The 256,403-nt window shown below is 40.7% G+C and overlaps 3 protein-coding genes, 1 non-coding gene and 2 pseudogenes across 8 annotated transcripts; 2 read left to right on the top strand and 4 right to left on the bottom strand.

The window, feature by feature from the left end:
* Window positions 1-13,545: 13,545 nt before the first annotated feature.
* On the bottom strand, window positions 13,546-109,268 carry FARSB (phenylalanyl-tRNA synthetase subunit beta). Of its 5 annotated transcripts, XR_009213316.1 has the most exons (19): window positions 109,205-109,268; window positions 101,692-101,747; window positions 95,803-95,957; window positions 93,818-93,887; window positions 92,666-92,781; window positions 87,444-87,594; window positions 86,258-86,366; window positions 84,688-84,758; window positions 83,197-83,258; window positions 81,918-81,969; window positions 77,786-77,847; window positions 77,347-77,554; window positions 76,726-76,806; window positions 72,661-72,753; window positions 67,270-67,387; window positions 47,679-47,834; window positions 17,809-18,925; window positions 16,247-16,308; window positions 13,546-16,138 (listed from the first exon to the last, which is right to left on the bottom strand). XR_009213316.1 is itself a non-coding variant. In XM_032754354.2 (17 exons), exons 1-17 carry the CDS (start codon window positions 109,260-109,262, stop codon window positions 18,774-18,776), a joined length of 1,770 nt encoding a protein of 589 aa, XP_032610245.1. In that variant the 5' UTR covers window positions 109,263-109,268; the 3' UTR covers window positions 13,546-18,773. The 5 variants fall into 5 exon arrangements, 1 of the variants encoding a protein (XP_032610245.1); XR_009213315.1 differs by having other exon boundaries at window positions 13,546-14,221; window positions 15,948-18,925; XR_009213312.1 differs by having other exon boundaries at window positions 16,247-18,925.
* Window positions 98,673-100,319, bottom strand: LOC116465885 (tripartite motif-containing protein 60-like; annotated as a pseudogene).
* A 15,623-nt stretch (window positions 109,269-124,891) lies between the features above and the next one.
* MOGAT1 (monoacylglycerol O-acyltransferase 1) lies at window positions 124,892-164,467 on the top strand. Its single transcript, XM_032753315.1, is given in 7 exon segments — window positions 124,892-124,983; window positions 141,345-141,525; window positions 142,266-142,470; window positions 147,334-147,529; window positions 148,059-148,258; window positions 164,315-164,426; window positions 164,428-164,467. Coding segments are annotated over 7 exon segments (1,026 nt in total).
* LOC116809452 (ras-related protein R-Ras2-like) lies at window positions 130,643-134,461 on the bottom strand (annotated as a pseudogene).
* Window positions 150,894-150,998, bottom strand: LOC116809955 (small nucleolar RNA U13). The gene has a single exon (XR_004370113.1). It is a non-coding gene; the product is annotated as a small nucleolar RNA U13 (small nucleolar RNA).
* A 16,880-nt stretch (window positions 164,468-181,347) lies between the features above and the next one.
* Window positions 181,348-181,746, top strand: LOC116809450 (large ribosomal subunit protein eL31-like). The gene has a single exon (XM_032753314.2). The coding sequence runs from the start codon at window positions 181,369-181,371 to the stop codon at window positions 181,744-181,746; it is 378 nt and encodes a 125-aa protein (XP_032609205.1). The 5' UTR covers window positions 181,348-181,368.
* The last annotated feature ends 74,657 nt before the right edge of the window (window positions 181,747-256,403 follow it).

Here is a 256,403-nt window from a genome sequence, read left to right as displayed (position 1 = left end):
ACAGTGAGATACCATCTCACACCAGTTAGAATGGCCATCATTAAAAAATCAGGAAACAACAGGTGCTGGAGAGGATGTGGAGAAATAGGAACACTTTTACACTGTTGGTGGGACTGTAAACTAGTTCAACCATTGTGTAAGTCAGTGTGGCGATTCCTCAGGGATCTCGAACTAGAAATACCATTTGACCCAGCCATCCCATTACTGGGTATATACCCAAAGGACTATAAATCATGCTGCTATAAAGACACATGCACACGTATGTTTATTGCGGCACTATTCACAATAGCAAAGACTTGGAACCAACCCAAATGTCCAACAATGATAGACTGGATTAAGAAAATGTGGCACATATACACCATGGAATACTATGCAGCCATAAAAAATGATGAGTTCGTGTCCTTTGTAGGGACATGGATGAAACTGGAAAACATCATTCTCAGTAAACTATCGCAAGGACAAAAAACCAAACACCGCATGTTCTCACTCATAGGTGGGAATTGAACAATGAGAACTCATGGACACAGGAAGGGGAACATCACACTCCGGGGACTGTTGTGGGGTGAGGGGAGCGGGGAAGGACAGCATTAGGAGATACACCTAATGCTAAATGACGAGTTAATGGGTGCAGGAAATCCACATGGCACATGGATACATATGTAACAAACCTGCACATTGTGCACATGTACCCTAAAACCCTAAAGTATAATAAAAAAATAAAAAAATAAAAAAAAAAAGAATGAGCCAAGGATTTGTCATGGTTGGTCACTTTTTAAAGTATTTGATTACTGCAACTGGAGAATGAAACGTGTATATTGGTGACGCCAACCTCAGTTTTTGAGCACTCCTGCTCTGTGGTGAGAATCAGACAAAAATTCATTGGGGGAAAAAAAAGGCATTACCTGATTCACACCCTTGTCTTGCTAGCCCTCTTCCATTCATTTCTCACACAGCACTTTGCTCTGTTAAATCCTCTCTCAGTCTCACACCATTGCATGCCCCCTCAAAGGGTATGGTTCAGGCTCCTTTCAAGACATTTGGAGTTTCTCTCTGGGGAAAGAGCGCCCCCTACTGGTTTGGCTTCAGTCTAGGTCCACCGTCCCTCTCGATCTTGCGTCTTGGAAATTAATTTAAAAGTCAAGCTCAACACAATGTAAGCCTATGGTCTGGCCAACCTTGCTTTTGGGAACTGTGACACCAAAGCCCCCAGGATTATCTGCCTCTCCAGGAGCCAGATAGAATGGCATGCCTTTTTCCTAATTGTCCACATTCCACCCCCAGCCCACTGCCACTGTGGGCCAAGCCATCCATCTTGCAATCTTCATCTAAAACAGCTCTCATTTCATGCCAGTTTTGCTCAAACCTGCACCGTCACAAGATATTCAGAAGACGAAAACGTAGAAGACACCCCTGAATTAAAAACACTTACATAGCAATGGCTGGAATTACTCCAAAACATGCCTAGGTGATCTCACTGTAACATGGGATTTTCTCACCCAAATAGGCAACTCATGCTTCCTGAGTGTAATCAAAGCATGTGGTGTTTTGGGGCCATATGTGCCAGGTTTCTATTTTAGAAACCTTCAGCTGTCTTGCTTATGTACCGTATGTAAATTCATTCTTTTTAAAATCACTTTTATTTGATTTTGACTTATTAAATGTTTTAAAAGCCAGTGTTCTGTTTCCTTGTATTTTTTTTCTTAACGTAGACCTTTTTCTCTGAATTCATTGGACCTGAGTTGAAAACGGGACAAAAATAAGAGCCAGGCTACATAATTCTCTGTTCTTGTCATAATCCAATCATGTGCAAATGTTGGAGAGCCTTGGAGGACCCACAGGTGTGGTAACAGGAAAGAAGTGGCATGTTGGCATCCTTAAATCCCGTCCTCTACTCCATGATACTAAAGAACCTCCTTTTACTTTATATGGAGTTAAGTGTCACTATGTTTTGAAAGGTAAATGTTGTAAGTTTTGCTAGTTAAGGTAAGTAAAAGGTTTTTAGAGATGCGTTCTCTATCTGCTGAACCAAATAAACATAACGTAATTCAAATTCACAGCATATCATTGCAATGATATGCTCTGCCTTTAAGCATCCCAAATTTGCTATTTGAGATGGTACACACAGTTGACGCTGCGCCTCATTTGCAAGGGCAGACCTAGGACTCTATTTGTACTTTGAGCAGGACGTATGAGATGTAAAGCTCCAACCTATCTGTGCAGTTTTCGCAGGACAGAGAAGACACGGGCAGAGAATTAGAATTCAGGAGCCAAATGGTTAAGGCTGTAGGGAAGAGAAAACAACGACATGGGAACTGGGAGGAGGGGCAGACTGCATGAGCGAGGCGTAGAGAACAGATGGGGTTTGCACAGGGAATGTGATGGGAAGTAGGTAGGAGATGGTACTCCATGGCTAGAGAACAGCTTGTCTGAGGCACTTCCCAAACACCTCCAGCTTTTACAAGAAAAAAACCAAACCATGTTGGTGATCGTAAGAATAACAGTGGTGGTGGTGGTGGTGGTGGTGAAATAAAGGATGAGCACAGGGCTGTGACACTGCAAAATCAAACCACATGAACGAGAAGTGTGAGAAGGCCCTCCCAGAGGGGGTGACGTCCAGAGGTAACTTCACAGACTCCTTTCATCACTCCTCATTGAAATACAGTTGCTCCTTGAACAACTCAGAGCTCAGGGGTGCCAACCTCCTATGTAGTAAAAATGCGTATAACTTATGACTCCCCCAAAACTTAACTACTAATAGCCTGCTGTCAATAAGAAGCCTTTCTGATAGCACAATCAGCAGATTACCACATATATGTTATGGCATTATATATTGTATTCTTACAATAAAGTAAACTAGAGAAAAGAAAATGTTAAGAAAATCATAAGGAAAATAGATTTACCCTTCATTAAGTGGAAGAGGATCATCACCAAAGTCTTCATCTTCATCATCTTCATGTTGAGGAGGCTGAGGAGGAGGAAGAGAGGGAAGAGGAGGGGTTGTTCTTACTGTGTCAGGGGCGGCAGAGGCAGGAGAAAATCCACATAGCACTAAATGTGTACAGTTCAAACCCATCTTGTTCAAGGGTTAACGGTACTCACCAGTCAGCCACAGCACCTTCCCTGTCTGCCATCTCTGTACGCACAGCATCATTCCCATCCTTCTTGTTCCTCTCTTGGCGGACATGACCAACAGCTGGGACCTCCTTCTGTGTCCTTCATGCCCACTCCCTTCCTCCGTCTTCTCTTTGCTCAGTTCCCTGAACTAGTCATGTGAAACTTCATTTTCAAAATATTTTACCATGATCCTGGCTCTTCAGGGAACTTCAAAATGCTTCAAAATGCTCCAAGTCTTTCTTTAATGATTGTGAATGAAGCCCTCATCCTCTAGTAAGAAGCTACCCAAGAGCCAAGTGGAACAGCAATATACACATATCTCATTTGAGACAAGAGATGTTTTCCTCGCAGCTGCTTGTGTTTTGATTTTTTTTAACTTGAATTTTAACTGCACGTATGGGTTTGCCGCTAGAATTCAAGTTAAAATTTGGATTCTTCATTTCTGTGAACATAAGGCTTTAATGGGTGACTCTGTGTACACCATGCAGCCATTGTTTTCTTAAAATGAGACACACCTGTAGTACAGACTTGGATATTTACAGAATGCACATTAAGAAGAATCAGAGTTAAATGTAGGCCATGAAGAGAATGTTAAATTCTTAAAACTGTAGCCACATGAGACAGGGAGCTATACAAAGCCAAAAATAATTCTTCTTTTTCCACGCCTGTCTATATGGCATGCAAAAAAACCAAGAAAAGTAAGGATGTAGCTAGGAGTTCCACTGTAATGCTTCTTTAACGCACACACTCAACACATCTGCTGGCCTTGCTCTCTCTATGGCAAGCCAGATTCTTCCCAATGCAAGTGTTCAAATGTCAATGCCTCTTTAATATACACAAAGATGGCCTCAGATCATTGGGGGTGAGCCAGGGTGACAATTGGGTGCTGCCTTAATGCCCATGCCTGCAAGAGTCTTGTAATCTACCTGTATCCATGAGTGCAGATAGGAGTGAAGCCTCTTGGGCTTCCAGTCTGCAATGTCTCTGTCACATGGAAACCCGATGGGTGCCACCGTGAGTGGGACCAATTATGCACAGTGCACACTAAACACAGATCATTTTAGCCTTCCTAACTGGCCACCAATAAAAAGATGCTTAAGTATCCTGAAGATCAAAGAGAGATTTCCGCCATGCCTCAATACAAACCCCAGTCCGGGCCTCTGCGTGACAGGTGTTGTGCCTAGTGTTTTGCATAAGTCATCTCACCTACATGATTTGCTTAAGGGGCACCTCTCTGTCTGGCTCTCTTGTCTCATCTGCCCTAATGTCACCCAAGTGTTCCTTGTTTAAATGTTCTGCCCGAGACTCACAGCTAAAAAATCTCTAATTAATCCCACCTATCTCCACTGGGGCTTTTTCTCTGACTTTTCCAGCACAAAATGTGACTGTTTATTCCGTGTGTCACAACTGGTTTCTTGTCAGCCATAAGTAGTTGGTTATTGTAGGGACAGGCATATTTTATTCCTGACAAAAAGCTGTGACATGTGGAAAGCAGAACATTTCTTTGCTATCAGGCTTGATATCAACCAGGCACATTTTCTCCACATCTTCACCTTCCCACCTAAAAGGCCAAATTTACTTCATGACTGCAAGTCCTCTGATTCCAGCAGTGTATGTGGCAGCTCTCTCTCATAGCTTTGCCAGCACTCCTAATGTGATGGAGTTCTTGGAAAGAACATTCTTCCAAACTGCATCAACTAATGAGCAAAATAACCAACTAACATCATAATGACAGGATCAAATTCACACATGACAATATTAACTTTAAATGGACTAAATGCTCCAATTAAAAGACACAGACTGGCAAACTGGATAAGGAGTCAAGACCCATCAGTGTGCTGTATTCAGGAAACCCATCTCACGTGCAGAGACACACATAGACTCAAAATAAAGGGATGGAGGAAGATCTATCAAGCAAATGGAAAACAAAAATGGCAGGGGTTGCAATCCTAGTCTCTAATAAAATAGACTTTAAACCAACAAAGATCAAAAGAGACAAAGAAGGCCATTACATAATGGTAAAGGGATCAATTCAACAAGAAGAGCTAACTATCCTAAATATATATGCACCCAACACAGGAGCACCCAGATTCATAAAGCAAGTCCTCAGTGACCTACAAAGGGACTTAAACTCCCACACAATAATGATGGGAGATTTTAACACCCCACTGTCAGCATTAGACAGATCAACGAGACAGAAAGTTAACAAGGATATCCAGGAATTGAACTCAGCTCTACATAAAGTGGACCTAATAGACATCTACAGAACTCTCCACCCCAAATCAACAGAATATACATTTTTTTCAGCACCACACCACACCTATTCCAAAATTGACCACATAGTTGGAAGTAAAGCTCTCTTCAGCAAATGTAAAAGAACAGAAATTATAACAAACTGTCTCTCAGACCACAGTGCAATCAAACTAGAACTCAGGATTAAGAAACTCACTCAAAACCCCTCAACTACATGGAAACTGAACAACCTGCTCCTGAATGACTATTGGGTACATAATGAAATGAAGGCAGAAATAAAGATGTTCTTTGAAACCAACGAGAACAAAGACACAACATACCAGAATCTCTGGGACACATTCAAAGCAGTGTGTAGAGGGAAATTTATAGCACTAAATGCCCACAAGAGAAAGCAGGAAAGATCCAAAATTGACACCCTAACATCACAATTAAAAGAACTAGAAAAGGGCTGACTCTCTTTTCGGACTCAGCCCGCCTGCACCCAGGTGAAATAAATAGCCATGTTGCTCACACAACGCCTGTTTGGTGGTCTCTTCACATGGATGCGCATGAAATTTGGTGCCGTGACTTGGATCAGGGGACCTCCCTTGGGAGATCAATCCCCTGTCCTCCTGCTCTTTGCTCCGTGAGAAAGATCCACCTACGACCTCAGGTCCTTAGACCAACCAGCCCAAGAAACATCTCACCAATTTCAAATCTGGACCCCACTGGAAATCGGACTGTTCAACTCACCTGGCAGTCCCTCCCAGAGCCCCTGGAACTCCGGCCGAAGGCTCTCTGACTGACTCCTTCTCAGCTTAGCAGCTGAAGACTGACGCTGCCCGATCGCCTCGGAAGCCCCACAGACCATCACGGACGCTGAGCTTCAGGTAACTCTCACAGTGGAAGGTAAGTCAGTCCCCTTAGTCAATACGGAGGCTACCCACTCCACATTACCTTCTTTTCAAGGGCCTGTTTCGCTTGCCTCCATAACTGTTGTGGGTATTGACAGCCAGGCTTCTAAACCCCTGAAAACTCCCCCACTCTGGTGCCAACTTAGACAACACTCTTTTATGCACTCTTTTTTAATTATCCCCACCTGCCCAGTTCCCTTATTAGGCCGAGATAGTTTAACCAAATTAGCTGCTTCCCTGACTATTCCAAGGCTACAGCCACACCTCATTGCCACCTTTTCCAAGCCTTCTTCACATCCTCCTCTCATATCCCCCCACCTTAACCCACAAGTATAAGATACCTCTATTCCCCTCCTTGGCGACTGATCATGCACCCCTTACAGTCTCATTAAAACCTAATCACCCTTACCCCCCTCAATGCCAATATCCCATCCCACAGCATGCTTTAAAAAGATTAAAGCCTGTTATCACTCGCCTGCTACAGCATGACCTTTTAAAGCCTATAAACTCTCCTTACCATTCCCCCATTTTACCTGTCCTAAAACCAGACAAGGCTTACAGGTTAGTTCAGAATCTTCGCCTTATAAACCAAATTGTTTTGCCTATCCAGCCCGTGGTGCCAAACCCGTATACTCTCCGATCCTCAATACCTCCCTCCACAATCCATTATTCTGTTCTGGATCTCAAACATGTTTTCTTTACTATTCCTTTGCACCCTTCATCCCAGCCTCTCTTCGCTTTCACTTAGACTGACCCTGACACCCATTAGGCTCAGCAAATTACCTGGGCTGTACTGCTGCAAGGCTTCACAGACAGCTTCAGTCAAGCCCACATTTCTTCAGTCAAGCCCAAATTTCATCCTCATCTGTTACCTATCTCAGCATAATTCTCATAAAAACACACGTGCTCTCCCTGCTGATCGTGTCCAATTAATCTCCCAAACCTCAATCCCTTACAAAACAACAACTCCTTTCCTTCCTAGGCATGGTTAGTGCGGTCAGAATTCTTACACAAAAGCCAGAACTGCACCCTGTAGCCTTTCTGTCCAAATAACTTAACCTTACTGTTTTAGCCTAGCCCTCATGTCTGCGTGCAGTGGCTGCAGCTGCTTTAATACTTTTAGAGGCCCTCAAACTCACAAACTATGCTCAACTCACTCTCTACATTTCTCATAACTTCCAAAATCTATTTTCTTCCTCATACCTGATGCATATACTTTCTGCTCCCAGCTCCTTCAGCTGTACTCACTCTTTGTTAAGTCCCACAATTACCGTTTTTCCTGACCCAGACTTCAATCCGGCCTCCCGCATTATTCCTGATACCACACCTGACTCCCATGACTGTATCTCTCTGATCCACCTGACATTCACCCCATTTCCCCTTATTTCCTTCTTTCCTGTTCCTCACCCTGATCACACTTGATTTATTGATGGCAGTTCCACCAGGCCTAATCACCACACACCAGCAAAGGCAGGCTATGCTATAGTACAAGCCACTAGCCCACCTCTTAGAACCTCTCATTTCCTTTCCATCGTGGAAATCTATCCTCAAGGAAATAACTTCTCAGTGTTCCATCTGCTATTCTACTACTCCTCATGGATTATTCAGGCCCCCTCCCTTCCCTACACATCAAGCTCGAGGATTTGCCCCCACCCAGGACTGGCAAATTAGCTTTACTCAACATGCCCTGAGTCAGATTAACTAAAATATCTCTTAGTCTAGGTAGACACTTTCACTGGATAGGTACAGTCCTTTCCTACAGGGTCTGAGAAGGCCACCACAGCCATTTCTTCCCTTCTGTCAGACATAATTCCTCGGTTTGGCCTTCCCACCTCTATACAGTCTGATAACAGACCAGCCTTTATTAGTCAAATCAGCCAAGCAATTTTTCAGGCTCTTGGTATTCAGTGAAACCTTTATATCCCTTACAGTCCTCCGTCTTCAGGAAAAGTAGAACGGACTAAAGGTCTTTTAAAAACACACCTCACCAAGCTCAGCCACCAACTTAAAAAGGACTGGACAATACTTTTACCACTTTCCCTTCTCAGAAGTCAGACCTGTCCTCAGAATGCTACAAGGTACAGCCTATTTGAGCTCCTGTATAGACGCTCCTTTTTATTAGGCCCCAGTCTCATTCCAGGCACCAGACCAACTTAGACTGTGCCCCCAAAAAAAACTTGTCATCCCTACTATCTTCTGTCTAGTCATACTCCTTTTCACCGTTCTCAACTACTCATACATGCCCCGCTCTTGTTTACACTGCCGGTTTACACTGTTTCTCCAAGACATCACAGCTGATATTTCCTCATGCTATCCCCAAACTGCCACTCTTAACTCTTGAAGTAAATAAATAATCTTTGCTGGCAGGACTATGCTGAATCTCCTTAGGCACTCTCTAATCAGATGTCCTGAGTCATCCCAATTCTTAGACATTTTATACCTGTTTTCCTTCTCTTATTCCATTTAGTTTTTCAATTCATAGAAAACTGTATCCAGGCCATCATCAATAATTCTAAATGACAAATGTTCCTTCTAACAACCCCACAATATCACCCCTTACCACAAAATCTTCCTTCAGCTTAACCTCTCCCACTCTAGGTTCCCACGCTGCCCCTAATCCCGCTCGAAGCAGCCCTGAGAAACATCGCCCATTATCTCTCCATACCACCCCCCAAAATTTTCACCGTCCCAATACTTTACCACTATTTCATTTTATTTTTCTTATTAATATAAGAAGACAGGAATGTCAGGCCTCTGAGCCCGAGCTAAGCCAGCATATCTCCTGTGACCTGCACGTACACATCCAGATGGCCGATTCCTGCCTTAACTGATGACATTCCACCATAAAAGAAGTAAAAATGGCCTGTTCCTGCCTTAACTGAAGACATTGTCTTGTGAAATTCCTTCTCCTGGCTCATCCTGGCTCTAAAGCTCCCCCACTGAGTACCTTGCGACCCCCACTCCTGCCCGCCAGAGAACAACTCCCCTTTGACTGTAATTTTCCTTTATCTACCCAAATCCTATAAAACGGCCCCACCCTTATCTCACTTCGCTGACTCTCTTTTTGGACTCAGCCCGCCTGCACTCAGGTGAAATAAACAGCCATATTGCTCACACACAAAAAAAGAACTAGAAAAGCAAGAGCAAACACATTCAAAAGCTAGCAGAAGGCTAGAAATAACTAAAATCAGAGCAGAACTGAAGGAAATAGAGACACAAAAAACCCTTCAAAAAATTAATGAATCCAGGAGCTGGTTTTTTGAAAAGATCAACAAAATTGATAGACCGCTAGCAAGACTAATAAAGAAGAAAAGAGAGAAGAATCAAATAGATGCAATAAAAAATGAAAAAGGGGATATCAACACTGATCCCACAGAAATACAATCTACCATCAGAGAATACTACAAACACCTCTACGCAAATCAACTAGAAAATCTAGAAGAAATGGATAAATTCCTCGACAAATACACCCTCCCAAGACTAAACCAGGAAGAAGTTGAATCTCTGAATAGACCAATAACAGGCTCTGAAATTGTGGCAATAATCAATAGCTTGCCAACCAAAAAGAGTCCAGAACCTGATGGAGTCACAGCCGAATTCTACCAGAGGCACAAGGAGGAACTGGTACCATTCCTTCTGAAACTATTCCAATCGATAGAACAAGAGGGAATCCTCCCTAACACATTTTATGAGGCCGGCATCGTCCTGATACCAAAGCCTGGCAGAGACATAACCAAAAAAGAGAATTTCAGACCAATATCCTTGATGAACATTGATGCAAAAATCCTCAATAAAATACTGGCAAACCGAATCCAGCAGCACATCAAAAAGCTTATCCACCATGATCAAGTGGGCTTCATCCCTGGGATGCAAGGCTGGTTCAACATACGCAAATCAATAAATGTAATCCAGCATATAAACAGAACCAAAGACAAAAACCACATGATTATCTCAGTAGATGCAGAAAAGGCCTATGACAAAATTCAACAACCCTTCATGCTAAAAACTCTCAATAAATTAGGTATTGATGGGACATATCTCAAAATAATAAGAGCTATTTACGACAAACCCACAGCCAATATCATACTGAATGGGCAAAAACTGGAAGCATTCCCTTTGAAAACTGGCACAAGACAGGGATGCCCTCTCTCACCACTCCTATTCAACATAGTGCTGGAAGTTCTGGCCAGAGCAATCAGGCAGGAGAAGGAAATAAAGGGTATTCAATTAGGAAAAGAGGAAGTCAAATTGTCCCTGTTTGCAGATGACATGATTGTATATCTAGAAAACCCCATTGTCTCAGCCCAAAATCTCCTTAAGCTGATTAGCAACTTCAGCAAAGTCTCAGGATACAAAATCAATGTACAAAAATCACAAGCATTCTTGTACACCAATCACAGACAAACAGAGAGCCAAATCATGACTGAACTCCCATTCACAATTGCTTCAAAGAGAATAAAATACCTAGGAATCCAACTTACAAGGGATGTGAAGGACCTCTTCAAGGAGAACTACAAACCACTGCTCAATGAAATAAAAGAGGATACAAACAAATGGAAGAACATTCCATGCTCATGGATAGGAAGAATCAATATCGTGAAAATAGCCATACTGCCCAAGGTAATTTATAGATTCTATGCCATCCCCATCAAGCTACCAATAACTTTCTTCACAGAATTGGAAAAAACTACTTTAAAGTTCATATGGAACCAAAAAAGAGCCCGCATTGCCAAGTCAATCCTAAGCCAAAAGAACAAAGCTGGAGGTATCACGCTACCTGGCTTCAAACTATACTACAAGGCTACAGTAACCAAAACAGCATGGTACTGGTACCACAACAGAGACATAGATCAATGGAACAGAACAGAGCCCTCAGAAATAATGCCGCATAGCTACAACTATCTGATCTTTGACAAACCTGATAAAAACAAGCAATGGGGAAAGGATTCCCTATTTAATAAATGGTGCTGGGAAAACTGGCTAGCCATATGTAGAAAGCTGAAACTGGATCCCTTCCTTACACCTTATACAAAAATTAATTCAAGATGGATTAAAGACTTACATGTTAGACCTAAAACCATCAAAACCCTAGAAGAAAACCTAGGCAATACCATTCAGGACATAGGCATGGGCAAGGACTTCATGTCTAAAACACCAAAAGCAATGGCAACAAAAGCCAAAATTGACAAATGGGATCTAATTAAACTAAAGAGCTTCTGCACAGCAAAAGAAACTACCATCAGAGTGAACAGACAACCTACAGAATGGGAGAAAATTTTTGCAACCTACTCATCTGACAAAGGGCTAATATCCAGAATCTACAATGAACTCAAACAAATTTACAAGAAAAAAACAAACAACCCCATCAAAATGTGGGCGAAGGACATGAACAGACACTTCTCAAAAGAAGACATTTATGCAGCCAAAAAACACATGAGAAAATGCTCATCATCACTGGCCATCAGAGAAATGCAAATCAAAACCACAATGAGATACCATCTCACACCAGTTAGAATGGCCATCATTCAAAAGTCAGGAAACAACAGGTGCTGGAGAGGATGTGGAGAAATAGGAACACTTTCACACTGTTGGTGAGACTGTAAACTAGTTCAACCATTGTGGAAGTCAGTGTGGTGATTCCTCAGGGATCTAGAACTAGAAATACCATTTGACCCAGCCATCCCATTACTGGGTATATACCCAAAGGACTATAAATCACGCTGCTATAAAGACACATGCACACGTATGTTTATTGCAGCACTATTCACAATAGCAAAGACTTGGAACCTACCCAAATGTCCAACAACGATAGACTGGATTAAGAAAATGTGGCACATATACACCATGGAATACTATGCAGCCATAAAAAATGATGAGTTCATGTCCTTTGTAGGGACATGGATGAAACTGGAAAACATTCTCAGTAAACTATCGCAAGGACAAAAAACCAAACACCGCATGTTCTCACTCAGGAGGGACACTTAGGGGATATACCTAATGTAAAGACAATTAAGGGTCACAAACAAACGGCACATGGTACATATGTAAAAACTGCAAAACCTAAAGTATAATAATAAAATAAAGAACATTCTTCCAAATGTTTTTTCTTTTCTTTTGTTTTTTTTTTTGAGGCAGGATCTTACCATGTCACCCAGGCTGGAGTACTGTGTGGTGCAATCCTGGCTCACATGGCAACTACAGGCGCACACCACCATGCCTAGCTAATTTTTGTATGTATGTATGTGTATGTGTGTGTGTGTGTGTGTATATATATATATATATATATATATATATATATATATTTTTTTTTTTTTTTTTTGTAAAGATGGGTTTTGCCATGTTGCCCAGGCTTGTCACTAACTCCTGGGCTTTGGTGATCCGCCTACCTCAGCCTCCCAAAGTGCTGGGATTACAGGCATGAGCCACCACACCCAGGATTCCAATGTTTTCTCCTGGAGATTCATGCCTCTTTCCTGCCTTTCTTCAACAGAAACAAGGAAGGCCAAACCTTACAGATGAAGAATGAAAAGCTTGAGTGTGAACCTTGAGTATATTCTTAGCACACTCCATTAGTCACTTCAGAAGAAAAAAAACCTACAGGGTTTGGTCAGACATAATTCAATTAGACCCTTTGCTGGAGATACTTATTTAACCCACAGTCTAGCTACAAGACTCACTCATCCTTTCTGCCTACTAGAAAGCCAAAGCAGAGAATACCTGAACACGAAGTAGACATTGTGGAGACTCAAAATGCTTTGCTTCTGTGTTGCCCTTCTTGCTGCCTGGCCCATTTGTCAAGCACAGTCATTTGGCAGCTCTTCTTTTATCCAAGCAGGTCGTGTTCCCTACATGGACTCTGGTCAGGGCAAAACACTAGGCATAGCACCTGTCAAGCGGAGGCCCAGACTGGGGTTTTTACTGAGGCATAGTGGAAATCTCTCTTTGATCTTCAGGATACTTCGGTGTCTTTTTATTAGTGGCTAATTAGGAAGGCTAAAATGATCTGTGTTTACTGTGCACTGTGCGTAATTGGCACCCCTCACAGTGGCACCCATCAGGTTTCCATGTGACAGAGGCGCTGCAGACTGGAAGCCTAGGAGGCTTAACTCCTATCTGCGCTCATGGATACAGTTAAGATTAGGGAACTGCTGCAGACTGTCCCAGAGGTGCACTGCTGCCTTGAATTTTATCATGCATGCCACTCTCTACTTTTTGAATGCAAGTTTTCAATAATGTGTTTTAGTTTGCTGGGACTGTCACAACAAAAGACTACAGGCTGGGTGGCTTCAATAAAAGAATTTTATTTCTCACAGTTCTGGAGGCTAGAAGTCCAAGATTAAGGTGCCAGCAAAATAGGTTTCATTCTGATCCCTCTTCTAGCTTGCTGGTGGCGACCATGTTGCTGTGTGGTCACATCACCTCTTCTGTATGTGTGTGCCAGGTAGGCAGAGAAACAGCAAGCTCTCTGGTGTTTCTTCTTATCAGGCCACTGAGCCTCTCATGAGGGCCCCCCTCTCATGACCTCATCTAGCTCTAATCACCTGCCAAAGGTCTCATCTCTAAAGACCATCACACTGGAGGTCAGGGGGTTAACATGAATTTGTGGGGATACATTCAGTCCATAATAATATACATAAAGTTATTCAAGGCCCTAATAACATAATAAGCCAGAACTTGGATATCAGATGGGTCAAAGGCTTTCATTGCTTAGGAGGCATATTCTACTTAAGGCAGTGGTGTGCCTTGAAGGCTATCTGTCTGCTTTTGGATAAAATGGACAGAAGGGCCAAAGTCAATACTCAAGTATTAGGGTTAGTGATGTTATACAAAACACTAAGCACAAACAGATTAAGACTGAGAAGCAAGATTGTGAGTAATGTTCTCTCTTACCAAGCTGATGAGCCCATCATTGCTGAGAGCAGGGGCAGTGGTTAGGCTGTCTGGTTTGTAGTAGATTACTCCTGTTTAAAATGTGAGAATAGTCATTCAACATGTTTTAAATTCAAAACACATCCTTTGACCTAGCGACTCCTACATCTAAACTGTAAGGTACTGGAATAATATATAGTTCAAGTACAAACGTCACATCAAAGAAATATCTAATGAACTCTATGCATCTCTGAATGTGTCTGTCAAATGTGAATATTTATACAGTCTTGCACCCATTAGGACTGGTTTTCCTTGGGGCCCTAAGCCAGTGCTATTTAGCAGAATGGGCGGTTCACTGGAGCAGTGTTTATAATTGCAAACAGTTGGAAACAACTGAATGTCCACCAACAGGGGAATAATTGAACAATTATGGACATCTGTACAATAGAATATTACCTCATTTAAAAGAATGAGATAGGTCTATAGGCATTGACCTGAAAAAATGGGACATATTAAGTGAAATGTCATGAGATATATGTAAAATAAAAAACAAAACTTGTCACAAACCAGTAAGTAGAGCATGACCCCCAAAAAATGTGAGCAGGTGTGTGTGGCTGACTGTACAAATCAAGGAAAATGTCCAAACTAAGGAAACAATACAGGCTAAATTGTTAACAGCGGTTTGTTACTTCAGGGAATCAGGAGGAAGAAAGGTAGATTAGCTCAGTAAGGCCATAGTTTGCACAGTTTTTTTTAAAGTATTGGACTTAACAATTTTTAACTCTTTGTTTTCCATTATTTTTATATTTTTAAAAAGTGTAGGCCGGGCGCAATGGATCACGCTTGTAATCCCAGCACTTTGGGAGGCTGAGGCGGGCGGATCATGAGGTCAGGAGATCGAGACCATGGTGAAACCCCCTCTCTACTAAAAATACAAAAAATTAGCCGGGCGTGGTGGCAGGCGCCTGTAGTCCCAGCTACTCGGAGAGGCTGAGGCAGGAGAATGGCGTGAACCTGGGAGGCGGAGCTTGCAGTGAGCCGAGATTGTGCCACTGCACTCCAGCCTGGGTGACAGAGTGAGATTCCGTCTCAAAAAAAAGTGTAGAAAGTCCCATTATTTACTTTCGCATAAATAAGTAAATAATGCAAATCAGTGAGTGGTCTGTGGACTCCAAGTCACTCTTATATAGTGTTTCAAACTCATTTATTGGCTATGTGACTTCTGTGTAAGTTATTCATCTCTCTGAAACTCAACTGTCTTCACCCTACCCATTGGAGAATTCCTACTCTCATACCGTTACTAAACCAAAAAAATTAAAATGTGAAAAAAGATCAATTCAAAAATAATTTAAAAACAGAAGAGCAGGCCGGGTGCCTGTAATCCCAGCACTTTGGGAGGCAGAGGTGGACAGATCGCCTGAGGTCAGAAGTTTGAGACCAGCCTAGCCAACAAGGTGAAACCCCGTCTCTACTAAAAATACAAAAATTATCCAGGCATGGTGGCACACACCTGTAGTCCCAGCTACTCAGGAAGCTGAGGCAAGAGAATTGCTTGAACCCAGGAGGTGGAGGTTGCAGTGAGCCAAGATTGCGCCATTGCACTCCAGCCTGGGTGACAGAGCGAGACTCCGTCTAAAAAAACAAAAAAAAAAACCAGAAGAGCACTGCAGGACTGTGAGGCTGTAGTGGTAGAATTTAAGTTTTCTCTAAGCTAGAACAAAAATCAGTTCCATTTAATTTTCACTTTAATACTAGAGCTCCCAGTTTTTACTAAGAAGGTGTGCATCTTCTGTAATAAAGACTTTTGGCAGTACTCACAGACTGCCCTGGCTCCCGTTCAAATGCTTCACCAGGGACACGTGTAAGATGATCTGGCTGCAGAGCCTCAACTCATGAGCTGAAGTTCGCTTCTTCCAATGAAGCCGACACTGTTTTTCTTCCTACCATTTCCTGCTTCCGAGGGCAGAAACATCTACACGATGCATGGAGTTGATCTTTCCCCTTTCATGCTGGGATATACAATTAGGCATTAGTGGGTTTTTCATTACAAGTAATTTTGGCCACCCCCAAAAATATCCAGGTGGGTAGCTGCTGACAGAACAAATAGTTCCACCTACTTTAACAATGGCTATCATACGATGATCCATAAGCCATGATTTTAACTAGAGTGAACCTGAAACTAAGGGAGAATATATCATTAATAGTTGTGGACCAGTGAGCCATCTGGAGCAGAACTGCCAATTCTACAGTTCAGGCTATTTCTCTAGGCATTTATCAACTGGTGTTATGTAGTTAAAATCAGTAAAATACTACATTAAATTCTTTTTCTCCCAGCTTTACGAAGGTATAACCTACACCTGAAGTACGCCTACCACCTCAATTAAGATAAAATTTCCATCACCCCAAAAAGTTTTCTCTTAACCCACTGCAGTCAGTTCTCTTTCCTGAGCTCCTGCCAACCAACCTGCTTTTGACTTTTTTAGACTGTCATGTAAATAGAATTAAATAGAGTCTTTTGAGTCTCTTGCTTTCACTTAGCATACTGTTTTGAAATTCATTCATATTGTTTTGAGGATCAGTAGTTCATCCTTTCTTATTGCTGAGAAGTATTTCATAGTATGGATATACTGCAATTTGTAACTACTATAAGTAACACCATGAACACTTGTATAAAAATCTTTGGCCATATGGATAAACCTAGGAATAGAATGGCTAGATGGTAGGTGTATGTTTCAAGAGACTGCCAAGCTATTTTCTAAAGTCACAATGTAACATTTTACATTGTGACTCACCAGCAGTGCATGAAAGTTCCACTTGCTCCAGTCTCAGCAATATTTGATTTATGAGTCTTAAATTTTAGCCATTTTAATGGGTATGCAGTTTATCATTGTGGATTTTAGTTGCATTTCCCTGATGACTAACAATGTTGAAGATCTTTTCAAGTGCTCATTCATATATCATGTTTTGGGAAATGTTTGTTCAACTCTTGAACATTTTTTAAAAACAGTTGTTTTATTTTATTATTAAGTTTTAAGAAATCTTTATGCATGCTGGATACAAGTCCTTTTGGCACACATTATTTTTAGAGGGCATATTTCATTTTTAAAATGTTGTAAGGATCTGCTTACAACAGAGCTGTGGAGGGTCAGCTGGAAGTGTGTGTGTTCACAAATCTTACAGTTAGACACTGCTGCCCCAATTCAAGGTTGTAATATGGTCGGGTTTTCTCCTAGTAGTAGACTCAGCAAAAGATCCATAAACATAATTCTTATTTCACTATCTTTGTTATTTGTTAGCTACTTTTTTTTTTTTTTTTTTTTTTTTTTTAGACAGAATCTCTCTCTGTCACCCAGGCTGGAGGGCAGTGGCACAATCTGGGCTCACTGCAACGTCCACTTCCCGGTTCAAGAGATTTTCCTGACTTAGCCTCCCAGGTAGCTGGGACTGCAGGCCCACACCACCATGCCTGGCTAATTTTTATATTTTTAGTAGAGATGGCATTTCATCATGTTGGTCAGGCTGATCTCGAACTATTGGCCTCAAGTGATCTGCCCACCTCAGCCTCCCAAAGCACTAGGATTACAAGCATGAGCCACAGCGCACCCGGCCTTTGTTAGCTATTTCTACTGGGACTTTAAAGTATTATATTTTATCATATTTCTTATTACTTCAATAGTACCTGGGAACTTCTCTCAAACATGAGACCCAGCTTTTTTCCAGAGATGGTACCTACTGGAGAATTCTAGATTGAAGTAAGAAAGGAAATTAAGATATAAAACAAGGAGGATTGGCTGAAGCTTAGCTTCAGAAAAAGAGAGGTCTAATATCTCCCTACAAGAGAGAGACTAGTAGCTCAATTAAGTATTTAAAACCATGATTTTATAACTGACTGATTACAGTAACATGTATGGCCTATGGCAAAAATAAGCTTCTCATTGTTTCCTAATGTTCATACTGCATTGATATCAATACTTGTCCATTTTAACTCTTACAGCGGAATAGATCTTTGTTGCATGTACTCTATCTTAGAGTATCACAGATAGAGTAAAAAATACCTATGCACCCTCACATATTTTGAATCCTTGTATTACAGATTTTTCTTTCACTTTAAACTGACCTCAGAAGCTATAATTGTTGGACCACAATTGATTCTTAAACGTTTTCTAAAGATATTGTTATTTTAGTGTTTCTCAATGATGAATACATGTCAAATGTAGAAAATCAAAGCTAAAGCCCTCAGTTATCTCGAACTCATGCAACATGAACTCATCAATTATCTTGTTTTATCAATAAAGAAATGGGATCTTGTTATGCAGGAGTAATCCATTCCAATGTGATGTTCTGATGTCTGAGGAGTACGTCTGCCTTTCAGAACAGATCCTGCACTCTGCTAGTGCATTTCTCCGGCACTCCACGGGGCTTTTACCCAACAATGCACCTTCACACCCAGACACCACATTCGTATATGGCACAAGCTGGCCTAATGCAGGGAAAGGGTGGTCTCTACCCACACAGCCAGAGAGTGCTTTCTACTTTATTAAACATTAAAGCCCAAATAGATGTTCCCTGTGGAGGAGGACTTAAGGACACTAGGGGAGGAGAAAGGGACACCTGGGAAGAGAATCACACCACAGAGACCAATCTTCACAAAAAGGGTCCAATATTGATTTCTAGGGAGGAGCAGGGCATGGTCAGCTCAAATTTGGTGATAACATCAGGATGAAGGACCCCAAGCTTCCCAACGCTTTGACCCCTGGCAAAGATCTCTGCACATCGCCCGGGGAAGAAAGCAGGACCTGAAAAAGAGAAAGTGAGAGAAAAATCAATGTTTCTTCTGGCAAAACGTCAATAGACATTTAACACTAAAAGCCCACTAGTCTACTTTAAAAGTAACTATTCTTCTTTAAACCACTGGCTATGAAAAGAGAATGCTTCCTCATACTTTCTAGTATTTAAAAGAAGGATTTGCTATCAAGAAACTCTTGCAAGGAAAAAATCCAGGGAAAATATGAAAATAAGGGCCCTGTATTTTTGGTAACAGGGGCCCGAGCAGGAAGGATGAAATCATGGAGTCTGCTGAAGGTCCACAGTCAGAAGTCCTAGAGGAACTCTGCCTGCACTTGGAACCGGTCCTAAAAAGGACAAAAGGAAAAAAATGAAACATAAAACTGATGAACTTGCATGGGAAGAACCTGTTTTCAAACAGGTTTTTCCACAGCAATGCTCACTGGATAAGACATCGACACTGAATTCATTTGCTCTGTACAACTCTTCCTCACTCTCACCTTATTACATAAAGAAACTGGAGCCGCAGTGTCATAGGCCAGCTACTGGGGGAATCACACCTCTGATGACAGGCCATGCTACCAGAAGGCAACCCACATTCCCATCTGAAAAGAGCTTTCTAAGCAGTTCTGGAGCATCTACTGTAAAACCACAGCAAAGACCAGCCTAACACAAGTCTGGGTTGACGCCTCATTTACTTCAAGACAGGCAGAAAGTTCTGTCTTTATCTGGATGCCAATGCACTGATACAGCTTAGCAAGGCAGTTACAGTTCTTCAGATTTACAGAGCTAAAAATGAACATATAGGCCCACTCCATATTCATGAAATTACCAGTGCCACAGTAATTTATCAATGTTCTGTACTCTCCTGAAGTTTACAAATATGCTGACTCATTGCTCTCACCACCAACTTGAAAAGGATCAGGCCTGCAGCTCCCAACCGATTCAACAGAAACATTTACTGGCATAAACTATAAATACCCATGCAGAGCTGAGCCACAGCGTCCAGCCTGCCACTTCAGAGTGAGTGCATTATTGATGAAAGAGTAAACTGCTGAGTTTCTACTAATGGTTCCAAGGTCAGCATGCTTAAGAAATACAGAATCAGGTTGGAGGGGAGGTGAACCCACTACTGTCAAGTTAGTACCATAGAGATGAAGGACAATTACATATATTTCTTGACCAGCAGAGAAGGATTTTTGTTTATATTTCTGGGGAGAGAGCTGGAAAACATTCTAAATTGTCATTCTTAAGTAAACCCAAAGCAACAGAGGTGAAATATTAAGGTGGCCTCTTTTTCACATCTCTCCAAACTAAACAATTCTGCCTCACTGTCTTTTAAAGCAAGAATTTCAGTGACTGCATTTAACTATCTGGCTCTGTGCACTAATCCACACTTGGGGTGAGGGACAGGGAGGGAAACCAAATAAAACAATGCGGAAACCAAACCCAACTAATATTATAGAGCCTTACTTTCATATGAATATTACTACATCTGATAAAGATGGCACATTTTAATTCTATCAAAATAAATATCTAACTTAAAAGACAAAACCCTCCTCCCCTCGACTCCCCAAAGGAAAAGAAAAATCTTCAAATGACATGTAAGTGAAGATTATATAAGGTGTTGATGGTAAGCAATATAATGAAGAACTGCAGAACTGGAAGGACTGCTGGGAATTATTTATCCCAGCACCCCAGCACCCCTTTACAGAGCTAGACTTGAATACAACCACACTACCCGAAAAAAGACACCAGCTTGCTGTGGTTTTTATGAACTTTTATCTTATTAATAGATTCAAGGGGTACGTGTTCAAGTCTGTTACCTGGGTATATTGTGTGATGCCGATGTTTGACACCAGTCTATTTTTAAGGGACACTCAGAAAGGCAATGTTCAGGATCTTCCCTGATAGCTTTACTGTGTTTAAGAATCCTCATTGTACCAAAATCCATCCTTTCATCTATCTTCAATTCCAATTTGATTGGTTTCATTTTTACGGAAGCATAAAACCAAACTATTTTAGAATCTAAGCCAGATGTGCTAGTTCTAACAATGTTAGCAAAATAAAGCCTAAGAGATAAGAGCTTAGAATTTTTACTTCATAAAACAACTTTCCGAATCCGCACTTTTTTTTTTTTTTAGCAAAATTCAGTTATATTCTTCTTCAGCTGCCAGCTCTACCTCTCTCCAGAAGTTGGGATCAAACTTTGCTTTAGCTCATTAATCAGTTAGGTACTTGATCAGACAAAAATATTTGTGTCACTAAGTATAATTTTCCCTCTTTCCAAAGAAAAGCAAAAAAGAACTAAAATTCACATTATGCTTTATTTAAAACATATCCAAGTATATGAGTATTCTACATAACATAAATATCAAAAGCTCTCACCTGTCACCTGGGCACATAGACCCATCCAGGCCACTGCAGCATCTCAAACTGCTCTGGGGTCAGAAGGCCTTCACAGCGGTCCAGTGGAGCTGATAGCACATACAGGAGCCTGCTGCCCTCTTGTCCAATACTAATCATCCTCCCCTACCAACTCACATGTAAAAAGGAAGCCTGCTGCCCTATCATCCAATGCAAATTATCCTTCCCTACCAACCCACATGTAAAAATGAAGCCCAGTCATAAGATTCCTGTATAAACTCGACTTTGCTGAAACCGCACACTTTATCTGACCTTGTGAAAAATGAAAAAATGGCAAGTTAAAATTGTCATCACAGGTTAAACACTGCTTGTGATTTTCTTATCGACTCCTCTTTCCAGCAAGGTTAAGGTTCTGTCCTCCTCATACACAAATTAAGTGGTACGCACACAAAAGGTCCTTCAAGTTGTCTATTGGTACAACAGAGAGAACCTAAAAAATGTGCCACTTGACAGATATTACATGTAAACTAGAAATACTGAAGGAAAATATAACGTTACTAAAACAGAAGCATTTATTAGTGCTTTTGAAAACCTTTAAGGTTCAAACCGAACTTTGCAGGCAGAAGTGAATTGCTTCAAAGGACAGAAGAGAGAATAACTACTTCACTAAGAAAACAAGGGAGATATAGCCGACTTGGGCAACCATTAGGCCCTAGAGTTCAAAGATGAGAGCATCTCTCTCCACTGTTGGCAGAAAGGGGGTAGTTGAGCACAATAACTCCAGTAGATTAATGTGATCATAGTGCTCTAGCTAGGACTAATGCATCTTAAAGCAGAGTATTTCCAGAAATAAAAACAGTCACATCTAAATGGAACAAAATATGAGGCTAGGCTAGTGAAAAATCAGACCTGGGTGGTAGCCAAAGGCTAACCTTATAGCATCAACAAACAAAAACATATTTTTACAGAAAGAGCAGCATGCTGTGTCTAGAAACATAAAGTTGCCATTTCAAAGAAAATGACATTGCTTTGTGAAATGGGAATTCTAAAATTCGAATTCTATAAAGTATATTAGTTTTCTCTTACTGATGTTTCAAGATGCGTAGTATTACAATTTTCAATCTGATCCCAAAATGCTCCCCAGCAAAAAGCCTCCCAGCCCACTTTTCTACCTACTTCCTTATACTGGTTAAACTCTCAGCTTTGCTGCTATCACAGTAAACGGCTTCCAACATAAAACAGATGTGGGGAAAATAGTGTTCTCTGTTGAAATACATGTGAAAGTCTGGACAAAAGAAACATCAGGTAAGCACAAAAAAGAATTCAATTTCCAAAACTTAGTGGGGTGTTAGTAAGTCCCTTAATTAAAGCCTTTGTAGCATCTCCTAGAGGTCTGTAATTGTCGCTGTGCTCAAACGGCAGGACCACTCTGAGGACCTTGGGGGTAATTCCTGGGCCTGTAATCCAGCACAGCACCCAGTCTTTAGCACATTTTCTGGCTAATTGACCATCAAAGAGTTTGTAAGCTCCTTCTCTTGCTCATTGCTAAACACTTTTCACAGTTTCTTTTTGCCTCATCTTTTTTTTTTTTTTTAAGAGAAATATTATAGGCCCAAAGTTTGGATAAGCTTTACACATAGAGTCATTCCTATAATTTTAGGGAGCATCAGAAGTAGAAGCTTAAGGGGGTAACTGAGCAGACCCCCTAATCTGAAAACATTAGAAGGTGTTATCAAGCACCTTCTTAATCAGGGTCTTAATTCCTGATCTTAATCCCCCTGCCACTGGCTATATTCACCTCATTCATTTGGTATTTTATTTGGCCCATCTGTAAAAAGTCATCTACTCATACAATTTTATTTTTCCTTTTTTTTTTTTACATTACTAATACATGATGTGAGGCTCGAACCCACATATTGTACTGCTTGCAATCTGATACTTAACCACCCAAAATTTCTGCAATAAACAGATAAGAACAAAATATAAAGGGGGGGCAGGGAACACTGGAAAAGGAATGTCCCTATGTCACATATGTCAAAGCAAACGACAGAAACTATCATCATGAGTTTTAACTATACATAAGTCTCCAACTTCAGGGATAAAATAAATACAAAATTACATAGATATTGTAAGCCACTGGGCCAACTGAATGTACTGTAAATATGTTCTAAGTGACTAATTATGTACTATGGAGTGAAGGGAGGAATAATCATTTCACAGGCTGATTCGGGGGCCGGCATCTACCCAAACCCTTCTCCTCCCAGAAAAGGGGAAAAAAACATCTCCAGTGTTCCATTCTGGGGTGAAATTGACAGGGTGGGTGACAAGGCAAAGTGTGGAATGACACTGGAACCATAATTTCCTACAGAGGAGGAACTTCCTCCTGGTTTCCCACTAGTTTTCTGAGAATGCAGTAACAGGAATTGTAGGACTCTGCTGCCAGCCCATCAACATCACCTTCCTTTTCTAAACAATGTTGATTTAAAGGAAGAGACAGCATATAGAGGCTATGAAACGAAACACACACTTATCCCACGTGAGCATGGTGTCTTTCTTAAAGATGGCTGTTCTCAAAGTTTTAGAACCAGCAGTTTTTTGAGGGCACCAATGGACTACAACAAGGGGAGAGAACTCAAGGGGGAAAATGGTACAATGTAGGTAAGACATTAGAGCTTATAAAAGGAAAGAAAAAGGTTTAGGAATATGAGGAGGAAAAAAAATCACTATCGAGACAAAAACACAAAAACATTTTTTCAGATCCTAGTACACTCAGTTGGGAGAAAATGTCTCTGCAAAGACCATTTAATCTGTAAGTGGAGACTGAATAATTTCCAACTGGTAATATAAAACACCTATTTTCCCCTGATGTATACAATTCTTCATCTTGCATTTGAAGTGAAATATTTATGGTACCTAAAGTCTGCAAAGAGAGGGGACCTAATCCCTTGAGTTTAATGGCCATCTTTCATCCCTTTCTGAAGATCAAAAGAAAGAAAACCCCCTCACACAACTTTACAGTGCTAATCCCAACACACCTGCAGACACCATTAACTCTTAAAGTGAAGGCAACTGGATGTGAGGGAACTGGTACCTACTTAACCCCACAGCATGGAACTCAGGGAGCCCATGATGCAGCAACATTCCATCAACACAGGGCAGGGCATACTATACAAATCTGGACAGGATCCTGTAGGACCTTATGCTTCAAAAGAAATCAGCAAAACCCACACTACCTAGTCCTCTAAGTGATGGAGAAATGTCTTCAATAAACAACCATCTTTTAACAATTACCACAATCTCCTTGTGACTAAATATTTAGAATAGTATCCAAAATTTCCCAGTCTTAATTTGTGTAGAGAAATTTATCATTTATCATTTATTCCTGTGGTTTTTACTTTTTAACATTTCTTACGAAACATTTAGTTAATTAGGGCAAATACGAAATGATTAAATAGAAAATGCTCGGGAAACGTTGAGATCTATTTTAAAGTCTAATCTTAACTATGTGTCTCTCATGCACACATGCACACTCGTATTTTAAAACCTAAAGGAGATCAGGAATGTTGGAAGAGCTTCAAGATGACCCAGCTAATTCTAACTTTAAATCACTCTCAAACTGTGTAAAAACAAAGGATTTTTACCTCTAGGTTAAAAAGTACCCTCACTGTCTGTTTTGAAAACTTCTGTTCTTAAATAATGCCATCATCCTATATTTGTCTGACACGCATATCATTTTCCCCCAAAATTTTCACATTTCTTCAATATGTATAGAATATATTTAGAATAACAACTTCAAAAATAAATCACTCTGCCTTCTTGGCCCAACAAATGGTTCTTTACCCAGTCTTTCACCTCACAAAAATCTTTAAGGGGATTATTTCTCAAATCAAAAGGAATAACTTATTACTTCCTCCACAAGCACAGTGAAATAATTAAAAAGAGACTGTGGTAGGGCTAATTAAGGAAAGAATGGAAATGTCGACTATATGAGATTGTATCCAAATTTCACAATTAGTTAACTTATTCAATTGAGACCTTTAGCTAACTTAGTGCAAACATAACATTAAACATGTAATTTTGATAGCTGTTTTAGTTTCAGAGTAAGATTTCAGGTGACAAGTAGGGCACGTAAAAGAAAAAGGAGGCTGGGCATGGTGGCTCATGCCTGTAATCCCAGCACTTTGGGAGGCCAAGGTGGGAAGATCATGAGGTCAGGAGATCGAGACCATCCTGGCCAACATGGTAAAACCCTGTTTCTACTAAAAATACAAAAAAATTAACTGGGGCTGGGTGCAATAGCTCATGCCTGTAATCCCAGCACTTTGGGAGGCCGAGGCAGGTGGATCATGAGGCCAGGAGATGGAGACCATCCTGGCTAACACAGTGAAACCCTGTCTCTACTAAAAAACATACAAAAAATTAGCCGGGCATGATGGTGGGCACCTGTAGTCCCAGCTACTCGGGAGGCTGAGACAAGAGAATTGCTTGAACTTGGGAGGGGGAGATTGCAGTAAGCTGAGATCTCACCACTGCACTCCAGCCTGGGTGACAGAGTGAGACTCTATCTCAAAAACAAAGAAAAGAAAAATGAATAATGAAATTGCAAAAGCATGGCACCTCGCCTTCTATTCATCACTCATTCCCAGTGCAGCCCTGGCTAAGCCCTTTGTGGGACAGACAAGTTACAGATGGGAAAAAGTGAAGCACAAGGAGATTAGAAGGCTCGCCCTAGGCAAGCAATAGTAGAGGCTGGAGAGTAAGCAAAAGGTGAAGAAGGGCCATGGAATTGGCTCCTCTGTGTGTGACCCACAGGCACATAAGGCCTAAAGCAGAATGTTTTTAAGCTTTTGGTCAAGCTGTCCATTTCATGTTTGCAAACTTCTTCTGGTTTAAAATTAAATAAACAAACAAAACTTAAGAAAAAATAAGAAAGACTGACAGTTCATCATCTTCCACCTTAGGACATACCCAAGTAGGCTCTGCAATATTAATACAGCACAATACTGACAAAACCTAGAGCCTTCCATGGAAAACAGAACTATTTATTTTTTAAATCCCATATAACACAGGTACTTGTATGAATAAATTTCAGATTCTTGAAACAAACTGGAATTATTTCAGCAGACAAGTACCACAGGGACACCATCTACAAAGGCAAAGAAAAAGAGCTGAAATGTTAGAACCTGTGGCAGAAACTCCTGAATTTAAACTCCTGCAGAATCTTAAAACTGGAAATGACCTTGGAAGCAATCCTGTCCATTTCCTACACTTAATATATGAAAAAAATAGATACTAGACAGGTTAAGAAAACAGGTAAGAGCAGAATTGAGATCACAACTCAGGTTTTCCTGAAACCCAGTCTGCAGCTCATCCAACGTTGCTTTTCTGAAGACAGATAGACCAAAGATCTACTCCAAGTTTACTCTGAAGAGATTTACACATTCCAAAATGCTTTCACAAATTCTTGCAACTACCTCCCCTGACAATTCTAGGGCGTCGATGGGACAGATATCGTCATTGCCATTTTACAGATGAAGAAACTGGTGTGAAGGAATTAAGTCTTTAATCACATGGATTAGTGACAGAATGACTTGCCACAACACTCAGTGTTATACGGACTCTATTGCAGTTGATTAGCATGCATCCTAGGGTTTTACAAACAACATATTCATTACATATAAGTAAATATTATATACATGAATATTATACATAATAAATATTATATATAATGAATTAATGTCTATTCCATCTTGGGACTGCTTTTTCAAGTGAGTTTATATTCACGTGTCTAAAGACATTTTAATCACATTCCATCATATTTATATGTCATAGCTTGTCAACTTATTCTTTAAGTATTTCATCCTGAAGTTGTTTCCTATTATTCATTAGTATAAATAAGGCTTCTATAAGCATAGAGTCTTTCTTGGATTACTTCCCTTTTCTAAAAGTAGTACTAAAGGTGAGGCATAGTGGTGCACACCTGCAATCCTAGTGCTTTGGGAGACTGAGGCAGGAAGGTGGCTTGAGACCAGGTGTTCAAAACTAGCCTGGGCAACATAGTGAGACATCATCTCAAAAAAAAAAAAAAAAATAGTACTACATAGGTAAAAAGAAAATGAATCATTGTATAGCTCCTTATATAGCAAAATGTTAAACAATGCACTTCTAGTAGTGGTACTAGCAACAAACCACAAATAGAAGATTATATTGATCTCATCTTGCACAACACCAATAAAAAACTTTCTCCTGCATAACACAACTACTGCCTTTAAAAAAAATTCCACTGGTAGGAAAAAAAAAATGCCCCAAATCAACATAGGAAAATAATTCCAAGAGGAAACCTTTTTTCAGAGAATGCAATTCACAAACTAAGGGACCTTAGGAATTATGAAAGTGACTAGAAACCTTTATCTTCTGAAAGGTGAATGACAAAATATAGTGACTTGGAAGGGGGAAAATGAGGGTTCTGGTTCTTGGAAGGGGAGAAGTAGAGGAAAGTACAACTATGACACAAAAAACCCTACAAGACAGGAAGGGCCGGGGGTCTTGAGTCATTTTACTTGGCCTCGTAAGACCCTCAGCAGGAAGATCATATTCCTGACCCACAGCCCACGAGCCAACAGGTGCTCAAATGTATCTCCAAGGTTGCCCAAGTCACCCAAATGAATGACAGCATTCACTTCTCAAAGAGCCCAAGGTTAGGCCACAGCTATTCAACCCCAGTGTAAAACAAAATAATTGGTCAAAGTCAAAACTACAACTGAGACCTCAGTAAAGTTAACAGGCCTCCTATCATTTTTATGAAGGTATTGGGAATACTTTAAATGAATGTCAATCTGCTGGATTTCTGCATTGATGATATATATATATCATCATCATATATATATATATGAGTAATTTAAGCTAAAAAGCAGAAAGGAGTCTCTCAAAAAAGGAATAATATGGGGAGAGAAGAAATGCACTGACAGATGAATGAAACTCTGGAGAAGACAGATCTCTAATGGATGTTCTGTTATGTTTCTGCATCCCCACTGCCCCAAAAGTCCATAGTAAAAGAAACATTTCCAATTTTTAAACAAAGCAGATATGGATTAACATATTTTTAAAAATCAGAGCAAGCATTTAGTTATTAAAGGTTTCTAGAGTCTTGCTTGTTAGAAAGAAATACAGGAAATGTCCAAAAAGTGGTTTTTCAACAATTTTCTAATTTCCTAGATAAACCATAAGAGATATGCTATCTACAATGAACTCAAACAAATTTACAAGAAAAAAACAAACAACCCCATCAAAAAGTGGGCAAAGGACATGAACAGACACTTCTCAAAAGAAGACATTTATGCAGCCAAAAAACACATGAAGAAATGCTCATCGTCACTGGCCATCAGGGAAATGCAAATCAAAACTACAGTGAGATACCATCTCACACCAGTTAGAATGGCCATCATTAAAAAATCAGGAAACAACAGGTGCTGGAGAGGATGTGGAGAAATAGGAACACTTTTACACTGTTGGTGGGACTGTAAACTAGTTCAACCATTGTGTAAGTCAGTGTGGCGATTCCTCAGGGATCTCGAACTAGAAATACCATTTGACCCAGCCATCCCATTACTGGGTATATACCCAAAGGACTATAAATCATGCTGCTATAAAGACACATGCACACGTATGTTTATTGCGGCACTATTCACAATAGCAAAGAGTTGGAACCAACCCAAATGTCCAACAACGATAGACTGGATTAAGAAAATGTGGCACATATACACCATGGAATACTATGCAGCCATAAAAAATGATGAGTTCACGTCCTTTGTAGGGACATGGATGAAACTGGAAACCATCATTCTCAGTAAACTATCGCAAGGACAAAAAACCAAACGCTGCATGTTCTCACTCATAGGTGAGAATTGAACAATGAGAACTCATGGACACAGGAAGGGGAACATCACACTCCAGGGACTGTTGTGGGGTTGGGGGAGGGGGGAGGGACAGCATTAGGAGATATACCTAATGCTAAATGATGAGTTAATGGGTGCAGGAAATCAACATGGCACATGGATACATAATACATATGTAACAAACCTGCACATTGTGCACATGTACCCTAAAACCTAAAGTATATAAAAAAAAAAGAGATATGCTATTAGCTTCTGAGCAGTTGGAGTCAAAAGACAGTTGACAAACTGAAAAAATAGCGTATGTATATCACGAAGGGTTGACAGCCACACTACATAGAAGGTTCCTAAAACTAGAAAAGATTGACAAACCTAAAGAAATAAGGAAAGAGACAGGTGGATCACAGAAAAGGAAATAAAAATTTCCTTGTAAACATGTAAATATGTTACACTTGCTCACGGCAAGGGAAATTCAATTAAAACTATAGTGAGATACCATTTCCCATCTGAAAGACTGGCAAAGACAAGAAGTCTGGTGACCACAGCTGTGGAGAAATAAGTCCTCTCAAGTGTTGCTGCCGCGTTTGTACAACGTTGGAACTAGAAATCCTATGGAGGGATGTTTGGCAGTGTCTGGTGAAAATATGAATTTATTTACTTTGTCCCAATGATTCCATACTTCTAGGAATCTGTCCCAGAGATACACTGGCATTACCAAATAACATATGCACAAGACTATTCACTGTAACACAATCTGTAATAGCAAAAGATTGGAAACAACTCAATGTTAATCAACAGGAAATTAGTTGATTACACTGTGGAACTCCAAAAAAATGAAGTACCCCAGAGAAGTCAAAAGGAAGGAGGAAGATCTCTATATGCTGCTACACAATCCAATGTAGGCTGTCAGGTAAAATGAAGCAAGGTACAGAACAGTGTGTAAAGTATCAGCCCCTCAGCTGAAAAAGTGGAAGAGAATATGAACACACACACACAGGTGTGTGCACACATACATCAGAAGGATAAACTGAAAACTAATAAAAATCATAACCTATAGAGGCAGGGAGGGAACAGTGTGGAAGCCAGAGTTCTCTCTACGTCCCTTATTTATAGCCTATATTCTAAGTACAAAAAGTAGTAAGGATAAATTTTAAACTGCTTTCAATAATCATATTGTTGATAATAGTACTGGTATTTTTATTTTGAAACTATGATAGATAAATAAACAGAATAAGCAAACAAGTAATAATGTAAATTCAGGCGCAGTGGCTCACGCCTGTAACCCCAGCACTTTGGGAGGCTGAGGAAGGCAGATTACTTGAGGTCAGGAGTCAAGACCAGCCTGGCCAACATGATGAAACCCCATCTCTACTAAAAATACAAAAAAATTAGTCGGGCGTGGTGGCAGGCACCTGTAATCCCAGCTACTCGGGAGGCTGAGGCAGGAGAATTGCTTGAACTCAGGAGGCAGAGGTTGCAGTGAGCCGAGATCGTGCCGCTGCACTCCAGCCTGGGGGACAGAGCAAGACTATGTCTCCAAAAGAAAAAAAAAGAGCAATAATGTAAATTCACTAGGAACCAAGATTCTCAATAAAGAAAAAGAGCTAAACTAACACAGGAACAGAAAACCAAACACTGCATGTTCTCACTCATAAGTGGGAGTTGAACAACAAGAACACATGGACACAGGGAGGGGAACATGTTAAAAGCAAACTGAAGCCAGCTTCAAGGGACTCCTGCTGGCCAAATTGGGGACAATTTGAGCATCAAAATAAATGACTGTAATGGATCTAAATACACTAAATAAAATCAGCAACAATGAGTCCATACTGACATAACTAAGTATATAGGAAAACTGATTAGAAACAGTATATTTACATAATTTCAAAGCTCTTCCCCCATAAGATATTTATTAATTATAATGGAGAAAAGAATAACTTTACAGTAAAGATGACTGGTAGCTACAACCTTAATTAAGTGATTACAGTGAACATTATCAGTTATGGGATAAATGAAAATTGTGTGCCACTTCATAGCATGCATTTGGAAGTTAGCATTACTGCTCTACCATTCCTCCAAAGATGCCTAACAGGAATTTAATTAGTGAAGAAACATCAGACAAACCAAAATTGAGGAACATGCTACAAAATAACTGGCCTGTAATCTTCACGTGTCAAGGTCATGAAAGTGAAGAAAAGACTACTCTAGAAGTCTCCAGAAGGAGACTAATGAGACATGATGGCTGAAGAAAACAAGTGACTCTTTGCTATTGATATGGTTTGGCTGTGTCCCTACCCAAATCTCATCTTGAAATGTAGTTCCCATAATCCCCATGGGAGGGTCTGGGTGGGAGGTAATTGAGACATGGAGGCAGTTATCCCCATGCTGTTCTTGTGATAGTAAGGAAGTTCTCACAAGATCTGATGTTTTTTTAAGAAGCATTTCCCCCTTTACTCATTCTCACCCCCTTTACTCACTCTCCTGCCGCCCTGTGATGAAGTGCCTTTCACCATGATTTTAAGTTTCCTGAGACCTCCCCAGCCATGCAGAACTGTGAGTCAATTAAACCTCTTTTCTTTATAAATTACTCAGTCTTGGATATTTCTTCATAGCAGCATGAGAACGGACTAATACAGCTAAAAAGGACAATTGATAAAACTTGCATAGGGCCTAAGGGTTAAATGGTGGTTAACATAAACATGAATGTTCATCTGATTTTGATGATTATTATTACGGTTATAGAGAATGATGTCCTTGTTTATAGGAAATACACACCAAAGTATTCAGGGGTAATGCAATATCAGATTAACTCTCAAACAGTTCAGAAAAAAAAATTTTGCATACCACTTGCATTTTTAAAATAAATTTTGACTATTTCAAAATAAAAAATTAACAAAATGGGGACTTCAGTTACAGAAGTTGCTTAAAGGGAGCTTTCATCCAATTCCCCCCAAAAAAGTTTAAAAAATTATTTCCCTGAATTTGGGGTCCAAGATAGCCAAATAGGAACAGCTCTAGTCTACAGGTCCCAGCGTGAGTGACACAGGAGACAGGTGATTTCTGCATTTCCAACTGAGGTACCAGGTTCATCTCACCGGGACTTGTTAGAAAGTAGATGCAGCCCATGGAGTGTGAGCTGAAGCAGGGTGGGGCATTGCCTCACCCGGGAAGCACAAGGGGTCAGGGAATTCCCTTTCCTAGCCAAGGGAAGCCATGACAGATGGTACCTGGAAAATCAGGCCACTCTCACCCTAATACTGCCCTTTTCCAATGGTCTTAGCAAACAGCACACCAGGAGAATATATCCCATGCCTGGCTCGGAGGGTCCCACGCCCACGGAGCCTTGCTCATTGCTAGCACAGCAGTCCAAGATTGAACTGCTAGGCTGCAGCAAGGCTGGGGGAGGGGCGCCCGCCATTGCTGAGTCTTGAGTATGTAAACAAAGCGGCCAGGAAGCTGGAACTGGGTGGAGCCCACCTCAGCTCAACAAGGCCTGCCTGCCTCTGTAGACTCCACCTCTGGGGATAGGGCATAGCTGAACAAAAGGCAGCAGAAACTTCTGCAGACTTAAACATCCCTGTCTGACAGCTTTGAAGAGAGTAGTGGTTCTCCCAGCACAGAGTTTGAGATCTGAGAATGGACGAACTGCCTCCTCAAGTGGGTCCCTGACCCCCAAGTAACCTAACTAGGAGATACCTCCCAGTAGGGGACGACTGACACCTCATACAGCCGGGTGGCCCTCTGAGACAAAGCTTCCAGAGGAAGGATGAGGCAGCAACATTTGCCGTTCTGCAATATTTGCTGTTCTGCAGCCTCCACTGGTGATACCCAGGCAAACAGGGTCTGGAGTGAACCTCCAGCAAACTCCAACAGACCTGCAGCTGAGGGTCCTGACTGTTAGAAGGAAAACTAACAAACAGAAAGGAATAGCATCAACATCAACAAAAAGGACATCCACACCAAAACCCCATCTGCAGGTCACCATCATCAAAGACCAAAAGTAGATAAAACCACAAAGATGGGGAGAAACCAAAGCAGAAAAGCTGAAAATTCTAAAAATCAGAGCAACTCTTCCCCTCCAAAGGAATGCAGCTCCTTGCCAGCAATGGAACAAAGCTGGACGGAGAATGACTTTGACAAGTTGACAGAAGTAGGCTTCAGAAGATCGGTAATAACAAACTCCTCCGAGCTAAAGGAGGATGTTTGAACACATCGCAAAGAAGCTAAAAACCTTGAAAAAAGATTAGAAGAATGGCTAACTAGAATAAACAGCGTAGAGAAGACCTTAAATGACCTGATGGAGCTGAAAACCGTGGTACAATAACTATGTGACACATGCACAAGCTTCAGTAGCCCATTCAATCAAGTGGAAGAATGGGTATCAGTTATTGAAGATCAAATGAATGAAATGAAGTGAGAAGAGAAGTTTAGAGAAAAAAGGGTAAAAAGAAATGAACAAAGCCTCCAAGAAATATGGTAATATGTGAAAAGACCAAATCTACGTTTGATTGGTGTACCTGAAAGTGATGGGGAGAATGGAACCAAGTTGGAAAACACTCTACAGGATATTATCCAGGAGAACTTCCCCAACCTAGTAAGGCAGGCCAACATCCAAATTCAGGAAATATAGAGAACACCACAAAGATACTCCTCGAGAAGAGCAACCCCAAGACATATAATTGTCAGATTCACCAAGGTTGAAATGAAGGAAAAAATGTTAAGGGCAGCCAGAGAGAAAGGTCTGGTTACCCACAAAGGGAAGCCCATCTGACTAACAGTGGATCTCCCAAGAGAAACTATACAAACCAGAAGAGAGTGGGGGCCAATATTCAACATTCTTCAAGGAAAGAATTTTCAACCCAGAATTTCATATCCAGCTAAACTAAGTTCCACAAGTGAAGAAGAAATAAAATCCTTTACAGACAAGCAACTGCTGAGAGATTTTGTCACCACCAGGCCTACCTTTCAAGAGCTCCTGAAGGAAGCACTAACCATGGAAAGGAACAACCAGTACCAGCCACTGCAAAAACATGCCAAATTGTAAAGACCATCAATGCTAGGAAGAAACTGCATCAACTAATGAGCAAAATAACCAGCTAACACCATAATGACAGGATCAAATTCACACAATATTAACCTTAAATGTAAATGGGCTAAATGCCCCAATTAAAAGACACAGACTGGCAAATTGGATAGAGTCAAGACCCATCAGTGTGCTGTATTCAGGAAACCCATCTCACATGCAGAGACACACACAGACTCAAAATAAAGGGATGGAGGAAGATCTACCAAGCAAATGGAAAACAAAAAAAAAGCAGGGGTTGCAATCCTAGTCTCTGATAAAACAGACTTTAAACCAACAAAGATCAAAAGAAACAAAGAAGGCCATTACATAATGGTAAAGGGATCAATTCAACAAGAAGAGCTAACTATCCTAAATATATATGCACCCAATACAGAAGCACCCAGATTCATAAAGCAAGTCCTTAGAGACCTACAAAGGGACTTAAACTCCCACACGATAATAATGGGAGACTTTAACACCCCACTGTCAACATTAGATCAACGAGACAGAAAGTTGACAAGGATATCCAGGACTTGAACTCAGCTCTGCACCAAGCAGACCTAATAGACATCTACAGAACTCTCCACCCCAAATCGACAGAATATACACTCTTCTCAGCACCACATCACACTTATTCCAAAATTGACCACATAGTTGGAAGTAAAGCCCTCCTCAGCAAATGTAAAAGAACAGAAATTATAAAAAACTGTCTCTCAGACCACAGTGCAATCAAATTATAACTCAGGATTAAGAAACTCACTCAAAACCACAACTACATGAAAACTGAACAACCTGCTCCTGAATGACTACTGGATACCTAACAAAATGATGGCAGAAATAAAGATGTTCTTTGAAACCAATGAGAACAAAGACACAACATATCAGAATCTCTGGGACACATTTAAAGCAGTGTGTAGAGGGAAATTTATAGCACTAAATGCCCACAAGAGAAAGCAGGAAAGATCTAAAATCAACATCCTAACATCACAATTAAAAGAACTAGAGAAGCAAAAGCAAACACATTCAAAAGCTAGCAGAAGGCAAGAAATAACTAAGATCAGAGCAGAACTGAAAGAGATAGAGACACAAAAAAACCCTTCAAAAAAATCAATGAATCCAGGAGCTGGTTTTTTGAAAAGATCAAAAAATTGACAGACCACTAGCAAGACTAATAAAGAAGAGAGAAGAATCAAATAGATGCAATAAAAAATGATAAAGGGGTTATCACCACCAATCTCACAGAAATACAAACTGCCATCAGAGAATACTATAAACACCTCTATGCAGATAAACCAGAAAATCTAGAAGAAATGGATAAATTCCTTGACACATACACCGTCCCAAGACTAAACCAGGAAGAAGTTGAATCTCTGAATAGACCAATAACAGGCTCTGAAATTGAAGCAATAATTAATAGCCTACCAACCAAAAAAAGTCCAGGACCAGACAAGTTCACAGCAGAATTCTACCAGAGGTACAAACAGGAACTGGTACCATTCCTTCTGAAACTGTTCCAATCAATAGAAAAAGAGAGAATCCTTGCTAACTCATTTTATGAGACCAACATCATCCTGATACCAAAGCCTGGCAGAGAGACAACAAAAAAGAAAAAAGAAAATTTTAGACCAATATCTCTGATGAACATTGATGTGAAAATCCTCAATAAAATACTAGCAAACCGAATCCAGCAGCACATCAAAAAGCTTATCCACCACGATCCAGTGAGCTTCATCCCTGGGATGCAAGGCTGGTTCAACATACACAAATCAATAGTAATCCATTACATAAACAGAACCAATGATAAAAACCACATGATTATCTCAATAGATGCAGAAAAGGCCTTCGACAAAATTTAACAGCCCTTCATACTAAAAATTCTCAATAAACCAGGTATTGATGGGATGTATCTCAAAATAATAAGAGCTATTTATGACAAACCCAAAGCCAATATCATACTGAATGAGCAAAAACTGGAAGCATTCCCTTTGAAAACTGGCACAAGACAGAGATGCCCTCTCTCACCACTCCTATTCAACATAGTATTGGAAGTTCTGGCCAGGGCAATCAGGCAGGAGAAACAAATAAAAGGCACTCAATTAGGAAAACTGAAGTCAAATTGTCCCTGTTTGCAGATGACATGATTGTATATTTAGAAAACCCCATTGTCTCAGCCCAAATCTCTTTAAGCTGATAAGCAATTTCAGCAAAGTCTCAGGATACAAAAATCAATGTGCAAAAATCACAAGCATTCCTATACACCAATAACAGACAAAGGGAGAGCCAGATCATGAGTGAACTCCCATTCACAATTGCTGCAAAGAGAATAAAATACCTAGGAATCCAACTTACAAAGGATGGGAAGAACCTCTTCAAGGAGAACTACAAACCACTGCTCAACGAAATAAAAGAGGACACAAACAAATGGAAGAACATTCCATGTTCATGGACAGGAAGAATCAATATTGTGAAAATGGCCACAATGCCAAAGGTAATTTATAGATTTAATGCCATAACCATCAAGCTACCAATGACTTTCTTTCACAGAATTGGAAAAAACTACTTTAAAGTTCATATGGAACCAAAAAAGAGCCTGCATTGCCAAGACAATCCTAGGCAAAAACAACAAAGCTGGAGGCATCACGCTACCTGACTTCAAGCTATACTACAAGGATACAGTAACCAAAACAGCGTGGTACTGGTACCAAAACAGAGATACAGACCAATGTAACAGAACAGAGGCCTCAGAAATAACACTACACATCTACAACCATCTGATCTTTGACAAACTTGACAAAAACAAGAAATGGGGAAACGATTCCCTATTTAATAAATGGTGCTGGGAAAACTGACTAGCCATATGTAGAAAGCTGAAACTGGATCCCTTCCTTATACCTTACACAAAAATTAATTCAAGATGGATTAAAGACTTAAATGTTAGACCTAAAACCATCAAAACCCTAGAAGAAAACCTAGGCAATACCATTCAGGACATAGGCATGGGCAAGGACTTCATGACTGAAACATCAAAAGCAATGGCAACAAAAGCCAAAATTGACAAATGGGATCTAATTAAACTAAAGAGCTTCTGCACAGCAAAAGAAACTACCATCAGAGTGAACAGGCAACCTACAGAATGGGAGAAAATTTTTGTAATCTACCCATCTGACAAAGGGCTAATATCCAGAATCTACAAAGAACTTAAACAAATTTAGAAGAAAAAAATCAAATAACCCCATCAAAAAGTAGGCGAAGGATATGAACAGACACTTCTCAAAAGAAGACATTTATGCAGCCAACAGACACATGAAAAAATGCTCATCATCATTGGCCATCAGAGAAATGCAAATCAAAACCACAATGAGATACCATCTCACACCAGATAGAATGGTGATCATTAAAAAGTCAGGAAACAACAGGTGCTGGAGAGGATGTGGAGAAACAGGAACACTTTTACACTGTTGGTGAGACTGTAAACTAGTTCAACCATTGTGGAAGACAATGTGGTGATTCCTCAAGGATCTAGAACTAGAAACACCATTTGACCCAGCCATCCCATTACTGGGTATATATCCAAAGGATTATAAATCATGCTGCTATAAAGACACATGCACATGTATGTTTACTGTGGCACTATTCACAGTAGCAAAGACTTGGAACCAACCCAAATGTCCATCAATGATAGACTGGATTAAGAAAATGTGACACATATACACCATGGAATACTATGCAGCCATAAAAAAGAATGAGTTCATGTCCTTTGTAGGGACATGCATGAAACTGGAAACCATCATTCTCAGCAAACTATCGCAAGGACAAAAAACCAAACACCACATGTTCTCACTGACAAATTAATGGGTGCAGCACACCAACATGGCACATGTATACATATGTAACAAACCTGCACATTGTGCACATGTACCCTAGAACTTAAAAGTATAATTTAAAAAAAAAAGATATCCCACCCTTTTAGGCCAAAAAAAAAAAAAAAAGACAATTGGAAAAGGGGGACATTGACTGGATACTTGATGATATTCAGAAATTATTGTTAATTTTGTGTGATGGTATTGCAGTTATGCTTTAAAAAAGGAGTTCCTGTATTGTAGAGATGCATCTTGTTGTATTTACAACTGGGAATAATGCAATGTCTTAGATTTGTTTCAAAATAATTTAGTAGTGTGGAAAGTGGGTGAGGTTACCAATGACACAAAACTGACTCTGTACTGATCATTGTTGAAATTAGACAATGGGGACATCGGGACTCATTATGCTAGTCTCTTTATTTTTATGTATGTTTTTAATTTTTTATAATAACAAAGTTTAAAAAAAATTATTGTCCTAGTCCTACACCTTGATAGAAAAGGAAATAACTAAATGTGAACACATCAATGAAGATGGGACTTTTGGAACGTAGATAAACTCAATAAACTCATTTGCTTGGACATTGGACATATCTACTTAAAAAATAAAAGAATTAGCTGGGTGTGGTTGTGTGTGCCTATAGTCCTGGCTACCTGGGGAGGCTGAGATGTGAGGATCACTTTTGCCCAGGAGTTTGAGGCTACAGTGAGCTATGATCATCAAGCCAGGGTGCTCCAGCCTTGGTAACAGAGTGGGACGCTGTCTCTTAAAAAAAAAAAAAAGAAAGAAAGAAAGAAAAAGAAAGAAATATGAGCTGAACCATCAATGTTCTGGCAGATATTCCTTTTTAAGTCAGTGTTAATGAAAAATAATTACTCTTAATTTTCCAGTATCCAGAAATGTCAAAAACCTTCAAGTACCTAGTGTTCGTGTGCAACCGGAACTAGAGAACACCCAAAGCCTGAAATTTAATTGATTTATGAATAGCTAGACAGATATCAATCACTTTTCACACTCACAATGTACCACCTCTATGTGATATGATGAGTTGGTATTGCTACAATCTTAGTACTCATAATCACAGCACACAAAAGAAAAGCAAGTGAAAGTCAGGTAGAAAGAGAAGAATAAAAATGCCTAATCATCTTTGCTATAGCATTCATAAACTTCCTCATTTTCTATAAGGGTAGGCTTCAAACTTTTTTTAAGACAGGTAACCCTTTGTTCAAATCTTACTTGGAAGCATATATACAATTTTTCTTTAAGTGGCTTATCAGTGGGAACCAAGAAGACATTTTAAAAGCCAGTCCTCTAAAACATATTTCCTGGGAGTGGCCAATGCCTTCATTAGCTGTAAAAATGCAAATGTAAACTGGAAATAAATGCCAGTGGTTACCAATAATAGCCTTAAAGGCAATAAGATAAAGTGTGTCCAGGAAAACACTTTACATGTAGATACAAGAATGAGCCATCTAAATGTGTTCAAAAGTAAAGGGTTATAGTGGGGGCAGGGAATGAATGAGAATGAACAATTTCACTAAGAATTAATTTTAAAATAACTTAGAAGTTAGCTTGAAACTTGATTCAGTTTAGAGCTGGATGGCATCTTAATACTGCCAAGGGGTTCTGGCAAGTAGGAATTAAAATATAATTTGTAAGTGAGGATTAGTTTCAACTTTAAGAAAGAAACTCCCAAATGGCAATGGTTTAAACAAGATGGAAGTTTTCTTTCTCTCTCTTGTCAAAGCCATAGTAAGTGCTCCAGGGGAAAAGGCCTTTATTTTTTGTGGTCATGTGCTCAGGAGACCACTCCATATTTACCATCCCTACCTAGGGATTTATTCAATGTGTTTTCCTTCTTTCCAGCCACTCATCCATCCATTCTCCTAATCCTTCTGGAGTAAAGCTGAACTGGCCACTTAGAGCATTGATAGTTTATCAAAATACATCATGCTCTAGGAATTCCCAGGACAGTGACTCTTAACCAATATGCTGCAGCACACAAATGTGCTAAAACCAAGTGCTGCCCCATTTTGGCCAATGTATAAAACTGCTGATACCTAAGGAAAGTAAAACTGTCTCATATGTATAAGATAAAAATTGAGTAATCAGAATCATCCTAAAAATCCTTTGAACTTTCAGGACCCAGGCCCTTGAAAGATCACAAGCTAAAAATGAACTTCTTTTATAATTCTTTGTATTTGGGCCACAGCATCATTTTCTATAGAATAGTGGAGGCCAAGATCTAGTATAGATGCAGAAGAGAAGAGAGGACCATGAGGTAAATGAAAATATCTTCCTCTTTTTTTGCCCAGTATATACAGCTGGATGTAAATACAGTAGTCTCCATTTACACGCAGTTTCACTTTCCGTGGTTAACGGAGGTCTGAAAATATTAAGTGGGAAATTCCGGAAATAAATCATTCCTAAGTTTTAACTTGTGCACTGCTCTGAGTAGCGTGATGAAAAACTGAGTACAGTTGTCCCTCTCTGACCTCCCCAGGGCATGAATCTTCCTTTCGTCCGGCGTGTTCACACTGTATACACTACCTGCCCGTTAGTCACTTAGTAGCTGTCTTGGTTAACAGACTAAAAACATATCATATATATAGTGTTCAATACTATTTGCAGTTTCAAGCATCCATTGGGGGTCTTGGAATGTATACCCTGCAGATAAGAGGAGACTACTATAATTCCAAAGTATTTATTGTGTTATAGCACGCGTTTTCCACAGGGTTGAAAGCTGGTTCTTAGAGGAAACGGGGCCGGGCAGGGGGGGTATGAAAAAAATCTTCCATATTAAAATGGTTTGTGTTGCTCCAAAGCTGAGCCCTACTTGACAAAAACCTTACTCCTCAGTATTTAATTCCTCTCATTGGGTTTTCTTGGGTATCCCACAAGCAATATTAATACGGAAGATACAGTAAATGTGTGTAAGAACACTGCTATAAAACTATGGCAACAGATGGCTGTGATTGGAAGACTCTATCCATTGCTAGATCTCCAAGTCACACTGAATGGGATGCCATTTGACTGCCTTGTGGCTGATCTTTAGAGCTTTTGTGCGTAGCTTAGGCTCTGAGAATTAAACAAAAATAGTTTATATTTTACTATTTAATTCAAAAGGTTATTTAACACATCATTAGTTATGGTAAGTACTCAAAAGAGTGGGCATGGTGGCTCACACCTGAGGCCAAGGCAGGAAGATCACTTGAGGCCAGGAGTTCAAGATCAGCCTAAGCAACATAGAGAAACTGTCTCTAAAGAAAACAAAACAGAACAAAAATTAGCCAGGCATGGTGGCACGTGCCTGTAGTCCCAGCTACACTGATGGCTGAGGTGAGAGGATCACTTGAGCCTGGGAGGTCAAGTGGTGATGGCACCACTGCACTCTAGTCTGGGTGACAGAGTGAGACCCTGTCTCAACCACAACAAAAAGTACACAAAAGAAAAAAATGCTGACAATATCTATCAACTAGATAAAAGTTATTTTCTTATATCAAGGAAAAGTTAAAAGTTAAATTCACTAAAAATTATTTTAGCTGGGCATGGTGGCTCACACCTATAATCTCAACACTTTGGGAGGCCGAGGCGGGTGGACTGTTTGATACCGGGAGCTTGAGACCAGCCTGGGTGACATGGCAAAATCCCGCCTCTACAAAAAAAAAAAAAAAAAATTAGCTGAGCGTGGTGGCATGCCGTGTAGTCCCAGCTACTTGGGTAGCTGAAGCGGGAGGATCACAGTGAGCCGTGATCATGCCACTACATTCTAGCCTGGGCAACAGAGCAAGACCCTGTCTCAAAAAATAACAACTGTTTTACTTTTGCTAAAATAAGTTTTGAATGATTTTTACAATTTTTTTATTACTATTACCATATATGTGTATAAATTGCTGATTGGCAAACATAATTTGATACACTACGGTTTATGTAAGTAAATAAATAACATTAAGAGTTACCCAGCAGACATAAAGTGAAATGTTAATCATTTTTAAATTTAACTTAAAAATTTTGCTTAGTTATTGATAACCCTGCATCAAAATTTTTAAAAGTAAGCTTTACACTTACTATTTTTATGTATACAGCACAGCTATACATACAGTACATAATACATATATACAGTATATATATAGTGTATCTGTGGTATTAAAATTTCATGAAGGAACAATTAAGGAAAAAGAAAATATCTAAAAAAGGGCCTTAGTGGAGAGATTAATTTTAAAAAGGTTAAGAAACACTGTTACTACAATATCTATCAGACGGAATACCAAGCTGACCAAGCCATTCATCTTGGGACTTTATTCCAATTTGCTACAAGTACTAAAGTATCAGGAAAGCATCAAAACACCTACCCCTCAAAAAGAGTTAAGTGAACATGAGTGGAAAGAACTTTGCCTTGTGCATACAAGAGAGTGAGGCAAGAGCAGTAAAAACAAGACAGGGCTAAGTGACTCATGTGATGATTGCTGAAGCTTCTATAAAAACAGTGCCTGTGTTATACCACTATTCCAACTGTGTGGTAATCACTGCTTATTTGTTTAATATTGCTTTGTCTTTTAATTCCTTCAAAGAAGCTAAGAAAAATGATAGTATTTGAAAGCTTGCCTCAACACACAAAAAAGCAGACATCCAGAGGAATAAAAACTGTTTCCATACAGACTAACCAAAGGTCAGAAGCTTAAAAACTTCCAATTTTTTTCAACCTGTTGTCTTCACAATTTTTGTTGATGGTAACTAAATGTGGGCATGCTAGAAAGATCTCCCTTTATTAAAGTCCAGAACGTTTTGTATAAATCAAACCATAAATTGAACACTTTTACTTCAACAAGTTGTTCAACAGATATTTTGTCATATATTTCCAAGCTCATGTTACACTAAAAACCAGTGTGACGACCAGGGAAACATCACAATTTCACCCATATTTTTTAGCATCTGAAATCTTTCACAGGTGTCCTGAAAGGGGAAAAAGGTCATGAACTCCAGGTCATTAGGTATTACTATAGCAGAAGGTACTACCCACTGTGTATACATATGGTACAGGATTAAATGTGCATATTACTTACAAGGTTATTTTTCATTTCACAAAATGTATTCTGAGCAGCATGAAAACTAGAATTGTCAAAACTAAAGTTCTAAACCTTCTGTCTCTCCAACAGGGATCTTGGCACAAGTTAAATTCAAGTTTTCTGTAGAACTGTAAATAATCAAAACTGAAATAGGTAACAAGCTAAAGGGGAAAAAAATCACAGGCTCAAGTCAATGCAGCCAATCATACACAAAGCCCATACATTCTACAAGAAATAATTTTTGCCACTGATTTGCACAGCAACCACATAACTGTTCTAAACACAAAAATGTGGAGAATTTTCCTTGCCCAGAAGTGGTTTTTGAAAAGGATAAATGCATCTTAACATACATAATTAAGTTTGCATCAAACCACAAAAAAAGGGGAAGAAGCCTGAAAAAAAGAAAAAGCATATATATATATACACATATATATATATACATATATACACATATATATATACATATATATATGTGTATATATATATATATATATATGCCATAATAATCTGATCCAAAGCCACTAAAATATTTGGAGTTGAACCCTTTTGAAACTCTTAAAATGCTCTGCAGTCTGCTAAAAAGTTAAAGGTTCTTCTTTTTTTCCCACTCAACACTGACCTTATTCTATCATCAACTTGACATTCTATCTCACTTTATGGTGTTAACTGCAAGGATGCTCAGCAAATAAGAAATATGTAAGACCAGGGGACCATGGCTTTTCACTCTGGCTACAACTACGGGCTTTCTGGGTGCGTTTGCAGATACTCCACATGCTGCAGAGGACTGCCCCCTCCATAACAAGCAAGGTTACACTCCAATGTCAACAAAACTCCTTAGGTTAATGCGAAGATCAATCAGATGAATTTCCAGATTTCTTACAATGCATAGGGCCAAGTTTCTCAAAGGTGAATCGAGTTCTGTTCCATTCATCCCTACCACCAAACAAAGCAGCACAAAAGAAAGCTTAGTAGCATACATTAGAAGGACAGGAAGAAATAGGTATAAGTGCCGATGTAACTGACATATGCAGGAATCTCTGGAGAACAGACTTAGCTCAATTATAACTGCAAAGCCACTAGGGATTTTTAATTATTAAAAAGTAAGCCATATGCCACAGTAATATAAGACAACTCAGTAATCAAGAATGGCAGGGAACGGTAGTTCTTAATCTGCTTCTACTCTACTTTTTAATACTCTGAAGACCTTTTCTTACTTGAAAAAGCTGTATGTAAAATAACAATAAATTGGAGGAAATGATGCAGCTAAACATGCCCCAGTAACAAAATCCTGTGTTTACTGATTTGCTTAGGAGTCTGAAAAACAATTTTGTTCCTTAGTTGTGGTATGTATGTGTGTGTGTATTTTATATTCACACACACAAACACATACATATATATTAGATGAAAAACTTAATACCAACTTTATTACTGACTTACTTTGACAAGTCATTCTTTATACCTTGGTTTCTTCAACCATAAACAAAAAAGGATAATCATACTTGCCATTAGATAATCAAAATAGAAATCCCTATGGGAAATGAGGAACCATTATTTGTAATGATACCAATTCTCTCTGGCTTGATGGTTCTTGCAGAAAGCACCCTGAGAAAAAAGCACTCAGAGCTAGGTGCGTGCCCAGGACTCCAAGAGACTAATGTGGCCAATGATGGTGATAGGCGGTGAAAGTAAATCTCCTGCCCTTTTCCAAAGAAAGCCCGTTAGATATACTGAAATACATACTGATTCAGGCTGCCCATGTGTAAAAAGCTTTTCATGTTCATAAATCTTGGACATTTCATACATGGAAAAACTTCAAAAGATTACAATGTTCTACTATGACAGCCAATGTAGACTGAAAAGGAACCACAAGTCTGAGTCTGTAAATATTTATGCTAAATCAAAAACCAAAATAACAACCTGGCCTAACAAAATTGAACACAAAGATCTACAACCACATCAGAAGTAGTGACAGTTTAGGAATGTGTATTTCCTAATTAAAAAAAAAAATTCTAAACAAAAACAGCAGACATCTACATGTTAGGAAACTAGATACTAACTATTATATTCTGTATGGGTGCTAAATTATATGGAATTCAAATTATAATATCATAAGTTTAGAATTAGAAAAACCTGACTTTTAAAAAGAAGATCAACACAAATTAGCTGTATCACAAAAGGTTCCAAGTGGCACATATCACAAAATTTTCCAAATGATGAATGCCGTGGCTTCTATCTTCCTAAGGTTTCTTAAATCAGTCTTTTCCTTGGATCCTATGAGCACGATCCAGGCCAAGTCCTCATTATCACTCCTCTACAACGTGCTAAAATCCCTTCCCACCATTCTCTTCACCTCTGCTCTCCATCCCACCCAACCTACATATTGCAGCTAAATTAATCCCTTTAAAGTACAGATCTAATATCACTTACCTGCTTTAAAAGAAGAAAAAAAAGAAGTTTTAATACTTTTCTCCTAACTAGCTGCAGCCTTTCCCTAGCATTCAAGACTCCAAATATAGTTTCAAGCTCCTTCCTCACCCTATAGTCAAACCACACTACACTGTCTGCTGTGTTTCCAAACACACAGTCTGTGTTTCCCATGTTAGTTTGCCTTGCTTCCCCTGTCTCCACCTATTCTTCCAAAGGCCCATCTCACTTTGCAGAAACTCCCTATTGTTCTTCTGGATGCCCTGAAGAAGGTGCACTTTCTTCCTCTTTGGAAACATCAAGACAATCATTTTAACATCTTGGTTTGAGGGTCGGTATGTGGTGGTCATTTCCCTGGCTGGTAGCTTGACAGCAGCACCTGTGTCCTACTTATCATTGTCTTTTCTGAAGTCTGCCTTATAACTAGGAACTCACACTCTTCTGATAAATAAATATCTAAGGAACTGATTGAAGCGGGAGAAGTCACAATATTAAGATACCAGTTTACAGAAATATTATCCATCTAAAGGTTACACAAAGCGTCACATCCACTACAAGCTATGCTCTCATTTACCATTTCAGCTCTTTGCAACCTTTCAAGTATGAAAGAAATTGGACCTCACATTCGGGATGCAATCTGCATCAAATTTTTATCTAGCTAAACTATTTAAGAAATAAGATTTCTGGACACAATCTGCATCAAATTTTTATCTAGCTAAACTGTTTAAGAAGTAAGATTTCTGAGAAGATTGTGCATGGAAGGAAAAGAAATGCTTCACATCAGCTTAAAGGTTGCCATAAGCCTGGATGACCTGGTCTTGAAGCAAAATTCTAGGATGGTAAACTGGTGAATGAGTACATACAGGCACTAAAAAGGCAGACAACACTGGCAAGGATACTGGGAGGCAGAAGCCGTGGGGTCAACATGCATGACCCGGCTCCAGCTTCTTTAACTTGCCTAACCCCAGTTCCCTCACTCATAAAGCCGGGCTCGTAGGCTGGATGAACTCCAAAATCCAGTTCTAACATCTAGAACTCCACAAGCATAACACGTCTGCATTTTATGATTTCTCATGGAAAGTGGGTAAAAAACAACTTCCTGCCTATTTAATCTCTCATTTATTTAAAAAACAAAAAAGAACCACACACATCTTCAATCTATAAAAAACCCATAGATTTCAGGATTATTTTCAAAGGAGTCTCAAAATGAAAACAAAAACAAAAATTAAACAACCACCAACAAAAACAATCCCTGAGGACTAATAAAATAAATATAAGAAAAAAACAAAAATATTACCCCACCAAATCTCACTACTAACTGTTAAATAACACTTTAAAAGTAAATGTTCTGTTAGAAATTTAAGATGCCAAATAGAGTTATAAAGCACAGTGAGGTAAACAGTAGGAATAAGTGGTAAAATATTTCTCTCAAGTTGTTTCTGGACCTTTCATCTAACAAAATAAATTTAGATTCAAGCTGCAGAAATATGAAAAGCAAAAATTTCAGAGTTCCTTGGATAATGAGAAACTATTAATAGAATATTAGGAGCACATATATACCATTTAGTCAGCCTAATTTAAACTCTCCAACAAAGATTTTACTGTACTTGGGATTTTATACATGAGGATTCCCACCCTTGCTCTGCAAACTTTATGACTTGATTAACATGTGTGAAATCTTTCAGAATACCTTCTGAGGTTGTTTTTTTTTTTTTCTTTTTTCTTTTGCCTTAAAGCCATCAGAAAGGCAGCTTTTGAGTGCAAACCATCACTTTAGGTCTTATCAGCTTCCAGTTAAAACTTCTGGGTTCACCATGTGCTGATGGCTTAAAGGTGCCATAACTAGGGGTTACCATAGCTCAGCTGGAACAAAAGTATACTGTGCAGCACTTATGAGAGTTCTGAAAAGTGTTTTCTTAAAATGCTGGAGGGAAAGGGGATATTTTCTAGATAATACTGACAATTAATTGAAATAAAACTCTATCTCCCTTTCTTTCTAAAATCCCAAATCAAAACTACCAACTTCATCAAAAACAAGGTATAGCCTCTTCTGACACTGTCACTAACTCTGGATTCGGCTCATCTGTCTTACCTTCTGATGCTTTGATCACATATCCCCCCTTGTCTTCACCAGGAGGCACATCGAGCAACTGCATAATTCTGTCCAGCAGCCCATGAATGATCTCAAACCCAGGATTCTTGTTGTAATAAACAGCACAGAGATGCCTGTAGTTTTTTGCACCTACATCTAGAAAAATAAAGGAACTGGTCACAAGGCTGTATTAACCATTGCTTAAGAAACTGATTTACCCCAATACAAACTTAGAAAAAGTCAACAAAAAAGAAAACCAAATATTAAACATTCAGAGAAGGATTCAACCTCAGAAATGCAAAATAAGAGTCAAAGCTGGTGGAGCCAAGATGGCCGAATAGGAACAGCTCCGGTCTCCAGCTCCCAGCCCCAGCGACACAGAAGACGGGTGATTTCTGCATTTCTGCTTGAGGTACCAGTTTCATCTCACTAGGGAGTGCCTAACAGTGGGTGCAGGACAGTCGGTGAAGCGCACTGTGCGCGAGCCGAAGCAGGGCGAGGCATTGCCTCACTCGGGAAGCGCAAGGGGTCAGGGAGTTCCCTTTCCTAGTCAAAGAAAGGGGAAACAGACGGCACCTGGAATATCGGGTCAGTCCCACCCCAATACTGCGCTTTTCCAACGGGCCTGGAAAACGGCACACTAGGAGATTGTGTCCCGCACCTGGCTCGGAGGGTCCTGTGCCCACGGAGTCTCGCTGATTGCTAGCACAGCAGTCTGAGATCAAGCTGCAAGGCGGCAGCGAGGCTGGGGGAGGGGCGCCCACCATTGCCCAGGCTTGCTTAGGTAAACAAAGCAGCCAGGAAGCTCGAACTGGGTGGAGCCCACCACAGCTCAAGGAGGCCTGCCTGCCTCTGTAGGCTCCACCTCTGGGGGCAGGGCACAGACAAACAAAAACTCAGCAAGAACCTCCACAGACTTAAAGGTCCCTGTCTGACTGACAGCTTTGAAGACAGTAGTGGTTCTCCCAGCACGCAGCTGGAGATCTGAGAACGGACAGACTGCCTCCTAAAGTGGGTCCCTCACCCCTGAGCAGCCTAACTGGGAGGCACCCCCCCAGTAGGGACAGACTGACACCTCATTCAACCGGGTACTCCTCTGAAATTTAACAAAACTTTCAGACGAACTATCAGACAGCTGAATTTGTGGTCTCACGAAAATCCGCTGTTCTGCAGCCACCGCTGCTGACACCCAGCCAAACAGGGTCTGGAGTGGACCTCTAGTAAACTCCAACAGACCTGCAGCTGAGGGTCCTGTCTGGTAGAAGGAAAACTAACAAACAGAAAGGACATCCACACCAAAAACTCATCTGTACATCACCATCATCAAAGACAAAAACTGGATAAAACCACAAAGATGGGGAAAAAACAGAGCAGAAAAACTGGAAACTCTAAAAAACAGAGCACCTCTCCTCCTCCAAAGGAACGCAGTTCCTCACCAGCAACGGAACAAAGCTGGATGGAGGATGACTTTGATGAGTTGAGAGAAGAAGGCTTCAGACGATCAAACTACTCTGAGCTACGAGAGGAAATTCAAAACAATAGCAAAGAAGTTAAAAACTTTGAAAAAATATTAGAAGAATGGATAACTAGAATAACCAATGGAGAGAAGGGCTTAAAGGAGCTGATGGAGCTGAAAGCCAAGTTTCGAGAACTACGCGAAGATTGCAGAAGCCTCAGTAGCAGATGCGATCAACTGGAAGAAAGGGTATCGCTGATGGAAGATGAAATGAATGAAATGAAGAGAGAAGGGAAGTTTAGAGAAAAAAGAATAAAAAGAAATGAACAAAGCCTCCAAGAAATTTGGGACTATGTGAAAAGACCAAACCTACGTCTGATTGGTGTACCTGAAAATGATGGGGAGAATGGAACCAAGTTGGAAAACACTCTGCAAGATATTATCCAGGAGAACTTCCCCAATCTAGCAAGGCAGGCCAGCATTCAGATTCAGGAAATACAGAGAACGCCACAAAGATACTCCTCGAGAAGGGCAACTCCAAGACACATAATTGTCAGATTCACCAAAGTTGAAATGAAGGAAAAAATGTTAAGGGCAGCCAGAGAGAAAGGTCGGGTTACCCACAAAGGGAAGCCCATCAGACTAACAGCTGATCTCTCAGCAGAAACTCTACAAGCCAGAAGAGAGTGGGGGCCGATATTCAACATTCTTAAAGAAAAGAATTTTCAACCCAGAATTTGCTATCCCACCAAACTAAGCTTCATAAGTGAAGGAGAAATAAAATACTTTACAGACAAGCAAACGCTGAGTGATTTTGTCACCACCAGGCCTGCCCTAAAAGAGCTCCTGAAGGAAGCACTAAACATGGAAAGGAACAACCGGTACCAGCCACTGCAAAAACATGCCAAATTGTAAAGACCAGCGAGGCTAGGAAGAAACAATAGCAACTAACGAGCAAAATAACCAACTAACATCATAATGACAGGATCAGATTCACACATAACAATATTAACGTTAAATGTAAATGGGCTAAATGCTCCAATCAAAAGACACAGACTGGCAAACTGGATAAGGAGTCAGGACCCATCAGTGTGCTGTATTCAGGAAACCCATCTCACGTGCAGAGACACACATAGACTCAAAATAAAGGGATGGAGGAAGATCTATCAAGCAAATGGAAAACAAAAAAAGGCAGGGGTTGCAATCCTAGTCTCTGATAAAATAGACTTTAAACCAACAAAGATCAAAAGAGACAAAGAAGGCCATTACATAATGGTAAAGGGATCAATTCAACAAGAAGAGCTAACTATCCTAAATATATATGCACCCAACACAGGAGCACCCAGATTCATAAAGCAAGTCCTGAGTGACCTACAAAGGGACTTAAACTCCCACACACTAATAATGGGAGATTTTAACACCCCACTGTCAGCATTAGACAGATCAACGAGACAGAAAGTTAACAAGGATATCCAGGAATTGAACTCAGCTCTACATAAAGTGGACCTAATAGACATCTACAGAACTCTCCACCCCAAGTCAACAGAATATACATTTTTTTCAGCACCACACCACACCTATTCCAAAATTGACCACATAGTTGGAAGTAAAGCTCTCTTCAGCAAATGTAAAAGAACAGAAATTATAACAAACTGTCTCTCAGACCACAGTGCAATCAAACTAGAACTCAGGATTAAGAAACTCACTCAAAACCGCTCAACTACATGGAAACTGAACAGCCTGCTCCTGAATGACTATTGGGTTCATAATGAAATGAAGGCAGAAATAAAGATGTTCTTTGAAACCAACGAGAACAAAGACACAACATACCAGAATCTCTGGGACACATTCAAAGCAGTGTGTAGAGGGAAATTTATAGCACTAAATGCCCACAAGAGAAAGCAGGAAAGATCCAAAATTGACACCCTAACATCACAATTAAAAGAACTAGAAAAGCAAGAGCAAACACATTCAAAAGCTAGCAGAAGGCTAGAAATAACTAAAATCAGAGCAGAACTGAAGGAAATAGAGACACAAAAAACCCTTCAAAAAATTAATGAATCCAGGAGCTGGTTTTTTGAAAAGATCAACAAAATTGATGGACCGCTAGCAAGACTAATAAAGAAGAAAAGAGAGAAGAATCAAATAGATGCAATAAAAAACGAAAAAGGGGATATCACCACTGATCCCACAGAAATACAATCTACCATCAGAGAATACTACAAACACCTCTATGCAAATAAACTAGAAAATCTAGAAGAAATGGATAAATTCCTCGACAAATACACCCTCCCAAGACTAAACCAGGAAGAAGTTGAATCTCTGAATAGACCAATAACAGGTTCTGAAATTGTGGCAATAATCAATAGCTTACCAACCAAAAAGAGTCCAGGACCTGATGGATTCACAGCTGAATTCTACCAGAGGTACAAGGAGGAACTGGAACCATTCCTTCTGAAACTATTCCAATCGATAGAAAAAGAGGGAATCCTCCCTAACACATTTTATGAAGCCAGCATCGTCCTGATACCAAAACCTGGCAGAGACATAACCAAAAAAGAGAATTTCAGACCAATATCCTTGATGAACATTGATGCAAAAATCCTCAATAAAATACTGGCAAACCGAATCCAGCAGCACATCAAAAAGCTTATCCACCATGATCAAGTGGGCTTCATCCCTGGGATGCAAGGCTGGTTCAACATATGCAAATCAATAAATGTAATCCAGCATATAAACAGAACCAAAGACAAAAACCACATGATTATCTCAATAGATGCAGAAAAGGCCTTTGACAAAATTCAACAACCCTTCATGCTAAAAACTCTCAATAAATTAGGTATTGATGGGACGTATCTCAAAATAATAAGAGCTATCTATGACAAACCCACAGCCAATATCATACTGAATGGGCAAAAACTGGAAGCATTCCCTCTGAAAACTGGCACAAGACAGGGATGCCCTCTCTCACCGCTCCTATTCAACATAGTGCTGGAAGTTCTGGCCAGAGCAATCAGGCAGGAGAAGGAAATAAAGGGTATTCAACTAGGAAAAGAGGAAGTCAAATTGTCCCTGTTTGCAGATGACATGATTGTATATCTAGAAAACCCCATTGTCTCAGCCCAAAATCTCCTTAAGCTGATTAGCAACTTCAGCAAAGTCTCAGGATACAAAATTAATGTACAAAAATCACAAGCATTCTTGTACACCAATAACAGACAAACAGAGAGCCAAATCATGAGTGAACTCCCATTCACAATTGCTTCAAAGAGAATAAAATACCTAGGAATCCAACTTACAAGGGATGTGAAGGACCTCTTCAAGGAGAACTACAAACCACTGCTCAATGAAATAAAAGAGGATACAAACAAATGGAAGAACATTCCATGCTCATGGGTTGGAAGAATCAATATCGTGAAAATGGCCATACTGCCCAAGGTAATTTACGGATTCAATGCCATCCCCATCAAGCTACCAATGACTTTCTTCACAGAATTGGAAAAAACTACTTTAAAGTTCATATGGAACCAAAAAAGAGCCCGCATCGCCAAGTCAATCCTAAGCCAAAAGAACAAAGCTGGAGGCATCACGCTACCTGACTTTAAACTATACTACAAGGCTACAGTAACCAAAACAGCGTGGTACTGGTACCACAACAGAGACATAGATCAATGGAACAGAACAGAGCCCTCAGAAATGATGCCGCATAGCTACAACTATCTGATCTTTGACAAACCTGACAAAAACAAGAAATGGGGAAAGGATTCCCTATTTAATAAATGGTGCTGGGAAAACTGGCTAGCCATATGTAGAAAGCTGCAACTGGATCCCTTCCTTACACCTTATACAAAAATTAATTCAAGATGGATTAAAGACTTATATGTTAGACCTAAAACCATTAAAATCCTACAAGAAAACCTAGGCAATACCATTCAGGACATAGGCGTGGGCAAGGACTTCATGTCTAAAACACCAAAAGCAATGGCAACAAAAGCAAAAATCGACAAATGGGATCTCATTAAACTAAAGAGCTTCTGCACAGCAAAAGAAACTATCATCAGAGTGAACAGGCAACCTACAGAATGGGAGAAAATTTTTGCAACCTACTCATCTGACAAAGGGCTAATATCCAGAATCTACAATGAACTCAAACAAATTTACAAGAAAAAAACAAACAACCCCATCAAAAAGTGGGCAGTGGACATGAACAGACACTTCTCAAAAGAAGACATTTATGCAGCCAAAAAACACATGAAGAAATGCTCATCATCACTGGCCATCAGAGAAATGCAAATCAAAACCACAGTGAGATACCATCTCACACCAGTTAGAATGGCCATCATTAAAAAATCAGGAAACAACAGGTGCTGGAGAGGATGTGGAGAAATAGGAACACTTTTACACTGTTGGTGGGACTGTAAACTAGTTCAACCATTGTGGAAGTCAGTGTGGCGATTCCTCAGGGATCTCGAACTAGAAATACCATTTGACCCAGCCATCCCATTACTGGGTATATACCCAAAGGACTATAAATCATGCTGCTATAAAGACACATGCACACGTATGTTTATTGCAGCACTATTCACAATAGCAAAGAGTTGGAACCAACCCAAATGTCCAACAACGATAGACTGGATTAAGAAAATGTGGCACATATACACCATGGAATACTATGCAGCCATAAAAAATGATGAGTTCGTGTCCTTTGTAGGGACATGGATGAAACTGGAAAACATCATTCTCAGTAAACTATCGCAAGGACAAAAAACCAAACACCGCATGTTCTCACTCATAGGTGGGAATTGAACAATGAGAACTCATGCACACAGGAAGGGGAACATCACACTCCGGGGACTGTTGTGGGGTTGGGGGAGGGGGGAGGGACAGCATTAGGAGATACACCTAATGCTAAATGATGAGTTAATGGGTGCAGGAAATCAACATGGCACATGGATACATATGTAACAAACCTGCACATTGTGCACATGTACCCTAAAACCCTAAAGTATAATAAAAAAAAAAATTATGGAAAAAAAAAAAAAAAGAAAAAGAAATGCAAAATAAAATAAAACAGTCTTTTTTCAGCTTATCAAATTCCCTAAGGTGTTTTATTTGGGGGGAAGAGTGAAAAACCCTCAAGCTGACCAGGGAAAATAAGGCTTCACTGAGGTATAAATTGGTAAAATTCTTTGTAAACAATTTACCAATATATCAGAGCCTTAAAGCTCCATACTCTCTTATTCATAATATTAATACTACCCAAAGGAAATAATCCTAAATTCAAAAAGGCTTTATGTAGAAAGACATTTACTACAACATTATTTCCAATAGTAAAATTATAAACAACCTATATTAGGGATGGCTACATAAAGTACAGTGCAATCACTCATCAGGATACTAAGCGGCTATTAGAAAGCATCTTTATGATGGTTTATCGTAACATAGCAACAGCAAATACTTATCATAGTAAATGAAAATTAAAAAGAGACCACAAGGTTCAAAAAGAGGCAAAACTAAATTACATTGTTTAAAGAACAAACATAGATTGGAAAACTATGAAGCACGTAAGGTAATGACTATGACCAAAGTTAGGCTAACAATTACCCTAGGTCAAAACGAAGAATCTATGATGGGGAGGGGTCATATAAGAAGTTTAGGATACTGGCAATGTTCCATTCTTAATGCGGCTGATGGTTACACTAGTGCGTGCTTTGTAATATTTTAAAAACTACTTATGTTGAATACATTCTTCACAAAGCATAAAAAAAGAAGAATACTAAAGTTTATGAAGCTATGCTACCACATGGGTGAATCTTGAGGACATTATGCTAAATTAAATAAGCCACTCGCAGTAGGACAAATACTGCATGATTCCACTTATATGAAGTATCTAAGTCATGAAACTCGGAGAAACAAAGTAGAAAGGTAGCTGCCAGGGGTTGGAGGGAAAGGGAATGGGAAATTGGTATTGAATGAGTATAAAAGTTTAGTCATGCAAGATGAAAAGTTCTAGAGACTCACAACAACGTGCATATAGTTAACACTACTGTAACTGTGCACCTCTAAAAGTTTACTAAGAGGGTAGCTCTCATATGCTTTTTACCACAATAATAATAATAATTTTTAAAAGTATATGAAGAATAGGGCCAGGCAAAACAGCTCATGCCTGTAATCCCAGCACTTTGGAAGGCCAGGGCAAGAGTTTGAGACCAACCTGGGCAACCTAGCAATACCCCATCTCTGCAAAAATAATAATAATAATAATAATAATAAAAAGATGAAAAAGAGAATCACGACTACATAAATATAGCCATAAGCCAAAAAACCCCCATGAACAGAGAAAAAGACTGAAAAGAAATATGCCTAAATGTTAACAGAGGTTATGTTTGGGCAAGGATAATTTTTTCCAACTTTTATTTATTTCCCAATTTTTCCATGATTAGTATATATTATTCTACTTTGAAAACTAAAACAAACTTACAAACTCAATATTTCATTTTATTTCACTTTATTTTTTGAGATAGGGTCTCACTCTGTTGCCCATCCTGGCGCAACCACAAATAATATAAAAGTGCACTGCAGCCTCAACTTCCTGGGCTCAAGCAATCCTCCCACCTTAGCCTCCAGGGTAGCTGGGACCATAGGCACACGCCACCACACTCAGCTAATTTTTTAATTTTTTGCAGAAACAAAGTCTCACTCTGTTGCCCAGGCTGGTCTCAAACTCTGGGCTCAAGTGATTCTCCTGCCTCAGCCTCGCAAAGTGCCGGAATTAAGGAGTGAGCCACTGTGCCCAGCTAAAGTCAATATTTTAAAAAAGAATTCCAACAGTCCAAATGAACACTGATAACAAACTGGTACATCCGTACAGTAGGATACTGCTCAGCAACAAAAAGGAACAAACTGTAGATAGACTTGACAACCTGGATGACTCTCAAAGGCATTATGCTGAAAGAAAGAAGGCTCTCAAAAGGCTACAGACAGTATGAGTCCATTTATATGACATTCTGGAAAAGGCCAAACTTATGGGAACAGAGAACAGATAGTAGTTGTCTGGGGTTAGGTATGGGAAAAAAATGTGACTAAAATAAGGTGTTTTTAGAGTGATGGAACTTTTTGATCTTGTGGTGATAGTTATAATCATCTAAACCACAAAACTCATTTTTAAAAAGAAGTACCACAGTATAGAGAAGAAGACTGAAAGTCAGCAGTCATCATTTAACTTTATAACACTTGTGGCCCTTCAATACATTCTGGAGACCACTGCTCTAACAAAACATAGAACAAATGCTGGCCTCATTTTGCTTTCCAAATTAAAAAGAGAAAGAACAAACTAATATCCGAGGGAATAAACTGAAAATAGAAAGCTGCTTCATGTTAGCATACATTGAGCAAAACTTCTCCCACGGATTTACTCCCATAGGTAAAAGCTACTAGCAATGTTTGACATAAAATACAGAATGCCTTTTATCTTCTAGATATCCAAGTAAAACATGAATATTTTAAGACACTGTACTCTAATATTAAAATAATATAAAAGTAAGCACATAAATGGAGTAAGAGGAAAACTAACTAAACTGTTAATCTGTGGTATCGATTATCTGGCACATGCTAGGTATTAACTATCTGTCAATTTATCTATAATCTTATTTAATTCTCAAGACAACCGTGCAAGGTAAGTATTATTATTCCTATAAAACAGATGGAGAAACAAAGCTCAGAACGATTAAGTAACTTGCCCAAAGTCAAACTAATTGGCTGGAGCTAATACAATTAATTATATTGCTAGTAAGTTACAAAACCAGGATTTGACCAGAATTGACTGACTCTAAAACCCATGCTCTTTCCACTATAGGGTACACCCAAAAAGATTTAAATGAAAACAAACAATTTAAGGGCAAACTTATGTATGGCTATATATCCACTTAATATGGTCAAAGATGTGCATTGTTGAGGTCAGGTGCGGTGGCTCACGCCTGTAATCCCAGCACTTTGGGAGGCCAAGGCGGGCAGATCACGAGGTCAGGAGATCGAGACCATCCTGGCTAACACTGTGAAACTCTGTCTCTACTAAAAATACAAAAAAAATTGGCCAGGCATGGTGGCGGGCGCCTGTAGTCCCAGCTACTCAGGAGGCTGAGGCAGGAGAATAGCGTGAACCCAGGAGGCAGAGCTTGCAGTGAGCCGAGATCGTGCCACTGCACTCCAGCCTGGGCAACAGAGCGAGACTCCATTTAAAAAAAAAAAAAAAAAAGATATGCATTGTTGAAATGTTTTTTATATGATAAATAGATGTTTTAATTTTCAAAAGTTTTTGTGATACTTAAGAATTCCATTTAAGTAACTGAAATAAATTATTTTTAAGAGTCAGTGAAGTTTCTAGCCATGAACAGTATTGTTACTTATAGAAAGTATATTCTGGGTTGAACTTCAGACTGAACAGATACAAAGAAATAACTGTCCTTGCCATTTAACATTTCTCAGTACACACTATATTCAAGGCGCCCTATTCTAGCTATTCTTTGATGATAGAGGTCAAAGCCAGTACAAGACATCTACAACCTAAACCCTCAGCAATTCTTTGTTTCTTTGAGACAGGGTCTCACTCCAGTAGCCCAGGCTGGAGTGCAGCAGCATGATCTTGGCTCATTGCAGCCTTCACTTCCCAGGCTCAGGTGATCCTCCCAACTCAGCTTCCCAAGTAGCTGGGAGTACAAGCACACATCACCATGCCCACTGATTTTTTTTTTTTTTTTTGTATTTTTAGTAGAGACAGGGTTTTACCATGTTGCCCAGGCTGGTCTCGAACTCCTGGGCTCAGGCAATCTGCCTGCCTCAGCCTCCCAAAGTGCTAAGACTATAGGCATGAGCCACCACGCCAGATCTCAATAATTATTTTCTGAGTAAATGCCTAAAGCCTAAAAAGAAGATAAGCACACACAAACAGCTATTAAACAGGGCCAGGAGCAGACAGTGGGCCATATCTACGCCAGCTGAGGTAAGCGAGTAGCATACCACTGTCACCTCCATCATTTCCATTTTTAAAGATAAAGAAATTTGGTATCTAAAAGCTGTAAGTCGACATTAAAATCAGACAGGCACAAAACCTCACCAAACCAACCATATTCATAAACTAAAATGAAGAGCCTGATTCCACTGTAGGAATACAAACTTTCTCTCTCTCTCTCTCTCTCTCTCTCTCTCTCTCTCTCTCTCTGTGTGTCTCCCTTTCTTTCATTCTCTCCCTCTGAAAGGAAAAAAATGAAATGAAACAGAACTAAATTATCCCTTTCATACTACTGACTTGCTTCTGGGTATTTTTGCCATGTGGTACCCATTTGTTGGTGTGGATGTCACATGCTTCCACTTTAACACACAGGCACGTATTGAAACAACTTTGGAGCTCCATTTTTGCTGAGAGAAGAGCCCAACAGTAATACTACCATTAAGAGGCAGCTTAGCAACATAAACTGGAAGCTTTATTTTGGTAATCTTTGCCAAATTCCAAGTATTTTTTTCCTGATTTCTAAATTATGTAAAACTTTTATATTTCTGATATGAGCAGCAACATCTGGATTAAAAATTTAGAATTTTAAAAAACAAATTAAGTAAACTTGTGATGAGAATAATAAAATCACGATTAAAAAATATAGAATTTAGGCCAGCCACAGTGGCTCAGGCCTGTAATCCCAGTACTTTAGAAGGCCGAGGCAGAAGGATCACTTGAGCCCAGGAGTTTCAGACCAGCCTGGGCAACAAAGTCAGACTCCATCTCTACAAATAAATTATTTTAAAAAATGTAAAGATTAGCCAGGCACAGTGGTGGTGTCATGTGCCTGTAGTCCCAGCTCCTTGGGAGGCTGAAGTGGGAGGATCCCTTGAGCACAGGAGTTCGAGATTGCAGTGACCTAAGATCATGCCTGAGTGACAGAGTGAGACCCTGCCTCAAAACAAAAACAAAAACAAAAGAGAACTTAAAAAATGTATACTCTATTTCATTCAAGAAAGGTTTCAGGATGTTTATCGCATACACATACAATAATGAACTATATATTTTTAGATTTAATTTTGCAATATTTTTAAGAAAAGCCTGATTTCTAGGGCTTTGTATTGAGCCCACCATAATAATTAGATTAACCTCATTATTTAGGCACCTTCTCCCAACTCCACACTGATTGTCTGGCTTTTTACATTTCCCAAGGGTTAGTGCTCTCTCTGGACTTACTTCCTCATATCATGCGAAGATACTCCCTCTACTGTAGCTGAACTGAATCAAAGGAGAAAATAACCACAAACTCATTTCCACCCATTCCTCCTTGAAATTGCTGGGTATAGTAACATTCCTATTTCCTAGTATGTTGCACTAAGAGACCATACTACATCATAGAAAGTCCACTAGACTACACACCACAAAATAAGAACTATTTAAAAGTCATGCCAAAGCTGAGGTTTGTTGGAAATGCCTCAGTTCTTTATAACTCAGTTAACAGACTGCTTGTGTCATGCCATCAAACAATTCTGCTTTTTAAATGGGCCTGGCAAGTATGTCAGCCTAAATTATCTATGTATTTCACAGACTTCAAAGTACTGCCTGGAGAGGGCTGATCTAAGCTGCGCAAAGGAGGGGCGGCTAGCTACAATTCTATAAGATGAAAGAATATGCCAAATGATTTTTTAACAGAAAAGAAAAAGGAATGGTACATGATGTCCCCTAGTAAAAGACTATTACATATAACTCAAATTTTTCAAATAGGCTCCTGTTCGGTATAGATCCTCTTCCACCAAAGTACCAATGATTAAAAACTAAGGTGTTTGGTTATGTTATCATACATGGCACAGACTGGAAAAGAGCAGAGTCTTCCACAGAAACTTTCCACTCCTATTCTCACATTCACCTAAAAGCCCAAAGAAAGATGCTAGGAGAAAGCCTACTGGGAGACCAAAACAGCTTCTAGAATAATCAGAGGCTGATGTGGAGCTTGAGGTTAATAGTCTGGCCAAATTCAGAAAATAAAACAAAGCAACTTGATTTTTAAATCTATTCCATCCAACAAATTTATTTCACATTGGAACCCACAAGACTATAATTTATATTGCAAATTTTATACATCTCCTGAAGAATTTCAGTGCAGGCCTAAATGATTCACAAATGCAACAAGAATCTTGTGAAGACATAATGCCTCCAAAAATCCATCGAATGTGGGTAAACAGGAACCTTTATACACTCTTGGTAGGATGCTAAGTTTGTAAAAAATCCTTTCATGATGAGAATTTAACAAATTATCACACATTTAGATGTTTATACCTATGGAATGATCAATTCCAGTTCTAAAAATACCTATTTGTATAAAGGTACAAGGACATTTCTTGCAACAGACATAGTTTAGCAAAAGTTTGGTAAAAATCTAAATATTCATAACAATCTAAGCAAATAAATTATAGTACATTGATATGATGGAAGATTATCCAGCCATTAAAAAGAAATGAAGTTGATACAATGTGCTCAGAGGAGAAACGAGGTGCAGAACAAGACAGGTAAAGTATATCCCATTTGTATAAACACTAAAAAGTATTTATCCATTATCTATGGCTGTAAATAAAAGCATAACATATGCTTGTATAAGCACAGAAAAGGGCCGGCAACTAATTCTAAGAGTAGGACTAAGGAGAAGTTGGATATTTAAAAAAAAAAAAAATAAGAAAAGATTACAATTGCTTTTAAATTAAAAATACATATTCATGAAAGGTCTTAAAAACATCACAAATATATTTTCAATTTTTAAAGAAACATAATAAAGCTTAAGAACAATTTTCCTTAAAATGCCCTCCTATATTATAGCACCAAAGTATAGACTTTCCTTTTTAAAATAGTGCTGAAATGCCAAGAAACAAATATGAGGAAAAATCTGTGACCTTCTCAACACATGAAGGAAAAAGTACGTCCTTGTGGGCTGGCTTTTATTTAGTTAATGTAAACCTGGAATGGATTTTTTACCTATTAAAAAAAAAAACAATATTCAATGCATGACAGGACACATTATACTCATGTTAGCAGATCTTAACTATGTGGAACCAAATGTACCAAAATAACTTTCTATATTAAAAATGATGTATTTACACAGTTAAGATGCCATCACGTATGCAAATGTGTTACTACAAAAATTGTTAATGTCAATGCTCCTTATACTCATATTTTTTGAATTATTAATTGGAAATTCCACATGCCAAAAATATAAAATGGTGAAATTAAATTAATCCAGACTGATGACATAAGCTCTCTTAGGAAAACCACATTCCACATGTGGACGCTAGATAATCCTCCATTATTTGAGGGCTCCAGAATTACTGGATAATTTCTCAGAACTGAAGTATTTCACAAGCCCACAATGAAAATGCTTTTATTGAGTTATTTTTAAGCATAGAGTTACACAAAAACCTTTAAAGATCTGACCGCTGTATTTTCGTAACTTATAAGACAGATACACAAACACCAACATACACATATGATACAAACCAACAGCAAATTGAAAGAACAAACCAAATCATAAAAGAACAGTGAATTAGGTTTGTTCTATGATGGCGTTGGTGGTCAAGGGAGGAGAAAGGAACAAGAATCTTAAATATACACTGTGACTAAAGTTTAAAAAACAAATTCTGTATTTCTACATCCAAACTAAGCAGGGTAAGAAGAAGTAGATCATTCTCTCATTTAGAAAAGTTTCAGGGAAAATGTGAAATTTTAAAAACTATTTCGTCAGTGATTTGAGGTAGAGGAAATGTAGCTTGCACGAGGACCACAGCAATGCTTTAGAGAAAGTTAAGAATGCTCTGAGCAAAAGTGAAGGCTTAGCATGCTTCATAAAGAAAGTGACACTAACTGGAGCCCTATGAATGGTCAAGAGGCTTTAACCTATCCTATTCCATCTACTATGTTTATTAAAATCCAACATTTTGTAAATGTAGTAGTTATAAACAAAATGCATGGCAATTTGATTTTCAGGGTTCTCCACAGATATATGTCAAATTGACAATTGGATGATTGTATCTTACTAAATCTAAATCACCCTCTTACATTACAAAGCCAAACCAATCTTTCTTTGGCTCTTGTTGCCTTTTACACTTAAACTCACTCAACCCAGTGATATGTTTTCTCTTGCCATTTCAGAGAGATTCTATGTACATATACTGGCAGCTTCAGTGACCATAAAGGAATTAACTGCAATTGCAGAAGTCAATCTGTGTTTAAGAAAAAGCCTGAATATTGGATTTTGCAAAATACAGTTGCTTTTCTGGGCATAAGGATTAGGAATTCACAATTAGGTCCTTTGTTCCCCAGAAGTCATTTTTCTTTTAAACTATTTTGTTTATAGTTTAGTTGTTCCTGACATTTAACAGAAGAAATTAAAATGTTAAGGATTGAAACCAATCACCAACCAATAGCTCACACAGCAGCCTGATATGTCAGCTTCAGTGCTGTCTGCTGACTTCTTTGTTATCAACTGAAAAATTTACCCCACAGCAGAGTCTGCATTCAACTTCTCATTCCAAAAGCATATGCCACTCTGCCCAACAAAATGCATAAATCAGCTGAGTCCCTTGAGTCATGACTAATTTTTTAAAATGTTGCAGCAACTTCATACCTAGAGTCTCAATAAATGCAGTGGTTGGCTCAGCCTCAAAGAACCTGAATGTGTCTGATTTAGAGTGGAAGTCTTAACGCTCAAAAAGTGTGCCTGGCCGGGCGCAGTGGCTCATGCCTGTAATCTCAGCACTTTGGGAGACCGAGGCGGGCGGATCACGAGGTCAGGAGATCGAGACCATCCTGGCTAACACAGTGAAACCCCGTCTCCAGTAAAAATATGAAAAAAAAAATTAGCTGGGCGCGGTGGCGGGTGCCTGTAGTTCCAGCTACTGGGGAGGCTGAGGCAGGAGAATGGCGTGAACCCGGAAGTTGGAGGTTGCAGTGAGCCGAGATTGCACCACTGCACTCTAGCCTGGGTGACAGAGCGAGACTCTGTCTCAAAAAAAAAAAAGTGTGCCTGACGCAGTCTCTAAACTGGCAGCCTGACGGCCTCATACAACACGGATGGTCAGTCAAAAAAGTCTACATTAGAATAAGAAACTGTCCAACGAGGTCAAGCCTGAAAATAGGGCTAGCAGTCTTTCATCTACTCTTATAGGAATACTGGTCACATAAAATGTGTGGGAGGCATATCGAAATCCAGTATGGATTCTATTTTCATTTTGGAAAACATGCTTGCCCACCCCAAATTGATACAAGGCTGGGAATGTTGGGTTTTTCCTTAATATTAGAAAACAAGTTAATGGCAACTGTTGCTCCCTTCTGAGCTACCAAGGGGCAACTGGTACATTCTCTCTGAGCATTATCTCTAAGAATCTGCTCACAGGTTTGTCTCCCTTAAGACTGGCAACTCTTTCTCTGATATTCTAAAGCAGTCTCTAGCAACGAAAAAGAACTTTAAAATCTTTTCCACCAATGTGCTGTGCTGAATGAGACTGCCTTGCTCATTCTTGCCACTCTAACTCTACTCTTTTGAACCAGTAGTTTAGGTACTGCTCCCACCAGTGAATATCTGAGGAATTTTCACATTAACTGGAAAACTACGGTTTAGACTTTTTTCTCCAAAAAAGTTTCATTATTTATAAGGAAATTGCTAATGTGAATCCAACAGAGAAAAATGGTTACTGGTTTGAGAAACAGTAAAAACATGTTAATTCACTCAAAAAAAGTAGGTGACGAATTACTCAAAAAACAACATTCCTGTTTCCATAAATAAATCCCCACATTCATCTGTTTTGGTTTTCTTATTCTAAAAATAAAAATAAAAAAAATAAAAAATAAAAATTAAAAAAAGCAGAACAGAATCAACTAAGTCAAAAGTTAGGATAAGAATTGGCCCCGAGTGCCTCAGCAAGGTTACATTAGCCCTTTAATGGACAGCTAAGGCTTTCAAGTCATTCTAATAAAAAATTCCCATAAACCAGGATGCTAAATTATCTGAGCTTAGGAACTGTAAATATCTTAACAAGAGCAAACACCAACAGTTCTTATTATGTGGCTAGAACTTTTCAAACTGCAATTTCATTTAATCCTTATAACATATCAATGAAATAAATGCTATCATTATTCCCACTGTACAGATGAGAAAGCTGAGCCATGGAGAGAATAAACAAATTGTCCGAATTTAAGCAGTTGGTAAAGGCAGAACCATGACTCAAAGCCAAGCACTCTGGCTGCAGAGTCTGTCTATGGAACTGCGGTGCTTTGCTGCCTCCCCTGTTGCCCTCTATGTACAGCAGATGACAAGTAGGGAATCCACTTGTACATGTTTAGAATACTCCATCAGAAAAGCTCATTTTGTTATGAAATAAAATCCAGGCCTACCTAAACAGAAAATATACTCCAAATAAACTAAAGCAAACCTATGTTTTCAAGATGGTAGACTTACCAAGCACATTTACCTCCCTTCATTTCTCAAATCCCATTGATGATGGAAAACTTTTTAAAAAAAGAATAAAGCAGAATGGTACAAGACAACAGGCAAAAGTAATACCACAAATGAATTAATGGAGAAAATAGAGCAGTGTAATTATAACAAAAAACAGATATAAAAGGTTTCCTACAGAAATAGGAACTATCCTTCCCAACGAAACAAAGTACTGCAGAAACGCAAATCTAAAAGATATATGAACAGAGTTTCTGGGATAATCACCTAAGTAATTTGTTCTTTCTTTCTTTCCTCTTTTTTTTGGGGGGGGAGGGGGAGACAGGGTCTTACTCTGTTGCCCAGGCTGGAGTGTAGTTAGTGTAAACATAGCTTACTGTAGACTCAACCTTCTGGGCTCAAAAGATTCTCCCACCTTGGCCTCCCAAAGTGCTGGGATTACAGGCATGAGCCAACACGCCTGGCCACCTAGGTGATTTATTAGAAGATGGCCTACAGCACTAGCACTTAAGAACAGCTCTCTCAATAGGAAGTCATCCCAAGCATAAGCCTTCGGGCCAGAAAGAGAAGCAGAGTACAGCCTACACCTGGGCCTTTCCAACAAACACAAAACAAAAATAGCAAAGGCACCACTACCCAGGACTAAAATACTGTCAAGTGCCCCATCCCTACAACAGCCCCAGCTTCCTCACCCGCACCCTCTGTCTGGTTGTGAGCATGCCCAGCCCCACAGAACCGTGCATGGCCCTCAGGGAGCCCTAGCAATTAGGGAAGAGGCCTACTGCTGAAACAGTATTACAAAACTTTTGAGGAAACCTAGTGTAATTAACCTAACCCTGATTTATAAATGTAACCTTATATTTATAAACATGAACAGATCATCAAGGATCAAAACAATACAAAACTCAAAGAAATAAGATGAATGGAAACAACTCAAGGCTAACAGAAAAATTTGACAATGGAATTGTATCAAATTCTCAGTTATCTCTACCAATGGAGTATTTAAGGCACAAGAACACTCAAAACTATTTGCAGCTGGCACTAAACATGTTTTCTGATTTCTATTATAGTAAATTTACCACCTAAGGAAAATTCTACATAGTGATATTAAACACGAACTTTCATTTTCTAAGGATGTGTGACTGAGATCTATACTATGGCTCCAGCTCCAAGTTCAATATTTTATGCAGCCCTGGCCAAATTACCACTTTCTGTCTTAATTTTCCAATCCGTTAAATGGGACAATATTGGGGAACAGATGGAATCCAGCCTTGGCTGGAGAGTTTGCTGTGGACAGTACTAGCTCTGGTCATACCTCTGTAATTCCTAAGATAGGTCAATTTACAGTCAATAGTTGTGACTACTTTGGAAAGTTAAGAATATGTTTATCCTCTTCAGGAGAAATTGAGAATAAGGTCTCTGCTTTTGTCAACTGATTCAAAAGAACACACTCTGAATTCTGCAGAGTCTAGAGTAAGCATCGCTGCATAAACACTGCTAGGAATTGATCTGTTAAATCCAGAAACCAAGGAAACACAGCAATTGAGTCACTTAAGGTATTGCTCACCAAGGGACCAATGCACATTCAGCTTCGAACAGTCAGATTTGTATCAGAGACTGGAGATGTGGAGTTTGAACAAGACTGAATTCCTTGGCAATCAAGTGGAGGTACTTACTAAATATATACTCATTAAATAATCACCAACCACCACATTCCAAGTGTTGGACCAAGCAACCCACTGTACTAACAAGTCCAGGGCTTACTCAAAAGTAACAAAAACTGGTAAAACACATTCGTAGTCACTGGTACAATGGTAATGGTGGACAGTCACTGCTAAACTAGAATGACATGATATCAAGTATGTTAAGACAATATGCATATAAATCACGCCATATAAGAAAATGTTCCACAGTGCTTGTCAAGTTGAGGTTTTAACAGTAATCTTCTTAATTATTAAATTCTTTGTTGAAAAATGCTTTCCATTAAAAGAAATCAGAGACATAGCAACCAAATAGCTGGACCTTAAATTCTGATTCAAATAAATTAATCATAAAAATTAAATTTATAAAACAAAACTGAAGTGGTAGCACTTATCTTTTAGAAATACATACTAAAGTAGTTGGGTGCCGGTGGCTCACGCCTGTAATCCCAGCACTTTGGGAGGCCGAGGCGGGTGGATCACCTGAGGTCGGAAGTTCGAGACCAGCCTGGCCAACATGGTGAAACACCATCTCTACTAAAAACACAAAAATTAGCCGGGTGTGGTGGCACAAGCCTTTAATCCTTGCTACTTAGGAGGCTGAGGCACAAGAATCACTTGAACCCAGGAGGCAGAGGTTGCAGTGAGCTGATATCAGGCCACTGCACTCCAGCCTGGGTGAAGAGTGAAACTCTGTCTCCAAAAAAAAAAAAATATATATCTATATATACTAAAGTGTTTGCTGATGAAATGATACAATGTCTATGATTCATATTAAAATAATATGGGAAGTTGGTAGTGGTATAGATGAAAGAAGCCTGTCCATGTGTTGGTAACTGTTGAAGATGGGTGCTGGGTACATAGGGGCTAATTATACTATTTTTTCTGCTTTTATGTATAGTTAAGGTTTTCATAATGAAAAAAATGTTTCAAATACACAAATCAAATCAAAGGTGATTTATTCTTACCTGTATTAGAATCTTTTATTACAATGTCGGAGATTTCAAACAGTTTCAGCGGAAGGGGCATCTTACGATTTGCTGCTATGGTCTTCAGGAGGCCAGGAAGAAGGGTAGTGCGTGCCACCTACAGGAAAAGACATGAAATTGCACTGACCAAATAGGACCCAAACAAACATACTTGGTTAAAGACAAAGGCTATGGCAGAAAGACTATGGCTTCACAGGAAGACACCTCTGGAAAATGCATTGCCCTAAAATATCCAAGTCACTTTCAATTTTCAATTGCAGGACACTGAAATTGAACTGAAAAGAACTGAAAACATTCTGACTTCCAAATTTACAAAATGAAAAATCATAAATTTGATTAAAAAATAAATGAGAAACAAATACAACCTAAATATGTTTGCTCATATCTAAGGCTTGGTTATTTTATTCATTATCATTCATTATTTCATTTTTTCTTTTTTTAGAGACACAGTCTCACTCTTTTGCAAGGATGGAGTACAACGGGCACAATCATAGCTCACTGCAGCCTCAAATGCCTCAAATGGCTCTAGTGATCTCCTGCCTCAGCCTCCCAAGTAGCTGGAACTACGAACTACAGGTACATACCACTGCACCCAGCTAATTGATTATCATTTTAAAAACTAAAGTTTGCTTTCAAGATTTCAAATGCATGTATGCAAGTTTTCATATCCTGCCTCATTTCACAAAGTAATTGAAATAGACTACAAGAAATACAAATGTTTAAATAGATTAAATATATAGGTCAGGCACAGTGGCTCATGCCTGTAATCCCAAAGCTTTGGGAGGCCGAGGTAGGAGGAACACTTGAGGCTGGTAGTTCAAGACCAGCATGGGCAACATAGCAAAACACCACCTCCACAAATTTAAAAATTAGCTAGGTATGGATATATGCCTTTAGTTTCAGCTACTCGGGAGGCTGAGGTGGAGAACTGCCTGAGCCCAGGAGTTCAAGGTTACAATAAGCTATAATCATACCACTGCTCTCCAGCCTAGGCAACAGAGAACCTGTCTCTAAACAAATAAATAAATAAAACCATAAATAAATTAAATATGAATTAATCAGAATTAGGACCAGGAAAAATGTAAATGCGATTAAAATATCACAATGAGGAAAACAGAATACAAATATGTAGGTGCTAAAAATATATACAGCTGCTATGTGTAGGCTGTGACTACAGTTCTAAACTTTTTATTAACTAAAGCAAATGTGAAAGTATGTACAGTCATTTCATTCTTCCTATTCCTAAGAAATACATACCCTGGTACATTAAAAAAAGCAAAAATTTCCTGCTTTGTCTGTAAAATAAATTTCTCCCTGTAAATTATACGGAATATATTAGCTTCCAACACATGTTACCAGAAGGGTTTTATAAGCAGTGGTTTGACATTATTGTGAGAGTCTGGGCTCTGCAGTCAGACCCCAAGCACTATTATCTTTTCCCCAGGCTACTGCATAACATTCTTAAGATGGCTTCTATGCTTCCACTCCTGCCACCTTGTGGCCTATTCTCCATACGGAGTGGTCCTTTAAGACGGAAATCAGATCATGCAACTCCCCTGGTCAAAAATCTCCAAGAGGTTTCCATTAAATTTTGAATAAAATCCATGGCCTACCTGGGGCCCTATGTGATGTGCCCTGACTCCCTCTCTACCCTCAACCCCTGCTGCTCCCGCAGGCTTACTGCACTCCAGCCACACTGGAGGCCACACTAGTCAGCAAGAAGATTTCCATCCTGGGGCCTCCATGCTTACTCTGCTCATACATTCTTCCTCTAGGTTCACATGTGGCTTCCTTCCTTCCTTCAAGTGTCTGCTCAAATGTTCTCTCCTACAGAGGTTTGCCCTGAACACCCAAGCTAAAACACAGACACTCTTAGATCCTGCACAAGTAACCATAAGACCCTAAATGGAATTGCTAGATTGTGTTTTGAATGAAAAAGAGAACGTCTTTCCCATCACACTCACTATACCAATAAGCTGCTACTCGCCTTCAACTTGGTGCTTCTTAAATATTATTCATTTTCCCCATTGGAGGGCAAGTGCCCAAACCATTCACAAAAACGAAACTACAATGTTAAAAGTTAAAAGGAAATTTAACTTATTGAAATACAATAAACTACTGTTATAGAAAACTTTTCTTAATTTTATCAGTGTATTTTATAGATATGCCTTATTTGCATATTTAAAAACCTACAGAAATACAAAAAATTAAACCTGAATCTGATCAAGCTTCTATATCCAACTACCAATTTACTGGAAATTTAGGGGCCCATTGGAACATATTCAGCAAAATCCTAAATGTAAGAATTCTATAGGACAAATGACTCAGTTTCTTCAATAAACTGAAAGGAAAGGAAAGACGGAAGGATGAGAGGTGCAACTTTTAGATTAACAGAGACATGAAAAGCATATAAATCAATGTCAATGTATGAACCACATTTGAATCCCAACTCAAATTGTTAAAAAAAAAAATTGATGGGAGGCCGAGATGGGCGGATCACAAGGTCAGGAGATTGAGACCATCCTGGCCAACATGGTGAAACCCCATCTCTACCAAAAATACAAAAATTAGCTGGGCGTGGTGGCACACGCCTGTAGTCCCACCTACTTGGGAGGCTGACGCAGAAGAATTGCTTGAACCCAGAAGGCAGAGGTTGCAGTGGGCCAAGATTGCAGCACTGCACTCCAGTCTGGCAACAGAGTGAGACTCCATCTCAAAAAAAAAAAAAAAAAAAATTTGACAATTGGGAAAACTAAAACAATGACTGGATATGTGAGGTGATTAAGGAATATTATTGTTAATTTGGAAGGGGTGTGGTAATATTCTGTAAGTTTGTTTATTGTCACTATAATAAAATTTTACATATTTTAGCCAAGTTACATTTTTATCTTGCCCATTCTCTAACAAATTTACTATCAGAAAAGAGCCCAAAGTTAAGAATTATGCAGGAGAAAGAATGGATTTAGACAAGAAACTGAGTTATAGGCCCATGAAGAACTTTACATTTAACTTAACCATAAATATAAACCTCTTAGCCAAATTAGTGATGGTAGGACTCACCTGTTGGTAAAGCAAGGTAAAATATAGAATCTGTTAGGTCAAAAGACAGGCACTCTCTTTGATCTTTAAGGTACTTTATGCAGAAAGATTGATTCTTAAGTGTGCTAAGGCCACAGCTATTTATAGTGACATTTAATGCATTTCTGATTATTTTCCTCCCACTTATATAAAATAGATAAGACAGGATGTAAATCCTGAAGAACATAACAGTTACCACATCTTAAGAAATCTATCAAGCTTCACTAGGGGAATACAAGGCGAAGAGGGAGTTGGGGGGCAAGGGCTGAAAAACTACCTATTGGGTACTATGCTTACTACTGGGTGACGGGTTCAATCACACTCCAAACCTCAACATCATGCAATATACCTTTGTAACAGACCTACACATGTACTAACTGAATCTAATATAAAAGTTGACAAAAGGCCAAGCGAGGTGGCTCACACTTGTCATCCCAGCACTTTGGGAGGCCGTGGTGGGTGGATCACTTGAGGTCGGGAGTTCAAGACCAGCCTGGCCAACATGGTAAAACCCCATCTCTATTAAAGTACAAAAATTAGCAAGGTATGGTAGCACACACCTGTAATCCCAGCTACTCAGGAGGCTGGGGCACAAGAATTGCTTGAACCCAGGAGGCGGAGGTTGCAGTGAGCCAAAATCAGGACACTGCACTTTAGCCTGGGCAAGAGAGCGAAGCTCTGTCTCAAAAAACAAATAAAAATAAAATAAAGGTTTTTTAAAAAGTAATCAAGCTAGATAAGTAAAACTGGGAGAAAAAGGTCCATTTGGAATAAACAAAAATCCATTAAGATTTACTGAAAAATCATTCTATGCAAATGAATTTGAATACCTCTTATTAAAAAGAACACCATGGGCAAACTTCAAAAGCAATAGGAAACTAGACCTCAGAAAATAAAATATAACAATTCATTACTACAGTCCTTCCAAAACTAGTATAAGGATTCTTCAAAGTTCTGACCCTAAGTATACATAAAGAATTCATATACTTGATACATATTACCAGTTAGTTCTTTAATTAGTCTAGCTCTAATCTACAACATTAGTACGTGGTTCTATAGATAAACTTTAGAATTTTTAAATTTAGTTTTAAACACTTTTAGAACTTTTACAATTCTTTTTAGAACTAACCCAGTCCCTTATCTTTATAGAAGTAAAAAACAAAATCCAAAGAAACTATTTCAAATCAGAATTCAGACATTATTTATAATAGCATTAACCTTCTTTAAAATATAACCTTCCAGTTCTAAGATTCCCCTTGATTCTAGAAGAAGACATGATTTTCTCTAAAATCTAGGTTAAAAAACATACAGACTTGCATATGCAAGAGAAATAGAACAAGAGCTTATTAGTATAAAAGAGAACTATTTAAAGTTATTAACAAGCAAAGATGTTATAATCTTAAAATGCCCTCCCTTTATAGTTAATATCCTAATCTATAACACAAATCACTTAATACTCACTATTAAAGTAGTATCATTCTCATTTAAATATTCCTAATCTGTAAATGAAACTGCCAATAAACTTAGACAATTACAATAAAAGACATAAGCAGCACAGTCAAGAACTGATATAATGGGCAATTTCAAAGTGAATGACTTACGAAGGAACTGGGGACGGGTTTTGATTCATTTATTACAAATGAATGGAAAAGAGATGAAATCTGGCTAGGTGCAGGGGCTCATGCCTGTAATCCCAGCACTTTGGGAGGCTGAGGTCACTTTGCAGATCACTTGAGGTCAGGAGTTCAGGACCAGCCTCGCCAACATGGTGAAACCCCGTCTCTACTAAAAATACAAAAATTAGCCAAGCATCGTGGCACGCACCTGTAATCCCAACTACTTGGGAGGCTGAGGCAGGAGAATCGCTTGAACCCAGGAGGCAGAGGTTGCAGTGAGCCGAGATCGTGCCACTGCACTCCAGCCTGAGCAACAGAGCAAGACTCTGTCCCAAAAAATAAAAATAAAAAAATTAAAAAATAAACAGATGAAATCTGAAAATAGTATTAAAAAATCAATTATGAAATGGAAAGTTCAGACAAGACAGATTGGGCCAGATAATACAAAGCAAGTAAGAACCCAGTATGAAGTTAATCAAGAAAATACTATTTTTAAAAGTGTTAAGAATTTTTGGCAGCAAAGCACGTAATAACCAACTATAAACTTACCCAAGAAGATATTATTAAAAAGCTCTAAGATTTCACCATCTCAGGTATAATAACTGAAGAGACTTTTCCTAACTCATGTACTACCTCTCGGTTTTTACATGAATTCTCACCTACTTAAAATTCTTACCTGAAATTCAGCTGTTTTAGGATTACTTATGTGGACTGCCTTTGTTGCAGAGATATCCACACCAAGTTTATCAGCAATATCTTCTTGGGAGCACTGTGAAGTACATACAAAACAGATTAATATGGAAAAGCAATTACTTAAGTTTAAAATAAAAAGTAATGCTGTAAGTCAACTTCTAAGAGCAATTTATATTCTCTACACATATCAGCAAGTTAAGAATAGGCCTGGTATGAGCTGAAGTAAATGTAATAATAATAATAATAATAAACAAACAAAAAAGAATAAGCTAACCATAAACACACATCAATCTCAGGCCCATAGCAGATGGAATTTAACATTAATACTTCTTTCACAATGAGTCCTAGCCATCATACAGAGCTAAAGTAAATTTTTCACATGGAGATGGTATAAACTGTACTCGGGCCCTTCCTAAGCTAGTTTCCCATTTACCTTTCCAATCTAATCTCCCATGATGCCCTAGCCATTCCCTAAACCTTATGTTTCCCTACCTTACCTGAAATGCCCTCCCAGCCCCACTTGCTACCATTCCCTAAGGCTGACTTAAATGACCTCTCTTCCATAATAATATTCCTAATGACTCTAGTAAGAAACTTTCTCTCCCTCCTTGGTATTTCATGACTTGCCATTTTGACTACCATTGTAACCCTTGCTAAATCCATACTGACTTGTGGTAGAACAGTAGGACTGACAACAGAATTCAAGTGACTGGAACTCTGCCCAGTATTCTTTTACTGTATCACTTAACTTCTGTGCACATGCCTGAAACTCATAACAAATAAACTGCTGAGTACCCACCAATCGAAGAGAAAGATGCTTGCCACCCTCAGAAACCAGCATTGTAGGCAGAAGTTATGAAATTAAAAACTCACTGACGATTAGATACATCAAGTCTAATAATAAATGATATTATGAGATAATGCAAGTATGGTACCTGGCACAGAGTAAGCGCTCAAAAAATATCAACAATGATAACTGACAAATCATTACCAAGGATAAATTACTATCATGTGTATTAATGCCACCTTTTTGAAAAAGCATTTAAAACGTAACACAAAAACTGACATACCATCAGATTATTGTACTATTGTCCAATGTTAGGCAATATTGTTCATTATACTGTTCTACAACTAGTTTTCAAAGGCTAGTTGGCCTGTATTTCACTTATTAAAACAAAATGGTACACATCAACTGAAATGGTAAAAAGAATTCATTTCATGTCAATGTCAGTTCTAGTGATTCTTGCCATGCTTTCTTGAGAAAGATCCTGAAGCCACATCCAGGCATAGCAGAAAACAGCTCCTTGATCTGCGACAGCTGCTGAGGTGGAGAATGGTGGCACGCACACTGGGGATAAGCGTTTTCCCCACAGCGTAAAGAAGTTTTACAGCAAGACTCAGGTATAATGTGATTGATTAATTAGGAAATGCAACTGACATGAAGCAATCTATTCTCAAATGAAACTAGTCCTCTCTGTGTAAAAGAAAAACACTCCACAGACACATGGCAATGCAGCTGTGTATCTGAGTGACCTTGTATTTTATCATGGCAATGGATAATAAGGGATAGTGACAAGAGGCAATTTAAATTAAGCTACCCTGAAGTGGCAGTAGTTAGTACACAGTAAGAAACTTTTTTTTTGTTTGAGACAGAGTCTCACCCTGTCGCCCACACTGGAGTTCAGTGGTGGAATCTCGGCTTGCTGCAACCTCCACCTCCCAGGTTCAAGCAATTCTCCTGTCTCAGCCTCCCGAGTAGCTGGGATTACAGCGTGCACCACCACACCCGACTAATTTTTGTATTTTTAGTAGAGACGGGGTTTTGCCATGTTGGCCAGACTGGTCTCGAACTTGTAGCCTCAAGTGATCCGCCCGCCTCGGCCTCCCAAAGTGCTGGGATTACAGGCATGAGCCACCATGCCTGCCAGGAACTTTTTTTAATGTTAATATTTATGTATTTATTTTAATGTGTTAGAAAAATACAACAAGTAAATGAACCTTATAGTTTTTACAGATATTATTCCTATAACAAGGCTGAAGTACATAAGCCAACTTAAAAGTGAGCCAATTTAAAAGAAAATATTACAACTACTATGCAGATATAGCAAAAATCAATATGATGAAATGTGAATTATTTACACTTGGAAAGTCAGGGACTAGGTTTCAGAAAAAAAAATGGCTGTTACTCTTGTGCAAAACTGGATTTAACAACATAGACCATCTTTGCTCAGCGATGCTTAGGCTTGCCTATAAACATCTTTATAAACATCTTTAATGTTGAAACTCCTACAGGAAAATTTAGTACAAATCTGAAACCCTCTAGGAGCTCACTCCTTTCTCTTCCCCCCAGTGATAAACAATGAATGTATTAAAGTGACTTTGGACAGCTGAACAGACTGTTTCTAACATCCCTGGTGTGACAATTCAGTCACAGGCCTTGGATGCAGACAGGGATGGGCGGGAATCCCTGATCCACAGCCATGGCATAGGACAAGTTACTTAAATTAACTGCTGTGAAAGACAGGAATGCCTATTTCACAGGAGTATACTGAGAAGAAATGGAATCATGTACACAAAGCCCTTGGCACAGGGTAAACATTCCCTGCAGAGCAGCCACTAGTCAAGACTCAGCCTCTGTGCTCCTTCGAAGACACGTGAGGCTCCAAGGTCACAAAACCAAACTGGCAATGGATATTGTAATAAGTATAAAGTATAAGTATAAAAAGGATAAAGTAATAAGTAACTTTTCTCAAACTGGCACCACTAATATAAAAGGGCAGGGAAAAATGCATACCCAAGTTTTAACAGCAGTTGTTTCTGGGGAGGAAAAGAGGATTCGAAGTGGGGAAGAGAACTGTTATGGTTTAATCTACATGGTTAAAGTATGAGTCCTTTAAAATCAGATATATTCCTATGACACTCATATCTTTTAAAAAATAAAAATATATTTTTCAATGTTATTTTTGGTACTTCATTTTACATGAAATCCTGGATGCTCACAACTACAAATGTGTGTATATATATGTACACAGATGAATGACATGGCATTACAGACCTAGCGTACACAGTATGAGACCATGGAAAAGCACTGTTCTAGGAGGCCAAAGGTCAGGACCTGCTCATGATATAATGAGATCATGCAGGTATGGTGGCCTGGAACACAGCAGTTCTCCTGCTGTCCATGTAAAATGTGCTACGTACTTATCCTCTCTCAGCCTCAGGCTTCCTCATTGGTGCAGTACCTGACATATAATAAATGCTCAACAAATGTTGAATGAGTGACTCCTGAATCAGAAAAATCAAAATATTAAGCAAACTAGAAGTAGAGTCCCTTAAATACTCTAAAAGATTAAGAATTTCAGGGCTAGGGCTAAGTTGCAGAGGAGAAAAAGAAGTAGCTTCCTTTCCCCTCATAGATTAAACATACTTGAATGCTCAAGAACTACATTGTAGGCACTGCAGAAATGCTCAGCAAGAGGGAAAAACGGAACTACAAATTGCATACACATTTTATTCTTTCAAATGGTCAATCTGGTGGGGGAGGGAAATCTCCTTCTGATTTTGGAATAAAAGTCATTTCCTGATTTAGGCCTTTTATGTCAGCTTTTCAACTCAAAGCAAATGTTTGTGAACATGTTCAAAGACAAAGAAATTAATTTAATGTGGAACAGTCCACAAGCCTTTACCCAGGGCGGCATCTAGTGGGCACAGCCATAACCGAATTAAGACCAAATATTCTAACTTAATAAATTTGGTTATGAAATACATTGTGAACTCTCAACACTCACATGAAACTATAAAATACTTTGTCATCTCTCATTTAAGGTATTTTTTTTCTAGGCCTTCATTTTCTTTTGTGGCTGTAAAAACAAAAGCTTCAACATTACTTTACCAGGAATTGTATAATCTCAAGCAACAAGTTATTCTTCCAGAATCTGGAAGTTCTAACAGTCTAGATTTTATAAATTCTTATAAAGAATCATAGAATAAATAATTCAGAGAGTTTAAGTAAACAATCAGCTAGGCAGAAAAAGCATGTAAGACGTACCAGGGCAAAGGTAAGCGCTTCAGTGAAGCCAGCGGCTGCCATGTCATGTCTGAGAAGTTCGGTGAGCTTATTAAGAGGAAACTGAAAAAAAAAAGTGTCCACTTGATTTCACCTCAATTATTTCTTGTTTTTTAAAAGGGAGATTTATACAGAACATGTCATTAAAACTTTTTTAAATAAAAATGTTTAAAAGATTAAAAACCTTTTCGCCCTTACGAACGTGCTGCTAATGCCACTATTTCCCTACCAATATTACCTCCTCCCTCCCCACTGCTCTGCCACCACTCTGCTCCTACACAGATGTACAAACCACCCCCACTTCCATCTCTCCCACACACAGCTTCTGCCTTCAGGCCCAAGTTGAGAAAATGAATCTCTGAGAGATTCAACAAGGGCTCCAAACTCGAAACCTGTCTTTCTTCAAAGAACTAGTCACCACAGGTTTTCAACTTACTCTAATCATTTGGGCATGTTTTGTATCCTCTCCATAGCAAATGCCTCTCATTGCAGAGCATGTCCAAATACTGCTTGATTCCTACGTTCTGTTTTCTCGAAGCCTTCCTGGCATTAAATAATCAGTTTCTAACAATAAGGAGTGTTTATTTAAGGGTGCAATCTTACTTGATTAGCTATGGTGTAAGTTTTCGGGAGAGTCATCTGAATGTTGTTATATCCATAAGCAATAGCTGCATCTTCTACAATATCACATGCATGGATAATGTCAGCTCTGGTTGGAGGGATTTCAATCTCAATCTGATTCCCATCACCTATGACTTCTGATTTTAAATACATCCTGGTCAGAAGTTTGGCAAGATTTTCTGGAGTTTCTCTGAAAAAGGAATGAATAAACCATAAACTTCATTGGATTTTTTTTTAATGTTTACATTGTATTTCAACATATGCTACTAGCTGAAATAGTATCTTTCGTTTTGAGTTCTGTCAGAAACCAGATATCTTAACTGATGTTTTATCATTCCTTAACCAACTCTGAAGGATCGCAAAAAAAAATTAGTCATACGTGTACTTTGTTCTTGAATTAAGTGAAGTTTTCAGAGCATACCTGATTCCAACTTTTTTGTTAATTAGGTCAGCTCTCACCATCTCCTTTCGGTAAGCTAATTCCTTAAAGAGAAAGAGTTTAAAAAGTAAATCATTTCCCATCAGAAACAGCTTTAGACTCTTTTCCATTAAATTAGTCATTATTGCAGTTCCATTACGTTCCCAAGAAATTGTCATTAGAGCCACACATTGAGAATAAGCTTGATGTTTCAAAAACAGTATTATGAGGAATAAATTTGCTACATTAGATTCATTTATGAACATTCTACTTGCTAGACAGTTTGCACTGCCTGGAAATAGTATAAAATGCCAAACATTTTTCCCTTTCAGATAGTCAATACCCATTCCCCACAGTAAAACACTGTTGTGCTACATCATTCCAAAGACGTTTATAAATCCTGCTAAAGATTTTCAGTCTCGTCCTATGCAAGCAGATGGATATGACCAAGAAAGAATAATTCCAATGTCACAATGTCCATCATACTAAGTCTAAGAGCATGATGAAGATATCCTTTTCTTACCGTTTTCCAGGTGAAGAAATGCAATAATGAATTTGGTACTCAGTCTCCTTCAAACAGTACATAACTCCACCGTATTAGTGAGGTGAGAACACACACACATAAAACCCAGGCTTTTCAACACCTTTGGGTCCTTATGAATATTTCTTATCACTCATTCACTCTCAAAAGTGTAACATGCCACTAGCAAAAAGGCCATAGATTTTAAAACCTGTTTTGATTCAAGTAAGGGCAATGGTCTGAAACCTTGCTACTCAAAATGCAGTCCTCAGAGCAGAAGCACCAGCATCACCTGAGTGCTCGTGAGAAAGGCTGACTGCAGGTCTTGATAGCTAGTGGCAGTGACACCAGAGCTACTGAAGCCCAATCTGCACGTTTTCAAGATCCCCAGGTGATGAGAATGCACTGCAGGGTTTGGGAGGCACAAGGTGAAGATTGCAAAGTAATAATAACTTTTCTCAGTAGTTACTATGACCTAAATAGTTATTATGAGCTGAACAGTACAAGATGCATTTTAAAGATAATCTTACTTAATCCTCACAACAGATGCTATTCGTATTCTCATTTGACAGGTAAGGAATTTGAATTTTAGCCGAATAACTAGTTCCAGGTCAGAATAGTAAACTGCCAAGTCCAAGTGCTGCTATATGCCCAGTGCTTAGAAAATGATTATGAGATAATAAGCATTTGGTATATGTATTTAATGAGTGAATGCATGCATACAAGAAGTAACAAATGGCTGGGCGTGGTGGCTCATGCCTGTAATCCCAACACTTTGGGAGGCCAAGGCGGGTGGATCACCTGAGGTCAGGAGTTCGAGACCAGCCTGGCCAATGTAGCGAAACCCTATCTCTACTAAAAATACAAAAATTAGCCAGGCGTGGTGGCACGAGCCTGTAATCGCAGCTACTCAGGAGGCTGAGGCAGGAGAATCGCTTGAACCCAGGAGGTGGAGGTTGCAGTGAGCTGAGATGGCACCACTGCACTCCAGCCTGGGTAACACAGCGAGACTCCATCTCAAAAAAAAAAAAAGAAGTAACTAATGAACAAATTAATGAATTAATAAACAAATTAAGACAACCTAATTTCCAAAGTACACACCATTAACCATTAGTCTGACTACTGACAACTTATCTCCTCTAGTTCTCTTATTTTAAAACTTTATTCTTTTCTATGAAATAACAAAACACAAGAAAAAAAATTTTCAGAGTTTGAGAAAATATGCTATTTCATGTGAGAAAGAATCAGTTTCCCCCAGAGGATCCTTCCCTAAGAAAAGGTGTTCTAATTTAAGTTTAGGAGGAAATAAATGAATAAATGCCAAAACACTCATGCAGTACTCCTTTTCAGAAAGCCCACCATTTCAAATTTACAAAAGATCTCTATATTACAAATAAATGATTTTAAGGGATTATCCATATGAGGAGGTGAACCAAATATTAAAATATATTTCTCCTTTTCTTCCCAAAAATATATAATCACTTTTATTAACACTTGACAAATCATCATATTGAAAAGAGGCTGGACGCGGTGGCTCACACCTGCAATCCCAGCACTTTGGGAGGCCAAGGCGGGCGGATCACGAAGTCAGAAGATCAAGACCATTTTCTCTAACATGGTGAAACCCCATCTCTACTAAAAATACAAAAAAACATTAGCCAGGCATGGTGACGGGCGCTTGTAGTCCCAGCTACTCAGGAGGCTAAGGCAGGAGAATGGCGTGAACCCAGGAGGCAGAGCTTGCAGTGAGCCGAGATCGTGCCACTGCACTCCAGCCTGGGCGACAGAGGGAGACTCCATCTCAAAAAAAAAGAAGAAGAAGAAGAAAAAAAAGAAACTGTTCTCTGGCATTATTTTTAAACTATCTAAAAAGCTATCTCCAGCTAATCCCAATTGCTACTGTCATAAACTGCAAAAATGGCCACAAATTTCTCCCCTCTCTGTATCCATGGCCTTGCAATGTGACACTGCCAATCTTCCAATCAGGAGATGACATCTATTTCTCCACCCGTCAAATCTAGCCAAATGACTGACTTTGGCCAACAGAATAATGTTTGAAAAATACCTGGGCACTGGGCATGCTCTCTTGCTGCTAGGAACTCTGCAACCAACCCCAATTCAAAAAGCCCAAGCTAGCCTGCTGTATGATGAGGGACACGTGAGTTGTTGACCCCACTGCCAAGAAGAAGACATGAGTGAGGCCATCCCAGATCATCCAGTTGCTAGCCAACCAGTCAACTGACCACATATGGGTAAGCCCAGCAGAGATTAGCCAAACTTGCTCAGACCAGGAAAACCATCCTATTGACCAAAAGAATCATGAAATAAATAAATGGTTGTTGTTTTAAGCCACTAAGTCTTGGGGGTAGTTTGTTAAATAACAAAAGCTAACTGACAATAGATACTTAAATCCAAATCAACTTTTAAAAACTAATATTGCCTATATAATTTCAGTTATGCTTCATACAGTTGTATGTTTCTTTTGAAGTATAATTAACACTCTAGAATAAAATATGATGCTAAATGTTAATGTCTTCCAGAGTGGGGAGGTTTTGATCTTGGCAGGTTTCATCTACTGTAAAAGCTATTTAAATAGTAGAAACTATTTCAGGCTGTGATTTACTTCATAAATGACAAAGGAATAGTGAAAGATTCAAAAGGGAAGAAAAAGCTCATCAAAGAATGCTCTCACTGAATGAGAACCACGAAGTGACTGTGGTACTGTTGTTTTAGAACAGTCATCTTTATGTCAAGTCCCTTGGGTGGGGGGACAAAACCCCCCAAGAATAATACTGGTTTAGATTTTTTACCAAGATCTTATGTCTTGACAATAACTGTGTGCTTACTACTAAATTAGTCTTAATAATACATTTGAAATTATTTATTAGTTACAGTGATGGCCTTCAGCAACTGTTAATTCAAGTGTGAACAGACTAATTACGTTCAGAGGGCTGAGTAATCTTAAAAGGAGTGAGACTATAAATTACTCATTTAATAAATTCTATTGTTCTATAGCACTGTAGGATGCTATAATTAACAACAATTTATTGTATATTTTCAAATATAGAGGAGCAGACTATGAATGTTCCCAACACAACAAAATAATAAATGTCTGATATGATGGATATGCCAACTACCATGATTTGATCATTACATATTATATACATGTATTGAAACATCACACTGTACCCCATAAATATGTAAAATTATTATGTGCCAATTAAAGAATAAAAACATTTTAAAAAAAACTACTGTTAACTAGTTAATAGGAGAATAAATCATAGGAATTATGACCACACAATATTGTTGTATAATGTTGTGTGTTTACAGCTGCAGTCAAACTGTCTGAATTTAGATCCTAGCTCTACCACTTAAAAATAATAAGCAAGGTATTTAACATCTCAAGGTCTCAGGGACTCCCTCTGGAAAAAGCTTAATAATAGCACCTACCCTCACAGGATTATGGTGAGGATTAAATCCATGTAATGCACATAGTATAGCACCTGGCACACGGGTGGGTAGGTAGGGGACGGATAGACAGACAGAACATGAGTGCTCTAGCCATTATTATTAGCATTGTTGTCATAATCATGAAGTCATTTCTTAAGCACTTACTGGAAAGGTATGTGATTTTCCATTAGGAAAAACCACTTCAGCAGCTTCGACCCTGAAAACAAAAGCCAGAAATAAAATACTTAAGAAAAAAATGTGCCATAAATTACAGACATGTGTATGGTTATCAAATCTTTCATTTGGGCTACAACTACAGCCTCAACACATTCCATCTATCGCATTCCAACACTGTTTGGATGGATCTTGCTATAAACAATATTACTCTACCGTTTCATCTCCTAGGGCTCTGATGTCCTTTTCAGGCACCACCTACTTGAAAGGTTTATTTTCCGGTACTGCAAAGCATGCATCCTACAGGGACTCCTTGCCAATATTGACACACACATTCTAGGCTTTACCAGGGCAGTGTGTTACGTAATAAAACTGACAGAATCACTGAAATGAAAATCAATTGACAAAAAAACTGATACTGCCCATATAATTTCAATCATGCTTTCTACAGTTATATATTTATTTTCAATTTTATTAATATTCTAGAATAAACTATGATGCTAGTACTAAGGACCATATAGATTTGTTAAATAGTTTTTTAAACTAAAAATATGCTTTGGAAAAAATACAGTAATCTTACCGATATGGGATACATGCTTTGCTCTTATATATGCTTCTCTACCTCTGTTTAGCTGTTGTTTTGCTGTTCCTCCATCTATATATTCTCAAATCCAATGATCCCCAAACACAGCTTAAATTTCATTGCCTCCATGAAGCCTTCTCAGATTGTATCAGCTGGCAGTAACTTGCCCTTACAAACAGCCAGAATATCACCAAAACTTTTTAAAGTACTTAACGTTTATGACTTTATCCAATATTTATGCGTATGTCTTATCTCCCTGAACAGATTATACGTTCTAGTTATAGGAACCACATTTTTAATCTTTATATTTATTTGTTTATTCATTCATTTTTTTAAAGACAGTGTCTCGTTCTGTGACCCCATCTCAAGTGCAGTGGCACAAACATAGCTCACAGCAGCCTCTACCTCCCAGACTCAGGCAATCCTGCAGCCTCAGTCTCCCCAATAGCTAGGACTACAGGCGCAGGCCACCAAACCCAAGTATTTTTAATTTTTTGTAGATGTGGCGTCTTCTTGTGTTGCCCAGGCTGGTCTTGAACTCCTGGGCTCAAGCAATCCTCCCACCTCAGCCTCCCAAAGTGCTGGGATTATAAGTGTGAGCCACCGCACCTGGCCTATCTTTACATTTAGCACAAAGCCTTGCCTTCAGAACAATGGGCCATCAGTAAAGGTGCTGGATGAACTTACGTAAATTGATTCTCACAATATTCACTGAACATGGTGACAATAATATCAAGAACTATTTTTGCCTGCAAAGAAAAGAAAAACAAATATAGTAATCTATAAATATATTCTCTTCACTCAGATGGAAATGAATTAATATTTAATATAATTGTGTCGTCAAACATCTAATGGACCTTTACATATACATTTTAAGAAAGGAAGTGGAATAAAAACATGAGTAGACCTAGCCTTATCTTCAGGTGTTCTGCATTTATGCAGTTCTCTGACAGTTATAATCCATGACTGAGACAAATCATTTCGTTCCCCCACCCCCAACCTCAGGTTCACTGGGCTTCAACAGAGACAAATGGCTAATTACTGGAATAAATCTTAACAGTCTCCTAAGTCTCTGAAGCCAGACTGCTTGAATCCTGGCTCAAGCACTTACCAACAGTATGACACTAGGCAAGCCACTTTTCTTACCTGTTAAGGAGATAATGAAAATTCCTATCTTGTCTGGTTCTTACAAAGATTAAATACATTGGCATGTAGTAAAGACCATATAGATTTGTTAAATAATTTTCCTATTTCAAAAAAAATTCTTAGAAAAAAAATACAGTGACCTTATTGGAATATATGCTTTACTCTTATATATTTATTTCACTCCTATATATACAGGCTTCAGGAAAGACATTCAAGGTCTGTAAATGCACAAATTAAATTTTTTTAAAAATTAATATTAAAAGCTGTACTACCCTGACAATATTTCTGAAGGCAAGGAGTACCTAAAAGTTATAAAGAAAATTACCTTACGATGGTCTCTAATCCTATAAGATGTACATGAATACCATTTATTTGCCCTGTTTCTATACTCCAGCCTTCTCCTGCCATTTGAGGTTACCTTTTTAAAATTGTTTAACTGCCACTTCATTTAACATATGTAAAGAAGTCATATGTCATAGAAAAAGCTTTCATAGCAATCCATTCCAATAGATGAAGTGACTAAAAGTGGGTGAGGAATTATATTCTAGATAATTTTGTGGGCATAAACCATCTATCAATTTACTAAATAAAGCTTCTTCAATGCCAGTTTTTTTTTTTTTTTAAGATTTTACCAAGTACACAAAGGTAGCAAATTACTCCGCATATAAATTAAGTCAACTAGATAAACAATTCATATGGATTTCGCTACAGCACTCATTCCATTTTGTGTTTTATAGTTATGTATATGACTAACTCTCCCACTAGGAGTTCTTTGAAGTGAAGAAACATGTAACTCATTATTAAATTCTTGGCACTGGAAAGACATTGGGTGCTCACTAAACATTTGTCGAATTAATGAAAGCACCATAACCAAAGTGTAGAATATCTCTATCTTTTTAATTGTCTAAATTTCTAAAATATGTCCCCACCTACAAAATTGCACATATTTCAAATTTTAGCCATTTAGTCTTGGTCTGGAAATAAAATCTATCCCATCTGATCATACAAAAATTGAGTAAAAGTTTTATTTACCTTAGTAAAGTCAGTTCCTGTGCATTCAATAAAAATATTTCTAGTATTTACTGTTATTCTGGAATGATCCCCTGCAATGAACACAAAACATCAAAATAACTAGTTTCAGAAATAGAAGTGCACTATTAAGCTCAACAAAACAGAAACTACATTTTAAAGGTAAAATATATTAAAAACTAACACCTTGGCCAGGGGCGGTGGCTCACACCTGTAATCCCAGCACTTTGGGAGGCCGAAGTGGGCGGATCACCTGAGGTCAGGAGTTCAAGACCAGCCTAACCAACATGGAGAAACCCCTTCTCTACTAAAAATACAAAATTAGCCAGGCATAGTGGCGCATGCCTGTAATCCCAGCTACTTGGGAGGCTGAGGCAGGAGAATCGCTTGAACCCGGGAGGTAGAGGTTGCGGTGAGCCGAGATGGTGCAATGGCACAACATGGTGCAATGGCACAACATGGTGCAATGGCACACTCTTGTGCCATTGCACTCCAGCCTGGGTAACAAGAGCAAATCTCTGTCTTAAAAAAAAAAAAAAAAACAAATAAACCCTAACACCTTAAGAGCAAAGGGATAAACAACTTTTATTTAAAGCTCCTACTGCAAGTTAACAAATAAAAATAAAATAATTAACAGGCCTTTACTGAATGCATACAGTGTGTCAGGTGCTATGCCAAGCACTTAACATAGGTTGTCTCCTCTAATCTTTACCACAATCCCATGATGTAATTACTGGCAAGAAACTAAGTTCAGAGAGATTAAACTATTTGACCATGATCATGAGCAGCAAGGCTAGGTTTGGGTCTAGATCTGGTTAACTCTGGGGCCCATGTTCTTAACCACTGTAACTACCAGGGTCCAAGATCTTGAGAAGAAGCTTCTCTTTCTCATAGCAAATTAGCTAAGCCTCCTTCTTACCTCCAGAAAGGCAAACATCTATGTCTCAGACTTCATTAAGTTTTGTAAATACATTCAAACTGCCTCATAAAAATAGCCTTCAGAAAGGAATTAAGAGGGCAAAATTTAAATTAAAAGTTTTTGTTTAACTATATAACTAGGCAAGGCCAGGCATGGCAGCTCACATCTATAATCCCAGGGCTTTGGGAGGCCAAGGTGGGAGAATCGCTTGAGCCCAAGAGTTTAAGGCTGCAGTGAGCCATGACTGCACCACTGCACTCCAGCCTGGGTGACAGAGCAAGAGCCTGTCTCAAAAAAAAAAGAAAAGAAAAAAGAAAAAAAACTACAGACATGACAGAGTTTGACTTTGAGTTTAACCAAGTGAATTACCTGCTAAAACCAAAACATCAATAACCTTTGAAGAAATATAACAGAACCCAAAACCTAGCATCAGAAAATATTTATAAATGTATGAACATAAGTTACATAAGAATCACCAATAAAATACTGTTGAATAAATGAATGAAAAGAATGATTAGAATCTACAAAAGACCTGAGATACTCAGATTATGAGTTATTTGAATTTGATTCAGCCAAGTCTATTGAGAATTCTACAGAAATGCTGAAGATTAAAAGGAAACAGCAAAGATCCGTGATGCTTATAAAACAACTCACCATTGATGATGGGAGGCATTGAAAGGATGACACCATTGCTATCATAGATAACTGGATACAGGGGTTTGTTTTCAATGATATGTAAATAATGTTTCAGGTGATTGTCAGTCTGAAAACAAATTAAGTCAAATAAAATTAGTTTTTTTTTTTTATTTCTATCACTATAGTTCACATACTGACCTAATATTAAAAAAGAAGAGAACGCCAGGTGTGGTGGCTCATGCCTGTAATCCCAGCACTTTGAGAGGCTGAGGCCGGTGGATCACCTGAGATTGGGAGTTCGAGACCAGCCTGACCAAAATGGAAAAACCCCATCTCTACTAAAAATACAAAATTAGCCAGGTGTGGTGGCACATGCCTGTAATCCCAGCTACTCGGGAGGCTGAGGCAGGAGGATCACTTGAACCCGGGAGGCGGAGGTTGCGGTGAGCTGAGATTGCGCCATTGCACTCCAGCCTGGGCAACAAGAGCGAAACTCCATCTCAAAAAAAAAAAAAAAAGAGGGGAAAAGTCAGAAAAACATTAAAACAGACCCAAATTAAAGAAAGCTCTAAATTTATAAGATTTTCTAATATAAATTAATATTCCAATATTCAATGAACACAATTGAGTCATTTCTCAAGAGTGAAAACAGATTTGCACTGGTATGCCTGAATCATTTCAAAGGAAACATAAACCATGACAAAACTATTTAGATAAATACAAAGAAGTCACTTGCAAATCAGGGCAAGGATGACCCTGTTTTTTCTAAATGACACCTATTTTTTCTACTTGTTAAATACAATCCAAAGTGACTACTGAATTCATTTTTGCTGCTGGACTTTTAAATAATGGGAGATAGACAGCTTGTAACAGTATTTCCCACAAAAAACACTAGCTAAGTTTTACTGTTCTTTATACTTGCATGAGTTTCAATTGAAGATTACAATGTGGTATGGTCTACTTCAGTGGTTCTCAATCCTAGCAGTACATTGAAATCATATCAGAGGTTAAAAATTTAATAATAAATAAAATAAAACTATGTTCAGGTCCCACTCTGGATCAGATGAATCACTGTCTCTAGGTTGCAGCCCAGACACAGCTATTTTTTAAAAGTATTGATTACATTTCCCTAGTTGCGAGGCTTGACTTTGATGGGATTTCATGATTTTTGCAAAGCTGCTGCATAATCAAAAAGAGTATTTACCTTGTATATGTTCATCAGTTCACAGGCTGTATACTCCTTGGTCTTATTTAGAGGCTTGAATTTGATATCCGAAGGACGCTTTGCAGTATAAGTAAATGGGCCTGACAAAGTGTCCAAATCATGGGTACCAATGGCAACCAGTGCTCTTTTCCTAATTGTTGAGAGGGTGAGGGAGAAGGAGGGAGGAAAGGAAAGGAGGAGAATGAGACAGATTTGAATATTCTAAAGCTGAAATTCTAAAGATAACATAAACATAGACTACATATTTTTTTTAATTATTTCAGATACTTCCCTGAAACTGCATATTGGTACTACATGGCATCATTAGTGGCATATAATGAACAAATTCTCACAACCATTAAGAGTACTGAGAAATCACAAAACTACCTGAAATACATGATTTCAGGAGCTGAAGAAAATTCCTTGCCATTATGTTTTCCCAAATATTGTTTCTAGGATATCTTCAAAGTTAGCATTTCTTTTATCTCTTTTAACCTATTTCTTCTTGATATACTCAAGTAAACATATTTTAATAAATTAGAATGAACTACCGAATTGTGGGTTTTTTGGCTTTTCTATGTTTTCCTAAATTTTATCACATAGCTGCATTACTTTAGTCATGGAAAAAAATTAATTTTAATTTTAACAGCTCTGAATTACAGTTCAAGTTTACTTTAATGTATAAGGAAAGTTCAAAAGGTATTCATTTCACTTGTTCTACAGTTTATCCACAAAGGATTTAAGGTAATTTTAGGAAATTACAGCAAGCTACAAAATAGGAGAGGAAGAAATAGAAGTAGGGATGTAAAACCGAGCCAGGAAATGTTAATTCTGAATTAGAATGTAAAGGCCTAAGTCTTACCAGGAAAGGTCACAAGTTTGGCTTTCTAACAGTCAATTTGAAGAGAAGAACTTGGTCAAAATTTGAGTTCTTAACATTCTTTAGTTTAAAATGTATGTGCACTAAATCAGTTTAAAATGCTTAATATTAAATTTTGGTCAACTTCTAGGACTGCAGGACTGGTGAACTACAACTTTAATAAATAGGGTTAAAAAGAACTGCTAATAGGCAATAAGGAAGTGCTACTTTACTCAATTAGTCATATGCTTACAGAAGATAATAAACCCAGAACTATCATAGGATAAAATATACATGGTTAGATAAATGTAGGTAAATTAATAATTGACAAATGTACAGGTAAGAAAGTCTGTTTTCTTAGATATTAATATTGGTCCCTTAATCCTAAAACAGTACCTCAAAACATCACCAAAATTTCAACTTCAAATCAGCAACAAAAAAACATAACTCCAGATGAATCAAAGACCTAAGCATTTTGAAAAGCAAAAGACAAACATACAGGCCACATACAAAAGACACCATAAAAATTATTCAAAGAAAATACCGAGGCCAGGTGAGGTGGCTCACGCCTGAAATCTCAACACTTTGGGAGGCCAAGGCAGGAAGACTGCTTGAACCCAAGAGTTCAAGACCAGCCTGGGCAACATGGTGAGACCCCATCTCCACAAAAAATGTAAAAATTAGCTGGCTGTGGTGCCAAACACTTGTGGTCTCAGCTACTTGGGAGGCTGAGGTAGGAGGATCACTTGAGCCAGGAAGGTCATGGCTATAGTGAGCTGTGATTGCACCACCGTAGTCCAGCCTGGGCAACAGGGTAAGACTCTGTCTCAAAAAAAAAAAAAAAAAAAAGATAAGAAAATATAGAAGAATGTGCTTAGGCCAGGCGCGGTGGCTCATGCCTATAATCCCAGTACTTTGGGAGGCCGAGGCAGGCAGATCACAAGGTCAGGAGATCAAGACCATCCTGGCTAACATGGTGAAACCCCGTCTCTACTAAAAATACAAAAAATTAGCCGGGTGTGGTTGGCTGGCACCTGTAGTCCCAGCTACTCGGGAGGCTGAAACATGAGAATGGTGTGAACCCAGGAGGTGGAGTTTGCAGTGAGCCGAGATGGCGCCACCGCACTCCAGCCTGGGGGAGAGTGCGAGACTCTGTCTCAAAAAAAAAAAAAAAAAATTTTATATATATATGCTTAAAACTATAGAGTCGACTTCCAGGACACCACTTCTTAAGTAGGTCATAAAATCTAAAAGTCATACAGGAAGACAAATAACTATACCCAAATTAAAAACCTTACATGTCCAAAAGCAACTAAAAGTCAAAAAACACAAAAAAAGGTTTACAACACATATACAGTAAAAAGATTAACATTCCAAATATAGTAAGATATGAAAAAACTAAAAATATTCAGAAATCAAGATTTTATCTGACATAATGGTAAAAATTTCAAAGTCTTGCTATAAAAGAGCAGCAACTGAAAGCTGAAAGAACGGAGCAGAAAACTGAACCACTGCTGAGTCTGAATCTAGCTAGTATTCAAGTCTTTGCCTGAAAGAACAAAAACCACTCTTCAGAGAAACATAGCAAAGTCAAGACTCTTCCCTAATATGATATTCTACATGCATCAAAAGGCAATGAACATGAGAAGAAATATGGAAGACATGACTCTTACTCCAGACAAAACCAGTCCATAGAAACCAACGTTAAGATGCCCCAGATTCTGATACTGCCACATAGATTTTAAAGCTGCTACTAAAAAATGTTCAAGAATTATGGAAGAACATACACATAATAAATAGACAAGGAAATATCTGCAGAAAAGAAGGGAATATTTTTTTAAAAGTCAGTGGATTGCAGAGATGAAAAGTAAAATAACTGAAGTAAAAGACTCACTAGGCACTTCAAACCAAGACAGAGTAACACACTAGATTTACTCTTGCCTGAAACAACCGAAGAGCAAAATATATGGAGCAATAGTTTTTATGGCACCTAACAGCAGGCAATGAAGGGCAGCAATCCCTGAGACACAGGAAACAAGTGAGGTGAGCCCTGACTATAGGGCAGGAAAGGGGGCCCAGTGGAGCCCAGGAGACTCCCTGAGAGCAAGAGACATAGCTGAGGGTTTGGGGAGGCCAAGGTGGGCAAAGTCCCAGAGAAAACCAGAGAGCTACACAGAGAGAGAACTCTGAAGATATGCAGAGGATCCCGCTGGAATACTGGTGAGTTCAGTATTGATCAGAACATGCAGCTGAGAAAACCACCCAAGGTCAGGAAAGAATTACTCAAGGGAATTAGAGGAAACAGTGCTCCACGCTCACACAGACTAAAACTTCACTGCTCACGTAACAATGGATATAGTAGGCAAAAGGGTCTTGCCGCAGCAGTAGGGACTAATTAGCCTAAAAAAGAGGCTTAATCAATAAAAATAGAGGAAAAAATAAGAGAAGAATCAATGAAACCAAAAGTTCATTATTTGAAAGATCAATAAAATGAGTGGTTCATGCCTGTAACCCCAGCACTTTGGGAGGCTGAAACAGGAGGATCACTTGAAGCCTGTAAGGCCAGCCTGGACAACAAAGCAAGACCCCCATCTCTACAAAAAAATTAAAAAATTAGCCAGGTGTGGTGGCTCATGCTTGTAGTTCCAGCTACTTAGGAGGCTGAGGCAGGAGGATCACTTCAGCACAGGAGTTCTGAAGTTACAACGAGATGATCATGCCACTGGACTCCAGCCTGGACAACAGAGAAAAACCCTGTCTCAAAACAAACAAACAAAAAGATCAATAAAACTGATAAACCTCTAGCCACACTGATCAAAGGAAAAAAAAAGAGAGAAGACAGAGGAATGAAAGAGGTGACATCACTACAGATACCACAGATATTAAAAGGATAATAAAGAAACATTATGAACAACTTTGTCAATAAATTTAATAACTTAGACAATATCGATATATTCCTTGAAATACATAAACTTCCAAAGCTCATTAAAGAGGTTAATTAGGATTTACTGACAGAAAAGAACTCTGGCACACCAAAGTATTAGGATGTGTTCAATTCTTCCCCTTAGAAAAAGCTCATGATTTCCAGAAATACCAAATAAAACAGAGCTTAAAGTTAAATTAAGTAAGAAAATGTCTGTTTAGATTAAAATAGCTTCTTAAAATAAACAGATAATAGAGCCAGAGCAGATAATCTGGCTCAACCACTTAAGTTATACCTATACCTGTCAGAAATCTTGTGTTTTGTTCTTAACTTTGAAATTATATTTAAATTGTTATTGTTTTGCTTAATAATGACATATTAGCAAGCTGACATATAAACTATTTTATATACAAGGACTGGGAATAAACATTATTTGGAATCTGAAAAAAAATGTTGCTACTACCACATGCACAAAGATGTTTTTCACCATAGCAGAAAATGTCTACGGTTCTCCCTCTATCCTGTCCCTAGCCTATCCCATACACATAAACCCCTCCTAGGCTCTACAGTTTAGTAAACTACAATTATTAGCAAATAACTGCAGCAGATCTCACACACAAAAATAAATAAATAAAAATTCTTTTTCTATTTTTATTTGAGACATATATAACTATCAATCATACCTTTGGATCAACATGCAGTAACTTATGCTGATCTATTTCAGAACCAACACAAATAAGCTTAATATGTTAGCTAAAGTCTGATGTTTCTCATCATCAGTAAGTATACAGTTTCCATTAGGATTTTGAAATACTTAAATTTGTTCAAGGATTCCCATTGTTACCTTCACTGACCTTTAAGAGTTCAGAAAGTATACAGATGTGAAGATTATTGCCCTAAAGGGAGCTGTGCAGGAAATTATGCATAGCAATGTAAAGACTGAATAAGTAAAATTTAGTCATTTAAACTCAAGTTCTGTCAATTTATAATTACTCTCACTCAAAAAGTGAGAATAAGCCAAAATGTTATTTCCATTTTAAAAATGATATATTATACTTCATTACCATGGTTTATACTTAGTAGTATAATCCACGGCTGATCTGAACCAAAACAACCACAACAAAAAGCAGGGAAGTCTCTAGGACTAGATAATTCTTCTCTATACAGTACTCAAAATATATCTCCTGTCTCTCCATGCATATGGCATTTACAAGCAGTAAAAGGTATCTGGTAAAGCAAAATGAAATTCTCATATTCTGTCACATACTATTAATTTAGAAATGCTTTGTAAAAAAATCTGCAGAGGAAGAAAGGAAGGAGAGAGAGAGAGAAAGAGGGCAGAAGTGGCAAGAGAGAAGAGGGAAGGGATCAGGATAGAAAAGAGATAGGAAGACAGAGGGAAAGGGGGAGGCAAGGAAGAAAGAAAATGCAACCACAAACCTGCAAATATTCTGATGTAATTTCTCCTGAAGTTCAATGAAGCTGTCATATCGATCTTTAGTAAACTTTATATTACGGAGAACTGCTGCTACCGCAAAAGGACGTATCTTAGCTGTCTGAAATTCATAATATCATTAAAGATAGCAAACAGTAAGGCTTTTCTTTGTAATATCTTGTAATAGGAAGGCAGCTGCACTCTTGCCACTGGCATACATTTTCATTCAAACAAGTATATATTAATTTATTCAGTCAACAAGTAATAAGGTGGTAAACAACAGAAAAATTCACTACCTTCACAGAATTTATATTTCAGTAAGATTTCTGAAAATGTATTAAATAATTGAGAAAAAGTTTGCTCATAATTCATATATTTGCCAAACAACCCCTCTGAAAAGTTTAAAATCTTTTAAAATTTCATTGATGTTCCACATTTAAACAATTATATCTCAAATGCGTTTTAAATATGCATTGGATATTATTATCCAAAATTATTTATGGAAAGCAGAGGCTTTGTTCTTTTTCATTCCTAGGTTAAAAAAAAATGTTTTTTTAAGGGCTAGGGGCTAAGTATATACTCATTTTAGCAAATGATCAAAGAAAATCACATTTTTTAGAAGGTTAAGCTTTGGACCAGGCACAGAGGCTCACAGCTGTAATCCCAGCACTTTAGAGGCTGTAGGGGAAGGATCCTTTGAGCTCAGGAATTTGAGACCAGCCTGGGCAACATGGTGAAACCCCATTTCTAAAAAATACAAAAAATTAGCCAGGTGTGGTGGCGTGTGCCTGTACTCCCAAATACTCAAGAGGCTGCAGGGGAAGGATCCTTTGAGCTCAGGAATTTGAGACCAGCCTGGGCAACATGGTGAAACCCCATTTCTAAAAAAATACAAAAAATTAGCCGGGTGTGGTGGCGTGTGCCTGTACTCCCAAATACTCAGGAGGCTGAGGTGGGAGGATCACTTGAGCCTGGGAAGCAGAGGTTGCAGTGAGCCAAGACTGTACCACTGCACTCCCGCCTGGGCAAAAGAGCCAGACCCTGTCTCAAAAAAAAAAAAAAAAAAGAGTAAGCTTTGTTTCTTTATCCTCCCCACTTTATACAGACATGTACAAAAGAAACTTTTTAAAAGAAAAATAAGAATTTATCCTTATTACCTCTTCTGTGATAATCAATTTCTGGATTTTTCCATCAGGCATTACCCGCTTATACACTGGAGCCTTTATCCTAAAATAATATTTAAATGAATTTACTTATAATTAATCAAGACATTATATAAAATAATTACATTCTATGCTGTATGTACGAAGTATACAAAATGAATTAGGGCAATGGGTTGAGTTATAGCAAGTCAAATTTTGGCTGAACACTAAAAAAAAAAAAAAAAACTAACTTTTTAACATTTAAAATTGTCCAAAAATGACATAGGATGCCTCATAGTAATTTCCTATCGCTAGCATCCCAGCAGAGGCTACAAACCGTTAACTGAGCAATTGTTTAAGAAGCATTTCAACATCAGCTGAGGGACTGGATTAGATAACCTTTAAGTTATGATAGTTATCCTAACCATGAGATTCTGAGCTTCTAGGAAAAAACAGAGCTTATGGAAAATGCAGATTCCCTGGTTCCATCTGGCCCTACTGAATAAAATAAGTCAAGACAAAGATTTGGTAAATAGTGCATTTTGAAGGCATCTCTAGGGAACTCTTATCACAGGGAGAAGTTGGGAACTACTGTTTTAAGGCAGTGCTTCTCAAATTTCAATGTGCTTACAATCAACTGGGGAGTTTGTTAAACCACAGATTCTGATTAATAGGTGTTGGGTGGCGACTAAGAGTGCATTTCTAGTAAGTTCTCAGGTGATTCAGATGCTGCTGGTCCATGGACTCACTTTAAGTAGAAAACATTTTAAGTTGCTTTCCTAATTCTGTCTGATCATAAAAATCACAAGGTGACTGGTAAAAATACAGATTCTCATTGGGCAGGTTTGAGAAACGAACTCTTAGGAGTTATCCTTGATCCTAAAATAAAAGCATCTCATTGTCCTGCAGGAAACCAACTGGGTCAACTCTAAAATTTTAACCATCCTTAACCTAATGCCTAATTATCATCATTTCACCAATACCCATCACTCACCTAAACTCTCATAATTTCAGAATCTAGATTATTAGAAATCTAATAAGAGTTCTAAGTTAGAACTCTTATTCTTTTGCAGCTGACCAGATAACGTAGAAGTAATCAAAAACAAAAACAATTAATTTTTAATAGCTGTTTATTTTTTTCGCTCTATATATTCGTTACCCTCTTTCTTTTTTTTTTTTGAAACGGAGTCTCCCTCTGCTGCCCAGGCTGGAGTGCAGTGGTGCAAATCTCGACTCACTGCAACCTCCACCTCCCGGGTTCAAACGATTCTGTGCCTCAGCCTCTTGAGTAGCTGGGATTACAGGGGCATGCCACTATGCCTGGCTAATTTTCGTATTTTTAGTAGAGACGGGGTTTCACCATGTTGGCCCGGCTGGTCTTGAGCTCCTGACCTCAAGATCCACCAGCCTCGGCCTCCCGAAGTGCTGGGATTACGGGCATGAGTCACCATGTCCAGCCCCTCTATCTTTATTAAATGAAAAGCTGGATGGGGCCTTATAAATCTTCATTATAGATTAGGAAATTGAAACTAGAGAGGCCAACTAACTTGCCCAAGATCACAGAGCCGTCATAAGATCTTTGGTTTTCCAGTTAGGAGGCTTCACTCCTGAGCTTCCTTAGAACTCAAATATAAGGGTATTGCTAGCTCTCCATTTCCTCTCAACTTTTAACACATCCAGTGAACTACTCATTCCAATTAGATCACGGAGGGAAATCACACAAACCTGCTAAATAATTTTTTAAGACGCCATAAAAGCATTAACCACCAGTTTTAAAATATGCTCTCAAAGATGAATGGCTATGACTCAAATTTTCATGGAAATTTTCAAATGGCTACAATCTACATGAATCTGATTCCTCAAATCAACCCTCTATTGAGAGCTAAAGCTGCGTTCGTCTACAAGCTTTTTCCTAGAAATTCAAACATGGCTGCTGATAATGACAAGGAAAGAAAAGAAAACCCAACTTAGCAAAGTCTTTAAGGAACGTATTTCCTTACCTTTCTTTAAAGACCTGAAGTCCTCGAACCAATCCTTCCAGACACAGGAGATCATATCTATTGGCAGGGACGTCAATTTTGTAAAGAACAACATCAGAGGCTCCTGCTGCCTTTACATTACCTTGTTCTTTACTTATTATTTCCTTCTCAGATGTCTAAAACAAGCCGAAAAGTAATGATAAAGTTAAATAATTTAAACTCTCTTTAAAAAGTAAAAGTTGTCAGCCCTATAAGGCAGTAACTACATTATACATATTTCCTACAAGAACATGGGATTACTATATCCACAACAAAAACAACATGAAAATATTAAGTGTTATAATCATAGCAGGCAGAAAAATACTTCAGCTTTAACTGAGTTCAGATATCTGGCAACCTCAATCACCCCAGAAAAGCACAAATCCATCTAAACAAGGGTCAGCAAGCAATAGCCCCCTGGCCAAATTATACCTGATACTTGTTTTTGTAAATAAAGATTTATTGGAACACAGCCAGGCCCATTCATTTATATATTATCTACTGCTACTTACACACTGCAATAGCTGAGCTGTAACAGAGACTATAGAGCCTAAAAAGCCTAAAATATTTACTATCTGGCCCTTTACAGAAAAAGTTTTCCCATCTCAAGGTAAAAGAAAATTAAAACATCACCAAGAACATAAAGTAACAACAACAAAAGTGTCAAAGGGGTAGAAGAAAGATGATTCACTAAATAAAAGAAACACAACTTCTTACAGGATGACTCTAAAACCTAAATCCTGTGGGCACCCAAGTCCACATGAGAATGAGAGGGGTAGTGTAAAAACAAAAAACAGTCAGAGACCATCAGACACTGGTAAAAATTAGAAGGGATAATAGGTGCAATGGGAAGCAAACTAGCGATAGCAAAGGGATAGTGCAGCAGAATGAAGGCAACCAAGAGGGAGATGACAGAAGAAACACCACTAGAATCACGTTTAATGCAGTGGCAAAGAGTTTAGAATATCTCAAGCACCACACTACAGCAGAGTAACAGATTTTCTTAAACATAACCACTGCAGAGAAGTTTCACTCTATTCCTTATGTTTACTACAGCAGGGAACTGTAAATATACTTAAGAAATTTTCACTTGAAATGATTAAAAGTTGTATTCCAACTGTTAATGTTACCCTTTAATTATGTGGAAACTCCACTTAACCAGGATTCCTACTATTTCCACCAACAACAACCTGCTAAAATAACTGATGGATTTCTATCAAAATATGTAATGATGCCCTCCCACTGCCACAATATAAGTAGTTCAAATTTTTGCCCAAATTAAGAATTATATCCACATTTGCACAGTATGCAGAGGAATTCACTTCTGGCCACTGAGTATTACGTGCCAACATCCCACCCAAGGAACCACAGGAGTCTATGCAATCCTGGGGCCGTACAAGGTGGTGCTGAGCTCCAAAAAACATCTACCTTGGGCATCTCAAACTTAGGAGACAAATTTTTAAAATTAGGGCAAATGAAAAATGAAAAACAAGAGAATGAAGAGGAGGAGGAAGGAGTAAAAAGGGGGGAAAAAAAAGAAGGGGAATGGGGAGAGGCAAAAAGAGAAGAGGAAGAATTCGAGTTTAAACAACGTTCAACCAAAGGGGTTAATAAAATTACTGTTTAAATAGTGAAGAAAGCTGAGTCACCTCCCAGGAGATGGCAGATCTCAGGAGGGACCTATAAACAGACAAGATAATACAATAACCAGAGAAATGAAGGCATCTGCATTCATTTTTCAGCAGCACCCCCTTATCCACAGGGGATATGTTTCAAGCTCCCAGTGGATACCTGAAACCTTGGATAGGACTAAACGTTACATATACCATGTTTCCTCCTATACATACATGCCTATGAAAAAGTTTAATTTATAAATTAGGCACCGTAAGAGATTAACGACTAATAATAAAATAGAACAATTAAAATAATATACTATAATAAGAGTTATGTGAATGTAGTCTCTTTCTGTCTTAGAATTTCTTATTGTACTATACTCATCTATTTTCAAACCACAGTTTGCTGCAGGTAACTAAAACTGTGGAAGCAAAACACTGTGGATAAGGAGGAACTACTGTAAAAAAAGATCTAATTCCCTTTGCAAAAAAAAAAAGACACAGAAGCTTACATCTTCTTTCAGTTTCAGCATCTCAACTCAGACAATGACCATATGTAAGACTGAATTTGTCAGTGCTACCTGACAAAAATCTTACCGAAATTAAAAATCACATAGATTTCGGAGTCAAAAAAGAAAACCATAAAGATCATATAATCCAAACCCCTTATTTCACAAATGAAAAGGAGGCCCAGAGAGACTCATCTGGACTATAGAGTTCAGACAGGCAAAGTAATTGTCCATAGTTACACAGCTAGTAAATGTTAGAACTAGAACGCAAATTATCTAACATCCAGTCCAACACTCTTAGATATCACGTAACTTCAAACATAATTCTGAGGTGTAGTAAAATTACGAATAGCAACTTATAAACTACAGAAATCTCAGCCAATTTCTCAAGTATACAAATAGATTAGTATGAAGATGATCTTTCTGTATCATTAGTAAGGCAGCAGGAAAAATAAGGTAAGACAATGTACAATTTTTTAGCCTGAAGATTTTTTAACTTTACACCTAAGGTAGTGTTATAAAAGCACTGAATAGGTGAAGATAGAAGGCTTAGGAAAAAAATAATACTAACTACCAGAAAATTATCTTTTAAATTAAAGTATGTCTTTTTTTTTTAACAGAAAAAAATTATTGGGCTTTTATTGGCAATTACAAAAGTAATAGATTTTCTTATATAATACATTTCTTCAGTAATATATTTTTCAAGTATTTTACCATAGAATTTCTAAAGTACTTTGTCATTGACGCCATAATTTATTATAAAGTAGGTCCCATAATCACATTTTTTGGAAGTTGCTGAAATTGACATAAAAAATATTGTTTTTTTAGGGGAAAAACTGGACAAAATACAGAATGGCCAAAACTAGATTCACTGGCTCAGTTACGTCTACTAGGTGAAAGAAAATAAAATGAGTCTTCTAATAGTTCATTCAGAATCTGTTACTGTAGAAATTTTAAGAGGTTTTGGGTCAGTTCCAGTATAAAAATAAGGCCAAAGTGCTCCTGTAAAATCATCATTAAAAGTACAGAGAAGAGATCTACCATTCAAATTATAAAAGGAAACCTCATTCATTTCACAGTCTAAAAAAATGCCAGTCTTACTAGGTGTTACTTTTGGCAGCAGAATAATTTCCTTATGGCCCAATACAATACAATTATTCTGACTAGATTACCAAATTCCCCATAATCCATCCTGTACTAAAATTGATTGACTCTTCCTCCTTCTGGGAGGAGAGTCATTACAGACACCAAGAATCCATTCAGACTTGTCTTTAACTTCTGCTTCCCAGTACTGCCTGCCACAATTCTATCCCTTAGAACCCAGAACAGCTGGGAGCAGATAAAATCTTCTTGGGTTATGAGGTAAGTTTTGTGTTGTATTTCCATATTGCACAGTTTTTCTATCTTCTGAGACTATAAGTTTACGACGTGCTGCTTCAGGATCTAGAATTACATCTACTTGAAATTGCTTGATAATTTTGTTTTGGCCAGAATATTGTGGAGGCAGATGGTAACCATATTCTTTTAATTTGAATAAAAAAGGTTTAGGGAATTTTAAATTCTTATATCTGTGATAGATATCCTTAACATTAGCCAGTAATTCCAGTTCTGACTTCACATATATGCTCTCTATCTTCTTTAGCAGATATTTTAATGAGGACGTATAATCTGAAAATTTTGTTAGGCTTTCATTTAGTTGTGCTAAAATATCCATATCTTCATCTTGTAATTGCCCAAAAACAGTCTCTTGCTCATTTTGCAGAAATAATCTAAGTTACTCAAATTCAGACTTGACTTCTTCTGCCGTATGTTTTACCTTTTTCTTCAGTTCCAGTGATTTTCTGTTTTGTATAGTTATGACTTTTTCAATTAGTTCCACTCTCTCCTTCCACAGTGCATTGTATTGCCCCAGTTTTTTCCTAATAGGAGGCAGCCCTCTTTATGGGCCAAACACAGTGATGCGGGTGATCAGTGGAGAAACTGCACCTTGGACATAAAAGCTCTAGGTCTTTCTGACAGAAGAAAGTCAAAACCTGATTATGCTTCTTACACACATGCTTCTCTTCCTACCTGTTCCTCTTGCTTCTTATCTGGAGTTGCTTAGCAATTTCAGTCAAAATACCCAGCTGGGGATTGCTTATAAATTTCCTTTCTGGACAGCACAAGCGGCCAAAGGGGCAGGGGAAACTATCAACTAGATCCTTCCAGGACATAATGATGCAGGAGAGACAGAAGTTATGCCCGCGGTGATGGTCACTGGGTCTTTCAAGTAGTCCAGACAGATGGGACAGCTAGCCTGTGCTCGGATGTCAGCCAGGGCTGTCACAAATTCCACTGAGCCTTGAACAAAGATGGTAGGTAAGGTAATTCTTTTATTTTAGCCAGGCCTAGCTCTCTAGAGCTCAAGACCCAGTACGCAGTGGATATCCTCCCCAGACCTTGAAATCTGACCAGCTTTCAGTTTTATTGACTTGGCATGTTGATGGCAGCTTCTAGAAACTTGTTAAGCCCTCAGCTCCTTAGCTTCAGACTTCACAGCCTGCAGCCTATTACGTATTAGAACTTATTAGCTGGGCTGCTGCTCTTCCCACTAAATGAAATAAAGTCAAGTTTTCTTCAAGAAAGTGGCCTCAGGTCCAAGATAAGGACTCCTTCCTGTAATCCCAGCTACTCAGGAGGCTGAGGCAGGACAATCACCTGAACCCAAGAGGAGGAGGTTGCGGTGAGCCAAGATCGCGTCATCGCACTCCAGCCTGGGCGACAGAGTGAAACTATATAAAGCACATTGGGCCAGGCGTGGTGGCTCACACCTGTAATCTCAGCACTTTGGGAGGCCAAAGCAGTGGATCACTTGAGGTCAGCAGTTTGAGAACCAGCCTGGCCAGCATGGTAAAACCTCGTCTCTCCTTGCATTATAATCACCTGGAGGTCTTGGTAAAAGATTGCTTGGGCCACATCTCCAGTTCTTATTCAGTAGGGCTGGTTTTTTTCCTAAGTTCCCAGATGATGCTGCTGGCCTGCAGACTGTACTTTGTGAACTCATGCTGGAGATCAGTAACCCCGGCCAGAGGATGCTCAGGACCCACCGAGCCCCCGCGAGGAAGGACTCAGACCCCCAACCCCACCAAATTAAAGTATGTCTTTAATAGATAATCATTATTAACAATAGTAAAATGTATAGCCCAGACTTGATTTTTTTAAATATTGTAATCATTATACAATCAAAAGTCAAAGAAAATGCTTCCTCATTTTTATAAGCAAGTCCTTAAAAAATATGAGCTCATTTTACAAGATCAATGAATATAGTAATGCATTAGTAGTGGCTGAAGAGGCATGGAGGATGGTGGTGGGGGCAGAGGAGCTGAAGGAGGAGGCACTGGAAGTGAAGGAGGCAGGGCAACTCTGGTTGAAGCAACATTTCTACTGCTTCTTGGTCCCTTTCTGTGATAAATTTGCCAAAGGAGGGAGCTTACTTTCGTACTGGGGTTATCCACACATTCTATCCATTTCCACAGCATAAGCCTGACAACAAGGTGATTGTAGATGGAATAAGGCATGAACTCCTTTTGAGATTTTAGTCAAGGCAACAGACAGAACTGGAGCTTAGCCCTCTGAACACAGAAATCATGGCCCACAAATGTTATCATCTTAGTCTAACTATAAGGTAACAAAGAAGAAATATAGTACACCCCTGAAAAATAAGCTTATGCACACAATCTTTGAAAAATAGACAAATATCCAATACATACAATTTCATCAAGCTCCAGACCAAATTCAAAACATAGTTCATCAAATTCTTCGTCAGCTAGGAAAATAAAAAAGGAGACGGTTAATTTTACTGTTTAGTAAAAGTGAAAACTACATACAAACTGCATTTTCTTATTACTAATTGCCTTACACCAATCATACTACTAAATATCAGGCATCACATATCATCATTTAAAAACAAACAGGCCAGGCACAGTGGCTCATGCCTGTAATCCCAGCACTTTGGGAGGCCGATGTGAGTGGATCACCTGAGGTCAGGAGTTTGAAACCAGCCTGGCCAACATGGTGAAACCCTGTCTCTACTAAAAATACAAAATTAGCCAGGCATGGTGGCACATGCCTGTAATCCCAGCTACTTGGGAGGCTGAGGCAGCAGAATTGCTTGAACCTGGGAGGCAGAGGTTGCAGTGAGCCGAGATCATGCCATTGCACTCCAGCCTGGGCGACAAGAGCCAGACTCTGTCTCAAAAAATTAAAAAAAAAAAGAAAAAAAGCTGGGCCAAAAAAATTTAAGATAAAAAAAAGAAAAAACTATTAAAGGCTTTGATTAATCTACACTAATATCAACTGTAGTTTAGGTTACCTGCACTGGGAAGTTTGCATGTACATAGAAGAAAAACACCTGTTAAGTAGAGATCAGATATAAAGTAGGCTCCAAATCACAGATCTCACACAACACAATGTCACATAAGTCCTATCATGTAAAATGGTCTGAGGCAGCCTGACACTTTTGGCTTTGAAGCCAAGTCAATCAGAGTTTGAATTCTATCCCACTTATTAGATCTGAGAGCTTGGCACCTTATGTAAACTTTCTTGGTATCTTGTGTCAACATTATAGCTGCCTCATATATAAAATGGTATTTCACAGCCATTATGGCATGGTACTATTGGAAAGATTTAAATGATAATGCATAAAATGGACCTGGCATAGTACCCTGAGACATAGTGAGTCTACAATAATTAATAGCTTATTAGCAATTAATAAAATAAGTTCTCTTCCTTATTTTAATATTATATCCTACCGTTTAGCTTTTCAGAGTTCTCACATTACCAAAAATAGAACACAAAACATCATTAGCAGTATATTGTAGTGAAAATTGGTCTTAAGATTCCTGATTCAGACACTAAATTTCAATTTAACATCTATGTACTGAGTACCCACCTTATACCAGGCACTGTACTAGGTACCAGGGTTACAAAGATAAATAAAACACAATTCCTGCCTTAACTATTTCCTCATCTAGTAAAGAAGCCAGATGTGTAAATAAATATGGCTGTGTTAAGTACAACATACAGGGCTGGCACAAAAGAAGTAATCAGTTTCTCTTATGGTCAGCTAAACCTTCACAGAAAGGATGAGTTCATTAGGCAGAGATTGTGGGGAGTGAAACAGCATGGCAAATTTGGAAACTCTTAAGTAGTTCAACATGGATGAAACATAAAGTTCATATCAGAAGATATGATGGAACAAGGAGAAAGAGGTCAGCTAATGATTTGCCCTCTTTCTTACAGGCAGGCAATGGAAATTATACTGAAGGGATTCTTCAGCTGGGCAAAAACATGATTAGATCTGCATTCTAAAGACTGCTCGCAGAGTAGAGGATGGATTGGAGCAGGGAGTCTACTGCAATAGCACAGATGCGATATAGTGAAGACTTTACTTAAAGCAGCACCAGCAAGAATGAGGAAGAACGGATTACTATGAAAAACATTAAAGAGGTGGAATGTATAAGGCTGGATGGCCGAATGATGGGAGGTAGGAATAGGGAGTGTGTAGAAGGAGTCTAGGATGACTCCCCGATCTCTGGTTTGGGGGAAAAAGTGGGTGGGGGTATCATTAACTAGGGCAGGTAGTAATAGGTACCCAGCCTCCCAGACGGCCTGTTCCATGATCCCTGCCTCCTTGTATTCATGGTCCTGTGTGAACTGAGGTCTGCAGCAATCACCTGAGTGAGTTTGGAAGCAGATTCTCCAGCCCAGCCAAGCTTTGAAATGACAGCAACCCCAGCTGACAGCTAGACTGCAAAATGGTGAGACCCAAAGCCAGAACCACCTTCCTAAACTACTTCCCGATTCCTGTCTCTCAGAAATTTTGTAAAATAATAAAGGCTTGTTTTACACTCCTAAGTACTGGGGTAACTTGTTACATAGCAACAGACTACTAATACTTTGGAATAATTTGTTATATAGCAATAGATTACTAATAAAGACTTTAGTCTCTGGACGTGGGGTACTGCTGTAACAAAAATGAAAAACATGGGAATGGCTTTGGAACCAAGCAGTGGGCTTTGAGGCGTGTAAATGAAAACCTAAAGAAGCTCATAGTCTTTGGTAAGGATGCAGGTGAGGATATGGAGGGAAAGTGAGGTAATGTTATCAGAAAGCAGAAGAAGAGGAATCCTGGTTAAGCAGAGGCAGAAGGCTTAGCAACACCATTCCTTGCAGTTATGTGCACTGTTAAAAAATCAGTGAGGTGATGTAACTAAGAAGATTTCCAACCAGTGTTCAAAGTGCCACCTGGGTTTTTCTTGTGCTTATGTGAAAAAAAAGAGATAAGCTAAAGGAAAGGCTGTTAAACAAAAATGAGCCAGGATGTTGGGGATTTTAAAAATTCTCATCTTCTCCAGATGTGAAACAATGCTAAAATTAAGAAATAACTTCTGAGCAAAGACCAAATCCAAGGCCAGGAAAACATGGTCCAAAGATAAAATCAAGGTTATGACCATAAAATCTTAAGACCCAGAAAGATCAAAGGCACTAATCATTCCAACAAAGGGTGCTATAAAAAAATTATAAAGAATGCGCCTCATAAATCCAATTAATCACACAATAGGGCTTAATTAAGAGCACTGTTATCAGCAGAAACTCAATATATTTCAGAGATGTGTAGGTGGTGTGGCTTTTAACTAATAAAATGGAAGCCAGTAACATGCACCAAAGACCCTCAAAGTTTTTAGAAGAAATACATATGCAGAAGCATTGCCAGCTATAATTGAAAGGGATAGAAATAGGATAAAATGAAGTCTTTGAACTCTCAAAATTCTATTAGCAGTAAGTAGACTGAGAAAACCAACCAGCTGTAAAGCACATGCTTCCTAGGGATCACTCAGAGGGGTGGAAACCAAGAGCCTAGAAGGCAGGGCAGACAGCCATGGAGAATTATTCCAGGCCTTCAGACGTAATCAAGAACATCTAACATTTGCCACTTGATTCCAGAATTGCCATGGACCAGTGACTCCTTTGTGTCTCCCATTTCCGCCCCTTTGAAGAGGAAGGGCTACAGGAGATATCCTATGCCCATCCCACCGCTGTATGTTAGGTATATGTGGGGCAGATAAATGGTCTCTCGAGTCTCTCAGGCCAACAGTGTACTAAAGAAGCTATACTGAAGGAACTACACCCAAGGAGCCACATCCACATCTGGTCCTGATTTAGATGATGAGATTCTAGATTCTGAGCTGCTGCTGTAATGGGATGACACTTCTGAGGGCCTTGGGAGGGGGTGAGTATATTTTGCATATGGGAGGAACCTGAATCAGTGGAGGTCAGAGGGGGAACGGTGGTAGTCAGCCTCCAAGATGGCCTCCAATAATACCGGCCTCCTGGTATTCACACCCTTGTACTGTTCCCTTCCACATTGTGCTAGGATTGGTCTGTGATCAAGAGAATATGAGAAGAGCTAGTATATCACTTCTGAGCTGTTATTGAAAACAGGTGTCTATCCTCAGCACTCTCTCTTACTTACCTACTCTCTCGGACCTCTCCATCTGGGGCAAACAAGCTAACATGTTCTAAGCAGTCCTATGGAGAGGATCAGGTGGGAGGAACTAAAGCCTATGGCCAAAAATCAGCAAGGAACTGAGGTTTGCCAACAACCACTTGAATGAACCTGAAAGCAGTTTCTCCAGACCCAGTTAGGCCTTGAGATGACTACGGATCTGGCAAACACCTTGACTGCAATCTGGTATTAGATCCAGAGCAAAAACCACCCGGCTAAGCCAGTCCCCAATTCCTGACCCTCAGAAACTATATAACAAATGATAGCTGCTTTAAGATGCTAAACTTTGGGATAATTTAGTATGCAGTAATAGATAACTAAGTGGTACAGAACTATTAAAATATGCTGAATCCTAATTATCATGTTTTATTCCTTTCAGCTGTATTTCATGGGTTTCTATACAAAGAAAAATCAATGATAAAATCGTGATTAGTAATTTCCTCTAACGAAAGGACACATCAAGTAACCACACCTTAGGGGTGTATATGATATACACACAAGGCTGTGCCACCACTGCCAGCTATTACACCACGCCAGAACAGGACTATAATTGAAGAGCAGTGATAATAAATCAGTTAACAAGAAAAGGAGCGGCAAGAGGAAACCATCTGCACAGAAAGTCCGTTGAAAAGGTAGACTAAGGAGACAAAACTGCTCCAAAGGAGACAGAAGAGCAAAATAACCAAAATGGCCAACAGCTTGAAAGAGAAATATCCTTGCTAAGCAAAGAGGTGGTAAAAAGGAAGGTGGGGACTGGTAGAAACAATGGAATTTCAAATAGAAAGCAACCCTTGGAGGGACTAAAGAGAGAGAATGTGGATTTTCAAAGTGTGAATGAGACATTATCTGAAAACAAGACAAAAGGAGGAAGACTGGGGAAAAAAAAAAGGTAAGAAACAAGATGTATCCATACTACTTGGAAACCACATGTTTGCCGAACATGCTTTTTCAATTCTGACCTCAACCCAGTTAACAGTTTCAAGAAAGAACACAATAAAGGTAAACTAATGAAGAGAAACATTTCTGACCTCTTGAAAGTATATCTCAATAAATAACATCAATCCTTCTGACTGAATTTTTTTTTTTTTTTGAGACAGGGTCTCACTTTGTAGCCGGGGCTGGAGTGCAGTGGCTTGATCACCGCTCACTACAGCCTTGACCTACTTGGTTCAAGTGATCCTCTGGCCACAGCCTCCCAAATAGCTGGGACTACAGGTATACACCACCACACTCAGCTACTTTTTGTAGAGACAGGGTTTTGCCATGTTGCCCAGTCTGGTCTCCAACTCCTGAGCTCAAGCAATCTGCCCACCTCGTCCCCCCAAAGTGCTGTAATTACAAGCATCAGCCATGTACCTGGCCCTTAAAAGACTCAGTAGCTAACAAACACGTATTTGTGAAAAAATCAATCTTAATTGATCACTGACAATATGAAAAAAAAAAAGGGAAGCAGACAGAATATGTTAAAACATCAGATGATAGTAAATAGGTTATAAATCTCACCATTTTTAAAAATCTGGATTATTTCTTACCTCCCTAGAAATGGAGACTGGGATGGGAACTGATTATAGATGTTTTGAACAAATATTTGCCACCTACCATCTTAGGCAATTCAGGTATACAGACTGAGCATTCCTAATCCAAAAATCTGAAATCTGACATGCTCCAAAACCCAAAACCTTAAAGTGCAGACATGATGTCACAAGTGGAAAATTCCACACCTGACTCCATGTGACTTGTCAAAAACAGTCGAAACTTTGTTTCATGCAAAAAAAAATTATTTAAAGTATTCCATAAAATTGTAATCCCAGCACTTTGGGAGGCCGAGGCGGGCGGATCACGAGGTCAAGAGATCGAGACCACGGTGAAACCCCGTCTCTACTAAAAATAATAATAACAAAAAAATTAGCCGGGTGTGGTGGCGGGCGCCTGTAGTCCCAGCTACTCGGAGAGGCTGAGGCAGGAGAATGGCGTGAACCCGGGAGGCGGAGCTTGCAGTGAGCCGAGATTGTGCCACTGCACTCCAGCCTGGGCAACAGAGCGAGACTCCGTCTCAAAAAAAAAAAAAAAAATTAACTTCAGGCTATGCATAAAAGGTATATATGAAATATAAATCAATTTCATGTTTAGACTTGGTCCCACCCCCAAAATATCTCATTATCTATATGCAAATATCCCAAAATCCAAAATCCAAGACGCTTCTGGTCTCAAGAATTTTGGATAAGGAATTATTAACCTGTACCACATCCCATTAGTGAGAATATGGTTTAGAAGGGCAGGTAAGAAATATAAATAAGCTCATTATAAAACAAAGCGATTAGGCGATTAGAGCCAAGTACAAAGGGTAAGAGTAATACAATACCCTTGTATTTACTTTATTTTCGGGGACTTACGGCAGAACTTACGAAGAACATCACATTGAGAATAGCTACTATCTAAAAGCATACACTTAGGAAAGATTTTTAAAAGCCAGCTTTATTTTCACTGTAACAGTAATATCTTATTCTGGGAAGCGGTGGCTGCTATTAAACCAATTAGGCCTTTGTTAACACACTGAGCCCTAAAAACAAAAAAACAGCTCTCACGAACCAGTTGGTCCAGCCTTTATACAAGCCAAAAATTATGGGGTGGGGGCTGGGCGCAGTGGCTCATGCCCGTAATCCCAGCATTTTGGGAAGCCGCCGCAGGCGAATCAAGACCAGCCTGGCCAAGATGGTGAAACCCGGTCTCTAAAAATACAAAAAAATTACTCGGGCGCGACGGCGGGCGCCTGTAATCCCAGCTACTCGGGAGGCTGAGGCAGAGAATTGCTTGAACCGGGAGACGGAGGTTGCAGTCAGCCGAGATCGCGCCACTGCACTCCAGCCTGGGCGACAGACCGAGACTCCGTCTCAAAAAAAAAAAAAAAAAAAAAATAGGGTGGGACAGCTGCTACGGCTGTGAGGTAACTGATAACGGCACTTAATATCTCCCTCCTTTTTTTCAATGGTTGGGTTTTTAGAACTGAATAAAAGATGAAATGTAGAATGAAGTCTACGCCCATTGAATACTCCTCATTCAGGTCTCAGATCAAATGTTACCACCCTATCTAAAGTTGTTCTTGGCACAACACCTTTTCTTTCCTTGATGGTATTTAACATTATCCGAAATCATTTTATTAATGTGCTGGTTAATTGTCTGCCTCCATCAGACAGAACGTGGACCTGACGTGTCATGTGCACAGCTCTAGTCCTAAGCTCTTAGAACAGTGCCTGACACATAACAGGCGCTCAGGAAACATTAATAAAACGAAGACAGGTGGAATGCCGTTCTCCACCCCGCTGCACAAATCTCTCCTCCTACCCCCTTATAAACTGAGTTCCCACAGCGCTGCTATTGCAACGAACTGGCTACGCTCAGGATGCAACCCCGGGTTTCCTTCCTGTTCTATCCCCTGGCTTGGATGTCGGTGCCAGGCATGCTGTAGGCACTCGATGGCAGATCGCTGAATGAATGACACGGCAAGCCGGGCACGAGCAGTGGCACCGCTGCGATGCCGGTTCCGAGGCTACCACAGCCCAGCCGGACCGCCACCATCATGGGCCTTCCCGTGTAAACCCCGGCCTCCCGGGGCCAAAACCTTCAGGAAGGCATGAATGTCGCCACAGTGCCCTTTTGGAGGGAGGCCCAGCCTCCGAGAAGAGGCGTAGGGCCCAAAGTATAGGGCCGGCACTCACTGTAGGTGCGGCCCAGGGCTTGGAAGAGCAGATCACGCTTCACGCTGACAGTCGGCATGGCGGGTCGAACTCACTGCGCCTGCGCAGCGAGCTGACCCGGGCTTCCCTAGCGAAGCGCGTAGGACCCGCCTCTTCTTGTGCGTGTTGTCTTGAATATCGCCATTCTGCTGCCAACAGTTCCTGTTCTTTTTTTAATCTAAAAACACTCACCTTGCCATTATCTCGCTGACTAAATATATTTTCATGGGACTAATCGTTTAAAAGCCTGTGAGAGAGATATAATTTGATGGAACTTGCTAGGATTTGTCAGGCATTGTAATGTACTGACCCTGAAGTCCCGGATGCTTCCAGCGCGCTAAGGGCCGGGGACGCCCACCAGGTGGGCGGGGCGAGAGTGGGGCGCGTCAGAGAGGGGGCGGGGCCTCCACGTGGGAAATCTTGCCTGGAGGTGGTGGAAATGCGAGTGGAGAGGGTTCAAGGCTTCCTGCAGAGAAAGGTGTGCAAATCCTGGCGGCGGGAGAGGGGCTGTTGACAGACCTCAGTTTTTACTTCATTCTTTAATCTTTCCTCTACTCGTATAAGTGATATACCTGTGTTTTGTTTGAACTTTACGGCAGCCCTATAAGGGAGGCATTGTAAGAGACCTCTTTTTAGTCTGTTTGCTCAGTGCTCTCTGCTGTCAGTGGGCTGTGCTCAGTCCTCTGCCAGCATTAAATTTCCTCCTTAAAACAACCCTGAGTGTAATAGGCTGAATAACGGCCCCCAATAATATCAGACCCTAATCCCTGCAACCTCTAAATGTAACTTTATATGGAAACAGCGTCTTTACAGATCAAATTAAGGATTTTGAGATGAAGATTATCCTGGATTCGAAAGACGAGCGCTAAATGGAATCACAGTATCCTCATAAAATCATAAAAGGAAGGTCGAGAGAGACGATTTAGCCACGGTGGCAGAGATTGGAGTATGGCAGCCACAACCCAAGGATGCCAGCAGCCACCAGAAACAAAGAGACAAGCACACACTGGGGGTGAGGGGGTGGAGGAGCGGGGAGCATCAAGAATAGCTAATAGATGCTGGGCTTAATACTTAGGTGATGGGATGATCTGGGCAGCAAACCACCATGGCATACTTGTACCTATGTAACAAACCTTCACATCCTGCACATGTATCCCTGAAATAGAGACAAGGACAGTTCACGCCCAGCCCGTGGGGCAGCCGTATAATGCATGCTGATTTGGGCCCAGTAAAACTGATTTTGGGTTTCTGGCCTCCAGAACTGTGACAGCATAAATTTTTGGTTTAAGTCAGCAAGTTTGTGGTAATTTGTTTCAGCAGCCAAGGGAGACTAATACATTAAGATCGGTACCATTATCCCTGTTTTACAAGTAATGAAACTAAGGCACAAACAGGCAGTTCCAGGGGGAGCCTTGCCCTAATCCTTTCTACTGTACAGTGAGTCAGGGCTTCTTCCGAAGTCCTTCACATGAGGGGAGAAAAGCTGAGCCAGATGTAAGCCACCCTAACTATTAATCAAGCAGTTTTTCACTATACAGTATTAGCTCCCCTCCATGGGAAGGCAGTCCCTTCCCAGTGACCAACGTAACAGATTGGCAACACCCCATAAATGGCAAACATCCCCAGTGCAAAATACAGTTTTCCACCGAAAATTCGTGCTTTGTGCTCAATTAATAAGCAAAGGACTAGTGCCAGGCACGATGGCTCACACTTGTAACACCAACACTTTGGGAGGCTGAAGTGGGCAGATCACTTGAGGTCAAGAGTTTGAAACCAGCCTGGCCAACATGATAAAACCCCATCTCTACTAAAATCACAAAAATTAGCTGGGTGTGGTGGTGGGCACTTGTAATCCCAGCTACTGGGGAGGCTGAGGGCTAAGAATCACTTTAACCCAGGAGGCAGAGGTTGCAGTGAGCCAAGATCATGCCACTGCACTCCAGCCTGGGTGACAGAGCAAGACTCTGTCTCAAAAACAATAACAACAACAACAACAAAATAATAATAATAAATAACCAAAGGACTTCCTGCTGACCTGCTCCGCTTTGGGCACTCCAAAGTGTTCTGTGGCCTCTGAACCTCAGTTTCCTCATCCATAAAATAGGGATAATAATATACACCTTAAAGAATTATTGTGTCTCATACCTGTGATTCCAGCACTTTGGGAGGCCGAGGCGGGAGGATTACTTGAGCCCAGGATTTCAAAACCAGCCTGTGCAACAGAGTTGGACCCCATCTCTGAATAGAAAAATTAGCCAGGCATGGTGACACACACCTATGATCCCATCTACGCGGATCACTTGAGCCCGGGAGGTTGAGGCTGCAGTGAGCTGTGATCGTGCCACAGCACTGCAGCCTGGGTGACAAAGTGAGACCTTGTCTTAGAAACTAAAAAAGAATTATTGTAAGAATTTGAAATAATACTCATAAATAACTAGTATAGTTCTTATCATATCAGAGGTCCTGGAAATAGTGCAACTGTCATTATTTTTTTTAATCCTCCTAGTTAGTTTTCTGCTAGTCTCAGACCACCAAAGGGCATTTTGTTCCCATCTCTCACATCCCCCAACTGACCCATCCTACTTTTTATCATTGCACATGTTACAGGTACTGTGTCCCTTCTCTGTGAGAAGCTAAACTGTTAGAAGATTCTAATGGAAAAGAGGAAACTAGGCCACTAGGGCTCATCACAATAACTGAAAGGAAAGGTACGTGGAAAATGATGAGATCGTATATCACAAAATGTAGGTACATGCTTCTTTCATCTAACTTTGGGGCCAGACTGAAAGCAGGAATGAGGTGGCAGCATTTCCTAGGAAAGAAAGACGAGCTGGACAAAAGGCATGGAAAAACTCTCAGCTCAGCAGAAATTAAGGAGATGCAAATTAAAATTATAAGGACATACGTTTATGTACCTACGAGACTGGTAGGAATCTTAAAGTCTGAAAAAAATCAGATCTTGGCAAGAATTTGGGAGTATAAATTGATATAATCTCTTTGGAAAATATGGCCTTACCTAGAAAAATGGGGCATGTCCATATCCTACTACCCAGCAATTGCACTGCTAGGAATATTCCCCAGAGAAACTCTTACCCATGTGCACCAGAAGACTCAAATAAGAATTTTCATGGTTACATTGTTCATTATAACAGAAAGCTAGAAACAACCCAATGTTTGTCAATACTAGAATGGGTAGACAGTTATGATAAATTTATACAGTGAAACACCATACAGTTATGTAAACAAATGAACTACACCTGCATGTATCAAATTGGATAAATCTTACATTGTAATTTTGAGGGAAAAATGTAAATCACAGAAGAATATGTATCCTTGATGCCGTTACTATAAACACTAAAAACCAGGCTAACCTAAAGAGTATATTGTTAGGCATACATAAATAGAATGGTAAGCCTGTAATAAAAAGCAGAGGGTGACAAACACAAAATATGAGACCAGTTAGTTCTGAGTGAGATGGAAGGGCTGCAACCTGCAGTGTTGGAATACCTGTATTACTCAGAGTCCTCCAGATAAATAAACAGGAAATAGGTAGACAGATATTTATTATAAAGTATTGTCTCACATCATTATGGAAACTGAGAAGTCCCACAATCTACCATCTGCAAGCTGGAGACCCATGAAAATGAGTGAAGTAGTTTAAAGCCCTGAGAGCTGAAGAGGTAGTGGTACAGATGCTGTCTCAAGGCCTGAAAACCAGGAGAACTGAGAGCAGGGAAAGATCTATGGCCCAGCTCAAGTAGTCACAGAGTGAATTCAGCCTTCCCCTTTTTATTCTCTTCAGGCCCACTATGGATTGGATAATACCTACCCACCTTGGGGAGGGCCATTTGCTTTACTCAGTCTATCCATTCAAATGCTAATCTTGGCTGGGTGCAGTGGCTCACGCCTGTAATCCTAGCACTTTGGGAGGCTGAGGCAGGCAGATCACTTGAGGTCAGAAGTTTGAGACCAACCTGGCTAACATAGCAAAACCCCATCTCTACTAAAAATACAAAAATTAGCTGGGCATGGTGGCACACGCCTGTAGTCCCAGCTACTTGGGAGGCTGAGGTAGAGGAATCACTTGAACCCAGGAGGCGGAGGTTGCAGTGAGCCGAGGTTGCACCACTGCACTCCAGCCTGGGCAACAGCAAGACTCCATCTCAAAAAAAATGAAAACAAATGCTAATCTCTTCCAGGAACACCCTCACACACCCAGAAATAATGTTTAACCAGCTACCTGGGTACCCATTAGCCCAGTCAAGTTGGTACATAAAATTAACCAACACAGTACCCAAAGGGTTTCAAAAATATTGGTAATGTTCTATTTTATCTGATATACCTTTGTGGATGTATTTTAAGAAAGAGAAGATGAAGGTGGGAAACAACAGATGAGTGTGGCACTCTATTTCAGGGGTGGGAGATGAATGGTGGGTGGCAGATAGATGAGCAGAAACACAATAGGAATACTTGACACTTGATTTCGCTTTAAGGTGTTCTTTTTCCTCCATAAAGGGCTTTTTTTTTTTTCCTTTTGAGATGGAGTTTCACTCGTAGCCCAGGCTGGAGTGCAATGGCCCATCTTGGCTCACTGCAGCCTCCACCTCCTGGGTTCAAGCAATTCTCCTGCCTCAGCCTCCCGAGTAGCTGGGATTACAGGCGCCCACCACCACGCCCAGCTAATTTTTGTATTTTTAGTGGAGATGGGGTTTTACCATGTTGGCCAGACTGGTCTCAAACTCCTGACCTCAGGTGAATCACCTGTCTTGGCCTCCCAAAGTGCTAGGATTACAGGTGTGAGCCACTGCGCCCGGCCCAGATAAAGGGCTTTTTAAAAACTTTAGTCTAATTTATTATTCTTTTCCTTTATATGTTGTGGGGTTTAGGTTATGTTTTAAAAGGTCTTTCTTAATCCCAAGATTTTTTTTTAAGTATGTTTCTCAGAGCACTTGAATGGGTTTTTATTTTTCTTTTGCATTTAAATCTCAGATCTTTCTGAAATTTGTTTTGGTTTTGGAGTGAGCAAATGAACCAGCTTTATTTTTGTTTGTAAACAATTCAGTTAATACATTATTTATTAAATAAGCTTTTTTTTACTCATGGATTTGAAATACGTTCTTTATTAAATTTCCATATATATATCTATATATTTAGGGTTATTCCTGAACTATGTGTTCCACTGTCTGTACGAAGCTTTTTCAATTACTATAGTACTATAATACATTTTAATAGTTGGAAAAGTTAGTAAGTTAGTGTACCTTCAATGCCTTCTTTTTCAAAACTTTCATGACTTTTATCTCATGTTAATTTTTCTAGATGAACTTTAAGATTTCTTCAAGTTCCAGAAAACATTCTTTTATCATTTATTACGAATCAAACATAATTTATGGATTAATTTAGGAATCTTTCCATCTAAGAACCACAAGCTCCATGTAAGTTCTTAAGTGTACCAGGTAGTGGTCCCCCTTAGGCCTTCTGCTTGAATGTTCTTGCCGATAGATTCCCATAGAGCTAGATCCCTTGGCTCCTTGAAGTCTTCCCAGAAAAGCCTATCCCTGACTATACTATTAGTTATGGTTATTAGATATATATGTCTCTCTCTGCTAAAACATGAGCCTGTAAAGGCAGAGATTTTTGTGTTTTGTTCACTAACACATGCCAAGAACCTCAAACAGTGCCTGGCAGAGGGCAGACCATCAATAACTATTTGAAGCTTTAATGTTAGGAATACTTGGTATATTACCTTTTCTTTTTACAAATATAAACTTCAGAACTAAAAAAATGAGCAAAGGAAGTGAGCACCAATTAAATACAAACAAAAAAACAAGAAGAGAAGAGAATGTAAATTAAAACAACAATGCAAGTTATGGATATTTTCTCCAGGGAGACCGGCAGGCATTAAAGAAACAAATCATACCAACCCTGTATTGGCAAAAATTTAGAAAGCTGGCACTTTAACTCCTGTTAGGAATATAAGTAGCAGTTTGACAATACAAATCAACATATTAAAGATTTTTTCTCTTTGATCCTAAAATTCCACTCCTATAATTATTCTAAGGAAATTATGAAACAATTCTTTGTAATGTAGAAAATTTTGAAACAACCTAAACATTCAACAAGATGAGCTTGATTAAATAGAGTATGATACCTTTATGCAGTGAAATACTATACAAACATTAAAAATGATGTTAGCTATCTACTTTTTTTTTTTTTTTTTTTTAGATGGAGTCTCCCTCTGTCATCCAGGCTGGATTGCAGTGGCGTGATCTTGGCTCACTGCCACCTCTGCCTCCCGGGCTCAAGCAATTCCCCTGCCTCAGCCTCCCGAATAGCTGGGACTACAGGCACACGCCACCACGCCCAGGTAATTTTTGTATTTTTAGTAGACACAGGGTTTCACCATGTTGGCTACAATGGTCTCTGTCTCTTGACCTCGTGATCCGCCCACCTCGGACTCCCCAAGTGCTGGAGTTACAGGTGTGAGCCACCACACCCGGCCCAGCCATCTACATTTTTTAACATGGCAAAAAGTTCACAACAAGTGAACTTTATGATATGAAAGTACAGTTACTAAACAATATACTTTATTTTTATTTATTTAATTTTATTTCATTTTAGAGACAGGGTCTCACTCTTTCACCCAAGCTGAAGTGCAGTGGCATGATCATAGCTCACTGCAGCCTTCATCTCCTGGGCTCCAGTGATTCTGCCACCTCAGCCTCCCAAATAGCTGGGACCACAGGCACACACCACCACACCTGGCAAATTTTTTAACTTTTTTGTAGAGACAGGGTCTCATTATGTTGCCCGGGCTTAACAATATACTTTAAATGACCAATTTTTTGTTTTAAAAATGCATGTATAGCTGGGCACAGTGGTTCATGCTTATAATCCTAGCACTTTGGGAGGTTGAGGTGGGTGGATTACTTGAGGTCAGGAGTTTGAAACCAACCTGGCCAGCATGGTGAAAACCCATCTCTACTAAAAATATTTAAAAAATTAGCCAGGCATGGTGGTGGGCACCCATAATCGTAGCTCCTCAGGAGGCTGAGGCACAAGAATCACATGAACCTGGGAGGTGGAGGTTGCAGTGAGCTGAGATCACACCATTGCACTCCAGCCTGGGCAATAAGAGTGAGGCTCCCTCTCAAAAAAAAGAAAAAAAAAAAAACGCAGGTATGTATGAGTGTGAACAAAAATAAAATGGCTACTATAATATACAACAAAATGTTAACAGTCACTATTCTTGGATTGCTGAGATTTTTTAAAATTGTATCTTATATTTTACAGAATTGTAACTAGCAAGTATTATTTTATTATGAGAAAATAAAACCAAGGCTATCATAAAACACAATCAGGCTCACTCCTTTTCCCTGACTAATCAGACATTGGTAGATTGTCCAGCTCTCTCATTATCACCTGGAATCAGAGCCTGCACCCTTGGATTGTTTTTGCCTATAAAATGTGTAATAAGCTCGGAGAAAATTTCTGAAATGATTGTGCCACTTTCCTGTAATGCTTGTGGGTTGGCCAGTAACTGTGAAAGCTATGCTGTCAGGTCTGAAGTTCTTCTCACACAGGTCCTAAATTGCAGTATGGGATCAGATGACATTTTACACTAGAGCCACTGATAGCTTAAAGGGGCATGCTGATACTGTGTAGTGCTTTCCTCTCCAGAAGCAAACAGTCTCCGCTTGCAGCCTCAGTTTCTTCATTCACAAAATGGAGATAGTATTCCATCTGATGGTTGTGAGGATAAAGTATGTGGAGACAATTTGAAACCTGCAAAGTGCTATTTGATTAGTAGATATTTATACTGAAAGTAATTACCCAGTATATTACCTTCGGTATAAATTACCCAAGTGATCTGAGACTATGACCTCTTTCTGGTGTGAAGTTTAGTCAAACTTGAGCTGCTGTCTCCCAGAGGGTGAGGCAGGGCTTTCCATACAGGTAATGGATGATACAATTTCCTGTAACTGGCCTTGCTTTTACTTGCTGCGTATCAAAAACTGGTTCTGTTCTATCCATAATCTTATATGCCTTTCCTATAAATTTCGTGGGGGCACTCCAATCTCTCTGTAGATTACTCTGAAACTTTTAGGACATAACCACAGTCCATACATCTTTTTGGGTTTCTATTGCTACATCCATCTAGCATCAAGAAGGTCTGCAAGACCTCACAAGAATCAGTTTGATCAGCACTAAGGAATTTGTCAAAACGATGGTCATTTTAAATTGGATTTTTTTTTTTTTGGAGACAGAGTCTCACTCTGTCGCCCAGGCTGGAGTGCAGTGGCGTGATCTCGGCTCACTGCAAGCTCCGCCTCCCGGGTTCAAGCCATTCTCCTGCCTCAGCCTCCCGAGTAGCTGGGACTACATGCCCAGTTAATGTTTTTTGTATTTTTAGTAGAGACGGGGTTTCACCGTGTTAGCTAGGATGGTCTCGATCTCCTGGCCTCGTGATCCACCCGTCTCGGCCTCCCAAAGTGCTGGGATTACAGGCATGAGCCACTGCACCTGGCCTAAATTGGATTTTTAAAATAAACTCATTACACATTTTATAGTATTGACAATTCCCTCGTTCCTGATATTCTCCTTCCTTAGTTTTCCTGACTCCAGGCTCCTGATTGGCTCCTTGGATTTTTCTACTGTCACTATGCGATAGGCAAAAGCAATACAACATAGTATTAAGTTCTATCAGTCACAGATTTAAATCCTGGATCTACTGTTCACTGAGACCTTGGACCAATGACAGAATACTGATGAGCCTCAGTTCCTCATCTGTAATGTGAAGAATAACAATACCTACCTTGTAGTTATACCATGTGATGGTTGTGAGAATTCTAAGAGAAATAGTTTGTGTAGGGTTTGGCCTATCATGAACACTGAATAAATATTAACTCTCTTGCGGCCTCCTCTACCTCCTACACTGCACTTTCCCTTGCTTCTATGTGGGGTGCTATCCAGAGTTACGTGCTTAGAAATCTTCTCCCGGAGTGAGGTCTGCAGCCTCCACTATCACCTAAACACAGACGGCTCCCTTCCTATCTTCAGCTTTTATCTCTCTTCTGTACATATTTCTTTTTTTTTCTCTTTTTTTTTTTTTGAGATGGAGTATAGTTCTGTCGCCCGGGCTGGAGTGCAGTGACGCCGATCTTGGCTCGCTGCAACCTCAGCCTCCTAGGTTCACGCCATTCTCCTGCCTCAGCCTCCTGAGTAGCTGGGACTATAGGCCCAGCTAATTTTTTTTGTATTTTTAATAGAGACGGGGTTTCACCGTGTTAACCAGGATGGTCTCAATCTTTTGACCTCATGATCCGCCTGCCTCAGCCTCCCAAAGTGCTGGGATTACAGGCGTGAGCCACTGTGCCCAGCCTCTTCTGTACATATTTCTTACCAGCTTCTGAACATCTGCACCTGGCTGTCCAACACGCTGGCATCTCATACTCAACATGTCAAAAACTGAAGTTTCCCCTAAGATTCATTTTTTCCCGTGTCTGCCTTTCCTTTTCAATGTCACCACCATCCACTGAGTTATCCAAATCGGAAATACTGAAGTCAACTTAACTCCTCCTCACTCATTTCTCCCTTCTGATTGGTTTTGATTGCAGAAGCTTGGAATCATCTGCCCAGAATTTTCATTCGCCGCCACAAGGGCAAATTTGACAGCCACCATGTTACAGCAATGGGACCCTGTATCTCATTTGAATGAACTGATACAGAAGTTGACACCTGATGCCAGCTGGATTTTGGACTTGGGACCATAGGGAACTTAAGTCCATTTGATTTAATAGTGGAAGCTGTAACGTACAAGTGTGGGGCCATTAGTGGCCATGTTTCCCACCCCATGGAGAAAATTAATCTCCAGCAAGGTAAAACGACTCTCACAGCAAGAGAGAAGACAGAGGAGAGAGAGGGCCTAGACACATCAAAGTGACTGGTTGTTCTTGAGACCCATGTGTCTCTTTCTTCGTCCTGAAACTTGACTGTTCAACAACAAATTAAGTTCAGAATTATTAAAGCTTAGAGTGTGAGCATTGGAAAGTTATAGCTGAGACTCAAGAGGTGAGATGTAGATGACCTATAAAGCAGAGTCCAAAACCATATTAAAGAATTTGGACTTTATCTTGACAGCAATTGTGAAGAAATTCAAAGATTTTAAACGATGTTTGAAAAGTAATGGAAAAGATGACATTGGGCACGTTGTGGAAAGGGGATAAGGAGTAGTGGTTTGGAGGGTAAAACTCACGGTGAGAAGATCAGTTAGGAGGTTGCAATAATGCAGGGGAGAAATGATAGCAGTCAGGACTGGGGAGATGGCATGTGTTGAAGCAAAACAAAACATCCACTGGATTGGACTATCTTCATCCATTCAGGCTACTATAGCAACATATCATATACTGGGTGGCTTATAAACAACTACAATTTATTTCTCACAGTTCTAGAGGCTGGGAAATTCAAGATCAGGGTGGTGGCATGGTCAGGTTCTCGTGAGGGCCCTCTTTTGAGTTGCAACAGCTGACTTTTTGCTGGGTCCTCCTATGGCAGAAGGAGCAAAAGAGCTCCCTTCAACATCTTTTATAAGGGCACTAAGTCCATTCATGAGGGAGGAGCTGTCATGACAATCACTCCCCAAAGGCCACACCTCTTAATACCATTACCTTGGTGGTTAGGATTTCACCTAATATAAATTTTGGGGGACTTGGGGAAAAAACAAACATTCAGACCACAGCCTGGATCTTCTTGGAAACTGGGACTAAGTAATGGAAACTGCTTTGTCACATCCCCAAGGGCACTGCTGTTGGAGTTGCTGACTGCCTCTTTTATAAGATTGCCTTGGGTTCAGGACAGTTGCAGTAAACCTTCCTAATCCCTTTCTTCTTGTTCCTACCTTGAGTGGGTTGTTGGACCTCCAATTACTGTCCCAGGGCAAATGCAAATGAAGGTGTGGGTGAGGGTCATGGGAAGAGAAAGGACATTTAATAAATACTAGTCACTATCCTCATAATTTCTAACAGTAATCAGTCATAATGTTATAACAATTTAAAAGAGCAATTAGGGGCTGGGCGTGGTGGCTTATGCCTGTAATCTTAGCACTTTGGGAGGCTGAGGCAGGTGGATTTCCTGAGCTCAGGAGTTTCAGACCAGCCTGGGCAACAACATGGCGAAACCCCATCTCTACTAAAAATACAAAAAATTAGCCGGGCATGATGGTTTGCACCTGTAGTCCCAGCTTCTCTGGGAGGCTGAGGCACGAGAATCGCTTGAACCTGGGAGGCAGAGGTTGCAGTGAACCAAGATTGCCCCACTGCACTCCAACCTGGGCAGCAGAGCAGACTCTGTCTCAAAAAACAGACAAACACACAAAAGGAGCAATTAGGGAAGTACGTATTTTGTAGAGAAAACATCACATATTAACATAAATTAACTAATGGAGAGACAACACTTGAACTTCTATGAATGGAGTTTTCGAAGGAAAATGTGAAAGGAAGGAAGGCAGGAATGGTACATGGGGTCTAAGACCTTGCATGTACTTGTAGCAATAAGAAAATATGGAGGAAAGGAAACCTTGGACTGTAACCATGGGGCTACGAAGCCTCACCTTCTCAGGCAAGGTTCCTGCAACTTTCCCCAGAGCAAACATACCCGAGCCTTGTCAGATTGATCAAATAGTTAATTGAGAAGACAATAAGAATGCAGAGGGACCACAGCAAATTTCTTAAACTTTGTTCCAAAGAGCCTTGAAAATAGAACTTCTTAAAGGACATTCCATTGAAACTACCATAGTGATGGCCTTCTATTTTACTTTAACAAGAGCTGGTCGCTGTCAGTGGTGTGTGTTTATGTGTGTGTGTGTGTGTGTGTGTGTGTGCATGTGAGAGAGAGAGAGAATACTTACTTTTATGATTAATGTGTCTTATGAAAATCAGAACCATGACCTTTGCCCTAAACTATCCCCTCTAAGGACTCTGTCTAGACAGAATACTAACAGAATACTATTTCCTTTTTAACCTAACAATGAGAACATTTTTACTTAAGTTACAGTAAAACGTCATGTTATAGAAAGACATTGTCACCTTTCTACTAGTAGAAGTTAGTTTTAGTAAAGTGCACAGGAAGAAATAAGTAGAACAAAGAAATGATTTCTTATTTTTCAATTCCAAGAGTAGCCTTTCATAATTGTTGAGACAATCTGGCCATGACCTTCTTATTTCTTCATCAGAGTTGAGAAGTAGAAAGAGGAACCATACCTATCAGTGGAATCCCAGATCTTCAAAGGGACTGTGTTGGTTCCTTCCCCAGGACTTGCCACAGCTGTGGTGCTTGATACATTTTCATTGAATTATTGTAAACATATATATGTATTATTCACTCATATTTAGCCAATTCCAGGCCCATAGGAACAAAGCTGACACTTCTACCAAATGTATTTTTCTTTAATCATTTGCTAAAATATTTGTTGACTGAATGGATAACTACACCTCAACCCAAATGACAGGTTCAGTCAACAGCACTCTTCTACTTACCCTTCAATGACTTGTTCCTCTGTTGTGACAACACTCCCTTTCTTCCTTATATTATTTGAGAAGCAGCCTAGTATAGCAGTTAGGCTCTGGAATCTTAGGCTCATTTAGAATTGTTTTGAATAGCTTGATGAATTAAAACTTTCCCACTATGTCAATCCAATGATCACTTAACTCTAGTAACTTGGCACACAATATGTAAACAAATAAATACATGTTGAATGTCAAAAGGATGAGTAAATAATTTAATTGTTGATTAAAATCGTGATGGACTGTTGTATTGACTGAGTGCTGGTGAGTCCATGCTTTGTGTCAGTTGGCTATGATGGCTGTGACAGGATATGACAGTTCTTATCTAACAGCTTAGTGCTCTGGGAAAGTGACAAACACATTACTAAGCAAACAAACTCCAAGTGATCAGGATCAGGAGTTCTGGGTGTTTTGGTCTTCTTTACCAATAGATTCGAAATCCAACTAATCAAACAGTCCTGCCATTTATATGTCCCATGCATATCTCAAGTCTATCTCTATTTTCCCAAGCTTCCATGTCCTCGACAATCATCCTACAATAGCCTTCTTAGGGGATATGCCTACTTCCTCTCTTGCTACCTCCAATCTGTTCTAAATAGGTGCCCATTATTCTGTATCAGCCTATGTGTTTCCTTCAGGGCACTGTCACAAATTTGGTTGTCTACATAGGTAGGTATTTTCTGTTTCTCCCACTAGACTGTGAGCTGCAGCAGGACAAGGACCTTTCTTATTCACCATTGTAGCTCATCTCCTTTCCCTACCCAGTGCCTAATACATAGAAAGCTTTCCACAAACAGTCAATGAGTAAATGTGCGTAAATTCTCAAAGGCACAGAGACCTCATCTTAATTCACGTTTGTGTCATCAGTACCAAGGACAATGCCCAAGGCAATGCGGCACTCCATAAATGTTTGTTCTATGTTTGGTTCAGTTGATGAAGGGATGACTCGCCTCTCCAGGTTTTATAGAAATTTGAATCTTCTCTATTCTGCCATTTACCAGCTGTGTGACTTTAAGCCCTGATTTCCTTAGCTGCAAAGTTGAAGTGAATGCTTACTTTGTAGGGTTTTTGAGATTATGCCTGTGAGGGCTCTGCAGAGTGCCTGACATAGTGTGTGTTCATAGTGTCCCCACCTAGCACTGGGGGAAGATTCGACGGAGAAATCTAAAAGGAAAGAAGAAAGTGACTCCTCAAGTAGGAGGAAAAAGAAACCCAAACAAGTTTTGCATACAAAAAATCACAAACAACTCCTCCAAGTGGCCCTGGTATTTGTTTTAATCCAACTCCCTTTGTATTAAAAGGTTGAAGGAGAAAAGGGCATAAGATGGGGGAGAAGGGAGGGCCAACTCTGTTGTTTTGCCCTGTTCCAAGTCCTCTCCAGCTACTCATCATTTTGAGTTTTTCAACTATGTGGTAATTAATATTTATAAATAAAGTGCAGTGTTGCTCCCAAGGACTAGGCACTATTTAGAATCTAGCCATCCATTTAAGACATCGTAATTGAAACCCTTCAGTGTCTTGTATTGATCTTGGGTTTCAAACTTGAACCCTAACACAGTCTGCAAGGGTCTGGACCTTGCCCACCTTTTTTGCCTGATGTCACCCCAATCTCACCCTTGTCCCCTAAGCTCTCACTCTTTGAGCTCTTCTTGGAGTTCAGCCACAGGACCTTTGCATATGTGCTTCCCTTTGCCTGGATGACTCCTGGGTTAACTAGATTTGGCTACAGCTCAAGTAAGGGCACTTCTTCAGACACTTCCCTGACCATGCAGCAGTCTTGGTTTTGGAATCTTCCAGTCATTCACAGTAGGGTCTTACTTGTAATTATACACCAAATTGTGTAGTTGTTTTGCTTATGTCTCTTTTCCCTGTACTCTGAGAACAAGACAATGAATAGCTTGTGTCAGGCCTCTGAGCCAAAGCTCAGCCATTATAACCTCTGTGACCTGCACATACACATCCAGGTGGCTTGCAGGAGCTGAGAAGCCTGGAGCAGCCAAAAAAAACGCAAAGAAGTAAAACAGCCAGTTCCTGCCTTAACTAATTAACCAACATTACAACATTTTACCATTGTGACTTGTCCCTGCCCTACCTTAGCTGATCAATCAACTTTGTGACATTCTTCTTCTGGACAATGAGTCTTATGATCTCCCCACCCTGTACCTTGTGACCCCTTCCTCTGCTAACAATAGATAACCACCTTTTACTGTAATTTTCCATTACCTAGACAACTCCTATAAAGCAACCCCTTCCCCATCTCCCTTCACTGACTCTCTTTTCGGACTCAGCCCACTTGCACCCAAGTGAATAAACAGCCTTGTTGCTCACACAAAGCCTGTTGGTGGTCTCTTCACACGGATGCGCTTGACAGCTTGGTTATCCGAGCACCCAGATGGTGCTCAGCACGTGGCAAGTGTTCAATAAATGTGGGTTGAATGAATGAATGAGTGAAAGGTTCCCAGAGCTCCTGTAGGGAACTGAGGACCCAAGAGTGAGGAAGCCAGGTCCCCTTCCCCCTCCCCGGGGAAATTGGAGGTGGCGGGGGGACACATATCAATAAGCTAAGAAACAAGTCTCGCTCCTCTCTCCAGCTGGTGTGCGATTCCTCAAACTAACCCCCAATCACAGAGGGTTGGAAGGAAGGGGTGGGATGCTGAAGGCAAGCGCTGGGTGATCGATCAGCTGAACAATGGTCAGATCCTGGTGGAGATCCCAGGTCCTCAGCCAGGCGGCAAGAGCCCTCGCTGCCCGGCTCAGGCTGGCTGCCAGCTGACCCCTCTCCCCGTCCCTCGTGTCCCACGCGGCGCGCTCTCGCCAGCTCCCGGGCGCGCCACCCAATGCGTCCGGGCCGCTGCAGCTGCTCCGGGGCCAGGGCGCTGGGCCAGCTCTGGCGCCCAGCGCGTGTGATTGGCTGCCCCCAGCCTCAGCCCAGCGCGCCCTCCCACCCAGGGCGCAGTTGAGTCCCCGCCCGCTGCCTAGCCTCTGCCTCCTCCTCTCTGCCCAGCCAGTGCCCAGCCCGGGGCCCGGATCCCGCCGGGCACTTCCCACAGGCGCCGCAGAGTAGCGTGGGTGCAGGCTGCAGTGGCTGGCGCCGTCCTCGCCCCGCCGCGCCATGAAGGTAGAGTTTGCACCGCTCAACATCCCGCTGGCGCGGCGGCTGCAGACGGTGGCCGTGCTGCAGTGGGTCCTGAAATACCTGCTGCTCTGAATACCTGCTGCTGCGTGTCCTCCCTCGGGACGGTCCGGATTCCAGGACCTGCATAGAACCTTCCGACCCTCATTCCTCTGTCGGCCAGAGCAGGCAGGTCAAAGAGGGCGTTTGGAGCTAACGTGGACTCTGGTTTCCTCATCGCTAACGACTGTTTTATTTTCTCCTGAGTCATTTTTTTAAATTGAGGTGCACCTTGCCTACAATAAAAGGCGCAGTTAGACGGATACAGCTTGATGACTTTTGGCGACTGTATCTACCAAAATGTAACCATGACCTCATCGAACGCTTGAGCACTTTAACCCATCAAAAGTTGGCAAACTCGCTCCTCGAACTGTTGATTCATAGATGGCAAAGTAATGCCTCAGTAGTTAAAACCTGATTCCTTCGTCTCCCCACCCTCCTGACAAAGAGCAGTGTTCCCCTTCCCGTTTGGGAGATTTCCTGGATGCATAGCAGTACCTTTCTGTAAAGAAGGCTGCACCACTCATTGCATTTGGTTGAGCGGTTTCTCTCTGGAAATAATTTGACTCAGGAGCGTGTGTGTTCCAGTTGGTTCCCAAGTTGAGCCCATTAAACATACACCGAATCATTAGATGGGGCAAAAACTTGGGTGGTTTTTGTTTTTTTTGTTTTTGTTTTTTTCCTTCATATTTGTTCTGCTCTTGAAGTAAATAGGGGTGATGTGGGAGGAGAGAGGAATTTGGGAAAGACCCTTCTATTGAAACAAACTCTTCTAAAGACTAAGATCATGGGTATGCTGTAAGATCATGGATTGTACAGCATTGGAGTGGTAATAATAGTAATAAACCCGTTGCACTGGAGAGTTTTACACTTTTAAAACTGCTTTTACATTTCGAAAAGCTGAATCAGTGGTTCTCAACTCTGGCTCTAGATGACAATCACTGGAGAAGCTTCTAAAAAATACAGATGCCCAGGCTCCATCCTGGAATTTGTTTTTTATTATAATAATAATAATTATTATTATTATTATTATTGAGACGGAGTTTCACTCTCGTTGCCCAGGCTGGAGTGCAGTGGCGCGATCTCGGCTCACTGCAACCTCCGCCGCCCGGGTTCAAGGGATTCTTCTGCCTCAGCCTGCCGAGTAGCTGAGGTTACAGGCATGTGCCATCACACCTGGCTAATTTTGTCATTTTAGTAGAGACAGGGTTTCTCCATGTTGGTCAGGGTGGTCTCGAACTCCCAATCTCGGGTGATCCGCCCGTCTCAGCCTCCCAAAGTGCTGGGATTACAGGCGTGAGCCACCGCACCCGGCTCATCCCTGGAATTTCTAAGTCATTTGTTTCAGAATGCAGTCTGCACACCTTTTTTTTTCCTTTTTCCTCTTTTAAGAACTCTCCAAGTGACTCTCCTGTGCTGCTAGGTAGAATTTACCCCCTCCCCCAAAAAAAAGTAATTCAAAATGTTAACTCATTAAGTCCTCACAGGCCACACCGTGAGGCAGGGTTGCTCTGGATCAAAGCACCACGGAGATAACAACACACAACCTTATCCAGTGCTTGGTATGTGCCAGGTGCTGTTCTAAGCAACATCCACGATTAACTAGCAATCTTCACAACACCCCTGTGAGGTAAGGACTATTCCTGCACTCATGGTACAGACGAGGGAACTAAGAGGTGAAGTAAATTGCTCAAGGTGATGCAGCTAGCAGGACGTAGTAGAGCTGGTTTCAAACCTAAGTATTCTGCCCAAAGTCTCTGCTTTAACCACTAAACTGCTCTCTTAAATGGCCTGAACTTGGAGTCCGACTTCCTAACTGATCATTCAACACATCTCTGATAGCCACTGTTCTTTTCTTTCATGGCACTTATCATTGCTTGTATCTGTGTATGGCTGTGGTGACTTGAGAAAGTTCTCTATGGCTGTCTTAGTCTACAAGCTTAGTGAGGAAACACGCAGTATATGTCTGGCCCATGGAAGATATACACAAATACTTGAGATATACACAAATACTTGAGATATACACAAATACTTGTTGAATGGCTGTTTCTGGTCTATCACCCAGAATAGGAACTATGCACCCACCAGATCCCTAGAGTATTAACTCATGTAATCCTCACAGCAACCCAGTGAGGGAGGGACTACCCCTTACCCTCATTTTACCAGTGAAGGACCTAGGAGATAAAGTGAATTACTCAAGATCACATGGCCCAGTAGTGGAAAGTTGAGACACGTGTGACCGCATGTGAGTGGATTAGTGACGAGGACATGGCAGGTGCTCAATGACCTGTGTCTAATTTGAATCAAACTACAGTGGTTCTAGATCCAACTCACCTCAATGTTTTTGTTTCACACATTTGATATTTGTGTTAGCAGGAGCATATTTTGTATTATATATCTTGGAAATTATATTGTGGGAAATTTCAAACATACAGAAACTAGAGAGAAGAGTAGGAATTCCCATATACCCATGACCTAGGTTTATACTTATTTAATAAGTTGCCATATATGTTTTATCCATTATTTTGCGAAAATATTTTAAAACAAATCACTTTTTTGTATAATTTTTTTTAACTTTTAGGTTCAGGAGTACATGTGCAGGTTTGTTATATAGGTAAATTGAGCATCATAGGGATTGTACAGATTATTTCATCACCCAAATAATCAGCATAGTACCCAGTAGGTAGCTTTTCCTCCTCATCCTCCACCCTCCACCCTCATGTAGGCCGCAGTGTCCGTTGTTTCCTTCGTGTCTAGTGAATTCACACATTAAGATATTTTAATACTAAATACTTTGGTTTGCGTATTTTAAAAATAAGTATTTTGTGTGTAACCATAGTACTCTTGTCATACCTAGCATAGTTAACAAAAATTACTTAAAATCATGTAAACCAAGTTCAGATATCCTAAATTGTACCAAAACTACACTTTTTTTCTTGTTCTTTTTTCTTTTTGTAGAAACGGGGCCTCCTTATGTTGCCCCGGCTGGTCTCAAACTCCCAGGCTCAAGTGATCCTCCTGCCTCAGCCTCCCAAAGTAATGGGAGCGCTAGGCACTGCGCCCAGACAAAATACACTTTTACTGGCAATTTCTTTGAACCTAAATCCAAATAAGATCCGTGTGTTATATTTGGTTTTTATGTCTTTCATGTAGAACAGTGTCTCCCCTTTGTTTTCTTGTCAATGAAGCCTTGAAGAAACCATTTGACATGGGTCCTGCAGGACATCTCACTTTGTGAGTTTGTCTGCTTCTTTGTAGGGTTAACTGTTCCTCTATCCTTTGTATTTCTTTTAAAAGATGGAAGTTAGAGCTAAATGCTTGATTAGATTTAGATGAAACCTTTTGGGCAAGACTTCTTCCCAGGTGTTGCTGTGCACTTCACTGGTCAGTGGGTCTAGGAAGGAAGTAATCCGAGGTGATGACTGGCATGCTGCAACTTTCATCTAGTGATTTAAGTCATGATCCTTGCCCGAATTACCTGTTTTATTTGAAACTGCAAAATGGTAATTTTCTTTTTTTTTGAGACGGAGTCTCGCTGTGTCGCCCAGGCTGGAGTGCAGTGGTGCGATCTCGGCTCACTGTAAGCTCCTCCTCCCGGGTTGATGCCATTCTCATGCCTCAGCCTCCTGAGTAGCTGGGACTACAAGCGCCCGCCACCAAGCCCGGCTAATTTTTTGTATTTTTAGTAGAGACTGGGTTTCACGGTGTTAGCCAGGATGGTCTCGATCTCCCGACCTTGTGATCTGCCCGCCTCAGCCTCCCAAAGGGTAATTTTCTTATTCTATCATTTATTCTTCGTTTATTAGCTAGAGTTTCTGCAGTTAAAAATTTGGTCTCATCATGTAGCACCATTTGACTACCCTACAATTCAATTCTTACAGGAAAGAAAGGATAAATGCTTTCTTCTTTCCATTTCATTATCAAGTTTCAAGTAAGGAGTTGATATAATAGTTACTTCCAGTGGTGACAAGAGATGTTTTATTAATGGTGTTTTAAGATCTCTAAATCAAAATCCCAGAATACATTTTTCTTGCCATCACCAGGAAAGTGAGTTTAAGCTATTAGTACTTGGAATATATTTTAAAGTAGCAAAATGTTTCATTTAGTAATAAAACCAAATAGTAAGCCCTCCTTCTCTGCTCCCCCACCCCCCTTCCCAAGCAACCACTGATCTCCTTTTTTTTTTTTTTTTTTAAAAACAGATGGGGTCTCTCTATGTTGTCTAGGCTGGTCTTGAACCCCTTGGCTCAAGGGATCCTCCCACCTTGACCTCTCAAAGTGCTGGGATTACAGGAGTGAGCCACACTGTGCCTGAGCTGATCTGTCACCACAGATTAGTTTGCATTTTCTAGAGTTTTGTATAAGTGGAATCACATCATATATACTCTCTTTTTGTCTGGCTTCTTTCACTCAGCATAATTATTTTGAGACTGTTTCTCATATATATCAATAGTTCATTGCTTTTTGTTTCTAAGCAGCATCCTCTTGCATGGATATATTGCAATTTCTCCAGCCATCTATTGATGAATATTTGGCTCATAGCTATTATGAATAATACTACCATGAACTTTCACCTACAGATCTTTGTATGAACATATACTTTCTTTATTCATAGGCAAACCAAGAATGTAATGCCTTGATTTTATGACAGTTGCAGGTTTAACTTTTCCAGAAACCACCAAAGTTTCTTCCAAAGTATTATATCATTTTACATTCTCACTGGCAGGGCATAAGAGCTCTAATCGCTCCATGTCCTTACCATCATTCGATGTAGTCTTTTGAATTTTTGCAATGTTTTTCTTGTGATACTGATCAATTTTAATTCTAGCACCTGAAGCTATATAAGGGTATGCTCTATAAACTTCATGGGATTTTTGTACACGTTCAATAAAGTGACAACTTTGTACTTTAGTATCTAAAAATCAGGAACATGCTTTTGAATTGTTTAAACACAATCCACAGAATTAAAAAACAAAATCAGAAGCCATCCACAATTACACTAATTGTCGACTAAAGTTTTACACTTCATACTTGAGATATAACAGTCAATATCTAGTAGGGGATACTGAAAATGATTTCAGAGTCTCATCCTGTTGTACTCTATTGGGAAGGTTTCTTGAGTAGATATGTGACTGGCCAAAGGTGGGTACCACCAAAACCAGACCAGCAAGTAAAAGTTCTACCACAGCTTCTGTAGTTTCCACTTTTTATGTTTTGTCAGTTAAAAGTGAACAATGAGAATTAAATACTTATCTTTACATATTTACAAGGTATGTTGTGAAGTATATTTGCTTATAAACATATACAAATACTTATTGGCCGGGCACAATGGCTCACACCTATAATCCCAGCACTTTGGGAGGCCGAGGAGGGTGGATCACGAAGTCAGGAGATCGAGACCATCCTGGCTAACACGGTGAAACCCTGTCTCTACTAAAAAGCTACCACGCCTGGCATACATATTTTAATGAAATCAGAAATTTTGAAGCAGCCTTGGCATTTCCTTTAAATTTGTCTGGAAATGACCATTGTATTAGCTTCATGGAAAGGACTCACCAGCTTCTTGGTCTAAGGCTAACGTGGTGATCATTTGTCTAAGGCTAGAAAGGTACTAATGAGATGTAAATTATAAGGATAGAAAAAGAAGATGAGGGCTTTTCCTGGATGCTGATAGCTAAAACTCAAAGGATTCTAGAAAATGACACAGTAGCAGCCTTTCTTGTCTTTTTCTTTCCGTGTCGGTTCTGGTGATGAAGGAAATTATTGCTCTTGAAATTTCCTTGTAACTTGGACAAGTTAATGGAAAGCTTAATCTACATTCATTCTAATCTTTGCTAATGCCTTCTGGGTATGCTGCCTTAAGTTGCCGTACTAACTGTGTCCTTCCTGTGTTACTTGTCTTTAATGATCCAGATCTGCTTTATTGCCAAATAAAATCATTGGAAATTCATCATAATCCTTTACTCTGAGAATCTGTCTTTGAAATATATAGATTTTTCCCAAAACTGCCTTGACCTGTGACTCAAAAGACCAACAGGAAGCCCTCACCAGTCCTGATATTCTGTTGTCTCATGGCTCCAACCAAACTCTTCTTGTTCTGCTTTATCTAAAATATCTAGCCAGCCTGCTGTGTTATCTATCACACACTGCTTTGCATAGGAATCTTAAGTGATTGGGTCATAACCCACTAGAAAATAGGACTGGATTAACTGGATGGTGAGTGCCGACTTGCCCATACACTTCCCCCACTGACCACCAGGAGCCAGGAGAATGTTGCTGAGCCCCAGCTTTTGCAATTTTAATAAGTGTGTAGTGGTGTCTCATTGTGGCTTTAATTTGCATTTCCTCAATGACTAATGACCGTGAGCGTCTTTTCATGTGCTTAGTTGCCATCTCTACTCCTTGTTGAACTATCTGTTTGAATCTTTTGCCTGGTTTTTATTGGATTGCTTGTTTTCCTATTGCTGAGTTTTGAGAGTTCTTGTGTATTCTAGATATAAAGTCATTTATCAGCGATGAGCTTTGTATAGATTTTTCTTTCAGTCTATGGATTACTCTTTCAATCTCTTAACAGTGTCTTTTGAAGAGCAGAAGTTTTGATTTTGATGAAGTCAAGTGTATCCGTTTTTTTAATAGATTGTGTTGGGTGTCATATCTTTAAAATCTTTGCTTAATCTGGCTGGGTATGCTGGCTCATGCCTATAATCCCAGCACTTTGAGAGGCCGAGGCAGGTGAATCACCTGAGGTCAGGAGTTCAACACCAGCCTGGCCAATGTGGGGACACCCTGCCTCTACTAAAAATAGAAAAATTAGCTGGGCATGGTGGCGGGTGCCTGTAGTCTCAGCTACTTGGGAGGCTGAGGCAAGAGAATTGCTCGAACCCGGGAGGTGGAGGTTGCAGTGAGCTGAGATCGCCCCATTGCACTCCAGCCTGGGTGACAAGAGCAAAAAACTCCGTCTCAAAAAAAAAAAAAAAAAATTCTTTGCTAATCCAAGGTCACAAAAATTTTCTTCTGTATTTTCTCCTACCAGTGTTAATAATTTTAGGTTTTCCTTATAGATCTATGATCTATTTAGGGTTAATTTTTGTGTATGGTACAGTGTCTAAATCCATTTTTTTTGCATATGTATAATCCAATGGTTCCAGCTCTTTTTTGAAAGATCACTATCTGCTCTCTACTGCATTGCCCCTGTGCTTTTATCAAATATCAATTGTCCATATATGCATGGGTTTATTTCTAGACTCTCTATTCTGTGCCATTTATCTGTTTATCTATCTTGATGCCAGTACCCTGTTGTTTTGATTATCGTAGCTTTATAATAATTCTTGGAATCAGATACTGTTAGTCTTCAAACTTTGTTGGTGTTGTTGTTTTTCACAGGTGTTTTGGTTATTCCAAGTCCTTATCATTTCCATATGCATTTTAAGATCAGGTTAACAATTTCCACACCAAAAAAAGCCTCCTGGGATTTTGATTGGGATTGCTGTTTGATGGGAATTAGTTTATAGTTTAATTTGTAGAAAACTAACTGAACTGATTACAGTACATATGTCCTAAAACCAAGAACATTTCTCTTCCATAGCCGCAGTGACCCAAATCAGAAAAATAACAATACCATACTATGACCTATAGCATTATTCATATTTCAGAAGTTCCCTTACTAATGTCCTGTAGAGCAAAGGAATCCACATGTTGTGTTTAGTTGTGTTAAACAGAAATTATGGGCAGTCATTGTTTTGGACTGAGCTCCTGCACTAGGCTCCAGCAGATCTGAGCAAACCAAAGTGGAGTCACTCATCCTATGTGCCACATGATCAAACTTGAAACTTCAAGGAAGCAGGTAGATCTCCAAACAGACCAGTTTTCCTGAAAACAGGAGATCCAGTCTGCCTCAGTCAGTGTAATAAGGAAGTCTGCTTTGCTTTAACCTTTATAAAAAAGAAACCTGAAGTGGCATGACAATAGCCAATCCACTTTTTCTTCCCTCTTGTTCTGTTTTCCTTGTTTCTACCTTACCCACTGTTCCACCATTTCTCAGTAAAAGCTCTCCTCCTATTTTGCAGAATGGAGGCTGCCCTGATTGATGAATAGTGAATAAAAGTCAATTAGCTCCATAACTAAATTTGCTGTAATTTTGTCTTTTCACATTATTTTGTCTTTGTAGTTCCTTTAATCTGGAAAATTTGGAGAAAGTACATTTTAACATTATGCGAGGGATCCTTGGGCTTTCGTAAACACTAGTGTGTCTCTTTTATTATGGATTATCTCCATGGATTTCAGTTTGAACTGTACAAAGTATTTGTGTTTATAGAAACCTTCCTGAAATATTCAGAACGTGGGGCTGGTTTCAGCCAGATCTTTGTTGTTATTTATTTGCCTTCATCAGGCAAGGAATTAGGCTCAATACTGACTGTGCTATAAAACAAGAAAAATGTATTTCCCTGTATGTAACACTTTTTAAAAGCAGTGTAGAATAAACCCACATATGAAGAAAACTAGGCTGCAAAATTCTGCAAAGGGGTCTGATGAGATTTGTCTTTTAGCACAATCCTTAAAAACTCTGGGAGGCAAGTTCTCTTAAAATAGAAATTTTTAAAATCAGAAGAACTTACACTTACATTCTTATATTCTACAGATAGCACAGATAGGTATTTAAAAAATATAGTGTCTCCAGGAGTAAGAAGGAAAAGGTGCTAATGGATTTTTGCTTGCCTCTGAATTTTACTTACTTTCTCCATACTACATTAAATGGTTAAAATAAGTATGGAAACAGTTTTCATGCAGAAAAAAAATGAAAATTTTTTGGATGAGAATAGGAAGAAAGAATACTTATACAAGTTAAAGTCTTAAATTATTTCTTAATTATGGTGATTATTTAATGCAAGTAAATAAACATTCAATGGTTTTCACAATGTTTTGGCTGATGCAGATTGCCCATGGAGATTTTATAGAACAATTTCACTTATTGTAAATAGCTAGGTGAATGGAATGGAGTCAGAAAGGGTAGAGACAACAGAGGGAAAATCATTAATGTATGGGAATTGTCTGTGTAAACACTTAAGCGCTTTCCAGAAGCCACAGACCTGGCCACCACTCCTTGCCGAAAGTCTTCAATTCATGGAAACTGAAAATTTATGTCCCTGATTTTGCTGGACCAACCCTTCTCCAACTCTCCAGACACCAATTAGGTATTCTATAGTTCAGTTCTGATGCTGTCTACCTGGAGCTAGGTCTCACAGGTGAAGAGTTCAGTCTACAAGACTGCCCCAACTTTAAATGCCAACCACAAGTCCAGGTTGGCACTTGTGCTTCTTTCTGACTGGCTACAAATTGAGGATTCACACGACCTCCTCCTTGGACTCTGTCATTTGCTATGATGGCTCATGGCACTCACGAAAACACTTCTGTTTGGCAGTTTATTATAATGGATATGATAAAGGATATAGATGATGAGGTACCTAGGTAGAGGTCTGGAAGGTTCCAAAGCACAGGAGCTTCTGTCCTCATGGCATTGGGGTACACCAATCTCTCAGCTTGTGATTGTGTTCACCAACCCAGAAGCTGTCTGAACTCTGGACTTTATGGAGCCTTCGTCATTTAGGCATGATCAGTTACTCACATGATCAGTTACTAACTCCATTTCCAGCCCTTCTCCTCTCCCTGACGATGGGGGTGGGGCTGCAGGTTCCAAGCATCTAGTGATTGCTTAGTCTTTCAGTGACCAGCCACCATCCTGGAGCCCACCAAGAGTTGCCTCATTAGAAGAAAAGACATTGCTGTCACTCAGGAAGTTCCAAGGGATTGGGAGCTCAGAGTCAGGACTGGGGTCCAAATATTAGAACAAAAGATGGAAAGATGTACCTAGCACCCCTGTTGATCAGGAAATTACAACCATTTTAGGAGCCCTAGGCCAGGAACTGGGGGCAGAGATCAAATATTATTATGTCACAGACATGGTACTTACAACTAACAATACTGCGTTATATACTTGTGTACACAAATGTTTGTTACGAGGGTAATTGCATGTTAACTGCTCTTACCATAATAAAATAAAAATTTTTGAAAACATATTCTTTTTTATCTAGATTTAGCAACTTTTTAGCATTCTGCCACATTTGCTTTCTCTCCCTCTCACCACACACACACACACACACACACACACGTGCACACACACACTTTGTTGTTGCTGCTGAACAATTTAGAAGAAACTAAGTTGTAAACATCATAACATTTCATCTGTAAATACTGTAGCATGTATCGCCTGAAAACAAGAATTTTCTGTATAATGAAAATCCTACTATCATACCCAAGAAATTTATCAGGGATACAATAATCTTATTTAATATATTGTTTATATTCAAATTTCCCTCATCGTCTTCAACTTTTCCTTTATAAGTAGACCAGTTCCTATACCTTTAATTTGTTTTTAAAGCTTTTACAAGGTTGATTATTTTTAAACAGCCCAAGCCAGTTATCTTGTAGAGTGCCCCCCAACCTGGACTTGACTAAGGTGATGGAATGTATTTCCCATTAGATCCTGTGAGGAGGCATCATGTCATTTTGTCCCTTTATTGGTGGTACTAAATTCGATGATCACACATACACTTTGCTGGAGCCTTACTTGTTTCAAACATTTAGTAAGGTTCCAGTGATAGGGGCATTGTGGCACTCTTCACAGTAGCCAAAGGTGGGAGCAACCCAAATGTCCATCAACAGATGCATGAATAAGCAGATTACAGTGTATAGGTACGTGGGAATATTGTTCAGCTGTAAAAAGGAATAAAGTACTGATGCATGCTACAACATGGATGAACCTCAAAACCTTGATGTTAAACAAAGGTCTACAAAAAACTTGATGTTAAACAAAAGTCTACAAAAGGTCACGTATTATACCGTTCCATTCATATGAATATCAAAAGTGGGTAAATCCACAGAAACAGACTACAGCCAGGTACAGTGGCTCACACCTGTCATCTCAGCACTTTGGAAGGCCGAGGCAGGTGGATTGGTTGAGCTCAGGAGTTCGAGATTAGCGGGGGCAACATGGCAAGATCCTATCGCTACAAAAACTACAAATATTAGCCAGGAATCATGGTGTGCACCTCTAGTCTCAGCTACTTGGGAGGCTAAGGTGGTAGGATCACCTGAGCCCAAGAGGTCGAGGCTGCAGTGAGCCACGTTCATGCCACAGCACTCTAGCCTGAGTGACAAAGTGAGACCCTGTCTCAAAAAAAAAAAAAAAAAAAAAGAAGAAAAAAAAGAAACAGACTTCAGATTGGTAATTGCCAGCGGTGGAGGGGAGGGAGGAATGGGTAATAACTGCTTAATGGGTAAAGGGTTTTACTTCGAAATAAGGGGAATGTTTGGGAACTAGATGGTGGTAGTAGTTGTACAACATTGTGAATTAAATGCCACCAGAGTGTTCTCTTTAAAATCGCTAGTTTTTTATGTTATGTGAATTTCACTTAAATTAAAAAAAAAAAAAAAAAAGGACCGGGTGCAGTGGCTCATGCTTGTAATCCCAGCACTTTGTAGGGCTGAGGTGGGTGGATCACCTGAGGTCAGGAGTTCTAGACCAGCCTGGCAAACATGGCGAAACCCCGCCTCTACTAAAAATACAAAAATTTGCCAGGCATAGTGGCGTGTGCCTGTAATCCCAGCTACTTGTGAGGCTGAGGCAGGAGAATCACTTGAATCCAGGAGGTGGAGGTTCAGTGAGCCGAGATCACACCGTTGCACTCCAGCCTGGGCAACAGAGTGAGACTCCATTTCAAAAAAAAAGTGAGTGAGGGACAGCTTCCTCAACAATCTGGAGAAAGTAGAATCTATGTGAGCTAAGTGAAAATAGAGCGTCATTGATAGGAAGCCGAGTTGTGGTTTTTAATCCAGAATAGAGATAAATCAACCCAGCTAAAATTCAGGCCTTCAACTCAACTTGGTTTGCGAATCTAGACAACTTTTAAAGTTATCAACATGAGTTTCGAGAGCTGCACAATGTAATGGCATAGACCTTTGTATCTTCCTCTTCTCTTTGAACTCCAATTTAGAAGAATCAAGTTACCTTGAATTGCTTAAAGAGATAAAAATAGAAAATAGAGGTTATCTAGTCACCTCGTTTTTATAGTGTTTTCTTCTTTCAATACCATTTAGAATCAAAGGATTACAGGGCCAGGTGCAGTGGCTCACGCCTGTAATCCCAACACTTTGAGAGGCCTAGGTGGGTGGATCACCTGAGGTCAGGAGTTCAAGACCAACCTGGCCATCATGGTGAAACCCCATCTCTACTAAAACTACAAAAACTAGCCGAGCGTGGTAGCACATGCCTGTAATCCCAGCCATTCAGGAGACGGAGGCAGGAGAATCCCTTGAACCCAAGAGGCAGAGGTTGCAGTTAGCTGAGATTATGTCATTGCACTCCAGCCTGGGCAATGGGGTGAGATTCTGTCTCGAAAAAAAAAAAAAAAAAGAAAGAAGAAAGGATTACAAAACTATCGTGATGCTCTTTATGATTTGAAGCAGAAAATGTATGCAATGTCTAGAGTGGGAATTTAAATTAGAACAACTTCTTTGGATAGCAAAATATCAAAGTGTATCAGGTGATAAAGATGTTTCTGCTTAGCCATCCAGTATTTAACTTCTTTTTTTTTTCTTTGGACACAGAGTCTTGCCCTGTCACCCAGGCTGGAGTGCAATGGTGCAATCTCGGCTCACTGCAACCTCCACCTCCCAGGTTCAAACAATTCTCCTGCCTCAGCCTCCCAAGTTGTTGGGATTACAGGTGCCTGCCACCACGCCCAGCTAATTTTTGTATTTTTAGTTGAGATGGGGTTTCGCCATGTTGGCCAGGCTGGTCTCAAAAGCCTGACCTCATGATCCACCCGCCTCAGCCTCCCAAAGTACTGGGATTGCAAGCATGAGCCACTGTGCCCGGCTGTATTTTACTTCTTATTATCTTATGGAAGTAAATCAAAATGTGGGGGAACTTTATGCAAGATTACATTTACAGAGAAAAATTGTTAGAATCACAGATGTTTAAAATGAAGAGAATGGTTGAATTAGCACTGGTAATCAATGGAATGTTGATCAGTTGTTAAAAATAACATTGTAATACCAAACAGCTAATGTGAAATAATTGTAAGTGATAAAATACAGAATATTTAAAAATGTGTGGTCAGCCATATTAAAGAAACATAACCTGTTCATAGGGGAAAAAAGGACAAAAGGAAAATTTTAAGAGTAATTTTTGTTGAGTGACAGGAACCTGCCTGATGTCCCATCTGCAGCTACATTTTGCATTCTCCAAATGTGTAATAGTAAAGAAAGTTATTAAAACAGTGGCTCACATTTGATGAATACTAGTTCTGTGCCAGGAACTGTACACCCTCATGTTATTTATTCCCTTTGTGGTGTTTGGAAACAGAAGCTGTCATAAGCCCATTTTACTGGCAATGGAATTGAGGATCAAGAGCTCATAGAATTTGTCCCGGGTCAGGAAGCTAGTCAGTGGCAAATTCCAATTAGCAGTTCAATTCCAAGCCTATATCTTAATTATTATACATGGAAAACATGTAATGAGCATTAAAGAGATATGCAGCATGTATAGAAAATAGAAAATAGAGGTTATCTAGTTACCTAGTTTTTATAGTGTTTTCTTCTTCTTCTTTTTTTTTTTTTTTTTTTTGAGACGGAGTATCTCTCTTGTTGCCCAGCCTGGAGTGCAACGGCGTGCTCTCGGCTCACTACAACCTCCACCTCTTGGGTTTAAGCGATTCTCCTGCCTCAACCTCCCAAATAGCTGGGATTACAGGCGCCCACCACCACACCCCACCAATTTTTGTATTTTTAGTAGAGACGGGGTTTCTCCATGTTAGCCAGGCTGGTCTCATATTCCTGACCTCAGGTATCCACCCACCTCAGCCTCCCAAAGTGCTGGGATTACAGGCATGAGCCACTGTACCCGGCTGTGTTTTCTTCTTTTGATGCAAAACATGCAATGAGCACTGAAGAGATATGCAGCATGTATTCAGGTAGCTGGGGTTCGGTTAGTGGAATATTGAATTAGCAGCTTGGGGACATTATTTTTGGATCTGCTCCTGGTTCACTCTATGATTAAAATTAGGTCAGTTTGCTTTTGGTGTCAGTTTTTCCATCTTTGTAGAAAGGAAAACAGAACCTCCCACTTGCCTGCTTCTTTATGCTTATGAACCTGCTTATGCACCTGTAATAAGTTAGTCTACAGTGTTATTACCATTAGCTGGAGGGTAGTGTGGCTTTTTGAAAAAGTGCATGGGTTTAAGGATTAGGCAGATCCAGCTGCAAATCCTTTGGACGCTCAAATTCCCTGAGCCTCAGTTTCTACAACTGTAAAATGGGGCAGTAACGTGCACCTTGGGGGTTGCAAGGAGGAATAAATGAGATGCCCTATATACAGTGAAGGAGAATGGTTCTCCACTCAGTAACTGTTCTTTCCCTGCCCTATTTCACTGTAGCTTATCTGATCAAACTTTGAGTACAAAAGAATGAGGCCCACGTGTTTCCTGTCATTTTTTTGCACATCTTGCCAAAATAAACAGAAAACTAACCAATAGTAGCAAATCATCAGTACTCAGATCTGGATAGAAGAAAGCAGAGGAAGCAAAATGGAATGATCCTGGTAGGAATGAGGGCAGAGGGCACTCTTTACAGCATGCTTTGGACTCATGGAAACTTTTCTGGTGGGTCCAGAAGGTAACAGGACACCCCATAGAGGTGTGGAGGACACACGCTGCCTTAATCTTTCATCCAGTCTTTTAACCTTTAACCAACTCTGGAGAGAGCAGCAAGTCAGTTTCCTGACTGGGTTCAATGATGTATCTGAGAAATTTATTGATTTATATGTATCAAGAAATATAAATAGTCCAGGTGCGGTGGCTCACGCCTGTAATCCCAACATTTTGGGAGGCTGAAGCGGGTGGATCACTTGAGGTCAGGAGTTTGAGACCAGCCTGGCCAACATGGCAAAACCCTGTCTCTATTAAAAAATACAAAAATTAGCTGGGCGTCGTGGCGCGCGCCTGTAATCCTCGCTACCTGGAAGGCTGAGGCAGGAGAATCGCTTGAACCCAGGAGGCAGAGGCTGCAGTGAGCCAAGATTGCACCCATGCACTCTAGTGTGGGCAACAGAGCGAGACTCCATCTCAAAAAAAAAAAAAAAGAAAGAAAAAATATAAATAAATGTTCTGTTTTTGGTAAAACATATATGTCAGTATATATGTATATATTTCAATAATAGATTAAACACTCTTTCTCAGATACTTTGGTGGATCATTTGGGGACAGGGTTGTCTTTAACAAAGTTGACTGGCAGTAGATAAGAGTTTGGGGGTGGAAATGAGCCCTAGATTGGAGACTGCAGTGTGTTATAGAAGAGAAAGCAGCAACAGCATTCCTTAAAGTCATAGTAGCTGACATTCAGTGAAGATTTACTATGTGCCAGGCTTTATGTCTTCATGTACATTCTCTTTCTCTTGTTAGCATGTTTCTCTTTTCATAATTTTTTAATTGTAGTATATAACATAGACATTTGAAAAATGTATAGCTGAGCTTCATGTGTTACTTGAAGGTAACCATTCTTGTCACTACCACCCAAGTCAAGTTTTGACAGTGTTTGCCCCATGTATTTTGAAGCTATGTTATTAGGTGCATAAACAATTAGGATTGCTCTCTCATTATCAAATGTTGCAAGAAGTGATGCATGCTAAGATCTGAAGAGTCCCACCTTTGCTATTTCTGTCTCTGACAGTAGAGTTCCTGAAAATGAAGTTTGTTGCTAGAATGTGCCCTCTTTGTGGGCACATGAATAATGGCTGCTCGGTCCAAGGTAGGAAGATAGAATTTCCTGTGGTAGGAAATTCTCTACATCCCTCCTGTTGGTGATGATTCTTCCATATGTTCACATAGGGGAGGCAATGTAAAGCTATGACTAAGTAGTTAGACCTTAAAATCAGACAGATCAACCACTTATATTCTGTGTGGCTTGGGCAACTCACTTAACCCCTCTAGAAGCTTCCATTTTCTCTTTTAAAAAGAACATTATGGCTCAGTGTTTCCTCTACCCATTCCTTCCACCTCCCCCTTCAAAAATAAAGAGTACTGTGGCTACTTTATTGGTATGTGGCTATATGAGGATTAAACAAAAATACCTTGGCAGGGTCCATAACACAATGCTTGGCATATAGTAAACATCCAATAAATGTTAAATAATACTGTGTCATCACTGTCTTGTTCTATTACCTTACCTGAACTGAGGCTCAGTTTAACATATCTTGTATGTATTAATCCCCCTGCCATGGGCCACTACAGTGAGCAGATACTAACAGACTCTGATTCTATGAGACTTTTTCTTTTCTTACAGGGCCAAATTCCATTGAAATCACTGCGATGCTGATCATACACAACTATTGGTTCCTTTACATCCCTTATTTGACGTGGCTTTACTTTGACTGGCATACCCCAGAGCGAGGAGGCAGGAGATCCAGCTGGATCAAAAATTGGACTCTTTGGAAACACTTTAAGGACTATTTTCCAATTCACGTGAGTATAGTTGTTTTATAAAGTATTATTTTGAGTTAGGAGAAGAGAGGAAATTTGTTTTCATCACATGTATCTCAAGCTTCTTTTTCAGAGGGGATGTCTTGGTCTGTTTTGTGCTGCTGTAACAGAATACCAAAGACTAGGTAATTTATAAAGAAAACAAATTTTTTCCTCACAGTTGTGGAGGCTAGGAAGGCCAGTACCAAAGATGCTGGCATCTGGCAAGAGCCTTCCTGCTGCATCAGCCCATAGCGCAAGGTGGAAGGGCAGGAGAGGGCAAGAAAGAGCAAGAGGGGGTTGAATTCATTCTTTTATAAGGAACTCACTCCCAAGATAACAAACCCACTTCTGTGATAATGGCATTAATCCATTCACTCTGCTTTCATTCCTAATTACCCCTCATTAGGCCCCACCTCCCAACACTGTTGCGTTGGGGATTAAGTTTTTAAACACTTACTTTTGAGGGACACATTCAAACCATAGCAGGGAGAAAGGCTGCAATTTGGTTCCAATTACTAAATGAACTGTAAGCTGACTTGACAAAATCTAGAAGGCTATATATAAAGGGATCTGGGCTCAGAAGATAGTTTCGAAATTTGGAAACAGCTCCAACCCAAGGAACAAAAATGAGTCATGTTCTCCATTTTCTCTTGACATAAAAACTAGTCCTTTTGTTTCTCATTGGAAAATAATAAGGGAACTTTCTTTTCTTTTTAAATCTCAATATGAATGTGCTGTAGCTCATCAAAACTCAAGATTTGGATCCAAGTCACAACTATATATTTGGGTTTCACCCCCATGGAATAATGGCAGTTGGAGCCTTTGGGAATTTTTCTATAAATTATTCCAACTTCGAGGACCTGTTTCCTGGCTTTAGTTCATATCTTCACGTGCTGCCACTTTGGTTCTGGTGTCCTGTCTTCCGAGAATATGTGAAGAGTGCTAGTAAGTGATGGCAGATCACTGTTTCCACAGTGCTTTGGGGTAGCGGGAGCACACAGAACATTCCCTCCCAGGCCCATGTGTGTTTATGGTCTCTTAGAGTAAAACCTGTTTTATCCTCATCTGGCACTTCCTATGGTGTCTGGGTGTTTCCTGCCCTCCCCCACTGGACTGTAAGTGCCAGAAACACAAACTATGTCTTCTTTTCTGTTCCATCCCAAGTATCCAGCATGGTGCCTGGAACATAGGAATGTTCAATGAATATTAACACAATGATCAAATAAAGTAATGAACACAGTTTGTGTATTCAGATGTAGAAAAAGAAATCATGGATCAAGTAAGTGACAACTCACACCCTTGGAGAGGCACCATGCATGCTGTTACGAATACTAGAAATGGAAAATGTCTTTCATTGTGTCTTGAAGTAACAGCAGTGATAAAACTAAACATATTCACCTTGCTGTCTTCCTAGATTAAAAATAACTTGGCTCAGAAATAAGAGTCCAGGCCAGGCTTGGTAGCTCACACCTGTAATCCCAGCACTTTAGGAGACTGAGGTGGGCAGATCTCTTGAGCCCAGGAGGTTGAGACCAGCCTGGGCCACATAGCAAAACCCTGTCTCTACAAAAAATGCAAAAATTAGCTGGGCATGGTGGCACACATCTGTAGTACCAACTATTCAGGAGGCTGAGGTGGAAGGATCGCCTGAGCTTGGGAGGTCAAGGCTGCAGTGACTGGAGATGGTGCCCCTGCACTCCAGCCTGGGTGACAGAGCGAGACCCAATCACAATTAAAAAAATAAATAAAAAGAGACAAGAGCAGTGGCTCACACCTGTTATCCCTGCACTTTGGGAGGCCGAGGTGGGCTGGATCACTTGAGGTCAGGAGTTCGAGACCAGCCTTGCCAAAATAGTGAAACCCCGTCTCTACTAAAAATACAAAAATTAGGGCATGGTAGTGGGCACCTGTAATCCCAGCTACTCAGGAGGCTGAGGTGGGGGAACTGCTTGAACCCAGGAGGTGGAGGTTGCAGTGAGCCAACATTTTGCCACTGCACTCCAGCCTGGGCGACAGAGTGAGACTCCGTCTCAAAAAAGAAAGAAAAAAAGGAATTGTTCACGGTCTTCTAGATATTCATTACGTCTATTAATTTCTCAAGTCACTATTGTCATTATATACCTAGTAGGATATCACTAAGCACCCAAGGACCAGAATTCACGGCTGAGTTTTCAGGTTCTGTTTCTGTTTTCAGAGTCCAGCCTGGTCCAGAGGGCACACTAGAGGGCGCACTAAACCCTCCAAGGTACCGGAAGATCCGGCATCTGGTCTGCAGAGGGTGCACTAACCCCCTCTTAACCATCAAAGGTGGGGTGGGGAGGAATTACTTCTCTTCCTTGTTTTTTATACCTTGTGTTAGAGTTTTATATAAGGAAGACAATTACAGAGAAAAATGTTTAAATTTCACAAAAGCACAGAAATATATTTAAAATGTACTGTTTGCTTATTCAAAGCATTGCCGCAGGTGAGTTTGAGTTGTATAGTTAAGAGCAGGTTTGGTAAATTCATGGCACAAGAGATGTAGGTACCCCCTTCTCCATAGCCTTATCAGACACAAATACTCCATTAGAGTCTTTCTCCGTATAGTGCCCCTACAGCCACTGCAGCTTACTAGAGTTGGCTTTGGAGAGGAAACCTGTTTGCAACCCTGGTTTCTTTTTCTTTCTTTTTTTTTTTTTTTTGAGACAGAGTTTCGCTCTCGTTGCCCAGGCTGGAGTGCAATGGTGTGATCTTGGCTCATTGCGACCTCTGCCTCCCTGGTTCAAGTGATTCTCCTGCCTCAGCCTCCCGAGCAGCTGGGATTACAGGCGTGCACCACCACGCCCGGCTAATTTTTTGTATTTTTAGTAGAAACGGGGTTTCACCATGTTAGCCAGGCTGGTCAAGAACTCCTGACCTCAGGTGATCCGCCCACCTCGGCCTCCCAAAGTGCTGGGATTACAGGCATGAGTCACTGCGCCCAGCAATCACTGGTTTCTGACATCATGAATTCTTTTCTGTGGTACAACCTTCAGTTCCTTAAAAGGTAAATAGAAATATTCAAACTTTCAGCCAGTGGAGGTTTGGACTATCCTTGTCTCTAAGTCTAAAGAATTATCTATACTTCCCAGAACCAGCTTCCTGGGACAGCCCTTGGTCCAAGGCTGCCCCTCTCCACTGTGCCTGCCCAAGTGGCTGCCTCTCTGGGTGTGAAAGACTGACAGACATAGGCACCAGACCTCACGTACTAAGGAACCATAGGGCTTCAGAGGGCCTTTGCTGACAGCAGTCTGTTTTGCTCTTACCCAATAGGATTCTGCATCCGTAAGTCCTTCTAAATCCCACCTCCAACCCATTCCTCTTGTCCCATTTTGGGTGTATCTATACCTGTCAGGTGTCAGCCAGAGCCAACTGTGTTTCAGGTTCATGCTTCTTTCTGTTTACCCCTTAAGGCTGGACAGGTAGCAGAATCAGATCACAACAGCCTTATATACCTTACAGAGGACTTTAGATTTTATCTTGTAGATAAGCCATGGGGAACTTGGAGGGATTTTGAGCAAAGGAGGGATCTGATGGATTTGGTGTGATAGAAAGATAATTCAGGCAGCAGCTTAGAATGTGGTTACAGGCAGGTAGGCCTGGAAACTGATGATGGAAGGGGCCTGTTGAGTGATGAAGGGAGAGGTGATAAGGGCTAAGCTATCAGTGGCAATAGCACTGGATACAGAAGAGGAGATTAATATCAAAAATAGCTGATACAGTCTCTAAGACTTAGTGATAGATTCATCCTCATGAAGGCAGTAACTGTATTTTGTCATTATTATCAATATCTAGCCCAGTACCTGGCCAGTAGCAGGTGCTCAATAAATGCTTTTAAATGAATGAATGATCAGTCAATGTGGTGGCTAAGAAAGGAGAAAGTGGCTACATATGGAAGAAGTTGTGTTTTGACCAGATAGATTATGGTCCCATTCACCTTGATAAATAATGTTGGAAGAGGGGGATAACTTTGAGGGAGAATTTAATGCATTTGGTTTGGAGACGTGTAGTTTGAGGTGTCTTAGAGCTGTCAATGTAGAGATGTCAATTGGGCATTTGGAGATATGGGCCTGGAACCTTAGGAGGAAGATCTCCTGACAGATGGATTTGGGAGAACTCAGCACACATAAATGGTAGTTGAATCCATGGGTGTAGATGAGGTTAGAGGACAAGAGAGACAAGGAAGGACCCCTAAGAAATAGCAGCATTGAAGGATGGCCTGAAGACAAGGAACCTGAGGGAAAACTGAGAAGTGGCCAGAGGCAAGCTAGGAGAGCCAGAGGTATGGAAACCCAAGAGGCCCTCTTCCTGGTGGAAGAGATGCACCCAACTCTCACTCAAGTTCACACAGAGCAGAATGGCATGCCTTGACCTCAGTGAAGGTTCAAACCCATCTAGGCAGGCTCAGGCTCTCTACCTCTAACCCAGCATCCTCTGCCTCTTAAGAGGGCAGTTGGTCATTTAGAATCTTGTCATAATTCCTCCCATAATAGAAACCCAGAGTAAAATTAGCATACCATTTTCTTCAAGAGATGAGATATGCTATGTCTTTATAAAGCCTGTCTAACACATTCTGTTATGACTAAATAAAAATGGATAAAACCAGAATGGAAAGAAACATAAGACATTAAAAAGTGATTATTTCTGAAATGTAGTTCAAGATTGGTTTGTATTTTTATTCTTTATTCTTTCCTACATTTTCCTCCAAGAGTATGTAGAACATGTGAAATCTGAAAAGGAATCTTTTAAGTTATTTTTACATGGGAAAGCCTGAAATAGAGACCGAACAATTATCTAACTGTTTTAAATGAACAATTTACCAAAGTCAGACTATACATATCGGACACATGTAGAGATCTGGCAAGTGATCTAGGTTGTCAAATGTCTTGATTTTTTTTTTTTTTAACCATTTTGTATTAGTTCGTTTTCACACTGCTGATAAAGACATATCTGAGACTGGGAAGAAAAAGAGGTTTGAAAGACTTACAGTTCTACATGGCTAGGAAGGCCTCATAATCATGGTGGAAGGCGAGGAGGAGCAAGTCATGTCTTACATGGATGGTGGCAGGCAAAGAGAGAGCTTGTGCAGGGAAACTCCTCTTTATAAACAATCAGATCTCGTAGGACTGTTCACAAGAACAGCATGAGAAAGACCTGCCCCCACGAGTCAGTTACCTCCAACTTGGTCCCTTCCACAACATGAAGGAATTGTGGGAGTTACAATTCAAGATGAGATTTAGGCAGGGACACAGCCAAACGATATCACATTTATATTATAAATCCAGGTTTGGAAAATAATGATCCATATAGAATATCTGAAAATGGGCCATTGTATATTCAGAAAATCCACTGCAGCCTCCTGGAGAATATACTTTTTGGTTCTGTGTAAAAATTTGCCAGGATAAATATCAAGGCCACCACATACAGCTGTGCAGGTTGTGCACTGAACAACTCTAGGGGCAGGGGATCCTTTTACTTAGAATGCAATATAAATGGTGTCCTCTAGAGTTCAGCAGTGCACAACCTACCTAAACAAACAAGTGGTAGACCTAGTAATGACTGAATGACATTCTAAAGACCTAGCCCATTACCTGCCAAAATGTTAACTTATTAATAGAACACATTACTAAAGATTTGGCTATGAAAAATTACAAACTTACAAAGTGCTCCAAAGGTAAGCAGTGTAGGAAATTTTGTTAAATGTTTCCTATTGTCAAGGAGTATTAGGATAAAACATTGTAATTTTTTTAAAAAGGATAACTAGTTACACTTTTTGTTTTATTCACTAAGGGCTAGTTTCGGTTTCCAAGAAAAGTATGTCCTACGTGGTAAGCAAGGAGGGAGGTGGAAACATCTCTGTCATTGTCCTTGGGGGTGCAAAAGAATCACTGGATGCCCATCCTGGAAAGTTCACTCTGTTCATCTGCCAGCGGAAAGGATTTGTTAAAATTGCTTTGATCCATGGATAAGTGGCTTTTTGTATAAAGTAGGGGGTCAGAAAAGTTAAGACATTATTAAACAAACCAAAAAGAAGTAGGGTGATTTTCTAGCCCTTAAAGACCTCCTCCAAATCGATCTGACAGTAAAAGCAGGTGTGGATGTTCTTGGGGAATGGAATATGACCTTTTTGCTACAGTAGCTCAATGCCATGACATTCAGCAATTAAACTTAACTCTAAAAGCAAAACAACAAGAACAACAACAAACACCAACATTCTATACATAGTATAATTTTCCAGCCAAATCAACAGTGGCCAAAGCTATAGATAAAAGAGAAGTTTCCTGGAACCCTGATTTTCTATAGAATAAAATCCCATCAATGACTAGCCTGCTGAAATTCCTCCCTAAAGAAAATCAAGTTTAAGACAGTTTCAATGAACGTGAAGTTAGCAATATAGGAAGGCTTGGGCACATTTAAAAATTTTTTCAGAATTCTTTGCAAGAGTCAGCTAAACAGAATAAATTATTTGAATCCTTTTCATTGAAAATTCTCACACGTCCCCTTTGTTATTGCAGCGCCTCTCTGGTCCCAGTGTTTTCTTTTGGTGAAAATGAACTGTTTAAACAAATTGACAACCCTGAAGGGTCATGGATTAGAACTGTTCAAAATAAACTACAGAAGATCATGGGGTTTGCTTTGCCCCTGTTTCATGCCAGGGGAGTTTTTCAGTACAATTTTGGCCTAATGCCCTATAGGAAAGCCATCCACACTGTTGGTATGTACATAAAATGACTACAACTATTAGCTTACTTTAAGCAATGTTTCTTGTTATTGATTGAGGTGCTAATGCAAGGGAAGTGACTTTGAGTAAGAACTTCCTGAAATAATAATCCTGTAGATGTTATTTGAATTTTGTTTCTGGTATTCCTTTTATTTATGAAATGACTACATTTTCCACTAGAATAGGAATTGATTACTTTCAAGAATACTGCTATTGCACTACAAGTAAAATCCAATTTTCAAAATAAAGTTTCTAATACTCTATAATGAATCTATTTCTCTGTGCCAGCCGATTATAGCATAGCAATTCTTTGATGACAAGTTATATCAGAGTTTATAGATAGATGAACATTTCTGTGTGATAAGTGTCCTCATTATGTTCAGTTCACATAGGCATCAGTTTCTATAGCAAAAGCTTTTTTTTTTTGCAGCTAGCTATTTTATATATATTCTGCTATTCTGCTATAGACTTATTTTTTTTTTATTTCAATAGCTTTTTGGGGAACAGGTGGTGTTTGGTTACATGAATAAATTCTTTAGTGGTGATTTCTGAGATTTTGGTGCACCCATCACTGGAGCAGTGTATACCCTACCCAATATGTAGTCTTTTATCCCTCACCCCTCTTCCACTCTTTCCCCCAAGTCCCAAAGTCCATTGCATCATTCTTAATGCCTTTGTGTCCTCATAGCTTAGCTCCCACTTATGAGTGAGAACATATGTTTGGTTTTCCATTCCTGAGTTACTTCACTTAGAATAATGGTTTCCAATTCCATCCAGGTTGCTGAAAATGCCATTATTTCATTACTTCTTATGGCTAAGTAGTAGTCCATGATGTTTATATATATATATATATATGTATATATATATATATATATATCACAATTTTTCCTTATCCACTCAATGATTGATGGGCATTTGGGCTGGTTCCATATTTCTGCAACTGCAAATTGTGCTGCTATAAACATGTGTGTGCAAGTATATTTTTTGTATAATGACTTCTTTTCCTCTGGGTAGATACCCAGTAGTGGGATTGCTAGATCAAATGGTAGTTCTACTTTTAGTTCTTTAAGGAATGTCTACAGTTTTCCCTAGTGGTTGTACTAGTTCACATTCCTACCAGCAGTGTGAAAGTGTTCCCTTTTCACTGCATCCACACCAACATCTATTATTTTTTGAATTTTTGATTATGGCCATTCTTGCAGGAGTAAGGTGGTGTCACATTATGATTTTGATTTACGTTTCCCTGATCATTAGTGATGTTGAGCATTTTTTCATATATTTGTTGACCATTTGTATATCTTCTTTTCAGAATTGTCTATTCATGTCCTTAGCCCACTTTTTGATGGGATTGTTTGTTTTGTTCTTGCTGATTTATTTGCATTCCTTGTCGATTCTGACTGTTAGTTAGACTCATTTTATTTTAAAAAGCTGCATGTTTGGGAGAATCCAGTTGAGGGAGGAGGGTGAAGACCATGTTGATAAAAATACTGAGGAGTTGGCCAAGTGTGGTGGCACACACCTGTATTCCTAGCACTTTGGGAGGCTGAGACAGGAGGAATGCCTGAGCCCAGGAGTTCGAGACCAGACTGGCAACAAAGCTGGACCTCATCTCTACTAAAAATTTTAAAAATTAGTGGGGCACCATGGCATGTGCTTGTAATCCCAGTGCTTTGGGAGGCTGTGGAAGGAGGAGCACTTGAGCCCAGGAGTTGGAGGTTGGAGTGAGCTATGATTGTGCCATGACACTATAGCCTGGGTGACAGAGCAAGACTCTAGCTCAGAAAATCAAAAACAAAAACAAAAAACTCAGGAGCAAAGTATTTAGCTCCTCAGATTGGAAGAGGATTGGAGAGCTAAAATGAGAACGTGCTGAGCCAGGCACTAATAGCAGAATTACTAAAACTATAAACTTATTATGAAGCTGGAAGTAATATGTTCACCATGGATAGCCCATTAAGTAAAATTCAAATATACTCAAATATTGTTTTAGGTCTGTTTCGCTAGGCTAGGATTTTACTACCATCAGTTTATAAGTGCTTTCCATTTAATGTGCAATCACATGACATTATTTTTTTCACAGTATTTACGTTTATTATTATTAAATCTTGAGTATCTGAAAGGTATAAATGTGGGTCAAATGGAAGAAAATAGGAACTGAAATCAAACTATTACAGATGCACATGAAGAGTGACTTATTTTCTGATTTTCAATCTCTCTGAAGGGCATATTGAAGAGAGTAATTCTGATATGGAAATGAGTTGGGGATATTTCTTTCCTGGGAGAAATTCCTGTGGAAGGGAAACAATTATCAGAATCTTTTTTTTTTTTTTTTTTGAGATGGAGTTTCACTCTTGTTGCCCAGGCTAGAGTGCAGTGGCATGATCTGCAACCTCCGCCTCCCAGGTTCAAGCTATTCTCCTGCCTCAACCTCCCAAGTAGCTGGGATTACAGGCATGCACCACCACACTCAGCTAATTTTTTGTATTTTTAGTAGAGACAGAGTTTCGCTATGTTGGCGAGGCTGGTCTTGAACTCCCGACCTCAGGTGATCCACCCGCCTCAGCCTCCCAAAGTGCTGGGATTACAGGCGTGAGCCACTGCCTGTACAGAATCTTTTTTTTTTCCTTCAGGTCAGATGGGTAATGTGCCGACGTTGTGACAAGGTTCAGAGTGTGGCATATCTCACATGTGCCCATGAGCACGCAATCATCATGCTCATGAACTATAGAAGGGCCGAATTATCAGACTCTTAATGGACACAGGAACATACGTTTATAAGACATTGAGATTCTTATGACAAGAGACATCCCTGTAGGGAAGCAGGCCATAGACATAGCAAATGGGGTTTTTAGTGAGAGATTGGAAAGTGAATAGCATGAACTGAAACAAAATAAGGATTCCTTGTGCATATGGTGGTACAATCTGGGGAGTGATTGCTAACTTCTCATGGACTAGTTGACCGTCAGGACAAAAGATGTTACTTCCATGTATTTCCTCTACTTCAAAAAGTTTCTCAATCCCCCAAGTGTAAGGGTGACATGGAAACAGGGAGGTGACATTAGATGTTGAGAAGAAAGAAAGCTAAATGTTATCTCTAAACCAAGAAGGTAGATAACATTATGGATTTCTGAGGCTGGTTGGTGGCATATAAATAGGACTTCTTGTGACTGGTAAATATGTGTATGGACCCTATCTCGGAAATGCTGGTGATCCTGAACAGGAAACATGAGATCCCATCTTGTACTAGTCAGAGAGATAGTCTTTCCTGCTCATGTTCCACTTCCCAGCGTCTCAAGTAGCCCTTGCATTGGCCTCACTTTCCTACTCTGTTGTGGGTAGTTGCAGCTGGAGAGTCAATCACCTTCACCTAATGGTTCAGGGAGGCTAATGCAGGGTCTCTGGCTTCACCATTGCCACCCTCCTCTCACACACATACCACCTCAACTCTCAGCAGTTCTTGGAGAAAGGCTTTCCATTGAGGATGGTCACACAGCCTCTGCTTCTTAGGGTAGTGCCATCTATTACAGTATCAAAGAGTTCAGAAGAGTAAGGAGTTCCATCCTTCCACAGCCAGGCCTTGCCATTGCCCGGGTGGAAGAGCCCTGTCCGATAAGAGTAGAAAAACTCAGAGTAGCTTTGAGACACAGCAAACTCCAGCATTTCTTGTGTTTATCTTTGGATGGTAGAGTTCTTAGCAATGCAGATATATTTACATTTTTGCCAACTTTCGCTTTTTTTTTTTTTTTTTTGAGACAGAGTCTCACTCTGTCGCCAGGCTGGAGTGCAGTGGCACGATCTCTGCTCACTGCAACCTCTGCCTCCCAGGTTCAAGCAATTCTCCTGCCTCAGGTTCCCAAGTAGCTGGGACTACAGGCGTGCGCCACCACACCCAGCTAATTTTTGTATTTTTAGTACAGACGGGGTTTCACCATGTTGGCCAGAATGGTCTTGATCTCTTGACCTTGTGATCTGCCTGCCTCAGCCTCCCAAAGTACTGGGATTACAGGCGTGAGCCACCGCTCCCGGCCAATTTTTGCTATCTTTATAGAACTGGTAGCATTTGTCCCCATACACCTTCTATTTTTCTGGACATGGGTTGCACCTGTGTACTCCAGCTTTGTTGCAGAGCTCGTGACAGAGTTTTTCAGCCACATGCTTCAGACTTTCTGCAAGCTTCATGTTCTGGGCTTGAGGAGATTTTACCTGTTGGGAGATATTTCTTCTTTTTTTTTTTTTTTTTGAGATGGAGTCTCCCTATGTCACTCAGGCTGGGGTGCAGTGGCGCAATCTCTGCTCACTGCAAGCTCCGCCTCCTGGATTCAGGCTATTCTCTTGCCTCAGCCTCTTGAGTAGCTGGGACTACAGGCGCCCGCCACCATGCCCGGCTACTTTTTTTTGTATTTTTTGTAGAGACGGGGTTTCACTGTGTTAGCCAGGATGGTCTCGATCTCCTGACCTTGTGATCCACCCATCTCAGCCTCCTAAATGTGCTGGATTACAGGCGTGAGCCACCGCGCCGGGCTTCTGTTGGGAGATATTTCTTAATATTTCTTCCTTTTATGAGATGGTGTCTTGCTGAGTATTTGAGAGCTGGTGTTAACTGAAAAACTGGAGCAGAAATGGATTTCACATGACATTATTCTTAAATGCCATATTTAATACAATGGAATGTTAACAGACTTGATCAGTTAGGGTAATGGGAATATTGAGATAGATTTAAGTTTGCAATGGTATTGTTCAAGATAAGCTGGTTCCTTTTTTGGCATAATATTCACTAACCATTTTTGATCTTTTACGTGCAAAGTACTATTGTTAGCTTTGGGGATGATATAAAGGAAATTGTAAGGCATGATATTAGGAACTAAAAGTTTAATGAAATGTAACCATATGCTCATATGAAATAAGCTGTTGATGCTGAAAGCAAGTGTAGTCTGTTGACTTAAATGATTGCACTTGTCACCTAGTTAAGCTTTTTTATTTTTTAAATGGTTTGCCATTTGATATCGCCCCGTTATACCTCTACTGACAAATAATCATCAGTCAAGGGTCGAATGGAATTACTGAATCTGAATTAGTGGTCAAGACTGGAAAACTGCAACTGTATTAACTTGTTTTCACTCATACTTGTCCAATGTGCTTCTCTTAAACATTCAGAAAGGGGGAAACTGCTTCAGTCCCTCCCTCTACTTACCCTGCAAACAGTTACAATGATTAGTAGTCTGTATCATCCTCAATACCCCGTTGTTGTTTCAAACATTTAAAAACTCAAGCTAAGAATATGTTTTGTATATGTTTCATAAAGACTCAGCTGCTATGATCTTAAGGTATAAGAATGGGAGTCAGTAATGTAGAGCATCTCGATTTGTGTGAACCAGACCCTCAAGCCTGTATTTAAAGACTTTCATTTACTTGAAAAAACACAAGTGGAGGATAGAACATTTACAATTCCATAAAAAGTAAAGCCATGTGTCAATCAAATGCCACAGAGAATAAAGCACAATATAAGGCTGAAACAGTGATGTAAATGACTGTGTTCCTTTCTATTTTAAATCATGCACTTGAAATGCAGTGTGGCTTCATTGCTGACTCCCTGACGTGAGTTCTCCCTGTCCTACCCCAGGAAGGATTCAGGCAACATCTCAGAGCGGCAAGTTATTTTGTGGTCCCTCTGCTCTCTCTCCTACTTTATTAACTTATGTAAGCGCTACCTTACATCATAAGATAAACATCAACTCACTCAGTATTAGTTGGATTCATCCTAAATCATTGCCTTAGCTAAATCCTCTCACAGGTGTCCAGAGAAGCCTGGATTCTTCATCCTTTAATAGTTTCCCACGGCTGGCCGCAGTGGCTCACACCTGTAATCAGCACTTTGAGAGGCCGAGGCAGGCGGATCACAAGGTCAGGAGATCGAGACCATCCTGGCTAACACGGTGAAACCCCATCTCTACCAAAAAAAAAATTAGCTGGGTGTGGTGGCGGGCACCTGTAGTCCCAGCTACTCGGGAGGTTGAGGCAGGAGAATGGCGTGAACCCGGGAGGCGGAGCTTGCAGTGAGCCGAGATTGCACCACTGCACTCCAGCCTGGGCGACAGAGAGAGACTCTGTCTCAAAAAAAATAGTTTCCCACACACTTTTTACACCACTATCCTCAGTGACCACAACCAGAGTGTTTGTTCATTTCAGCTTTAGAGATTCTCACTAACACCATGATTGTTTTGTCTGTTAATGTCCTAGTCATTAAATCCTCTGAAAAATATGTTCTTACTAAGTGCAAAGTGACATATTCAGGTCACGGTTACCCTCTCTACATATTTTCTTATGCCATATCTTGCTAAACCATTAGGTTTCTATGCATCCTTCATCAAAATCCTCTCTTCCCTGCTAATGAACATTCTCAGTGGGCATAATTTGTAAAGAAGTTCCTACTGTATATATTTTTCCTTACACACTTTGGAAATAGTATGCAATTTTCTGAATGCTATTATCACTTTATCATACTATAATAAAATGGTCACTGATACTGTATTCATTATATAATAATTGAGAAAAACTGGTTTAAATGTCACATCCATCATGATTACCAGGAAGGACAACTGAAATAAATTTAGACTTTCAGAAAAATATGTAAAGCATTGCAGTTCCTTGGAGGAACATTGCATTTTCTGTTTCCGTATCACAGAGCCCCACGAGGACAGGGATTTCGGCTTGTTTGTTCTCTGTATATTCCTAGTACTCACAGAGTAGGAGCTCAAGAAACATTTGTGCATAAACAAATTAGGATTTCATTAGGCCTGTTTCACTGTAATTTTTTTTTTTTTTTTTTTTTGAGACAGGAGTTTCGCTGTGTCACCTAGGCTGGAATGCAGTGGCGCAATCTCGAATCACTGCAACCTCTGCCTCCTGGGTTCAAGCGATTCTCCTGCCTCAGCCTCCCAAGTAGCTGAGACTACAGGCACCCACCACCACACCCAGCTAATTTTTGTATTTTTAGTAAAGACAGGGTTTCGCCATGTTGGCTAGGCTAGTCTCAAACTCCTGACCTCAGGTGATCTGTCCGCCTCGGCCTCCCGAAGTGCTGAGATTACAGGCATGAGCCACCCAGCTCGGGCCCATTTTCTCTTCATTATTAACAAATAACCTGGGAGTAGTGGTACCTAGAGAAGTGTAAAATTATCCCGTCTCTCATCACATTTTACTTGATGGCTTTAATACCCATTGATAATCTGTGCCTAAATCAGTGCTTGCGGTCATGGTTGCAAACTGGCAAATTTCTGATTCCAGCATTCCTTCTATATTTATTAGTTGACATTTTGCCATAAAGAAGGGCTTTCCCTCCTCCCGATGTTAGATTCATCAAATTATACACACGCAGACAGGCTCATCAACTATGTTTGCCTGTGGCACAGAAAGGGCCCCCATCCCATCTCTTCCAGCCTCAAGGCTCTCACTGAGTTTTTGTTAACTCCTGAGCCCATCTTCTAACTATGGGTGTGATATTTCATTTTTATTCTTATGACAGCATTGGAAAAATACAAAAATACGAGTAAGAAGTGGGTTCCTTTGCCTCCATAAGTGTCATAAAATTTTAAAAAGAAAGAAGGAGGCCAGGCACAGTGGCTCACACCTGTAATCCCAGCACTTTGGGAGGCTGAGGTGGGCAGATCACCTGAGGTTAGGAGTTCAAGACCAGCCTGGACAACATGGTGAAACCCCATCTCTACTAAAAATACAAAAATTATCAGGGTGCGGTGGTGGGTGCCTGTAATCCCAGCTAGTTGGGAAGAAGAGGCATGAGAATCACTTGAACCTGGGAGGTGGAGGTTGAAGTGAGCAGAGATCGTGCCACTGCATTCCAGCCTGGGTGACAGAGTGAGACTGTCTCGAAAGAGAGAAAAAGAGAGAGAGAGGGAGGAGGAGGAGGAGAGAGAAAGAAGGAATTAAAGAGGGAAGGAAAGGAAAGGAAAAGAGGAAGGAAGGAACAAAAGAGACAGAAAGAAAGAAAAAGAGAGAAAGAAAGAAAGAAAGAAGAAAGAAAGGAAGGAAAAAGAGAAAGAAAGAAAGGAAGAGGTGGGGGAGAGAGGGAAGGAAGGAAGGGAAAAGAAAGAAAGAGAGAGAGAGGAAAGAAAGAAAGAAAGAAAGAAAGAAAGAAAGAAAGAAAAGAAAAGAAAGAAAAAAGAAAGGAGAAAGAAAAAAGGAAGGAGGGAGGGAGGGAAGAAAGGAAGGAAGGAAGGAAAGAGAAAGAAGAAAGAGAGAGACAAAGAGAGAAAAGGGGTGGGCATGGGAGGGGAGGGGAAAGGAGGGGGTTCTTTCCATCCATAGGCCTGCCCTGATGGCTTGTGGCTGATGCTCCAGTGCTGGCCGCATAGAGATTGATCTTGGCATTAAGAAGCATTTATTATGCAGCAGCTGGATGTACAGAAGGAAGCGGTGTGGGTTTGAGATCTGACTCTGAGCGACTTTGAATGTTTCATTTATCTTCTCTGAACCTCAGACTTTACAACTATGAAAGAAGAGACCGTTATAATTATTCTGTCTTCTCACAGGGATATTATGGGGATTAAATGTCATGATACATGGGAAGGCAGTCTAGACTCCAGGTGCTAGGCAAATGCAGGTTGGTAAATGCAGTAAAGACCTCCTGCCCAGCTTGTTGAGAGCTTTCAAATGTGTTTCTAGTTCCCTGTGTAAGTAACTTGCCAAAATGTTAATCTGTCAGATCATGAGGAAATAATCAGACGAATCCAGATCGTGGGACATTGTACAGAACAACTGGCCTGGACTCTTTAAAAATACCAGTGTCATAAGAGACCAGAGGGAGGGGGTCCTCAGAGACATACAACTCAACAGCTGTTGTAGATTGACGGGAAAACAACTGTGAACGATATTGAGGTGATTGATAAAGTTTGAATTTGGATTAAGTACAAAATAATATTGTGAAGAGGTTACATTTCTTGAGTATAATAATGATGTTGTTATATAGGACATTGCTCTTGTTTTTAAGTAATACTGCAGAAATATTTAGGGATGATTCACATGATTGAATCATTGATGTCCACAACTTACTTTCAAATGGCCCCACAAAAATAGAAATAATAATGCACATGTATATACACACATATGTGTGCACATGTGCACAAAATGCTAGAAATTGCTGCGTCTAGATGGGGGTAGGCAAGTGCTTATTGTATTCCTTCTGAAGGTTTGACTTTTTTTTCAATAAAAAAGATAGGTAAGGGAATGCTTTTTATTTAAATAAAACTAGTTTGAAACCACATGAGGACAAAAGTAATCCATTGTGTTTCAAGTCACTTTTATATTCTGATGGGAAAAAAGCAGACTGAATCTGGGAGGTGGAGGTTGCAGTCACTCCAGCCACTGTACTCCAGTCTGGGCAACAGAGCAAGACTTTGTCTCAAAAAAAAAAAAAAGCAACAAAACAAAACAAAAAACTGACTAAGTAAGGGATTTCGTAAAATATTTAAAAAAATAAAGAAAGGGAAACTTAATTTTTCATTGTAAAATTAAAGAGATTAAAAGAAATAATGTTAGGGGCACAAACATGGTGTTGTAGGGGAGGCAAAACTTTACCTCTAGCCTCTTAGGGTCACTGGCTGGGCCTGAGAATGAAGTTGACATGAACCAACAGGAGAAAGGCATGCAGATTTTTGCAAGTATGTGGGAACTCTCATAAGAAAATGAAGACCCAAAGAAGTGGCAAGGGCTGAGTTTATATACAAGGTTGAACAAAGAAAGGCAATTGTGGAAAAACAGCTAAAGTAAATGAGGAGACTAAAGGAAGATAAGAGTTACTTTAGTAAGGTCTGAACAGATTTCTCTTGGCCGGTCTCCACATCTCTGGTGATAATGTTCCTTCCTTCCTACCACACGGAGGGCATCTTTTACAGAGGAATTTTGTTTCCTGCTTTCAGGAAGAAAAGAGGAGGTTAGAGGGCCCTTCTTGTACCTGAGGGTTCTTTTTGTTTGTTTGTTTTGTTTTTTTTTGTTTGTTTTTAGTGCTTTTAGCTCAAAATAATCTCTGTGCCAAAGTGGCATATTTTAGGGTGGCATATTCTTCCACCTTTCAGTACCCAGGACAACATATCAAGTGCTCAATGAACGTTCATGAGTGAGTGTGTCTGTGTGTGGACCTATATACACATACTCATATGTACACATGCTGACATTGGGCATCTTTTGAGCCTCCACCATAAGCCACGGGTGAGCCCTGATTTGTGTTCTGGCTTCATCTGACACCCAGGTTCCTGCTCCTTTTAACCCTTGTCGGCCACACAGCCCCTGCCTGTTTTTTCTCTAATATACAGCTATGTAGCATCTTGGAGAGCAATTCCTGCATGAGACTATTAGAATAATCAACTCTACAGAATCTTAATAATTACTGAATAATAAAACAAAGATTTTTTTTTTTTTTTGCTATGAAAAATCTACTGGTTGCCTCTATGAGAAAAAAATAATGCCCACTTCTAAATGCCTTTCCAGCTTGTATACCACAAGCCCACAAAGCTCCCTCATCTTAGGTACAGCATAGCACCGTAGAAACGGGAGCAAGATAGCTGTGTAAGGCAATACATGCATAACTAATCTTGAATTGTTGGATGGAATTGGAAAATGGAGCAGTTGAGCATACCAGCTATAAAAAGCAGTGAAACATAAACAAAAGCTATGATTCCTGACTCTGTCACAAGTAGGCGTTGGCAGCTTTTTTTCCAGGGCAAGGAATTCTATTTCTAAGAGCAGCCTGATACAGCTGAGTTTTTTCCCCCTTTGTTTTGTAAAAAGGGAGTTTTGCAGAAGTTTCAACTAACTTAGTCTTATGTTGAAAATGTTTTTTCTTCTCCTTAGTACTAAAAAGATCTTTCTGTGGAGAGAGAAAATTCTGGTCTTCTAGGGCTCCAGGGACCCTTTTAAGAGTATCCCAATTTGCAATAACTCAGTATGGAACAATTCCAAGTAGATCTTTTTATTTGACCCTCACAACACTGGAGTTGGGTATGGCAGGGATGTTTTTTATACTGGTCTCACAGATGAGGACCTTGAGCTCTCATGATAAGTAAGAGTAAAATGTGATGAAAGCTTATAATTCATCAGGTCTTTGATGCAGGCTGAGACCCCGAGTAATTGAGTGTTGGGCCTAAGGGATTAGGGGTAGGTTATGATAGTGTTACAGGAGAGGGGTCCAGATTCATACCCCAAGAGAAGGCTCTTGGATCTCATGCAAGAAAGAATTCAGGGCAAGCCCATAAAGTGAAAGCAAGTTTATTAGGAAAGTAAGGGAATAAAAGAATGGCCACTCCGTAGACAGAGCATGGTTTTTTTTTTTTTTTTTTTTTTGGTTATTTCTTGATTATATGCAAAACAAAGGGTGGATTCCTTATGCTTCCCCTTTTTAGACCATAGAGGGTAACTTCCTGATGTTGCCATGGCATTTGTAAACTGTCATGGCACTAATGGGAGTGTAGCAGTGAGGATGACCAGAGGTCACACGTTGCCATCTTGGTTTTGGTGGGTTGTGGCCGACTTCTTTACTGCAAACTGTTTTATCAGCAAGGTCTTTGTGACCTGTATCTTGTGCCAACCTCATATCTCATCCTATGACTTAGGATGCCTTAACCACCTGGGAATGCAGCCCAGTAGGTCTCAGCCTTATTTTACCCAGCCCCTATTCAAGATGGAGTTGCACTGGTTCCAGTGCCTCTGACAATAGGGCTAGGATTTGAAGAAGTTAGGGGCCCTCAGAGCCAAGGCCCTAATCAGCTATTCTCTCCATCTGTCCTCCCTTTTGCAGAAGGTGAAGTGACCGTCTTAGAGCCAAGAGGGGGCATGGATACCTCAATGTCCTCATCTCTCTGTCTTTTGGCTGGAGCCCATCCCCTGAAGTTTTATATTTCTGACACCATCATTTGGGTTTGTGGTGTTTTTCCATGGGCTGGCTAATTAATTAGCCTTCTTGTGCCCATTGTTCTCATTTGTAAAACAGGGACAATAATGGGTGTCTTGCTAGGTTTTTCCGGGGATTTGACTTAATAACATCTAGTAGACCCTCGATAAATAATAGCTTTATTTCCAATATAGTCACAAGTTAGCTTCAGGGCAGCTATATTGGAACTGAACTCATAATAGCAGGTTATTTTCCACTGCTAATAGGCTGGTAGCTTTCAACCTCATTTCCCCGAGATGGGCTTTTTTGAATCATTTAGTAAAGGTATGATTATGATCTGTGTTGTGTTACTTCTGGCTTCATCCCTAAAATGCAATTGAGAAAGATTTCTTACTCTCTAAGCCGGTTTGGGGTTAGTTTAAGAAGCAGGGGCAGGAATGTGGGTTTAAGTCGTATTAATTTCCCGGGCTTTTTTGAGTGTAGTTTAGGAACTTTGAGCTCCTCACTTTTCCTACAACTAAATAAGGCAAAGACAAGAAGATTATGTCTATCTCACGGTTTAAAGGGATAAGTCTTATGATTACAAATTCACTCTAGGCCAGGTGTGGTGGCTCACGCCTATAATCCCAGCACTTCGGGAGGCCGAGGCAGGTGGATAACCCAAGGTCAGGAGTTTGAGACCAGCCTGACCAACATGGCGAAACCCTGTCTCTACTAAAAATACAAAAATTAGCCTGGCATGGTGGTGCGTGCCTGTAATTCCAACTACTTGGGAGGCTGAGGCAGGAGAATCGCTTGAACCTCGGGGGCGGAGGTTGCAGTGAGCTGAGATCGTGCCACTTCACTCCAGCCTGGGAGAAAGAGCAAAACTCTGTCTAGAAAAAAAAAAAAAAAAAAGAATTCATTCCATATGAGCATGTTGAGCTCTCTGAAAGAACCATCTGAAATGTAGTAAAACAATTAATGAGAAAAGAACAGGATTGAAATTAGCTGTAGGATAGCTCAGAGGAAAGAAGACTCACTAATTCAGAATGTACGAGTACTAGCTGAAGTAGAGAAGAACACACTTCATCTTCTTAGACCACTGAGTCTTTTTATTGGTCCCTCACCCCCACCCTGAATAGTTACATTGACCTCTCTCACTGGAATAATTTCACTAAGAAAACAGAACCTATTTTAATAAAGCCACAAATTTGCTAGTAGATTTACATGTAGATTTCTCAATATCTTCCTCAAACAACAGTAAAGCTCAGTGCTGGAAGAAAGCTTCAAGATCTTGGAATTCTACTCTTTTATCCTATGCATGTGAAAATTAAGGCCAGAGAGGCTGGCTGTGGTGGCTCATGCTGACCTAGCACTTTGAGAGGCTGAGGCTGGTAGATCACTTGAAGCCAGAAATTTGAAGCCAGCAAAGCCAACATAGTGAACCCTGTCTCTACTAAAAATACAAAAAAATTGGCTGGGCATGGTGGCACACGCCTGTAATCTCAGCTACTTGGGAGGCTGAGGCATGAAAATTGCTTGAATCCAGGAGGCGGAGGCTGCAGTGAGCCGAGATCGCACCATTACAGTCTAGCATGGTTGACAGACCGAGACTCCGTTTCAGAAAGAAAGAGAGACAGAAAGAAAGACAAGGAAGGAAGAAAGGAAGGAAGGAAGGGAGGGAGGGGAAAGAAAGAGAAAGAAAGAGAGAGAGAAACAGAAGGAAGGAAGAAGAAAGAGAGAAAGAAAGAAAGAAAGAGAGAGAGAAAGAAAGAAAAGGAAAGGAAAAGAAAATAAAGAGAAAGGAAAGGAAAAAGAAAGAGAAAGAGGGAGGGAAGGAAGGGAAGGAAGGGAAGGGGAAAGGGAAAGGGAAAGGAAATTAAGGCCGGAGAGAAAGTCACCTGCTCGGGGCACTTACTTGTGAGCCGGGACTAGACCCAGCCCAGCCTTGTGTTTTTGTGCAACTCCCGCTCCCAGTTCCACCTCATCACTACATTAGCCTCTGCTAGTGCATTTTTCCAACCACAATTGACAGTGAGATGGTTGTTTCCATTTCTTTGTGTTGGGTTAAACAGGACTTATGTTTACTATGTATAAATGTGACATCCAAGCTATCAAAGAAAACCACATGAGCTTTTCAAGGCTATATCTGGTTAAATTCTTAGCAGTTTGAGAATATTAATGCTGCAGTAAGGATGTATGTATGTGTGTGTGTCCTCTGTGCCCCCTCAACTCCCATACTGATGTCATTTATCACTTTCTTCCTTCTCTGTGACTTAACATTTGTTCATATTTTGCTTAGCTAACCACCTACTCTTACTGACATGAATCAGAACCTCGTATGTGACATGGGGTGACTCAGGATAGGACAAAGGTCGCTCTACTGTGGGTCCTGTTCATTACCTAGAGCCCACCTGACCTTATGCCCAAGCTAATGAGGTCAGAGGCAGCAGTTTGCTGCCTCATTGTAAGTTCCTGTACATTTTCTTTTTGTTGTTGTTGTTGTTGCTTGTTTGCTTGTTTGTTTTGAGATGGAGTCTTGCTCTGTCCCCCAGGCTGAAGTGCAATGGCACAATCCGGTCTTACTGCAACCTCTGCCTCCTGGGTTCTAGAGGTTCTCCTGCCTCAGCCTCCCGGATAGCTGGGATTACAGGTGCCCGCCACCACGTCCGGCTAATTTTTGTATTTTTAGTAGAGACGGGGTTTCGTCATGTTGGTAAGGCTAGTGTCGAACTCCTGACCTCAGGTGATCCACCCGCCTCAGCCTCCCAAAGTGTTGGGATTACAAGCGTGAGACACTGCTCCCGGCCATCCTGTGCATTTTCAACCCTTGGCATCAGTAGCAGCATCCGACCAGCAGGTGGCGCAGTGAGTGCAAGAGCCAAAGCCATGGGAATTTTTGTATTTTCTAAAAATCAGAGACAAGTGAGATGTTACATAAACACCTTTTAAAAAATGTATAGAGGTTGCCAGATTTGTTTTTAATTAGTGTATTTGGAAAAACACAAATGCATTCTCATTTATAGAAAATTTATATAATACAGTTAGAGTGAAATTTCCCCATCCCTACTTCCTTACCAAAAAGGAACTTTTATGTTTCTCTCTCTTTCCGGACTTTTTTCCATGCACTAAAAACGTATAATAATTCTAGGAATATAAACTTTTTTTCAAATATGGATCATACTGTATTATTTTACAAATTATTTTTCCACTTAATACATTTTAGACATCTGTATTTGTGTATGTGTACACATATTTATATTATTTCATTGTTTAAAAATTTCTGCCTAGGATTCTATTGAATGACTATTACATGGTTTATTTAACAGTTTTTCTATTGAGATGGTAGCTGTTTTTCAGTTACCCACTATTACAAACAATGGAATCCACGTCATTTATGTGTATTTCTCTAATATAGATACTTAGCTGTGAAGATATGTATTTTTTAATTGTTTAGAAAGACACTTAAAAGAGGCAGACTGGGCCTGGCCAGTGGCTCACGCTTGTAATTCCAGCTTGAGGTCAGGAGTTCAAGACCAGCCTGGCCAACATGGCAAAACCTCATCTCTACTGAAAATACAAAAAAAAAAATTAGCCGGGCATGGTGGTGGGAGCCCGTAATCCCAGCTACTCAGTGGGAGGTTAAGGCAAGAGAATCGCTTGAACTCCGGAGGCGGAGTTTGCAGTGAGCAGAGACTGTGCCACTGGACTCCAGCCTGGGTGACAGAGTAAGACTCTGTCTCAAAAAAAAAAAAAAAAAAAAGAGTCAGACTAGAGGACTGCCACGTGACGTGAGGATTCAGTCAGTAATAATCAGGGCACTGTGGTCTGGCTGTCAACTGTTCCAGAGGGAGGAAGCTGGTGACGTGGACGCACAGCTATGTCCACTCACCTCCCAGCTGCAGTCAGCACAGTAGCTCATTTGACTCAAAGTCAAAACCACCAGGGTCCCGACAATCCAGTGTCTGCTGAGGAGGAAAGTTCTTTATTTGTTATCAAATGGAGTGGTGTGACCACTGCAGGCAGCCAGTGAAATGAAACAAGGATTGGAGTGAGCAGGCTGGAGGGATTCTGATTGGCAGTTGTGTTCACAGCTGTGCATTAGGGGCGGCGGTCTGTGGTGGAGTGGTTTTAGTTCCTCACGTATGATGTAGTCCCTGTTTTTGCAGTTGGCCGCCCAATCCCTGTTCATCAGACTCTGCACCCGACACAGGAGCAGATTGAGGAGTTACATCAGACCTATACGGAGGAACTTAGGAAATTATTTGAGGAACACAAAGGAGTATGGCATTCCAGAGCACGAGACTCTTGTTTTAAAATGACTTGACTGTTAAAAAAAAAATAAAAAAATAAAAATAAATGACTTGACTGTAATAAGGCATAAAGAAGGACAAGAGATCATCCTATTGTGAGAATAAATATTTTAAAGACTTTTTTTTTTCTTTTGCCTGTGGCATCAAATTTGCAACAGAAAAGTATTATTTATGGTGATGAATGTTGGTGTATCTGTGGTAAATAAAAACACAGTAGATGACTGTAGGATAAGGCTGGAGATGACTATAAGACATCTAATAATTTTCCTTGCCTATGAAGGCAAAATCATCTTACAGGTTATGAACAGGTTTAGAATTATTCATGTGCTCTGAAAAACAAAAGAAAGCTTCAAAAAATAATTACACCCGGCCGGGCACAGTGGCTCATGCCTGTAATCCCAGCATTTTGGGAGGCCGAGGCAGGTAGATCACTTGAGGTCAGGAGTTTGAGACCAGCCTGGCCAACATGGTGAAACCCCAACTCTACTAAAAATACAAAAATTAGCTGGGCATTGTGGTGGGCACCCGTAATCCCAGCTACTAGGGAGGCTAAGGAAGGAGAATCGTTTGAACCTGGGAGGTGGAGGTTGCAGTGAGCCGAGATCGTGCCATTGCACTCCAGCCTGGGAGACAGAGTGAGACTCTGTCTCAAAAAAAAATATTAATAATTAGACCCTCTTACTAAACATCACAATAACTTAAGGTGGTGTTTTCACAAAGTGCGACAACTGTTGTTCAGCACAGCCAGCCCATTTGGAAGACACTGTGTAAAATAGTGTGCCATATACAGCTAGAGGAAATATTTTTTTCTGCTTGAACAGGACATTTGTTAGTGAATAAAGATACTTTTAATACTTAGATAGTTTGAGCCTTTGGTCATATCAACAACAAATTTTTAAACAATAGTGCAGGATTTTTTGCCATTTTCAAAATGGGATGAATCTGTCATACGAAAACTCATGTGGACAGGAGAATGGCTCCTCATTTCTCTTCATGCTTAGAATCATGCTCCTTTGCTGTAGAGAAGGAAATCTATTTGGAAGATATGTTTTTGCACATGATTCAGGACTAGAAATACTTGAAATTCCATATCAGGAAATTCCAAAAAGTTTTCATGCTAAGAGAAATGGTTTTAATTTGCTTCCTGAATGGCCTTTTCATTATAAAATAATCTCTAAAAGAAAGTGCCGGCTAGGCATGGTGGCTCACGCCTGTAATCCCAGCACTTTGGGAGGATGAGGCCGGTGGATCACCTGAGGTCAGGAGTTCGAGACCAGCCTGACCAACATGGTGAAACCCCGTCTCTACTAAAAATACAAAAATTAGCTGGGTGTGGTGGCAGGCGCCTGTAGTCCCAGCTACTCAGGGGGCCGAGACCGGAGAATTGCTTAAACCTGGGAGGCAGAGGTTGCGGTGAGCGGAGATTGCACCACTGCACTCCAGCCTGGGCGACAGGGTGAGAATCCGTCTCAAAAAAAAGAAAACAGAAAGAAAAAGAAAGTGTCCTCCCTGGTGAGATACGTCCAGTTCACAGTTCGCCGGGCTTAGGGCTCTTCTCTGACCCAGCATGAGCAGGGACCTTGTCCTTCCTGTTTACTGACATCCGCTCAGTGCCCAGGTCAGCTTATGGCGCTTAGTAGGCACAAAATAAGTACTTGTTTGACGAATGCATTTATAGCTGAACATGCAAACAAACTTTTCCATTAAGCAGAGAATTTTTAAAGCTGTACCATAGGATGAGACCTGTTTTAAGATAAGACCCACTTGCAGAAGGAGAATACTTGCTGTGTCTGATTGCTCTGAACCAGTAATCAATAATACCATAAGCCAATTCATAGGGAGCAAGTCAGAAAGAGTTTCTGATAATTAGTCACTAAGTGTTAAGTAACTAGTCATTCGACAAGAAGAATGTCTCGTTTCCAACCCGTGTCCACTGCTAGATGTTTGCTTTTGTGCTTCCTCTTCTCTAGGTGTTCGTAAGGCAACTTCAGGGAGCTGCCTCCCAATTTATTGGTAATATGTCTTCGGGCTTCCAATTTTTAAATATTCAGCTCTGGGCTAGAGGCTGGATTGGGGTTTAGTCACAGCAAAATACAGTCATGCTGGGTAACGCCTTAAGAAGGAGAGCATGTCACCTACAAAAAGCCTGGAACTTCTCAATTGTTCTACATGAAGTTTTTCGGGCCAGAATCCCTTTGACTTCACCCTAGTTGAGCAACCCAGGGGTCCACTGACCTGTGGGCTTGAAATTAGTTCAATTTTGGTCAAAGCAGGACCTTTAACTTATTTTTTAAAACTCATGAGTTGTATCCCCTTGGAGAAGTTTATGAAAAGCCCATGCCACGTCATCTTTTGCAATTTCACAGAGGTATGCGTTTTAATCTCACACCTAGTAGTGAGGAGGCCAAGCTGACCACCCAACATCCGCTGGGTTATCTAGCAGGCAGTTAAAGCCCATGCTTGTAAATCAGAGGCATTAAAAAGTGAAAAAAATTTGCTCGCATGAAATTATCTAGAATTTTGCCATTAAAAAGTCTAGACATAACCAACTTTAATTTTGGCATACATAAAATGTTATTTTTCAGTACACATGGCAGAGGGTATGTAGGATGGGTTATCTCTTCACATATTACAATCTCTAGAGGTCTTAATTTGGCCATGCCAGAAGTCTTTTTATGTATTCAAAGTATACCTGTAAGTTTCATATAGTCCTGTAGATCGCTAATGAATTTTTTCATATGAATTTTTGCTACCAGACAAATGTTGGCCATGTTCACTAGTATGGCTTGATGGAGATATCTTCCACTGTAAAGGTTCCCATCAACTAGGTAATTGCACATAAATTTTAAACAGCAGCCGAGTGCGGTGGCTTATGCCTACAATCCCGGCACTTTGGGAGGCCAAGGTGGGTGGATCACCTGAGGTCAGGAGTTCGAGACCAGCCTGGTGGGTTTCAACATAGTGAAACCCCATCTCTACTGAAAATACAAAAATTAGCCAGGCATGGTGGTGCGTGCCTGTAATCCCAGCTACTCAGGAGGCTGAGGCAGGAGAATCGCTTGAACCCAGGAGGCAGAGGTTGCAGTGAGGCGAGATTGCGCCACTACACTCCAGCCTGGGTGAAAAGAGTGAAACTCCATCTCAAAAAAAAAAAAAAAATTTTTTTTTTTTTTTTAAACAGTAAAGCAAAACAATGATAACAGAAATAACCCTAGAACACTGTAAGAGAAACATTTCCTTGGGAAAATGCGCATGTATGCTGTTTGATTTGGACATTTTTCCCTGTGTTTCCATTGCACCCTGGGTGCAGCCTGAGTCATTGCTTTTGTCTTGCAGCTAGAAGCATATGAAATTGTTGATGACCAGCTAAGTCATTATGCTCACGATGAAGGTTGCAGCTTCAGTGCTTATGAAGGCCAGCCCAGTTTGCTCTTTTCAAACGGGAACAGTAAGTGATGCTAGATGTTTTGCTGCAAATCCCTTGCAACTACTATGAAAACATCAAAATGTGCATATGTTAGGGATGATGGGTAAACCTTTATTGTATGCATAGGATTAAAAGTGACATCCCTGCTTTCGGTAGAATGTACGTTTCTATCATGGGAAACATGGAGGTGGAATCTGGTTATCATGTCCACACATCTATAACTTTACATCTCTTTCAAACTATCTCACTGATGCAGGCTACTAAAGTTTGTGATAAATATGAAAACAGTTTTGGGGTACATTAGCTCATATTCTTTTCCTCTGACAAGAGACACCATTGGCAAGATTTGTTGATTGGTTGCTTTGTCAATAGCCCAAGACGGCTAGTTCTCATATTTGTGTTTTTTAACCTAAGTAGCCAAATGTCTATTTGTAGGGCTGGAGGAGTTACTTCAAGTAGAATTTGTATATCTTTGTAAGGGAGAAAAACAGGGCGACTTCTAAAATAACCACCCAGTTGTTCTGTTTCTCTAGGACAGCAAACACAGAAGCAGTTATTTATATTTAAAACAAAGAGATTTCTCTAGTACCTTATATTTTTATTATTATAGTCAATCCTTCCCAAACACCTCCAGCTTAGGGCCTTACTACCTTATATCAAAAGGAGAAAGTTGATCTTAATCCACGTTAACCCATAGGATGATGAGTTCTTCAGTAGCAGAATCTGTGTCTTGTTTGCATTTCAATCCTGACCCCGACAGAGGAGGTCTCTAGTAGTCTCTTGGGGAATGTTTGTGGCACTAACCTGGAAATCTGGTGGATTGTGTCAAAGAAGCCAAGTTTTAGCACTAGAAGGGACTTCATCATCTGTCTAATTATTCCTTCTGCCGATGAAGCAGTTGAACCCCAGTGAAGTTTCATGCAGATTAAAAGTGACTCCATGTTCCTATTTCTCTTCCCTAGATTGAGCAGGAGGTACTCCTAGTCCATGATTGCTGATTAATAAACCTAAAAATCCTCCTATAAAACAGAAGTGTCAAAAAAAAAAAAGAGTGTAATTAAAAATCCACTTGAAGCAAGGGATTAACCAGGGCAGAATCAAGCTGTCTTATTGGCATTGAGAATATTTTTCTTTTTGGGGGCCGGTATACCACATTGTTGATTTTTCTCTTTTGTAAGATCTATTTTGGTGCTGTGTCTTGGGAAAAGTCCAAGTTTTCAACAACAAGTTTAGCCTCTAGAGCCTTATGTATTGGAGCAGTGAATAAGGCAAGGTGTCATATGTCCATGACAACTGACGGACCCAGAAACAAATCTTCCCCATCAGTCGTGTTGTGATCATTAGTGCAGGCCAGAGCAATCCTATTACTCAGACACAGGTGGAGGCCGAGCTTCTGTCACCTCATTGATGGTACTAAGCCCAGGCTCAATTCTGGCTCCAGCCTCATTCAGCTGAGTTATCACAGCTGCTTCTTTTTTTTTTTTTTTTTTTTTTAATTTTTATTTTTATAGCTCTTAGATTCTGGTTAAGGATCATCTTAGGCTCTCTTGAGAACAGACATGAACCTGATGTTACTGGCGTTCCCCAAGGCTGCTTAATTCTCTCCTACTCCATTTCCAGACCAACTTGGAGCCTTAGATCTTTCTGGTTGGATTCCAGACCCTGCAATGTGGGTTTGCAGTGATGTGGGGACAATCAGAGAATGAGAACCTGGTTGCCACACTCTTTTCTACTCTTCAGCCTTCTGTTTTAGATAGTCCTTCAGCCTCTGATCTTCTAGTAACTGACTAGGTGACCTGGACTCTGTTCTTTCCTAGGTAAATACAGTTAGGAGTGAATGATCCTCCAGGTAATTTCTGCCTGTATCTTATGGTCTCTGCCTGGCCTTTTATCTGTCAAGACAATAACATGTAATTGGAGGTGTAGGTTTATCTGATAACTCTGCCTTTTCCTCCGCCTTTCTCACTTATTTCTGTTCTTCCAAGAAATGCAGTGAGCTGAAATGATTATCTCACTTTCTTGGTGTATGTATGTGTGTATATGTGCATATACACACACACCCACACACATGCACACGTTTTACATATATATAAAACACAAATTATATAAATATATATATATGAAACAAATTGCTACTGGAATTTCTCCAGGATCACAATAATATTTAGTCATGTGTTTCTGAGAAATAATTTAATTCCCTAAATAAAAATAGGTGGAATTTATTTCAGAAGCTTCCTCCTTTCTATCATTCAAAACTATGGAATAGCACTGTTTATTATTTGTTAAAATCTTTATAGGAGAATGTGAAATTTGTATATTTTCTATATGGGATTTGTTGTATGTTTTTTAAAAGCTTTCCATTTGTAAAAGTTTTGACCAATAAATGTGTTTTTATGCCTGAGTGATGATGTATGAGTGTGGCTTTCAACCTGGATAGAATGTTTTTCATCTCCCACACTTTGGCGAGGCTGAATTAATTTAGACTTAAGGATGAATATCGGTGACGAAACTGGTGTGAAATTGTGAGCATTGCAAATTGTCAGAGTGAGGAGTCAGTACTTTAAATTCTCTTGATGGAATATAAAATACAGCAGAAAGTGGGGTGGGGTTAACTGACATCTGCAGGTGGACAGGAATGAAAGAAGAACTGGGGCTGGCAGGAGGAAATGAGTCGGCCAACCGCTGTGGTCTCATATGGCTGGAGAAAGAGGCTCCTCGGATTCAGAAATATTCAAAAACTAGTAGAAAAGATTGCCAATTACAAATCAAGTCAATCACTGCTAATGGGCATGGGGTTTCTTTTGGGGTGATGAAAAATGTTCTAAAATTAATCATGGTCATGGTTGCACAATGCTGAGAATATACTACACCCCCGAAATTCTCCTTTTTAAGTGGGTAAATTTGATGGTATGTGAATTATATCTCAATAAAGCTGTGGTATAAAATCTAGTCAGTCAGACACTAGCCAAAACAATAGAAGAAGGTAAAAGTGAAATTCCTTTCTGTGTCAAGAATGAAGTTGCCTCCTTTTGGATGTCAGCGCCTTGTAGGACGAAGCTTCTACCTTGATTTGTGACGCCTGTTCATGTTCCTGGTGTTCATCATCAAAATCAGTGTTTTCAATACTCTTTTTAAAGTATTTTAGCCAGGCATGGCGGCTTACGCCTGTAATCTCAGCACTTTGGGAGGCTGAGGCAGGTGGATCACCTGAGGTCAGCAGTTGGAAACCAGCCTGACCAATAAGGTGAAACCCCGTCTCTACTAAAAACACAAAAATTAGCCAGGCGTGGTGGCAGGTGCCTGTAATCCCAGCTACTCTGGAGTCTAAGACAGGAGAATTGCTGGAACCCAGGAGGCAGAGGTTGCAGTGAGCCGAGATCGTGCCACTGCACTCCAGCCTGGGCGACGGAGCGAGACTCCGTCTCAAAAAAAAAAAAAAAAAAAAAAGAAGTAGTATTTTATTGGATAAAGAACATGCTGTTGTTGTATTATGGTGTAAACTACCGCTTGACTTTAATTTTTCCCCAATATTTTATTAATACTGTAGCATAAAACTAAGTATGTATTATGTTAACATATAAAACAATAGTCAACATTTGCCAATCAATTATCTAAAAGGCGCCAGATACAGGGTTAAATATTTTACGTATGTTGTGACATTTAGCTCTTAAAATATCCCTAGGAGGTTGGTACTGTTTTTATCCTATAGACTGGGGTCCAAGGGGTTAAAAACTGTGCTTGAAGCAACCCTGATGGTGAGCGGTGGGGCTTAGCACAGTAATGCTGGGTCCTCTGGCCAGACCCCATGCTCTGGATATAGGACCCGAGAGCCTTGAGGGTATGTGATGCTTGCTGTGAGATTCTGGATAAGTAACTGCATACCCTTTACCTATCAAAGAAGAGGAAGAGGGCGGGCGTGGTGGCTCACACTTGTAATCCCAGCACTTTGGGAGGCCGAGGCGGGTGGATCACAAGGTCAAGAGATCGAGACCATCCTGGCCAACATGGTGAAACCCCATCTCTACTAAAAATACAAAAAAAAAAAAAAAAAATTAGCGGGGCATGGTGGCGCATGCCTATAGTCCCAGCTACTTGGGAGGCTGAGGCAGAAGAATTGCTTGAACCCAGGAGGTGGAAGTTGCAGTGAACTAAGATCCCACCACTGCGCTCCAGCCTGAGCAACAGAGTAAGACTCTGTCTCAAAAAAAAAAAAAAAAAAAAAAAGGGAGCGGATGAGACAGGAAGGCTAAGGTTCTTTTTGGGTCTATCTAAGCTGCGATTCTATTCTAAAGTCATTTTTGAACAGCCCTCTTTTCCAAAATCCAATGGACACGGCAGCCATCCTCAGCACTGAAGACAACACCTGGGGACTCTTTATGCAATGGCAAAATGGTATGTCCATCATTAAAGGGACAAAGCCAAAAAGCTTCATAAATTGACTAACATTTGTTGTCAAAGTTAAGCATTTAAAAAGAACAGCTAGCTAGGTGCGGTGGCTCATGACTGTAATCCCAACACCGAGAGGCCAAGGCGGGCAGATCACCTGAGGTCAGGAGTTCAAAACCAGCCTAGCCAACATGGTGAAACCCTGTCTCTATTAAAAATACAAAAATTAGCTGGGCATGGTAGCAGGCACCTGTAATCCCAGCTACTCGGGAGGCTGAGGCAGGAGAATCATTTGAACCTGGGAGGTGGAGCTTGCAGTGAGCTGAGATCACACCATTGCACTCCAGCCTGGGTGACAGAGGGAGACCCCGTCTCAATAAAATAAAAATAAAAATAAATAAATTAATAAATTAATTAATTAAAAGAACACCCGTTTGGTCAAAAGTCTTGATTTTTAGTAGCTATTAGTATGGCACATAGAGCATTTGCTGGGGAAAGACTGCTTTCCAAAACTGTATCTTTAAATTCATTTTCTTGCCGGGCGCGGTGGCTCATGCTTGTAATCCCAGCACTTTGGGAGGCCGAGGCGGGCGGATCATGAGATCAGGAGATCGAGACCACGGTGAAACCCCGTCTCTACTAAAAATACAAAAAAATTAGCCAGGCGTGGTGGCGGGCGCCTGTAGTCCCAGCTACTCGGAGAGGCTGAGGCAGGAGAATGGCGTGAACCCAGGAGGCGGAGCTTGCAGTGAGCCGAGATCGCGCCACTGCACTCCAGCCTGGGTGACAGAGCGAGACTCTGTCTCAAAAAAAAAAAAAAAAAAAAATTCATTTTCTTACATGTGCATACTAAGGGTGTGTGTTTCTAAGTACCTTGACACATGGTTCTTGTAAGATGATAGCTACATGTTCCAAATTTAAGAAGAATCTTCGCTGCCTTCTCTAATTCTCCAACAACATCTTAAAAAATTCTAGATGTAAAAGAAATTTGATCTTTAATTTGACCTGGCATTGGCATTTTATGTGCTGCTGAAATAAAGGAATGGTGTAATTTATCTTAGGTTGGTTGATGATATAGTGCAGAATCATACAATTTGTAATTTTAAATAGACTTAATTTAAAAATAACATTGGATCTATGAATATAGAATTTTCATTCATCTCAAAGAATTGTAACAAGATTTATAGAAGGGTTTATATATTATATATAGGGTTTATACATTACATCTTTATATATGTTGTATATAATATAGATATAGATGGAGATAGATTGGATATAGATGTAGATTCATTACTATTATTGAAATAATACCCAAACAAAGGACATTTTAAATCATTAATAAAAGCAAATGTGTTTCATTTAGCCACAAACTATACCTTGAAAGATGAATTTGGGCTAGGTGCAGTGGCTCACGCTTGTAATCCCAGCCTTGGAAGGCTGAGGCAGGAGGATTGCTTGAGCTCAGAGGTTCAAGACCAGCTTGGGCAACATAGAGAAACCCTGTCTCTATAAAAAATACAAAATTTAGCTGGGTATGGTGGTGCATGCCTGTAGTCCCAGCTACTTGGGAAGCTGAAGTGGGAAGATGGCTTGAGCCCAGGAGGTGGAGGTTGCAGTGGGCAGAGATCAGGCCACTGCACCCCAGCCTGGGTGACAGAGCAAGACCCTGTCTCAAAAAAAAAAAAAAAAAAAAAAAAGATGAATTTGATTTCTGTTTTGAATAAGATATGGTCGGTTGAACTTAGTGCATTATTACATGGAAGCACTGGGGATGTGACCTAGGGATGCCTTACCACATTTCTATGGAGAGTAACACATTTTGCTGCTTCAAACCAGGACAGAAGCACACCTGTGCCTTAAAGGCACTGAGAGCTCTGGAGGCAATGGGTAAACTTTCCAGCCAGGGAAGCATTTGATGAGACATCAACCCACATACTTTCCCTTTTCTACCTCCTTCTGTTATTTATTTTTTTCCTCTTCACATTGGATTCTGCTTTGTCTATCATCCAGGATAAAGAAAAATAAAAGGAAGAGAAGGGGGGAAATGGGAAAGTTGAATTGCAAGAAGCGCTGAGAACTTGTTTTTTCTGAGAGGTAAGGTCAAGGACCAGGAAAGTAGGGAAGAGTTGAAAAGGAAGAGATGAAATGGTACTGAGGAGGAAGGACAGGAGACAAGCAGAGGAAGGTACCTAATCATTACACATTTCATATTAAACATTTTACATTTTCTATTAAAGGTTCTTCCACACCCCATTTCATGGTGTGTTCTTGTCCTGGGGGATGTCCATTTCAGTCACAGATGGTAGGAACACATTTGGTGCTGCCTGAATGAAATGTTATCTTGGAAATGGTATCCCTCTGAAGAAAGGTATAGCCTCTTCTTAGCCCTTTCCTGGCAGTCTGAAGGAGTGATTTCTGCTTTATAAGTCATATTAGTCCATTTTCATGCTTCTAATAAGGACATATCCAAAGCTGGGTAATTTATAAAGGAAAGAGGTTTAATTGACTCACAGTTGCACATGGCTGGGAAAGCCTCATAATCATGGCAGAAGGCAAAGGGGAAGCAAGACATATCTTACATGGCAGCAGGCAAGAGAGAATGTGCAGGGGAACTCCCCTTTATAAAACCATTAGGTCTTGTGAGACTTACTCACTCTCATGAGAACAGCACAGGAAAGACCTGTCCCATGATTCAATTACCTCCTATTGGGTCCCTTCCAAGATGAGATTTGGATGGGGACACAGCCAAGCCATATCATTCTGCCCCAGCCCCTCCCAAATCCCACATCCTCACATTTCAAAACTAATCATGCCTTCCCAACAGTCCCCCAAAATCTTAACTCATTCCAGCATTAACCCAAAAATCCACAGTCCAAAGTCTCTTCTGAGACAAGGCAAGTCCCTTCTGCCTATGAGCGTGTAAAATCAAAAGCAAGTTGGTTACTTCCCAGATACAATGGGATACAGGCATTGGGTAAATATACCCACTCCAAATGGGAGAAATTGGCCACAGCAAAGGGACTACAGGCCCCATGAAAGTCCGAAATCCAGCGGGGCAGTTGGCTGGATCTTACAGCTCCAAAACGATCTCCTTTGACTCCATGTCTCACATCCAGGTCACACTTATGTAAGAAGTGGGTTCCCATGGTCCTGAGAAGCTCTGGCTCTGTGGCTTTGCAGGGTATAGCCCCTGCTCCTGGCTGCTTTTAAGGGCTGGCATTGAGTGTCTGTGGCTTTTCCAGGTGCACGGTGCAAGCTGTTGGTGGATCTACCATTCTGGGGTCTGGAGGATGGTGGCCATCTTCTCACAGTTCCACTAGGCAGTGCCCCAGTGAAGACTCTGAGTAGGGGCTCCCACCCCACATTTCCCTGTACTACCCTAACATGAGGGTTCTATGCCTGCAGCAAATTTCTGCCTAGACATCCAAGCATTTCCCTACATCCTCTGAAATCTAGGTGAAGGTTCCTAAACCTGAATTCTTGACTTCTGTGTGTCCACAGGCCCAACACCATGTGGAAGCCACCAAGGCCTCGGGCTTGCACCCTCTGAAGCAATGACCTGAGCTGTACATTGGCCCCTTTTAGCCATGGCTGGGACACAGGGCATCAAGTTCCAAGACTGCACAAAGCAGCAAGGCCCTGGGCCTGGCCCATGAAACCATTTTTTCCTCCTAGGCCTCCAGGCTTATGATGGGAGGGGCTACCATGAAGACCTCTGACATGTCCTGGAGACATTTTCCTCATTGTCTTGGTGATTAACATTTGGCTTCTCATTATTTATGCAAATGTCTGCAGCCGGCTTGAATTTCTCCTCAGAAAATGGGTTTTTCTTTTCTATCGCACTGTTAGGCTGCAAATTTTCTGAGCTTTTATGACCTGCTTCCTCTTGAACACTTTGCTGCTTAGATTTCTTCCACCACATGCCCTAAATCATCTCTCTCAAGTTCAAAGTTCCACACACCTCTAGGGCAGTGGCAAAATGCTGCCAGTCTCTTTGCATAGCAAGGGTGACATTTACTCCAGTTCCCAAGTTCCTCATCTTTATCTGAGACTACCTCAGCCTGAACTTTATTGTCCACATCACTATCAGCATTTTGGTCAAAGCCATTCAACAAGTCTCTAGGAAGTTCCAAATTTTCCCACATTTTCCTATCTTCTTCTGAGCCCTCCAAATTGTTCTAACCCCTGCCTATTACCCAATTCCAAAGTCGCTTCCACATTTTCAGGTATCTTTATAGCAGTGCCCCATTATCCAGTACCAATTTATTGTATTAGTCCATTTTCATACTGCTATGAAGAAATATCCAAGACTGGGTAATTTATAAAGAAAAATAGGTTTAATGGACTCACAGTTTCACATGGCTGGAGAGGCCTCACAATCATGACAGAAGTCAAAGGAGGAGCGAAGGCACAGCTTACATGACGGCAGGCAAGAGAGCGTGTGCAGGGGAACTGCCCTTTATAAAACCATCAGATCTCATGAGACTTATTCACTATCATGAACAGCATGGGAAAAACTCGCCCCATGATTCAATTACCTCCCACCAGGTTCTTCTCACAACACACGGGAATTATGGGAGCTACAATTCAAGATGAGATTTGGGTGGGGACACAGCCAAACCATATCAGAAGTTCAAACTCTCCTAGCCTTATCAGACTACTATCATAAAGATTTTTAGTATTTACCTGATTACTGTTATGAGTCCACTACCTCTTACCTAGACAACTAGACAGATGAAAATGTTAGCTGAAATTATGAGAGACTTTTAAAGTCCATTTCCTCCCCCTCAAATACCATGGTAAGTTGACACGTGATATTACAGCAATTAGTCCAAAGATCAAATAGTCAAGTGAAAACAGAATAGTAAAATTGTTTTGTTCAGATCTGCATAGGCAAGGTGATCTTTAGAGCTATATATTTCCACTGTTATTTTTGAGAGTTCTATAAAACAAACCATCAGGATGACTTGACTGCAGTCACTGAGTTTAGATATTTAGATGACGAAGCTTATGCAAAGCAGTGTGCCCAAATGGTTATTTGTGGCCAGAGAAAACACTCTTCATAAGGAACCATTGATAGTGAACTTTTCAGTCTCGCTGAAGCCCTTACCACATCCTTTTGGACTGCCTTTATTGCAGAGGTTATTTCCTTTCCACATCTTGATAGACTTAGAAACTGCCCCAGGGCCACCATTATTTCAAAGGAGCAATTTCTCTTCCATCTTGCCTGTGATTTCTCTTTGCTCTGGGCTCTAGATTTTGAAAACATGTGGATGCAGGGACTTCAGTCTGATACCCTATCTGGGGTATGTAATGTGTTTTCTGCTAATTCCCTCAGTTCCATCGGGGATATTTCTTTGCCAGAATTATTTGGCAAGAATCTGCTGAAGAATTACTTTCAGCTTTGTTTGTGGTTACTAGATTAAATTGGAATTTCCTGCATCTCTCTGTGATTCAAAGATTCTATGCAGGGGCTAAGGCCCAGGCTGTAAGGTGTGTTTGGGCCAGTAAACATAAAGAAGTCCAGGCTGGACCAGGTGCGGTGGCTCATGCCTGTAATCCCAGCACTTTGGGAAGCCGAGGCGGGAGGATTACGAGGTCAGGAGATCGAGACCATCCTGGCTAACACGGTGAAATCCCCTCTCTACTAAAAATACATTAAAAAAAAAAAATTAGCTGGGCATGGTGGTGGGCACCTGTAGTCCCAGCTACTTGGGAGGCTGAGGCAGGAGAATGGCGGGAACATGGGAGGCAGAGCTTGCAGTGAGCCGAGATCGCACCACTGCACTCTAGCCTGAGTGACAGAGTGAGACTCTGTCTCAAAAAACAAAAAAAAAGAAGTACAGCCTGGGTGCAGTGGCTCATGCCTGTAATCTCAGCACTTTAGGAGGCTGAGGTGGGCAGATCACTTGAGGTCAGGAGTTAGAGACCAGCCTGACCAACATAGTGAAACCTCATGTCTACTAAAAATACAAAAATTACCCAGATGTCATGGTGGGCACATGTAATCCTACCTGCTCAGAAGGCTGAGGCACGAGAATCACTTGAACCTCGGATGTGGAGGTTGCGGTGAGCCAAGATCACACCACTGCACTCCATCCTGGGCAACAGAGCGAGACCCTATATCAAAAAAAAAAAAAAAAATTAAGATGTCCAGGCAGGTGCAGTGGCTCACGCCTATAATCCCAGCACTTTGGGAGACCGAGGTGGGAGGATTGCTTGAGGACACGAGTTTGAGACCAGCCTGAACAAGATGGCAAGACCCCCATCTCTACAAATAATTTAAAAAATTAGCCAGGCATAGTGGTGCATGCCTGTGGACCCAGCTACTTGGGAGGCTGAGGTGGGAGAATCACTTGAGCCCAGGCCATTGAGGCTGCAGTGAGCCATGATCATGCCACTGCACTCCAGCCTAGGCAACAGAACAAGACCATATCTCAAAATAAATCATAAGCCTGGATGCAGCACAGGGTCAGATGCTCAGGTCCCAAGGCTTCAGTGAATCCTCCCATTGTGTGATGGACAATTGTGATCAAGCACTGACTCAGTGAAAAGAGCCCAGGCATGGACACGTGTGCTGCCCTCTTGGGGCTCGCACTTAGAGAAGCATCTCATAGGAGAGAGAGTGAAGCCAGTGTCATAAGAGCAGTGCCAACCCAGTGCTTTGGGCATGTGGAGAGATTCATTCTGGCTGAGGAATCTGGAAGGGAGTTATGGGGGGAATGGAATTGACCTGGGCGTGCAAGGATGAGGAAGACTTAGGTAGGCACTAAGGGAAAGCTCAAGTGAAGGATTCAGATAGGCTGACCAACTTGTCGCTGTTTGCCTGAGACTTTCCTGGTTTTAGTAGTGAAAGCTCCTGTCCCAGTGACGTAGGCACACCCCAAAATTGGGGCTCAGCCCAGGAGGATTCTCAGTTTTGTACAGGAAAGAATTTGAGAGCAAGACAACAGAGTAAAATGGCTGCTCCAGAGACAGAGCTGGGCTACCCATAGGCAGAGTGGCCCTTGTGGATTGCTGACTAGCTACATTTACAGCTACTCCTTAATTATACACTAAAGAAGGGGTGTGATATTCATGAATTTTCCAAAAAGGGGATGTGGAGTTCCTGAAACCAAGGGTTCAACCATATAAGGTAACTTCTGGGCATTGCCATGGTATTTGGAAACTGTCATGGCTCCGGTAGGAGTGTCTTTTAGCATGCTAATGAATTGTAATTGTGTACAATGAGCAGTGAGAGCAACTAGAGGTGCTTTTATTTGCCATCTTGATTTTAGCTGGTTTTGGCTGGTTTCTTTACTGCATCCTGTTTTGATCAGTGAGATCCTGACTGATGCACAGAAAACAAGTCCTACTGCTCTCCTACTTCAGTCCCAGGCAAAGTATGATGGTTGGTCGTCCTAGGCAAAAATACTGTACGACCCTGGTATCCAGTGCCCAGCTGGCAGGACTCTCTACCTTTGGCAGGGATGGTAGGGAGGTTTTTTTTCTTTTTATTTTTTTAGACAGGGTTTCACTCTGCCACCCAGGCTGGAGCGTAGTGGTGCCATCATGGCTCACTACAACCTCTGCCTCCTGGGCCCAAGTGATCCTCCCACGTCAGCCTCCCAAGTAGCTGGGATTACAGGCATGCACAACTATGCCTGGCTAATTTTTGTATTTTTAGTAGAGATGGGGTTTTGAGCTCAAGTGATCCACCTGCCACGAGCTCTCAAAGTGCAGGGATTACAGGTGTGAGCCACTGTGCCTGGCCAGGAAGGATTTTTTTTTTTTTTTTAACATTCCAGAGGACAGCTTTTAAACTAATTTTTGGAAAACAACTAATTCCAACTTAGCTATATAGCCTATGATACACTGAAATTTCCCAGTTACTGGGAATTCAGTGTGAATGATGGCTTAAGGCTCTAGAATGTCTCCCTATGTTTGGGTGAGATTTTGTTGTGAATTTCCCTTAATGCACTGTCTTGTCTGAGTGGCCACAAAACTAACCACAGTGACTATACTGTAAAAGTCTGAGTCCCACAGAGAGAGTTTTTCTGTGATTGTAACTATCTTTTCTGTGCTTCAGTTTCTCTTTCTGTAGGAAGAAAACTTTTCCTATAATGGAATTCTAACATATTTTTAATGAAGGTGTACCTACACCCTGTGACTTTGGAAACTCAAGATATAATTAAAGGTATGAAATGTAAGGAAATGCCCTAATCTTTATACAGCATTTACTCTAAGTTTTTACTGTATTTTGTTCAGCCTTTTACTTGTTAAAAATATACATATTGAGGCTGGGCACGGTGGCTCATGCCTGTAATCCCAGCACTTTGGGAGGCTGAGGCGGTTGGATCACGAGGTCAAGAGATCGAGACCAGCCCGGCCAACATGGTGAAACCCCCTCTCTACTAAAAATACAAAAATTAGCTGGGCGTGGTGGCAAGCGCCTATAATCCCAGCTACTTGGGAGGCTGAGGCAGAAGAGTTGCTTGACCCTGGGAGGCGGAGGTTGCAGTGAGCCAAGACTGCGCCACTGCACTCTAGCCTGGGCGACAGAGGGAGACTCCATCTCAAAAAAAAAAAAAAAAAAAATTATATATATATATATACACATATCTTATTTATTTACATCTTGTTCCCAAAAAGATCATGGATGGAATGGCCCTGCTAGAGATTTCATGATCTAAATTGCTATTACAAAACTTAACAATCAAGTCCTATTAAGTATCACTTGCAATAATAAAATTATCTCTCCTCTACAAAAGATTCACTGAGTAGGCCAGGCATGGTGGCTCATGCCTGTAATCCCAGCACTTTGGGAGGCCAAGGCGGGTGGATCACTTGAGGTCAGGAGTTCGAGACCAGCCTGGCCATCATGGTGAAACCCCATCTCTACTAAAAACACAAAAATTAGCTGGGTGTGGTGGCACATGCCTGTAATCCCAGCTACTCGGGAGGCTGAGGTAGGAGAATTGCTTGATCCCGGGAGGTGGAGGTTGCAGTGAGCCGAGATCGCGCCACCGCACTCCAGCCTGGGCGACAGAGCGAGACTCCGTCTCAAAAAAACAAACAAAAAAAAACAAAACTTCCTTTCCAACTTAAACCTGGCAGAATGGCTCCCGCAAAGAAGGGTGGAGAGAAGAAAAAGGGCCCTTCTGCCATCAACAAGGTGGTGACCCAAGAACACACCATCGACATTCACAAGCGCACCCAAGGAGTGGGCTTCAAGAAGCGTGCTCCTCGGGCACTAGAAGAGATTCGGAAATTTGCCATGAAGGAGATGGGAATTACAGATGTGCGCATTGACACCAGGCTCAACAAAGCTCTCTGGGCCAAAGGAATAAGGAATATCCTATACGGAATCCATGTGTGGTTATCCAGAAAACGTAATGAGGGTGAAGATTCACCAAATAAGCTCTATACTTTGGTTACCTATGTACCTGTTACCACTTTCAAAAATCTACGGACAGTCAATGTGGATGAGAACTAATCGCTGATCATCAAATACATCAAATAAAGTTATAAAATAGCAAAAAAAAAAAAAAATTCACTGAGTAGTGGGAATTAGCAATGATTGATATGTTTACATCTTTGCCACAGTTAATGAGCACATTTTATCTTGAAACACAGCTTTTTAAACTTGTGTTTATGTCCTTCCTACTCCAAGTACCTTGGCAGATTTAATTTGGGCTCAGATTGAACTCCCCTCAATTGGAATCTGTGGTTAGTGACCACAATCAAATTCCTAAAGAAATGGAGATTCCCAGTAGAAGCATCTGTCTAAATTATTCTCTCCCCAGTGACCACTGTCGAGACTAGGTTTAGGCAAACCAAACATGGCTTCAAATCAACTCCACTTCCAGAGACAAGAAACACTGGATCTTTGACCAACATACCCAGGAATATTCTGGATAGGAATGCTGCAGCCTCATGCTTGTTTCATTATGGTGGCAAAATTGTCACCACAGTTCCAGATATCACATCTAGGTTAAAGTTTCCTACTTTATTTATTTATTTTTGAGACAGGGTCTCATTCTGTCATGTAGACTGGAGTGCACTGGTCAATCATGGCTCATCGTATCCTCGATCTCCCAGGCTCAGGCGATCCTCCCACCTCAGCCTCCTGAGTAGCTGGGACTACAGGCATACACCATCACACCTGGCTAATTTAAAAATATATTTTTTTTATTTTTATTTATTTTATTTATTTATTTTTTGAGACAGGGTTTCACTACTTTGCCCAGGCCGATCTCAAACTCCTGGGCTCAAGTGATCCACCCTCCTTGGCCTAAGTGCTGGGATTACAGTCTTGAGCCACCACACCTGGCCGTTTTCTACTTTATTTAGGAAACACTCTTCTTTCCCAAAATCCCTCTTGCAGACTTTCCTTGACATCTCATTGTCAGAACTGGGTCACGTGGGTCACTCCCAGGTACAAATATGGCTGAGAAAGTATCTGACTTTCTATTCTGTGTTGCAGGAGTCAACAAACTGTCTCTGTAACTACCAAGATAATAAATAACTTTGGCATTGCAGGCCTTTTGGTCTCTGTTACAACTAATCTCTGCCATTATAGTGCAAAAGCAGCCATGGATAATATATAAATGAATAAATGTGACTATATTCCAATGAAACTTCATTTAGGGATGCTGAATTTTGAATTTCATATGATTTTCATAAAATACTCTTTCGGTCTTTGGTCTTCAACCGTTTAAAATTCTTCTTTTGGTCTTTCTTCAACCATTTAAAAATATGAAAACCATTCTTAGGTCACAGCTATACAAAAGTTAGCAGCCTACTGGATTTGGGCCATGGTGTGCCAGCCCTGACCCCATGTGTGAGAGGAGTGTAGGAACGGCTTTGGGAGGTCCATCCACAGTACCGCCGCATACAGCCTCTGTGCCTTGAATGTGGGATATTGGAAAGTGATGACAACCTCAATCTATCAGACCCACTTTAATTTTCCTGAGAGCCTCAAGAAAAGCCTGCTTCTAAATTATGTTCCTTATCATGAGCAAATTAAAGTTTATCAAATACCCTTAACACTGAAAATCTGTATTCCTGGGCCAAGAGGCCTAATATATTTTACATATTTTGCTTTAAGTTGTCTTATAGTGCTTGCAAAACTAGATCAGATCTGACCTGAGAAAACTCTAGAACACAGTCTAGTACTGTAACCAGAAAATTGGCACTGTAACGTAGACATTTGCATAATTTCTCAAAGGTCTGTTTGCATAAGCTTTAAGAAAATTCAGAGATGAAAATACCCTAGATATATTTATTCAGCGACAGGGTCTCACAGTGTTGCCCAGGCTGGAGTACAGTGGCATGATCATAGCTCACTGAAACCTTGAACCCCTGGGCTCGAGTAATCCTCCTGCTTGCAGCCTCTGGAGTAGCTGAGGCTACAGACACATACCACCACACCTGCCTACTTTTTAAAAATTTTTGTAGAGACAGGGTCTGGCTATGTTGCTCAAGCTGGTCTCAAACTCCTGGCCTCGAGCAATCTTCCCTTCTTGGCTTCCATAAGGACTGGGATTACAGGTGTAAACCACCACACTTGGGCCTAAATACTATTTAAAACAGGAGAGTGATATATTAGATATGTTGATCTATGATTATTCTTTTTGAAAATATCTTTAAAATGTTACCTGTTCATTTACTTAGAAACGTCTTGTTTTTGAACTTAACAGTTAATTTTATAATTATAATGTGTGTATGTATAGATGTATAAGTATATATAAACATTACATATAAGCTATATATGCATATATAATTATAATAAAATAATATAACATTATAAATATACTAATATGTATATATACTTAATAGTCAGGACACTCTCTTCCTTAAAAAATATTGAGTTACATGCTGAAAAGCCTAGGGATTTAGGCACAGATCCAGATACTCAAATGCTATCATCAGGGCCAGGCGCGGTGGCTCACACCTGTAATTCCAGCACTTTGGGAGGCTGAGGCAGGCGGATCACCTGAGGTTAGGAGTTCGAGACCAGTCTGGTCAAAATGGTGAAACCCTGTCTCTACTAAAAATACAAAAAATTAGCCAAGTGTAGTGGCACACACCTGTAATCTCAGCTACTCGGAAGGCTGAGGCAGGAGAATCGCTTGAACCCAGGAGGCAGAGGTTGCAGTGAGCTGAGATCATGCCATTGCACTCCAGCCTGGGTGATGAGCAAAACTCAGTCTTCAAAAAACCAAAAATAAAAAAAAAAAAATGCTATCATCAGAATGCAGTCTTGCACTGTCTCTCCTCTCCTGTCTCCACTGTGTGGACTTCACTCTTAGACTCCTTTTGTGGTGGTAAGATGGCTACCAGCAGCTGCAGGGACACATCCCACCAGGTCAGCATTTTCTGGGGAAGAATAGTTTTTATTTCCCCTAGGACTGGGTCTCACTGAACTGACTTATCCATCTATGAACCATCAGTACGGTCAAGAGGTTGGAATATGCTGATTGCCCTGGTCTACGCTGTGCAGTTGAGTGTGCTCCCAAGAGCTAGGGGTACGATGCGGATGGCTGGTTTGTCTGAACTACGTAGACTGAGTATAGAAAATAAGGGGTTCCCCAGCTGGGCGCGGTGGCTCACGCCTGTAATCCCAGCACTTTGGGAGGCTGAGGTGGGCGGATCACGAGGTCAGGAGATCGAGACCATCCTGGCTAACACGGAAACCCCATCTCTACTAAAAATACAAAAAATTAGCCGGGCGTGGTGGTGGGCACTTGCAGTCCCAGCTACTTGGGAGGCTGAGGCAGGAGAATGGCGTGAACCCGGGACGAGGAGCTTGCAGTGAGCCGAGACCGCCCCACTGCACTCGAGCCTGGGCGACAGAGAGAAACCCCGTGTCAAAAAAAAAGAAAAGAAAAAAAAAGAAAATAAGGGGTTCCCCAAAGGAAAATCAGGGTGAAATGATTCTGGAAAAACAAAACAACTGTCTCCTACAATAACATTTACATTTGACTTTTAACAAAGGAGTCAGGAAGAGAATATGGAGACGGAGAGAAAATGAATGGGGAAGGAGAAAATCATGGGAATGTAAAGAAAACATTTTTCAGTAAGTTGGACGAGGTCAGTGCTTCATAATCTTGGCAACGTATCGGAAAAATCTAGGTAGTTAAAAAAAGAAAAGATTTCTGCACTGTATCCCAGACTGAGTGAATCAACATCTCTGAGAGTGGCATCTGGGATTCAGTAAATATTTTAATCGCCCCAGGCAATCGAAATGCAGCTTATCCATACACTCACTTTGGGAGCCATTGAACAGGGTTTCATGAAAGCACGGGCTCAGCCGCAAAGCAACCTCAAATTACAGAGGCCTGACCAAGAAGCTGATTTCTTTCTTACCTAATAGTCTAGAGGCAAATGGTCCAGGATGGTGGGTGGCTCTGCTTCATGTGTTCGTTTAGAGACCCAAGTCCTTTCCATCCTGCTGTTCACCAGCCCCTAGGGTGTTGTCTTTGTTGAGCTGAAGCTGGCTGCTACCACTTCCACATTGCAGCCCACGGGGAAGACAGAAGGAAAGGACCAGAGAAGCACTGAGTTGTATGTTAAGGCCAAGGCTCAGAAGTGGCACACACCACTTCCACTTTCATTATATTGGCCTAAACTTAGCCACATGGCAGCAAGCTGCAAGAAAGCTGGAAAGTGTAGTGTTTCTCTCACCTAAGACATAAAAATTTTTGCCTTGACTCTCTAAATACACACACACACACACACACACACACACACGTAAGTGGGCATATGCTGAGCTAAAATTAGACATCTAAAAGTTAAACATTCATTACTTTCAGTTAAACATCATAAATTGAGTGCCTGCATTAATATTTATTCCTTCCCGAAACTCTAGTAAATAAAGGAATAAAAATGGTCAAAAGTAAGAAAGACCCAAAGAGAACAGGAGATGAGTAAGAGGAGAAAGTGATGTCAACACTATTTTGCAAAATGGAAAACAGACGGACAAGTGGAAACTGACCTGGCAGAGCAGAACAAGCAGAAACTTAATGCCAGAGAGAATTGAAGGGGAAAGTCCGGTAAGGAGTAAGCTCATTCCCACGGCAGAGCCTGGGAGAAGCTGAGCTGTGGAAGGCACCACCTACCTCTGAAGGTTGAGGGTGGAGGGAAAATCCAGAGACAGGAATGGGAAGTCCCTTGAAGTAGCAGTCAGGCTCTCAGATTTCCTGCTCTAGTTCCTGGAGCACGGGCACCCCCTACCTGGATAGGCGCTGGAGCTTTGCTCTTGGAAATTTTAGGGAACCTCTGAGCTCTGGGACACCAGGCTCAACCAAGGGGTTGGGGGTGGTGAAGTGCCCTTAAAGCAGATTCAGTGGAACTTCCTATTAGATGATAAATTCCTTAGTCCCCTTCCCACAGTAGATTCCCATGATCCTAGGCAGCCACTTTTATATTCCTCCAACGGGAGACTGGCGAGTTCCTCTCTGGGGAAACTGACCAACAGAGGACGGAAGACCCGCCAGGTTCCAATTTCTGTAGGTCCCCATCTGCCACACCATAGCGAAGCCTACCAACAGTCTATTCACACAGAGCTGCCACTCAGCTTTTAGTGACAGTAATGGACATCCAGGAATCACCAGACATTTCAAGAAAGGCTTCAACAGGAGAGAATATACCAAACAACGAACACGGGAGAGATGAAGATAGCAGGAGAAAACTTCAGAAAATGGTCATTGATATTTTTGGAAAGATAAGAGAAAATTTTACAACACTAAAACAAGAACAGAATGTAATGTAAAAAGGAACATTTATTAAAAAAAGAAAGTGACATAACTACATGGAGATGATGGGTGGAGGAGAAAAATAGGTGCAAGAATGCGAGGGAGTCAAATCCTCCTGTTGCATGGGAGAGTGCTAACAGATGAGGTCTAAAATTAAAAAGTGAAGAAGCAGCAGTTTAAGCATGTAATGTAGACATACAGAAAAAGCAAAAGGAGTTGAAAATTACTGACTCTGGAAGCAGGATTGGAAGGTGAGGCAGAAGACTGCTGGTTTTCATTATAAGCTAGGACTGTTTGATTGATTAATCCATGCCCATGGTGACGTTAAAATGTATTTTAATATTTTTATTGTTTTTAATATTGACATTTTATACTTTAAAATAACAAAAAACACTACTTCATATTTTAAAGACTACCTTCCAACAAGATGTTGAGATATAAATGTAGTAGAAGCCTCTATGTGACGTGATCAGTGTCAAGAGTACCATGAAAGCACTAGGGCAAAGAGGCAATTTAAAGGACACTCTTGGACTTAAGACTTGAGACATTTGAAAGAATCCCGGAACTTTCATGGGAGAAAGTGGGAATTCCTATTTTAAGAAATCTGAGCAAACTGTTATAGGCCAAGCTGCCAAATGTCTGCAGAGGGTTGGCAGGTGTTGTAGAAACTGCAGATCCTCTGGTTTTTAAAATTTTGTTTATATACTTGAATAATAGGAAGTCAGTTTGTTTGGATAATATCCGGAAATAAGACTTGTTTTTCTTTTTAAATTATAACAGAAATACTTTGCATAGCTTTAGTCAAACACTAATAATTAACTCCTCAGAAAACCCCCTCCCATCCCCCTGGCTGGTGTCCTATTAAACGAGCTGGATACTTGCTTTCTCTGTCTTCCTCTCAGCCAAGAATGCCCATGTGACCTAGTTTTGGCCAATGAGATATAAGGGAGTCTGCTTAGGGGCTTCTAGATGTTTCCTCCTACCTGATGGGAGGTTAGTGCACAAGGAGAAAGATTCTGCATCCTGCTTTTGAACAGTATGATGATGTCATTTTGGAGCTGTCTGTGGTCATCTTAACAAACCATGAGGGCAATTCCAAAGGAGTTATGAAGACACCAGTCCAAAACCCTGGCATCGATATATCCCAAACAAACACCAGTAACTAACTTAGGTCTCCCTGTTATGCAAGAGCAATGTAGCCAAGATCAATCTGGTTTTCTGATGTTTGCAACCAAAAGCATCCCTACTCTCACCATTGGTCTGAATATGCCATTGGGTTATTTTTACAAATGATATCGTGGTCTCAGTGATTAGGCAGTATTGAGTAAAGGGAGGTAAAATGATTTACTCACATCAATGTGATCATTCCATTCAATTCATACTTTTCTAAGAAAGTTTATAATGGAGCCCGTGAAGAGGTGTGCCTTGACACACAGATGTCGCAAGTGCGATGAATTTTTGACCCCTCAGTCCTGGGAGTTACCAAGAGGGGACTGGAGTGGCAGGAGTCTCTAGGGCTACCAGAGTCCCAGAGCAGTGAAAACTCCCTCTGCGCCTCTTTACCTGTTTACCCAAATCACTGTGCAAATCTAATCCTTTCCTCACAGTGCTGTCAAGTCAAATATGCCAGGAAGCCATACTCTGGGATTTACTTGTGGCATTTATGTGCATTCTCTCTCTTGGTTTTCAAAGGAGCGTTCTGAAGTTATTATTAATCTCATCTTCCAAATGCAGAAATTGAGATTTAAATCTCAGCGCCCCAATCCGTACAGCCATTTGGTGGCAGAGTCAGAATTTGGAACTAGGGCTCCAGAGTCACTCTCCTGCTGCAGAGAATAAGCATCCTTATTATTCCCAGCTCCCCATTCTCATTGTACACTTTCCTCTGAGCATACCTGACAATGGTCGACTTTCATTGCTGAGAGGGGGTGGTGGGAGGAGGAAGCGAATGGGGTGATGTGATGTAAGCCAGGAGAACGAGGGTGGCTCAGCCAGCTCAGATCTCTTTGTTCATGGTTTGTGAAGATGTGACAAGACCAGAGAAGCCAGAACAGAGGATAGAGGCCACATTGTTCTGCTGGCCTGGGGCCAAATGTACTTCCTCACCATGTGTTTCTTTAGCCTCCTGAACTTTGCTCGATGGCATTCTACTGGCCACTGTGCCAGCTGCTCAGGGTGGGAAAAAGAAGGAAGAGTTTGCGTGGGAGCAAGCTGGGCTATGTCCCAGCGTATATGGTATTTCTGCTTGTTTCTTTAACTTCGAGAGCTGTTTGAGACTTTTAGCCCTGGGGCTACTGCTGGTCAGAATGTTTTATTTCCACTTGTGAACCAGGATGGTGGGGATCTGGAAGAGAACTAGGGGCATCTGGGGACCAGAAGGTTAGTCCAGCCTTCTCCAGGACGAATGCATTTCCCCAAATCACAAAACCAGTTAGTGACAGAGGCAAGAAAGGGATGAAATTCTCCCCCAAGGTAGTAGAGCTGGCTCAGGGAGAGTCCAGTTTGGAAGCCACTTCCTGGATGTGTGACCCTGGCCAAGAAACTTCTCTGCAAGCTGGAGGTTCTCCATCTGTAAAGTAGGGATTATAAAAGTGCCTTTTCTGTAGGAATGAAAGAAGTAGTTGAGGTTATTCATGTAAAGAGCAAACTCTACTGCCTGAGCATACAGGATGTGCTGAAATGTTTGGTTTCTATTATTACTGATTCCTAGACAGCTTCTCTTTCTTCAGTTCTGCAGCTCTTTAGTGTGCTAATAGCTAACTGTGAGGATCACAACAGAAAGTGTTCCATTCATCAAAACGCACTTAGAGCTGGGCTAAGTAACTCATATCTGTAATTTGGGAGGCTGGGATTATAGGTGTGAGCTACTCAGCCCAGGTCTAAGGAGTTCAAGACCATCTCTACTAAAAATACAAAAATTAGCTGGGCATGGTGGCGTGCGCCTGCAATCCCAGCTACTCGAGAAGCTGAGGCAGGAGAATCACTTGAACCCGGGAGGTGGAGGTTGCAGTGAGCTGAGATCACACCACTGCACTCCAGCCTGGGTGACAGTGAGACTCTAAAAAAAAAAAAAAAAAAAAAAAAAAAAAGGAAGAAAAAGAAAAAAAGAAAACGAAATAGAAAAAGAAAGAGACCAGCCTGGGCAACATAGAGAGACTACATCTCTATAAAAAATTGCCGGGCACAAACTAAAGAGCTTCTGCATAGCAAAAGAAACTACCATCAGAGTGAACAGGCAACCTACAGAATGGGAGAAAATTTTTGCAACCTACTCATCTGACAAAGGGCTAATATCCACAATCTACAATGAATTCAAACAAATTTACAAGAAGAAAACAAACAACCCCATCAAAAAGTAGGTGAAGGATATGAACAGACACTTCAAGACATTTATGCAGCCAAAAAACACATGAAGAAATGCTCATCATCACTGGCCATCAGAGAAATGCAAATCAAAACCACAATGAGATACCATCTCACACCAGTTAGAATGGCCATCATTCAAAAGTCAGGAAACAACAGGTGCTGGAGAGGATGTGGAGAAATAGGAACACTTTTACACTGTTGGTGGGACTGTAAACTAGTTCAACCATTGTGGAAGTCAGTGTGGCGATTCCTCAGGGATCTAGAACTAGAAATAGCATTTGACCCAGCCATCCCATTACTGGGTATATACCCAAAGGACTATAAATCATGCTGCTATAAAGACACACGCGCGCTTATGTTTATAGCGGCACTATTCACGATAGCAAAGACTTGGAACCAACCTAAATGTCCAACAATGATAGACTGGATTAAGAAAATGTGGCACATATACACCATGGAATACTATGCAGCCATAAAAAATGATGAGTTCATGTCCTTTGTAGGGACATGGATGAAGCTGGAAACCATCATTCTCAGCAAACTATCTCAAGGACAAAAAACTAAACACCGCATGTTCTCACTCATAGGTGGGAATTGAACAATGAGAACACATGGACACAGGAAGGGGAACATCACACACCGGGGACTGTTGTGGGGCGGGGGGAGGGGGGAGGAATAGCATTCGGAGATATACCTAATGCTAAATGATGAGTTAATGGGTGCAGCACACCAACATGGCACATGGATACATATGTAACAAACCTGCACATTGTGCACATGTACCCTAAAACTTAAAGTATAATAATAATATTTAAAAACAAATAAATAAGTAAAAATGAAAATAAATAAATAAATAAATTGCCGGGCACGTGTGTGTGTGTCTGTGGTTCCAGCTACTCATGAGACTGAGGTAGGAGGATCACTGGAGCCCAGATGACTGAAGCTGCAGGGAGCTGTGACCGTACCTCAGTACTCCAGCCTGGGTCACAGAGTGAGATCCTGTCTTCAAACAAACAAACAAAAAACTGAAACCAAAAAAGCCCCTCACTTTACTGTATGTAAGTTATAACTTAATAAAATTGAATTTTGTTTTATGTTAAAGTATTTATTCCATCACAAACCATCAAGCCTCATTAAAAACATGTAACGCTGTCATTTCAGCAGATCCTTACACAATTATAGGTGCAACTTAAACCACGGCAGCAAAAGGTATCAGTTTATAGGGAACTGAATTTTTTAAATTGTTTTAACATTAGTCTAAGTGTAGGTGTAATGGATGTCAACTTGAGTGCAGTTATAGATATTTGCCCAGAGTATTGCTTAAGCCTTCTAAAAATCTCAGTATCCAATTTAAAAAATGTGCCTTGTGGTTAAATAATGATTGTTTGGGGGGCTTTAAGGAGATTGCTTATTTTTCCCTTGCAGTTTATATGCTTTTCCTTGCCCAAAGATTTGAACAGTTTTTAATGAACTCCAGACTTTATTTCTCTAAAGCTTTGTAAAGTCAGAATACATTTTCCTGCTTTCTCCTTCACCCAAGCAGAGGTGACCTGGCTCCTTGGGAGCCTGGTGTCAATGGTGGCTCTCTCATGGTGGCATCAAGATCTACCCTACATCATAATGATCTCTGAACATGTCTTATTTCCTCTTCTGGATTTTTAGCTTTTTGAAGTCGGGGGCTGTATCTAAATAACGTTCCCACTCCTAATGGTTCTGAGTATAATGCTGAATGCAAGAAAAAAATTAGCCAATCATTACTGCTAACTGATAAAACAGAATTAAGAAGTGATGTATTGTTTCATAAAGAACCTGAATAAATAGGTGGAAAAAATGAATGAAATACTGTTTCATTATTGTTAATGGGTAGAAGCAGAAATTAGAAGTAATATGTTGTTTCAGAGGGCACGTTAGGTCCTTGGTTTAGCAGACAGACAATCTTCCATTAACATGTCAATTATTTCCAAATTAATGCTTCTGACTGAACCTGGAATTAGGGCACCTGGACTGTAATCCCAGCTCTGTGATTAGCAAACTGTGGAAACTTGGCCACGTCCCTTGGGCTTCTGAATATCAGTTTCCTCCTCTGTACAGTGAAGGGATTGAAGTCTTTATTACATCATCACCCAAGTTCCTTCCAGTTTTAGCATCTACCAAGTGCCTCCTCTTGGTGTCATCTCAGTTCCTTGGACACAGGAGACCCTCAGGAAATGCCTGTGAGTTAGTTAAGTGGTTTGACTTTAACATTGTTTATTCTGCCAGATCTTTTTTATGGATAAATATAAAACTAAATCTCAGCCCAGCCCCTCTTTACATTAGCGTAAATTCCAAATTGGCAGGTTTCAAATTACTGACATTTTATATTAGCTATTTTTAATTTGGAGCACACACACACACACACACACACACACACACACACACGACTATGAGTTCCAGGAGGGTAACACTTCATTCTGTCTTATTCACCACTGTATCCCACGGTTCACAGAACAGGGCCTGACATTCAGTAGATGCTCAATAAACATTTGCTGACTGAATGAATGTGTAAGCCAAGAAGTCCCAGTTCAATACCACATTCCACAAACTCACACATCCAATTCCACAATCCTTTTTAAACTATGTAATTTCTGGAGTTTCTAGAATAAGTAACGAAAGGAGGTGGGAACATATCCCAAACATACATCAAGCTTCCTAAAAATCCTCTTTACCCACTCATCTCTCCCACATTTCACACATCAAGGCAAAGATACCTTGAGCTGCCTTTTCTCATTCTTCCCAAAACTCTTTATGCTGGGACCTTGTCATCCTCATTTCCTCTCTCCTCTGTGCCCCCAAATCTATTCTTTTTCTTGAGATATAATTTATGTACCTTAAAATTTAACTTTTCAAAGGCTACAAATCAGTGATTTTTAGTATAGTCACAAGATTATGCAACCATCACCAATTCCAGAACGTTTTCATCACCCCATAAAGAAACCTGTACCGGTTAGCAGTCCCTCCCCATTGTTCCGTCCTTCCAGCCCCAGGCAACCACTAATCTACTGTCTGTCTCTCTAGATTTGCCTGTTCTTGGCATTTTACATAAATGAAATAATACAACCTTTTATGCTTGGCTTCTTTCCTTCAGCGTGTTTTCAAGGTTCATCCATGTTGCAGCATGATATGAGTCCCTCATTCCTTTTTATGAGTGAATAAGATTCCATTGTGTAAACGTGCCATATTTGTTTACCCATTCATTGGCTGATGGGCATCCGAGCTGCTTCCACTTTTTGGTAATTATGAATAACGTTGCTATGAATATTCATGTACAAATTTTTCTGTGAATATTTCCTTTCAATTCTCTTTGGTACATAGCTAGGAGTGGAATTGCTAGGTCATGTTTAGCTTTTAGAGGAACTGAAAAATTATTTTCCAGAGTAGCTGAATCACTTTTACATTCCCATTAGCAATGTGTAAGGGTTCTAATTCTCCACATTCTTACCAACACTCGTTATTGTCCATCTTTTAAATTCTAGCCATCCTAGTTGATGTAAAGTGGTATCTCATTGTAGGTTTTGATTTGCATTTCCCTTATGGCAAATGAGACTAATAAGACTGAATATCTTTTCATGAGCTTTTTGGCTACCTTCAATGGGGATATGTCTTTTCAAATTCTTTGCCCATTTTTAAATTTAGTTATTTGTCTTTTTATTGTTGAGTGAGTAAGAGCTCTTCACATAGTCTGGACACAAGTCCCTTGTCAGACAGATGACGTGTGAATATTTTCTCCCATTCCATGGGTTGTTTTTCACTTTTGTAATTTTGATGAAGCACATTTTATCTACCCCAGATCTATTCTTACCTCCTACATCAGCGCCCTGACCTTTCTTAGGTAAATCAATCCAGCCTCTCTTGTTACGTCCAGTTCTCCTCTCTACATGTTCCTGATCTGTTTAACAAAGATCCTGAGGAAAGTAGAGCACATACAGTATCTTCTTTAGAATGTGGAAAGATGAGTAATGTTTGTCACCTATATTTTCATAGTTTTGTCCCTTCCAGATATACAAAAATACCGCCCAATGGGTTCACCTTACCCACTGCCTACACAGAGCCGATTTCTCAAGACAGGGGAATCACAATAGAGAAAGGATAATTAACGCAGAGCCGGCTGAGCAGGAGACTGGGGTTTTATTATTACTCAAATCAATCTCCTCCAACATTTGGGGATCAAAGTTTTTAAAGACAATTTGGTGGGAGGGCAGGGGCAGTGAGTTGGGGAGTGCTGATTGGTTGGGTCAAAGGTGAAATCATGGGGCATCCCTGTCTTCTTGTGCTGAATCATTTCCTGGGTGGGGGGGGTCACAAGGTCAGATGGGTTGGTTTCTTGATCTGGGTGGTGCTGGTTGATACATCAAGGGTAGAGTCTGCAAAACATCTCAAGCAGTGATCTTAGAAGCAATTTAGGGAGGGTCAGAATCTTGTAGTGTCCAGCTATGTGACTACTAAACCACAATTTCTAATCTTGTGGCTAATGTTAGTAGTCTAGTCCCCAGGCATGAAGGAAGTTTGTTACAGGAAAGGGCTATTATCCTCTCTTTGTTTTAAACTATAAACTAAGTTCCTCCCAAAATTAGTTCAGCCTATGCCCAAGAATGAACAAGAACAGCTTGGAGGTTAGAGGCAAGATGGAGTCATTTAAATTGGACCTCTTTCACTGTCTCAGTCACAATTTCACAAAGGTGGTTTCAATATTTAGGCACAATATGCATTTTTCTGAGCGTATGAGTGTATAGATTTATTTCATCAGATTTTCAAAGCTGTCCTTGACGCCAGCAATATTAAGAAATGTGCATGTAGCCTCATTCTCTTGTGTTTCAGGAAAATGAGACCTAGAGCAGCTGAGTGATTTGGCCAAGGCCACCCAGCTTACTAGTGACAGTTCTGCGGATACTCAGTATCTTGGTCTGTTTTTGTGTTGCTGTAAAGGAATATCTGAGGCTGGGTGATTTATAAACAAAAGAGGTTGGCCTGGCACAGTGGCTTACACCTGTAATCCTAGCACTTTGGGAGGCCAAGACAGGTGGATCACTTGAAGCCAGGAGTTCAAGACCAGTCTGGCCAACATGGTGAAACTCTATCTCTACTAAAAATACAAAAATTAGCCAGGCATGGTGGCATACGCCTGTAATCCCAGCTACTTGAGTGGCTGAGGCATGAGAATCACTTGAACCCCAGGAGACAGAGGTTGCAGTGAGCCAAGATTGTGCCACTGCACTACAGCCTGGGTGACAGAGCAAGATCTGTCTCAAAAAACAATAAGAAAAAAAAAGAAAGAAAAGAGGTTTATTTTGCTGATGGTTCTGCAGGCTGTATAAGAAGCATGGTGCCAGCATCTACTTCTGGTGAGGACTTCAGGGAGCTTCCCCACTCATGGCAGAAGGTGAAGGGGAGCTGGTGTGTGCAGAAACCACATGGCCAGAGAGGAAGCAAGAGATGGGGGAGGTGCCAGGCTTGTTTTAACAACCAGCTCTGGTGAGAACGAATAGAGTGAGAACTCACTCACTGCCTCGCCCACACACAGGGAGGGCAATCATCTATTCATGAGGGATCTGCCCCATGACCCAAACACCTCCCATTAGACCCCACCTCCAACATTGGGAATCAAATTTCAACATGAGATTTGGAGAGATCAAACATCCAAACTATTGCACTCAGGTTTCCTTATCTTCCTCCCTGGCTCATCATCACACCATCCCACTGTATCATGATGCCTACGGAATTTCACATTGCAGGTAAATTTCCCCCGGAGCAGCACATGAATCCAGTACCAATATTTTATCAAATATTTATTTTTTAGAGACTAAGGCCAGGCAGGATTGACTCAGAAGGCTGTGTGGCAGCTGGAGAACCGGGTGAGTCTTGGTAGGAAACAGAAGCATTGGTCTTGAGGCTCCTCATGTTTTCAAGGTTCATCCATGTTGCAGCATGATATGAGTCCCTCATTCCTTTTTATGACTAAGATTCAATTGTGTAAATGTACCACATTTTGTTTACCCATTCATCGGCTGATGGGCATCTGAGCTGCTTCCACTTTTTGGTAATTATGAATAATGTTGCTATGAATATTCATGTACAAATTTTTCTGTGAATATTTCTTTTCAGTTCTCTTTGGTACATAGCTAGGAGTGGAACTGCTGTGGTCCCAGCTACCTGGGAGGCTGAGGTGGCAGGATCACTTGAGCCTGTGATGTCCAGACTGCAGTGAGCCATGATAACACCACCGCACTCCAGCCTGGGCAACAGAGTGAGACCCTGTCTCCAAAAAAAAAAAAAAAGGCTGAAATCTTGATAAAGCTCAAATTAAAAAGTCACAAATAGAAGAGTGGAGGAGGGGGTGGTGAAGATAAGGTACATCACCACCTGGTCTGGGCTCGGATGGAAACAAACTGCAGATTTAAACCAAAGACGGTGCACATGGTGAGAAATGGATGCAGAATCATGGAAATTAACACTTACTTAGCAAAGTGGGGAACAAGAAAGATGGTACAACTGACAACTTCAAGTGATCCCTTCTCCCATTCTAGATAATTGAAGAATTTTCTTCAGGCGCTACAGTGAAAGACTATTTTAGAAACTTTCAGGCTGGGCACAGTGGCTCACACCTGTAATCCCAGGACTTTGGGAGGCGGAGGTGATCAGATCACCTGAGGTCAGGAGTTTGAGACTAGCCTAGCCAACATGGCGAAACCCTTTCTCTACTAAAAATACAAAAATTAGCTGGGCTTGGTGGCAGCCAACTGTAATCCCAGCTACTCTGGATGCTGAGGCAGGAGAATCGCTTGAACCCAGGAGGCAGAAGTTGCAGTGAGCCAAGATCGCACCACTGCACTCCAGCCTGGGTGACAGAGCTAGACACTGTCTCAACAAAAAAATAGAAAGAAACTTTCTGGCCAACTTTTTAGTTCTGGGCTTTTATTTATTTTTTTTTTTTTGCAGTCAGCAAAGAAATTTCTAAATGCCTACTTGGACTTCAAGGTTAATACTTTGGCTAAAAAGTCTGTCTAGTGTAGTAATATGGTACCAGTGTTTACTTCCTGGTATTGGTAATGGTACTATTTATGTACAATGTTGACATAAGGGAAACTGGGTAAAGGATATGAGGGAATTCTGTACTTTTTGTTACAACTTTCCTGTAAGTCTAAAATTATATCAAAATAAAAAGTTAAAAATTAAAGAGAAAAAACTTTGGCTGCATTTTTTTATTTTTTGCATTTCCAGAAATTAATGTTTTAGGAATATTTTCTTTATGAAACCATAATGCAAAATAGTAACCAATAAACAATCAAACATAGCAAGCCTTATTGAACTTGTGTATTTATTTTATTTTATATTTGGAGTAGATGTTATATTTTTAACATTCAAAATTTTAATATTAAAGAGTATGTAGTGAAAAGTTTTCCTCCACTTTTAGCCATACCTACACACACATGCGCATTTACCAACCTTTCTTTTTTTTTTTTTTTTGAGTTGGAGTCTTACTCTGTTGCCCAGGCTGGTGTGCAGTGGCATGATCTCGGCCCACTGCAACCTCCGCCTCCTGGGTTCAAGCAATTCTCCTGCCTCAGCCTCCTGAGTAGCTGGGCTTACAGGTGCATGGCACCACACCCCGCTAATTTTTGCATTTTTAGTAGAGATGGAGTTTCACCATATTGGCCAAGCTGGTCTCTTGGCCATGAACTCCTGACCTCATGATCCATCCACCTTGGCCTCCCCAAGTGCTGGGATTACAGGTGTGAGCCACCATGCCTGGCATATATCAACTTTTATACAAGTGGCTGCGAACTCATAAACAGTTTTATTATATTTCGAAGTTAATTTTAAGGAAAAAAAAGATATTACAATAAGGGATCATCTTTGCTAACCCCACTCCTACAACAGAATATTTCATTATTATTTAGTTAGTTTAGGTGGAGTCTCACTCTGTTGCCCAGGCTGGAGTGCAGTGGCGTGATCTTTACTCACTGCAACCTCCGCCCCAGGGTTCAAGCGATTCTCCTGCCTCAGTCTCCCGAGTAGCTGCGATTACAGGTGCTGGCCACCATGCCCGGCTAATTTTTGTGTTTTTAGTGGAGATGGCATTTCACCATGTTATCCAGGCTGGTCTCGAACTCCTAACCTCAAGTGATCCACTCCCCTTGACCTCCCAAAGTGCTGAGATTACAGGCATGAGCCACTGCACCCAGCCTATTATTATTATTATTATTGAAACAGGGTCTCAGTCTATCAGACAGACTGGAGTGCAGTAGTGCAATCAGGTCACTGTAACCTCAAACTCCTGGGCTCAGCCAGGGGCAGTAGCTCATGCCTATAATCACAGCACTTTGGGAAACCAAGGCAGGAGGTTACTTGAGCCCAAGAGTTTCAGACTAGCCTGGGCAACATAGTGAGATCCTGTCTCTACAAATAATGAAAAAATTAGCTGGGCATAGTGGCACAATCCTGTGGTCCCAGCTACTCTGGAGGCTGAGGCAGGAGGATTGCTTGAGCCCAGGAGGTGGATGCTGCAGTGAGTCATGATCATGTCACTGCCCTCCAGCCTGTGCAACAGAGTGAGAACCTGTCTCAAAAAAAAAAAAAAAAAAAAGTGACCAACTCCATGTCCTCCCTTGCACTTTCTCCCTCCACCTTTCATTCTGAAGCTTCTAACATTCAGTGATTTAAAATTTCACTTTTTGTGCCTAATGTAGTCACATGTCAATATTGCAGCAATTCCTAGTATGCCTCTTGGTAGAGGAGAGGAAAAGCAATTCCTCTGCCCTGGGGAATGCCCTCAGAGCAGCTGATGCCATCCTGCAGCAGAGTCCATTGGCATCAAGACACACACAATCAGGGCAGCTGAGCTGGTGGTGGGCTATTCACAGAGGCTAAGAAGTTATAACACAAGAAACAAGTAAAGATCCTTCTTTGCCATTTAGACTCTGAAAGCAGTGACTGGGGGCATTCTCCCGGCTTCCAACAAACACACCACTTCCTTTTCTTCGCTCCAGCCTCAGACTTCCTTTCTCTCTTGCTCTCGTACACACACCACGCGGCATCAGAGGAAAGGCATGAGACAAGACCTTATCTGACAATTGTATCAACAAAGCCTTTGGGAAAATAAAAATGAGGACTACTAAATAGAGTCCATATACAGTCCATAGATATATGTAATATATATATGGAGTTACCCATCATCCTGTTTAGTAAACTTTATGCTAATTATACATTAAGTCCAGAAAAATATGCTCTCCTATCTTGGACCGCCTTTTAGTGTTGACAACAATGCCAGCTGCAAGCTTGGGGTCAGGTCGGCAGATCAGCAGAAGACCAGGAAATGCAAACAGATGGCCTCCATCTATATCTGCCCCGAGTTCTAGAAGGCACACAGACTTAAAATAAAAAATTTCTTGTAAAAATCCTGATTTCTAGTGTCTATTAAAAAATGAAGGTGGGAGGAGGGAGAGGAGCAGAAAACATAACTATTGGGTACTGGGCTTAATTCCTGGGTGATGAAATAATCTGTACAACAAACCCACACGTACTCACAAATCTAAAATAAGTTTTTTTTAAGACCATGTGCGGGGGTCACGCCTGTAATCCCAGCACTTTGTGAGGCTGAGGCGGGCAGATCACTTGAGGTCAGGAATTCGAAACCAGCCTGGCCAACATGGTAAAACCCCAGCTCTACTAAAAATATAAAAATTAGCTGGGTGTGGTGGCGGGCGCCTGTAATCCCAGCAACTTGGGAGGCTGAGGCAGGAGAATCGCTTGAACCCAGGAGGCGGAAGTTGTGGTGAGCCAAGATTGCGCCACTGCACTCCAGCCTCGGTGACTCGTCTCAAAAAAAAAAAAGAAAAAAATTTTTTTTTTTTTTTAAGTAAAACGAGAAGGCCTGGCAATACTGGGGCCTGCATTTCTGCATGGCAACAAGTGTCAGGAGATGATCCGTGAGTGGGCCTGTTTAGAAAGGGCTTGCTGTCCTGTTTACCCCAGTCCCTCCTATTCCCTAAAGCAGACCATTTGTCTGGTTTCACTTATTTATGTTACTGGCCTGGTTTTCTGAAAACATTTGGGTTCAGGAGATCTGTGTTCTCCTTTCCCTAAACTCTGTCATGCAGGACTATGGGGTAGGAGGAAGAAAGAAAAGATAGTAGAACAGCAAAGTCCTCCAGGCTTTTTAAAAAAAAAATTGTGGTGAAATACACAGAACATAAAATTTACCCTCTTAACTATTCCTTTTTTTTTTTTTTTTTTTTGAGATGGAGTCTCCCTCTGTCGCCCAGGCTGGAGTGCAGTGGTACGATCTCGGCTCACTGCAACTTCTGCCTCCCGGGTTCAAGCAGTTCTCTTGCCTCAACCTCCCTAGTAGCTGGGACTACAGGTGCACGCCACCACACCCAGCCAATTTTTGTATTTTTAGTAAAGACGGGGTTTCACCATGTTAGCCAGGATAGGATGGTCTCGATCTCCTGACCTCGTGATACTCCCGCCTTGGCCTCCCAAAGTGCTGGGATTACAGGCGAGAGCCACTGTGCCTGGCCCCATCTTAACCGTTCTTAAGTGTACAATACTGTAGCATTAATTACATTCACATTGTTGTGCAGCCATCATCACTATATCCAAAACCTTTTCATTATACTAAGAAGAAACTCTGTAACCATTAAGCCATCATTACCCATTTCTCCCTCTCTCCCCGCCTCTGCTCATCTCTAATCTTATCCTCCAGGAGCAAGCATTTACTTCCTGGAGCAAGTAGATAAGATGGATTTGCTTATTATTTAACATCAGGACAATATTTCCTATCCCAGTATTGTTTAACACAGACACAGGAAATTATATGGGTTTCCATCCTCATAGGTAAGGAGTGGGGAATCTGATCTTGACTTGAATAGCACATATTCATTGACTGAGAGCCATAAGATAAGGAGGAATGGCAGGACCATCAGGAATAAAGCTGGGATGAGAATTCAGATGGGAATTACAGTCCTTCAGGCCAGTTCACTGAACCTAGACCAAGCTGAATTCCTTTGCCCTTCATTTGAATTTGAAATTGTAGATACTTTTTAAAAGCTGTATTATATGAACTATATATCCAGATGGGGTTTTCCCAATGTTTTCAGTGTTGTCAGCCATGGAGGTAGCAGAATTCACCTCCTCTTAGTACCACCATCCATACACCCACGCCGTGGACTCCCCCCCAACACACACACACACAAGCACACACACACAAGTGCACACATACGGCTTCTCTTTCCTCCCACATCCCCTTTAACACAACCTCTACTTAGTCTAAAATTGACAAAGAGCCATAAGAAAAACTAGGCCAGCTTCACAAAACACTGCATTGTTTTTGGGAAACGGGAAAATAGCACGTTTGTTAGCTTTAATCTGATGTGTATTTGCATATGTTGCCGTTTCAATCCTTACAATACTTTTGAGGTATTAAAATTCCTACATTTCTAAACGATAAAATCAGAATTTCATATCAGTTTCATTACAAAGGTCCACTGATGTGCTAGATTTTTGTCTGACAAATACAACTTCAAAGTTTACCACAATCACTTGAAACAACCAGTTAACGAAAATGTTTTACACCAGAATTCCTTTTGGGAAAGCTCATTATTTACTGGAAAGAAATATTTTGCTAAGTTACTTGAGCTGGGAGGGTGAGATCTCAAGGCCATGATTAAGAAATAATAAGAAGAATAGTAGAGAATGCATGGGGCCTGAATCCTGTTAAACAGGAGCTCACTTGTTCCACTGCACTGTGAGTTGATTGTGTGTGTGCCCGTTTGGGAGTGATAGCAAGGGAAAGCAGATCGTACCTGCATAACACAGAGAGGAGTCCAGGCTAGCCTGGCACTGCCGAAGAAAGGAGAGAGAGAAACAATTCTCGGTCATGGTACATCTGAAAGCAGATTGAATTGCAATATCTAGTATTTTGCTATAGGGTATGATTGTAAACCCCTAGGTCAGTGTCTTTCATCTCTGGCACTGTTGACATTTTGGGCCACGTAACTCTTGATGGTGGGGCTGTCTTGGGCACTGTAGGACGTATAGCAGCATCCCTGGCCACTAACCACTAGATACCAGTGGCATCTTCCTGCTACCCGCAGATATGATAACCAAAAATATCTCCAGACATTGTCAAATGTGCTTTGGACAGCAAAATCATCCCTGGTAGAGAACCACTGGTAAAGTCTAATTTGCTTTTTTTTTTTTTTTTTTTAAGTCAACAGTCAGCTGCCAAGATGAATGCTTTTATAATAGGAAACAGGACGTAACTATAGGCTTATTGTACTGGGACACTTTTGTACTAATGTTGTAGACATGTCTCATGCCCATACACGTTCAAGTTTCAAATAAATGTCTGATACATATTGCAAAGATGAGAGGAAGCAAGAGTTTGATCTTCTGCAAATTCCTAGTTCCCCTATGCCCCATCAACCTTGAACTTGCCTTTATTATAGCACTTTACCTTATACCTTCACTCCTGCATATATGTGTCTGTTTCCTTTGTAGCCTGCAGCACTTTTATCTCCACTGCCCAATACAATTTTAAAACTATTCTAAGCCTGAAGTCATGAAGTGGCAGCCCACAGACCTGAAGCTATGTTTTATTTAGGCCTATTAAACCTCGAGAATGTTCATATTAAAACACAGATTTACCGGCCAGGCACGATGGCTCACACCTGTAATCCCAGCACTTTGGGAGGCCGAGGCGGGCAGATCATGAGGTCAGGAGTTTGAGACAAGCCTGGCCAACATGCTAAAACCCTGCCTCTGCTAAAAATACAAACTAACTATTCCATTAGTTCTGTGCCTTTGGAGAACCCTAAGATAGGAATCCAGGCACTGGAAATCATACCCAGATTGACTTTTTCACAGCCACCAAAATAAAAAAGATCCTGCAGATCCTGCAACCTCTAAGTCTGGTAAAACAACAGCAACACAAGCTGACTTCCAAACCTTTATTGACTTGCTAATTGCGATTCTTAATTTAAGCTTTGCCTCTATGTCCATCTCTTTTGAAGCTGTTGTATTTCCTGGAAACCGCCCCCAGCCACCCTTTTTTTTTTTTCAACTCGGTCTCATTACGACTAAATACAAGAAAAAAAAATCAATTTCACACAACAACATGGTGGTCATTGCAGCATTTCAGAATTCTATGTTTATAATTGGGCTTTCTACCTGAGCCAAACTGCTTTTCCCACCCTCTTTTAAATAGGCTTTATTTTATTTTGAGACGGGGTCTCGTTCTGTCTCCCAGACTGGAGTGCAGTGGCTTGATCACAGCTCACTGATGCCTTAAATTCCTGAGCTCAAGTGATCCTCTCACTTCAGCCTCCCAAGTAGCTGAGACTATAGGCATGAGCCACTGTAGTTGGCTAATTTTTAAATTTATTGCAGAGACAGGGGCTCACCATGTTGCCCAGGCTGGTCTGGAACTCCTGGGCTCAAATGATCCTGCTGCCTCAGCTTTCCCAAAGTACTGGGATTACAGGTGTGAGCCACGATGCCTGACTGCTTTATGTTCTTATATTTGTTTTAGGCCCACAGAAAAACTGAGCAGAAAGTAGAGTGTCCCCATATATGTCCTGTCCCCTACATGCTCAGCCTCCCCCACGATCAACACCAAACTCTTAAAATTAGATATTTCTTGTCTTTTTGAAACTCTTAAGCATTCTAGAATATCATATATTTTAGCAAGGGCAGTGTGGTGATTTCCTAACACTGCCAACTCTGTCTTTGATCATTCTGTTTCTTTCAATTCTCAGCCCTTACCCTTCTTTGTAATTTTATTTTAGAATATTTAATTGTCAAATAAAGATTGTATATATTCAAAGTGTAGAATATGATGATTGATATATGTATATATTGTATAATGATCATTACAATAAAATGAAGACATCCATCACCAACCATGCTTTACAGTAGATTCCTAGAACCTATTCATTGTATAACTGAGTGCTTGTACCCTTTGACCAACATCTCCCATTTCCCCCACTCCCTAATCCCTGGTAATCATTGTTCTACTCTCTGCTTCTACAAGTTCAACTTTTTTAGTTTCCGTATGTGAGATCACACAGCATTTGTCTTTCTGTGTCTGGTTTATTTCATGTGACGTAATTTCTCTAGGTCCCATCCATGTTGTCAGAAATGCAGAATTTCCTTCTTTTTTATGGCTGAATTATATTCCATTGTATATATGAACCACAGTTTCTTTCTCCATTCATCCATTGATCAATACTTAGGTACAGTCCATATCTTGGCTATTGTGAATAGTGCCACAATAAACATAAGCATGCAGATATCTCTTTAACTGATTTCATTTTCTTCAGTTAATAACCAGAGGTAGAACTGCTGGATCATATCATAGTTTTATTTTTAATGTTTTGGGTAACCTCTATATCATTTTCTGGTAATGGCTGGACCAATTTACATTCCCACCAATAGTGTACAGGTGCTTTCTTTTCTCCATATCTTCACCAACACTTATCCCTTGTCTTTTTTGGAAATAACCATCCTAACAGGTGTGATATTATATCTCACTGTGGTTTTGATTTGCATGTTTCCAATGATTAGTCATGTTGAGCATTTTTCACTATATCCATTGACTGTAAATCTTCTTTGGAAAATGTCCATTCAGGACCTTTGCACATTTTTTAATCAGATTATTTATTTATTCATTTATTCGCTATTGAGTTGTGTGAGTTCTTTATATTTTTTGGATATTGACTCCTTATTGGATATATGGTTTTCAAATATTTTCTCTCATTCTATTGTTAGCTGCCTCTTCCTTTTTTTGATTGTTGTGCAGAAGCTTTTCAGTCTGATGTAGTCTCACTTGTTTATTTTTGCTTTTGTTGCTTGTGCTCTTGGTGTCATGGCAAAAAAAAAAAAAAACATTGCTTCCAATACAAAGAGTTTTTGGCCATGTTTTCTGTTAGGAATTTTATGGTTTTAGATCTTATATGTAATTCTTAAATTTATTTCAAGTTAATTTTTGAATATGTTATAAAACAAGGATCCAATTTTATTATTTTGCATGTAGATATTCGATTTTCCCAACATCATTTGTTAAAAAGAGTTTCCTTTCCCCTTTGCATGTTCTTGGTGCTTTTGTCAAAAATTAATTGACTATATATTTGCATGGGTCTATTTATGGGCTTATTATTCTGTTCCATTGGTCTATGTGTTCAGTTTTATGCATGTACCATCCTGTTTTCACTACTATAGCTTTGTAACATAGTTTGAAATCAGCAAGTGTCTCCAGCTTTGTTCTTTCTCAAAATTGTTTTGGCTATTCAGGGTCTTTTGTATTTCCATGTTAATTTTAGAATTGTTTTTTCTACTTATGTGAAAAATGTCATTGGAATTGTGATAAAAATTGCACTGAAAGCCCTTTAATAACCTTCTTTTATTTTTTTTAAATAAAATTTAAACTTTTTTTTTTTTTTTGAGACAGGGTGTCGCTCTTTGGCCCAGGCTGAAAGGAGTACAGTGGTACCATCATAGTTCACCGCAGCCTGCAATTCATGGATTCAGGCCACCTTCCCATCTCAGCCTCTTGAGTAGCTGGGACTACAGGTACATACATCTACACCTGGCTGTTTATTTTATTTTTTGTAGAGAAAGGGTTTTACTATGTTGCCCAGGCTGGTCTCAAACTCCTGGCTTCAAGCAATCCTCCTGCCTTGGCCTCTCAAAGTGTTGGGATTACAGGCATGAGCCACCGCGTTGCCCCTTACCCTTCTTATGAAGGCAGGCAGAAAGACCCACGAGAGTCTGCGCACTGGGGCTAGTCATTATCAGGGACTTTTATGAAGCAGAGAGTGGAGGAAGGTTGATTTTCATAAAAAAATTGGAGCATATCACAGCATTCTGTTTTAGTTAAAAAAAAAAAAAAAGTCACCTATAAGAAAAATTAAAGCTAAAAGTAAATTCTGGAGCCATGTTAATAGCTGATATGGTAAATTGCTTCAAATAGCAGTTCCTTTGTAAAAGCCAGAGAAGTTAGAGGAAAATACAGATAACATAATAGCATTTGGGTTTCTTTCAATATGTATGGCTTAAGGCTCTTGAGCTTTCCTTTAATAAGAATCAGGTCCACAGCCGCTGCTTTTGTTAATGCCATAATTTTGTAGTGAAGTCATAATTTACTGGTTACCCGCTGTATGCAAGGCACTGTGGGATGCACATGTCAAAGAGCGTGCCCACATTTCTTCAGCAACCAGCCACTGTGATCAGCACTCTGCTGGATGTTTTCTTCTTTATTTTTTTTCTTTTTTTTTGGGACAGACTTTCACTCCTGTTGCCCAGGCTGGAGTGCAGTGGCACGATCTTGGCTCACTGCAACCTCCACCTCCTGGGTTCAAGCAATTCTCCTGCCTCAGCCTCCCAAGTAGCTGGGATTACAGGCATGTGCCACCATGCCCTGCTAATTTTTGTATTTTTAGTAGAGACAGGGTTTCACCATGTTGGCCAGGCTGGTCTCGACCTCCTGACCTCAGGTGATCTGCCCGCCTCGGCCTCCCAAAGTGCTGGGATTACAGGTGTGAGCCACTGTGCCCAGCCAAATACTAAGTTAATTTTAATAAGCCCCCAATACTGACATAGCACCTAAACTTAGCAATTTATGGCCCAGTTAAGGTTTAGCTTTGTCTTGTTAAAAGAAAAACTTCAGCAGAATTAAATTTAAAGGAGTTTAACTGAGCAATGACCTCAAGAAGCAGGCAGCCCCCAGAATCACAGCAGATTCAGGTAGGCTCCAGCACAGCCACGTGGTGGAAGAAGATTTATAGACAAAAAAAGGGAAGCGACATACCAAAATCAGAAGTGAGGTTCAGAAACAACAGGATTGGGTACAGCCCAAATAAGATGTTTGCCTTATTTGAATATAGTTTGAACACTAGGCAGTGTGTGAGTGGTTGGAGCATGGCTGCTGTGATTGGTCAAGACTCAATGATTGTTACAGGCAAATACTCCTAAGTTAGATTTTCAGTCTTGTCTACTTACTACATTAGGTTGCAGTTCATCTACAAGGACTTAAATATAGAAGTACAGAGTCCTTCTCAGGTCATATTTAGTTTAACAGTCTATTCTCTTATACATGCCTTGTGCTGTGGGTTATTAATTTGGGTTGATTGTATGGCCAAGGTGGCTGGTCATCTTGAGTCTGATGAGGAGGAATTTTACCCATTTAACAGTTGAGGAAAGTGAGGCTCAGAAACTCAGAAAGGTTTTTACTTTTTTAGGCTTGCCTAAAAATGGTATGACTTTGACTTAGGCAGAATTTAAACCCAGATCTATTTGGCTCCAAAGCCTTTGCCATGGTCTGGGTCCAAGCATTTGTGGTCCCCCCAAAATTCCTACATTGAAACCTAATCCCCAGGGTGACAGTATTAGGTTGTGGGGCCTTTGGGAAGTGATTAGGGCATGAAGGCAGAGTCCTCATTAATGAGATGAGGGTCCTTATAAAAGAGGCCTCAGTGAGCGCCCTTAACGTTTCACCATGTGAGGACACAGCTAGAAGGTGCCACCCCGAGCCTGAAAGTAGGCCCTCACCAGACACTGAATCTGCCCCACTTTGGTCTTGGACTTCTCAACTTCCAGAACCATGAGAAATAAATTTCTGTTATTTAAAAGGTACCCGGTTTATGGTATTTTATGACAGCAGGCCAGATGGACAAAGGCAGCCTTTTCTCATTTCAGCTCACTACGAGATCTCTTTAACAAAGAAATAAATTTGTTAACATGTTTTCCTACATGGAATAATATGTTTTATATTTGTTTAAAGAAATGTTTAGTGGGCTCCATCTCCCTACCCTGCAGCCGACCCTGTTTCTCCCCCTGCTGCCAGTACTGCAAAAGTAAACAGGATCCTCTGAGGTTCTGCTGTGGAGACAGTAGCCACAAGCCACATGTGGTCTATTGAGCCCTGGAAATGTATCTAGCTTGAATTGAGATATGCTGTAAAATGCTCACAGGATTTCAAAAACTTGCTAAGAAAAAGAGAATGTAAAATATCTCATTCATAAAGTTTGTATATTGATTATGTGTTGAAATGGTAATACTATGGTTCTATGAGGCAAAATAAAACAAGAATTCAAATTCATTTCATCTGTTTCTTTTTACTTGTTTGATAGAATGACTAGAAAGTTTAAAATAATCCATGCTGCTCACATTCTATTCCAAAGGATAGCTCTTCTCTAAGGCACAGGCTGTACTTAGAGCTTCTCCTTTGTTGCTTTCTTCATAGATTAAGTTGCTATTATTGGGAGTTTAGGGAGGATTTGCGAGAAGGAGGGCTGACAGCTTCTCAGCAGGCCTGGTGTTAGACGAGACCCTAATGCCAGGGACTTAACTAGGCTAATCTGCTTCAGCTGGAATTTAGTGGTCTCTGTCATTAATAGAGTTAAGCTCTTTCGTGAGCTTTGGCCTTTGAAAACACTACCTGTCTTTTTGGATTATATCTTAAGGAATGTAAGGAAGGAGTGGGTGCGCAATAGTCAAAGAACAAAACAAAACATATTCTCACTCTGTTTTGTCAAAGGATGGTGCAAGTTCGATGTTTCTAAATTTGTCTTGAGTTTACCTGGGTGGCAGGCCAAGAGCTATTTCATTGCTTGCCTTCATTTATAAAGGAAATGCCTATGACTGTGTGACCATAGTCCTCTTTTTATACTACAGTTCAAAGAAATGGAAAAGTACATTTGCTTTGTGGAGAGGCTAAGAGACAGAAAGAAGCTCTGCAGGGAATATCACATTACCTCTTCCAGCTGGGAAAAAGACAGCTGGCCCAAGATGGGATTTCGGCCCTGTTGTTAAATAAGCAAACAATCTAATCATGCCATAGAATAATAATAAAACGAAAGTGGATAGACAAATCCAGGTCAGCTCCCCACATTCAGCAGCTGAAGATACAGACGCCCAGGGAGGCTGGGCCAGTTGAGGTCACTGAACTCCACTACAGGGGTAGCCAACATCTGTAAGTGGTAGGGTTGGGACACAGCTTCACAGATCATCAGTTCAGGGCTCTCAAACTGCTATGTACATTAGAATCACCTGGAGACTGTTAAAATCCCCATGCCCAAAACCATCCTCCAGACCAATGAAGTCATCAGTGGTTGGAAAGTTTCCCAGGTGATTCCAAATTGCAGCCAAGTTTGAGAACCACTGATCTAGGTCACTCCCCTTGTTTCTGCAGATACTGGGACCTAGCGAAGATGAGAGAATTTTGCTCAAGTTCCTAGAGCTAGCAAGTGTCTGAGCAGGGACAAACCTTTTCTTTTCTGACTCTCAATTTTGTCCTTTCCTTTTTCTGCTTTCTCAGTTCACTTTTTTTTTTTTTTTTTTGAGACAGAGTTTAGCTTTTGTCACCCAGGCTGGAGTGCAATGGCGTAGTCTCGGCTCACTGCACCCTCCACCTCCCAGGTTCAAACGATTCTCCTGCCTCAGTCTCCCATGTAGCTGAGATTATAAGCACCTGCCACCATGCACAGCTAATTTTTGTATTTTTAGTAGATAAGGGGTTTCACCATGTTGGCCAGGCTGGTCTCGAACTCCTGACCTCAGGAGACCCACCTGCCTTGGCCTCCCAAAGCACTGGGATTACAGGCGTGAGCCACTGCGGCCAGCCTCAGTTCACTATTCTTACGTGACATCACTTTGCCTTCCTCAGATATGTCCTTATTTCAGATCTTTGCAGAGCCATCTCCTTCTCATTAGCATCTCGGTTTCCATGCAACATTTCTTGAGAGAGGGTGCCTTGACCACCCGTACCACCTCCCATATCAGAGCATCACTGTTTCTCTTTTGGGCCCTTATCTCTGTCCAACATCATCCCATATGTTGTCTGCTTTCCCCATTAGACCACATCTTGTCGTCCAGGGTCATAGTTCTCTTGTCAGCTCCTGCAATTGTCCCTGGCCCGTTGTAGTGGTCAGTAAATATTTGTGAAATAAAAGAATGTTGAATGGATTTTTAATAGTGACATTCTCCTAGATGGTTGTCTTCTAAGGGTATAATTTCAAGGGAAGTATACTTCCTATTATGTAAGTTGGAGAAAATATTATTTAATTTTGGGAAACATATTTTACAGCTCAACTCTTCCAAATCACATCTGTTCCATCATGTGAGGCTCATCTGGGTGGACAATTTGAATTTACATCAGCTGAAAAACTCCTAGGCTATTTAAAGGGACAACATTTTATCATGATCCAAAAATGGACTTTGATTAGACAATGGAGTGTGATTGGAATAAGAAAGTGTCACGTGACTAAATGGAAACATTTGCTGCCAGTGAAAATCAAATTATAACTGCTCTTCTTGCAGTTGGATGAATTAACAATATGGCAATTAAAGAAAGCTTTCCAGGTGAATAATATTACATACATAAATTAACCAGAGCTGCAGGCTACACAATGATGGCCTTCAGTGTATTTGTGGGCCCTCATATTCATGAATTCTATAAAATGGCATAAAGGGATCCTAGGAATACTCAGAGGCCGCAGCGAATTCTCAAATGTATTAATGGGAAGCTACAATAAACATGACCCCCATCCCATTCAATGGGGTGAATATACGTGGGGTTTAGAGCCTGGTTACTCAAAAGTGTTCTTCCTAGAGCAGCAGCACCGGCATCACCTTGAAGCCTTTTACACAGACAAAATTTCCGGGACCACGCTCCTGGCCTACTGAGCCAGAATATGCACTTTAACGAGATCCCCAGGGAATTCGTATGCACGCACATTTGAGAAGAATCGGTCTAGATTTAGACTCCAGATCTCTGGACAAGTAGTTCTCAGTTGAAGATGGGGCACGATTTTGTCCCCAAGTGACACTTGGTGATGACTGGAGACCTTTGATCATCACAACTGGGAATGGGCATGAAAGAGGGTGGATGGTGGATGTTACTAGCATCTAGTAAGTAGAGACCAGTGATGCTGCTCGATATCCTGCAATACACAAGACAGTCCCCCACCATAAAAGTATTACGAAGCATAAAAAGCCGGTCATACTGACGCTGAAAACCCCTGCTCTAGACCAATAGACTCTGTTGTTTTGAATACTAACATTATGGGCAAAGCCCAGTGGCTCAAGTCGATAATCCCAGCACTTTGGGAGGCCAAAGTGGGAGGATTACTTGAGGCCAAGAATTTGAGACCAGCCTGGGGCAACATAGCAAGACCCCGTCTCTACAAAAAAATTAAAAATCAGCTAGGTGTGGTGGCACACACCTGTAATCCTGACTACTTGAGAGGCTGACGTGGGAGGATGACTTGAGCCCAGTAGTTCCAGGCTGCAGTGAGCCAAGATCGCTCCATTGCACTCCAGCCTGGGCAACAGAGTGACAGCCTGTCTCTATTAAGCAAATTATAGACCATAAGCATTGGCCAATGAGAACTAACTGCAGTATCCATAAAACTGAAACTTGAGCCGGGCGCGGTGGCTCACGCTTGTAATCCCAGCACTTTGGGAGGCCGAGGCGGGTGGATCACGAGGTCAGGAGATCGAGACCACGGTGAAACCCTGTCTCTACTAAAAATACCAAAAAATTAGCCGGGCATGGTGGCGGGCGCCTGTAGTCCCAGCTACTTGGAGAGGCTGAGGCAGGAGAATGGCGTGAACCCGGGAGGCAGAGCTTGCAGTGAGCCGAGATTGCGCCACTGCACTCCAGCCTGGGTGATAGAGCAAGACTCCGTCTCAAAAAAAAAAAAAAAACTGAAACTTGAAAGATGAAATAATTTGAAAATTAGTAATAACTCAATAGCCATACACATAACTGATTAGTGGCAAAAAAGAAAATCTATCTTGAGAAGCTGAGGGTTTAATAGCAAAGATTTTTTTTTTTTTTTTTGAGATGAGGTCTCACTCTGTCTCCCAGGCTGGAGTGCAGTGGTGTGATCATAGCTCACTGCAGACTTGAACTCCTGGGCTCAAGTGAAATTCTTCTGCCTTAGCCTCCTGAGTAGCTGGGACTAAAGGCATGCGCCATCACACCCAGCTGCAAAGATTTTTAAAAAAATAAACTAAACCCACTGTCATCAACCTCACCCTACTCGTCTCCTCCTGTCCTCTCTGCACCTTGCTCCGGTCACAACATTGCTTCCTGCTTCCTGTAAACCTCCATGCCTTTGTGCAGTGTTTTCTCTGCCTGCAATGTCCCTTCCCCTCTCCTTCATCTGGCATATTTCTACCTCTTATAACCCCAAAATGTCATTGGCTGCTGCCCTTCTGAGCACTACCCCTCTCCCTCCTGGCCTCATTCCTCCCCTTTCAGCCTCCAGCATCTCTCACTATTGCACACACATTCCTGGGTGTCCATGTCTGTCCGTACCTGCCCTTTGCTTAAGAGCCTACCCTGGGGGAATTACTAGGGCTGAATCCCACTCCAGAGTCTCTGTTCATTGGTCTGGGTGAGGTCTGGGCATGTGTAGTTTCAAGCACCTAAGCCAGCGTTAAGAACCATTGTTCTCAGACAGAGGCCAATCTCCTCAACTCAGGGAACTCTGAGGCTGCCCTAACCAGAGTCTCTATTTCAGAATCATTTGTCACCCTCGGCATCTTGACCTCTTTACTTCCTAGCCATATTCCCAAATGCTCCATTGACGCACAAAACCAAAAGAAAAACTGCGATACTTTTCCTCATTAAATAACTGAAGTCTATTTGTTTAAATTTTGGAAAAGACAGGGAATGATGAAGTTGAAACTGATTCACCACTAATCCCAGAGCCAAGGGGTAATCACTGGCATATTTTAGTATTTCCTATCAGTACTGTCCTGGGGCATAGTCATCCACAAAGTCACACCCTGTCCTGCAGATGTGCCTCTCTTCATATGACTACTTCTCCTTGGAATGCCTGCCCCCACGTCCATCCCTTAGCAAGCTACTGGAAAGTCCTCCATGCCTTCACTCTAAGCGTCTTTTTCAACGTATTTTCCTGACTAATCTCAGGTAGATGGGATGTCTTCTCTCATATCTTCGTTTCTATAGGACTGTACATCCACCTCGATTTTGGTGCTGATTACAAGCTGAAAGTCTCCTGCAGGACTGTGAGATCTATGAGTGTAGGGATTCATGAATTTTTCTCATGCATGCTTTTTGGTTTGCATTTTAATCCCTGATGCATAGCACAGGGCCTGGCTGGAAGACAGATGTAGTCAATGTTTATTGAATGTTGAATTTGCTTCCGCAATTGAATTAGAGAATAAGATATGCCCCTTGGTGAAGCCATTCTAGACGGTGGCAGTTCAGGAATTGCTATGGCATATATATATATACATATATATATGTGTATATATACACATATATGTATATATATATGTATATATGTATATATGTATATATGTATATGTATATATGTATATATGTGTATATATGTATATATGTATATAGATGTATATATGTATATATGTATATAGATGTATATATGTATATATGTATCTATGTATCTATGTGTATATGTGTATTTATGTATATATGTATATATGTATATATGTATATATGTATATATAATGTATATATACACACACATATAAATACATATATAAATACATATATACATATACAAATACATATATATACATATATAAATACATATATACATATATATAAATACATATATATTTTTTAATCCCATATATATATGTATGTATTTTTTGTTTGTTTTTGAGGCAGAGTCTCACTCTGTCGCCCAGGCTGGAGTGCAGCGGCGCCATCTCGGCTCACTACAAGCTCCGCCTCCTAGGTTCACGCCATTCTCTTGCCTCAGCCTCCCGAGTAGCTGGGACCACAAGCGCCCACCACCATACCCAGCTAATTTTTTTGTATTTTTAGTAGAGACGGGGTTTCACCATGTTAGCCAGGATGGTCTCGATCTCCCGACCTCGTGCTCCGTCCATCTCAGCCTCCCAAAGTGCTGGGATTACAGGCGTGAGCCAGCACGCCCGGCCGGCCTATATATTTTTTTTAATTTGGCTTTCTTCCTTTTTATGCTTAACATTATTTACCAGGCACAGTGGCTCATGCCTGTGATCTTTAGCACTTTGGGAGCTGAGGTGGGAGGATTGCTTGAGCCTAGGAGTTTGAGACTGGTCAACATAGTGAGATCCCATGTCTAAAAAAATTTTTTTTTAATTAGCCAGGCATGGTGACACATGCCTGTAGTCCCAGCTACTTGGGAGGCTGAAGTGGGAGGGTCGCTTGACCCCAAGTGGTCGAGGCTGCAGTGGGCTATGACTGCACCATTGCATTCCAGCCTGGGTGACACAGCGAGACCCTGTCTCCCCCCCACAAAAAAAATTTCACTGTTCTTTGCTTTTGCGTGACTAAACAATTCTATTTTGGTTGAAATCAAAATGATAGCAAACAGGCATAGTGAGTTTTCTCTTTTATTCATGTGTTTTAGAATTACGCTACATAAGAGATGGATGGATGGAGTTAAGGGGGCATGAGAGCAGCAGCTTTGCCCTTTAACAACAAGAACAAGGGCCGGGCACAGTGGCTCATGCCTGTAATCCCAGCATTCTGGCAGGCCAAGGCAGGCAGATTGCTTAAGGCCAGGAAAGATCAGCCTGGGTAACATGGCGAAACCCTGTCTCTACTAAAAATACAAAAATTAGCTGGGTGTAGTGGCAGGTGCCTATAATCCCAGCTACTTAGGAGGCTGAGGCATGAGAATTGCTTGAACCTGGGAGGCAGAGGTTGCAGTGAGCTGAGATCGCACCATTGCACTCTAACCTGGGTGACAGAGCGAGACTCTGTCTCAAGAAACAAACAAACACCTCCCCAAAACCCCAAGAACATACAGCTAGGGCCCTCCCAAGCCCCAGAGGGGACCGTTGAGCTCTTTGTGCTGAATAGACTTGGCTTTACCTGGGAATGATGCTTTACTCAGAGTATGCTTCTGTCTTAAAGGGGCTCCAACATTCACAGCAGAAACACCACAGAGGAACAAGAGGAGGACATACGAACTCTCGCATTAACAGTAACTGCATTAGTCCATTCTCAGGCTGCTATAAAGAACTGCTTGAGACTGGGTAATTTATAAAGGAAAGAGGTTTAATCGACTCACAGTTCCTCGTGGCTGGGGAGACCTCAGGAAACTTGCAATCATGGTGGAAGGGGAAGCAAACACATCCTTCTTCACATGATGGCAGGAGGAAGTGCTGAGCAAAGGGGGAAAAGCCCCTTATAAAACCATCAGATCTCGTGAGAACTCACTCACAATTACAAGAACAGGAGCATGGGGGTAATCGCCCCTACCATTCAGTTACTTCCCACCGGGTCCCTCCCATGACGCATGGGGATTATGGGAACTACAATTCAAGATGAGATTTGGGTGGGGATACAGCCAAATCATATCAGCTACTTTGTTCACAACTACCACAGTTATATGCATTTTCCCATTTATTATCTAGGGCATAAAGATCCTGAATAGCAACAGTGAAAATCAGAAGATTCTACGTGAAAAATATCTATTATTTGAAATAAAATATTTAATCGACCTAAATTGTTAATATTCTTACATTCTTAAAAGGCTGGCCAAGTATAGTGGCTCCTAACTGTAATCCCAGCGCTTTGGAAGGCTGACGCAGGAGGACAGCTTGAGGCCAAGAAGTCCAAACAAGCCTGGGCAACATAGCGAGACTCTATCTCTACAAATAAAAATTAGCCAACATTGGCTGGGCGTGGGGGCTCACGCCTGTAATCCCAGCATTTTGGGAGGCCGAGGCAGGTGGATCACAAGGTCAGGAGATCGAGACCATCCTGGCTAACACGGTGAAATCCCGTCTCTACTAAAAATACAAAAAATTAGCCGGGTATGGTGGCAGGCACCTGTGGTCCCAGCTACTCGGGAGGCTGAGGCAGGGGAACGGCACAAACCCGGGAGGCAGAGCTTGCAGTGAGTGGAGATGGCGCCATTGCATTCCAGCCTGGGCAACAGAGCCAGACTCTATCTCAAAAAAATAAATAAATAAAAATAAAATTAGCCAGCATTGGCTAATCTTAAAGATAGAGTCTCACTATCTCTACAAAAAGAGTCTTGCTGGGTGACACAGTGAGACCAGCGAGACTCTTTTTTTTTTTTGAGACAGGTTGTTGCTCTGTGGCCCAGGCTGGAGTGCAGTGGCACAATCTAGGCTTACAGCAGCCTTGACCTTCTCGGCTCACGCGATTCTCCCAGCTCAGCCTCCCAAGTAGCTGGGACTACAAGCATGTGTCACCATGCTCAGCTAATTTTTGGTATTTTTTATAGAGATGGGGATTCACCATATTGCCCAGGCTGGTATTAAGCTCCTGAGCTCAAGCAGTCTGCCCACCTTGGCTTCCCAAAATGATGGGATTACAGGCATGAGCCACTGAGCCTGGCCACGACTCTGTCTTTAAAAAAATAAGTTAAATAAATAAAAGGCAAATGTTACCATGCCAGGGAAGTACAATAGGTAATTCAGAGCTCCAGAAAAGAAAAAAATGCTAAATTCTAAGCAAGGCAATGTCCTTATGTAAACTAATTATCGTTATTGACAATTAAGATAGCAAGACTGCCCCCTAAATCCTCCCTGCCAGCTTCCATTACATTTTATTATCACAAAAACTCTCTACAGTCATTGTGTTAGAACTGCTTGCAATTGTGTCCTGACAATTTGTTGGCTCATGGGGGACTGGGATTAAAAAAAAACAATGAGCCATTTCAATTGCATTTCAACAAAAAATGGGACACTACTGTTTGCAGCTTCCTCCAAGCTAAACTTCAAGGGACAAAATGAGGTTGATATTTGAACACAGGCTGATGCTGACTTGTTTGTTCTGCTAGGCCCGGCCATTGGCATCTATGCTAGAAGAAGGGTGCTTCCAGACCAGGTTCGTTTCTAGAACTTTTGAGGAAACTAGCTTTGGAGTCAGACAGACCTCTTCAGTATGATCTTGGGTAAATTATTTCACCTTTCTGAGCCTCAGATTTTTTGTTAAAATAAGGCATAATGATACAAGCTCATGCCAAGGGTATCTTGGGATTAAATGAGATCTGACATAAAAGCACTTAGCACAATGTCTGCACAGTGTGGTCTCAGTAAATGGTGGCAATTATGATAGGTTCACATTATATCCATCATAATACATTTATGAATGTCCTGGGTGTCCTGAGTCAGGTCTGAATCTTTTCAGAGTTCATGAACCCCTGGAGGAGCCAAGAGCTTGCCCACAGGTAGACCTGGTTGACTCCTTTTTCAGGTCTGGACTTAGAGTTCCAAAGAAACTCAGAAATAGATAGAAAACAAAAGATTAAAGAAATCTTTTCATTGGTTCTCCAGAGCTAAGTCTTGGGATTTTACTCTCCAGAGACACTAGCCTTCTTTAATAATCTAGGTGTTATTCTGGGATTACTTAGAATGAATTCTCCTAAATCTTTAACTTTAAAGACCCCAAATAAAGACTTTACTATGTTTTCTATTGAGCCTGATTGACTGAAAATGGGGAATATTATTCCTAATGCTACGCCAGAGATACTCAAAACAGTAGTGACTCAGAGTGTGGCAGCTCACATCTGTAATCCCAGCATTTTGGAAGGCCAGGGTGGGAGGATCTTGAGCCCAGGAATTGAAGACCAGCCTGGGCAACATAGGGATACAGGTCTCTATAAAAAAGAGATATGTGTCTTTTATATTAAAAAAAAAAAAAAAACCACGGGATACCTTGTCCCTATAAAAAATTTTAAAAAGTAGCCAGGCGTGGTGGTGCACACCTGTAGTCCCAGCTACTCATGAGGCTGAAGCAGAAAGATCAGTTGAACCTGGGAGGTCGAGGCTGCAGTGAGCCGTGATTGCACCACTGCCCTCCAGCCTTGGCAACAGAGTAAGGCCCTGTCTCCAAAAGATAAATAAATAAACAAATAAAAAGAAAAGAAAAATACTAAAATTAAAAAAATAGTAGTGACTAAGACAAGATGAAATTTCATCTCACTCTGATATAATAGTCACATAAGTGTCCAGAGCTGGCATGGTGGCTCCACAATCATCAGGAGCCCTAGGCTCCTCCGATCTTACTGCTTTTCTGTCTGTAACGTGTAACTTTCATCTCTTGATCCAAGATGGCTACTCCAGCTCCCACAATCCCAAGCAACGGGAATGAGGAGGGGAGGGAAATGCAGAGTGAGGCTATAACCCTTTCCTTTTAGGGCAAAACTTGAAAGTTCCCCCCAACACTTATTTTCATTCCATTGCCTGAACTTAATCACATACCCACATCTGCCTGCAAAGAATACTGAGAAATGTGACAGTGATTTGGGATGGGCATGTGCCCAGCTAAAAACTGGAGATTCTGTTAGTATGTGAGAGAAGGGAAAGATAGAAGGAAAAAGACAACAATCTTTGTCAACATTCACCATGCATGCAAGCCCACTGCTGTCAGAGATGAATGGGGATTGTCTCTCATGACAAAAGCTTCACTAGCTCACACACTTTCAGTGACTTTTTCCTGATTGTATTTCCTACATTCACAAAACTCTTCTGGCTGAAAATCAGCGGCCATCCCAGTCATTGACTACCACATGTGTTATTGAATAAATTTTCCTACATTAAAATCTTTTTAAGGCTGGGTGCAGTGGCTCATGCCTGAATTCCAGCACTTTGGGAGGCTGAGGCTGGAGGATCACTTGAGCCCAGGAGTCTGAGACCAGCCTGGGCAACATAGTGAGACCTTTTTTTTTAATCAAAAGAAAAAAAATCTTAAAAAAATGGTTGTGAAAGTAAAATATAGAAAAAACTTAATATAAAAAGATAGCTTCTCTATAGTCTCATCCATCCAGAGGTAAAACTGAAAACTGTTAGCATTTTGGTGTATACTTTTCATGTGATTTTATATTATTTCTCTTTATACATATGTAATATATATAGAATTATACCATATGAGCTATTTTAAAATTTCCTCAGTTGCTTTATATGTCAATTACATGTTTTCATTCCATCAGCTATTCTTTCTTTCTTTTTGATTTTTTTTTAAGAGACAGAGTTAGGGTCTTGCTCTGTTGCCTAGGCTAGAGTACAGAGGCACAATTATAGCTCACTACAGATTTCGACTTCTGGGCTCAAGCGATCCTCTCTTCTTGGCCTCCCAAAACACTGAAATTTCTGGCCATCAGGTATTCTATAGCATCATTTTTCCTGTTTTGTAAGGTATCATTTACATATGATAAAACTGGCCAATTTTAAGTGAAAAGTTTGATGACTTTGGGTAATGGTGTACAATCTTGAGACCATCATCGTAACAAGATAAAGAACAGTTCCTAATTTTAATTTATCTGTGGCTGGGCACGGAGGATCACGCCTGTAATCCCAGCACTTTGGGAGCTCGAGGCGGGCGGATCAGGAGGTCAGGAGTTCCAGACCAGCCTGGCCAACACGGTGAAGCCCCATCTCTACTAAAAATACAAAAATTAGCCAGGCGTGGTGACGCACACCTGTAATCCTAGCTACTCAGGAGGCTGAGGCAGGAGAATTGCTTGAACCTGGGAGGCGGAGGTTGCAGGGAGCTGAAATTGTACCATCGCACTCCAGCCTGGGTGACAGAGTGAGACTGTCTCAGAAAAAAATAAAATAAATAAAAAAGACGAAGTGCATTTTTAAATAAGGGCTCCCAAATTTGTCTCACTGAAGGATGCCTACTGATGTGTGAAAGCTTCTGAACATATTTTCATATTGTGTGGCCTCTTTTATTTAATTGTTGTATTTATTATATTAGAGACAGGGTCTTGAACTCCTGGTCTGAAGCAATTCTCCTGCCTGGGCCTCCCAAAGTGCTGGGATTATAGGTGTTAAGGCCACTGTACCGGCAAGTTGCCTCTTTTAAAAGACTCTTTATAAAAGGTACATGAAAAGCTTAAGTGATAAGGAAAATTGAATCTGCTAATCTTTTGGCTTAGTTACTGTCCTGTTCTAATGGTTAAAGAAAGCTGTCTTGGGTATTTGTACATAAAAAGTGTTTATAAAAGGTAAGTCCTCAGGTTAAGTAGGTTTGTTTCTTTTTCAGAGCTGCCCATGCTGAGTCCATACATACAGAATGCCTTTTCACCATCTTCCTTGATGGGTCCTCTGCTAAACTCAGTAATTTTAACTAAGAAATAGAAGCTATATTTTTCATTCTTTTTTTTTTTTTTTTTTTGAGACTGAGTCTTTCTGTCTCCTGGGGCTGGAGTGCAGTGGTGTGATCTCGGCTCGTGGCAACCTCCACCTCCCAGGTTCAAGTGATTCTCCTGCCTCAGCCTCCCAAGTAGCTGGGATCACAGGCATGCGCCGCCACACAGAGTTAAATTTTTTTTTGTTTAGTAGAGAAAGGGTTTCACCATGTTGGCCAGGCTGGTCTTGAACTCCTGACCTCAGGTGATCCATCCGCCTTGGCCTCTCAGAGTGCTGGGATTACAGGCATGAGCCACTGTGCCTGGCCAGAAGCTAATCTTTTTTTCTTTTTTTTTTAGACGGAGACTCATTCTGTCGCAAGTCTGGAGTGCAGTGATGCGATCTCAGCTCACTGCAACCTCTACCTCCCAGGTTCAAGCGATTCCCCTGCCTCAGCCTCCCGAGTAGCTGGGACTATAGGCGCACACCACCATGCCCAGCTAATTTTTGTATTTTTAGTAGAGATGGGGTTTCACCATGTTAGCCAGGATGGTCTCAATCTCTTGACCTTGTGATCTGCCCGCCTCGACCTCCCAAAGTGCTGGGATTACAGGTGTGACACCCCGTCTGGCCAGAAGCTAAATTTTTAAAAAATAAACAAACACCCTTGAACCAGATGGGTCTCCAAAATATACCTTTCTGGCATTTAACTGGCTATTTTTAAAGACTTTTGTTAAAAAGATTTATATCCATAAAGGAAATCTCCTTCTGTGAGGATGTCTGCCTCTGTGCACCTGGAAAAAGGAGAGGGCTGAGACAAGTCTTACCTTCGTTTAGGTGCTTTTCCTGGCCAACGTGTCTCGAAATTGAGCTTTCAGCTATACTCTCTAGGTTTGGGCAAATTATGGTACAATATTTAGGCCTGAAGTCTGGCTTTCTGCTTTTTGTAGTTGTTGTTGTTTGTTTGTTTTTTTGAGACAGAGTCTCACTCAGCTGCCCAGGCTGGAGTGCAGGAGTGCAATATCAGCTCACTGCAACCACCGTCCCTCCGGTTCAAGCGATTCTCCCGTCTCATGTCTCAGCCTCCCAAGTAGCTGGGATTACAGGCACCGACCATCACTCCCAGCTAATTTTTGTATTTTAGTAGAGACAGGGTTTCGCCATATTGGCCAGGCTGGTCTTGAACTTCTGACCTCAGCTGAACCCCCCACCTTGGCCTCCCAAAGTGCTAGGATTACAGGCGTGAGCCACTGCACCTGGCCACACTTTCTGCTTTTGAGATGAGATGTATGAATACATTTTTTCTGCCTTGTTTCACCTAGAAGCCATCCATGTGAGGGTGCAGATTTAGGGTTGCTTAGCTGACAATTGTTTAGGGCAACAAAACAGTTAATTGGAAAACTGATGGTCAAAAAGGAAGAAATGTATTAAGATTTAGAACAGAAGAAACAAATAAAACAACTACAAAATGAGAATAAAATTACTGAGGTTATAAAAATACAGATTGAACAAGTTTTTTGTAAACTAGGACTAATGAATGGCACTAATGACTTATTGACCCAATATCAGAAAATACTCTTTAAATGTCCTGAAGTCCCTTGGAAATATAAATCTTGTCTGAAATGCTAACATCCAGTGAATTAGGTAAGCAGCAATCCAGCTGAAATCAGATCTGAAATAAGTTAAAACTCTTTAAATGCTCAAACTACCTGCTTTGGATTCCCTGTAGGATTCGGGGAAAAAAAAAAAGGAATGGGCACAGTGGCTTTCGTCTGTAATCCCAGAATTTTGGGAGGCCAAGGTGGGAGAATTGATTGAGCCCAGGAGCTCGAGACCAGCCTGGGCAACATGGCGAAACCCCATTTCTACCAAAAATACAAAAAATTAGCCAGGTATGGTGGTGCACATCTGTAGTCCCAGCCACTTGGGAGGCTGAGGTGGGAGGATCACCTGAACCCAGGAGGTAAATGCTGCGGTGAGCTGTGATTGTGCCACTGCACTCCATCCTGGGTGACAGGGCAAGACACTGTCTCAAAAAAAAAAAAAAAGAAAAAGAAAAAGGAAAGGCTCTCCACTCTAGTCTATTGTCTAGGATTTAGTCCTTCACCGTTGCAAGCTAAGTTTGATTCCTGTTCAAGGAACCAGTCCCACTTGTTTTAATTTATTCCTTTGATTTCTGTTACCTTGGCATTCATTTCAATCCTCCTTTAAAATGCCCAGGCTTCTTGGAGAGGCTTGAGTTCTCCGAGTGTGCTAGAGTGTAAATATGCTACCTCGTTTTCTCTAAAATTCGGTAAGGGTTTCAGCCATGTGGAGCAGATAAGTTTCAGCCTGTTCCATTTGTAGAGATACAGTTTGAATCCAACTAACCCTTTAAACTAGTGAGTTTTACCTGATTCATGGCTAAAGTTTTAAAACTAAAGCTATAAAATCCTTGTGTCTGTCTATATTTTTGTGTATACATGTGTATACACGTCTGTTTGTGTATTGTCTAGAGTACAAATTTGGCTTATAAATAAAGGAGCATTCATAAATTAATTAAATAAGCCAGATGCTTTTCAAGTTCACCTGACTTAGTAATCTTTTGTGGGATGGGACAAGTCTAATATTATTGGTTTGATGGGAATGACTGTTTCTTCTCAATTATCAGCAAAATGTGCATGCATTAAGTTTAAAGTTCTTGCTTTTATGATACTTGTCTGGCGTACAGTAATGTAAAATTGGTTGATAGGCCAGGCATGGTGGCTCATGCCTGTAAGCCCAGCATTCTTGAGAGGCCAAGGTGGGCAGATCATGAGGTCAAGAGATTGAGACCATTCTGGCCAACATGGTAAAACCCTGTCTCTACTAAAAATACAAAAATTAGCTGGGTGTGGTGGTGCGCACCTGTAGTCCCAGCTACTCAGGAGGCTGAGGCAGGAGAATCGCTTGAACCAGGGAGGCGGAGGTTACAGTGAGCCAAGATCACGCCACTGCACTCCAGCCTGGCAACAGAGCAAGACTCTCTCAAAAAAAAAAAAAAAAAATGGTTGATAGAAAATCTAGCTTGGAATGGTAGCTAGATTAGTCTAGAGTTTCATAAAGTTTTCCAAATACGATTGCTAAGAGTAAATGAATATAAAGGGGATAAAAGTTTGTAAGTGAACTTCTGATAATGGTTATATTTTGTAATATGTTTACCTAGAAATATTTCTCAAATCTTTTTAGTAGCTATACCCTTAGGGGTTTGCTAAGCTAAATTAAATGACAGAAGTTCATTGACTGGCTAGATCCTTTCCAGATAAGATGTAATGCTGAGACTAATCAGTTGCTGAATAAGAGTTTAGACTCATATACTTTTGGCTTCTTATTTCAGAAGAACAAAAGTTATGAGGATCTGTTAGTAAAAATGTTCCTATTCCATATTAAAGAGTTGTTCTGTTGAAAAGCGTATGTCTCTGGATTTGTAAAATGTGTAGTCACGGATTGTTGGTACGTGATTGAAAGTAAGTTGCTTATTTTAGCCAAGCACAGCTGCTCACACCTATAATCCCAGCACTGTGGGAGGCAGAGGTGGGAGTATAGCTTGAGCCCGGGAGTTTGAGACCAGCCTGGGCAACACAGTGAGACTCTGTCTCGGAAAAAAAAAAAATTGTTTATTTCCTAGGTGTTCACTGAAAATTAAGTGCTAAGAGTTAACACTGTAATAAGTATATATATTAAAAACTGCTATATATAAGACAAACAATTCTATGTAAAAAGTGTGTATAGGCTGGGCCCAGTGGCTCATGCTTGTAATCCCAGCACTTTGGGAGGCCGAGGCAGGTGGATCACCTGAGGTCAGTAGTTCCAGACCAGCCTGGCCAACATGGTGAAACCCCCTCTCTACTAAAATACAAAAAATTAGCCAGGTGTGGTGGTGCGTGCCTGTAATCCCAGCTACTCGAGAGGCTGAGGCAGGAGAATCACTTGAACCTAGGATCACTTGAACTGCAGAGGTTGCAGTGAGCTGAGATGGCGCTACTGCACTCCAGGCTGGGGGACAGAGCAAGACTCTGTCTCAAAAAAAAAAAAAAAAAGAGTGTGTATAAGGACAATAGGATGTGTTTTTGGTTAAAAAGAAAAAAGTTATAACTTCTTAACCACATGAAAATGTGGTTTTTGTTAAAGGCAAAGTAATTTTGTCTAGTTTAGAGGTTTTTAAAAGTTGCTCTAAATGGAAGGAAAAGAGATAGATAAAACTAACTGGAGGCTGGGCGCAGTGGCTCATGTCTGTAATCCCAGCACTTTGGGAGGCTGAGGCATTGCAGATCACTTGAGGTCAGGAGTTCCAGACCAGGCTGGCCAACATGATAAAACTCTGTCTCTACTAAAAATACAAAAATTAGCCAGGTGTGGTGATGCGTGCCTGTAATACCACCTTCTCGGGAGGCTGAGGCAGGAGAATTTGAGCGGCAAAAGTTACGATGAGCCGAGATTGTGCCATGGTACTCCAGCCTGGGCAACAGAACAAGACTCTGTTTCAAAAAAAAGAAAACAAAAAAACCTAAATGGATATAGAAAGTTAAAAAGATAAATAATGGGAAAAATTGTAAGAGGTTATAAAAAGTTTATAAAAATCTTACATTTTGTGTTCTAAACTGAATTGAGATTGGATGGATTTGTTTATAAGGTTTTGTTAAAATTATCTTTAGCATTAAAAATATACTGAGGCAAAGGTAAAATTTGGTTTTCTCTTTTGAGCTAGATTTTTGTGTAGCATTAATGAAAGATAGTAAATATTTTTGTTTACCTTTTAAGCCAACTGCAAAAAATAAAAAAATAAAAAGAAGAGAGACAGATTCCATTTGTTTCATGCTGTTTTTATTAGGTTTCTGATTGTTTGAAAAAATGAATCTTTTCTCTATCAAAGAGTAAAGGTTTCTGCTTTTTTAAAATCTTTGAATTTAAAATCTTTGAATATCAATTTGGCTATATGAATGACTATTATTTTACAGTGACCTGTGAGTCTATTTCGATCAAGTGTTTTAAATCTTTAATATTGACAAACTTTCCAAAATCAAATTTCAAATTCTAAATTCAGTCTTTTCAACCTCAAATAATTTTTTGAATATTAGGACCTGTAGAAGTCTAAGAGATCCATATTAGGCTTATTTGGTATGTTAAAATCATATGCGAAACATTGTCAAATAAAAAATGGTGTTTAACTTTCTTTGGGTTATGTATTAGTTCGTTTTCACGCTGCTATAAAGATATACCCGAGACTGGATAATTTATAAAGGAAAGAGGTTTAATTGATTCACAGTTCCACATGGCTGGGGAGGCTTAGATCACCCACTCACTGTTCTCAAAGACAGTGACCCTTTGCTCATTACAATAGTGAAAAAAAAAAAAAAAAACACCCCTGGATGGAGATATAAGAAGCTAATGAGACATTCGAGGTATGAACAAGCATGTACAGCTACTGCACATGTGCACCCAGAGAACCAACCAGAACATGTTTACTAGCAACACCTCTTCCCACCTCCTTATGAACGATCATGTAAGTGAGTCTCCCTCGTGCCAGCCTCTGCTGTCTCATCCTTATGAGCAGCCCGCCCTGAATCCTCTTCCTCTTAGGGTGTACTGTCTATTCTGTGCTTTCAAAATATTCTTTCTCCTTTACGATAAATTGTTCTATGCTGCATCTCCTTTGCTGTGTGTCTCCTGTTTAAAATCTTTTAAACTAGGAAGACAAGAACTGAGGTATCACAGCAGCCAGTCAGATCCTGAGAGGACCTGAGACTGTCACTTCCACCACCGGCAGGTAACCATTTTACTCTTCAAAAATTGCTTTTTAAAAAAAAATTCTTTTTCAATAGTTTTGGGGGAACGGGTGGTTTTTGGCTACATGGATAAGTTTTTTAGTGGTGACTTCTGAGATTTTGGTGCACCCATCACCTAAGCAGTGCACACTGTACCCAATGTGTAGTCTTTTATTCCTCACCCTGCTCCAGCCCTTCTCCCTGAGTCCCTAAAGTCCATTATCTCACTCTTACGCCTTTGCATCCTCATAGCTTATCTCCCACTTATAAGTGGAAGTTAAGCTTATACGATAACATACAATATTTTGTTTTCCATTCCTGAGTTACTGTACTTAGAATAATGGTCTCCAACTCCATCTAGGTTGCTGCAAATGCCATTATTTCATTCCTTTTTATGGCTGAGTAGTATATATACTCATATATATATATATATACTCATATATGTATATATATATGCCACATTTTCTTTATCCACTTGTTGATTGATGGGCATTGTATTAGTCTGTTCTCACACTGCTAATAAAGACATACCCGAGACTGGGTAATTTATAAAGGAAAGAAGTGTAATTGACTCACAGTTCCATATGGCTGGGGAGGCCTCACAATCATGAAGAGCAAAGTCATGTCTTACATGGCAACAGGGAAGAGAGCTTGTGCAGGGTAACTCCCGTTTGTAAAGCCATCAGATCTCGTGAGACTTGCTCACTACCATGAGAACAGTATGGGGGAAACTACCTCCACAATTCAATTATCTCCATGCCCTGCCCTTGACATGTGGGGATTATTACAATTCAAGGTGAGAGTTGGGTGAAGACACAGGCAAACCATATCAAGCATTTAGGCTGGTCCCATATTTTTTCAATTATGAGTTTTGCTGCTATAGACATGCATGGGCAAGTGTATTTTTCATATAATGACTTCTTTTCCTCTGGGTAGATACCCAGTAGTGGGATTGCTGGATCAAATGGTAGTTCTACTTTTAGTTCTTTAAGGAATCTCCATACTGTTTTCCCTAGTGGTTGTACCAGTTTACATTCCCATCAGCAGTGTAAAAGTATTCTCTTTTCACCACATCCACGTCAACATCTACTATTTTTTCATTTTTACATTATGGACATTTTTGCAGGAGTAAGGTGGTATCTCATTGTGGTTTTAATTTGCATTTCTCTGATAATTAGTGATGTTGAGCATTTTTTCATTTGCTTGTTGGCCATTTGTATATTTTCTCTTGTGAATTGTCTATGTATGTCCTCTGCCCACTTTTTGATGGGATTATTTGCTTTTTTCTTGCTGATTTGTTGTCATTCTTCAAAAATCGTTGAGACAAAACAGAGTTAAGGAACATCAGAGGAAAGAGCAGAATAAGCACTTTGTTTTTTAGGCAAAAATCTATCCATTGTTTTTTGTTTGTATGTTCTCACTATGTTGCCCAGGCTGGTCTTGAACTCCTGGGCTCAAGCGATCCCCTCATCTTGCTAACCTATTGTTATTGTCAATTCTTACAAGTAAAGGCTCAGGGGACAATGAAATTTGTATTTAAATTATCTTTAGACAAACAGGTGTGTACTTTTTTTTCTTTCTTTTTTTTTAAATGGAGCCTTGCTCTGTCACCCAGGCTGGGGTGCAGTGGCACAATCTCGGCTCACTGCAACCTCTGCCTCTAGGTTCAAGCGATTCTCCTGCCTTAGCCTCCCAAGTAGCTGGGACTATAGGCGCATGCCACCACACCTGGCTTATTTTTTTATTTCTAGTAGAGACAGGGTTTCACCATGTTGGCCTGGCTGGTCTCAAACTCTTGACCTCAAGTGATCCAGCCCACCTCTGCCTCCCAGAGTGCTGGGATTACAGGTGTGAGCCACCATGCCTGGCCAAGGTGTGTACTTTCTTTGGGAAGATTCTGTCACACTTTCTTGCTATAGCCAGAGGACTATAGTGTGTATGTGTGAGTATGAGTGTGAGAGTGTGTATGTGAGTGTGAGTGTGTGAGAGCATGTGTGTGTGTGTATGTGTGTGAGTGGGTGTGTGTGAGAGCATGTGTGTGTATGACAGTGTGTGTGAGTGTTAGTGAAAGTGGGTCTGTGTGTGTGTATGAGAGTATGTGTGTGAGGGGGCATGTGTGTGTGAGTGTGAGATTGTATGTGTGAGAGCGTGTGTGTGTGCAAGTGTGAGTGAAAGTGGGTCTGTGTGAGTGTGTGAGTGTGTGTGCGTGCGTGTGTGTGAGAGAGAGAGAGAGCATGCAGTGAGGGGTGGGGAACAGGAACCTGAGTTTGAGAACAAGATAAACATAAACGTAGAACTGATGGGATCATCCACCTTCACAGTGACCCAGCTCACAGATGGTTTGAAAATGAGGCATTAATTCATTCCTAGTCTCATTAGGAGCCTCATTAATTTCTTTAACAAACTTTGCTGTGTTCCTTCACTGTTCCAGGTTCCTAGATGCTGGCAATGCCAGGATGGATGAATTACTTTCCTTGGCCCGGAGAGCCTCACAGTCTAGCAAGAGATACAGACGTGCAAATAATTGCAAGAGGTTCCTCCAGGCAGCTGAGTGCACCTTCTGCATACCTTTGATATCTAATATTCAAGTCATATCCCAGCCCTTGCTCCCCACAAGCAGAGCCAAGAATTCTTCCATTTCTTATGTCCTGAGACCCTGCCTGGGGCTCTCCTGATTCTCCCAAGCTCACCTCCCAGTCTGTACTTCGGGCTTTTCCTCTCTCTGCAGGTATGAAGTGGTCTACTCTGTTGCAGCATCTTGTCTTGGGCTCTATTAGGGGCTGAACCACGTCCCCCACAACCAATCCTGAGTACCTCTGAATGTAACCGCATTAGGAGATAAGATCTTTAACGAGGTGATTAAGTCAAAATGAGGCCTTTAGGGTGGGGACCTAATCCAATATGACTGGTGTCCTTACAAAAGAAGAACCACCCGGGATGCATGCATGCATCACACACACAAAAGGCCATGTGGGGACACAGGGAGAAGGCGGCTGGCTGCAAGCCAAGGAGAGAGGTCTCGGGAGAAACCAACACTGCCAAAATCTTGATCTTGGACTTCTAACCTCCGGAACTGTGAGAAGGTAAATTTCTGTTGTTTAAGCCACTCAATCTGTGATATTTTGTTATGGCAGCCAGAACAAACTAATACAGCCTCTAACTCAGTCTTTGCATCTGAATAAAGCAGCCTTGTACCAGTAAATGCCCGGAGCCCTGTTACCCAACTGATCAGGAACAGAAGGAACAGGACTTAGTGACCGATCGAATGTGGGGGGCAGTGATGTGAGGGACTCACAACAAGGTTCAGATTTGATCGAGCTGGGGCTGAACCCACTGCTTTCAAGGATGCGACCAGACACTGATGGAGTGCTGCTGTCTGACACTGCCTTTTCAGACTCCACAAAATACCTTTCCCCATCAGACTAGATCATGGTTTTCTCTATATGATTAGATGGATGAAAATGAATCATATGTGAGTGAACCCAGGTTCCCTCTCTCCTCTTCCCAAAAAGGAATTTAGCTTCACTTACTCAGTTCCTTTCTCCCCTGGTCCTTCAACCGGGTCTTTCCTTGAAGGATTGACTCCTTTTGGCTTTTTCTGGCACAGACTTGGAAAAACTGGAGAAGGAAAAAGAAGTGAGGAAGCACAAAGGCTAGAACTGAGGGAAGTGTATTTTTCCCAGGGAGGGTTGGTGAATGGCACAGAGGTCCCTGTCATCTTTAAATGAGGTTGTTGGGAAAGGAGAGAACATTTTTAAGAAGCACTTCTATGGGTACATATCCCTTTGTGATATTCAAAAAGACCAACAGCTTGAGATTTTTTGAAATTACTTTGATTGCTGGAATGTGCTCCTTTGAAGGGAACACTGTCCTGAGATGGATCACTTGGATCACGGATTCAACTGGGTTACATTTGCATTCTAGGCGTGATGATTCCCTTTGGACTGATTAGACCAAGAGACTTTTGGTTATAGGGTTTGAGACAATCCCCCTTCAGCTTCTCACATGTTAAACCTTCTTTACATTTATATCCATGCCATCACAGCATAGCAGACTCCAGCTTGCTTGGCACCATCATCTATAAATCCACAATTGCAACCCCACATTAATCCAACTCCCTGGCACATGGTTCATGGTCTTATAACTCATAAGAGTTATAAACTCTTTTTTTTTTTGAGATGGAGTTATGCTTTGTCACCCAGGCTGGAGTGCGTTGGCGCAATCTCGGCTCACTGCAACCTTCACCTTCCAGGTTCAAGCGATTCTCCTGCCTCAGCCCCCTAAGTAACTGGGACTTCAGGTACCTGCCACCACGCCTGGCTAATTTTTTGTATTTTTAGCAGAGATGGGTTTCACCATGTCAGCAAGGCTAGTCTTGAACTCCTGACATCAGGTGATCTGCCTGCCTTGGCCTCCCAAAGTGCTGGGATTACAGACACGGGCCACTGCGCCAGGCCTAAATTCTTACGTATAGTGTAACTTTCACAAGGATTCATATGCCTAGAGAAAACATCAGAAGAATATACCCCCAAATATTAACAGTGGCTGTTAATAGTGTTGAGACTGTTTCCTTTTTCAATTTTCATCTGTATTTTCTAGATAGTCTATATTTCCCACATATATTACTTTTATAAAAAGGAAAAAATTGTTTAAATGTTATAATTTTTTTAATATTAAAGGATAAAAGGAATCACAGAAATTACCAGACACGTTTCGATCTGATAACTGATAGAAAACAATAGTAAGTAGGCCAGGCATGGTGGCTCACACCTGTAATCCCAGCACTTTGGGAGGCCAAGGCAGGCAGATCACTTGAGGTCAGGAATTCAAGACCAGCCTGGCCAACGTGGCGAAACCCCATCTCTATTAAAAATACAAAAATTAGCTGGGTTTGGTGGCAGGTGCCTCTAATCCCAGCTACTCGGGAGGCTGACACAGGAGAACTGCTTGAACCTGGGAGGTGAAGGTTGCAGTGAACCGAGATCACACCACTGCACTCCAGCCTGGGAGACAGAGCGAGACTCTGTCTCAACAACAACAAAAAAAACTAAGTAGCCCAGGTCTGCATTCTAACATAAGTTGACCATTGCGATAGCACAACTTTACGATACACTTGTTAATGTCTTTTATTCCCAACTCTTTTGCAAATTTCACTGTACTCCATTTGCCTCTCTCTCCCCTTCCACTTGGGACCTCAGGGCATGTTTCAATGACTCATTCATTTAATTCCTGTCATGCAGAAATGCATCTTCTGCTAGGCAGCCCTTGAAGTCACCTCTTGTGTCACCCAGTGCTCCCATAGCACAGCACTCAGCAGATTGCATTGTAATGCCTGTTTGCCAGCTTCTTTCTCTCACTAAACAATAAACTGCTCAAGGGCAGAGACCATGTCTACTTTATTTCTCATGATAAATCCAACACCTTAGGCAGTATCTGGTATAGTCCTGGGATCTATTGTTTGCATCCCAGACCCACTCTCCCCCTCCTCTGCTCTGCTCTGTGCCCTGGGAAGTTGGCCTACAGTGACACCAACCGACTCCTTTTCCCTCTGGCTTTCAGGTGGGTTTGGCCCAGGGGTGGAGCAGGTTTTGTTGGGGCTTAAAGCTCACAGCATCTTCGGTGTTTTCTTTAAGAAAATGAGATTATAGGCCAGGCACGGTAGTTCATGCCTGTAATCTCAGCATTTGGGGAGGCCAAGGTGAGAGGATTGCTTGAGGCCAGGGTTTCGAGACCAGCCTGGCCAATACAGTGAGACCCCATCTCTATTATAAAACGTATTTTTTAAATAAAAAGATTATAAAATTATGAATATAAAATAAGGTATAAAAGTAAATATTTGCAATAAGAAAAAAATACATCCGGAAAAATAGCTTCATATTTTTTGTCAATAAACTTCCTGATATGCCTCTGTAATAATTTTTCCCCTACATTTTTGGTCTGAATTCTCTTGAGTGCCTCTTCATGTGACAATAATTTTGTAATATTACGTACAATGAAGAGACTAGATAATTCAATTTTTCTTCTGGCACAGTGTACTATTTTTTAAAAGTTCTTTTACCTCATAGCCTATTACTGGTGACATCATTTAAATTTCTAGTATTTTTGTCAAATTCGGGAAATATGTTGGCAATGTGTTTTGTTTTGTTTTGTTTTTCCCCTAAATGAGCTGTAAGGGTTGAAGAAATGTCCTGACTGGCTTCTGGATCTTTTCAACTTGATCCCTTAGCCCCTTCCCTATACACACACACACACACACGCACACACACTCCACAGGACACAGTGACATCACAGTGTGACTCTGATCCTGCACAGAGCATGGTAGGAGTATTCCTGAAAAATCCTCCACTGGAAAGGAAAAGACACAGGACTGTGAGCCACATGCATTTCCCCCCAAATGCAAAGTAAGCATATCTCCAACTCAACTTCCCCTCAGTGGGACCCTTCAAATACCCATGATCATTTTCAGTACCATATGATACAGGAGAAGTCTGGTGAAGAGTGTGAAGAGACAGCAGACTTAACTAGCTGCAGGTGTGTTACATTTGGAGGCTGGGCATGGTGGCTCACACCTGTAATCCCAGAACTTTGGGAGGCCAAGGTGAGGAGATCACTTGAAGTCAGGAGTTTGAGACCAGCCAGGGCAATATGGTGAACCCCATCTCTACAAAAAAATACAAAAAAAAGAAAAAAAAATGGCTGGCTACGATGGCATGCACCTGTGCTCCCTGCTACTGGGGAGACTGAGGCAGGTGAATTCCTTGAGCCTGAGAGGGGGAGGTTGCAGTGAGCCGAGATCATGCCATTGCACTCCAGCCTGGGTGATGGAAGTGAAACCCTGTCTTTAAAAAAAAAAAAAAGAAAAAAGGTGTGTTACATTTGGACATTTTACAGAAACCCCATGACCATGAGAACATTGCTAGGGCCCACCCAGAGTCTTAGAAGGGACCAGTGTACATGAAAGTTGCTGCTGGTTAACAGTCATTAGCTTCATGGCAAATCCACCTCTGGTTCTACCAGTGGGAAACATTAACAGCAGGTCAGAGAGAGGGAGGAGGATAAAGGTAGGATATTTATTTCCCTGGCTTCCTCCCTATAGGGTTGCTGCAAGCTGGCTAAGTCCTGCAACCAAGGTCACAGCTCCTGTGAGGTGGCCCTCTTCACAGAGAGGCTGCTATGCCCAAGTCCTAGTAACTGCTTTATCCTCTTGTCCGTTGAGGCTTAGGGATGGCAATAGAGCCCACTACATTATTCCTTGTGGTTTCCCTATATGTTTCCTGAACCTTTTAAACACTCTGTTTATTAAACTCTCCTCAAGCTCTTAACTGCTTCCTTTGTTTTCTCTAGGGTTTCTGGCTGATAAAGGTATATAGGAGGTTCTGAAATGTTATTGAGTGAATGAATAAATTAGCACAAGAAAAAGCATGGACTTTGGAAGAGGACCAGAATTTAAAACCAGCCTAGAAGGGTAGAGTCGGGGGAACTCAACCCATTTCCCACCACCTCCATCGACCTCTTCTGGCATCCTAATGTTCAGAAGGAGAACATTCTAGAAGGAGAACAAAATTCTATCAGCAAGAAGTATAATACACTTGTGCCAAAGGTATGCACAATCGGCCAAGCGACCTGAGAAATGCCAGTCCTGGCTCTATTGAGGTCATCACGGAGAAAGCAAGCCGCTGGCAAGTCAGGAACCTGTCTCAAAGTAGACATGTGGCTTGTGACCTTGAGGACGTGCGTACGTTTATTGTTGGGGCAGTTGCTTTTTCCTTGTCTCTCACCAGCTTTCAAAAGACCTGTTTAAGTCTTCTGTAAGAAGATATATCTCATGTGCAGTTGCAAATATGCTTCTTTATCCTTCTCTGGCTAATAATTATCAAAGTTACAGTCACGAGCCGGGCGCGGTGGCTCACGCTTCTAATCCTAGCACTTTGGGAGGCCGAGGCGGGGGGATCACGAGGTCAGGAGATCAAGACCACAGTGAAACCCCTTCTCTACTAAAAAATACAAAAAATTAGCCGGGCGTGGTGGCGGGCGCCCGTAGTCCCAGCTACTCGGAGAGGCTGAGGCAGGAGAATGGCATGAACCCGGGAGGCGGAGCTTGCAGTGAGCCGAGATTGCGCCACTGCACTCCAGCCTGGGCGACAGAGCGAGACTCCGTCTCAAAAAAAAAAAATGATGATAATAAAAAAAGTTACAGTCATGAATATTCACCTTCTCAGGCTGCTCTATCAGAGATTTTTCTGGGTAAGCGCAGTGGTTCACACCTGTAATTCCAGCACTTTGGGAGGCAGAGGTGGGTGGATCATTTGAGGTCAGGTGTTCGAGAACAGCCTGGACAACATGGTGAAACCTTGTCTCTACTAAAAATATAAAAATTAGCCAGGCGTGGTGGTGTGGGCCTGTAATTACCACTACTCAGGAGGCTGAGGCAGGAGAATCACTTGAACCTGAGAGGTGGAGGTTGCAGTGTCCCAAGATCACACCACTGGGCAACAGCGTGAGACTCCATCTCAAAAAAAAAAAAAAAAAGAGATTTGTCTTAAAGCTGTGAGCCATAAGGTTGGGCACAGTGGCTTACGTCTGTAATCCCAGCACTTTGGGAGGTCGAGGTGGGAGGACTGCTTGAGCCCAGAAGTTCAAGACTAGACTGGACAACATGGTGAGACCCTGTCTCTATAAAAAAACAAAAATAGCCAGGCATGGTGGTGCACTCCTGTAGCCCTAGCTACTCGAGAGGGTGAGGCAAGAACATTGCTTGAGCCCTTGAGGTTGAGGCTGCAGTGAGCTGTGATCATGCCACTGCACTGTAGCCTGTGCGACAGTGAACTTGTCTCAAAAAAAAAAAAAAAAAAGCTGTGAGCCATGTTGTTTAGAGTCTCTCAAGAGAGACTGTTTTTTTCTGGTCTTCATTCTTGGTGTCAAAGGCAACAAAATGTTATACCAAAATACATTCCCATGCTTGAACATTTCCAGTGGAATATAACTTGTCTCAAAATGAAAACCAGAAATGATGCTTATGTCATCAAATCAGTGATTGCTCTTGCAGAAAATATGACAGTCTGATTTGAAGAAATGCTGATCAGCTATTAAGGGGAAGGGTGCTATTTTAGCATAGTTTATTTATTTAGAGAAAAATCTCATAGGTTGGCAGCTTCACACCTGTCTATTAACCCTGCTTCCCGCATGCTTCCATTTTGATGTCTAGTACTGATAATGCAGATTTCTTTCAATGCTATCATATTAATATTTCCCAACTCAGTTAACTTACATGTCGACAATAAACCTTGACAGCAGGTGAGGAATATGTTGGCTTTCTGGTCAATATGCTGAGCTTTGTGAGAAATGCTTCTTTGAGGGTTATGTGCTTTCAGTTCTGTTTATGGTTACGGAGATAGAGTTTCCTCATTCAATTATCATTCATTCAAAGTCTCTCAACTTATTCTCTCTTATGATTAATGGCATACATAATGGAAAATGTGAAGTTATAGCTATAATCAGGGTTATAAAACAGCAAAAGGTTCTCTGGCCTGCCCAGAAACCAAACCTATGATAGTCATGTGATTAGCCCCATGTGTTGACCACAGGTTTAGGGATACCTCTTATAAAAGGACTATTGATATGAATGTGGTCTTTCTGTTGCAGCAAGGGACAGATCCTTTCATCTACTGAAAATAGTGCTCTAAAGTATACGAATTATTTCACTCATTAAAGATAACTGAACGTGAATTCCTCAATTAGAAACATTTCAAGTTGTACTAGGTTGGTGCAAAAGTAGTTGCGGTTTTCGCCATACTTTCAATGGCAAAATATGAAAAAGGTAAGAACTGATGACACCTATGTTGATAAGTTCTGGAAATTATTGCTCAGGAAGATATATGTAAACCAATAAATAATTTAACTCTTAATAATTTGCTTCAGGAGATTCCTGCAAACTTATTTATCCAGGAAAACAGTTTGCTCATGTGGGAAACCAACCCTCCTATCAGAAACGGATTGCTCACCTGAGAAAAAAGCTTGTGTATCACATCAAAAGCCTTCCCACACTGGGTCCATCAATACTACACTATTATGTCATCAACTATGCCTGGCATCAATCAGTTCCCTGTAGTGAAAAATCAGCCTAATGCCACTTGAGCCTGACCCCAAGTTCTACAAATAGCTTTTCTTGAAATCCTCCTTCTGAGACACTATCTGTCAAGGTGTGTTTTCCTTCGCTACAGTGAATCTAACAAAATTAGCTTTGGGGGAGTTGACAGTCAACAGAAGGGAGGAACTAACTAATATTTATTGACTATAGGTGTAGCTTCTCATTATATGTCAAACTGTTATATTTTATTATCCAATTCCATTGCTAATTTGTATTGAACACATTAAATATATTTGCTATAAGTTCGTGTTAAGTTACGCTATGACTTTGGCTAGGAGGAAGTAAAGTCTTTATCTTGTTTTTCTGAACTCTAAGATTCATAGTGAAAAGCAGTAGACATTTGAAGCTTTCTTTACTCTTAGTTAAAAATGGTGAAATTTTAAGGCCTTAAAGAAGCTTCCACTTTTCATCCTTCATGTGAATCTGGCCTCTACAAATGTAGTGTTAACAGAAGTGGGTGTGGAAAATCCTTCCTTTCCACCTTCCCCTTCTGCCCAACTCCTACCGCCCTGAGGTTAGCTTCTATGGCCATTAACTATGCTGAAACATTGCACAACCCTGATATTATGAGTTGAATTATATCCCCCCCAAAAGACATATTAAAGTCCTAACCCCCACTACTTCAGAATGTGACCTTATTTGGAAGTAGGGTCAAGTCAACTTAAAATGAAGTCGTCAGAGTTGAGTCCTAATCCAATATGACTGGTATCCTTTTAAAGAGGGGAAATTTGGATCCGGAGACAAATACACAAAAGGGAAGATGATGTGAAGACTCACAGGGAGAAGACAACCATGGGACTAGAGTAACGCCTCTATGAGCCTAGCAATGTCAAGGGTTATGGGCAAACACCAGGAGCTAAAAGAGGCAAGGAAGGATTCTCCCCTAGAGCCATCAGAAAGAGCATGGCTTGGGCATGCCGTTTCAGACTTCCAGCTCTTTCAGACTTCTAGCTCTTTCAGACTTCTAGCCTCCAGAAATGCGAGACAACAAATTTCCTTTTTTTAAGCCATTCTGTTTTTGTTACTTTGTTATGGTAGCCCCAAAAAACAAATATATCCATAGTCAACATTTTAAAGGAAAGAGTGATTACATAAAACATTTCATTATGTTTTATCTTATATGTAATTCATCTTAAATTGCTACTTAACATGGTTCAAGGCAATTGTATCAGTCCATTCTTACACTGCTATAAAGATACTTCCTGAGACTGGGTAATTCATGAACAAAAGGAGTTTGATTGACTCACAGTTCCTTATGGCTGGGGGAGCCTCAGAAAACTAACAATCACAGTGGAAGCCAAAGGAGAAGCAGGCACCTCTTCACAAGATGGCAGGAAAGAGAAGAGAGAGAGCAACAGAGGCACTGCCAAACACTATAAAACCATCAGATCTCGTGAGAACTCCCTCATTATCATGAAAACAACATGGGGGAAACCGCCACCATGATCCAATCACCTCCCACCAGATCCCCCACTTGACACATGAGAGTTACAATTCAAGATGAGATTTGGGTGGGGACACAGAACCAAACCATACCAGTGATATTATTACTGGATACCCATTATAACTCTTTATAACTCTTATTTTTCTTTATAACTTGTTTCGAAATAAGTTATCTTTTCCTGAAATGTGACTTTGGGACCTGGATCTACTCTGGACTGGGTGCTTCACATATATGACTTAAATTGTTGAAGTAGTTATCAATAACCTTATCTGAAGATGGGGAAATAATTTCTAAAATGTTAACTTGCCCAAGATCACAGGACTCATACATAATGAAGTTAGTTATGTGAACTAACAGTCCTCTTAAAATAAAGTCCGTCTTTCAAATCTGCAATTTCATTATTAAGGGCACTAATTATAAGCATTAACTTACACTAAGAAACTATCACAAGATCGATCAATGCCCAAGGTGAGAAAGAGAACAGACTGCTTTGAAAAAATAAGATGGTAATGTCCAAAACCTTTTCTTTAACTTTTCAAAGAATAGTATGCATAAATATTTAATCAAGAAAGATTTAGGTTCAAATCTAGTGTGACCTCCTACATGTCAGATCTTATAGTAGGCACTTTCATAGATAATAACTGTTCAGTACTCATACCAGCAAAAAAATCTATTAATATGTATTACGATTATAAAGTATTCATATTATGCTGGGTGCCGTGGCTCATGCCTGTAATCCCAGCACTTTGGGAGGCCTAGGCGGGCGGATCACTTGAGGTCAGGAGTTTGAGACCAGCCTGGACAATGTGGTGAAACCGCCCTCTCTACTAAAAGTACAAAAATTAGCTGGCAGTGCGCGCTTGTAATCCCAGCTACTTGGGAGGCTGAGGCAGGAGAACTGCTTGAACCCAGGAGGTAGAGGTTGCAGTGAGCCAACATTGTGCCACTGCACTCAAGCCTGGGTGGCGGAGTGAGACTCTATCTCAAAATAAATAAATAAATAATAAAGTATTCATATTAAAACAACACAAATGTAACTTACTGACAAGCAGGGATACCTTGGAGTTCTCCACCCTCCCTCATGTACTCCTAGAGATGGATTTGATAAAATGTTTAAAATGTTCTGTGATGGACTTCTTTTTATACTTTAGTATCTTAGGAACTCAGTGTTTCTCAAGATTTGACTTACTGTACAAGATTGTACATGGTGTACCATGCATACTATACTTTGTGAGTCATTTAAGTGATCTTCAAAAATTATTTTAATTACACATAATTTTTGCCTTTGTGCACACCCCTGGTTTAATGCGCAATTTCATTAACAGTTGCTGTGATTCAGCTCCGAATTTTGCTCTGGATTTTCAGTATCCAGTATTAGAAGAACAATATAATCATAAAAAGTTCTGGACTAGCATATGTAAAGGCTAATTTTGAAGAACTCAGAAGGGGAACTGGTGCTCTTAGAAGCTAGTGTGGACTCACTGGGGAAAAACGTCCTCTACATAAACTTTACTAGTTTGATTAGGAGACGGCTTCTTTTGATCAAATTTTTGCAAAGCAGTTGAAAGAGGATCTCACAACATTCTTAGGACAAAAGTTGAAGTGTGAGCTGAATAATCACAATGCGAATCCATTATATGTTGAAGCCCCCTAACTAAAGTGGACACTGGGGACAGGTTGAAAGACTCTATCCTGACCTCCTTAGAATTATGATGAGTATAAGTTTGTCACATTTGCAGATAATGTCCATCTGGGAGGAATAGCATGTCCTGGATAATAGAATTGAAATCTGAAAATAACTCAATAAATTAGAAATATAAGTCAAATCTAACACCATAAAATATACTAATGGTGAATATAAATTTTGTTCTAAGGTCTTTAGTCCAATTACATAAGTAAAGGAAGACGAAAGGGTGGAAAAGATTCATGTTCTTTAGTTGGCTCCATCCCAAGCAGGAAGAACATAGAAGGTAATGCAAACTTGAACTACCTTAGAGATAACCCAGACAATGGAAATAATAATCTGACATCTCTGGCTTTTCACAAGCTACCCCTTGACCAGTGGTGTCATCGGGGGCAATGAAGTCTAGTAGAAACATTGATAAACTGGAGCATACTCAAAGGAGAGCATCTAAAACATGAGAACTCTTAAAGTTCTGTCCCAGGAGGACTCAAGTGGAGATGCTTCATGTGGATGAGAAAAGAGTTAGAGGAGATATGACAGCTGTCTTCAAATATTTGTATGACTGTCATTAGGAAGAAGTATTCAAATCCATTGGTGTAGCTCCCACAGGGCAGAACCAGCAACCACAGGGGTGAGTTAGAAGAAGGCTGATTTGGATTCAAAATAAAAACATCTTTCTGGACCTGCCGAAAATGGGATAGTCTGTCTCCTTTCCCTGAAGATTTTCAAGCAAGTATGAAAGGCCCCTGATTGAGGAAATCTAGCCATCACTCACAGTGCCTACTCAATATCCATCCTCTACTTTCCTTCTTTCCAACTATATCTAATTTTACTTGAGAGTGAACAGACGACCCAGTTCTAACCTTTGATCTTAGATCTTAGATCTTAGAGAAATTCCCTGCTGGGGCATTTGGATAAGCTTTTGATTTCCTGATAAGAAGGGACAGATATAGCTGGTGGCCACCCTCTCCCTTATTCTGCCTGGAATGCAGATGGTATGCTAAGAGTTACAGAAGCCATCTTAAAACCACAAGTAACAACCAAGAAAATCAAGGAGAAATAGCTCTGACATCACTGAGCTGCTTAACCAAAGCCAGCAAGTGCTTACCTACAGACACCTTGCTGTGTTAGAAAAATACATTTTTGTTTGTTTAAGCTACTGCAGTCAGATATTCTGTTATTTGGCCCAGGCATGGTGGTTCACACCTGTAATCCCAGCACTTTGGGAGGCCGAGGTGGACAGATCACTTGAGGCCAAGAGTTCAAGACCAGCCTGGACAACATGGTGAAAATCTGTCTCTACTAAAAATACAAAAATCAGCCAGGTGCGGTGGTGCATGCCTGTAATCTCAACTACATGGGTGGCTGAGGCATGAGAATCACTTGAACCTGGGAGGCAGAGGTTGCAGTGAGCTAAGATTGTACCACTACACTCCAGTCTGGGCAATAGAACAAGACCCTGTCTCAAAAAAAAAAAAAAAAAAAAAAAGATATTCTGTTATTTGCAGCTAAATGCATTCCTAACGTATCCAGGAAAAGTGGAATACAAAGAGCAATGGCAGCAGATTAGATTCACTCCAGAGTCCTTCCAACATTGAGATTCTTTTAGTCCACAATCTAAGTTAATGTTCTTAAACTTTTCTACATTTAACCCATAAGTATCCTTCTAATACTTACTGTATAGATGGTACTATACTAAGAGTACTGAACATTCCCTTATATGTATATAGTATCAAAGCCTCTTACTTTTCATTGAGAGTCGACAGTATACTGGAATCAATCCCACATTGATGTCATTGTAAGGAAAGATGATTTTACTTTGGAATGAGTTTTGCATAGCAATTCTAATACAATTTTGTAGTTGATGACCATTGTTTCAGACCTAGATCCATTTGCTCAAAGAGCTTGTGTCCTTTAGCCCAGGGCCTGTGAAGAGGATTCTGGGGATTTCCGATAGGTCAACATCTAGGTCAACATTTAGGTCAACATCTCCCCTTCCCTCTAGCACACACACAGTGTAAGAGAGATAATGATACTCTGAAACTACTCGGGAGAGTCTCCTGGGGAAGCAGAGTGTGTCTCCAAGCCAGGGGAAAACCTGTGGTCATTGCCCTGCTTTTGAACATGGAGAAGAGTGTCAGGAGAAGCCTCAACCCCAGCACTTTCAATGGAGGCCTCCACTGAATAGCTTCCTCTGACACTGGCATCTCCTTTCTGTGCAGTTATCCTAGCGCAATCCTGGTTGGCTGAAGGTCTGGAGCCCTCAGATTGAGGGTCGGTCTCCTGCACACCAATATAACCTCAGAGACAAGGTGGACAGTGGCCTAGGAGCAATGGTTTGCTGCAGCACCTCTGCAAGATGGTAAGGTATTCAAGCAGGGATGCCAGGGTCAGCTGTAGAACCAGAAGGGAGCCCAGTCTAGTAGAGTGGAGACAGAGCTCAAGCCAACTCTGACCACAAGTGGAGGTGGACCCCATCCTGGGGCCTTGGTAGTGTCCAAAGGCAACAACACCAACAGAAGATGGGTGAGTGGAGGGATCAGTTATCCTGAGGATGCCATCCTGATTTGCCAAGAGCCATGGTTTCCTGGGCAATTTAGAGGAGGGCTAGAAACCACAACCCCCTAGGAGATGGGAGAAAACCTCTGAAAACATAGCTGGGAAGTCCAGTTCACATTCCAGAAACTTTTATTGTAGGCTTGAGCTGGATAAAGCTTCCATTGAACCAAGGTCCGAGATTTCTCAGCAACAGCAGAGGCAGGTGTGGCCTCAAAAATTAAGACATTGCACATCAGGCCATTTAATAAATATTTTTCAAACGGTGAACTGCAACCCATTAATGAGTCATGAAATCAACATAGTGGGTCTGCAACAGCATTTTTTAAAAATGAGAAAGATAGTAAAATAAAATAGGTTAGAAAGAAAAAATCAGAGTGCATTCCCTGTAGTAGAGGTAATTAACGTGAAACTTCTATTACTGTGTGTATGTATGTGTGTACGTGTGTATGCATGTATGTATGTGTGTGTGTGTGTGTGTGTGTATTTTCCGGATTTTTTCTTTTTAATGGAGTTTCACTCCATTGCCCAGACTGGAGTGCAGTGGTGTGATCTCAGCTTACTGCAACATCCACCTCCTGGGTTGAAGCGATTCTCATGCCTCAGCCTCCCAAGTAGCTGGGATTACAGGTGTGCACCACCATGTCGGCTAATTTTTGTATTTTTAGTAGAGACAGGGTTTCACCGTGTTGGCCAGGCTGATCTCAAACTCCTGATCTCCAGTGATCTGCCAGCCTCAGCCTCCCAAAGTGCTGGGATTACAGGTGTGAGCCACCGCACCAGGCCTGTTCCAGATTTTGATGTAAAATATATTTCTTACTGTGAGTAAGGGTAAAAAATGTTTGAAAGCCACGGATTCTCACTGCTTAGATAAGCACTTAGTTTGTATAACATAGTCTTCAGGATATTTTGTACCCTGTTTCATTTTATGACTAAACTAACAGGAAGCAAAGTGATCCAGGGCATTGACTGACATTAATTAAGCAAATGTCTCCTAGTTTCAGGAAGATGACATGTTCTGGTTTTCTGTAGCTCATTTGGCACATTCCAATATTTCTCCTTTATTCAGGGAGAGGATTGTTTGCTCTTTTGATGCTCTTAGTTCCTTCTTTCTCATTATTAGTGACATTATGTTAGTGAAATAATGTCCCGGGACATCGTTTATCTCAATTTTCATAATTTTGGTCATTGGTTCCAACATTCCTCCTTTCCATATAATACCACTTCACATTCACTAGGATGGCTATGATCATAAAGACGTGTTAGCCAGAATGTGGGGAAATTGGAAACCTCATACACTGCTGTTGGGAAAACAAAAATGGTGCAGTCATTATGGAAAATAATCTAGTAGGTCCTCAAAATGTTGAACATGAAGTTACCATATGACCCAGCAATTCCATTCCTAGGTATATACCCAAGAGAAATGAACACATATGTCTACACGAAACTTGTACACAAATGTTCACAGCAGCATTATTCATAATAGCTCAAGGATGGAAGCAATTCAGATATTTATCAACTGATTAATGGATAGACAACTGTGACATTTCCATGCTATGGAATCTTATTCAGCCATAAAATGGAATGAAGTTCTGATATATACTACAACGTGAACAAACTTCTAAAACATAATGCTAAGTGAAATAAGCCAGGCACAAAATGTCACAGACTGTAAGATTCCATTTTTATGAGATGCCCAGAACAGGCAAAGTCTTTAGAGATAAACAGTAGGTTAGTGGTTACCAGGGGCTGGGGAGGAGAGAGGGAGAAGGGAGTTGTCTGGAAATGGAGAATGACTGGAAATGGGTTTCTTTGGGGGATGATTAAGATGTTCTAAAGTTGATTGTGATGATGGTTGCACAGCTCTGTGAACATACTAAAAACCACAGAATTACACACTTTAAATGGATGAGTTATATAGTATGGCAATTATATCTCAATAAAGCTACAGTTTTGAAGAAGCACAGGTAGACAGATGGGCTCTCAAACAAGAGTCAGGACTTTTCGGGATGATAGAAAGTTTCTCTATCTTGATTGTGGTGGTGATTAAGAGATGTATCAATTTGTCAAGGCCCACTGCAATGTCTATAAATTAATCCTCAATAAAGTTAATGCTGGGGCTGTGTTTGCCCCAACTTACAAACCCGCAGCTTCAATTCTCCTAGGGGTTCAAGATGCTCCTCATATCATATTCATGGACGTGGGTCACTAGCCCTGTTGCTCCCCGGATTCTCTAAATTTAGCTGAGTCTTTCTCTCGTTCTCTGAAATGAATCCAGAATGTCCAGAATACAGACAAGTAGGCCTGGCTGGGGCTGAAAACCTGCTATGAAGCTGGCAGGAGCCCCTTTAGCTTTTCATAAGGAAGGACACTGACCCTGTATGTGATGTGTATGACATCCTAATGCTCGCTCGGCAGCAAGGCTCAGCTGAGAGGACTCAGAAGTGGGCAGGAGATTCTCTGATTCTTTTTTTTGAGACAGAGTCTCACTCTGTGGCCCAGGCTGGAGTGCAGTGGCATGATCTTGGCTCACTGCAAGCTCCGCCTCCTGGGCTCATGCCATTCTCCTGCCTCAGCCTCCCAAGTAGCTGGGACTACAGGCACCCACCACCATGCCCGGCTAATTTTTTGTATTTTTAGTACAGACGGGGTTTCACTGTGTTAGTCAGGATGGTCTCAACCTCCTGACCTCACGATCCGACCGCCTTGGCCTCCCAAAGTGCTGGGATTACAGGCGTGAGCCACTGCGCCCGGCTGTGGGCAGGAGATTCTAACCCACGCTGTCACTAACATTCGGCCTCAGTCAGGTGCCTGATGTCTGACGTGACACCCCCCTGACTTCCCACCATTCAGCGTCACGTTCTTTCCCCACAGGATCACATCCCAGTTATTTAGCCTCAGGCTTCATAGTGTGGCACTCCCTCATGTTCCTTGACTAGATTACTTTCTTCTATTTATTCACATGGGGACCTCAGTAAACAGAGGCGCACTCTGCTTGGGTGACCAAGAATTCCAATTCCTGAGCCTCTAGGAAGCTGCTGGAACAGAGCCAGAACAGTTGTTTCAAGGTGCTACCAATCACGGCTGCATCTTCTAAACTATCCTAGGAAGCAAGAGCCTTGAGTAGCTGGGATTTTTTTTTTTCTTTCCTTCTCTTTTTTTTTTTTTTTTTCTGAGACAAGGTCTCACTCTATCACCCAGGCTGGAGTGCAATGGCACAATCACAGCTCACTGCAGCTTTGATCTCCCGGGCTCAAGAGACCCTCCCATATCGCCCTCAGCCTCCCAAGTAGCTGGGACCACGGGCAAGAAGCACATGCCTGGCTAATTCGTAAAAAAAACAAAATGTGTACAGACAGGATCTCATTATGTTTCCCAGGCAACATAGTGAGATCTCAAACCCCTAGGCTCAATGGGCTCAAGTGATCCTCCGGCCTCGGCCTCCCAAAGGGTTGGGATTACAGGCGTGAGCCACCATGTTCAGCGGAGTAGCTGTTTTCCATAATAATTATTCATATTTATAGAAGGCTGACAAGGTATCTGGGACTTACAAGCATTATTTTATGTAATCTTCACAATAATTTTATTGGTATGGTATTATTTTCCTTATGTTACAGATGAAGATTAGGCTTTGAAAGTTTAACCTGTCAAAGGTCACATCACTGGAGCATATTAAAGCAGGGATGCAATTGTAAAGGCACTAGTCAGAGCTCAGAATCCTGTTCCAATTGGGATATATACATGGACTTCACAAATGAATGTAAGGAAGATACTCTTGTGAAGTATGAATTCATCTCCTAGAAACTTTATTTCCCGTGGGCTTCTCACCCACTGAAACAGGACATTTCAGGACTTTAGGTAAAAGGCAAATATTCAGTAGAGCAACTCAGTTACTTCTCAGATTTGACTCAAATTAAAAAAACTGCATCAAATGCAACAACACCATCGACTTGACCGTCAGACTCGAGAGAGGGTGTAGGAGTGAGAGCAAGGATTACTAACTTAGTTACTAAAGTTACGTATCAAGAACTAAGCCTGGACAATGGAGTTTCTTTCTTAAAAATAAAAAAGAAGTCCTTTCACTTTTAAAACTTTAAAAACCAATATGTCATTGTTTTTCACTTTTCATGGCTAGGAGGATATGACGAAGGGAAAGTGAAACCCACATCTGGCAAGTAGAAGAGAGCAAAAGGGAAAGCAGAGAAGTTCAAACAAGGATTTCTACCTGCTTCTGCCTGAGGGCCACTGTGTGTGCGTGCGTGTGTGTGTGCATGTGTGTGTGTGTGTATGTGTGTGTTGAGTGACAGGAGAAAGAGAGAGAGAAGGACTCAGCTAGATCTGGGGGAGCCAGAGCATCTCAGGCCCCCAGGAGAACTGAAGCCGCAGGTTTGTAAGTTGGGACCGTGTAACTTGGCATGAGATGATGGTGGGCAGGTGCCGTGAGAAGCCGGGGACTAGGTAAGCCTGAAGCAGTGGTCCTCTTCCCCAAAACCTGGCACACACACAAATGAGACCTCCTGGTATAACCGGAAGGGAGAGTGTGGCCGTTCTCAGTGTGCAGTGGACCAGCAGGGGCCTGGGTCAGCAGATGGGGATGCCAAAACCAGGGATACTAGCACCACAGGTGCCAGCTAGAGGAACCAGCTGATCTTCCTCAAAGCCATGGGATCAGGAACATCTCAGCTCTCAAGCAGACCAAGAAGGAGACCAGTCCCTCTGTGGAGAACAGTGTGGATCCAGCAGACAAGCATGGGCCATCATTCACCCCACGGTCCAGTAAACCAGCAGTCCCCCAGCTTTTAGGCAACAAGGACTGGTTTCGTGGAAAACAATTTTTCCACAGACAGTGGCAGGGGAATGGCTTCAGAATGAAACTTGCTCCACCTCAGTTCATCAGGCATTAGACTCTCGTAAGGAGCACGCAACCTAGATCCCTCACATGCACAGTTCACAATAGTGTTGGCCTCCTATGAGAATCTAGTGCCGGCACCGATCTGACAGGAGCAGAGCTCAGAAGGTAATGCTCACTTGCCCATCGCTCACCTTCTGCTGTGCAGCCCAGTTCCTAACAGGCCATGGACCAGTCTTGTCCAAGGCCCAGGGGTTGGGGACCCCTGGTATAAACCACATACACCCCAGTAACCCCAGAGGCCATGTTGGAGAGGAGCAGGCAGAAGGAGAAGAGGAAAAGACCTCAAGGGACCCAGCATTTGTCTAAAGGAACTGTTTAAATAATGGAATTGGAATAAACTGGTCTGAATCTTAGGTGTTTCCCCTGCTGTGGCCCAAGCTGCGTCCCCTGAAAAATTCATATGCCAATCTACCTCAGAAGGTAACTATATTTAGGCCAGGCGTGGTGGTTCATGCCTGTAATCCCAGCACTTTGGGAGGCTGAGGTGGAAGGATCACCTGAGGTCAAGAGTTTGAGACTAGCCTGGTCGACATGGTGAAGCTCCATCTCTACTAAAAATACAGAAATTAGCCGGGTGTGATGGTGCATGCCTGTAATCCCAACTACTCGGGAGGCTGAGGTAGGAGAATCACTTGAACTCAAGAGGCGGAGGCTGCAGTGAGCCGAGATCGTGCCATTGCACTCCAGCCCGGGAGACAGAGCAAGGCTTCATCTCAAAAAAAAAGAATGTGACTATATTTAGAGATAGGGCCTTTAAAGATGTGATTAAGTGAAAACGAGATCTTTAGGGTGGGCTGTTATCCAATCTGACTGGTGTCCTTATGAGAAGAGGAAATTCAGCCACACAAAGAAATAGCAGGGATGTGTGGATGCAGAGGAGAGATCGTGTGGGGACATAGCGAGAAGGCAGTCACGTGCAAGTCAAGGTGAGAGGCCTCAGGAGAAACCAGACCTGTTGATACATTGACCTTGGACTTCTAGCATCCAGAACTGTGAGAAAATAAAAATCTGTTGTTTAAGCCTCCCAGTGTGCGGTACTTCGCTGTGGCAGCCCCAGTGAATAAATACACTCCATCCCCACCTCCAGCCTCCCCCACCTAAGTGTCCCCAGTAGGGTGGGGTCTTGAGGAAAATCAAACCATTTAATAGGAATATAAGGAAGGTATATTTTTTGACCTTGCTCAAATCATTTGGAAAACAAATGTTTTAGAACTTTAAAAGAACAACTTTACTTACAAATAATCTACTCTCATTTATCTACTCATGTGAAGAAGTAGAAAGAAAATGTTTACTTACTAACCCTGGATATATTCAAAAGCAAAAAACCCCAAACTGTATTTCTTTAACATTTCTAATCTGATGTTTTTTAAAAGAAGTTAAATTAGCACAATTTATTCCAAACTAATGAAGTTCACCATATTTTAATTTCAAAGTCAGTCTTAGAGAATTCTAGTTTCATCCTACCTTCCATTTCGTAAAATTGAAAGGTCATATTTTCCTACTAAAAAAATGCCCCTGAAATTAACTTCAGAAGTATTTCCTTACAAGTGGTATTTGAAAGTATGTTGCTTTTTTGTTCGTCGTCCATACTTCTATTTTGTTAAATATAAAAACAGAGATGAGGAATTTCCTCATGAATATTTCTACTCAGGGAGAGGATTTGAAGGGAAATGAGACAAACACAGCCAGCCCTTGGTGGGGGCCGTCCTCCGCCTTTGTTCAGGCCCAAGCCCTTCCTTCCTCATTGTAAGTAGGACACTCGGTGCCTTAGCCGGTTGCCTCATTCAAGCTGAAGTGTACAGAACAAAACCACTGCCACTGACAGGGACACGGAGCCTGGACACTGTGTGCTCCCAACTGTGCATCCGTGGAAACGTTTGCCAAGTCTTTAACAGTTGCAGCGGATTAAACACAATTTCCTAATGTTCACGGCTTCCTTGGGCATTCATTTAATTCATCACAGGCCCTGTCTGACAAGTATTAGGATCGAGGCCAAACACTATCCTAAGTTAGTCTGAAAAGAGGAGTTTCTAAGCTCTTGCTCCTTCCCCGCAGACTAACCCACTGGCCTCTCACAGCACACTAATCAATAGCTGGAAAGCCGGACCTTGGCTTTGACCAGAAGATTCTTCCGGCTAGTCACAGCCTCTCCTCGCCTTTCCAGTCCAGATCTGTCTGTCTTAGAGCAGAGAATGTGTGGATTCAGCACAAGTCTCCCCAGAGACATGCAAATGCAAAAAAGAAATGAGTATTTCGACAGAACACGTCAAGTCAATGAAGATGGCGTGAGGATGTTTGAAGGATCAGGAGGACAGTGGAGCTTTGTGGGGTCTGGGCAGGACAGCAGGTCATCCATGGTACAGAGAAGTAGCTGTTATTCTCTTCCTTTTAAATCTACTGCTCTTCCAAAAACAAGATTCTCTGTTAGTGGTTAAGAATCCCAAAACGCAAACCCGTGATAAAAATTGCTATGTCACTTTCTGGAAGCCATCCCTTTCTCTTTATTTCCAAAATAAAGATGCTCTACCCTCCTCCTCCTCCTTCTTCGGTAAAATGTTATGTCTAAGCACGGTCAAAATTCAAGAGGTATAAAAAGAAATACTGTAAACCAGAATTTTTTTTAAATGAAGAAATACTTCCCTTAAAGCATAAAGTGCAGAAACATTATTTTAAAAAGCCATGTTTATCCTCAATTCTCCCTCTGAAGACAGTTTATTACCAGTTTCTTGTGTCTACTCCCAGAGATATGTTATTGGGTTGTGCAAAAGTAATGGCGGTTTTTGCCATTAAAAGTAACCGCAATTACTTTTGCACCAACCTAATGTACATAAGTATATTCTGACATGTTATTTTGAGCTCCACAGAAACAAAACAAGATTTGCCACCTGGTGACAGATCATCCTGTTGTTCCCAAGGAGAAAGGTGAGGTCATGATGTGGATTATGTAAGGTCACGAGGCTCCCTCCTAGACATTCTGATCCCTGCAGCATTCTTTATGTGATTGTCCTGCCTTTTATCCATAGGTCAGAAGACACACTCCATCTCTGCTTAAGTGAGGCGGAATACAATAAAATCTTATTCAGAGTATTTCCAAGTCTAAATTGTGGGGCACAAACGAGTCTATTATTTTGCCAGCAGCACCTACAAGGTCTTTTGTTTACAAATGTAAATCAATCAGTGTTTTAGTCAGCTCGGGCTGCTATGAGAAAATACCATAGACTGGATGTCGTAAACAACAGATTTATTTTCTCACAGGTCTGGAGGCCGGAAGTTCGAGAACAAGGTGCCAGCAGGGCCGGTTTCTGATGAGGCCTCTCCTTCTGGCTTGCAGACCACCACCTTCTCATCCTGTCCTCACATGGACCTGGCATTTCCTGTGTGCATGAGAGGATAGAGATAGAGCTCTCTGGGGTCTGTTTTTTTTTTTGAGACGGAGTCTCACTCTGTTGCCCAGGCTGGAGTGCAGTGGCATGATCTTGGCTCACTGCAAGCTCCGCCTCCCAGGTTCACGCCATTTTCCTGCCTCAGCCTCCCGAGTAGCTAGGACTACAGGTGCCCGCCACCACGCCCGGCTAATTTTTTGTATTTTTATTACAGACAGGGTTTCACCATGTTAGTCAGGATGGTCTTGATCTCCTGACCTCGTGATCCGCTGGCCTTGGCCTCCCAAAGTGCTGGGATTCCAGGCATGAGCCACCACGCCTGGCCGGGATCTCTTCTTATAAGGACACTAATTCTATCAGATCAGAGCCTGATTTTTGTGACCTCATTTAACCTTAATTACCTCCTTAAGACACTATCTCCAGATACAGAAGGTCTCCAACTTACAATGGTTTGACATGATTTTTTGACCTCATGTGGTGGGTGTCAGGCCCCTGAGCCCAAGCCAAGCCATCGCATCCCCTGTGACTTGCACGTATACATCCAGATGGCCTGAAGCAACTGAAGATCCACAAAAGAAGTAAAAATAGCCTTAACTGATGACATTCCACCATTGTGATTTGTTTCTGCCCCACCCTAACTGATCAATGTACTTTGTAATCTCCCCCACCCTTAAGAAGGTTCTTTGTAATTCTCCCCACCCTTGAGAATGTACTTTGTGAGATCCACCCCTGCCCACAAAACATTGCTCTTAACTTCACGGCCTATCCCAAAACCTATAAGAACTAATGATAATCCACAACCCTTCGCTGACTCTCTTTTCAGACTCAGCCCACCTGCACCCAGGTGAAATAAACAGCCATGTTGCTCACACAAAGCCTGTTTGGTGGCCTCTTCACATGGACGCGCGTGAAAGTGGGAAAGATCCAAATTCAATAGAGACCATACTTCAAGTGCCCATACACCCATTCTGTTTTTCACCTTCAGGACGGTATTTAATACATTGCATGAGATATTCAACACTATTATAAAATAGGCTTTTTGTTAGATGATTCACCCAACAGTAGGATAATGAAAGTATCCTCAGCAGGTTTAAAATTGGTTAGGCTAAACTATGACGGGCAGTAGATTAGGTGTATTAAATGCACTTTTGACTTACAACATTTTCAACTTACAATGGTTTTATCAGAGCATAAACACATCTAAAAATTAGGAGCACCTGCATAGTCAAATCAGGGATTAGGGCTTCAACATATGAATTTGACAGGGGGTGGGGGAAGGACACAATATAGTTCACAACAGTTAGCAACATTGATAACTATTTAATAAACTATTTAATAAAAATAATAACAGCTACTATTTAAGTGTCAGGCAATGTGCAGCATGCTTTATGCATATTACTTAGAGTCCTCAAAAGAACTCCATGAAGTGGACTTATTATCACCAGAGTGATTGAAACTAGAAACATATAACAAGTGGTACGTTTGAGCACTGACTAGTCAGAATGAACACCAACTATAAACAAGCACGGTGGCTGTTGTTCCAGTGCACGCTGGCCAAAGATGAGCCCCCAAATAATCACGTTTTTCAGGTAAGGAAAGAGAGTATTGGAGAGGAGAAGGGAATTGGACAAGCCCACACAGCTGACATATGGTGGAGCAGGGACACGTCTGTCTTACTCGACATTATTTTGCCTCTCTGCTACCTTGCCAGGAGCTATCTGCTGGAGATCCCCGTATTTCTCTACTTTGGTGAGTCTTTTGAGTGTTTTCCATCATGTTCACAACTCAATGACTGTGCCTGCCATGGCAGAGGCTGGTTTGGGATCAAGTCAGTTTGGCCAATGTCTCCTCTCTGAATAGACCCAGACCTTGGTAGCAGGGGATCGTCTTTGCTGTTCATGCTGGCTCACGTTTGACACTATTGCAGTGTTTCTGCATCTGGGTCTTTGCGTTGGACCAAGCTGTCTTTTTCCAGAAGACATATCTGGGTCTTTGGGGTCATTTGCCTTCTTCCATGAATTTGACCTCTGCTGTCAATCTAGATTTGGGTTCGTGCTGACTCACCATACCCATTACATGCTGCCTTTGTTCCCTAGCCTGACCGGATATTGGGCCTCAGGCTACAGCCTGCTTTTCCATTACAAAGTACCCAAACACCAAACACAATGCTGTCTGAGTGCCCCCTTTCCCTGCCAAATTCTTTTTGTGCTACTTCAACCTCAGCTGCTGACACTTTCCTCCATAGGCCTTTATTCTCCTCCCCAATGAACTCCTCTTCCTATTCTAAGTGCTCCTCATCCTTTCTCTCTCTTTCTTATGTTTTTTCTTGTTGTCTGTTTTTGTTTTTTGAGACAGAGTCTCACTTTGTTGCCCAGGCTGGAGTGCAGTGGCGCAATCTCACCTCACTGCAACCTCTGCCTCCCAGGTTCTAGCGATTCTCCTGCCTCAGTCTCCCAAGTAGCTGGGATTACAGGCACACGCCACCATGCCCAGCTAATTTTGTTTTTTCTTGCTTCCACGTTCCCCCTTTTCTTCTTTTCCTTTTTCTTTTCCCTCTGTTTTAGGATTGCGTTAGCACATATCCAAAGAGCAGCCTTCACTCTTGATATTTTGGGCTTAGGAACATCCCTGTCTCCTGGGCTGTCAGGGGCAGAGTATATCTGTGGGACATTCTATAAACCTGTCAGTCAGTGACACCTACAAGCAACCAGAATTAGGCCATTTTCAAGGCACCTTCATTAAAGATTAAAAGGCAACTTTGCCTGTCCCAAATTTTACCACACTTCCCCCCAAATGTCACCTTGTCCAGAGGGAAAGGGAAATACGTGACTGGAAAATCTGCTATCATATGAAAGCTTTACCTGGACATGCCCCACTTCTTCAGAAAAAGTTCCACTGTGCAAACTATTCTACGGCCCTATATCCTGCTGTACTCATTGTTACTAGAATAAATATTTGCAGTATAAGCAGAACTTTGTTCTGAGGATAAATCCACAGGATACTTAGCACTCTGACAAATGAAAAGCCAGTTTTTAGCTGCCCTTTGTTTGATACAAACTGGATGTTGTGTTTTCTTTTCTGGGTTATGTATAATGTACAAATTCTAGGCAATCTTTGACAAGAACTTATAATAACAAACCGCCTTTTGACAATGACTCTAGAGAGCCTTCCTGTCTCCAGAAAATATCCCTCTGTGGCTCCAAAGGTCTCAGTCTCAGGGTGATGTCCTGGCTACTTTTCTTTTGCACCATAAATGAAATGACAGTGAAGACATCAACCTCACCATGTTGGAAAACTGCCTAAGATGTTTCTTGGAACCGTGGCCAGTCCCAGGAACAGAAAGGCATGATGTTCACAGCCAAAACTTCCTCCTAGGGGCCTGCTGTACATCCTCATGCCTGAGAATTGCTCTGAGGAAGGACTCATTTACCACATTTGCACTGCAGAAGTCAACACGCAGCGATCAAAGCATATCCTGGAAAAGTCAGTATAGATCCTGAACCAAAAACCTCAGAAGTGATTCCAGGCTGCTGCCCAAGAGCTGACATGCATACACTTGTTCATCACTCAGCAAATATTTATTGAGCGCTATCTCTGTTGTAAACACTGTACTGGATGTGAATATCCAGCTGCAGAAAAAACAGACCCAAGCCTCTGGAAGCTGACTGTTCCCAGGAGGGGGCCCTTGGCTCTTTGCAGTGAGTTGTCATCCTGGGCACTGACGAGCAGTGGTGTGAGCCTGCTGAGCCAGAGAGACGAGGAGCTGCCCCCACAATACCCAATAATCAGGCCCCAGGGTGCCTCCCCTGCTGCACCTAAAACACTTCAGATGAACTGCAGCTTTTCAAACCTGCTCTTCATGTGTCAAAGAAATTTTAGAATTTTTTTCCTACAGTAAAAGATGAAAAACAGGAGCCCGACAACCAGAACATATACCTAATGTTAAGGGGAAGACCGCCTAGGGTCCACACTTGAGAAATTATTTTTAAGAATGTTTAATCTTGTTAGGACGGATTTCTGTGACTGCTGCCAGGGTCTCTGAACCCTCAGCAAATAAATGCAGATGACATTTATTTGCTCAAGATAATGCTACCATAATAAATGTAAAAGGGTCACTATCTTTCCCCCAAACTTCCTCCTCCCCCAAAATAATCTTTCCTGCAGCTTATCTTCTTTGACTCTAGGGGGCATAGCCATTAAGTCTTTATTCCTTTTGAACTTGATGCCGTCTGCCTTTGGCAAAGAATTGCCCTATTATTGTTTTTGAAAGAAAGTATTTGAAAAATTCAAAAGCCAGTTCTTGGCCTTGTATTTTTTTTTTTTTTTTTTTTAGAAAAAGCTCTAGCCATTCAATGACCAACTTTCTGCCTATTACTATATCAGTCATTTACTTGCTTTAAAGTAAATCATGTGTCAAATCATGATGTTTTGCTCAAAGATGAACCTCATATATATACAGTGTGGTCCCGTAAGATTATAATGGAGCCGCCCTAAATAGATGTGCTATTTAAAAAAATTTTATATTGTATTTTTACTGTACATTTTCAGTTTAGATACACAAGTGCTTACCATTGTGTTTTAATTGCCCATGGTATTCAGTACAGTCACATGTTATATAGGATTTATAGCCTAGGAGTAACAGGCTGTACTATACAGCCTAAGTGTGTAGTAGGCTATACTATCTAGGTTTGTATGAGTACATCTATGACATTCAAATAACAACGAAATTGCCTAATGACACATTTCTCAGAATGTATCCTCATTAAGTGACACATGACCGTAATGATGATTCTTAAAAGACAGGGGAAGAGGATGATTAATGACTTATTTTAACTCCAGTGACTAAAACACGATCAACTTCCTATTTCTGAGTGGCACTCAGAAAAATAATTCCTCCTTTTCTTTTTTATTATTCTAATTTTCTTTTTCTTTTTTTGAGACGGAGTCTCGCTCTGTCACCCAGGCTGGAGTGCAGTGGTATAATCTTAGCTCACTGTAACCTCTGCCTTCCAGGTTCAAGGGATTCTTCTGCCTCATCCTCCCAAGTAGCTGGGACAACAGGCATGTGCCACCACACCCGGCTAATTTTTGTATTTCTGGTAGAGACAAGGTTTCCCCATATTGGCCAAGCTAATCTGAAACTCCTGATCTTAAGTCATCCACCCTCCTCGGCCTCCCAAAGTGCCGGGATTATAAGCATGACCCACCGAACCCAGTCTCATTTTTCCAATTTTCTAGACAATATTTAAAGAATGCAGTGGATTGGTATTCTAAAATCCAAGCTTATACACTGCCCAGAGAATACCCTTCAGTTGATGCACTGAGAGATGACCCAACTGTGTTGACAGGTGATCCAGTCTTTTAGCTACCTCTGCTTTCTTTTCCTGGGTTATGGGGAGCTTTGAGATAAGTATGCAGCTGTAAAGGTGTAGGTGTGGCCCAGGTGTCTGCAGCTCTGAAGGTGGAGGTGCAGCCCAGGTGTAGCTCTTTGAACCAGCATTCCCCTTAACATGACAGGTCAGCTCCTTTCAGAACTGACCCACCACTGGATTGGAGAATACTTCGGCAGGAAGCCACTTGGTTGTACAGTGGGAATCTCTTAGAGATGCACAATTGTTTCTGGCCTCAATCCCAATCCCAGGAACCTCACTCAGTGTGAGGTGAGATTTGGGCGTCGGGCAGGATGGGCCCCATGACCTAACGAAACCTACTGGCATTCATTCTAGGTTCACATTCAATTGTAGCCAGTACCTTAAAGGGAGTCATTTTACCAAGTTCTAGACATGGACACTATGCACATTGACAACATATCTTTGAGTTTAGTTCCCTCCTGACGTTGTTGGCAAATTGCTGTTCATAGACAAATTCTTTTCTGCCATATATTTCAAGATTTCCCATTTCCAAATTCAGATAACATTCTGCTATAACGAAGTTATTTTAGGATTAATTTATTAAGATGCTCCTTTGTTTCATTGCTTGATGTTGCA

The sequence above is a fragment of the Hylobates moloch genome, unplaced genomic scaffold, assembly GCF_009828535.3.
Source record: "Hylobates moloch isolate HMO894 unplaced genomic scaffold, HMol_V3 SCAFFOLD_1, whole genome shotgun sequence".
NCBI classification, from domain to species: Eukaryota; Metazoa; Chordata; class Mammalia; order Primates; family Hylobatidae; genus Hylobates; species Hylobates moloch.
This window is presented reverse-complemented; position numbering and strand designations above follow the sequence as displayed.

What these genes read in the sequence shown, in the direction of transcription:
- FARSB (XM_032754354.2), bottom strand. Translation starts at nt 109,262, where the DNA reads ATGCCGACTGTCAGCGTGAAGCGTGATCTGCTCTTCCAAGCCCTGGGC. An exon ending in AGCCCTGGGCCGCACCTACA is followed by an intron (nt 101,748 to 109,204) that starts GTGAGTGCCGGC and finishes TTATTTTCCTAG; the next exon opens with CTGACGAAGAATTTGATGAA. An exon ending in GTCTGGAGCTTGATGAAATT is followed by an intron (nt 95,958 to 101,691) that starts GTATGTATTGGA and finishes GGCTTGTTTTAG; the next exon opens with ACATCTGAGAAGGAAATAAT.
- LOC116809450 (XM_032753314.2), top strand. Translation starts at nt 181,369, where the DNA reads ATGGCTCCCGCAAAGAAGGGTGGAGAGAAGAAAAAGGGCCCTTCTGCC.